This window comes from Bos javanicus, chromosome 3, assembly GCF_032452875.1.
Source record: "Bos javanicus breed banteng chromosome 3, ARS-OSU_banteng_1.0, whole genome shotgun sequence".
Taxonomy (NCBI): domain Eukaryota; kingdom Metazoa; phylum Chordata; class Mammalia; order Artiodactyla; family Bovidae; genus Bos; species Bos javanicus.
This window is the reverse complement of record NC_083870.1, coordinates 42412910-42656702: the sequence shown is the minus strand read 5'-3', so window position 1 is coordinate 42656702 and position 243793 is coordinate 42412910. Positions and strand designations below refer to the sequence as shown.

Sequence of the window (243793 nt, the reverse complement as noted above, 5' to 3'; positions counted from 1 at the left end):
ATAGGCACTCTGGAAATCATTTTGGCAGTTTTTTATAAGCTTAAATGTACATTTATCATATGATGCAGCAATTGCACTGCGGGGTGTCTATTCTAGAGAAATAAAAATCTACATTCATACAAATAACAGTATGTGACTATTTTAACAACTATATGTATAACTGCTAAAAACTGAAAAAAACCCAAATCTCTTTCAAATAGTTAATGGATAAAGAATATTGTGTCTATATGAGACTGCTACTTAGCAATTAAAAAAAAATGAACTTCTGACACATAACAATAACTTGGATGCATCTTAAACAGCATTTTATTGAAAGAAGCCAGTCTCATTTACATGATATTCTCAAAAGGACAGAACTACAGAGAAAGATCAGATCAATGGTTGCCAGGCATTATAGGTGGGTAGAAGCGGCGAACATAAAGGGAAAGGGTGAAGGTGTGTTTGTGAGAGAGAGAACTAGTCTGTGTCTAGATTATGAAAGCAGTTTCACTGTGTAATAGTTTAAAATAGCATTAAACTATTTGATGAATAGTGCACATTTTTCATTTTACAATTTCATTTATTGAGGTTAAATTACATAAAGATTAGATTTGGCAAAATGAGCAAATAAAAACACAGGCACTCAATTCAATTTCAAATAAATATTTTCTTAAGTGTCCCAAATATTGAATGGAACATAAACGTATTTTAAAAAGTTGTTGATCTGAAATTCAGCTTAAATGCATAAGCCTATTTTATCTGGAAAACATAACAGAAAAATGCACAGATCCTGAATTTATACAACTTAATGAATTTTGGTAAATATTTATACGCATACAATCAACACCACGTCAAGATACAGAAACTTTCCATGACCACAGTGCCTTTCTGTCTCCTAGTCACTCATCACTCCTCACTCTCTCTCTTCTTCTAGTCACTCTTACTCTCTCCGTAACAACTGTTTTCAAGCACTGTTTTGCCTGTTGCTATAATTCATATAAATGGAAGTGTACCCTTTTATGTCTGGTTTCTTTCACCTGTTTTTAAAATTCACTCAGGTTTTTTGTGTCAGCAGTGGTTCATTCTGTTTTACGGTAAAGTAATATTCCATTGCAAAACATACTACAATTTTTAAGTCCATTGTCCTGTAAAGGACACATGGCTTGGTTCCAGTTTGGGGCTATGAATGAATAAAGATACAAAGTTATAAACATTCATGGACTATTTTTGTCAGTAGGTTTTCATTTATTTTCAGTAAATACATAGGACTGGCTTTGAAAGTTCATGGGGCAGTTGTATGTTTAATTTATATGAAACTGCTAGTTTCCAAAGTAGTTGTACCAATTTATATACCTACCAGTAATGAGATTTTCAGTTATTACATCCCCTGGCAACTTAATATTTTTGACATTCTATTGGCTTTTCTTTACTATTTGTCCATTTTCTATTTTACCAGTTTTTGCTCTTATGTGAAGTATTTGCTTCCTTCTCAGTCAGTTCAGTTGCTCAGTTGTGTCTGACTCTTTGTGACCCCATTGGCTTTTCTTTACTATTTGTCCATTTTCTATTTTACCAGTTTTTGCTCTTATGTGAAGTATTTGCTTCCTTCTTAGTCAGTTCAGTTGCTCAGTTGTGTCTGACTCTTTGTGACCCCATGCACGACAGGCTTCCCTGTCCATCACCAACTCCTGGAGCATACTGAAACTCATGTCCATCGAGTCGGTGATGCCACCCAACCATCTCATCCTCTGTCATTCCCTTCTCCTCCTGCCTTCAATCTTTCGCAGCATCAGGGTCTTTTCCAGTGAGTCAGTTCTTCACATCAGGTGGCCAAAGTATTGGAGTTTCAGCTGCAGCATCAGCCCTTCGAATGAATATTCAGGACTGACTTCCTTTAGGATGGATCTCTTTGCAGTCCAAGGGACTCTCAAGAGTCTTCTCCAACACCACAGTGCAAAAGCATCAATTCTTCGGCACTCAGCTTTCTTTATGGTCCAACTCTCATATCCATACATGACTACTGGAAAAACCATAGCTTTGACTAGATGGACCTTTGTTGGTAAAGTGATGTCTTTGCTTTTTAATATGCTGTCTAAGTTGGTCATGGCTTTTCTTCCAAGGAACAAGTGTCTTTTAATTTCATGGCTGCAGTCATCACCTGCAGTGATTTTGAAGCCCAAAGATATAGTCTCTCACTGTTTCCACTGTTTCCCTATCTATTTGCCATGAAGTGATGGGACTGGATGCCATGATCTTAGTTTTCTTAATGTTGAGTTTTAAGCCAACTTTTTCACTCTCTTCTTTCACGTTAATCAAGAAGCTCTTTAGTTCTTCGCTTTCTGCCACAAGAGTGGGGACATCTGAGTATCTGAGGTTATTGATATTTCTCCCGGAAATCTTGATTCCAGCTTGTGCTTCATCCAGCCTGGCATTTCACATGATGTACTATGCATGTAAGTTAAATAAGCAGGGTGACAATATACAGCCTTGACATACTCCTTTCCCGATTTGGAACCAGTCTGCTGTTCTATGTCCAGTTGTAACTGTTGCTTCTTGACCTGAATACAGATTTCTCAGGAGGCAGGTCAGGGGTCTGGTATTCCCAGTTCTTTAAGAATATTCCACAGTTTGTTGTGATTCATACAAAGGCTTTGGTGTACTCAATAAAGCAGATGTTTTCCTGGAACTCTCATGCTTTTTCGATGATCCAGCAGATATTGGCAATTTGATCTCTGGTTCCTCTGTCTTTTCTAAATCCAGCTTGAACATGTGGAAGTTCACAGTTCACATACTGTTGAAGCCTGGCTTGGAGAATTTTGAGCATTACTTTGCTAGTGTGTGAGATGAGTGCAATTGTGCAGTAGTTTGAGCATTCTTTGGCATTGCCTTTGGGATTGGAATGAAAACTGACATTTTCCAGTCCTGTGGCCACTGCTGAGTTTTCCAAATTTGCTGGCATACTCAGTGCAGCACTTTCAGCTCATCGTCTTTTAGGATTTCAAATAGCTCAACAGGAATCCCATCACCTTCACTAGCTTTGTTCGTAGTGATGTTTCCTAAGGCTCACTTGATTTTGCATTCCAGGATGCTTCCTTCTAATTACTTAAAATTTAATACATTCTGCTTTTCCAGAATTGGATCACTGATTTTAAAACTTTCTTCTTTTCTAAAGCAGTAAATTTCTAAATACTACTTTATCTGAATCCCACAAATTTTCACATTTTATTTATGTTTTTACTCAGAAATACATTCTTTTATCTCCAAATTTTGGGACTTTTAGAGATATCTTTTTTTTTTTTTTGCCAGCAATTTTTATTTAATTTCAGTGTGGTCAATAGCCAAGCTTACGGTCTACTTTCATAAGTGTTTCATGTGTGCTTGAAAATATCTATTCTACCACTGTTGACTGTAGTGACCTAACAATTTGACCTAAATGGTTGGTTTGTTCAAATCAATACTTTTACTGATATTGTTTACTTCTATCAGTTGCTGACAGAAGGTTGTTAAAATCCCCAACTTTGTGGATTTGTCTGCATCTTCGTTCAATTTTGCCAATTTTTGCCTTATGTATTTTCAAGCTGGTATTCAATGCATACACATGCAGGATTGTCTTCTTGATGAACTGCCCCTTTTCTTTATGAAAAGTATATCTCTAGTATACTCCTTCTTTTTAAGTCTATTTTGTCTTATGCTGATACAGCCACTTGTTTTCTTATGCTTACTGTTTGTATTGTTTATTTTTTCCCTATTCTTCTACTTTCATCCAGAGTCTTTATATATAAAGTTTAACTCTTGTAGACAACATATAGTTGAGCCTTTGAAAAAAAAACTACTCCTTTTGGTTGGACTACTTAATTTACAACTGTGATACTAATAAGCAATTATTGATTTGGCTGGATTTAAGTCTTCCATTCCACTATTTGCTTGTTCTTTGTCCTATGTTTTTTAATGTTTATTTCCTCCTTTCCTGTCCTCTTTTGGTTAATTATATGTCTTTCAGTATTTAATTCTTCTCATTTTTTTTAACTTCTGCCAAGTGTGTGTGTGTGTGTGTGTGTGTGCTTTTTTTTTTTTTTTTGGTAGTAGTTGCCAAAGGATTACAATATATATCCTTAACACAGTCTACCTACAGTTATTATTCTACTACTTCAAATAAAATGTAATAATCCTGAAACTGTATAATTCCCTTTCCCCCTGCAACTTGTGTTATTGTTTGCACATATTTTATAGCTAAATACATGCCACAATACTATGTTAAATTGTCAGTTGTCTTTTAAAAGGGAAAGTCGCTCAGTTGTGTCCTACTCTTTGCAACCCCATGGACTATACAGTCCATGGACTTCTCCAAGCCAGGATACTGGAGTGGGTAGCCATTCCCTTCTCCGGGGGATCTCCCCAACCCAGGGATTGAACCCAGGACTCCCGCATTGCAGGCGGATTCTTTATCAGCTGAGCCACCAGGGAAGCCCAAGAATACTAGCTCTTCCCAAGCCAGGAATCGAACTGGGATCTCCAGCACTGCAGGCAGATTCTTTATCAACTGAGCTATCAGGAAAACCCAATAGCTTTTAAAAACATAAAGCAAAGAAAATCTGATAGTCATTTATACTTACATTTTATTATTTCCTTTCTTTCAGCTGATGTCATTTACCTTCAACCCAAAACACTTCCCTCAGCTTTCCTTGTTGTGTGCGTCTGCTGGTGACTAATTCTGCTTTCATAAAGATTGTTTAATTTGTATTTTTCTGTCCTATTTGTTTTCTGTTCTGCTTCTGGGGACCCAATCACATATATGTTGAATTGCTTGATACTGCCTCACATGGCATTGAGGTTCTGTGCTCTTTTATTCTTCCCTCCAACCTTTTTTCCTCAGAAAATTTCTGTTCATCATCTGCACTCTGTTGTTAACTTCAACCATTTGGGGTTTTCTCTTTGTTTCCATTACTCTGCTAAGAGTACTCAGTTACATTAATTCACTACAACCACTTTTCCTTTTCATACTTGAACACAGTTCTGAGCTGCTTTGAAATCCTTGTTGGCTAATTCCAATATCTGGGTTGGTAGGATCTCTTTTTACTGTGTGTTTTTCTCTTTTTGACCTTAAGTCATATTTTCCTATTTCATTGCATGCCTCATAATATTTTATAGCATTCGAGGCATTGTTGATAGATTGATTCATTTTGTTATTATGCTCTGGAAATGATAAGCTTTGTTCTAGCAGGCAGGTAATTATTGGCTAGTCACTTTGATTTTATGGAGGCTTGATTTCACATTATGTTAAAGATTCTGTCTTTAGTTTTAGCACAAATCCTTAGCCCTAGGCACAGCCTTTACTGCTAATAAACAACCATTCTAGGGATTTGATGCAAAGTCTAAGGTACAAGCTTTCTAACTTGTTGGGATTCAAACTCTTGAGTTCTCTTGCAACAGAGAGCAACAATCTCTGCTCAGCTTTTTCAGCCTCCCAGCTACAGCTTTCCATCAGGTTCACTGGAGTCTTCCCTGCACATGCACAATGCCAGAGTTAGCCAAAGATTTAAGAGGAGATCATGCAGATTAGAAGTCTCCTCCCTCAGTGCCACCTTCATTTCTAGAATTTTCTCCTTCAGTATACAGCTCCTCCAGCAGCAGCCAATTCCAACAACTCAAGTCATTAAGACTTAAACTTTCTCTTCCATTCTAGCCTCCCACTCACCAGACTGACTGGTAAATTCCCTGAGGGAAAAATCATGTAAGTATAGTTCTCTTACTACTTCTGGTCACTCCTTGGTGCCTTTAGACAGTTATTTATTATATTTTCCCAGAGTTTATCATTGGGAGAGTTTGTACATTGCAACCTATTCCACCACTACCCAAATCAGAAGTCCTTCATTTTATAATTCTTCACTGTTTAATTTAACGCTTTAGAAAAAAAATACAGAACTGTTACTTAAATGCCCTTGGGTCTCTCTTATTTTGCATCTGACAGATTGAAAATAGAATGGTTCACATATATTAAAATATCTTTTATCTCAAATGAAGTAACTCAAAATAATCTCCTATTAATTGTTGCTCCCAGAAAAGAGGGAAGTAGTTGATGAACTTTAGTGAATCTATTGAGCAAAGAGGTCAGATAAACTGATTAGGCCATGGAAACAGAGTTGACTGACCTTGAACAATATAGGAGTTAGGGGAACTGACCCTTCCATGCAGTTGAAAACATCTGTGGTTCCATGTCCATGGATTCAACCAACTGCAGATTCAACCGACCAGACTGTGCAGTACTTAGTATGTATTTTGTGGACCTACACAGTTCAAACCTGTGTTGTTCAAGGGTCAACTGAAATCAGAGTTAGACCAACTGAAGCAAGGCCATGGAGCAAGGCTATTTCTATTTTGAACTGACAAAAAGTGTAACACTTCATAGTCATGAAACATAATAAATGGAGTGTGATTTACAACTAGGAAGAAGAATGTGGCTACTTGCATACATAGGGAGGCATATTAACTGTTAAGTGATATGACAAATCTTGACCAATCTATTGTTGTCTTCAAGCTTAAATTTTTAAAAATTTTATTTTGTAGTCAGCAAATTTTCCACTTTTCAGCATGGATGTGAAAGATGCTATTTAAAACCAAACAGCAACTGTTCATGGCTGCCTGAACATTTATAATTCAATAATTATATAACCTCCAAAATACAGCAGAATACGAGGCACATAATTAGGACGTCAGCTAAACAACACAAAGCAATGCAAAAGGATGTCATTCTGTGGCGTGTGCTCAGCTGAGCCCTAAGTAAGTGGGACTGTTGGCTGGTAACATATTCTTCTCATCTCTGTTTATATGTATTAATACCACATGCTGTCAGGACAATGTATCTTGCAGTCAGGACATCAGACTTTTTAAGAGAGAAGAAAGTTCTATCTTGTATAAACTGGTTTCATAAACAGACATTGCCTTTAAATGATTCTGTCTATGGCTATCTAGCTGTAAGTTCTCCAGTTTGGTCTGTTCCACTTATGTTCATCCTGAAAAACTGCCAAATTAGCAGCAACAACTGATGATATCACAGGGTAAAAACTCATTGACACAGGAAACCAAGCACTGTTGGAGTATCTTTCTTCTTGGTCACTCAATTTATACTTATTAGGTAAACCAAAAGACCTATTGGATTTGTTACACAAATACATGTATGTGTATATATGACCGAAATTAACATCTCACAATAGAAGATGCCTGTATTCAGAGTCCACCAATGCTTTGGGCTTCTGAGCTATTTTCTGGTATGGTAAACAGACTTAGCATCTCCATCTCCAGTGGATGCAAGCTGCCTCCAGTGATAATCAAGGAATGCAATGGTCCTCCCAAGTCCACAGTAGACATCTGCTGCAAAGTGCCTGCTGCAATTTTCTGGTCCTCAGCGCCAACCCTGGCTAAGCCAACACAGAGTGTCTCCTCGGTGACTGCTATTAAAAGAAAAACAAAGATGCCACCATTCAATTCAGTAAATGCATTATCCTGAATCCACTCAAACTAACACTAGTACTAAAAATACATTTAAAGAAGTCCCAAATAAGTCGCAAATATATTAAATCTCCTTTAGTCACTCATTATAGACATACTATCTGCTGATTTATCTAAGGCTTTTCTAAATTATTTGCACTGCTGCTGCTGCTGCTAAGTCGCTTCAGTCGTGTCCGACTGTGCAACCCCAGTCGTGTGCAACCCCAGAGACGGCAGCCCACCAGGATCCCGTCCCTGGGATTCTCCAGGCAAGAACACTGGAGTGGGTTGCCATTTCCATTTGCACTACCTAACATTTAAAGTAAAGTAGTACTTCCTAACTTTACCATTTCGGAATTCCAAAGACTTACTTTAGTTTAAAATTTTAGGACTTGATGAATAATTACCTGTATCCATACTCTATCACATAGCATTTGTCTTTAACTAGGTTCTGAGTGGACAGTGTTTATTACATGATTATACTGTAAATAAAATGTTTGAGATATTTTCACATTGACCAAGATATACTGGAAAAAGCAGAAGATTATGAGATAAATACATAGATTTGAGTCTGTGCTTGACCATTCCGCTATATGACAAACCTTCAGTTTCTTCTTTTTTGTGGGAAAACTATCCTTCATAAAGGGTGGTTTAAGGACTAAGATAATAGATATGAAAGTACTTAGTAAACTACACAGCCCTGAAGAAATAATAGACATTATGACATTACTTAAGCTTTTAAGTTCGAAATAACATACATTAGTGAACTTCATTATTCATTCCAGTGTGTCTGCTCTTTAGCAGACCCTCTTGTGATTTTCTTTAGTTGGAAAAGCTGTCCTGATTGACAAATGACCAAAATGGGGCAAATGACTTCTCCAAGGACGAGCAGGAATGTAAGGAACTCTGTACAAAGGTATGGGCTACAGCACCCCTGCAGGTTCTTTGTTTCATGGTTTTAACAAGGCCTACTGAGGCCAATGGTTATTAAAGAATCTTTTTGTGTATCTTTCCCATCAAGAAATATGTGTTCAACGCCAGTCAGCACCTTGTAATAGAATATAATGACAGATTTATTTAAGAACCTCTCAAAAAAAATCTATTGACAATGAACATTTTATTATATAGCACATCTATTGTGTCTAGATATTAAGAATGCAAGGGTAAATTCTCTGGTCTTTATCCTGAAAAAACAACTATACCTGGTCTCAGTATACTTTTGCAGGATAGAGCTTAATATAGACTTGGGCTAAAATGGAGGTTCTGTATTTCACCAAAATATTTATACTAACCTATTTACATAAAATCTGATTTATATTTAATTTGAAAAAAAAAATCCTTACTTTCTAGAATGATATTAATATTACTAGAAAGAATCCATTTCCATTACTAGAAAGAAATCCATTACTTTTGAGTAGAACTTTCAGCCTATGAGATTTAAGGGAAAGATGAAAAAAATGATAAGAAAAAAATGAATGCAAACACACTGACTCACTTGAGTGGTGTTGGTAATGCATGTGTGTGTTTCAGATGTTACATACTCATCTCAATGCAGCATGAGGGGAATATGAGAGCCCTTTTAAGATTCCTGAGTACCTGGTTCTTCTCCTCGTATTCGCTGATTCTGAACAATCTCCAGAAGTTGCTGGGCTGCTTGGTTGACACTCATATACCGAGGAGGTTCATAGATCTTTCTTCCCCTGTAAGTGTAAAAGTAGATGCCACTGTTCTTAGCCATGAAATTACATAATACATTTTTAATGTAATTATTCCCCCAGGTATAGTCAATTACCACATTCTATGTTCTGTTTGAAGCTGCCACTTGTTACTCACTTTAAGTAAATCATTTACCTTTAGTTTCTTAAGCTTTCTTCATTGTCCTATTTCAAATGCTCTCTCATCTCACTGAAATGTTGGCAGAAATAAGTGCAACAACTTAAAGATAAATGCTTAAATCAAAGTTCAGTTCAGTTCAGTCGCTCAGTCGTGTCCGACTCTTTGCGACCCCATGAATCGCAGCACGCCAGGCCTCCCTGTCCATCACCAACTCCCAGAGTTCACTCAGACTCTCGTCCATCGAGTCAGTGATGCCATCCAGCCATCCCATCTTCTGTCGTCCCCTTCTCCTCCTGCCCCAAATCCCTCCCAGCATCAGAGTCTTTTCCAATGAGTCAACTCTTCACATGAGGTGGCCAAAGTACTGGAGTTTCAGCTTCAGCATCATTCCCTCCAAAGAAATCCTAGGGCTGATCTCCTTCAGAATGGACTGGTTGGATCTCCTTGCAGTCCGAGGGACTCTCAAGAGTCTTCTCCAACACCACAGTTCAAAAGCATCAATTCTTCGGCGCTCAGCCTTCTTCACAGTCCAACTCTCACATCCATACATGACCACAGGAAAAACCATAGCCTTGACTAGACGGACCTTTGTTGGCAAAGTAATGTCTCTACTTACTCTTATTCAAAGTGGTTCTTTAGGCAAAAATAATTCAAAATAAGTAGAAATTTGTTCTATACTCTAATCAGTAGAAATTTGTTCTATACTCTAATCAGATTTTATAGGGTTCATTTTTATTACCATGTTTAAACCACATATTCCTCTTTTCATATCTTCCTCTAAGAAAAGTAAACTACAGCAATAAATATCTCAAAGTCTTGGAGGATAAGATATGTTTACTTCCATATGCCTCAAAAGCCTATCAAATGTGCTCAATGGTCAAAATATTGCTTTTGCAGTTTACAAAAAAATTCATATAGATTATTTTGTTGACTCTCAAAACAATTCTGTAACTCAGGTCTAAGAGAAATATAATGCAAGCCACAAATAGAATTTAAAATTTTCAATAGTATCTACAATAACAAAAGTAAAAAAAAGAGACAAAATTAATTTTAATAATGTATTTATTTAGCCCAATATATCCAGAATGTTATATTTCAACATTTATTCCTATACAAATTATTATACATCATTTTTGTACTAAGTCTTTGAAATCTGGAATGTATTCTATATTTTAGTACATCTTAATTCAAATGTTAAATTTTCACTGGAAATACTTGATCCGTATTCAGATCATAAAATTCATGGTTGTAAAAGTAGATTTACATATTGAATTGTTCTAAATATACTTAAATGTTATCTAGTTACTTAGTTGAGTATTAGTTTTAAATTAATTAAAACTAAATTATAAATTCCATTCCTCAGTTACATTAGTCATATGTATTTAAAGCTCTCGTTAGTTATAGATGGGTAGCAGCTACTGCATCTATAAGTAAAAAGGGGTTATTTCCCCCAATATACAATTGAAGACAATACGGCTCAGAAATGCAAGTAACTTTCCCAAGAGCACATAACCAGAGTCCAACTCATGACTCAAACCCATGTTTTCTGACTCTCAGTTAACTCATTCCACATATATTTACTGAGTGCCTATTAGGTGCCAACCACTGTTCTCAATACTGAACCCATGAAATTTACTGCTATTTCTATTCTATCATACTGCTTAACATTTCATAAGATTGAAAGTGTTAAATTTTGCACTGTTACTGAAAACTGATTTTCAACAATCTTTAGAACTTATGTCATTTAAGTAGAATTTATAGTCCATGGAATTAAAATAGAATTAAGCATTCTCAGAATACGAACTTACTTGATTAGATTTTCCAAAGACTGCTCCTTTACTTTGATGTCTGTAGGAAGCAAAAACAGATAGTTCTATTTTAATTAAGTACTTTACCCAAAATCCTACATGTAAACTTCAGCTGAAACACCTAAATTTTTGGTAAATATTATTCTCAAGTCTCTAAAATGCTAATTTGAGAGTCTGTGACAATCTTCCCTCACACTTGTATCTGGCCACATTTTTAAGGAAATATAAAGAAGAATGGAAGCTTGTGGTTGTATAAAGATCATTAGTTAGAAAACAAACATGAGGTTGACCCGGAGACCATCCTGAATGGACTGAATTTCCTCTTGGAAAAGAAGACAGGAAAGAGTTAGACAAATATTGGCATATACACTATCTAACAGCTAATCAAAATCTTTGTGTTCATTTCTATTAGCTGGTAACTGCACAGATCCAACTGGAAAGTTCTTGTTAACATGTTCCTATTCTTACCTATTTTTCAGGCACTAGAATATAAGCTTAAATGCATGTAATGCAAATAAAAGAAAATTCTTACCACGTATTGAAGAGACTTTCGCTTTTCTGTGAATGGTAAGATATGCCAGTAACTTATGAAACATTTTAATACCAAATATTCATACTTTAATGGGGATTTCCCAAGCATGGACTGGTAGCCACAACAGCCAAAACACATATAGCCCTTGCTCTCATAAAGCTTGATGATGCAAACATCACAAAGATTTGATTCTTTATGCTTTGTAATCACTGATGCTCAGCTAAACAATCTGGTAGAAGGTAAAAGAGCAGAATCACTCTACATCCTCACAGGAACTCAGTACACAACAGCAAGAGCAACAGCTGCTTCCTGTTCTACATGCTAAAAACAAATGGTTCGGCCAAAGTTTGTTACTGCAAAAATAAATAGAGTGTAACTGAGTGGTCCTTTTGATAGACTTTGACAACTTTCTCAAGTGATTATAAACTTTCCCGAGTGATTATAAAAGTTTTTCTTACAAAGAATACTAAGTATTTGCTTGGAAAATGCTCTAGAGATAATCCCTTACATATATTCTAAATGTTCTTAGAACCAGCAATGAATATATTTTTCAGGTTTGAAATTCATTATTTAGGCATTTTCATTGTATGGCACATATAGGAAATATGTATACCTGTTATTGAAATATGGCCTGCAATACAATTAATGATATAAACATCAACTTAGATCTCCTCTACCTAATAGCTGTAATCATTTTTAAAAAGTAAACATTTATTAATGCATTCACCTTGAGCTTCTGAAATGTTATTTGTGATAGTTAAGTTTTTAATATTTCCATTTTTCACTTTTTAAATGATACATTCTATAGAATTTTATTTTAAAAATGAAGAGGGCTGGGGAGAATTTTTATGGGCAAATGCTTCTTCACTAACGTAAGTGTGTATTAGTGAATAAATTCAAGCCAGACTCATCTTACCTTGTATTTACACAGGCCATATTTATTCCTTTCTACTTTCTAGAATGTAAGCTTCTCTTACTCATTTTAGTACCAGCATCTAGCATAATGTAGAGTACCTAGCAGATACACCATAAATTCTACTGAATAAATTTGTTCATGTGGCTCTACTATGACAGCTAATTTAAACTATCTACCTCTTAAGTAGAGTAAAAGTCCCAACTCCTTCAGAAACCTTTATAGACTTCCTCCCAAAGGCTCTTTGTCCTTTGAGACAGACATACAAGTAGTGCTATATTTTGTTAATCTCCAATTACATCATATATATTAGTCTTGCCTTTCCAAGTAAATTTTAAATTCTCTATGGTTTCTTACCATGACATATTCTCACTAATCCTTACAGGGTATGGCCCATAAGAGCAGCCATTCAATAAATACATACTAATTAAAAATAATGAGAACTCCAGGTGATTAAATGATGAGATCTATGGTTTGAGAAGTTAGAATCATGATATCTTATACTTCACACCTTGTTCCTGTTTTTGTTAATGGAGCAAGGAAGATATATTGTTTAACCTTGTTTGTCTTTTCCCAGGAAAGCCAAGAAAAGAGGCAGCAGCTCTTAGAGAAAGTTCAAGAGCCAAAGTTCTGGTTTGTCCTTCCTGCCTCGATACAATAGAACTTAATTGTTCTCTCAACTTTCAGGTACACAGCACATTAGTTCCAACTAGATTTCAAAATCCTGAGAGCAGGACCCAGGTCTAATACTTCCTTGGTATTCCAGAAGAACCTAACTCCACAGTGGGCATAAATACTTAATAAATACTGTGAGCTGAATTTCTTTCTTTTTTTTTTTTTTTAGGTTTAAATTCTTTTGTAAGCACTTTATTCTTTCAAACAATAACTGGGAGACTTCAGGTTTAGCCAAGTGTGTCTATAAACTCATTAATAAAAGTAGATTTTTGGCTGTTACCCATGGTCTGAGTACAGCTTATCTTGATAATGACTAGGTTTTCCCATAAAACTTCCAAGTATACACTGATGATGCCAGCAGGTCCTGGCCACTTAGAAAACTTCAGTGACACACACTTAAGACACCTGTAATAAGCTGACTGCTGGGCCCCAAAGATATTCACATGCTAATCACCAGAACCTGTGAATGTTACCTTTTACAGCAAAAGGGACTTTGCAGATAAGGATCTTGAAAAGGAGAGATGAGTTGGAATTATCTGGGAGGGCCTGATGTAGCCACAGAGGTACTAATAAGAAGGAGGCAGAAGACTGGCGCAAGTAGAAGGCCATGTCAGACAACAGGAGCAGAGGCTGGGGTGCTGTGGCCAGGCCTGAGGAACGCTGCACTGTCTAGAAGTTGCAGGAGACAAAGGAACGGATTTCCCCTGGAAAACTCAGGGGGGGAAAACAGCCCTGCTGACATCTTCATTTTAACCCCTTAAAATTCACTTTGTTGCCTGACTTCCACATATGTAATAGAATAAATCCGTGTTGTCTAAAGTTTATGATATTTTGTTACAGCAGAAATAGGAAATGAATACAGCATACAATTACTTATGTAAACTAAAAAGGGTCTTGGAGGCTTCCCTGCCGGCTCAGTGGTAAAGAATCTGCTGGCCGATGCAGGAGATATCGGTTCCATCCCTGATTTGGGAAGATTCCACATGCCATGGAGCAGCTAGCCCATGGGCCACAACTACTGAGCCTGTGCTCTAGAGCTGTGTGTGTTAGTTGCTCAGTCGTGTCCGACTCTTTGTGACCCCATGGACTGTACAGCCTGCCAGGCTCTTCTGTCCGTGGGATTTTCCAGGCAAGGATACTGGAGTGGGTTGCCATTTCCTTCTCCATGTGAGCTGAATTTCTAACTGCCCTTTCAAAGCTTCCAAAAGATAATTCCAATTTTCCCCCCTTTCCTCTATTTTTTTTTTCGTGATACATGAAGATGTTATCACAGGTAGCTTGCCTCTTAAGACTACTTTTATCCTCATTCTGTTTTAAAAACTCAGTTCTGTTGTTTAAACACACACACACACACACACACACACACACACACACGCACACACACACACACTTCATATCTGAGCTCCAATGAATCCCTGTCATCCCTCAGTTGCATATATTTCTACCTCTGCCTTTAATAAAAGCTTTTTTAAATGCCTGTACCTCTTGCATCATTCTCCTTTGACTTTCTACATAGCGCTGGCCTTAATTGGCTCTAAGTTTAAGATAACATGATGGATACCTTTAATGGCATATTCCACATGAATTAACAAGAACCACAAAATAAGTTCTGCCAATAAGAACTACTAAAGAGGGAGGCTAGTATCTTTCCACATGGAAAATCCAAACACAAAACTATAAAGCTAATTAGCTAATAATGAATTACTAAATTACACTGATAATTAACTAAAATAAGAAAGCATTATCATACCAGTAAATTGTGGGATTCAGGCATAAGCCAAAAAAAATACCAGAGAAGCATGCATGGCCTGATCTAGATCTAGAACTAATTAGGTGTCACTCTTACTGGAGTAAAAAAGGAATGTAATCTAGCTGGAACTGAATGAACTAGCAAGAATTAAAGATTTTCTGTGACAATGGGTAATAAGATCAAGTCTGAAACTAAAAGTAAATGTTAACCAATTAACTTCTATTACATATCTGTTGGACAGCTACACTGTCCTACACTTCTAGACATTAGAAAGAGAGGAATCAGTAAAACAAAGTCCCTGCTCTTACGAAGTAAAGAAGAAAACCAACGAGTTAATAAAACAATTCAGATGAATGGTAATACAAGAAGTTACACAAGGTAATGGGAAAGAAAATCACTGGGGAATACAGGGTGTACATTACATTAGGCAGAATTTTACTTTAGATCAGGAGTCAGTAAATGTTTCTGTAAAGAACCAGGTAGTAAATATTTTAGGTTCTGAAGGCCACAAGGTCTCTGTCAAAACTACTTATTGCTGCCATTGTAGCATGAAACAGACATAGATAATACATAAATGAAGTAGCGTGGCTGTGTTCCAATTAAACTTTATGAAACAGGTGGTAGCCTATATCTGATCCAGCAGAGGTGGTTTGCTAACCTTTGCTCTACATAATTTCCAAATTCTACCCTATAAGAAATGCTAACCATTAGTAAAACTTTTCTACAGTCTTCTCTTTTAAAGAGACATATTGATTGGGGTTCTGATAATGTACAAATTTATATATTATTGAATAATAGAGAACTTTGTACATGAGACAACCTAAATGTCTTTTTTTTTTTTTACTTTACAATATTGTATTGGTTTTGCCATACATTGACATGAATCTGCCACAGATGTACATGTGTTCCCCATCCTGAACCCCCCTCCCTACCTCCATCCCCATCCCATCCCTCTGGGTCATCCCAGTGCACCAGCCCTGAGCACCCTGTATCATGCATTGAACCTGGACTGGCAATTCGTTTCACATATGATAATATACGTGTTTCAATGCCATTCTCCCAAATCATCCCACCCTCGCCCTCTCCCACAGAGTCCAAAAGACTGTTCTACATATCTGTGTCTCTTTTGCTGTTTCACATATAGGGTTATCATTACCATCTTTCTAAATTCCATATATATGCGTTATTATACTGTATTGCTGTTTTTCTTTCTGGATCACTTCACTCTGTATAATAGGCTCCAGTTTCATCCACCTCATTAGAATTGATTCAAATGTATTCTTTTTAATGACTGAGTAATACTCCATTGTGTATATGTACCACAGCTTTCTTATCCATTCGTCTGCTGATGGACATCTAGGTTGCTTCCATGTCCTGGCTATTATAAACAGTGCTGTGATGAACATTGGGGTACATATGTCTCTTTCAATTATGGTTTCCTTGGTGTGTATGCCCAGCAGTGGGATTGATGGGTCATATGGCAGTTCTATTTCCAGTTTTTCCACACTGTTCTCGATAGTGGCTGTACTAGTTTGCATTCCCACCAACAGTGTAAGAGGGTTGGTTCCCTTTTCTCCACACCCTCTCCAGCATTTATTGCTTGTAGACTTTTGGATAGCAGCCATTCTGACTGGCGTGAAATGGTACCTCGTTGTGGTTTTGATTTGCATTTCTCTGATAATGAGTGATGTTGAGTACCTTTTCATGTGTTTGTGTCATCTGTATGTCTTCTTTGGGGAAATGTCTGTTTAGTTCTTTGGCCCATCTTTTGATTGGGTCATTTATTTTTCTGGAATTGAGCTGCAGGAGTTGCTTGTATATTTTTGAGATTACTTCTTTGTCAGCTGCTTCATTTGCAATTATTTTCTCCCATTCTGAAGGTTGTCTTTTCACCTTGCTTATAGTTTCCTTTGTTGTGCAGAAGCTTTTAAGTTTAATTAGGTCCTATTTGTTTATTTTTGCTTTTATTTCCAATATTCTGGGAGGTGGGTCATAGAGGATCCTGCTGTGATGTATGTCGGAGAGTGTTTTGCCTATGTTCTCCTCTAGGAGTTTTATAGTTTCTGGTCTTACGTTTAGATCTTTAATCCATTTTGAGTTTATTTTTGTGTATGGTGATAGAAAGTGTTCTAGTTTCATTCTTTTACAAGTGGTTGACCAGTTTTCCCAGCACCACTTGTTAGAGATTGTCTTTTTTCCATTATATATTCTTGCCTCCTTTGTCAAAGATAAGGTGTCCATATGTGCATGGATTTATCTCTGGGCTTTCTATTTTGTTCCATTGATCTATATTTCTGTCTTTGTGCCAGTACCATACTGTCTTGATGACTGTGGCTTTGCAGTAGAGCCTGAAGTCAGGCAGGTTGATTCCTCCAGTTCCATTCTTCTTTCTCAAGACTGCTTTGGCTATTTGAGGCTTTTTGTATTTCTATACAAATTGTGAAATTATTTGTTCTAGCTCCGTGAAAAATACCATTGGTAGCTTGATAGGGATTGCACTGAATCTATAGATTGCTTTGGGAAGTATACTCATTTTCACTATACTGATTCTTCCAATCCATGAACATGGTATATTTCTCCACCTATTAGTGTCCTCTTTGATTTCTTTCACCAGTGTTTTATAGTTTTCTATATATAGGTCTTTTGTTTCTTTAGGTAGATATATTCCTAAGTATTTTATTCTTTTCATTGCAGTGGTGAATGGAATTGTTTCCTTAATTTCTCTATTTTCTCATTATTAGTGTATAGGAATGCAAGGGATTTCTGTGTGTTGATTTTATATCCTGCAACTTTACTATATTCATTGATTAGCTCTAGTAATTTTCTGGTGGAGTCTTTAGGGTTTTCTATGTAGAGGATCGTGTCATCTGCAAACAGTGAGAGTTTTACTTCTTCTTTTCCAATCTGGATTCCTTTTATTTCTTTTTCTGCTCTGATTGCTGTGGCCAAAACTTCCAAAACTATGTTGAACAGTAATGGTGAGAGGGGGCACCCTTGTTTTGTTCCTGACTTTAGGGATGCTTTCAATTTTTCACCATTGAGGATAATGTTTGCTGAGGGTTTGTCATAAATAGCTTTTATTATGTTGAGGTATGTTCCTTCTATGTCTGCTTTCTGGAGGGTTTTTATCATAAATGGATGTTGAATTTTGTCAAAGGCTTTCTCTGCATCTATTGAGATAATCATATGGTTTTTATTTGTCAATTTACTAATGTGGTGTATTACATTGATTTGCCGATATTGAAGAATCCTTGCATCCCTGGGATAAAGCCCACTTGGTCATGATGTATGATCTTTTTAATATGCTGTTGGAGTCTGTTTGCTAGAATTTTGTTAAGGATTTTTGCATCTATGTTCATCAGTGATACTGGCCTGAAGTTTTCTTTTTTTGTGGCATCTTTGTCAGGTTTTGGTATTAGGGTGATGGTGGCCTCATAGAATGAGTTTGGAAGTTTACCTTCCTCTGCAATTTTCTGGAAGAGTTTGAGTAGGATAGGTGTTAGCTCTTCTCTAAATTTTTGGTAGAATTCAGCTGTGAAGCCATCTGGTCCTGGGCTTTTGTTTGCAGGAAGATTTCAGATTACACTTTCAATTTCTGTGCTTGTGATGGGTCTATTAAGATTTTCTGTTTCTTCCTGGTTCAGTTTTGGAAAGTTGTACTTTTCTAAGAATTCGTCCACTTCTTCCACGTTGTTCAGTTTATTGGCATATAGTTGCTGACAGTAGTCTCTTACGATCCTTTGTATTTCTGTGTTGTTTGTTGTGATCTCTCCGTTTTCTTTTCTAATTTTATTGATTTGATTTTCCTCCCTTTGTTTCTTGATGAATCTAGCTAATGGTTTGTCAATTTTATTTATCTTCTCAAAGAACCAATTTTTGGCTTTGCTGATTTTTGCTATGGTCTCTTTTGTTTCTTTTGCATTTATTTCTGCCCTAATTTTTTAAGATTTCTTTCCTTCTACTAACCCTGGTGTTCTTCATTTCTTCCTTTTCTACTTGTTTTAGGTGTAGAGTTAGGTTATTTATTTGATTTTTTTTCTTGTTTCTTGAGGTATGCCTGTATTGCTATGAACCTTCCCCTTAGCACTGCTTTTACAGTGTCCCACAGGTTTTGAGTTGTTGTGTTTTCATTTTCATTCATTTCTATGCATATTTTGATTCCTTTTTTGATATATTCTGTGATCATTGGTTATTCAGCAGCGTGTTGTTCAGCCTCCATATGTTGGAATTTTTAAGTTTTTCTCCTGTAATTGAGATCTAATCATACTGTATTGTGATCAGAAAAGATGCTTGGAATGATTTCAATTTTTTTTGAATTTACCAAGGCTAGATTTATGGCCCAGGATGTGATCTATCCTGGAGAAGGTTGTGTGTGCGCTTGAGAAAAAGGTGAAATTCATTGTTTTGGGGTGAAATGTCCTATAGATATCAATTAGGTCTAACTGGTCTATCGTATGATTTAAAGTTTGTGTTTCCTTGTTAATTTTCTGTTTAGTTGATCTATCCATAGGTGTGAGTGGGGTACTAAAGTCTCCCACTATTATGTGTTATTGTTAATTTCCCCTTACATACTTGTTCAGTTCAGTTCAGTTGCTCAGTTGTGTCCAATTCTTTGCGACCCCATGAATCGCAGCATGCCAGGCCTCCCTGTCCATCACCAACTCCTGAAGTTCACTCAGACTCACGTCCATCGAGTCAGTGATGCCACCCAGCCATCTCATCCTCTGTCGTCCCCTTCTCCTCCTGCCCCCAATCCCTCCCAGCATCAGAGACTTTTCCAATAAGTCAACTCTTCGCATGAGGTGCCCAAAGTACTGGAGTTTCAGCTTTAGCATCATTCCCTCCAAAGAAATCCCAGGGCTGATCTCCTTCAGAATGGACTGGTTGGATCTCCTTGCAGTCTAAGGGACTCTCAAGAGTCTTCTCCAACACCACAGTTCAAAAGCATCAATTCTTCGGTGCTCAGCCTTCTTCACAGTCCAACATGACCAGTGGAAAAACCATAGCCTTGACTAGACGGACCTTTGTTGGCAAAGTAATGTCTCTGCTTTTCAATATGCTATCTAGGTTGGTCATAACTTTTCTTCCAAGGAGTCAGCGTCTTTTAATTTCATGGCTGCAATCACCATCTTGCAGTGATTTTGGAGCCCAAAAAAATAAAGTCTGACACTGTTTCCACTGTTTCCCCATCTATTTCCCATGAAGTGATGGGACCGGATGGCATGATCTTTGTTTTCTGAATGTTGAGCTTTAAGCCAACTTTTTCACTCTCCTGTTTCACTTTAATCAAGAGGCTTTTGAGTTCCTCTTCACTTTCTGCCATAAGGGTGGTGTCATCTGCATATCTGAGGTTATTGATATTTCTCGCGGCAATCTTGATTCCAGCTTGTGCTTCCCCAGCCCAGCGTTTCTCATGATGTACTCTGTGTATAAGTTAAATAAGCAGGGGGTCAATATACAGCCTTGACGTACCCCTTTTCCTATTTGGAACCAGTCTGTTGTTCCATGTCCAGTTCTAACTGTTGCTTCATACTTGTTAGCATTTCTCTTACATATTGCGGTGTTCCTACGTTGGGTGCATATATAATTGTTATCTCTTCTTCTTGGATTGATCCTTTGATCATTATGTAGTGTCCTTTTTTGTCTCTTTTCACAGCCTTTGTTTTAAATTCTATGTCATCTGATATGAGTATTGCTACTCCTGCTTTCTTTTGGTCTCTATTTGCATGGAATATCTTTTTCCAGCCCTTCACTTTTAGTCTGTATGTGTACCTTGTTTTGAGGTGGGTCTCCTGTAGAGAACATATATAGGGGTCTTGTTTTTGTATCCATTCAGCCAGTCTTTGTCTTTTGGTTGGGGCATTCAACCATTTACATTTAAGGTAATTATTGATAAGGATGATCCCGTTGCCATTTACTTTATTGTTTTGGGTTTGAGTTTATACATCCTTTCTGTGTTTCCTGTCTAGAGAAGATCCTTTAGCATCTGTTGGAGAGCTGGTTTGGTGGTGCTGAATTCTCTCAGCTTTTGCTTGTCTGTAAAGCTTTTGATTTCTCCTTCATATTTGAATGAGATCCTTGCTGGGTATAGTAATCTGGGCTGCAGGTTATTTTCTTTCATCACTTTAAGTATGTCCTGTCATTCCCTCCTGGCCTGAAGAGTTCCTATTGAAAGATCAGCTGTTATCCTTATGGGAATCCCCTTGTGTGTTATTTGTTGTTTTTCCCTTGCTGCTTTTAATATTTGTTCTTTGTGTTTTTGATCTTTGCTAATTTGATTAATATGTGTCCTGGGGTGTTTCACCTTGGGTTTATCCTGTTAGGGACTTTCTGGGTTTCTTGGACTTGGGTGCTTACTTCCTTCCCCATTTTAGGGAAGTTTTCAACTATTATCTCCTCAAGTATTTTCTCATGGTCTTTCTTTTTGTCTTCTTCTGGGACGCCTATGATTCGCATGTTGGGCGTTTAACATTGTCCCAGAGATCTCTGAGGTCCTCATTTCTTTAATTCATTTTTCTTTTTCCTCTCTGTTTCATTTATTTCTACCATTCTATCTTCTACCTCACTTATCCTATCTTCTGCCTCTGTTATTCTACTGTTGGTTCCCTCCAGAGTGTTTTTGATCTCATTTATTGCATTATTCATTATATATTGACTCTTTTTTATTTCTTCTAGGTCCTTGTTAAACCTTTCTTGCATCTTCTCAATCCTTGTCTCCCAGCTATTTATCTGTAACTCCATTTTGTTTTCAAGATTTTGGATCATTTTTACTATCATTATTCAGAATTCTTTATCAGGTAGATTCCCTATCTCTTCCTCTTTTGTTTGGTTTGGTGGGCATTTATCCTGTTCCTTTACCTACTGGGTATTTCTCTGCCTTTTCATCTTGTTTATATTGCTGTGTTTGGGGTGGCCTTTCCGTATTCTGGTCGTTTGTGGAGTTCTCTTCATTGTGGAGTTTGCTCACTGTGGGTGGGGTTGGATGGGTGGCTTGTCAAGGTTTCCTGGTTAGGGAAGCTTGTGTCCATATTCTGGTGGGTGGAGCTGGATTTCTTCTCTCTTGAGTGCAATGAAGTGTCCAGTAATGAGTTTTGAGATGTCAATGGGTTTGGTGTGACTTTGGGCAACCTGTATATTGAAGCTCAGGGCTATGTTACTGTGTTGCTGGAGAATTTGCATGGTATGTCTTGCTCTGGAACTTTTTGGCCCTTGGGTGGTGCTTGGTTTCAGTGTAGGTATGGAGGCTTTGATGAGCTCCTATTGATTAATGCTCCCTGGAGTCAGGAGTTCTCTGGTGTCCTCAGGATTTGGACTTAAGCCTCCTGCCTCTGGTTTTCAATCTTATTCTTACAGTAGCCTCAAGACTTCCCCATCTATACAGCACTGATGATAAAACATCTAGGTTAAAGATGAAAAATTTCTCCACAGTGAGGGACACCCAGAGAAGTTCACAGAGTTACAGGGAGAAGAGAAGGGGGAAGAGGGAGATAGAGGTGACCAGGAGGATAAGATGGGGAATCAAAAGGGGAGAGAGCAAGCTAGCCAGTAATCACTTCCTTATGTGCTCTCCACAGTCTGGACCGTTCACAGATATTCACGGAGCTATACAGAGAAGAGAAGAGGGAGGAAGGAGACAGAGGTGACCAGGAGGAAAAGAGGGGGAATCAAAAAGAGCAAGACAGATCCAGCCAGTAATCAGTTCCTTAAGTGTTCTCCACAGTCCGGAACACACAAAGAGATTCACAGTGTTGGGTAGAGAAGAGAAGAGGGAGGAAGGAGATAGAGGTGACCTAGTGGAGAGAAAGGAGAGTCCAAAGGGGGAGAGAGCAGTCAAGCCAGTAATCTCGTTCCCAAGTAAAAATAGGTACTGAAGATTGGGTTCTTAAAGGTACAAAATTAATAACAAATACCAAAAAGCAAAGATTAAAAATCTAGAGTAGAGGTTGGATTCTCAAAAATACAATATTAAAGAAAAAAACAAAGTCACAAAAATTATTAAATATAAATATATGAAGTTTGCTTTAAAAAATAGGGTCTCTTTTTTGCAAAGTAATAGTAGGTTATAAAAATGAAAATTAAAGGAGTAATAGAGGACTTAAATTTTTTTTTTAATTTAAAAAATGATAATAGTAAAAATATATCTAGGACTTTCTCTGATGTTGTTGTGAACAGTGTGGGGTCAGTTCATTTTCAGATAGTTCCTTGATCTGGCTTACACTTCTCAAGATCTGTAGGCCCCTTCCTATGTAGTTGGTGCTAACTGCTGCTGCTAAGTCACTTCAGTCATGTTCGACTCTGTGCGACCCCATAGATGGCAGCCCACTAGGCTCCTCTGTCCCTGGGATTCTCCAGGCAAGAATACTGGAGTAGGTTGCCATTTCCTTCTCCAATGCATGAAAGTGAAAAGTGAAAGTAAAGTCACTCAGTCATGCCCGACTCTTAGCGACCCCATGGACTGCAGCCCACCAGGCTCCTCCATCTATGGGATTTTCCAGGCAAGAGTACTGGAGTGGGTTGCCATTGCCTTCTCCTGGTGCTAACTACAGGGTTTTAATCTATTGCACCTGTCACTTCCAAGGTGGTTCCCTCTGTTTTAGCTTCTTCTGTTTGCTGGTCTCTTCAGTGTCTAATTTCCGCCCTGATGCCAGGGGGCGGTAGTCACTTTTTTAGGCCTCACTTGTTCAGTCATGCTGTGGGGAGGGAGGAACACTGCAAACAAATAACACTGGTGTGTGCTTGCAGTGTCTCAGCCACACTGGGTTTGCCCCCACTCACAGTGTGTGTGCTTTCCCAGTCTACACTGCTTAGGCTCTGGGTTCCTCTGCCGGGAACTGTCTGAGGCCAGCCCTGGGTTGTATGCACTTTCCAGGTCTAAGCCACACAGGTTCAGGTACTCGAGTACTCCACAAAGGCGCAGACTCAGTTGGGCCTGTGTTTTGTGCCCTTCCGAGGTCCTAGCAGCTCAGGTGACCAGGTGCTTGGTGAGCGCGGTTGCCCCCAGTTGAAGGCTGCAACTTATCACCTCCCCCATCCCTGCCACTCAGTTTTCTGGGTGTACAACCAGCACATCTTCTCAGGTGTGCCATGTGTCTCTTCTGCGGAGCTGATCTCTGGCTGCGACCCTCCTGGCGGACGTTGATTGTCCAGAATCCCAAGAAGTCTTGGTTAGCAATGAAGCCTGCTCGCAGTTTGGTAGATGGTGCCTCTTTGGGGCCGTGATTGTGCCCTTCCGTCTCTGGCTGCCTTCGCCTGCCTGTCTCCAGCAGGGGATGGGCTGATCCACAGCTGGCTAGCTCTGCTCAGTCCTTTGTTCTGTGAGTGGGCCTGGTGGTGTCTTAGGTTAGGGCTTTTGGTGGGATAGCTTTCCCACAGTCTGGTTTGCTATCTCAAGTTAGTTCCCTCAGATTGCCCTCAGGGCATTCAGGCCTGGTCCTTACCCTAAGCAATGCAGCCCGCACCTCCCTGCCCATCCCTCACTTGCTAGTAGTGGATGCGAGCATCTACGCTGCTTCTCCACTGACAGCTATCATTGGGCATGTAATCTGTGGGGTTTAATTATTTATTTATTTTTTCTCCTGGTTATGTTGCCCTCTGAGGTTCCAAGGCTCGGCACAGACTCGCCAGTGAGAGTGTTTCCTGGTGTTTGGAAACTTCTCTCTTTTTAAAGACTCCCTTCCCGAGACGGATCTCCAACCCTACCTCTTTTGTCTCTCTTTTTACCTTTTATATTTTTTCCTATCTCCAAAGACAATGGGCTGCTTTTCTGGGTGCTTGATGTCCTCTGCCAGCATTCAGAAGTTGTTTTGTGGAATTTACTCAGCATTTAAATGTTCTTTTGATGATTTGTGGGGGAGAAAGTGGTCTCCCCATCCTATTCTTCCGCCATCTTAGGACCGCCCCTCAAGACAACCTAAATGTCTTTGGCAAATAGGAATCTCTTCTAATGTTCTGAATATCTATACTTACTACAGAGGTCAAAATTATGGGTTCTTTCTTTGCCCTGATTCTGTGCTCCATGGCAGACATCCTTCTACTGGATAACTTCACACACAGTAGAATCAAAACAGTGCAATTCAGTGTATGATCCAGGGACTGATGCCAATATGTGAGCATTTTGTTCCCAACAAATGATAAAAAAAAAAAAAAAAAACTACAAGAGTGGGAATCAGTGTTTACAGTATTACAGTGTTATAGTAATCTGACTTCAACACAAAAGACTAGAAACTTTAAAGTAAATAAATAAAATGCATTTATTTTTATGTATTTATTTTATATATGTGTATGTGCATACACACACACACATATATACTGATCTAAACACTTCCAAAAGACAAGAAAAAGGTTATTACTATTTGATAAAAAAGAAGGCAAAGGTATGGACTGTTCAAAATACTCTCTAGCTAGTACAGAGTAGCACTCAGATTTTGTCTTCTGATGTCAAGTACAAGTGTCACTTCCAAGTTATCAAAGACGACAGTTATTTCTCTTCTGTTGACCAGCCACAGATTAAAGCTCTGATTACAGTATTTTTACAACACATACTGTAGAAAAGGAACTGAAAATGAATGTGAATCATTATAATTCCAGTACCTCTGCTGGCAAATGCAGTAGCTGAAACTCCTGAAGCTCTATCAGTGCCATCATCTTTGTACACAAAGACAGCCACCCCAACTCTTTCCACACTAGGTAGGAAATACAATTTGGCAGCATAATACTGTGAAAAGAGCTGTGAATTACAAGCTCTGTAGATTCTACCAATTCTGCAACCAATAAGTGGGAAAATGATCCAATGTCTCTGGGCCTCAATTTCACTGAAGATGATCTCCAGAGTCTCTCTCAGATCTACAATTCTGTGATTCTGATAGCATCACGACTGCAGTATTCAAAGGACACCTCAAGAAAGATCGGATGGAACTTGGTAAGAGTAAATGTTCAGTATAAGTCTTCTGAGTTGCTGTAAATTGATGAGGACAGGCTCTTAATTCTTATTTGGAATGAAAATTCACTTCTCCACAAGAATATGGGGGAGGGCACACCATGCACAGAGTAGCTAGACCACATCACACAGAACGGTTTTACCTTCATACAAAATCAAAACAAGAACAATATGACAACTCCATACTGTGACCCTAGAGAAACTGCAGAGCACTTACCTAGTAGGCATAATGTGTGCATGCCATTTTGTCTGTTCTTCTTCACTTTGTCAAAGAAGCTTTCTGGTCTCCAAGTGTCTGTCCAGAAAACAATAGACACTGTCTCTCCAAACTTATACAACTAGAAGAAATAAAACATTAGTTAATGATGTAACAATTCACTAACTACTGTCTCATAGATAACAACCAAAATAAAAAGTGAGACCCAAACTTGAGATGGACTGGGGATCAACTCTGTCATCAAAAAAAGTAATAAAAATTCCCTTTGCTCCATAGCAGCTGGTGTCATTCTGATGCCCTTTCGGTAGGAGGCTTCTAGTATTTCTGTATTCAGTACAGGAACACATGTAACTAGTTCATGATTTAGCTAGGTAGCTGCTAAAAATACTGAAATACAGAGAACCCAGAAGGAAGCCAAAAAAAAAAGACATGTGAGCAGTCAGAGCAGTATTCACAAGGTTCCTATTACCCTCATTTTATGGAGGAGTCCACCAAGGCTCAGAAAGATGAACTGGCTTGCCTAAGGTCACACAGCTACTTAGTAAGAAGAAACTCAAACCTGGGTCTGAGGGAGAGTTCCTTTCCACCATGCCAGCTCAGTAAAATTCATACACTGCATACTCACTGTCGTCACATCTCAAAACCTACGCCCTTACTTTCCCCACTCTTTATTCCCCGACTCTAGAGTTCAATGATAAGGGCCTTTTCCCAAACCTCCTTCTTTCCCCCTACGGTGGCCCATCTATTCCACATGATCATCACACAACCAAGAAGCGTCTTTGTTCCAACTTGCTTCCAGGCTAGCCACACATCTCACTTAAATGAATCCAACTCCAAATCTTATGTTGAGAAAATCTAGTTTTGAGCTTTGGTTCTGCAACTTGTTAGCTGGGTGACATTACTCTTTCTTTCCAAGTCTTAATCTCTATAATAGGAACAGTGATAACACATGCCCTTCCTACCCACAGAGTTGTGTGAACCAAATAACATGTAAAAAGTTATTTAAACTGTGAATGATATTCTTATATTAATTCTTATCTAGGTATTGCACAATGGACTTTATTTTCAAAGACTTAATATATTGTAAAACCTAATGCTAAAGCTGTTACATAAAGATCTTAACTATTCAATTTAAAGAGTGCCTAAAATAATGTTTAATACAGCTGGAAAGCACTAAATGCTGAAAATCACACCTAGTCCTCTGCCACAAATTAGCTGTTCGGTTGAAACAGCTGTATGACTTCACGAGATCACCTAACTTTTCTAAGCCTAAAGTTCTTCATTTGAACAATGCTGCTGCAAGAGGCATGTTCAGAGTCCCCCATCTCTACATGCCTAAAGAAGCTCGACCCTTCTGGATGTTTATACATGGAGGGCTTAAAATCTATCACTCACACTCATAATGATGACTCTGAGCTACCAAGAGAAGGTTCATTTCATCATATTCCTCACATGGTCACAACCTCCAACCTACTTACCAGTAGGCTTTACTCCCAAAGTCCATTTGAAAATTGTCTAAAGAGGCATTGAAGCCATGCTATTCAAGGGCAGTCAAACTCACAGATTAGTTTACAAAGACCTATATAACTCTCAGAATGAAATCATAAACCTTCCAGCCATACCTAATATGATTTCTCTGTAAAAAAACTGTAGAGTTTCAATGTGAGATCTTTGGAATTCATTCAGGTAAGCTACAAGGAATAAGCCTTGCTCTGTTGGGGGTTTCTGTCACTGCTTCTATGAGAAGCAAACGTATCTAACAAATATTTACTATGAATCATCCACAATGTGCCAGGCATTACATTATGCATGGGTATAAAGTGAGAAGCAAACAGAGCTCCAGCTCTCAGGAAATATGCAGTCTTACTAATACCTCACACAGCAAGCAAACGCTGTGGAGCAAGCAAACGCTGTGGAGCAAGCATTGCTCTGGTTCCTACTACCTGGATGATCATGGTGACTAGCTGGGTGACTTCCAGGAGGAACTCCCCTGCCAATTCGATACAATAATTATAAACCTAACAATCTGTTTTGTTAAGGATTAACTGATATACTGTATGTAGCGCCCAGTGCTATAGTAAAGACTTAATAAATGTTAGGGATGTGATAATCTAACAATGATAATGTTTATAATGAAGATGCTCTAAAATGCTGTGTTACACTATAATCCAACTGCTTTCCTTATTGGAATGAGCTCAAATATTACCAAATATTTGAAACTATGCTTATGACTTAATCTGACAAGTTCAATCGTTTACATTTTGAAAAGGATTTTTGGCATCTCTGATCAGATTTTGGAATATTAACATTACTCTATTTAGAAAAACCTTAAGGTAAAACCATTAAAGAAAATTATATATGTCACCATAAATAAATAAACAAGTTTTCAATATTTTAAGAGTCACAGAAATATAGTCATGGACATAAATTCTTCATTCAAAAAGCAAGGAACAGTTCATTTAAAAAAGCATTGAGATGCTAGTCACATGTAAACACTAGCTGAAACACTTTGTGTAAAAGCTTCTCTGAACTGTCTAATTTGGGCGATTAAAGAAAACCTCACATAAGCACTGCTTTCTAGGACCCTGATTTATAGACTGTAACCATTTCCATGGCTGTGGTACAAACTTCTTCAATGAATTCTGGAACATTATGCAAACAGTTTCACCATTTAGATGTCAGTACCTCAAAGAACAGAAGGACCAGTCCCTTTGTGTTTCACAATTCAAGGACTTACCAGTAAAGTACAAAAGGAAACTGGAACAAAATCATACAGTTGACGAGAACTGAGGTTGCCGAGGCCTGTGTACCTACTATTCTAAAAATGTAAGCATTTGTTCTTATGATCATTTCCCTTCAAACCATTACTGATGCAGGTCTACATTTAAAGATTATAAAAAGAGCAGTTTTCAAAAACATGAGGTAAATACAGGCTTTTTTTATTTTAACCGAGAGTAAGTTATAGGGAAAGCAGTTTATCTAACTTGATACTGAATAATGATTTTTTTTAATCTATTGAAGATAAAAACTCAATTCAAAATGAAATATTTAATCATATATAAGGCACTAGTTAAGAGTGAAAAATGCATAAGACAAATATGAGGTAATAAACAATAATAAAATATTTGATATAGATTATGAGTTTAGCGTTTCCCCCACCTAGAGAGCACCTGAAGGTAACTTTTGAATAGACAGAATACAAGCTGGACCTTAGAGGATGGGTAAGATTTAGCCTAGGGAAGCTGAACATGCAGAACGAGATGATGTAAACAAAGGATCAGAGGCGGGAAATCTTGGGCAATACTGAGAGTGACATTAAGCAACTATCTAGAAGTAAGTACTGCCTGACTTGCCTCTAACATGTCTAATTCCTGACATCTTATTATGCACCAATTCCTGTCAATTCTTGCTCTATAGTTTACCCAGAGACTATTCATTTCTTTTCTCTCTACCTTAGTTTGAATTCTCAATACCACTTGCCTGAATGACCTTAATAGACTTATTGTTCATCTCACTGCTGATATTTCCTTTCTTTCAGAAGCACAGATGCTTTGTAAACTCCATTTTATAATTAGATTTTAATGCTTTGGTATTTTATATTCAAGGGCTTCCCTGGTGGCTCAGATGGTAAAGAATCTGCTTGCGTTGCAGGAGACCTGGGTTCAGTCCCGTGGGTTGGGAAGAACCCCTGGAGAAGGAAATGGCAGCCCATTCCAGTGTTCGTGCCTGGAAAATCCCATGGACAGAGGAGCCTGGAGGGCTACCATCCATGGGGTCACAAAGAGTTAGACATAACTGAGAACGCACACACATTTTATATTCAAATGAAAATATTTTGTGATTTTTAAGTTAAAAAGTATCTTTTTTGGATATGGAAAAATTAGAAAATTTAACTTGCTAAGAACTTTAGTGAGCCCTACATATATCATTTTATGTATGTATATCCTAACCAGATCACTTAAATTTGTGATGTAAAAGAAAGCTGAGCCAGCAGGGCTGTCCAAAAATGTACCACAAAACCATTTAATCAAGAGTTACTAGTTTTCTTTTTTATATAGAATACTTGTTTTTGTTTTTAATCTTCACATGCATTTTGCTTAACACTGATACCACACTGATTTTTGCTAACAGTAAGAAAGATTATACACAGAAGTTCAGTTCAGTTCAGTTCAGTCGCTCAGTTGCATCCGACTCTTTGAGACCCCATGAATCGCAGCACGCCAGGCCTCCCTGTCCATCACCAATTCCCGGAGTTCACTCAGACTCATGTCCATTGAGTCGGTGATACCATCCAGCCATCTCATCCTCTGTCGTCCCCTTCTCCTCCTGCCCCCAATCCCTCCCAGCATCAGACTCTTTTCCAATGAGTCAACTCTTCACATGAGGTGGCCAAAGTACTGGAGTTTCAGTTTTAGTATCATTCCTTCCAAAGAACACCCAGGACTGATCTCCTTTAGAATGGACTGGTTGGATCTCCTTGCAGTCCAAGGGACTATCAAGAGTCTTCTCCAACAGCACAGTTCAAAAGCATCAATTCTTCAGTGCTCAGCTTTCTTCACAGTCCAACTCTCACATCCATACATGACCACTGGAAAAACCATAGCCTTTACTAGACGGACCTTTGTTGGCAAAGTAACGTCTCTGCTTTTGAATATGCTATCTAGGTTGGTCATAACTTTTCTTCCAAGGAGTAAGGGTCTTTTAATTTCATGGCTGCAGTCACCATCTGCAGTGATTTTGGAGTCCCCAAAAATAAAGTCTGATACTGTTTCCACTGTTTCCCCATCTATTTCCCATGAAGTGATGGGCCCAGATGCCATGATCTTCATTTTCTGAAGGTTGAGCTTTAAGTCCACTTTTTCACTCTCCTCTTTCACTTTCATCAAGAGGCTTTTGAGTTCCTCTTCACTTTCTGCCGTAAGGGTGGTGTCATCTGCATATCTGAGGTTATTGATATTTCTCCCGGCAATCTTGATTCCAGCTTGTGCTTCTTCCAGCCCAGCAATTCTCATTATGTACTCTGCATAGAAGTTAAATAAGCAGGGGACAGTACACACCCTTGACATACTCCTTTTCCTATTTGGAACCAGTCTGTTGTTCCATGTCCAGTTCTAACTGTTGCTTCCTGACCTGCATATAGGTTTCTCAAGAGGCAGGTCAGGTGGTCTGGTATTCCCATCTCTTGAAGAATTTTCCACAGTTTATTGTGATCCACACAGTCAAAGGCTTTGGCATAGTCAATAAAGCAGAAATAAATGTTTTTCTGGAACTCTCTTGCTTTTTCGATGATCCAGCGGATGTTGGCAATTTGATCTTTCTGGTTCCTCTGCCTTTTCTAAAACCAGCTTGAACATCTGGAAGTTCATGGTTCACGTATTGCTGAAGCTTGGCTTGGAGAATTTTGAGCATTACTTTACTAGCATGTGAGATGAGTGCAACTGTGCAGTAGTTTGAACATTCTTTGGCATTGCCTTTCTTTGGGATTGGAATGAAAACTGACCTTTTCCATTCCTGTGGCCACTGCTGAGTTTTCCAAATGTGCTGGCATATTGAGTGTAGCACTTTCACAGCATCATCTTTCAGGATTTGAAATAGCTCAACTGAAATTCCATCACCTCCACTGGCTTTGATCGTAGTGATGCTTTCTAAGGCCCACTTGACTTCACATTCCAGGATGTCTGGATCTAGGTGAGTGATCACACCATTGTGATCATCTTGGCCGTGAATATCTTTTTTGTACAGTTCTTCTGTGTATTCTTGCCACCTCTTCTTAACATCTTCTGCTTCTGTTAGGTCCATATCATTTCTGTCCTTTATTGAGCCCATCTTTGCATGAAATGTTCCTTTGGTATCTCTCATTTTCTTGAAGAGATCTCTAGTCTTTCCCATTCTGTTGTTTTCCTCTATTTCTTTGCATTGATCGCTGAGGAAGGCTTTCTTATCTCTTCTTGCTATTCTTTGGAACTCTGCATTCAGATGCTTATATCTTTCCTTTTCTCCTTTGCTTTTCGCTTTTCTTCTTTTCACAGCTATTTGTAAGGCCTCCCCAGACAGCCATTTTGCTTTTTTGCATTTCTTTTCCATGGGGATGGTCTTGATCCCTGTCTCCTGTACAATGTCATGAACCTTAGTCCAAACAGAAGTAGATACACAGATAAAGTTGAATGACTATGTAGACAGAAGAGCTGTAAGAATTATATTTTCACATATAAATAAGAGAGCCCACATACAAATTAAGTGAAAGAATCACAATTTAAAGCATACAATTCCAAAGACAAGATTCACTTGGGGTAGGGGGGAAGCAGGGGGGGATAAATAAATAAGCAATGCAACTCAGCAAATATTTGTTGCACATTGATTACATGCATGACACTGCAATAAAGTAGCAAGGAAGATGTGAAGATGAGTAAATTAAGGAGTTTGTAATACGATGAGCACATAAACATACACAAGTAACTGAACTCTCTTTTAGGATGGAGATTTACCAGGACTGTTTGAATAGAAGAATGGCATAATCAGACCTACAATTTAAGCAGAAAACTATAAACTGTAAGAGAATGATGGTAAGATGGCTATTAAAACAGTGACTAAAAAAAAGGAAATGAAAAGGAAGGGGAAAAAATTTAATGTACTCATGATTTAACAGGTGGTCAAAAATAATTCTGAAGTGACTAAAAGAAAAGAGAACTTACTGGATGAGTTTTTCTAAGATTTTCTAAGGTTACAATAGTAATGCAGAGCTCTGATACCCTTATTACCTAATCTGGTGTTCTTTGTACTCATTAGGTTTTATCATTTCTACAATAGTGCCTGGACAACAATGAAACCAATTTAATGCTTCTGAAAACTAACAGTAAGAACTAGGACAAGGTCAAAAATGTTGACTATCACAATGAATGTTATTTTACAAAAGGAAGGAAATGAGTTCTTACTTTTTGAAAGTAATATATATTTTTCCCAAAGTAGAAAGGTATTATATAAACAGGGGAACATATGGCAATAATCAAGGTCACTCATGCAACAGTCAGAGAAAGTGGAAGCATTTCATAATGATGAAATGCTTTTATACAGCCTTTTCCCTGAAGTCAGCCACAACTGATAAGGAAGTTTTTATGCAGAAATCATTGCTACCTGGTTTCATCAAACCATTTTATTTACATTTCCTTTAAATATCTCAAAATTATTTCAGTCATCAAACTTTTACAGGAATTAATACATTCTATCACACAAATTGCTAATAATAAATTCTAAATAAATTTATTTGTTATTTATAATAAATAAACTTATTATTTATAAATAAATACTAGGCCAAAAAAAAAGCATTTCATTATTACATAGTTCTTTAGTTTGTGAGATTCAGGAGAATGTACACATAGTAAGTGCTAAGTAAAAAGACTAAAAGAAAATATACCAAAATGATAACTGTGTTTACCTTTAGGAGGTGAGACAATAGATGCTTTTATTTTCTTTATACTTACTGTATTTTTCCAATTTTTTGAGTATATATGTCATTTATTATCAAGAAAAAAAATCACAAAATGACTCTTCAAAAGCAGAGCATGATTACACTGCTAAATGTTTAACTTGAAGATTTCAAGAAAAAGAGGACTTGTTCCTCTTGTCTTTTGTATACTTAGAAAAATCCTTGATTTTTCATTACCAGGAAAGTTTAAATATAACCACCATGTCTGGCTCTTGATAAATAAATAGATTTTTCTTTGACTAGAAAAATCCTCAGAATACAAATAATGTGTTACCTGTTGCCTAGGTATTTAAAACAACATGATTTTAAAGTACACGTTTGTAACTAACATTTTAATTATGAAAAATCTCAAAGTTAACTCAGTGAAAATCTAGGGAACCTTTGCCTAAAGTTGGCAAACGGACTTCACTGGTGGTCCAGGGGTTAAGAGCCTGCCGTACAATGCATGAGACTCAAGTTCAATTCCTGGTAGGGGAACTAAGATCCCACATACTAAGGAGCAACTAAGCCTGCACACTGCAACTAGAGGGAAGCCTGCATGATGCAAAGAAAGATCCCGCGTGATACCACAGCCAAACAAATATTTTATAAATAAATAAAAAAATAAGTTGGAAAACAGGCCAACTTTTTAGCTTCCAAATATATAGGATATTAGAACTTATCATCTATTATACCCCACCCTCTCCATGTGATCTAAGCCCCCACCATCTCCTCTAATGGAATACAATAAACTTACTAACTGATTTCCTCACTTCTAGTCTTGCCTGGTAGCAATTCTATCTCCACATACCAGCTAGAGATACCTTTTTAACACACCTATCAGATCAAGTATTTGCTCTGCTTAAAGCCCTCTAAAGGCAGTTAGTCTGTATCACTTAGAATACAATCCAAACTCCTGATAGTGTATTAGACAGCCTAGTGATCCAAGTCCACCCACCTATCCAGCCTCAGATCACCATCCCCTGTGCCTGCTAACTCTCCAGCAAGCCTTCCTTCATTTCTTTTAAGAAGCCAAGCTCATTTCCACTTTAGAGTCTTCGTCCAAACTTTGGGATATGGTTGTCCCTTCCTGATTCCTATCTAATCTTAAATGTTAGCACCCTGAGAGACCTCTCCTGACCACCCAACAACAGGAGTGATCTAGTCACTCTCTAACCTAGCAGACTTCTTGAATTTCTTATACTTACCACTACCTGACATTTATTTTGTTATCGCTTCTCTGTCCTACTAGAATGTAAGCTCTTTGAGAGCAGAGACCTTCTTGGTCAGGTTTATTACCATATTGAAAGAAACTCAATAGGCAAACGATAAGAAAGTAAAAGTCATCCAGTCAAGTCTGACTGTTTATGACCCCATGGACTATAACCCACCAGGCTCCTCTGTCCCTGGAATTCTCTAGGCAAGAATACTGGTGTAGGTTGTCATTTATCCTCCACGGGATCTTCCCAACACAGGGATTGAACCCAGGTCTCCTGCATTGCAGGCCAATTCTTCACCATCTGAAAACCCATTAAGAAGGCAAACGGTATTTGCTGAATAAACAGATAACTATTCCTCTTAACGATGTCTAACTTGGCAACCTCTAATATACTTTCCATTTAACAACAACAAAAATTTCATTAGGTATATGTGATTTGTGGTAAAGAACTGTATTTATGGCATACTGTAATAAAACACATAGCAACTGTCTGTGTGTGTGAGTAGAAGTGTTAGCCTATGCAACTATTTACCTTCACTGATACTAATAATTAAGAGTCTCCTGTTGGTTAATAAACTACAAAGTTAATTAAAAAATACTGGATGGTTGATTCTGAGCTCTCTATGCTGCTTTTAAAAACAACAAAAAAGACAGTTTGGAAGGATAATAAGTGATAGCTATACTGCACCCATTTTCAGGTAAGGAATTTCATACCACTCTTCCTTAACCTAAGGGAAAGGTGTTGGAAAGTACATGTGGTCCAGGCCTGTCCCCTTACCCAGAGTAGCACTTCTCTTCCATAACTTGATGGCTGTTTTTGAATTCATAGGAAAGCTCTTTCACAGAGATGACTGAATGCCTTTCGAAAGTGGTGCCCACTTCCCTTTTAGGAAATTGAGCAAGAGAGCACAGCAAGGTAACATTCTACATTTAGCAAACATATTTCTGGGAACTAAGATCGACTTTTCCAACTCTATCATACTAAAAGAATGACAGTACAGTTTTTAACTTTCTAAGAAATGTTTTATCTATGTTGGTGATTCTCAAGGTGTGGTGCCTATAACCAGCAGCTTCAGTATCACCTGAGAATTTGTTAGAAATGCAAATTTTCAGACCCTTACCCCAGATATATACTGTATCAGAAAATCTTAAGGGAAGGCCCAGCAAACTCTTTAATAGTCCCTCTAGGTAATTCTGATGAACACTAAAGACAGAGGACCACTGGTACAGGTTATTGTCTTTTCCATAAATGCTAGTCAAAATAGTAAAGAGAAAAAGACCAGCTAATATAAGGAAGGAGACTTTGCCAGAATTTTTACATTATGCAGGATACTGATAGATGTTTATTTTAAAATTTAAGCATGCCATGCATACAATTATTTTTCCATGTTTTTTATCTTAGAAAACTATACAAAGGCATCAATACTTAAGGCATCAATCCCTCCTTCTCCTGGCATATGAATACCTTGCATGGAACAAGAATTATACTTTCATAGAGATTTCATAAATATGTAAACCAGAAAACAGAAAGCTATCTTCTGTTTTTCACACAAGCAGTAAGTCATTTCATATCCAGATTAGAGAACAGAACTAAGATGAGGAAACAATACTTTGTGGCTGCTTAGGGAAATCTCACGTAAAACTGAAAGTTACACTTAAAAATAATAATAATATATGTAAATGTGGATATGATCTTGAGGGCTTATATGTATAGAAACTTCAATTCTCTTAGTAAATACCTTCTCAAATACCTTCATTCATTTTAAACATAAGAAAAATAACTCTGCACTTCTTTATCAATGCAGAGGATCAGAGGGACAAGTCTAACTTTAACCAGTCTGGATAACAGATTTATGTAATAAAGACAAGGATCTTTTTAAAAATTTAGGCTTAAAAACTCTAAATAATAGATTATCATAAGATAATTTAGAGCAAAATATGATGGAAAGAGACTAACTAACCTTCTTCAGATATAAAAACAAAACCAATATGAAAACATACATATAGTCAATTAGCTTAAGATTCACATATTTTTGTCTAACACATGAAAATTTTTGCCCTCTCTTTTTTCCTTTCTCCTGGCAATCACTCTTAAGTGATTGAAAGGCAGCATTATCCAGAGGAAAGCATATTAGACTGAGAATCACTCAAGAATCTGAGCATCAAGAATTCAATTTACTCCAACACAGAAATGTTCAGAAAGAATTTTAAGTGTAAAAAAAAAAAGACTTGAGTTGGCAAGGCTTTTTTAAGTATGCATTTTGTTAGGAGACAAAACAGACAGCAAAGTTCTTTACCAATTTGGACATAATTATAACCAAGAGCAAGTAATGAATACTGAAAGGTAAATAATTTATACTTTTTCTCTGGTTCTTCAGAACCAAAAGCAATATTTCTGGGATGACTGGCCAGGACTAGTCAATTAAAGTGAACTACTCTTCCTAGGTAATACAAAAAATATAGGTCCCTCTAAAGCCCCAGAGACAGCACCGAGTTCCAAGGGTAATGTAGCTTCTTGCTGTAAACAGCTATTTTTTTTTTTAACGGATGAATTATTAGATAGAATTTTATTGACCCTCAGAATAAAAGAAAAAGTGTTTTCTGAGATTTCCCATATATACAGCTAGCACTGAATTCAGAAGCTAGGTGATCCACTGGCTGTGAGTCGTCTCTTTGTGCCTAATAATTAGTAGCTCTTATTCTATGTGGTAATGCATCTGGGACATCTAACTAGTGTGTAGAAAATTTTAAACTGCATTTATCAGAATAATCATGCCACTACTTCATAACTAACAGCAGCTTTTACCCATGGGCTTCACTAAAGCATACAAGTATTAATTAAGTTTTATATGATTATATTTCCTTTAAAATAAATGTGCAGAAAGGATCAAGCTATCTTTATACCTCCCAAGATACTGGAAATACATAAATGATTCCCCAAAGAATAACTATTTTTTCTTTTATTTGATTTTGAGAATATTCCACATATATAAACGAAATATTTAAGATTTCATGAAAATAAAATGTCTGTTTCATATTCACAGAGAGGAAACCGAGTAATACAGGCCAACAGTTCTCAGCTCATGTTGTCCCTTACTTTGCAAAGTTATTTTAAATTATGTATTCCAGGAAGAATACATAATTTATTTCACAGGTTGTAAGGTGCAAATTCTCTTTCCTATTATATCTGAAATAGGACTATGTCTTAACAATCAATGGAGTCTTAAGACTACTATTGGCCATAAGCAGTCACAACTGTCATGGATTACATACATGTGAACATCAGAACACAAATTTCAAACTTGGAACATGAATGTTCCTGGCATTCGTGTTCCAACTTTGAAATAGAAAATCTTAAACGCAGCTACAGAACACTCCTTTAACTCCTCAGAACCAAGATTTCTGGGTTAAAAACAACTAACTTTGCATATCAGTAACTGCAAAGTTGGCATAAAAGCCTAGTATCACTGGCATTTAGCTCTTTTATGTATTATTTTAAGAAGTGCTCCATCATAGTGCTCTTGACCACACAGAAAACAATACCAGTGTGGAAAAACATGGCCCTCAGCAATGCAGAGTAAGTCATTTGGAATAATGTAAAAAGGTTTTAGGAATACTTAACCAATTGAGTTATAGTCCCTTTTTTGTATGTACCAATTGGATACAGAATTAAAATCTTTCTTTAGATAAATTTCAATGATCTATTCTAAGGGGGAGGGGGGAAAATCTAAGATAGAGGAAAATTAGTATAAAATATCTAGTATTAAAAAACTTAATACACAGTCTTATATAAAATAATATTGTCTTATAACTCATGAAATATAATAAAATCTATGGGAATTTGCAGAAAACAAAAACATTTTTGCTAAATACCACTAAGAAAACCGTTCTTTTGTAGTATTACCTGCAAACCGCAGCAGCCTACAGCATTCATTATGGATGCATTGTGAATAACTCTATAAGGGATCCCCAGTTTTGTTGCTCTCAGAATAAGATCACTGTGTGTTGTAGCCCTGTAGTGAGAAAAGATCAGGTTGGGTTAAACTAACAAAAACTGACTTTTTAAGACAGTAAATCTACAACATTTCATGAGCCCAAATCGTCAAGAAGAATCAGTCAAGGACACTGTTCTCCCTCAAATATTTCAAAGCACCTGCTTAAGCTGTCATCCGGGAATTCTGGCAAGTGTATAAGTTTACACAGACCCTGTACAATGTTAAATTATGCCTTTAACACTCTTAAAGCAGCCTTGGCAGCTACAGAAAAAAGGGAACTTTTAACTTGCTCTTTTTATTCTGTTAATACCTACAAAAGACATCTGTGAATATTACTCAGCAACTGAACTTGAGAAGCAATTCTCAAATATTTTGACCTCTAATCTCTTATAATTTCTGTGACAAAGGTTCAAATTATAGCACAACCAGACTACTTCTTAATTTCTGCTCTATTTTGAAGGCTTTGTTTCTCAGGGTAAAGGGAGAATACATGGAAACATAAATATGGATACTGTGAAACTTAGCCCCAAATCAATTTAGAACTGCATTATTAACAGCTTGTTTCCCCCTTGATGAAAACTCCAGGCCCAACTGGGGAAAGCAACATTAGCATGTTTGAGAAACTACACACAAACAAGCAGAACCTGTCAACTGGTCAGCGCATACCAAGTAGCAAGATCAAGGGCTTTTACCCCACGAGGTAGTCAGAAACAGATTAACAAATGCCCACCAGGGAAGTCTGTTTTTAATCACACACATAAAATGAAACAACAGCTACTATAAAAATAATCATTAATTTGACTTAGAATAAGCTTTTTTAAAAAATACAAATGCCCATTGTAAAGAATGTTTTTAATATCCCTTTCAAACAGAATTTCACTAGTTAACACTAAGATATGGGAAAATGAAATTAGTTACTTGGTGAGTTATTTAAATAGATGAGCAGAAAGAAAAACTGGTTTGGAATTATTCTCCTTTTCACAAGTTCATTTAAAATGACCAGATGTGGTTGGTATACTATGAAGATTTAATGACCTGGCAAGGTGATTTGATTTTGTGAAACTGCTATAAATGTGATTAAATGAGCTTCTCAGATTTCTGCTATGAAAAACTGTGGTAAAACTGTTATTTTATTACAATTACCTAGATTATATTGCTTCATTTAAAAAAAAAAGAAAAAAACTGGAATGAACTGCATGTTTAACACCTTCATACCAGGCATTCCTCAGTCTGTGGCTCATGAAAATATTTCACTATAGTAGACTGAGAAAGGCTGTGTGTGTGTGTGTGTGAGTGGGTGTGTACATGCATATGTGCACTGCTGTGTGTAAAGACAAATTTATTACTATTTCTGGGCATGTGTGGCTCTAACCAAAATCAATTTGAATATATAAGGCTTAGTATGTTTATTTTACATTTTACTTTATAATAACATTAATTTGCAGAATGGAAACAATCAAATGACTCACATTAAGGTACACAGGAGACAGGCAAAGAAAGGTAGATTTGTGTGTGTGTGTGTGTCCGTGCATACACGTGCATGCCACGAAGGAAATGGCACACAACATAAAGATAAAAAATTACGTGTTCATTTATTAGAAAATACATATAGTTACAGAGCACATTAAAATACAGAATGGAATAAAAACAGAACTATCTTTAGAAAGAATCTGTTTAATGACAACCTTGTTCAACTGCTCTTTACGGGGATAGAAAGTTTAGCACTGTCATCTCTCACATGACTGAGTTAGATCTACTGATGCAGTATATTTTAAAGTCATTTACATTCGTTATGTGATTAACTTCCACATTCCTTTAAACAACCTAGATAAAAGGGCAAAGATGAGAACTACACCAACTGACTTAACTGACTTTCAAGTACCTTCTTCATGAATTTAAGATTGCTGGAGATGGATGGTGCCGATAGATGCACAGTGATATGAATGTTCTTAATGCTACTGAACTGTACACTCAAAAATGGTTAAAATGATAAATTTTATAAATTTATAAATATTTGAAATTTTTAAAAAATTACAAAAAATAATTTAAGATTGAGTAAACAATTTTCCCTTCTTTTTGAATTTTTTATTCAAAAAGTAGAAAGGGGCTTAAACTTAAACACAGTACATTTTTTGGTCACATATAAGGAAGCATTTCAGTGCGTTGTTACATTTTGTATTCCACTCCTGGTTTATCCATTTAATTAATTTAAATTCAAATTTTTCACGGCCCAATTAAAATTTATACCTTCCTTATCATCTTATCTCCAATGACTAATATATCTGAATAGTAATCCAGTGGGTAAATGAAAAACAACTACAGTACAGTAAATACCACATAAATATGAAAACAATGTTAGATATGACTAGTCACTGACATAAGGAAAATTAATTCGCTAGAAGTTTAAAAAAAAAAAGCATTTACTCCTGAATAAAATATGGGAAGATTCTTAGAAGAGGTGGCATCTAAGCTGGGTCTCAAAGAATCTATTATTTTACTAAATAGAAACTGGGAAGAACAGTATGTTTTAAGGAAACAGTATGAGCAAAGAAACAGAAAATGAATACTTGAAACATTTACAAAATAGCTTGGTTCTACCACAGTCAAAAAGAGGAGCAGCCTCTTTTTGGAAAAAGATAAACTGTTAAAAGACTTAAGGCCATTAAGTCCCTGAAGGATTCTGAGTAGCACAGCAGTACTTTGTCTGGACCTCAGGTTTTTTCATTTATACTGAAATTTCCCTTTCTCCCCAACTCCCCACCATCCTACCTCACAATCTTCAACTGTTAAACCAGACCTTCCCCCAGCACCGACTCCTCCAAGAAGTCTTTAAATTACACAGACTTTTCTATCCTTGTCTTCTACTCAACATTTCAGCAGTACATCAAAGTTGACCACTCTTTCTTTTCTAAAACATTCTCTTTCCTTGGCTTCTGCTTTAGCACAACTCTAATGGTTTTCATCTTCCTCTGCTCTTGAGAGACCATGAAATGCCAGCATCCTAGGGACTGACCCATCCTAGGTCTTCTTTTCTTGCTCTTATTCTTTCCTAGAGTAATTCCACCCATTCCTCTGGTATTAAATATCTAGATATGGATGGTTTTAAAAGTCATATAACCAGGATAGATTCTCCCCTGAGCTCCATTAGCAGGTATCATGAAAGTGAAAACGTTTCCAGGACCAATTCCTGTTTCCCCCAGCCCTCTTCCTTGCTGGTTTTCATCATTTCAAAAAATGGCAGCATCAACTACTCAGTTACTAAAGCCAGAATACTTACTTACTTCTTTCCTTTCCTCATCTATTACATACATCTGAGCATTTTTTCCTTCTAAATTTTCCCCAATTTGTCTTTTTTCTCTCTTGCACCAGGGCTACTTTGCTTCCCTAAAGTCCATTCACCCACACATTTAGTGATCTTTTAAGAATATCAATGAGATTGTGATTATTTGCTGCTTATTTTTATTATTTTATTATTAGTTTCAGCAGAGATAAAATTATTTTGTGAAACTGCTATAAAAGTATCTAAATGCTTACCTTCAATTTCTGTACTTATCTCATCATGGACTGGTAAGTTTATAGGCTGGTAACAGTCTGCAAATCTTACTTCAAGTAGCATTGGTTTCCTGGACTTTGTCAGTGACTGGATACCATTTGCAACCAAATATAATAATGATACATAATCTCTGAAACCTCATATTGATATAAATTATTTTCTTTTTGACAGACACATGTACATATAACTCCATTGTTTTGAAAACTATCCTTGGTGGTGGGCTCAAAGTGATTTAATTGTCCTTATGCTCCTTAAATCTGTGACATAAATTTTGGGTCACCAGCTGGAGAAAAAGAATTGTTCTATTTGGCTTGACATTAGAGATTGATGATGCTTGACTAGACAAGTACAAGCCCATCTTTGCAGTAATGTGGGCAAGAACAGAGCTTCCAGTGGATATAAGAAATTGAAAGCTGAGGCTTCATAAATGATAAATTCAAGGCAAGTAAAGTGATAGCAGTACCACTAAATAGCAGATGATTAAAATGGGGCGGGAATGGGGGGAGTCTAAGACAAAGCAAGCAGAAGACACTTGCACTTACCTGCAAAATAAATGGCATGTATGACTCTTGATAATGCAATATACTTATTTAATAACAATATACTACTTTGTTACTTGATGTCCTAAGTGACTTTCTAAACAAAGCAGAAGCAACAACATAAACTTGACACCTGATAACCAATGTAAGTGATACATGATGCCATCTTTCCCAAGTAAATTTTCTTCATTAATCTCAAAGATAACCAAAGTTTAAACTATAAAATTTTAGACAGAGCCTATGTAAACACAGTCTCCTATCAGCACCTGGAAGACAAAGTTCTAAATATAATAATTCTTAGTGATGAAAAAAGTAAATAAATTAAAAGTCAAAGTATCTGCTTTGACTTACCCAAATGGATCACCAACTACAAGGAATGCAACATCACTGATATCAGCATCCTTTAAAATCTTATCTGCCTCCTGTTCCACTTCTTCTCTATCAGCAAGAATCAATTTTCTCTCATAAAACTCTTCCTATAGATTTAAATTCAATATAAAAATGAGATAGCAGGTGACCATTTCAACACATACAAACACACATACACACTCTCACACACACAAAACAATCTTTGTCTGTGGCTGGTGCAAATCCTGGCAACCATCCAAACACTGATCCCTGAATACAACTCATCAATGAACTAGTACCCTGTACCATGTTGCAATTAAATTCTGTCTTTGGGGCTATCTTAATATCCCAAGAGGAGGTAGACCTCCTAACATCTGAGGCTTTTTGCATTTTAAATTAACCTCTAAATTTGGGTCTAATAGACCAGGCCAAACATTGTAGTTTAAACAGAAAATATGTATGCATGAGCCTTACTTGCTTCAGAAACATAATACTACAGAATAAATATATTAAACAATAATATATGTTTATTTAACATATGTTTACCATACATATATGGTAGTTGGGTTTTATTAAAATTTCCTTGGGAAAATCTATGGGACCCTGATGAAAATAAAAGATAATTTCAATGAGAAATAGTAGAAAATTATGATTTAGTTGTTTACAAAACCAGCAATCATTCCTACATAATTGCAGGAAAGACTAATTTAAAACTGTACTTCCTAGTTTCTGGTAAAAAAAAAAAAAAAGGCAGAGTTGTAGGAGAAAAAAAAGAATTCTAAATATATAGGAAATCTCCATACAAACTGCTTGTGAACAAATCCCCAGAAGTTCAACCCCAAAGCATAAACCCAAGAGGCTGACCTTAACTAGAATGGCAGCATGTAAGACTGAGCTAGTGGTCATGGGGTAGTGGTTACAACCTATTATGCAAGATCACGAATCTTATAACTGATTTCCTGTGGAGTAATATATAACTCAAATACAGTAAAAGTGGATGCATAGATAAATACTATTTCTTACATGCTAATAAATTTATTTTAGTCATAAGGATTATATCATACGTCAAAAGTTATAAGATTGCTATAATGGAAAAGTGTCAGCTACTCAGTAATATTTGTCAAGCAAATGAACAAATCATTAAGCATTTGAAGATAAAGGCTAAATAGTTCCAAATGATAATTATTTCCTAATACTTAACTACAATCAGTTTCTCAATTGTGAAAAAAGATCCTTTCCTTTTCATTGCACATCTTCTTAGAGATAATGTTCCAGAAGTTCCCAATGAGAATGTTTTCATGGATGAAAAATGTTTTATTTTCCCACTTACCACATATCTTTTCTTAATCACTCATTTTATATACCTTATTTTAATTTTGTGAGCCCAGTAAACTTAATAGTTGCAGAACATTTATAGTCACATATGTAAGAGAACACACATACGATTACTTAAAGCTGAAAGAAATGATGTTCTTTTCTGAACTTCTAAGATTCCTTAAAGATCAAGGAATCACATGTTACTAGCTTAATGCTGGCAGTAATCCAATCCAATCTTTTATAAATGATTTAACAACAGAAAACCCATTCTCTCCTTAAGACTTCTATCATGTTTACTCCATATTTATCACTTATCCTAACTCAAGATATATTTCATTATCTAATTGAGACAACAGAATATTTAAAAAAAAATCCTCAAAGAGAAATACACATTAATACCTCAATATAATCAAATGATTGATCCTCTTTAAAAAGAATGCTTAAAAAAGGGAAGAAACTGCTAAAGTAGAAATAGACAGGTACTACATTATTTTTAACATAACCATTTATTTATGAATTTGTTCATTCACTCATTTGAAAAATATTTCTTGTGTACAACCTCCATGCCAAGCTCTATGCATGATGTTGCAAACAGTGTGGACATACCCAACCTCTGCTCTAAGAAGCATAATATCTAGTGTCATGTTCTTTTCCATCGTGGTTTATCAAAGGATATTGACTATAGTTCACTTACTGCTGTGGAGTAAGACCTTATTGTTTATCCATTCTCTATCCCAAACTCTTAATCCATGCTTCCCTCACTTTCCATCCCCCTTCCAGGCCCAGATCTTCACCCTATAAGTAATAATTGTTCAAATATTTTTGTGGGAAAAACTCTAAAAATCATAGCAACCAAAATTAACATTTAGCTAGCACTTAAATTTGCAAAGCAGTTTCAAATACACTAATAAATGATCTTAACAGCCTTCCAACTGGTTATTATCTCCATTTGACAAATGAAGGAATTGAGATGTGGAGATGTTTGGAAATGTGCCGTCCACTATGCTAAAATCCTGTAAGGCAGGCATTTCTATCCTCTTTTTACAAAGTAAGAAACAAAAGTTAAAGGGCTTGTCTAAGGTCACATGTTAACATGTGACAGAACGAAGACATAAAACCAGGCCCAGTTCTTTAAAACTACTGACTTGTTATTTGTCTATATTCTCTAAGAAGATTTTAAGTTCACTCTAAATGCCCCTGATAACTAATTAGAAAGGAATATTTCTATCATCTTGAGCTGGAGACTGTGGCTCCATCCTCTTAAATTGAAGCCAACAAATCAAAGCTGGTCATTAGACACACCTTTCATTTCAAAGTATGGCTAATTCAAATTAGCAGTCCTTCTTCAGGTTTTTTTTTCAGGTTTTAAAGTAACTGTGAGACCTTCAGAATTCCCTGGGCTGTTAATCTGAGAGGCCAGAAGACTGGAAATTCTCTAGGTCACCTTTTTCTTTGGATGACTTGATAGACCAGACAATCCTAAAATCTTCTCCCTCCTCCTGTAATATAGCCATCAGTTTTTGCATCTTAATCTACATTCTATTTGAAACTTGACGATGAACCTGAATCTGACCCCTCTTTCAAAATTTACTGAGCCTTTAACCAAACCCAGCTAAATGTATGATATGCTAGCAAATTCTATGGTTACCAAGTTCCTGGCTCACTTAACACATTCAAGTGTATGGGTATAAGCTTTACTGGGAACAGCCTATTTAAAGGTTAGATCTCTCTGGATATGACACAGACAGAAAGGTGATTACCATTCCCTATGGAAATACTTCAAAGGGGGAAGCCTTCAGTTTGGTCCCTGAATACATAACCAACTCATTAAGGCTATGTTAGCACCTCATTAGCACCCAACTCAGAAAGGATTTCTTGGCTATCTCACGAAATAAGGGATTCTGATGACTATCCCCAGGAGTGTAAAATAACTTTCCTTTCCTATTTAATGGAGAAAGCTACACAATTAGATTTGTAAGAAAAAGCACGCTTTCATTTTCCAAGTCAAATGGTTAGTGTATGATTGCCATTCTTGTACTCCTCAGATTCTTCATGAGAAGGGGATGTATTTTAAAGGCTTTGAACCAGGAGACCTGAAAAATTCGATTCAGCTTAGTGTAAAAAGAATCAGCTGTTAAATATCCGTCTTCCTAGGAGGCTGGAAAGCCTTAAGCACTTACCAGAACTTCTTTCCCTACAGTCAGAACTGACGTATAGGTTTCCAGATATACTCGACTGCAGCGTCTGACAACTTCCAGGCCCTTGACTGTGATGTCCTTGGCATCTCCCAGGCCCAAACCAATCATGTAAAGCATCTCAAATAACAGGGGGAGGGTGACTGCAGGATGAAATGGATATGAAAATCAAGTGTCAGCTACACCGAGGATACCTAAAATCTAGTAATGAAAACGAAAACCAAAATAACACGAGGAGGGACGGCATGTCAGCGGGAGATTTAAGAACTTCCCGCCTTTTAAATAAGGACTGGAGTGTTTTTAAATAGCCCTACCCGCTTTCTCTCTTATTACACAACGCTAGGAGTAGACAATTACCCGCTGAGAAAACGACAGTTGAATCCCTGTTCTCCCCAAATTCCTATCTGCCTCCGTTCCCCAGAAGTAGTTGCCCAAGCGGAGGATTTACCCGGAGAAAGGATCCACGCCGCCGGCCTCACCTACAATGCCGCAAAGCGCCTCCGCTTTACGGCATTTCACGACTAGTTGAAAGGGGTGGCTTCTGCAGGCTTCGGGCTAGGGCATCTCGGTCCCACCGCCACTAAGGTTGACCCACGGGGTGCTGGGGCTGGGAGGCGAAAGTTCACCCGTTCAGGGGAGTCCGACCAGTTCCCCAGCACGGCCTTTGGGAAAGGACGAGGCCTGCCCACGATCCCCTAATTTTATAAACATCCCAGCCTGGAACCAGGTAAGTGCAAGAGCTTTTCGCCAGCGAGGAAAGCCAGCCGAGAGGTTGGACCAAGGAGCTCCACGCCTTCCTTCTTTCCCCCAGAAAGACCAGAGGGTGGCGGGTGGAAGGGGTTTCCCTAGTCTGCCCCGAGATAGCCCTAATGCACACATTCCCATCCTCGCCTTTTCTTTCGGCTGTAATTTAACCAGCTGCTTTCCTGTCGAGCTGTCATTTTGGCAAAACTGGTGATGAATGTTGGTTCTGATTTCCTAGCGGGGCCGTGATTCCTCGGGTTTGTCCCTGAAACCTTATTCTGGAGTGCCCCAAGGAGTGTGTGACTGGAATCTGCCTCAGTCATCGTCAGTGTCGGGAAGCCCAAAACCCTCCTGTGCCCCGAGAAGTGACCTTTAAGAATGCTCACGGATTTCAGACCTCGCCACAACGCTTCCACAGGGGGAATTCTTAAAGTTGGTTAAATGTAGTTCCAATGCCGAGATGATTTGTTATGACTGAATATGTTCTTCCTAAGGTCACTAATGACCTCATCCAAGTTAAAAAGACAATTTCCATTGCACATCTCAGCAGGCAATGTTGATTATTCAGAATTTTCATTATGCTTCTCTGACAGTGCTTTTTTGCTCAATTCTGCTTCCTTTAGCCTTGACTATCTTTTCACTCTGAATTTCATCCAGGCTTTGGCCTTCTCATTCTGTACACTCTTAATGATTGGTTCTATCCACTGTCACTGTTAGATTCATTCCTCATATAATAAACAAAAATAAATTCACTCATAGATGTAAGTGGAAAACTTCAAGTTTCCGAGGGAAAACTGGAGAAAAAGGTTTGTGACTTATTTAGGCAAAGATTTCTTAGGTGCAACACGTGAAGTATGATAGAGAAAAGAAAAAAAAAATTGTATTTCAGCAAAATAAAAACGATGGTCTTCAGAAAACATTGAAGTCACACATTGGGAGGAAATATTTGCAAAGCATATATCCAATAAAGGACTTATATTGAGAATATACAAAGAACTGTCAAAACACAATAGTAAGAAAACAATTTTAAAAATAGGAAAAAATTAAATATGGACACATCCCCAAAGAAGTTACCTGAGTAGCAAATACACATTTGAAAAGATGCCAAACATCATTAGACATTAGGGAAATTATTAAAAACCATTCCTACTGTTGCACACCTATTAGAATGGCTACATTAAGAAACAAAATCCGTAATATTCATTACCATGATTTCAGGTTATCTCTTATGTTTTGCAGACTCAAATTTTCACCTCTCATTCAGACCTCTTCCTCAGCATCCTGTATTTAACTTTTTTCTGGAAATCATCTGAGTGACCCAGAGGCATGTCAAATCTAACACATCCAAAGCTGAACCCATCAGCTTTCAACTTAGTTTTTCCTTCTGTATTGTCTGCTTTGATTGGAAGACATTGCCATCTATAGACTCTTATCGAAGCCAGACACCTGGAAGTCACCTCACATTTTAATCTGACAATCTGCTGGTCTTTCTCAATAGAAACCATGGCTACCATCACAATCTTGATTCAGGTCCTCATTATGCCACTCCTGCAGCTGGTCACCACGTCTCCTTCACACTCATCCTTCTCTCAAGAGCCAAGGAGATTGAGCTAAGATACAATCTGACAGTGTCACTCCCCTTCTAAATCCTTTTGAGGCCAAGAGAAAGTCCAGTCTCCTTAACATGTCCCACAAGATCAACCATGATGTGACAGTTGTCTACCTCTATAGCCTCCATAGTCTCTACCTCTATAGTCTCCACTACTTACCATGAGCTTTTTCTCTAGCTGTCTAGTTCTGTGCCCAAAACATGCTGCTCTGTGCCTTTCTGTCTTTAGTCAGGCAGCCACCTCAGCATGGAATACCCTTGGCCATTTTCTCCTGCCTAAATCCCTGCTACTCATTCTTTAAGACTAAATCAAAGAAGTAGTCCCAGAGATCCTAAAACTAGGTTAGGTTAGGTATCTCCTTTGTGTTACAATAACACTCCTTACACATACTTACTGGTCAATTTAGGTGTTTTGTAGTTGTGTATCTTCTTTATCAAACCATAAATTTCATTAAATCAGGGGCCATATTTTATTTATATTCTCATCCCTAAGGCATATCACAGTGTCTGGTACATGGTAGGTATTCAATAAATGTTTGTTAAATAGGTCATTATTCACTACTAGCTGAGCAATTTCTTTGTTACAATGATTTCTTTTTCAGTCTTTATGAAATGCAGAGAGTGATATTTTGATGACGGTCAAAAATCATTGCTGAAATTATCAAACATAAACATGCCTTGCTTATGATACTTTAGGAAGTCATTTATGTTGAAAGGCTCCTGACATATCATGTATACTTTATATGCTCACTATTGAGTAGGTAAATTTTCCAATGTACTGATCATTTCTAGCATGTTTCAGTTTTCAGATTTTCCTTGAGTGATTTAAGGTGGCTTCACAGGGAAAGAACATTGCCATAAAGAATAATTTGTAATCCAAAGGAAGGTATACTTTATCTATTTTCAGGAGATTTATATTGAAAGTGAAGTTATTCTGAGTTGGTAAAGAAATACTGTATTTTTAAATACAGAAGTAATTCATGTTTTAGTTTTCAAAATTCAGTCAAAGGAACTTACTTTCACTATAGAATTCTTAAACACACCTTTCTGCCTGCCTTCATTTCTCAAAAGGAGTGTGGATTTGGAGGACTTTTCTGGAGGTAGATAAAGTAAACATGTTATGGCAGTCTTTTTTCTTCCCCACCTCAGCAAATATAAGCAGAAAAAAATTGGTGTTATTTTTCTTTTGCAGAATGTTTCTGTGTGTTTGATTTCTGTCTTGCCATTTAAAACAGGTTTCAAGTATGACTGCATTTCCATCAACAATTTATCATTAAAAGTTTCAAACATATAGAAAAGTTAAAACAGTTTTACAGTAAATATCCACATAGCTACCTCCTAGGTTTTACAGTTTTAACATTTCACTATATGTGTTCAATCACATGTTTATCCATCCACTCAGCTGTCAACTTATGTTATTATTTTGTTGCGTTTCTACCGGAGTTACGTAAGTACACATGTGATTGCATTTTACTGCTCTTCTGTTTCTCTGGCCTCACCTCCTGGTGTTCTCCACACCACCACCCCGCAGATATCTGTTTGTTCCTGGCTGCACTTCCTTGAAGTCTTTGCCCCAGTTTTACCTCCTCTGTGAGGCCTAACCTGTATAAAACTGACAGTTTCAGTCACTTCATCTGCTGTTTCCCCCAGAGCACATATTTACGTTCTAACATAACTGTGTAATTTACTAATTTATTATGTTTATTGTCTGTGCCATCCTAGAATATAAGCACAAGAAAGTCAAGAATTTGTTGTTCCATTTGGTTTACTAATGTGAAAGAAACTAGAACAGTGTTTGGCATGTATGCTCAGTAGATATATGTTGAATGAATGAGTACACATCTACATATAGTAATGTATTATAAATATATTATGTGTAAGGGAAGAATTATGCAGAGAGAAGTTTGGATGATGATTAAGAACTCAGATTTTGATAGCATTCAGAGCTTGGTTTAAATTTAGGCGTTTCTGCCCAGTAGTGTTAATGAACCAAACTTGGGTCTGCTTGCCTGTGCACAGTAAAGCCAATCTACTGACACTGAGTTGTGGTGAAGGAAAGTACAGCATTTATTGCAGGGCACCAAGCAAGGGGAGTGGGTAGCTCATATTCAAAAGACCCAGACTCCCCAGTGGCTTTCAGGTGAGTGTTTGTTGTTGTTTTTAATTAATTTTTATTGGCATTTATATAGGTGCTTAGGAAAGGGGGTTTTAAAGGCATTGTAAGGGAGGAGACATGATCAGTTTATGCATAGTTCTCAGATTGGTTGACATCAAGGTGAAGTTTCAAGCTTCATCAACCTTTGGGTCTCAACAGGTCTAGGGTCTGTGTGCTTGTGGGCATTGTTTTCATCTGGTGGGGGGTCTGCATCCTCTAAAGACAGCTTAAGAATGTGTGTCAGGCCTTTATATCTTTTAGGGAACTGTGAGATCAGTGATTCTGCCATGTGAAAGAATCATAGTAACTGATTACTGATAACAATCTGTAGTCTAAATTGTTACCAGTTTCCCAAGCCAATGTCTATTCTTTGTTTCTGTACCTTCACGTTTCCTAATCATTAACTACTGAGCGAGTCTTTGGAGACTCAGTGGAAACTGGTTGTGTGTTAGTCACTCAGTTGTGTCCTACTCTTTGCAACCCCATAGACTAGCCCACCAGGCTCCTCTGTCCATGCAATTCTCCAGGCACAAATACTGGAGTGGTTTGCCATTCCCTTCTCCAGGGATCTTCCTGACCCAGGGATCAAACCCAGATCTCCCTCATTTCAGGCAGGTTCTTTACCATCTGAGCCACCAGGGAAGTGTTTTACTTCAAAAGACAGGGACAAAGGGACTTGTATATGGTTTCAGTAGCGCATTCCCTTTCTAAACTTCAGTTGTCTCATCTGTGAAATAGAGGTAATAATACCATCCTTCATAGGATTATTATGAGGTTAAATGAAAGAATACGTATTAAGGGCTTAGCACAGTATTAGGCATTTAGTAAAGACTCAATCAATAATGGCAGATATGGGGTTTGAAATTAATTTTATGGTAATCTACAGTGTCTATCAGATTATGAGAATCAGACTCATCTTCCACCAAGATTAGTTCTCATTCTTTTCCTCATTCACTATAGTTCTCTGAAATCTTGACATCGTTCAATTAGACCTCTAGGTGGACTATGTTATTGATTCACAAGAGTCATCTTAAGCAAACATTATTATTATACTCTGAGGTACTTTTTCTGAGAAAAACTTTGCTTCTATCATTCTGTCATTGACTTTTACACTGTAGACTTGATTGGCACCAAATATGTGTTGCCTACCAATATGTTAATATTCAAAGTAGAAGAAAGCTAGCATGCAGGTGAACTTTGTTTGTATTCTACTAAACAAAATCTGACGAGCAGAGAAAATGTTCACTTGGGTTGTAAACAATTAATTTTTTAGAATTTTAGGTACTCAGCAACAATTAAAAAGAAAATTGTAGTCCATTCTACAATACAATACTATATAGCAATTAAAAAGGTGAACTACTGCTACATAAAACAGCCTGGATGAATCTCAGAATCTCAATATGGATGACTAAAAGAGTACTTTTTTTTAGCATAACCAGAATATAAATTTTTTTTTTTTTTATTCTTCCAATTTTATTTTATTTTTAAACTTTACATAATTGTATTAGTTTTGCCAAATATCAAAATGAATCCGCCACAGGTATACATGTGTTCCCCATCCCGAACCCTCCTCCCTCCTCCCTCCCCATACCATCCCTCTGGGCCGTCCCAGTGTTTTTTTTTAAACCATGTAAGTTCTTGTCATTATTAAATATGTACACTAATAAACTCTGTAGACATTGAGTTATTCAGATAATATGGTCACTTCTGTTACTTAGAGGCCAGTTTTTTTCCTGTGGTAAATCTAGAAACCCTTTTAACCAAAATTAAACCCCTGTCTATATCAAGTTGCAGAATTTCCACAAACTTAATTTTCCTGGAGTGGATTTGGTTTTCATTTTCTAAATGCCAGGCAGGCATAGGGCATGATTCATCTTAACCTTATTTCTTTGCACTTTATTTTATTTTATTTGATTTTTTTTGCTTGATTTACAGTAAAGTTTTCTGCTGTAACTGAGTAGCATTATTTCTTTCCAGCAATTTTCAGCACCTCACTTTCCAAGTTCATTACATTTTATGAAAATAATGGCTTATTGGTATCCAGACTCTAATAGAATCTATTTTAATCTTATCTTCACTTCTGATTATTGCTTCTCTTTGAACATTCATTAAATAATAATATTATTATTAAATAATAATATTTAATTCATTAAATAGGCACTTGATAAAATGCAACAGTAGTATCAAAGATACTGTTTATTTATTTATTTTTTTAAATAAATTTGGCAGACTCGCGCGGGCCCCGACCAATCGCACTGACCCACCAAGCCTAGCGAGAGCTCGGGCCCAGTACGTGGCAGGTGGGGAACGAAGAGGGGCGGGAATAAGAAGAAAATCTGTCCTTTCGCTCCACCTCAGAGCTATCGGACCGACCGGGGACTAACGACGCCGGGGTCTGCAGGGGTCTGAGTCTCAAAGATACTGTTTATGCCATGAATACCAATTGCAGAAGCAGTAGAAAGCTGTGATTAAGGACCTGGGCTTTGAAGTCAGACTAATAGACTTGAATTCTGGCCCTCCGTGCTAAAAGTGTGACCTTAGGAACATTCCTGAATCCTTAGATATATTATCTGTAAAATGCAAATAATAAAGGTATTTACCTCATAGGACTGTCTTGTGGATTACAGGCAGTAATACTGCATAGGAATTGCTCTGAACAGTGTCTTGTACTAAGTAATCATTCAGTTCTTAGCTGCCATTATAAATATTACTACCTTTAGATGTTTTCTGAGGATTAAATGTAGTAATGTATGTAAAGTGTGTATCAAAAGGCCTTCAGTGTGCTACACAATTAACATTAGTTGATATATTACCAAACAAAGATTTTTTTTGATCAGTTGGTTTCTACAAGATTTCTCTGTGTCTAACTAAAGCTGTACTTTGGGACCATTCTCTCTTCTCCCCTCACCCAAAAAGTGAACTTGCCATTAGTATATTTATACTCAGAAAATGTACAGATTTCTAAGCTAAAGCACAAAGCTTTTAAAAATTATAATGTAGCTGAAATGTTATTTATAATGAAAGGAAGCAAATGTGGTATTAATCACTATTAAAAAAAGACAAATGTTTTTCCTTTAATAATGATACAATGACATTTCCTTCCAATTATTTCCTGTCCTAATAATTTTGGTCTATGACCAATTAAACTCCATCAGTAAGTTGGGGATATTTGAGGGGATTATGGCATTGTGTTGTCTGGGGCCAGTCCTTTTCTTAAAGAAGCTGTAATAATCTTACATAGAAATTACACTCAGAAGTCATACTAATCTTGATTCCTTGCTTATGCCTAGTTCCTAAGGACCAGCATCTCTGTCCTGTTGTTTCAAGAGACCAAACCATACAACCGATTTCAGTCTTTTGACTTCATTTCTTGCCTTCAAATGCATCTCCCCCTGAGTGAGCTCCCTTTTGCAAAGCGAGACCCCACAAAGTTAAATACTCACCTGTCTGAAACCCTGAGGGTTACTGAGTACCTTTGAGCAGGTAGTGCACCAAAAGTGCCATTCACATAGACTGCATACAGCCTGCCCAGCTGCACCTGCCGGCCCAATGACCAGTTTTCAATTTCTTAAACTGTTGTTCACCTGCTATGCTCTTTCTTGAGTACATACCCTGGATCTTGTGTTACTTGATTTTTGTTTGTTTTTATTTTAAGGTAATATTATGTGCTGTATCATTGTGTACTAGAGTAGCACTTTTAAAGAGTAGTCTTCATTAGACAGCATGTAATAAGATTGCTGCTCAGGTTTGTGAAAATGAAAGTAGCTCAGTTGTGTCTGACTCTTTGTGACCTTATGGACTACACAGCCCATGGAGTTCTCCAGGCCAGAATACTGGAGTGGGTAGCCGTTTTCTTCTCCAGGGGATCTTCCCAACCCAGGGATCGAACGCAGGTCTCCCACATTGTAGGTGGGTTCTTTACTAGCTGAGCCCAAATTATTTTATCTCATCTTCTTTGTATATTGGGATTCACTGGTGGATCAGACGGTAAAGAATCTGCCTGCAATGCAGGAGACCTGGGTTTGATGCCTGGGTTGGGAAGATCCCCTGGAGGAAGGCACAGAAACCCACTCCAGTATTCTTGCCTGGAGAATCCCTATGGACAGAGGAGCCTGGCGGGCTATAGTCCATGGGGTGGCAAAGAGTTGGACATGACTGAGAGGCTAAGCTTTGTATATTACTTCCAGTTATTTTAACTTTCACAGCCACTCATTGCTTAGTATTGTTACATCCACCTGGAATACACCTCTATTCCATAGGCATCTTAACTTTTAAACTCTAGTTTAAAATATAGTATATTTTAAATGTATACTATAGTATCTCACCTGAGCTTCAATCTCTTTCCTTTCTTCCACTTCTCATTTCCTTTAATGTTTTATTACTATTGCCTGTTATTTCTTTAGTTATACTGTGGATTTGAAGGACAAGGGCAGTGTTTTACCTGTTTTTATCTTCTCTGTAACGTCTGTATTAGTGCTTTGCTCTTAATAGATGCTCAATATTTGTAGAGTGACTTGGTGAGACTGCTGCTTAACAAGAGCTATCAAGTAGATATGCTGAACTGAGAAGGGAGAGACTAAACAGAAGGAAGTAATTTGATAAACTATTAGAGTGACTTGTGTTTGAAGTAATAATCAATCTTGAATCTACTCGGTGGCAAAATAAGTTGAGATGCATTAATTATATAAATCAGTGTGGATGATCAGAAACATAATTAAATGGAGGAAGGGAAGACAAGGATTGATTAAAATCTGATGTGAATCCAAACTGGAACCTGTTTCAATACAAACTTCTAAACTTACTTTTAGAAGTTTATATCAAATGTCAGGAGAATAAAAGTAAATTCAGACCTAAGTTAATGATATTCTTCATTCACTTTAGTAATGTTTAAAACCACAAAGAAATGTAGCATTAAAAAACTCTCAGTCTTTCCGGGGTGTCATGACATTTGATTATTTTAAACATGAAATCCAGTTTTTTTTGTGAAATTCAACAAAACTAGAGTGAGCTATGGGATTTCTCCCCCCCACTCTTGTAACCAGCTGGATACAGGAATAAATAGAGTGAGAGTTGAGACTATTACTCATTTCTGCAAATTACTTGGAATACTTTTTTATGCCTTTCTCCCCAAAAGCCCTGAGAGCTAGACATACAAATTTCTGGAACACCGCATTTTTGACATATTCTTGCATATTTGTGAGTGTCCATCACATGTAGAGATTTAACTTAATTCCTTTCACAACTAATTTGAAGCCCTATAATACCTATTGACCTTAATTGTCCCTGGTTCAACACAATAAATATTTATCGAGTGTCTTGTATGTAATGCTATGTGCCCTGTATTTTTAGGGAAAAAGAAAAGCATAAATTACTATCTATGCCCTCTAGAAATTATATTCAGGTGGGAAAAACAGCATCAGTAGCTGTGTTCCATACTGATAATATGATAATAGGCAGCAATACATGCAATAATAAAGGTACAGGCAGTGTATAGTGGGAGAAGAGAGTGAAAAGGGGATTAATTAAACTGGATAATGCTCTAATAGCTTGATCTAATTCTGTTCTTTTTATAATATCTAGGTAACACAAGGAAACTGGATGTTCGACTGATCACCAGATAACCAGTTTATTTATGTCACAGTTTGGAGGGGGGAACTATATTGCAGATGAACTACTTAGTTGCAGATGAACTTCAGCCTTACAAACATGTTAACTGGATTTTCCAGGTTACCCAGAATACCAGTGTCGTAGCAATGGACTAATACTAACTATATTTTCCTGTTTCTGCCATACAAAAATCTGGGCATCATTTTGTCAACTTTATTAGTGTTTGGGGAGAGGTAGGGGGTGTGTATTCCTAATTTAGACATTCCTTCTTTCAGATACCAACTTGAAGGTTACTTGATGACCATACAATCTTACAGGAAAGTGAATATTATTACCTAGATTCTGGGAAAACATAAGGAAATATCAGTCTTCCACACAGCATGCAGGCTAATGGGATTCTTGAGAGCCCCATTTTTATAAGTTCCCCTTCAGAAGTCTGTTTCCTGGACATAAATTTGAATTGGTTGCCCTGTGGGGTTGGTATTCATAAATGAGTGACTCACCTTTTAAGGATTCCAGACAGCTAAGTACACCATCATTTCAGAGTGTTTTGTTTTTTCCATGAAAACTGCCGAAGTCATATTGAAAAATTTGTTATAGGATGAATTAAGTTTTGTGGTCTATTTTTATGAAACTGTTTTCATAGCAAAATGAGTACTAGTGATTGCTAGTTTAAAACGTTATAAATATACCTCCACAATATAGTCATGCCTTCTGCCTACTCAGCAGAAACAGAGTGTCCACTTATGTATCTACTTCAGTAGTTAATTCCTGGCTTCTTCAGGAAAAGGAAACCATGGTGTGGAAGGGATATTTGGGCCTGATATTATGTATGGCATTCCTCTATAGAGGACGTATATAAGTCATTGCCTATTTTGTATCATTTTCAAAGAATAGCAGGCTCAGTAGGATTTCCATTGTTAAGGAATGCCCTGTCCTTGTAAGTAGTTTGAGTTGTAATTTAAGTTTTCTCTTCGTAGTGGCATCCCTACCATTGTTTTTTCTTTTCTGCTCACCGCAAGGTATTCCTCAGATTGTTTGTTGAACATGTATCTCTCTACCCATTCTGTTACTCTGTTCTCCCATGTTCACAGAGCTGTCGCTTCATCCATTATGGTGGTGATTTAGTCACTAGGTTGTGTCTGAGTCTTGCAACCCCATGGACCCCCTTGTAGCCTGCCAGGCTCCTCTGTCCATGGGATTCCCCAGGCAAGAATACTGGAGTGGGTTGCCATTTCCTTTTCCAGGGGATCTTCCTGACCCAGGAATTGAACCCAGGTCTCCTGCACTGAGGCAGTTTCTTTACTGACTGAGCTACCAGGGAAGACCATTATCCTCTTCCCTAATTTCACTTACTCCCTCACTTCTGGCTTTTTACCTTCAGCATATTAGAGTGTACCCATCTTAGAAATAATCGAACAACCTTCCTCTAATTGTTACCCCACCTAGCTATTACCCGATACTTCTTCCCCTCACATATCATGTTTTGAACAAAAACCAGAGGTCATCTCAAATTCCTCCTTCCTGCTATTTTGTTAATCCTGCTGTTCTTTAATCTGATTTTCATCCCTTCTACAGTGAAACCATGGTCTCTAATGACCTGCGTTAAATTCTGCTGCTAGATCTTTGCAGCTTTGCAGATTCTTCCTTGGTTTGTGACACCATTTCTCTTCAATTTCTATGTTCTCATTCCCTCTACTTTTCAAACGTTGGCGTTTGGGGGGATTCTTTTCTTGGTCTTATTCATTCTTTCCTTGCTCTACAAACTCCAATTTGATACCTTATTCATTCCTATAATTCCAGAATCATTGTTAAAGTTATGAGCCTCGTGTCTGCATTTTCACTTGCAATAACTTACACGAACTGCCATCTCACATGTTCAGCCATATGTCTGCTATACTTGGTTGTTTCACAGCATCTCAGTACGTACAGGACTGAACTCTACTCTTCCCACCATGGATGCTTTTCTTCCTGGATTCCATTTAGTGACAAGAAGCACCATCCAGACCAAACCCTGATGCATCCCTAAGTGCCGACCCCTTCAAAATCAAAAAAGTACATTCCCATTTTACCTCTTTATATCTCTTGTTTCTGACTCCATCTTTCCAATTCCAAAGCTTACTGTTTTTGTCTGGAATTACCTCGTCACTTCTTAAGACTGATTCCAATCTCATCTGATATTTAATCTATTTATAACACTGTTCTATTTTTTTTTTTTCTGAAACACATCTTTTACTTTATTCTCCTGCTTGAAATCCTTCTGTGCTTCCCAACTACATTCAAGGTACACTCCCACTTCTTAGCATAGTGTCTGTAAGATATTTTATGTTCTGGGCCCAATGTTTCTCTCTTGCTGCACCTCTTACCTCTCCTATGTACAAGTCAACTTTGTATCAGGTCCCAGAGGGCACTCCATTCTTCACCTTCCACACTGTCCTCTTTCTCCTTCTTATCCTGCCCAGCTCGCCTACTTCTAACAGCATTTCTTCCAGGCCTCTGCTTTTCTTTCTCACTTACTCATTTGGCATTGCCATGTTTCCTATGTCATGTTTCTTTGATCACACTAATTAATTCTGCTGTAATGGTTTATCTGAGTCTTTCCTAGACCAAAACTCCCTGGCAGCAGGAATTGTGTATTATCTCTGTATCATGCCATCTAGAACGTACCTATGGAATATCCTTAATAAAAGTTTGTTGGGGAAAAAAATCTCTGAGTCTGATTTACATCAGAAATAATCACTACTGTTACACTTGCAATTAAATTATATAATGTATAACAAGCTTATTCTTTAAAAATGGTCAAAATTCCTCTCTGAACCAAAGAACTTAGAGGTTAAAGAAGGTAGCTCAGGAATACAGGTGGCAGTAAATATGTAGAGCCTTTGCAATGCGATTCTGAGTCTACCCATGGGCCGAATTTCATAGGTTAAGGGCACGGTCTTCCACAAGACTGCCTGAGGGCAGTTCACCAGCTACATTTCATTCACCAGCTACAAGCTTATGATTTCCCAGAGCTACCCTCACTTCTGACCAGCTGCTTATAAGTTTGGGAGGTTTCCTTGACCCACTCAGGTTTGATTATTCACTAGAAGAATTCACAGAATTCAGGAAAGCACTAAATATAAATTACAGTTTTATTAGGCACAGAAGATTCAAGTCAGAACCAGTCAAAAGAAGAGACTTATAGGGTGATGTCTGGAAGGGCCCGGTGTGTGAAGTTTCTGTGTCCTTTCCTCATGGAGTCAGCTACCTGCCTCACATTTGACGTGTGACAATAATTAGTGTATCACTAACCTAGATAGCATATTGAAAAGCAGAGACATGACTTTGCCAACAAAGGTCCATCTAGTCAAGGCTATGGTTTTTCCAGTGGTCATGGATGTGAGAGTTGGACTGTGAGGAAAGCTGAGCACCGAAGAATTGATGCTTTTGAACTGTGGTGTTGGAGAAGACTCTTGAGAGTCCCTTGGACTGCAAGGAGATCCAACCAGTCTATCCTAAAGGAGATCAGTCCTGGGTGTTCATTGGAAGGACTGATACTGAAGCTGAAACTCCAGTACTTTGGCCACCTCGTGTGAAGAATTGACTCATTGGAAAAGACCCTGATGCTGGGAAAGATTGAGGGCAGGAGGAGAAGGGGACGACAGAGGATGAGATGGTTGGATGGCATCACTGACTCAATGGACATGGGTTTGGTTAAACTCCAGGAGTTGATGATGGACAGGGAGGCCTGGTGTGCTGCAATTCATGGGGTTGCAAAGAGTCAGACATTACTGAGTGACTGAAATGAACTGAACCAGGGAAGCAGATCTGAGCTTCAGTGTCCAGAGTTTTTATTGGGATTCATTATGTAAGTTTGACTGACAAATAACTGTTCATGCATGCATGTGAGCTTAGTTGCTCAGACGTGTCCAGCTCTTTGCAATCCTATGGTTGTAGCCTGCCAGGTTCTTCCATCCCTGGAATTCTCCAGGCAAGAATACTGGAATGGGTAGCCATGCCCTCCTCCAGGGGTCTTCCCCATCCAGGGGTTGAACCCACATCTCCTGCACTGGAAGGAGGATTCTTTACCACTGAGCTACCTGGGAAACCCCAGAAATCACTGGCCATAGGTTGAACTCAATCTCCATCCTCCCTCCCCTCCACAAAGGTTGTACTGATATTGTGTGCTTAAGGTCCCTGTCTTATAATCTCTTGATTGCTCTTTCTAGCATGTCTCTCCCCCATTCTGAATCTCACTAGTATAAACTCTAGAAGCCCACCGTGAATAATAGAGCCACTCCTATCACTGGCAAAATCCCAAGGCTTTAGAAGGCTACCTCACAGGAACTGGGGACAGAAACCAGCTATATTCTCTAGCCAGTAGTAGACCATCTACAATTAAAACAGTCTGGCCACCAGAATTGAAACTTAGGTAAAGCCTAAATTATATTGGTAGCCTAGAATTTGTCTTCATTTGTCTTTTTTAATCATGCCAAAAAGGACCATGGTCTAAAGGAAATGAAAACAATATCAAAGAGAGATTTGCACTTTTGTGTTTATTGTAACAGCATTCACATTAGCCAAGATATGGAAGCAACCTAAGTGTCCATCAACAAATGAAGAGATAAAGAAGATGCAGAATGTGTGTGTGTGTACACACACATATACATGTATATGTGCACATACATAGTGGAATATTCAGGCATGACAAGGAAGGAAATCCTGCCATTTGAACAACATGGATGGACCTTGAAGATATTAAACAAAGTGAAATAAGCCAGACACAAACAAATTCTGCATGGTATCACTTATATGTATAATCTTTTAAAAAGTTGTTAAAAAGTGGTTTCCAGGGTCTGGGGGTGGTGGGAAATATGGAGAAGTTATAAAAGGTTACAAACTTCAGCTATGAAACAATGAAGTGTGAGGATCTGATATATAACATGGTGACTATGGTGTATGACACTGTATTGTATAATTGAAATTTGCTAAGACAGTGGACTTTAAATGTTCTTAAATGGGGTGGGGCAAGGAATTTGACATTCATGTACAGTTTAAAAGTCTTAATGGCACTTAAAAAACTGAATTGATAGCATAAATTTCCATTTGGCAAAGTCTGTTAGAGGCTGTCCAGAGGAGAAAAAATTTATGAGAATTAAGAACTACTTCTGAGTTAGGTTATACCAACTTCACTTAGAGAATATGTTTCAGAAATTGTGCTAATGCAAATATTAAGAGCATTTAAAGAGAATAAAACTTGGATATTCCTTTTTATAAAGCTGATGACCTATGAAATCTTGTTAGGTCCTGCATTAAACAAATTAAATTGAATAGATAAAGTTATCTTCCCTAGAAAAGATTTATTTCCTCAATTTGGTATTTCTTACTGATTTAATATTTTTACCATTTATAATATATCAAAATTTTATTTATAAACAAATTAAATCTTGATTAAGATTTCCACCTGCATTAAATTTACCTTAAGTAACCAGACAATGTTAAATCTATTTTACCAATATTGGCAGTCTTTTTTAAGAGCTGTTAGGCTGGACTGAAGTATAACTCATAGGAAGAAATCTGAAAATCTCTCTATGACTTTAACCTCCAAAACTCTGAAAAATTTACAGAGGATAAAACAGCACATTGGTTTTAGATAGTGTGAATAAAATGACTTGTGATTAGAGGATCTCTGTTTCTGCAGAATAATAAAATATTCTGACTTGCCCTCTTACTGATAACAGCAATAAATGATAGATAAATGAACAACTGAATTGACAAATTTTAAAAACTCACAGGCCAATAAGCAAAATGAATACAGAAATCCAGGGAGCTAAATTAGCACACAAGTTGCCTTTTGCCCCAGAAATTTGTGCAAAAACATTTGATCCTGAGCTTCCTCTGCACAGACTACTGAGGGCAGAGACAGAGTCTGTAGCCACCAAAGCAGTCTAATAAAAATCCTGTCTTGTAAACAGAGCTGTCCTCAGAGGGCTATACCCTCAGTTTAAGAGTGAACCTAAACGTAAGCTTGTCCCACCAAAGGAATATTAATTAAAAAATGAACGTTCGTTTAGCTGGGGATTTCAAGCTGTAGATCTCAAGCCAAATATGCCTGCTGTCTGTTTTTGTATAGCCTGTGAGCAAAGCATTATTTTTACATTTTTAAATGGTTGAAACAAAAGAACCATATTTCATGACATGAAAATTATATATGAAGTTCAAATTTCAGTGTCTATAAAGTTTTATTGAAACAGCCATGCTCATTCATGTATGTATTGTCTGTGGCTACTTTTTCACTGGAATAGCTGAGTTAAGCAATTACAGTAGATACTATGCATGGCCTGCAAAGCCTAAAGTATTTACTATCTGGACTTTTACCAAAAAAATTTCTCAATGCTTAGTTCAGGATATATAATGATTAGCAATCATTCATGCTTTTTTCAGGTGCAACTCATAACCCATGCGATACTAAATAGTCCTTTATGTGAAAAATACACCTAAACAGTGATTTAAAGTCAAAGAAATAGAATTCAGTTCTGCCATTTTCTGTGACCACCTTGAGTTTATGAAACTGCAACCTATGAGGTACAATATCTTACTGAATTTTAATCTTTAAAATTGAAATGTAGTCTCATTTATTAATTTTTTAAACTAAAGAACAAATCAAGGAAATAGTTCCTTATAAAAGGCCCCAAAAGTGCTAACCCTAACCTAAAAGCAATTGATAAACTGAAAATTCAAAATTATTCTGCTCATCCAGAGACATCATTAAGAAAATAAAAAGTGATGCCACAGATTGAGAGAAGATATTCTCTCTCTATATATAGATATCTATCTATATATATCTGGATAAATAAGTCCTACAAAGAGATAGAACTCTTTGTTTCTACTTTACTGTTACAATACTACTTCTGACACCAGATGTAGGGGGTTTCCCACAGCACCAGCTCAGTGCTTACAATTTAATTCAATTCTGAAACTAACCAGAGTTAGTACACACTCCACAGGTTAAGGGCTCAGTCTCACAAGACTGCCCCCCAACTTCAGATGCCAATGACAAGTAGTAGATGCCCAGGTATAACTTTTTTTTTTTTCCAACACCAAACAATTTTCTATTTCTCTTACTTGGTCCCACAAATTTAACTCAGTTCTGGCTTTATCTACCTGGAGATAGTGTAAGATCCCATAGGTTAAGAGCTCAATCCCACAAGACTGCCCCCACTTCAGGTGCCAGTCATAATTCCAGTGTTACATGTGCTGCTGACCAAGTGACTGTAGGTTGGAGAGTATCACCACCTTCTCTTTGGGCTTGATCAATTTGATATAGTAGCTCATAGAACTACCACATCACTGCTGCTGCTGCTGCTAAGTCACTTCAGTCATGTCTGACTCTCTGTGACCCCATAGATGCAGCTTACCAGGCTCCCCCGTCCCTGGGATTTTCCAGGTAAGAACACTGGAATGGGTTGTCATTTCCTTCTCCAATGCATGAAAGTGAAAAGTGAAAGTGAAGTCACTCAGTCGTGTCGGACTCTTAGCGACCCCATGGACTGCAGCCCACCAGGCGCCTCCGTCCATGGGGTTTTCCAGGCAAGAGTACTGGAGTGGAGTGCCATCTCCTTCTCCAAACACATCACTGGTTTATTACAAAAATAACTCAGTAACAGCCAGATGGAAGAGATGCAGAGGGCAAGACATGTGGAAAGGGTACTGAGCTTCCATGTTCTTGGCTCACTATTCTCCCACCATTGCCACTTGTTCACAAACCCAGAGGCTCTCCAAGTCCCCTCCTTTTGAGTTTCTGTAGATGCTCCATTGGGCTTCCCTGGTGACCAAGCGGTAAAGAATCCGCCTGCAATGCTGGAGACCCAGGTTCCATCCCTGGGTCAGGAAGATCCCCTGGAGGAATGCATGGCAACCCACTACAGTATTCTTGCCTGGTGAATCCCATGGACACAGAAGCCTGGTGGATAACAGTCTGTGGGGTCGCACAGAGTTGAACACTACTGAAGTGACTAAGCAGCAGTTCAGCAGAGGCTCCATTAAAGAGGCACGATTAATTAAATCATTGGCCATTGGTGATTGATCCAACCACAAGCCGCTCTCCCTTCTCCAGCGCTCAGGTGGTAGGACTGAAAGTTCCAATTGCTTAATCATGGTTAGTTTCCCTGAAAATTAGCCCCGATCCTTAGAAGATTTTCAGAAGTCATCTCATTAACATAAATTCAGGTATAGTTGAAAGGGGCTTGTGAATAACTAGGCATTCCTTTCACCTTTATGGCTCTGGAGCTATTTCAGGAATCAATGACAGAAGGCCAAATATAGCAAAAGATGCCCCTACAGGTCTTATAAAAGGAATTGCAAGGTTTTATAAGCTATGTGCAAGGAACAGTGGGCAGAGATCAATTAATGTATTTCTTACTATAAAGCCCAGTATCACAGCATTTCCCACAACTTCTGACTGGCTTGGCTGCAAATCAGATGTTCCCATGACCCCCTCCTTGCATTGGATCATCTAGAACAACTACAGGACACAGGAACACATGTTTACCAGCTTATTGTACAATAAAGGATATGTTAAAGGATACACATAAATAGCCAGATGAAGTGATGCATAGAGCATCACCTGGCAGTGTCCCAAGCACAGGAGCTTCTGTCCCTGTGGAACTGGGGTGAGCCACCCTCATGGCACAGAGATGTGTTCACTTACTCAGAAACTCTCTGAAGCTTATACTGTTGGGGTTTTTATGGAGGCTTCAACTTAAAGGAATGATTGATTATTAACTCCATTTTTAGAGCCTCTCCAAATCTCCATTTGGATATTTACAGAGGCTCTATATAGGCATGACTGATGATTACATTCAAGAGGAGGGAGTGGAGAGAAGCTGAAGGTTCCAAGATTATGACAATCTTTGGTGACCAGTCCCATCTGGAAGCCATCAAGAGTCATCTTGTTAGAACAAAAGACACTCAATATCACTCAGGAAATTACCAAGTTCTTAGCATCTCTGCATCAGGAACTCTGGTCAAAGACTATTAGAAAAAAATTCTCCTAGCATCCCTATTTATAAGGATTTTAAGAGTTCTGTGTCAAGAACTAGGAGCAGACACAAATATTTATGTATTTTCTTATTATTTCACGCTAACATTCAAAGACAATATTATCTAGTTTTTTAAAATGACGTGAATGACACATCATCAGAGAAGATTTATTGATAGCTGGTATGCATAGGAAAAAGTACTCAGCATAATTAGTTATTAGGGAAATGCATATTAATATTAACAATGAAACACTTTACACCCATTAGAATGGCTAAAACATTAAAAACTAACACCAAGAAATGTTTGCAAGAATGTGGAGCACTGTAATTCTCTAGTAGAATGTAAAATGGTAAAAGGACTTTGGAGACCTGTTTTTCAATTAAGCAGGCAACTATTCTATGACATAACCCACTTAACTCCCAGTATTTATCCAAGGGAAATGAATACAAATGCTCACAAAAATGACTTGTACAAGTTTTTGCAGCAGTTTTATTTGTATCTGCAACAAATTGGAAACAATCCAAATGTCCATCAAAAGTCAAATGGATTTTTAAAAATTGTGATACAGTCATACAATGGAATACTATACCATAAGCAACTAAAAATGAACTACTGATCACACAGCAAGATGGGTGACTATCAGAAACATATTGATCAAAAGAAGTTACACATAAAGGAATACATATTGCTCTTATTTAAGTGAAACTAAAAACTGGGCAAAACTCATCCATGGTGCCTATGGGGAGTGGCACTTGCCTAGAAAGGTGCTCTATAGAACTTTCTGAGGTGATATATTAACTGGTTGTTGGTTACACGAATTTATACATTTGTCAAGACCTTATTTTACACTTAAGATTGTGTATTTCACTGTATATAAATGTACTAGAAAAAAAAACAAAATATAAGCACACATATAACTTGCAGTGAAAACATTTCTGAAGCCAATCCAAGCAAATCTCTTGCAACACTACTTACTAGTACCTCTGTAAACCATTATGATATTTTATTTTGTAATATTTGATAAAATCTAAAATCATTTCTTTTCCAAATGGAAAGCCACATGTCGGTTCCTTCATGCTAAATTAAAAGCCTATCTTTAAATGAGTTATAAAAAACAAAGACTACAGATCAGTACCAGACTTCAAATCAAAATCAGGATTGCAGGAGGAGTCTTGCTAAACTCTTGCTACAAGTTAGATGTTTTGTTCATTATTTCAGTTACCTTTACTATAATCCTGGTAAAGAAGTCTAAAGTCCATTTCACAGATAAGTATGTTAAGATTTAGGAAGACTGAATAGCTAAAAGATACAAAGCTAGTAAGTCTTGGAACCCAGATTTGAGCTTAATTCAACTGACTCCAAAACTTAAACTCTTTTCATTTTACCCACTGTTCCAGATTTCAGAAAGGAAAGGATGGAAGAAGCAGCACAGTTAAGATTTGCAGGCTGGAATACAGTAGGGTCCAGTGGATTTATCATTCCAGTGAGGCCTAAGCATCCTGACTTCTTGGCTACTGCTTCAGAAGTCTCTTCCACTCCCTGACCCAGGCCCCCAAGTAATCTCTACAGTTCGTCTGTGTCCTTACGTACTACGTAAGTCACAGACTGATCAGTAGTTCAGTTACATTTCTACCAATGCAATTCATCAATATTAAAAATAGAGAAGCACCAAAGAGAAGAATGAATGAAAGGTAGTGCCGTATATTCTTCAGAAGCAAGACAAAGGACTGTGTCCCTGTATTGTAAAGAATAGCAGAGGAGAAAAAAAAGAACTCAAAGGCAATTGTAAGTATACTGAAACAGGTATGTTTAGATTTAAAAAAAACTATATTCTAGTGAAAATATAGGAAAGAATTTTGTTAGTTCCTGGCATTGAAGGAAATAATTGATATTTGTGCAGGTCCTGAAAAGATAGTAAAGAAAATTGTGCCTTATTTTAGTAAAAGAATTATCTGATTAAAAATTTTGAATGCTTTTACATTACTATTACAAAATAAGGCTTAGTAGGATTTCTGGCTTTGTTCTCAGAGTGAAGCTTGGTCCCCTCTGTGAAATAATTCTGGATTTTACTCCTAACTTGTCTGATCACTAGCTTTAGCTTTACATCTAACTTGTATGTTCACTTGCCTTAGATATTCTTTTGGAGTTCCAGCAGTTTCATCTACTAAATGAGAAATTTAGACTAGATGTTTAATAATAATCACTAACTTTTAAAAATATTCTGTCATAGGCTAGGTACCATGCTAGTTGCTTTGAAATCAGTTTTCTCATTTAATTGGCACAACAGCCTTATAAGATTCATGTGATAGTCCCTGTCTTATAAATGAGGAAACTGAAAAAAGAGTGTTTAGGTCTGAAGTTGTACCTTGACTCCATTTGGCTCAAAGATTTTAACCACTATGTTACCCAACCTGTCTGTGGTCCTTCAGCTTTAATCTGCCTTACTATATTCTATTCCTAGTCAGATCAGTAAACAGATGTTGAGTTAGCTATGAATCCTTGGAAACCAGAGGACTTGATTAGTCTCTTAGTTTTCTCTTTATCTCCAATCCCAGCACATTTTAGACCTGACTTAATTCAAGCAAAGAAACAAAACAATAATCTTCTTAAGGAAAGGGCTTATATTCTATTTTTTCCACTTTGCTGATCATGTCACCTCTTTTTACTGTATTTAGCACAGTATTCTGCATGATACATATTCCGTAACTTTTGAGTCACTATGGGGAGAAAAGGCTCAACAATGATCAATTCTGCTTGGTAAAAAAAAAAAACAAAAAACCCTATACTCAAAGCTTTTATGTAAACCCATCTGTTTAACATAGAGGAACTGATAATAATTAAAGTCTGAGGTTAAGAGTGAACTTTCAGGGAATTCCCTGGGGGTTCAGTGGTTAGGACTCGGGGGTTTCATTGCTATGGGCCCTGGGGTTTGATCCCTGATTGGGGAACTAAGGTCCTAGAAGCCACGTGCCGCAGCCAAAAAGAAAAAAAAAAAAAGAAGAGTGACCTTTCAGAGCCCAGGGGTCTGCAGCTGGTGCTGATGACAATGGATGAAGAAAGGAAGGACAGTTGATGCTGCCTACCAGGGCACCCGGCAAGCGGGAATGAGCACTGGGGACTGGGAGTAACAATTCCCATATAAGTCCTTCAAAGGCCAAGTCTTAGTTTTTCTGCTGGTGAAAACTTCAGAAACTTTTGTCTGTGATTTACAAACTCTTCCTGCATTATTCCTCCAACTTTCCACTTGATAAGGTGACATGTTGTTCTTTATTACAGGGGCATTTGCCCTCAACATTCAGAAAACGAAGATCATGGCATCTGGTCCCATCACTTCATGGGAAATAGATGGGGAAACAGTGTCAGACTTTATTTTTTTGGGCTCCAAAATCACTGCAGGTGGTGACTGCAGCCATGAAATTAAAAGACGCTTACTCCTTGGAAGGAAAGTTATGACCAACCTAGATAGCATATTCAAAAGCAGAGACATTACTTTGCCAACAAAGGTGCAGCTAGTCAAGGCCATGGTTTTTCCAGTGGTCATGTATGGATGTGAGAGTTGGACTGTGAAGAAAGCTGAGTGCTGAAGAATTGATGCTTTTGAACTGTGGTGTTGGAGAAGACTCTTGAGAGTCCCTTGGACTACAAGAGATCCAACCAGTCCATTCTGAAGGAGCTCAACCCTGGGATTTCTTTGGAAGAAATGATGCTAAAGCTGAAACTCCAGTACTTTGGCCACCTCATGAGAAGAGTTGACTCATTGGAAAAGCCTCTGATTGGGGAGGGATTGGGGGCAGGAGGAGAAGGGGACGACAGAGGATGAGATGGCTGGATGGCATCACTGACTCGATGGACATGAGTCTGGGTGAACTCCGGGAGTTGGTGATGGACAGGGAGGCCTGGCGTGCTGCGATTCATGGGGTCGCAAAGAGTCGGACACAACTGAGTGACTTTACTGAACTGAGCTGTGCCCCTAGATAGTGTTTGTTCTTCTTATTGCTTTAAAAAAAATCTTTCTCTTCCTTTTTTAAAGTAGTTTTATTTCATTTAATCTTGTATCTTTTACTTTTAAATGGGAAATAAGAATAAGGGACAGCTTATTTATGACAGTGTTTGTATATTTGAGGCTGGTAGAAATATTTATTGAATTAAATAAAATCATCCACAATAAAACCATATATGTTATAATTAGCTTATAAATTAAGTGTAGGTCCTCTGTTGCAATATCAATGTTAAAAAATAAGTATTTTGCCAAATTTTGGCTTTAACTTACAAGTCCAAGGGTCTTTCTCCTGAATGCTGGGAGAAGCACTTCTGAGAGTAGTTTTAGTCTTGGGAAGGCCCAAATAATTTGTATTTATACTTTTAGTTAAGAAACACACATAAAATTATTATTTTATCTAGTAAATACACCAGACACATTTCTAACAATTGTGAAATTCCATTTTAGCTGACATTTTCATTCTAAGTAATACTTCTTGCTCCATAGAACAAACTAGAACTTATCTTGATAAACAACTAATTAAGTTCTGTTTAGCTATCATAATGAAAAATTCTGTGTGCCCAGTTCTTATAAATACCCTCTTTATTAAGTGTGCTTTAGTCAACCAAACTTTGTATGGCCCCTGAACAAAACTGCACATGTAACAGACTGAGTCTTTTCTGATACCAGAAAAGTTCTGAGGTTGGTTATCAATTATTTTTTAAGTAATATGTAGTAATGGATACAATTGCATTTTTCTTTTTGAAAAAAAATTAAATTTTTTTCTAGGAATTTGATTTCTTTATAACTCCTAAAAGTATTACCAGGATTTCCAATGAAATATCTAATTTGTCATCTGTGACATTAAAGTTAATTTCCATAATGCCTGGTGTCTAAACAGCCGTGTCTGCACCTGTTGCCAGGTGGTCCCTTGGAGTGGCTTTCGCCTTGGGGAAGACCCAAGTAATTTGGTAGTGGGGAGGCCCCAGTTGAAGGAAGGGAAAAACATTTTTTCGGAACATTTCAATTATTTTTTCTACTAATATACTGCAATCAGCCTTTTACTTCCTCAGATCCCTTTCACTTTGTAATCCACTGTAGTCTTACACCCTTCCCTAAATTCCACCGAAACACATCTTACTGGGGTCACAATGAACTACTAAATGTCAAGTTCTGGGAATAGGTTTCAGCATATGACCCCTCCTAGTACTTGATAAATTTGTTCATCTTCTTGATGATTGCTTCCTTTTTGGCGTCTGTTATCCCTTCTACTTTTCTGATTGCTTGTTGGTATTTACAGTCCTATATTTTCCTATTGATAGTTGGGTACTGTCTTCCCTTCTGTGCTGGTTAGTTGTATGTAAACTTGGCTAGGCTATAGTATACCGTTAATTTAATCAAACACTAATCTAGATGCTGCTATCAATGTGTTTTATAGATGTAGTTAACATCTGTAATCAGTTGACTTTAAGGAGATAAAGTGGTTGGGCTTCATCTAGTTAGTTAGAAAGCCTTAAGAGCAAAAACTGAGGTTTCCAGCAGAAAAAAAAAAAAAAGAAATTCTGCCTTACGCTTGTAGCATCTGAGTTTGTAGTCTCCCTGAGTTTCTGAGTTTCCAGCCTGCTGATCTGCCCACCCTAAATATTTCTGACTTGCCTGTCTTTCAGACTTCAGGATGCCAACCCCAACAATCACCTGAGCCAGGCCTTGATATAAATCTGTTTTAAATACAGACACACACACACAGCTCCTGTTAGTTCTGTGTTTCTGGAGGACTCTGATTACAGATCACTTTGTCATTTTGTTTGTCATGTTCCATATGATTCATCCATTTCACTTCTTCAACTATGTCCGTGATATGTCTTTGACTCCAGAATATTTATCTCAGGCTCTTATCTGAACTCCTATTTATACTTCCATATAGTAAGCATCTCTGCATTGTTGCCTCAGTCCCATCTAAACCAAAGATGTTCAAATAGAATTTTTTTTCTCTCCATTGCAACTCCCTTCTCTCCTTTTTCCATATCTCAATTTAACACCACCTCTACATCTAATCATCTTATTTAGGAATCACAGAATTGTTCTTGATTGCTCTTTTTCTCATCAGCCCCTAAAGTTGGATAATTTTTTTCCTCCTTGTCAACCCTTAAATCCACTTCTTTATTATTTCTTCTATTGTCTTAGGTTAGAACCTCTAATCACCTCTTACATGTGTATTTTTTCCTAGTTAGCATGATTGTTTTTTCACTCGGTCTTGTTCACCAGCGTTTTTCCCTTCTATATCATTATCCACAGATCCACAAAGGTCATTGTTCCTGTCATAATTATTGCATGATCTTGTAATTACTTGTTTAAATGCTTTGTCCTCCCTTCTAGACTAGGTGTCATTTATTACATTCGTGTTGAGTGAATGAGCATGATGTGCACCATTTTATTTACAAAAAAAAGATCTACTTATTTGCTGCCTATACAGAAATTGTACTTTCCTAATAGCATATTCAAAAGGAGAGACATTACTTTGCCAACAAAGGTTCGTCTAGTCAAGGCTATGGTTTTTCCTGTGGTCATGTATGGATGTGAGAGTTGGACTGTGAAGAAGGCTGAGCACTGAAGAATTGATGCTTTTGAACTGTGGTGTTGGAGAAGACTCTTGAGAGTCCCTCGGACTGCAAGGAGATCCAACCAGTCCATTCTGAAGGAGATCAGCCCTGGGATTTCTTTGGAAGAAATGATGCTAAAGCTGAAACTCCAGTACTTTGGCCACCTCATGCCAAGAGTTGACTCATTGGAAAAGCCTCTAGGAGGAATTGGGGGCAGGAAGAGAAGGGGACGACAGAGGATGAGATGGCTGGATGGCATCACTGATTCAATGGATGTGAGTCTCAGTGAACTCCAGGAGTTGGTGATGGACAGGGAGGCCTGGCGTGCTGTGATTCACGGGGTCGCAAAGAGTCGGACACGACTGAGTGACTGATCTGATCTGATCTGAGAGAATCAAATTAGAGTATTGAATCCAGTTTTTTTTTTTTTTTTTTTTACTAGTGTTGTAGGGATTACGTTCTTTCCAATACAGGTATTCTTAACTTGGGATCCACAAGTGGACTTCTAAGGGATACATAAATTCACTAAAATTTTATAAGAAACTTTTTGCATATTTTTTCTGTGGCAAATGACCATAGTTTTCATCAAATTCTCAAAGAGGTCTAGGTTGCCTAAATGCATAAGATTCGTGGTGCTGAGTAAAAGTGTGTGAGTTTTTATGTCCCAGCTCCACCACATACTAGCTGAGGGACTTCAGACAAGTTATTTAACCACTCAGGGTCTTTCACAGCTTTCTGATCATTAAATTGGGATGCAATAATAGTAATGGTCTCATAAGGTTGTTGTGAATATTAGCAAGTTGAACCTGATGCTGAGAAAGATTGAGGGTCGGAGGAGAAGGGGACGAGAGAGGATGAGATAGTTGGATGACATCATGGACTCAATAGACATGAGTTTGAGTAAACTCCAGCAGTTGGTGATGGACAGGTAGGCCTGGTGTGCTGCAGTCCATGGGATTGCAAAGAGTTGTGCATGACTAAACAACTGAACTGAACTGAACTGATTGTATGTAAAGTGCTTGGCACATGTAAATGGCCATGTGGCTCTTACTATGCGTGTGTGCATGTGCTAAGTCGATTTAGTCATATCCAACTTTTTACAACCGTATGGACTGTAGCCCGCCAGGCTCCTTTGTCCAGTGGGATTCTCCAGGCAAGAATACTGGAGTGGGTTGCCGTGCCGTATTCCAGGGGATCTTCCTGACCCAGGGATCAAAACCGAGTCTCCTGTGGCTTCTGCATTGCAGGCAGATTTTTTTTCTTTTACCACTGAGCCACCAGCGAAGCCCTGGCTTTTACTTAAAAAAAAAAAAGAAAAAAAAATGCCTATAAAAATATAAGATAAAACAAAATACAGAATTTTAAAGCTATTTTTGTTGAAAATGTAAAATTTAAAGCTCAAAAGTTAGGCAAGGGTTGAAAATTTAGGTTTGGAAGTTACCCACATAGAAGCAACCCACTCCAGTGTTCTTGCCTGGAGAATCCCAGGGACAGAGGAGCCTAGTGGGCTGCCGTTTATGCGGTCGCACAGAGTCAGACACGACTGAAGTGACGTAGCCGCAGCAGCAGCAGCAGCACGTAGAAGCAGGAGTTGAAATCACAAAGTAGGAGTGGTTCTATGGGAGAAAGAATGAAAAGAAGGGCGAAGAATTTTGAAGTAAACTCATAGTAAAGCAAGCCCATGGTAAGGTGAAAAAAGAGGGAAAAGAGCTCATGAAGATGTTAGTGGAGTGTTCAGATCCAATGAAGGAATTTTACTATGAAAGGTACAATTAATCCTTCCTTTAGTTGAGGAAAATGAGGAATAAAGATTTTGTGATTAAGCTTCCTACAAACTGGGTGGCTTAACACAAGTGAAATTTATTCTGTCATAGTTTTGGGAGACGGAAGGCTGAAATCAAGGTATCAGCAGGGCCCTGCTGCCCCCAAAACCTCTAGGGACAAGCTCTTCATTGCTTCTTCTAGTTTCTGGTGATTACTGACAGTCCTGCATGTTGCTGGCTTACCACTGCATTGTTATAATTTCTGACTCCTTTGTCACATAGCCACTTACCCTCTGAGTGTCTGAGTCTCTATGTTGAAATTCCCCTCTTCTTATTAGAACTTCAGTCTTTGGATTTAAGACCTACTCTAATCTAGTATGTTCTAATCTTAGCTTAATTATATCTGCAAAGACCCACCCTATTTCCAAATAAGGTCACATTCACAGGTTCTAGGTGGGCACAAAATATGGGGAGGGGCACACCATCCCAGTACAAAGAGCTCTGATTACTTCAAAGAGCTTTGTTTACTTCAGAGAAATGGCAAAGTAGCAGGCTATACTGCAAGGCACTCAGAACTAGGTTGGTGAGGGCTTAAAGTGGAAATGACTTTTTCCCCCCTGAAAATTTCTTGCTAAAAGAAAAACAGGATTGTAGTTTGAGGCAAGATCTACATTGAGGAAGAGACATGATAATAAATTATATAGAGATAGAATCAGAAATAGAGATATAGACACAGAAATAGATGTAGCTATAAAACTTAAGAATAGTTTTTAGGCGTAAGTGGGGGTGACAGAAGGGAAGGTTATCAAGTACAGTGGTGGGAGGTTAGCTGGAAAGGAGGCAGGACAACTGTTTCTCTGAGATAAGAGGACAGACTATTTGCAGTTTCAGTAACAGCTTGTGAAACAAATGATTGTTATTAATCACACAATCAAATAGTAGGTACTGTTTTTACACTGTTTTGTCTATTTTCACATTGTAGATATCAGTAATATATTTCTCAAAAAGATTCCTTTTATTTTTTCAAAGCAAATCCTCAAAGAATCACCTGTAATTAAAATTGAATGTAACCAACATAAACATGTTTGACTTAACTTGTTTTATAGTTCTCTTACAGAGATATGTTTTCAAGCACATCAGGGTTAGAACCTATAATTTCCTACTATATTAAGAGTAAGTATATTTCAAAGTGATTCTCTTAGTAAAAGTACATACATGGTTGGATCCTAGCCAATAGCATGATGCACATGTTTATGATGTCATGTGTAGTTCAAAACTTTGATGGTGTTAAAGTACCATTTCAGGTTCTTCCTTTTTGTGGTTAGATTCAATGTAATATCACTTTTGTGGGAATTTCCCTGAGATAGACCAGAGCTTAAATAAGTAAAGTTTCCTTACAATGAAATATCTTTGTGGATTCTGATTTAGTTTTATTCTTTTATGCAAATTGATAAAAAATAAACATTTATGGAGATTAAATGTATTAAAATTATATATTTATTTATAAAAACTTCTAGTTTTTATTTTACAGATTTCTCAACTTTTTTAAATGATGAAAATTTAATAAAACTATTTCCAATCAGAGAGGATATTTTTATACTGTTTTACACTCTTATTGGGCTTTATTAGATAACAGTAGATTTAAATAAAAGTTTAACAGAATGGAATAAGTTTCTTGAGAAACTTATTAGCAATAATATATGGTTTATATTTTATAATATTAAGGCTCATAAACGTTGACATTTAGAGTAATAAAATAGCAGCCCAGTCGTGTGTTTTTTTTCTTTTGGAAGAGGAATTTTTCAGAGAAAGAGAAAAAATGTATACAGAACTGCAAAAGAGACTGAATAGCTGAAGCAATCTTGATAGAATAAAGTTGGAGGCATCCTGCTTCCTGATTTTATACTATATTACAGAGCTATAGTAATCAGAACATTGTGGTGTTGGCGCAAAAGAGGACATATACTCGAAAGGAAAAGAATAGAGAGTCCAACTCCATGACAGTGGTCTTGGCAATAATTTGTTGGATTTGACATTAAAAACAAAAGCAATAAAAGCAAAAATAAACAAATGGGATGAAATCACTAAAAAGCTTATTCACAGCAAAGGAATCTATCAAAAAAATGAAAAGGCAACCTATTGAATGGGAGAAAATATTTGTAAGTGGTATATCCATAAGAGGTTAATATCCAAAATATACAAAGAACCCATACAACTCAACATAAACAAAACAAAACAAAAAAAACCAAAACTGATTAAAAATTGGCCAGAAGACCTGCATAGACATTTTTGCAAAGACATACTAGATAGCATATTGAAAAGCAGAGACATGACTGCCAACAAAGGTCCGTCTAGTCAAGGCTATGGTTTTTCCAGTGGTCATGTATGGATGTGAGAGGTGGACTGTGAAGAAGGCTGAGCGCCGAAGAATTGACGCTTTTGAACTGTGGTGTTGGAGAAGACTCTTGAGAGTCCCTTGGACTGCAAGGAGATCCAACCAGTTCATTCTGAAGGAGATCAGCCCTGGGATTTCTTTGGAAGGAACAATGCTGAGGCTGAAACTCCAGTACTTTGGCCACCTCATGCGAAGTGTTGACTCATTGGAAAAGACTCTGATGCTGGGAGGGATTGGGGGCAAGAGGAGAAGTGGACGACAGAGGATGAGTTGGCTGGATGGCATCGCTGACTCGATGGACATGAGTCTGAGTGAACTCCGGGAGTTGGTGATGGATAGGGAGGCCTGGCGTGCTGTGATTCAGGGGGTCGCAAAGAGTCGGACACAACTGAGCGACTGAACTGAACTGAACAGATAACTAACAGACGCATGAAAAGATGATCAGCATCACTAATCATCAGGCAAATACAAGTTAAAGTTATAGCCAGGTATCACTTCACACCTGTTAGAATGGCTGCCATCCAAAAGACAAGAAATAAGAAGTGTCAAGGACATGGAGAAATGGATACCTTTTTGTGTGGTTGGTAGGAATGTAAATTGGTGCAAGTCACTATGGAAAGCAGTATGGGAGTTTCTCAAAAATATTTTTTAATAGAACTAGCATATCATCCAGCAATTCTACTTCTATTTTTATCTGAAGAAAAAGAAATTACTAACTTAGAACAATATATGCATCCCTGTGGTGGATTAGTGGTAAAGAATCTGCTTGCCAAAGCAGGACACCTGGGTTCGATCCCTAGGTCAGGAAGATCCCCTGGAGAAGAAAATGGCAACCTACTCCATTATTCTTGCATGGGAAATCCCATGGTGGGCTATAGTCCACGGGGTCATAAGGAGTCAGACACAATTGAGCAACTAAACAACAACAATGTTCATTGCAGCATTATTTACAATAGCCCAGACCTGGAAATGACCTAAGTGTCCACTGAGAGATGAACTGATAAAGAAAATGTGGCATATATACATCCTGGAATATTATTCATCTATAAAAAAAGAAATCCTGCCATTTGTAACCACATACATAGATCTTGAGGGCATTGTGCTAAGTGAAATAAATCAGATGAAGAAAGACAAATAATGTATGATCTCATTTATATGTGGAATCTATTTTCAGAAGAAAAAAAGAACTACCAGAGAACAGATTGGTAGTATTGCTGCTGCTGCTGCTAAGTCGCTTCAGTCGTGTCCGACTCTGTGCGACCCCATAGAAGCCCACTAGGCTCCCCCGTCCCTGGGATTCTCCAGGCAAGAACACTGGAGTGGGTTGCCATTTCCTTTTCCAATGCAAGTGAAAAGTGAAAGTGAAGTTGCTCAGTCGTGTCCAACTCTTAGCAACCCCATGGACTGCAGCCTACCAGGCTCCTCCGTCCATGGGATTTTCCAGGCAAGAGTACTGGAGTGGGGTGCCATTGCCTTCTCTGATTGGTAGTATTAGTGATTGCCAAAGGTGGGGAGTGGGAAGTGGGTGCAATGTTTAAAGGTGGTCAAAATGTACAAACATCCAGTAAAAGATAAATAAGCTCTAGGGATGGTGTGTACAGCATGATGAGTGTATTTAACAATATTGTATATTTGAAACTTGTTAAGAGAGCCTTACAGGCAACAATCCATGTGGTCACAAAGAGTCAGACATGACTGAGTGACTAAGCATAGCACAAGCACACCCTGGTTTGGTGCTTCCCCATTCAAAAAAAAACCAAAACTCTAAGAGTAAATATTTAAAGTTATCACAGAAAAAATTATAGTATAATGATTGATGTTCACTAAACTTATTGTGGTAATCATTTCACAATATATATAGTCCATCCTAAAGGAGATCAGGCCTAGGTGTTCATTGGAAGGACTGATGTTGAAGCTGAAACTCCAGTACTTTGGCCACCTGATGCGAAGAGCTGACTCATTTGAAAAGCCCCTGAGGCTGGGAAAGAGTGAGGGCAGGAGAAGAAGGGGATGAGATGGTTGGATGGCATCACTGACTCGATGGACATGGGTTTGGGTGGACTCCGGAAGTTGGTGATGGACAAGGAGGCCTGGCGTGCTGAGGTTCATGGGGTCACAAAGAGTTGGACACGACTGAGCAACTGAACTGAACTGAACTGAAAATAAAATAAGATAAGAACTATTTCTTTACTATGGCCATTTGGGTCTCATGGACATCAGCTTAATTAGCTTTCAGAGCAATGTTTTTTGGGGGACACTTTCCTCAAGTGAAAATCTTAAAATTTAGAGCGCTAGATGTTGGGCCCAAACCCTTCATTTTTCAGGGATGAGTTAGGATTTATGAGATCCTTCCAGTTGTATGTCACTGTGTCATGGATTTAGTTTGTGCAAGGGTGTTTCTCAGTCTCTCTTACCCATTTTTATGTGAGTATTTTCTCATTTGCCCAGTATGTAGGAGTCATTCGGTAGATTTCTGAATTCAGGATATTTCTAAGAGAGAACTGCTGTGTCAGTGGGTGTAGATTTGGTGTGTCCATTGGAGGAGGTGAGTCCAAGAGTCTCCTCTGTCACCCTGTTGCACTGAAAGCACAGTTATTGAATTCTTAAAAAATCACCATTTTATTTCCTCTTTGATTTCTTCAGTGATCCAATGGTTGTTGAGTAGCATATTGTTTAGCTGCCATATGTTTGTGTTTTTGGAATTTTTTTCTTGTAGTTTATTCCTAATTGCATAGCACTGTGATTAGAGAAGATACTTGATATAATTTCAATTTTCTTAAATTTACCAAGGCTCACCTTGTGGCCCAGCATGTGGTTAATCCTGGAGAATGTTTTGTGTACACTTAAGAAGAATGTGTATTCTGCTGCTTTTGAGTGGAACGCTCTATAAATACCAATTAAGTCCAACTTGTTTAAAATATCATTTAAGGCCTGTGTTTCTTTATTAATTTTCTGTCTAGATGATCTGCCCACTGGTGAAAGTGAGATATTAAAGTCTCCCACCATTATTGTGTTACTGTCAATTTCTCCCTTTATGTTTGTTAGTATCTGCGTTACATATTGAGATACTCCTATGTTGAGAAAATCACCATTTTAAAGATGAGGAAATAGACATTCAGATGTTAGATAATCTAAGAATACCCACCTAGCAGGTGACGGTACTGGGCTTTGAACCCAGATGGTCTGCTGTGAGTCAGTGCACTTGCTCTGCTCCTAGTTTCTGGAAAGGGCCGTTTTGAGACTCATAAACCATCTTATTCTTTTTAAAACAACCCAGTGAGAAGAAACGTTGTCATTTTCAAATTCCAATGAGACTAAGAAGAGAGAGAAAAAAAAGAAGCTCTTTGATCTATGCTTAGGCTGGCACCATTTCAGGCATTTGCTCTGAGTATGAGCTACAGGGAAGTCACTCTTACATTTTCTAACCAAAATGAGCTGCTTATGCAGTCAGCTGCTTTCACAGACACTAGAGGAATCTTTTGTGCTGTCATCTCTTTGCCTGGGTACACGTTCATCTAAATGAAGATCTGTTTTATGCCTGCGGCTTGTTTGTATACGGTATCATGTAGATTCTACTAACTTAGTTTTTCAGAAAACTATTCTTGACCTAATTATACTTAAATGCAATCCTTTTCAGATTACTAAATGATTATATAAATGAGGAAACTGGTGTCTTTTAGCAAAGTTAGTGATATAGATCATCAGACAATAATAAGCTGTTGTCTGTGGACACTTGCTCTCCTGATGCAAGTCTTTTAATGACTATGGCATAAGTCAGAGACAAGAGAGGAGCATCTTGAGTAAATGGCAATTAGTCCATTTCTGTTGGATTGTACAGTTTCTATATATCAGTAGTTCTTTTTCCAACTCCTGAGTTTATAGGTCTCAGGTGATGCCTGTGAAGTTTCATTTCTAAAGAGTTTCTGGAGGCTGCTGCTGCTGCTGGTCCAAGTACCATATTTTGAGAATGACTGTGACAGACAATGGGCTTCCCTGGTGGCTCAGACAGCAAAGAATCCACCTGCAATGCATGAGACCTGGGTTCGATGCCTGGGTGGGAAGATCTGCTGGAGAAGGGAATGGCTACCCACTCCAGTATTCTTGCCCAGAGAATTGCATGGATAGAGGAGCCTGGTAGGCTACAGTCCTTGGAGTTGCAAAGAGACGGACATGACTGAGCAACTAACATTTACACACACACACACACACACACACACACACACACAACAGGCAATACAGAAGTAGTGGAAGTAAAGACTTTGTGCACTAGATCCAGATTGTGGAGGCGTTTCAGTACCAAAATAAACATGTGCAGTCTGTCCGGCACGTAGTGGGAGGCCACGGGAAGGTTCAAAGGCATGGAGTCATAGTTAAAGCATATTTTGAGAAGGATGATAGTACTTAAAAATCTCTATTTGGCTGCTATTAGATAACTCCATATGACTGTACAAACTACCTGTCTCTGCATATTCAAAACTAGGCTCTTTCCCCCTGATTTTTCTCTCCTTTTATGTTCAGTTCTATGTTAATGGCTCCACTGTATTTCCACTTGGCCAAACCAGCAACCTGGGCGTGATCTTTGACTTCTTTTAGCCCTGAAATTCACAGCACTTTGTTATCAGGCCCTGCTATTTAAAAAATATCTTTTGAGTCTGATACTTCTTAATTCCTTCTGCCTATATCATATTGCTTGGACCATTGTAGAAAGTGCCCGACTTGTCTCATTTTCTAGTCTTTTTCTGGCTCTAATTTCTTTCCATATTCTTCAGCTGTTCTTTTTAAAAATACATATTTGATCATGTCACTCTTTTTTTTATGGTTTCCTATTACTTATAGAACAAAGTTTGAACTTTTCATCATACAAATTCTTGTGCCCTGGCTCTTTCCACCTATCTATCTTCATCTTCTGCCACAGTGCCCTAAAAAGTAATACATTCCAGTCACACCATATCCACCATTCACCTTTCTTTGAGCATCATACCAGGCTTTTAATGTACTTGTATATCTAAATCATTCTCTTTGCCTGAGAATTACTTGTTATTTAAGACGCAGCTTAAACATAGCAACCTCTCTGAAGCCTTACATGTTCTCCTCTTCTAGAAAGGGTTCATTACATCTTCTGTGTTTATCTTATTAAACTTTACACATATCTACAGTATCCTTGGGCTTCCCTGATTGCTCAGCAGTAAAGCATCTGCCTGTGATGCAGGAGACGTGGTTTAGATCCCTGGGTTGGGAAGATCCCCTGGTGGAGGAAATGGCAACCCATTCCAGTATTCTTACCTCGAGAATCTCATGGACAGAGGAGCCTGGTGGGCTACAGTCTATGTCACAAAGAGTCAGACACAACTGAGCACACACACACACACACACACACACACACACACATACAGTGTACCTATTATCTGCATTGTACTCACTTATGTAATTGTCAGTCTCCTTCACTAGACTGACACGAGAACCATGTGTTCTCAATGAAGAGTTCATTATTTGATGCATGTAGTTCAGTTTACTTCAGTCGCTCAGTCATGTCCGACTCTTTGCGACCCCATGAACTGCAGCAAGCCAGGCCTCCCTGTCCATCACCAACCCCTGGAGCCTACTAAAACTCATGTCCACTAAGTCAGTGATGCCATCCAACCATCTCAACCTCTGTCATCCCCTTCTTCTCCTGCCCTCAATCTTTCCCAGCATCAGGGGCTTTTCAAAAGAGTCAGCTCTTCGCATCAGGTGGCCAAAGTACTGGAGTTTCAGCTTAAACATCAGTCCTTCCAATGAACACCCAGGACTGATCTCCTTTAGGATGGACTGGTTGGATCTCCTTGCAGTCCAAGGGACTCTCAAGAATCTTCTCCAACACCACAGTTCAAAAGCATCAGTTCTTCTGCACTCAGCTTTCTTTATAGTCCAACTCTCACATCTATACATGACTACTGGAAAAACCATAACCTTGACTAGACGGACCTTTGTTGACAAAGTAATGTCTCTGCTGTTTAATATGTTGTCTAGTTTGGTCATAACTTTCCTTCCAAGGAGTAAGCGTCTTTTAATTTCATGGCTGCAGTCACCATCTGCAGTGATTTTGGAGTGCCCCAAAATAAAATCAGCCACTGTTTCCACTGTTTCCCCATCTATTTGCCATGAAGTGATGGGACCAGATGCCATGATCTTAGTTTTCTGAATCTGATGCATGGAGAGTACTATATAATACTTTTTGGGTAAATAAAATGAGCTAATTAATGCACAGAGGGATTTCAGGGTAATAGTCTAGAAGCAGCAAGGCAAGTTAAAGGGGAGTGGTCCCTTCTTGACGGAGTAATAAAATCTAAAACTCAAGTGATTTTTAGACAGGGAAAAACTGAACAGATGAGAAAAGCATTGCATATTAGACCTGGTGATTGACTGCTGTGAGCAAGAAAGAAATTGAAACAGTACTATAACCTTGAACTGTAGTGACTAGAATAGTGAAATAGAGAAATCCAGAAATGTGTGTAAGGTCTGTAGCTGCATCTCTGTTTTCCTTTCTGGTATTGGTGATGCATGTCTTTTTTTCTACTTTATCCCAGTGTGGTTTATTGGTTTATCTTTTCAAAGCATGTGTTTTTATTGATTTTATTTTGTTTGTTCATTTTCTTTCATTTAAGCCATTATTTTATTTCCTTTCTTCTGTTTACTTTGAGTTTCATTTTTTCTTCTCTCCTTGATTTCTTCAGTTGTATCATTAATTTTAGTGTTTTCCTCTTTTTTTAATATAACATTTAATGCTATAAATTTAGTACTTTAGCAATGATTCAATTTTCATTCAGTGCAAAATATATAAAGTTTTTTTCATGATTTATTCTATGGCCATAATTTTTAGAGGTGTTTTAATTTCCAAATATCTAGAGATTTTCCTCCAGATATCCTCTATTATTAATTTTTCTTTTAATCAATGGATCAGCTTGCAGTTAGAGGAAAATACTCTATTTTATTTCATTCTTTTAAAATTCACTGAGACTTGTTTTCTGGACCAGAATATGTTCTTTCATGATGAATGTTCCATAGGCACTTGAAAAGATTAGATAATCCTCTGTTGTAGGTAGAGTGTTCTATATATGTCAGTTGCTGCTGCTGCTGCTGCTAAGTCACTTCAGTCGTGTCCGACTCTGAGACCCCATAGACGGCAGCCCACCAGGCTTCCCCGTCCCTGGGATTCTCCAGGCAAGAACACTGTAGTGGGTTGCCATTTCCTTCTCCAATGCATGAAAGTGATAAGTGAAACTGAAGTCGCTCAGTTGTGTCCGACTCTATGACCCCATGGACTGCAGCCTACCAGGCTCCTCCATCCATGGGATTTTCCAGGCAAGAGTACTGGAGTGGAGTGCCATTGCCTTCTCCATATGTCAGTTAGGTCGAGTTAATTGATAATGTTGTTTAGGTCTTTCTACACACTTAACGTTTTATTTGTTTGTTTCATTTGCTAGAATACCTAACTATAACTGAATTTGCATATTTCCCCCTTCATTTCTATTAATTTTAGCTTGATGTATTTTGAGTCATTAGATATAACTGAATATCTAACTGTAACTAAATTTGTATATTTTTCCCTCCATTTCTATTAATTTTGGGTTGATATATTTTGAAGCACTTAGATATATATACACATTAAGATTCTTATATCCTCCTGGACAGTTGACTCCTTTGTCATTATGAAATACATCTCTTTATCTCTGGTGTCTTCCTTGTTCTTAAATCTTATTTATTCTTCCTTTAACTGAAAATATAGTCATGCACTTTTATTTTTTGAAGAGCAACTAGTGCCACATTTAATTGTCTTTTAAATGTTATCTTCTATTCTTCAGGTGACTGCAGCCATGAAATTAAAAGACACTTACTCCTTGGAAGGAAAGTTATGTCAACCTAGATAGCATATTCAAAAGCAGAGACATTACTTTGCCAACAAAGGCCCATCTAGTCAAGGCTTTGGTTTTTCCTGTGGTCATGTATGGATGTGAGAGTTGGACTGTGAAGAAGGCTGAGTGCCGAAGAATTGATGCTTTTGAACTGTGGTGTTGGAGAAGACTCTTGAGAGTCCCTTGGACTGCAAGGAGATCCAACCAGTCCATTCTGAAGGAGATCAGCCCTGGGATTTCTTTGGAGGGAATGATGTTAAAGCTGAAACTCCAGTACTTTGGCCACCTCATGCGAAGAGTTGACTCATTGGAAAAGACTCTGATGCTGGGAGGGATTGGGGGCAGGAGGAGAAGGGGACGACAGAGGATGAGATGGCTGGATGGCATCACCAACTCGATGGACGTGAGTCTGAGTGAACTCCAGGAGTTGGTGATGGACAGGGAGGCCTGGCGTGCTGCGATTCATGGGGTTGCAAAGAGTTGGACACGACTAAGTGACTGAACTGAACTGAACTGAACTGATTCTTCAGATTCAATAAAGTCATTTTGGTTAAGGTTGACACAATTTCCCCCTAACCTTCTGGAGTTGTTCAAGACGTAAGGCCTCAGGCCTCTCTCTCCCTCCCCTCAGGAATGATTCATTGGTTCTTTTCAGGGGTCATGCAGGACAAAGGAGAACATCAGGGGAGTATCCAGGGATAACTGCTAGAACCTCCAAACAGCAAAGAGATATCACGATATATCTAGTCTGTTTGAAAGACAAAATCCATTCAACTCAAGGCTAAAAGTTTCCTATGAAGTACCTTCAGACCCAAGGAAGATGGAGGAGAGGAGGAACAGGGGGCTCCTATAGCCTATGAATATCACTAGTGCTTTGGAATAGATTCTAGGGTCAGGAAGATCCCCTGGAGAAGGAAATGGCAACCCATTCCAGTACTCTTGCCTGGAGAATTCCAAGGACAGAGGAGCCTGGCGGGCTACAGTCCATGGGATCAAAAAGAGCTGGACACTACTGTGTGACTAACTTTCACTTTCACTTTAGAATAGATTACTACATCATCAAGGGCTTCCCTGGTGGCTTAGTGGTGAGGAATCCACCTGCCCATGCAGGAGATGGCTTCGACCCACTCCAGTATTCTTGCCTGGGAAATCCCATGGACAAAGGAGGCTGGTAGGCTACAGTCCACTGTATTGCAAAAGAGTCATTCCTGACTTAGCAACTAAACAACAACAGCAAGGAAGTTAGGGAGTGGTTGGGAGTAGAGGGTGTGGGCCTGCTGTTTGAGATACGATGTCAAGGAAAGGCTCACTGAAAAGCTGACATTTGAGCAGAGACCTGAAGGCAAGAGAGAGTCTGCCCTGAAAGTATCTGAGGAAGAAAGATCCCAGCAGGGTGGACAGGTACTAAGGTCCAAGGCAGAACTGCTTGGATATTCAAGGAATAGCAAGGAGGTTAGTCTGGTAGAAAGGGGAGAGAGGCAGGGAATGAGAGGTCAGAGAGATGGGGCAGGCTGGCAAATCTTATAGGGTTTTACAGATTATAGTAGGGGTTTAGGGCATTTATTCCCAGTGAGATGCGTTTGGAAGCAAGTTATCCATTTTTAATTCAAATATCCTCAAATCAAATGTCCACAAGACTTGTGTCACTTAATTATTAATAGACCAATTTCTATTTTGAATTATTTTTTGAAATTAAGTGGATCATGCTATAGGCTTATTATTTAATCTTGAGAAAGACATGCTTGGTATTTTGGTGGGGCCTCTAGTTGCCACAGTTCTTAGAACAGCTCAGCCATTTTTAGATTTTTATCTTTCACAATGTTTGGCTGATTTTTTAGCATTTCAGGGCCAATACTTCTGTAAAACTATGATACGTTATGGATAGTTTTCAAACAGAAGAAAGCCTGTTATAACATTCTAGCCTGTTAGCTAGAATATTTTAGTTTAATTCAATCATTTATTCAGCAAGCATTTACTTTGTACCCATTAAATTCCAGGAATTGTGTTAGTTTGGAATGCAAAGAGATATAAAGGCTCTTTCTTTAAAGAGCTCACAGTCAAATAGGTGAAGCTGCTGCTGCTGCTGCTAAGTCGCTTCAGTTGTGTCCGACTCTGTGCGACCTCATAGATGGAAGCCCACCAGGCTCCCCTGTCCCTGGGATTCTCCAGGCAAGAATAGTGGAGTGGGTTGCCATGTCTTTCTCCAATGCATGAAAATGAAAAGTGAAAGTGAAGTCGCTCAGTCGTGTCGGACTCTTAGCAACCCCATGTACTGCAGTCTACCAGGCTCCTCCATCCATGGAATTTTCCAGGCAAGAAATAGGTGAAGCAGGTTCACAAATAAATGTACTATGACATGGCGAGCGCCTAGTACTTAGTAGATGCTGTTAGATACTTGCTAGATTGATAATGGTCACACCAAGATGGAAGTATTTGTTTTTGTCTTAGGAATTCAGGGACAGAGGAATAATTTACAATCGACCATCAGTTCATGAAGATAGGACACTGTCTGCCTTATTCACCCCCAGCATCTAGTATAGAATCAAGCAAATAATGGGTGCTTAGTAAAAGTTAATTGAACAAATGAACGGTTGAATGAGGAGATGGTTGAACAGAATCTGAAGAAGGAATAAAGTTTGTTTGGGAGGGAGGTGCACATTGTTGGCAAAGAGTACAATGTATGTGAAAGATATGGAGACATGGAAAAACATAATTCCATCCCAGTAGTAATTTTAGGTTTCCATTTAAAGTACTCTGCCAAGTCCCACACTTGAGACATGATTGATACATATGCTTATTTATGGAGTGTTTCTTATGAATTTGTACACAACTAGAAACTTCCTGAAACATTAATTAGTCTATACTTATGCAGTCCACGGGGTCACAAAGAGTTGGACTTGACTGAGCGACTGAACTGAACTAGCCAGTTGAAATATCTACGTTTTTAGTACAAAAAACTTTATTGTCCAATTTCTATTTTAAAAAGTATATATTGTATATACTGGCTTTCCAGGTGACTCAGGTGATAAAGAATTCACCTGCCAGTGCAGGAGATGGGGGTTTGATCCCTGGGTCAGGAAGATCCCCTGGAGGAGGGCATGGCAACCCATTCCAGTATTCTTGCCTGGAGACTCCCATGGACAGAGGAGCCTGGTGGACTACAGCCTATAGGGTCACAAAGAGTCAGACACAACTAAAGCAAATGAGCACGCATGCATACATGCACATAGTTATAGGAACAACTCTGAAATCAGAACAGAACAAATAATAGTACCCTAATAATACAAAGATTGATTCTCTTGGGCAAACTTAGTGGGGAAAAAAATACCAGAATTTTCCATACAGTAAAATGTACTATTTTATTCATTAGTTGTGCGGTCAAACCTTCATCAAGGTATAACAAGCCCTGGGAGTGATTTCTATTGAATGACAAAAGAAGTAGAATAAAATTCATTTAAAACTGGCTCACAACAGCTCTCCTGCATGTGCTATAAACTGCTAAGATCAAGTCACAAAACATTATTTTGAGGAGAAAGGGTTTAGTGAACCCTAGAAATTGGGTTTGATTTATGCCAGAAAATCTGCCTTTTCACTGCTGAGATTTCTATGGAAGAAAGCCACAGTCTTTTACCAAACGGTTTCTAAGGAAACCCCTTATAGCACAGCATCTGAAAACAATTTGGTTGTTAATGAGAAATGGTTCTCACGATGGTGGGAAAGTGTTGACTGAAAGAAAAGGCTTCTAGATTTGGCAGTTAGTCTGTAAAAAGTGTCTGCTATTCTACAGTTACGTTCCTGAAATTTCTACATAGATTAAATAATTGTAGGTCTTATTTCATAGTTGTTCTTACTTGTAAATATATTCTTTTAGAATAATTTTTGTGCTAACAACGTAGATATGTGAACTTGCAAATATATTCAAACAAGTTGTTTCTGAGAATCTGTCCACTCTTATGGATTTTTCCAATCTGTTTTGAAATTCCAGCATGCTGTAATTCGTATATATTTGGCATTGAATTATAAGTATATAAAAATAATTTGCATAAAAGTCTGCTAAAAGTCTTAAAGTATAGTGAAATATTTATATATTCTTTAAATCCATTAAAAAAATACATTCTGAAATGCCCTAAAAGTTGTATTTGTTTTATTTCTTTAAGTTATTCCTCAAAAGAAAGTAATTACAATATTTTAATGATAATCTTATTATAAAAATTTCAAGATTAAATTTTAATATCTAAAAAAGCACTAAACCTCATAGCTAAAAAAAAAAAAAGCTAGGATATATATTCATTTTTCTAAATTGAATTGAATTTAGATTCCAAAATAACCATACCTATATTTCCTTGAAGACTTTTAAGTTATAAAACAAAAGAAGAAATTCATACCATGATTTCAAATAGATTTTCATCTGTGGCATGATTCAGAAACATGAATGAATATATGACAGATACCCAAAGAGTAACCACCAGAAGTTCAGAGAAAAGCATTTAGAAATACTTCTCACCCTGGGAGCATTAAGAGCTTGTGAGTCTGTGTAAAAGTGTGATGCTCAGTTGTCACTTGAAAGCCTATGGGTGCATCACTTTGCCCATGGCTGCCACCCGTCCATCTGTCCCCTGGTATGTTTTCTGTTTTAGACTTTTGTACCAGGCGGAGCTGCCAAGAGTCTTCTTGTTGTCCTCAGTTGCTTTCCTCATTTGACCCCACCTCATTTCTCTTTCTTCCCTGGTCTTTGAACTTCTTCCACTTTGGGCAGCTGCTTTCATTTGCAGTTCTGCTTTGGGCAGGGAAAAAATTCTGCCAATGAAAACAGGAAAAATAAGAAAACAAGAGGGACTGCAAGTGCTTTGCATGTGTTGCAGCTCTCTGGCAGCCCATCTTGGGGTCTTTCCATTCACTGGGTAGCAAACAGAAGGATCTGCTGTTGGAGACTAGCTCAAAGTGACCAGAGACCATTCCACAGGCCTTTTTTTCTCATCTAAGAAACACAGAAATAGTTTGTGTTGAAAAAATTGGAAGGTGTTACATTTTGTGTTTACTCACCCAGTCCATACTCTGAAAGCATATACTCTCCATCCAGTTTGGGCAGACCTATACAATTATCAGTATTTCTTGGTTACAATAATAATTTATATATTATTTTTTATTGTGACATTTAGAAGGAAGGAAAATGACTCTTTTTTCTCTTCTCCCTTATTCCCTATAATACAGAAACTCAGAGGGCAGAAACTTTTTATCTAACTTTCTCACAGTGGTATTTGATAGACAAACATATATATAAGAGTATTTTGTAAATATTAGTCCATGAAGAGAAAGATTTACTGAATAGTGATACCTTTATTCATGTAACAAACCTCTAATGAATGCACTATTTTGTGATAAGGTGCTAGGCCCTTGGGGATAAAACGATGAATAAGAAAAGGGACTGTGTCCTCCAGAAGATCTCACAGTCTAGAGGAGGAAAGAAATATGTAGAAGATAAATTACAATACAACTTTAAGTAAATGAGCTAATAGTGTTCTTACTGGAACACTTAATTTCTGAAATTGATAGAACTTAACCAGTTACATGAAAACCCAGGGAAAGCACTTAATATAGTCCTTGACAGATTGAAAGCACTCAAGAGATGTTAACTATATCCATGAACATCTTTACCTTTCCTGTTTCCGTATTCTCATGCCAATAATGAGTGTGTATTTTTTAGGAGAGATGAAATGTCTGTGTTTGCATTCCATTGTAACTTATGTTTAACCACAGTTCCTAAATAACACATTTGATGATAAATACAAAGATGTGTGAAATATTGTCCATTAGCTAAGAGAACATGGAAGGCTTTTCATTTTACTTCCACATTTCCATTTCAGTAGCTTTTCCTTTTTGGAAAATGAGTACTCAACTCTATAATGAAACATTTTTATTTAAACAAGGTAGGGTTTGGTGGATTTGGCTCTGGATGACTGTCTAATGCTGTCATTAATATTCAGTTAACTTCTGAATATTAGGGATTTCTTAACTTAGCAGTATTGACATTTTGGGCCAGACAGATTTCTGTTGGGTGGAGCCGACCTGGGCATTATGGGATGTTTGGCAGTATCCCAAGCTTTTACCTCCTCGATGACAGCACCCTTGTCAGTTGTGACACCCCAAAATGACTGCAGGTACTGTCAAATTTACTGTGGGGGGCATATCACCCCTAATTGAGAACTGCTTTTGATCACCTGGCCATTGATTTTAAGCCAATGGGACAGTGTAAGCTGACCACGCTACAACTTTTCTTCCAGTAGGGTAGGTCTTCAGTCAGGCATGCTCCTTCATGCATTCAGAGCCGAATACATTCAGTAGCCTCAGAGAGATACTGGCAAAACCATGATAAGTAAGTTTGTTCTTGCCCTGAAGTAGCTCTTGTCTCAAAATTTGTAAATTAGGTTGATTCTTCAGGTTTTGTAAATGTACCAAGTAATTCTTAGTAACACTGTGAAGCAGTGTCCTGAACTTCTTAGTTAGCTGAAATAAATTTCTCAAATCAGGTATTATTATGTGGTATCAAAATACTTCCACAGCAGTGGACAAAGGTCTATAATTTTCTTCAGACTATATATTAAAGTTTTTTGTGCATGTGATAAATTGAAATTCATTGCTCTATTTTCCTACCAAGATATTTAATTATTTATTTTTTATGTTTAGTCTTTTTCTTTCAAATCTTTTATAAATGAACACTTGTGTTATGGATTTGCAGGGTAATGACAGCACCTGTCTTGATACATAGAATTCTTATTGTTTGGACAGCTGTCTACACTGGACATTTGTACAGACACATTCAATTTTGAAAGAATAATTGTGTGATTAAAAAATCTTATAATTGTGTCACTGAAGCTAAACTGAGTGTTCAGCTCATCAAGTCCATAAAAACCTTAAAAAGTATCTGCATTTAGTTTATGTTTTCCAATTTCTCCGTCTCTTTTTTGTTGTTATTGTCATTGTTGTTCTTTCTCAAGTCTTTATCAAGTGTATTAGAAAGGCTTTTGAATACATATATATAAATAGTATGTGTAATACAATATGCATATTTTAGAAAATTTATTAATTTTTACCTAGCTAAAAAATTTATGACCTTTTGATTTCACTTGTTTGACTTAGTATGAATAGAATGGTAGATTTCTAATTTATATTCTCTCCAAACTTTGATATATTTCCATATATTTTGGCATCTAGTATTACTGCTAAAATCTAGAAAATTTATTATCTTAGTGATTAAAAAATTTTGAATGAGGCTTGGAATTTATAAACCAATTCTGAGAATATAAAGAAATATTATGTTGTAAAAAAAACAAACAGGAAATTAACATGTGACATACTATTACTAACTAAAGTACAAATTTTGTCAAATTTCACAAAACTTTATGCTATTGTCCATTACCTGTTTTCATATCTTACTCAAGACTAAACATTGAGCAGCTTCAGCTGCATGCAACAAATTCTGGTAACTTTTCTTTTCATTTTTATTCTGTTACAAATACTTTCTAATTTTCCTTGTTACAGCTTCTTAGATACAGCCATAATTTAAAGTGGACATTTAATTTCCATATACATGGGATTTTTAAAACTATCTTTGATATTAGTTTCTCATTTTGATATTAATTCCTCATTTAAGTGCTTTCTTCTCTGCAATCACCCTCTGTATTTTTTCAGTCTTATAACTTTATTGAGGTTTTTAATGGTTAAATCAAATATCTCTCTTGGTCAATGTCACATTGCATTTGAAAATATGTGTTATTTTCAAATATCTTTTGATAATATTGATTTCTGACATAATCCCAAAGTAATAAGAGAACAGACTCTGTATGATTTCAATACCTTTAGATCATGAACATTTTTGCACCTTGTTTTATGTCCCTGGATATGATCCAGTGTCTCCTAGTTTATGGTCTATGGGAACTTGAATTTGTATCCTACTATTGTGTGAAAATTGTATGAATTTTAATTATGTTGAAAAAAATAACAAATGATGCCAAATACTATAATTAATCATTATGATTAATTTAACATCAAGTATAGAGTGACATGCAACATAATACTTAGTATTGCATTTGAGCTGATAAGATGTTAGAATAATATAGTTAAATATAGTTAAAATAGTGAAACAGTGATATAAAGAACTACTCTCTAGCATTATAACATCTTCCTGGCATTTATCTAGCAATTTGTATATGCCTAAGTGATTCACCTCTAGTTCATAAATTTATATTAAGAATCTGAATTTTATGGTTGTCTATATGTCACTAGGTGGAGAAGACACTGGCGACCCACTCCAGTACTCTTGCCTGGAAAATCCCATGGAGAGCCTGGTAGGCTGCAGTCCATGGGGTCGCTAAGAGTCGGACACGACTGAGAGACTTCACTTTCACTTTTCACTTTCATGCATTGGAGAAGGAAATGGCAAGCCACTCCAGTGTTCTTGCCTGCAGAATCCCAGGGATGGGGGAGCCTAGTGGGCTGCCGTCTATGGGGTCGCACGGAATCGGACACCACTGAAGCGTGACTTAGCAGCAGCAGCAGAAGCAGCATATGTTACTAGTAAAGAAACATCAAGGATGAATAGTTGTTTTTACTTTTAATATTTCTCTTATCACTAAAGTCTTTTTATGGAGATTTTTATTTTATAAATCTAGCATTATTTTCTCTTACCTTGGACGTGGGGTATCTCTTCACGGCTGTTCCAGCAAAGCGCAGCTGCTGTTCCTTACCTAGGACGAGGGGTATCTCCTCACCGGCCGCCCCTCCTGATCTTGAACATGGAGTAGCTCCTCTCAGCCCTCCTGCGCCCACGCAGCCACTGCTTCTTGGACATGGGACCCAAGTAAGACAGTAGGTGTTGTGAGAGGGCATCAGAGGGCAGACACACTGAAACCATAATCACAGAAAATTATTCAACCTAATTACATGGACCAGAGCCTTGTCTAACTTGATGAAACTAAGCCATGCAGTGTGGGGCCACCCAAGATGGGCGGGTCATGGTGGAGAGGTCTGACAGAATGTGGTCCACTGGAGGAGGGAATGGAAAACCACTTCAGTATTCTTGCCTTGAGAACCCAATGACCAGTATGAAAAGGCAAAATGATAGGATACTGAAAGAGGAACTCCCCAGGTCAGTAGTTGCCCAATATACTACTGGAGATCAGTGGAGAAATAACTCCAGAAAGAATGAAGGGATGGAGCCAAAGCAAAAACAATACCCAGATGTGGATGTGACTGGTGATAGAAGCAAGGTCCGATGCTGTAAAGAGCAATATTGCATAGGAACCTGGAATGTTAGGTCCATGAATCAAGGCAGATTGGAAGTGGTCAAACAGGAGATGGCAAGAGTGAATGTCAACATTCTAGGAATCAGCGAACTCAAATGGACTGGAATGGGTGAATTTAACTCAGATGACCATTATATCTACTACTGTGGGCAGGAATCCCTTAGAAGAAACGGAGTAGCCATGATGGTCAACAAAAGAGTCCGAAATGCAGTACTCGGGTGCAATCTCAAAAACAACAGAATGATCTCTGTTTGTTTCCAAGGCAAACCATTCAATATCACAGTAATCCAAGTCTATACCCCAACCAGTAACACTGAAGAAGCTGAAGCTGAATGGTTCTGTGAAGATCTACAACACCTTCTAGAACTAACACCCCAAAAAGATGTCCTTTTCATTATAGAGGACTGGAATGCAAAAGTAGGAAGTCAAGAAACACCTGGAGTAACAGGCAAATTTGGCTTTGGAGTATGGAATGAAGCAGGCCAAAAGCTAATAGAGTTTTGCCAAGAGAATGCCATGGTCATAGCAAACACCCTCTTCCAACAACACATGAGAAGACTCTACACATGGACATCACCAGATAGTCAACACCGAAATCAGATTGATTATATTCTTTGCAGCCAAAGATGGAGAAACTCTATACAGTCAGCAAAAACAAGACCAGGAGCTGACTGTGGTTCAGAGCATGAACTCCTTTGCCAAATTCAGACTTAAATTGGAGAAAGTGGAGGAAACTGCTAGACCATTCAGGTATGACCTAAATCAAATCCCTTATGATTATACAGTGGAAGTGAGAAATAGATTTAAGGGACTAGATATGATAGACAGAGTGCCTGATGACCTATGGACGGAGGTTCATGGCACTGTACAGGAGACAGGGATCAAGACCATCCCCAAGAAAAAGAAATGCAAAAAAGCAAAATGGCTGTCTAAGGAAGCCTTACAAATAGCTGTGAAAAGAAGAGAAGTGAAAAGCAAAGGAGAAAAGGAAAAATATTCCCATTTGTATGTAGAGTTCCAAAGAGTAGCAAGGAGAGATAAGAAAGCTTTCCTCAGCGATCAATGCAAAGAAATAGAGGAAAACAATAGAATGGGAAAGACTAGAGATCTCTTCAAGAAAATTAGAAATACCAAGGGAACATATCATGCAGAGATAGGCTCAATAAAGGACAGAAATGGTATGGACCTAACAGAAGCAGAAGATATTAAGAAGAGGTGGCAAGAATATGCAGAACTGTCCAAAAAGATCTTCACGACCCAGATAATCACGATGGTGTGATCACTAGGCTAGAGCCAGTCATCCTGGAATGTGAAGTCAAGTGGGCCTTAGGAAGCATCACTATGAACAAAGCTAGTGGAGGTGATGGAATTCCAGTTGAGTTATTTCAAATCCTAAAAGATGATGCTGTGAAAGTGCTGCATTCAATATGTCAGCAAATTTGGAAAACTCAGTAGTGGCCACAGGACTGGAAAAGGTCAGTTTTCATTCCAATCCCAAAGAAAGGCAATGCCAAAGAATGCTCAAACTACTGCACAATTGCACTCTTCTCACATGCTAGTAAAGTAACACTCAAAATTCTCCAAGCCAGGCTTCAGCATTACATGAACTGTGAAGTTCCAGATGTTCAAGCTGGTTTTAGAAAAGGCAGAGGAACCAGAGATCAAATTGCCAACATCCACTGGATCATTGAAAAAGCAAGAGAGTTCCAGAAAAACATCCATTTCTGCTTTATTGACTATGCCAAAGCCTTTGACTGTGTGGATCACAATAAACTGTGGAAAATTCTTCGAGAGATGGGAAAACCAGACCACCTGACCTGCCTCTTGAGAAACCTATATGCAGATCAGGAAGCAACAGTTTGAACTGATCAACAGACAGGTTCCAAATAAGAAAAGGAGTACATCAAGGCTGTAAATTGTCACCCTGCTTATTTAACTTATATGCAGAATACATCATGAGAAATACTGGGCTGGATGAAGCACAAGCTGGAATCAAGATTGCCGGGAGAAATATCAATAACCTCAGATGTGCAGATGATACCACCCTTATGGCAGAAAGTAAAGAAGAACTAAAGAGCCTCTTGATGAAAGTGAAAGAGGAGGGTGAAAAAGTTGGCTTAAAATTCAACATTCAGAAAACAAAGATCATGGCATCTGGTCCCATCACGTCATGGCAAATAGATGGGGAAACAGTGGAAACAGTGTCAGACTTTATTTTTCTGGGCTCCAAAATCACTGCAGATGGTGACTGCAGCCATGAAATTAAAAGACGCTTACTCCTTGGGAGGTAAGTTTTGACCAACTTAGCATATTAGAAAGCAGAGACATTACTTGGTCAACAAACGTCCATCTAGTCAAGGTTATGATTTTTCCAGTGGTCATGGATGGATGTGAGAGTTGTACTATAAAGAAAGCTGAGCGCTGAAGAATTGATGCTTTTGAACTGTGGTGTTGGAGAAGACTCTTGAGAGTCTCTTGGACTGCAAGGAGATCCAACCAGTCCATCATAAAAGAGATCAGTCCTGGGTGTTCATTGGAAGGACTGATGTTGAGGCTGAAACTTCAATACTTCAGCCACCTGATGTGAAGAGATGACTCATTTGAAAAGACCCTGATGGTGAGAAGGATTGAGGGCAGGAGGAGAAGTGGACGACAGAGGATGAGATGGTTGGATAGCATCACGGGCTCAATGGACATGAGTTTGGGTAAACTCCGGAAGTTGGTGATGGACAAGGAGGCCTGGTGTGCTGCGGTTCATGGCGTTGCAAAGAGTCGGACGTGACTGAGCAATTGAACTGACTGACTGACTGAAAGCTTAAAGAGAGCTTCCCTGGTAGCTCAGGTGGTAATGAATCTGTCTCCAATGTAGGAGACCTGGATATCATCCCATGGAGAAGGGAATGGCTATGCACTCCAGTATTCTTGCCTGGAGAATTCCATGGACAGAGGAGCCTGGCTGGCTACAGTTCATGGGGTCACAAAGAGTTGGACACAACTGAGTGACTAACACTTAAACTAAATTTAACCTAACTCAATAAAGCTAGAAAATTAATGTGTTTGTTTTCAAATCTATCTGCTGTTCTGAGATGACAACTTAAACATTTTGGTCTTTTCAATACAAATATACTAGAGACTTTTGATTTGTTTGAAATAGATTCCAATGGTCCATTCTAATCTATTATGGTGAGAGGAATAAAGGAACATTTCTCTAATTTCATTTATTTGAAAGATATCCCTATTGTCTTAGCCTGCTGCTAAGTCACTTAAGTCGTGTCCGACTCTGTGCGACCCCATAGACGGCAGCCCACCAGGCTCCCCCATCTCTGGGATCCTCCAGGCAGGATCACTGGAGTGGGTTGCCATTTCCTTCTCCAATGCATGAAAGTGAAAAGTGAAAGTGAAGCCGCTCAGTCATGTCAGACTGTTAGCGACCCCATGGACTGCAGCCTAGAAGCTCCTCCCATGGGATTTTCCAGGCAAGAGTACTGGAGTGGGTGCCATTGCCTTCTCCTGTCTTAGCCTAGTTTCTCCCTAAATAGATAGAAAGACAGAATATGTGCAAGTGACATAACGTTATTTAAACAATAATACTATCACTGTTCTGAAGTCACCATACTTTAAGTGATTCAAGATACCTGGCTTTTGTTTTGTAAAACTTATTTAAGCCACAAGGCTACATTAACATTGACAGAAAATCTGAGAAGAGAGGTATTTTTAAAACAATGTATTTTTGTAATGAAAACTATTGATCTGTTTCCTTGTTCACCATGTATAGCAATGATCTTTTGTTCCTTGATAAAATACAATTAACATATTTCAATGCTGGGCATGTATTATAACTTGTTTTTTGGGGGGGGGAGATAAGTTATGTAGCATATTTTTATGTGCATGAAAGAAAGGGAGTGAGAGAGAAGAGAAAATTGAATCAAATCCTTTGGAAATCTAATCAATAAATACTCAAACTTAACTAAATAGTTAAGTTTCAAGTCAGAAGTTCATTTAATTGAGAAACGTAGGAGGAGGTGGTGTCTTACTAATAACAGTATTGCTAGGACTTCCCTGGTAGTCCAGTTGTTAAGATTCTGCCCTTCCAACTTCAGGGGGCAGTGGTTCAGTTCCTGGTCAGGGAACTAAGATTCCACATGCTGCATGACCAAGTTAATATTAATAATAAAACCATTATTATCATCATTTTACTGTTGAGGAAACTGAGACACAGGAGGTTTATTCAGTACTGTCTCTCAGACTCTTACCCTTTGAAAAAATTACTTCCTTTGAAATTTCACAAATAGAGCAAAGTAGTACATTGCCACACAGGATATAACACATATATCCCAAAATGGGTATAACCACTTTAAGCAAATTTTTGTTCTAAGCAACCCAGTTCAGATACTCCATTGCTTGTTTGCTTCTTGCCTGATATGCTGTAAATGTCTAAACATCTCTAAATGTCTGTTGTAGGATGAATGAATATGAAAATTTTCTCTTGGACATACACCTGATTTTTAGGGTATAAGTAGAAAATACAATTTGCTTTAAAGAAATACATTTTAGGGACTTCTCTGTGGTCCAGTGGTTAAGAATTTGCCTTGCAATACAAGGGACACAGGTTCAATCCCTGGTCAGGGAACTCAGATCCCACATGCCTCAGAGCAGCTAAGTCCACTAACCACAACTGCTACCAAGCCCTAGTGTCACAACTAGAGAATCCATACACCAGCCACTAAGTATCCTGCATGGTCCAAAGATCTCATGTACCACAACTAAGTCCCAACACAGCCAAAGAAAGTTATAATTAAAAAATTATTAAAAAATACATTTTATAAATGACTTGTCCTTGATAATCATTTCAGTAATATTCTAAGAAGCAGCTATATATACACTAGAAACTAACACAACATTGTAAATCAACTATATTTCAATATAATAGATTTTAAAAACTGAGGCCTGGTCAAGGAATCAGTACATTTTCAAAAGCAAATCAATTTTCACATCACAGGCCAGAGCAAGTGTGTTATTGTCACATCACGTCTGTCATACAGACACGGCCCTTAAATTATAAGTACATATGAGCTGCTGAAACCTCAAGGCTTGGTGCCTTAGAAGCCCTGTTCTCTGAGAGCAGCGAATATAGTGAAGACCATCTGCTTTGGAATCAGACTGACTTGAAGTTGAATTATAGCTTTGTGGCTTATTAGGTGCATGACCATGGAATTCCTCAGTCATGACCAGAAGATGAGAATAATTATGCCCAGCTATAGGCTTGTTGTGTGGGTTAAAGAAAAAGTGTATATACAGGCTAACATAAAACAGATTATATTAACATTCTCAGTTGCAGGCATATAGGAAGCAAAGGAAAGAAGGAAGGGAAAAAAAGAAAAAAAAAAGAAGGAAGGGGAAAGAGAGGGAAGGAAAAGGAAACTGGCTAAAATTTTAAAAAATTAATTAATATTAAGGGTTCAAACAGTACTCTAAGGTTTGATTTTGATGCATTTCTTCAACTGCTTTTCTTGATATTTGCTTTATTTTGAAAGAAGTTCTTAATGCTGACTCTTACCACCTCTATATTAACATCTTCAGATCAGATCAGATCAGATCAGATCAGTCACTCAGTCGTGTCTGACTCTTTGAGACCCCATGAATCGCAGCATGCCAGGCCTCCCTGTCCATCACCAACTCCTGGAGTTCACTCAGACTCACGTCCATCGAGTCAGTGATGCCATCCAGCCATCTCATCCTCTGTCGACCCCTTCTCCTCCTGCCCCCAATCCCTCCCAGCATCAGAGTCTTTTCCAATGAGTCAACTCTTCACATGAGGTGGCCAAAGTACTGGAGTTTCAGCTTTAGCATCATTTCTTCCAAAGAAATCCCAGGGCTGATCTCCTTCAGAATGGACTGGTTGGATCTCCTTCCAGTCCAAGGGACTCTCAAGAGTCTTCTCCAACACCACAGTTCAAAAGCATCAATTCCTCGGTGCTCAGCCTTCTTCACAGTCCAACTCTCACATCCACAGGAAAAACCATAGCCTTGACTAGACTAACCTTTGTTGGCAAAGTAATGTCTCTGCTTTTGAATATGCTATCTAGGTTGGTCATAACTTTCCTTCCAAGGAGTAAGCGTCTTTTAATTTCATGGCTGCAGTCACCATCTGCAGTGATTTTGGAGCCCAGAAAAATAAAGTCTGACACTGTTTCTACTGTTTCCCCATCTATTTCCCATGAAGTGGTGGGACCGGATGCCATGATCTTCGTTTTCTGAATGTTGAGCTTTAAGACAACTTTTTCACTCTCCACTTTTACTTTTATCAAGAGGCTTTTGAGTTCCTCTTCACTTTCTGACATAAGGGTGGTGTCATCTGCATATTTGAGGTTATTGATATTTCTCCCGGCAATCTTGATTCCAGTTTGTCTTTCTTCCAGTCCAGCGTTTCTCATGATGTACTCTGCATAGAAGTTAAATAAACAGGGTGACAATATACAGCCTTGACGTACTCCTTTTCCTATTTGGAACCAGTCTGTTGTTCCATGTCCAGTTCTAACTGTTGCTTCCTGACCTGCATACAAATTTCTCAAGAGGCAGACCAGGTGGTCTGGTATTCCCATCTCTTGAAGAATTTTCCACAGTTTATTGTGATCCACACAGTCAAAGGCTTTGGCATAGTCAATAAAGCAGAAATAGATTTTTTTCTGGAACTCTCTTGCTTTTTCTATGATCCAGCGGATGTTGGCAATTTGATCTCTGGTTCCTCTGCCTTTTCTAAAACCAGCTTGAACATCAGAAAGTTCACGGTTCACATATTGCTGAAGCCTGTCTTGGAGAATTTTGAGCATTACTTTACTAGCATGTGAGATGAATGCAATTGTGCGGTAGTTTGAGCATTCTTTGGCATTGCCTTTCTTTGGGATTAGAATGAAAACTGACCTTTTCCAGTCCTGTGGCCACTGCTGAGTTTTCCAAATTTGCTGGCATATTGAGTGCAGCACTTTCACAGCATCATCTTTCAGGATTTGAAATAGTTCAACTGGAATTCCATCACCTCCACTAGCTTTGTTTGTAGTGATGCTTTCTAAGGCCCACTTGATTTCACATTCCAGGATGTCTGGCTCTAGGTCAGTGATCACACCATTGTGATTATCTGGGTCGTGAAGATCTTTTTTGTACAGTTCTACTGTGTATTCTTCCTATCTCTTCTTAATATCTTCTGCTTCTGTTAGGTCCATACCATTTCTGTCCTTTATCAAGCTCATCTTTGCATGAAATGTTCCTTTGGTATCTCTGATTTTCTTGAAGAGATCCCTAGTCTTTCTCATTCTGTTGTTTTCCTCTATTTCTTTGCATTGATCGCTGAAGAAGGCTTTCTTATCTCTTCTTGCTATACTTTGGAACTCTCCATTCAGATCCTTATATCTTTCCTTTTCTCCTTGCTTTTCTTCTTTTCACAGCTATTTGTAAGGCCTCCCCAGACAGCCATTTTGCTTTTTTGCATTTCTTTTCCATGGGAATGGTCTTGATCCCTGTCTCCTGTACAATGTCACGAACATTATTCCATAGTTCATCAGGCACTGTATCAGATCTAGGCCCTTAAATCTATTTCTCACTTCCACTGTATAATCATAAGGGATTTGATTTAGGTCATACCTGAATGGTCTAGTGGTTTTCCCTACTTTCTTCAATTTCAGTCTGAATTTGGCAATAAGGAGTTCATGGTCTGAGCCACAGTCAGCTCCTGGTCTTGTTTTTGCTGACTGTATAGAGCTTTTCCATCTCTGGCTGCAAAGCATATAATCAATCTGATTTTGGTGTTGACCATCTGGTGATGTCCATGTATAGAGTCTTCTTTTGTGTTGTTGGAAGAGGGTGTTTGTTATGACCAGTGCATTTTCTTGGCAAAACTCTATTAGTCTTTGCCCTGCTTCATTCTGTATTCCAAGGCCAAATTTGCCTGTTACTCCAGGTTTTTCTTGACTTCCTACTTTTGCATTCCAGTCCCCTATAATGAAAAGGACATCTTTTTTGGGGTGTTAGTTGTAAAAGGTCTTGTAGGTCTTCATAGAACCGTTCAACTTCAGCTTCTTCAGCGTTACTGGTTGGGGCATAGACTTGGATTACTGTGATATTAACATCTTACTGATTTCCAATTTAACAGGAAAAAGGGTCAGCTCCTCTCAGAAAAATCCACAAAGTCTTGGCCTTACCTTGATTAAATTCATATTTGCATGTTTCCAGCCCCCCAAACAATTATTTTAAGTAAGTCCAACCTAGATCACATACCTACCTCCAAAATCTGGGATGATCTCCATTCCATTCAAAACATGAGGACAAAAGGCACAGGGAACATTGTTCCCTAGAGAAAAAGTATAGGTTTATTATTAGAAGAAAAGAGAATGAATCTTGGATGGCAGTTTCAGAAAAACATCTACTACATTGGCATTTGGGCTTCCCTGGTGGCTCAGATGGTAAAGAATTCTCCTACAATGTGGGAAACCTGAGTTCAGTCTCTGGGTTGGGGAAATCCCCTGCAGAAGGGAAAGGGTACCCACTTCAATATTCTTGCCTAAAGAATTCCATGGACAGAGAGGAGCCTGACAGGCTACAGTCCATGGGGTCACAAAGAGTTGGACGTGACTGAGTGACTAAGCACATTGTCATTTAATTTAATGGCAGTTATTATTATTGTATGCATTTTTAGATCACTTACAAAATCCTATTAATCCCATTATGTAAAAAAAAAATCATTCTATTTAACAACTTTACTCAGAAAATATATTTGTATTTCCAGTTTCGGATATTGTAATATACCCCCCTTCCCTTGCTTCAAGGTGGGCATAGTGAGCAAGAATTCCATCACATAGCTAAGTGGCACTCTCATCTGACTTTTTGTTTGTTTGTGTTTTGTTTTTGTTTTCTTGGTTTTGAATCCTTACTTCTTCATTTAACTTTTATGAACCTCAGTTTTCTTGTCATTTTCTAGGGAGTGAGTGAGTAAAAGTCACTCAGTCATGTCTGATTCTTTGTGACTCCGTGAACTATACAGTCCGTGAAATTCTCCAGGCCAGAATACTGGAGTGGGTAGCCGTTCCCTTCTCCAGGGGATCTTCCCAACCCAGAGATGGAGCCCAGGTCTCCCACATTTCAAGCAGATTCTTTACCTTCTGAGCCACCAGGAAAAGGAGTGACCCAACCAAATTTCTTTACTTTTGACCAAGGTATTTCTACTCCTTGTAGAATATAATCAATTATTATAACTTTGCTTCCTTCCTTCCTTCCAGAAGCCAGAACCTGTTACTTTTTTTAGTAACTTTTAAAAAATATTTTTGTATCTAAGTTATTTTTGGTTGTTTTTGTTTAGCTGCTAATAACTATATAGAAACCACCACTTCTGTTTTCTCCTTTTTCATTTTGACTCTAAAGGGAAAAACAGGGTACATATAGGTGTTCATTGTAGGTTCCGCAGGAACTGAAATAAGGTGCATGGGCATCTTGGATGTTGTGACTATGGAAGGAGTCAGCCTAGATCTTTGCAAATAAAGAGGGAATGATGGAGTTAGGAAAGATTAAGGAAGCTATCTCTCCAACAGGTGGGTACTAAGGAATTCCTTTTTTTAAACTTTATTTATTTAGACTGTGCTGCGTCTTCGTTGCTGTGTGTGGTCTTTCTCTAGCTGTGGCGACCCGGGCTGCTTTCTAGTTGCGGTGTGTGGGCGCTCGCTGTGGTGTCTTCTCTTGCTGCAGAGCATGGGCTGCACAGCTTGCGGGCTTCAGTAGTTGTGGTGCGTGGGCTTAGTTGTCCCGTAGCATGTAGAATCTTCCTGGACCAAGGATTGAACCCATGTCCTGTGAGTTGGCAGGCAGATTCTTAACCACTGGGCCACCAGGGAAGGCCATGGAAATCTTAACGCATGGGTAATTGTGCTGAAGAGCAGAGGGTCTGCAAAAATTGTTCATAACAACACAACCCTGAGGTGTAGATAGGTAGAACTATTGGTTCCATTTTATGCACAAGAAAACTCAGGAAGAGAGATTAAGTCATGGAGCCAGGATTCAAATTTCCTAATTCATTGTCAAAGCCTAAATTCTCAAAATTGAAAATCTCTTCACAAACTTCAGGAATTAAGACACCTACAATTCTCTTGCTTTCTTGCTTTAGATTTCTTGTGCTGCTGTCCACGGGGTCACAAATAGTTGGATACGACTGAGCGACTGAACAACAGCAACAAGAAGAAATCCAAGTCTTGGGGTGGTTTGAAGTCTTATAAATACCTCTGGATCAAAATTATATCCTTTTTTTCCAGATCTTACTCAAATCTCAGTTATTATTTAGCCTCTGGTATCTCCGTGAAAACGTATTTGTAGCTGCACAAAGAAATAAAGCTTTACATGAACAGCTTCTATTAGAGCAATAATTATAGTAGTGACCATATTGCAATCATGATGCGAGAGGAATATGGCTTTGAGCACTTTATGCTTATTATCTCCTCTCATCCTTTCCACAACCTGATGAGGTAGACTACCATTATTTCTACTGTAAGTATATAATATTGTTATGTAATAAAATTCTTAGAGTACATGTATGGTCATTACACCATATTTATATAATAAAACTACAACTCTGGATATGTGACAAGTTTAACAGATATTTACTTAATGAAAACAAAAAGGGGTTAATTAGCAATTATCCTGCTGCAGCTTTAGCCCTTCAAGAGTTCCTGGGAAAAAAGGAGCTGTCCTCTATCGGTGCTCTGTCAGAGGTGGTTTCAATTGACTTAGATGGTTTTCTTTCTTTCTTTCTTCTTCCAAAATGATTCAGTTTCAGAATTGTTCTTTAATCTTTGATATCTCCATTAAGAAGAGTTTCTATCGAGTGCTTCAAAAGGACACAGTTCGAGGGAGCACTGCTTGTCCCCAGCTGGCCAGTGAAGTGGAGGAGGCAGGCATCTCAGCCAGCCCCTGAATGCTCGCTCAGAAGTGCAGGCTGATGGGCAGGCATATGCCAAGAACCCACCTCCTTTCTACCACACTACTCTCTTTTCACTGGGTTTCTGTGTGTCCTTTGCAGTCCAACCTGTAAACTACTTTGAGACAAAGATAGATCCATCTCTGGCCAATCTAGGAATAAATTAATTCCCTTGCTAAAAAAAAAAAAAATACGAGAGAACCTTTAAATATTGAACTCGTAGGTCAGAAATTTGAAATTCCTTTCCTCTCAGATTAAAATCCTTTGACTTTGTCTGAAGCCATTGCATTAGGTGACAGGTTTTTTTTGTTGTTGTTTAGTTGCTGTCATGTCCAACTCCTTTACTTCTCTGCTAATTTGCCAGCTGTGAACTTTGGTAACTTTAGGAGATTTTTATGTGGTTGAACAAGCGATAAGAATGGACCAAGTTGACAAAATGGGTAAGTTTAACAAAAATATGGGACCTTCAGTTTGATACTACATTGTTGATGACAGTTATTTGACTCTTCACAGTCCAGTCATAATGAGACAGAATACTATATAAGCAAAGACCACAGGAAGGATTGACAGTAAGTGTCAAGAGGGTGTGGAGGAAGTGGGTTACAATTTCTTTTCCCAACTTGTAGTGTCTTCTCTCATCTTTTAAGAATTCAAAGAAAAGTGCACGAAGCCCTGATGTATTCAGGAACAACAGTAACAAAAATAAATTAGGTTTACTGAAAGATGCAACCAACACTTTTTGACCTTTTTTCCATTTACAGGGACCTGCCCCCTCCACCAAGCTCTCTTTATTTTCTTCTCAAATGTTATTTCATGTCATTGTGTCAGGCTTAGGCTATTGGAAAAACTTACGTCCTCTGTAATTAAAGTTTTAAATAACATGCAGTTTACCCTGTTATTAAAAAAAAACTCAGGACCTCCCTGGTGGTGCAGTGGATAAGAATCCACCTGCCAGTGGAGGGGACATAGGTTCAATCCCTGGTCCAGGAAGATTCCACATGCCTCTGGGAAACTAAGCCCATGTACAGTTATTGAGCCTGCATGCTGAGAGCCCATGCTTCTCGCAACAAGATAAGCCCACACATAACTAAAATAGCCCCTGCACGCCACAACTAGAGAAAGCCCAGGTGCAACAGTGAAGACCCAGCACAAACAAAAACTAAACGAATAAATAAATTTTTAAGAATCAGCTGCCTTTTCTGAGGGGAAGACTGTCGAGGATCCTTAATTTCTATCCTTCTGTAGAAGGATAAAAGGACAGATAAACTTAAGTAAATCCGGGGTGTAGAGCTCCTTTAAAATGTGAGGACCTTGTCAACGGGTTAAAAAAAAAAAGTTGGTTTTGTTCTAAATATCCTCTCTGGGGCCCATTATGCATAATAAGGGGCCACAGCCCATTTGCAAGGCCTCTGAATGAACTCCATTCATTCTGTACTTGGAAATGTTTCTTCAGCCACAAAAAGAAACAATAGTTATAACCTAATTTCTTTGGCACCAATATCAGCAGAGGAAAAACCAAAAGACCATTATGAAAACTCTAGTAACTTCTCTTGGTGATTATGTAATTCTGTATTCATTGATCATATTTGTGTATTCAAATAAGGACTTTTTAAAAAAGATTATAAAGCAGTTTGGTAATGGTATAATATCACATTTCATGTATTGAGCAACATCTTAAAAATGGAGTGCTTCAAAGTAATTTGCTTGTTATAGTTATTAAAGATTATAAAAAACAAAACAAAACACACTAACATGCACCCTAAGGCTTTCAGGGAAAAGCTTTTGTATTTTTAATTACTGTGTTTTAAAATCCGATAAGAATTCAAACTACAATTTTGTCAAGTAAATCCATTCATCAGTTTCCACATTTACCTGTAAAAGTCAGTGGAAGATAATACATCTGGAAATAGCAGTCATGGAGTGGTGCCTGTTAATACCATTTCCAAGTGACTCCAGAGTGAACTATCTGAAGCGTAAGTCTGATCTAAGCATGTCATTCCTTGCTCAGTACCCTTTGTGGACTTCCCATTGCCCATAAAGGGAAGGCCCACATTCCACATGACTTTCCAGCTTCTGGCTTTTGCCTACCCACCTTGTCAGCCTCTCTCATCATCCTTCCCTCAGTGAACTCTCCTTGGTGGGCCTCGCTCTTTCTTCCACATGATGTTGCTTTTGCCTGTTCTTGCCTGAAATGCTTCCCTCCCAACCCAGTCTCCTCACTTTAATCTGACTAACCTTTATTAACCTTTGAAGTCTAGAGCCCATGCTCTGCAGATTCCCAATCACTGGACCACCAGAGAAGTCCTTGGAACTAGATTGTGAAGGACTTTCTAAACTGTGCTTTCAAGAGTTTGAACAGGAAAATGATATCAGCTTTATGTTTTAAAAGTTTGAAGGATGGTTTGAGCCTTCAAAGAATGTTTAACATACCCATGTAAATTAATGGTCACTGAGCTGGGAAAGATTGAAGGCAGGAGGAGAGGGGGATGACAGAGAATGAGATGGTTGGATGGCATCACCAACTCAATGGACATGAGTTTGGGTAAGCTCCAGGAGTTGGTGATGGACAGGGAGGCCTGGCGTGCTGCAGTTCATGGGGTCAGACACTACTGAGCGAATGAACTGAACTGAAACTGAGCTAGGAAATAGCACACTAGTCCTTTTGATGATCCCATTTTCCATGTCTCCCAAGCCCTGTGAAAAATCACTTGCTCTGATTGCATTCTTGGAGACCCTGCTAATGCATACTGAAAAATTGCTAGCTGTCAGTATTTGGCATTATGTTGTCATTTACTTGGTGAGTGATATTAAATGTTAAAACTCAAACATCATTGAAGGGAAGTAGTGTTCAGAGTGCACACTCCAGAGAGATCTGGTTTAAAATTCTTGCTATGCCACTTACTAGCTGTAACAGATATGAAAAACTATTTAGACAAGTCACTTAGCAAAATAAACTCGAAATGAGGGATGGGAAGATAAAGCAGTTTGCCAAGCATGATATTTCTTTGAATTTGAGAGAGTCGTTTAAAAATCCAAGTGAATCCTGGGCTTCCCTGATGGCTCAGTGGTAAAGAATCTGCCTACCAATGCAGGGGATATGGGTCTGATCCCCAGTCCTGGGATCCCCCAGGTCACAGAGCAACTAAGCCTGTGTGCCACAACCTATTAAGCCTGTGCTCTAGAGCCCTGGAACCACAACTTCTGAGCCCACACACTGTAACTACTGAAACCTGAGCACCCTAGAGCCTGTGCCCTACAACAAAGAAGCCACCACAATAAGTCCGTGCACTGCCACTGAAGAGTAGGCCCCGCTTGCTACAACTAGAGAAAAGCCTATGCAGCAATGACGCAGCACAACCAAAAATGAACAAATAAAATTCTTTAAAAAAAAAAATCCAAGCGATTCTTGCCTTCTCTTCTAGCACATTTCTGTTTGTTTTAAGGTAAAAAGTATTTTTAAGTTGGGCAAAGGGATTAAGTTGGTTGGTGGTTATTGCCCCAAATTTTCTGCACAGTTATTTCTCCAAAAAAGCACACTATGTTTATCTTACGGCTTGAAGCACCCCTCTGGTACAAAAGCATGTGAAAAACAGACTAGGAATTATCAGAAATGTAATGATAAACTCATCAGAGCAGAAGTTCTACATTAATCTTCAGCCACGATCTACAGTGTTCAAGGTGAGTTTTAAAAAAAAAAATCAAAAACCACAATGAAGTACCATTTCACGCCAGTCAGAATGGCTGCGATCCAAAAGTCTACAAGCAATAAATGCTGGAGAGGATGTGGAGAAACGAGAACCGTCTTACACTGTTGGCGGGAATGCAAACTAGTACAGCCACTATGGAGAACAGCATGGAGATTCCTTAAAAAATTGGAAATAGAACTGCCATACAACCCAGCAATCCCACTGCTGGGCATACACACCACCGAGGAAACCGGAATTGAAAGAGACACGTGTACCCCAATGTTCATCGCAGCACTGTTTATAATAGCCAGGACATGGAAGCAACCTAGATGTCCATCAGCAGATGAATGGATAAGAAAGCTGTGGTACATATACACAATGGAGTATTACTCAGTCATTAAAAAGAATACATTTGAATCAGTTCTAATGAGGTGGATGAAACTGGAGCCGATTATACAGAATGAAGTAAGCCAGAAAGAAAAACACCAATACAGTATACTAACGCATATATATGGAATTTAGAAAGATGGTAACGACAACCCTGTATGTGAGACAGCAAAAGAGACACAGATATAAAGAACAGACTTTTGGACTCTGTGGGAGAGGGAGGCGAGGGATGATTTGGGAGAATGGCATTAAAACATGTATAATATCATATAAGAAATGAATCACCAGTCCAGGTTCGATGCAGGATACAGGAAGCTTGGGGCTGATGCACTGGGATGACCCAGAGGGATGGAATGGGAAGGGAAGTGGGAGGGGGTTCAGGATGGGGAACACGTGTACACCCATGGCGGATGCATGTTGATGTATGGCAAAACCAATACAATATTGTAAAGTAAAAAAAAAAAAAAAATCCAGCTCAATATTGTTACATTTGTTACAGTTCAGTGTGTTACATCATTCCCCTCTTTCACCATCTCTGCTGCAGCTGCTGCTGCTGCTAAGTCTCTTCAGTTGTGTCCGACTCTTAGCGACCCCATGGACTGCAGCCCACCAAGCTCCTCCATCCATGGGATTTTCCAGGCAAGAGTACTGGAGTGGAGTGCCATTGCCTTCGCCATCTCTAAAACCAGATTATTCTGACTTTCCTGGCTTCACCATTGTCCCAGTTACTCTTACAGAAATCTCAGGAAGCACACCAGCTTATCTCTCTTTCTTGTCTCCCCCTAGATATTTTAGCTAAACACATCAGTCTTTTTCCACAGAATCCACATTAAACATGTAATTCTTTTTTTAAAATGTGAATTTATTTATTTTAATTGGAGGCTAATTACTTTACAATATTGTATTGATTTTGCCATACATCAACATGAATCCGCCATGGATGTACACGTGTTAAACACGTAATTCTTTTTCTCACTGCCTTTTTTTTCCCATTAATGTTCTGCTGTCAGCTGTTCTATTTTTATTATTATTAGTTGTTTCCTGGACCATCACTTGGTTTGTGGACAGGTTTCCTCCATTCATCTTCTTTCCCCTTTCATTTAGCCTATGTACACAGTTTGTTCATTTTTCTCATGATAAATACAAAATTAAATATTTTCAAGACAGGCCTTTCCCACCATATTATGTTGACCTTCCTTTCCAACCTAATCTTTTCCTACTCTCTATATGGAGAAGGCAATGGCACCCCACTCTGGTACCCTTGCCTAGAAAATCCCATGGACAGAGGAGCTTGGTAAGCTGCAGTCCATGGGGTTGCTAAGAGTTGGACACGACTGAGCGACTTCACTTTCACTTTTCACTTTCATGCATTGGAGAAGGAAATGGCAACCCACTCCAGTGTTCTTGCCTGGAGAATCCCAGGGACGGGGGAGCCTAGTGGGCTGCCGTCTATGGGGTCGCACAGTCGGACACGACTGAAGCGACTTAGCAGCAGCAGCAGCAGCAGCATATGGTCCATATTCTATGGCCAAACTGAACTGTCCACTCCTCGCCGACCACCCTCAAGCTTTTTTATCTCCTAACCTCACCATGAACTATTCCCACTGTGTCTCACTATTGTGTCCATTTTCAGAGCCTGTCTGAAAGGCTTTCTCCACCATAAATCCTTAAATGAGCATTTCAACTGAAGGTACAGGTTTTCTTTCTCCTTTTGTTTATTCATTCATGGAACAAATATTTATCAAATATCTAATATGTATCAAATGAGTAAAGTCCTTGGACTTTAACAATGACTTGGGACAGAATTGGAACACACCCTAATGGGGCTTTTAATCTAACATAAAAGAAAACTTGATAACTTTTTTCAAGTGTCATGGGTTTTACAAGACTCTGTGCAGCATGTTTAAAAGAGTATAACTTAAGCTGAGGGTCAGGTATGGGTTCTCTGAGAGGAGGTGCAGAAAGAGATCTGGAAAATGAAGATGTAGCTAGGCAGAGTGGGAGGGGATGGAAGAAATTTGGGGACATGACAGTGTTCTAGGCAGAGCAAACAGCACATGCAAAAGCCATGAAGTAGGAATGAGCATGGCATATTTAAGAACTGAGAAAAGGCCAGTTCGAATAGCCAGATGGATGTAACATGAACCGTGGGACAGGGGAAACTGAGACATTAGCTGATTCATGTCTGTTCCTAAGTCTTCTTTTGTCTTTATGTCACTTATTCATATTTCTACCTCAGTTAAGAGAGACTCATTCATGGAGCAATGCCTAAAGCTCTGCCTCTTTGCTCCTTCTAGTCATAGTCCAAGAATCATGTGACCCGCACCTTAGAGAGGTAACCTACCACGAGCTGGAGTCTAGTCCTAAGCAGTACAGGTTAAGAATCTCAAGTTGACTCACTAACTAAATCTTGCTTATTAACCAAAGAAATATGGTTTATGCATTATAATAATGAGAATTTATCCAGTTATTATTTTGAATCAATAGGATGTGTTCATATCAAAGAGATTTTACTGTACTAGCGTACTATATATAGTAATTGCCCTCTGCTTTTCCCCCAGAGCATATTGGACACCTTCCTACATGAGGGGCTCATCTTCCGGTATCATAACTTTTTGCCTTTTCATACTGGTCATGGGATTCTGGTGGCAAGAATACTGGAGTTGTTTGCCATTGCCTCTTCAAGTGGTTCACGTTTTGTCAGAACTCTCCACTATGACCTTTCCATCTTGGCTGGCCCTGCACAGCATGGCTCGTGGCTTCATTGATTTATGCAAGCCCCTTCACCAGGACAAGGCTGTGACCCACGAAGGGAACAGAACTAGAAGGTGCACTCATTCCTTTGTAGGGTATGATCCAGACTTTTCATGTATCACTTCTCCTCATGTACCTTTAGCCACAGTTTAGTCAATTGGGTCACATGTAGCTGGAAAATATACTGGAGCAAGTGGTCTGTGGCTGAAACTTGTAAGATTTTACTATTAAAGGAATTGGACTTTTGAAGGACAACTGACAATCTTAGTCATTGTCCCCTGTTATCAGCAAAGTAAATGTTCTCTGAGCACCTTCATTCCTCCTTTACCTCCCAGTAAATTTCTGTTTAGGCCGAAATTGGGTCATATGGTCACCTCTAGAGACAAGGAAGCTGAAGAAACAGGAAACAGGTTTTACATGATTGGCTTTGACCAAAGGCTCCCAAAGTTTCTTGGTTCACAGCTCCCTTGGGATCTCAGTAAATATTTTCATGGTGCCAAGTGAAAGTCATTCAGTCGTGTCTGACTCTTTGCGACCCTATGGACTTCAGTCCATGGAATTCTGCAGGCCAGAATACTGGAGTGGGTAGCCTTTCCCTTCTCCGGGGAATCTTCCCAACCCAGAGATCAAATCCAGGTATCCTGGATTGCAGGCAGATTCTTTACCAGCTGAGCCACCAGAGAAGCCTAAGAATATGGGGGTGGGTAACCTAACCCTTTTCCAGCATATTTCCCACCCCAGGAATTGAACCAGGGTCTCTGCATTGCAGGCGGATTTTTTACCAACTGAGCTATCAGGGAAGCCCCAAGAAATACAGAATAATTCCATTTACAACTTAGTAGCCATTTGAATAAATTATGCACATAAATTGAAAGAACAATAATAGCCATGTGTTATTAATGAGAATTCTGTATTGGGTTCTCCATAACTTCTCAAACACTGGAATCACACTGGTCATTGCCATTTCTCATTCTACATGCATTTCACGCCACACTTTCTTTTTCAGTCGGCAACCACTGAAAATCCAGTTTTCCAGTGATATGGCAGAGTCTACAGGTGTGAAAACTGCACCTTAAGCTAGTAGTGTGTGCTGTCCAACAGATACTGAGCTCCACTGTGTTCCCCTTGAAAATGAAAATATGCTATGGCCCCCAGTGAGTTTACTCCAGTGTCCTTGGAAACTGGGCATACAGTTTGGGAATCACAGGTTTAAACTAATCATGACCCATTATGTGAAGCGGGACATACTGCTCCCCATGCAAGAATCAGTTTTCTTTTAGAGAAAAAGAAGGGATAGTGGAAATTGTTTAGGAAACTAACAATTGCTTCCTCAGTCTGCCCTAGCCCGACTATGTACTCTTTTAGAAGAGAGGCCATGGCTGCTTTTAACTGCTGTTTTGTGTTTAGCACAGTTCTTGCTACTTAGAAGGAGTTCAATGCACGTTTATTAAATGAATGGAGAAATGAAGACCATGTGGTTAACAGTATGGTTGATTCTATTCACCACAGAATGCCAGAGTTTAGGAAATTTGTTCCCTATACAATGAGTCTCTATGTGAATTCAAGGGCATGGACTTTGGCTTCCTTATTTCTTAGAGCTCAGAGCCCAATAATGATTTGGCATATTGTAGGTGATAGAGAGTGTTCGTTGGATGAATGAGTGCATGTCTCAGTGAGAGCTGATTCTGTCTGCAAAACCATTATGAAGGCATTTCATTACACTGATAATGAAAATGCTTATTAGTGAGCTCTCAATATAAATGCCCATACTGACTGCCAAGAAAGAAAACCACTCCATCTTATCACTATGGATCTAAGGCTTTCTTTTATTACCACAGTCACCACTAGAAAAACTGACAAAAAAGAGAAAAGCAGAACTTTTTTGAGATAGGAGAAGGACTTTTTCTGCGATGGTTTTACATTGTCAGCAGCTAAACTGTTTCACAATTAAGGATCATTACATAAAGACTAGAAAGTGACATTTTACACAAAAGCCATGAAGCTTTATAAGTATGATAGCTATTTGAGCAAAATCTGTCTTTCTCCTCTTGTCTTCTCAGCTCAAATTTATTTTTCTGTATTTTTGTGTTTTTGCCACAGAGAAAGCCATTGATGCTTTTTGCCCTTGGTTTCCCTCATAATAAAGTGTGTAATTCTGTGACACTCTATAGAAGAATTTGCATGCACTGGCATGTTAGAGTTATGCTTACATCTAAAATTTGCCTGTGGTTATCTTACTTTTCTAGTAGTATATTTAGAAAATTATTTATGTATCTGTCTCTATCACTAAATCAAAAGTGTTTTGAAGGCAGGGTCTACGTCCTTTTCATTTTCTATCTGGGGCTTCCCTGGTGGCTCAGACCATAAAGAATCCACCTGCAATGCAGGAGACCTGGGTTCAATCCCTGGGTTGGGAAGATCTCTTGGAGAAGGGAATGGCAACCCTTTTTAATTGGAAGAATGTTGTGCTGCTATTTAGTCACTAAATCAAGTCTGACTCTTGCGACTGCTTTGTCCATGGGAATTCCCAGGCAAGAATACTGCAGTGGGTTGCCATTTCAGGATCAAACCCACATCTCTTGCATTGGCAGGCGGTTTCTTTACCACTGAACCACCTGGGAAGACCTAATAGAAAAACATTAACAAACAAAAGAATAAATAAGTAAAATATTCAGAGGAGCCTGGTGGGCTACAGCCAAATGGGGTCACAAAAGAGTCAAACATGACTTAGTGATTAAACAGCAGTGCAGTATTCCCTTCTACAAGGGATCTTCCCAACCCAGGGATTGAACCCAGGTCTCCTGCATTGCAGGTGGATTCTTTACCACTTGAGCCACCAGGGAAACCCATTTTAAAATATGTTAATTATTTCCTTCATAGTAAAAACTCAAGATTTGGTATCCAACATTAAAGATAACTATATTTTTCCATTTACAAAGCAATGAAAGTAAGTTCTGATTTCCCTTAGTTTATAGGAATACTGAAGGAATTAAAGTAGAGATGATTTTGGCTCTCACAAAATAAACACACAGTGAGTACTTAACAAAACACTGCAAGGGAACACTTCATGCAAAGATGACCTCAATAAAGGACAGAAATAGTATGGATCTAACAGAAGCAGAAGATATTAAGAAGAGGTAGCAAGAATACACTATATAAAAAGAAGAACTATATAAAAAGGATCTTCATGACCCAGATAATCACAATGGTATGTTCATTCACCTAGAGCCAGACATCCTAGAATGCGAAGTCAAGTGGGCCTTAGGAAGCATCACAATGAACAAAAGCTAGTGGATGTGATGGAATTCCAATTGAGCTATTTCAAATCCTAAAAAATGATGCTGTGAAAGTGCTGCACTCAATATGCCAACAAATTTGGAAAACTCAGCAGTGGCCACAGGACTGGAAAACATGTTTTCATTCCAATCCCAAAGAAAGGCAATGCCAAAGAATGCTCAAACTATCGCACAATTGCATTCATTTCACACGCTAGTAAAGTAGTGCTCAAAATTCTCCAAGCCAGGCTTCAGCAATACATGAACCATGAACTTCCAGATGTTCAAGCTGGTTTTAGAAAAGGCAGAGGAACCAGAGATCAAATTGCCAACATCTGTTGGATTATTAAAAAAGCAAGAGAGTTCCAGAAAAACATCTATTTCTGCTTTCTTGACTATGCCAAAGCCTTTGACTGTGTGGATCACCACAAACTGTGGAGAATTCTTCAAGAGATGGGAATACCAGACCACCTGACCTGCCTCCTGAGAAATCTGTATGCAGGTTAAGAAGCAACAGTTAGAACTGGACATGGAACAACAGACTGGTTCCAAATCAGGAAAGGAGTTATGTCAAGGCTGTACATTGTCACCCTGCTTATTTAACTTATATGCAGAATACATCATGAGAAACAGTGGCCTGAATAAAGCACAAACTGGAATCATGATTGCTGGGAGAAATATCAATAACCTTGGATATACAGGTGACACCACCCTTATGGCAGAAAGGGAAGAAGAACTAAAGAGCCTCTTGATGAAAGTGAAAGAGGAGGGTAAAAAAGTTGGCTTAAAGCTCAACATTCAGAAAACTAAAATCATGGCATCTGGTCCCATCACTTCATGGCAAATAGATAGGAAAACAGTGGCAAACTTTATTTTTCCGGGCTCCAAAATCACTGCAAATGGTGATTGCATCATGAAATTAAAAGACGCTTCTCCTTGGAAGAGAAGTTATGACCAACCTAGACAACATATTAAAAAGCAGAAACATTACTTTACCAACAAAGGTCCATCTAGTCAAGCCTATGGTTTTTCCAGTAGTCATGTATGGATGTGAGAGTTGGACTATAAAGAAAGCTGAGCACCGAAGAACTGATGCTTTTGAACTGTGGTGTTGGAAAAGACTCTTGAGAGTCCCTTGGTCTGCAAGGAGATCTAACCAGTCCATCCTAAAGGAAATCAGTCCTGAATATTCATCAGAAGGACTGATATTGAAGCTGAAACTCCAGTACTTTAGCCACCTGATGTGAAGAACTGATTCCTTTGAAAAGACCCTGATACTGGGAAAGACTGAAGGCAGGAGAAGAAGGTGATGACAGAAGATGAGATGGTTGGATGGCATCACCGACTCAATGGACATGAGTTTGAGTAAACTCTGGGAGCTGGTAATGGACAGGGAGGCCTGGTGTGCTGCAGTCCTTGGGAGCTGCAAAGAGTCGGACACGACTGAGCGACTGAACTGAACTGAACTGAACATTTACTAGATGTAGGTCAGTGTCCAGACATCAGACTCATGTTGCAGTTAATTTTATATTCCTAAACTTATATTTTAAATGCATTTAAAGAATTTTTTCTGAGCACAAATGAAATACATGTGCTGGTTGCAAACAATTCAATCCTTAGAAAAATATTTAACAAAAATATCAGAGATGACTTCTGTTGATAGTTCAAAGTAATTCCTACAATTTTTTTCTGTGGATTTATACATGCATAATATTGTCACAAAAACAGTAATAATATTTTTACAATTTTGAGGGGCAACTCTATAAATGAAATTGAATTATACTGTGCACCCTATTTTGCAATTTCTTTTTTTTCATGTAATGTATCTAAACTTTCAAGTGTAAAAGATCTTTCAAATAGTAAATATAAATTTCCCTCATTCTGTGTAATTGCTAGATCTTGTGTTTAGATATTCATAGAACCCTGTACTCTTACTTTGAATTACTTATTGCAGTTTTAATTTGAATTATTATTTATAAAATTGTAGGTTTTTTCCTGTCTCCCTAAGCAAGTTGTGCATTCCGTGAGTAACACACAGTATCTGAAACATACACACATAATGTCTGTAGATGCTATGAGTGAATGCATGAATGCGTGGACGGTGGGCTTCTGTCCCAGGACTCTCTTTACAAAACCTGTGCTCTTGCCATATTTCATGCTGCCTCCCCTTCATGGTTCTTGTAAATGTTTTGAAAATTTTCGTTTTCTTCTTATTTATGCTTACATTAGTTTCAGCTTTGTTTAGTATGTTGTAGGTCAATGTGCAGACAGAGAAATAAGCATTTTAGATATTCAGAAGTATAGGAATAATAATTACACAATGATAAACCTAATCAGCATTTTAAACCACTAAAGTCATTGGAGGCTGTGTGTGTGTGCTAAGTCACTGTAGTCCTGTTCAACTCTTTGTGACCTATGGACTGTAGCCTGCCAGGCTCCTCTGTCCATGGGGTTCTCCAGGCAAGAATACTGGAGTGGGTTGCCGTGCCCTCCTCCAGGGGATCTTCTGGACTGAGAGATCGGACCCGCCTCTCTTTCCTCTCCTGCATTGCAAGCAGGTTCTTTACCACTAGAGCCACCTGGGAAGCCCCCATTGGAGCTTTCTACTCTTCAGAATTAAAAAGACAATAATAAACATTCACAAAGCAGCTTTATTTCACTTTTCTGACATATTTCTTGGTCCAGTCTCTTTACTCATTCAAGAAGAAAAAGTTTCTAAACTAAAATAGTTATATAAATTAAATGATAAATGGCAGAGACTGATAGTTATCCCCCAATAGTTGTTCCCAGAGTTGTAGAAGGTCAGATTTGTGACCATTTGCAACAGACATTTTATTTCCAGCTTGCAAGCAGGCATGGCCAGCAGCATACAAATGGAAGTGTCTTTTGGCAGTTTTTTAATTCATTCATTAATTAATTATTGGCTGCACTGGGTCTTCGTTGCTGCACACAGGCCTTCTCTAGTTGCAGAGAGCAGGGGTTAACTAACTCTCTGGTTGCAGTGCACAGGCTTCTCATTGCAGTGACTTGTTGCCGAGCACAGTCTCTTAAGTGCATGGGCTTTAGTAGTTGCAGCATGCAGGCTCAATAGTTTTGGCTTTCTGGCTTTAGAGCACAAGCCCAGCAGGTGGAGCACACAGGCTGCGACATGTAGAATTTTCCTGGAGCAGAGATGGAACCCATGTCCCCTGGGTTGGCAAGCAGATGCTTTATCCACTGCACCCCCAGGGAAGTTCCTCTTGTGGCAGTTTTCATGAGCATTCTTCAAAAGAGAGCAAGATGCAGGCCCCTTTACTCTTATCCCCTGAGCCTTCCCCTGTTTGCTCCACTGGAATGTGATGCTGCCATCTTAGACCAGGAGGTTGAAGCCCCGCAGTTCAGAATATCAAGATGAATGAGTTCTTGGCAATATGGGTCATAGTGCCAGTCATGAACCACTTCCTGGAATTTTCTATGAGGCAAAAACAAATTTCTCTCTTTATTAAGCTATTGTTTCTGTCATTTACTCCCAACGCTAATCTAAGCTAATCCAGATGCTGAATCTGGAATTTCCAAGAAATTCCCAATTTTATGACTTGTTATTTGACATATATAAAGAGCCCCCACCAAAAGCATTTCACCAAAGGAACTATATGTGACACTACTCCTTATTTATTAAGAAAAAAATAAGGGCTAGAAAAGTTTCAATTAAGATTCCAGGTCCATTGTGCTTCATAAGAGACTGCATTTATATGCTAATTGACAAATAATAAAATAGAACACAAGGTCAGTAATAGCATGTCTTTGTATACAGCTCTGTTATTTGTTTCAAGATATTAATCTCATCTAATCCCTCAAAACCACTCATAGAGTAGGTGCATAGATGATAAAACTGAACCCCAGAAAGCATCATCTGTACAAGGTAACAGGACTAGAGAGTGGACTAGTTTCTGGGTTTTAGTTCTTTATGCTTTTTATCATATTGTTTATCAATCTTGTCAAGCCTCATCATAAAGTATATTATTTTGCATTTTATTAACCAAGTTTGATAAATAATCTTTTTCATTTTCATTGCAGACTATAGGATGTCCTTTTCACATCCATATCTGCACAACTGAGAGGAGAGCATGAGCATCAGAAAAGATTTTTGTGTATTAGTTAAGTACTGCTTCTCTCTCCCTTTGGGAAGAAGGAGATATTGGAAGAAAGAGAAAATAAAGAATATATCTGATCTAAAACACTCTCTTGGTTCAAGAAAACAGTAGTACCAATTACCTATACTCTTGACCTAGCTAATGGGTAATGATGTATCATTTCCAATTCTTCAAAAAAAATCAAGGAATCCTTTCATTGACCAAAGCAATATGAGTCTAACTGAAAAATCCACATGCATTAAAAAACCCAGTTGCTGATTGCAGCTTCATAGTTAGTTCAAGCTAATTTTTTTAGTGTGTAGTTTGCATTTGGGTTCATGCCCCAGTGAACTTAAATTTCAGTATTATTCAGTTTCCTGACACAACCTTAGTGAACAATATTTTGCTCCACTTCCTATGTAATTGATTAGGTAACTGCTCCATACTGCTTTTGCTGTAGCCTTAGCTCATCAGAAGGATAATCTATGTTTTAAAATAATATGACCTTGACCACTTCTCCAATGCATTTTAAAAAGAAACCATTTTGGGGGGTCTCTAATAGTTTCTTTTTTAGTTTGTCTGATTTTCTTATTACATGGTTTGTTCCTTTTTGCTTGTGTGGAATACGGACTGAATGTTGATTACTGCGAGTTTGGATTCCTTCCAGGCATTAATTCTGGGACAAGTTCTCAGTCTGTTGGCACCAAAACCTACCTCTTGTGCTGTCCTACCCTTTCCTACCCACAATATGACATAACACCCACTCTTTTCCCACCATGTAATAGGAAGGATGGGAGCTCTTTTAAGAATATCTGTAAATGTAAGCACTCACAGATTTCTGGGTAAATATAAATAAGGCCCAGGGAACTTATTAAGGATAATAAAACTAGTTGCTGTACTATCTTTTTTTAAAGGAAATATTTTAAACCACTTCCTGGCAGTTCCATCATTAGAGTTGCCTCTAACTGAATGTTCTTTAACAGCCAATTCTTAGACAACTTCCTTTTCCTCTCTTACAGCATGTAACATTTTACTTAAATGACTTTTCCTGGTATAAACTACATTTGCTTTTCAGAGGACTGGGAGATGTAACTCATTGTAGGCCCCCTGTCTTTTGCTACCTCCCACTATTGATTTGAGAGTTCAGATTCCTAGTGTTTTCACTTTCATATTTCCAAGCTATGATAACCTAAGTATGGCAAAGCTTTGAAATGAAAGTTTGAAGTCCTGAATGTTACCAGATAACCTTGGCCAATCAGTGCCCCCTACATTTTTCATTAGTAAAACATATATGTAATAACTAGCAGTCAATTGGTCTATATGTTTGTTTGGGCTTGTCTAACTAAAATCAGAGAAACAGTAATTAAATTCTAGTAATTAATGCTAAAAGAATTACAAAAGAAGGGATTTTCATCATTTAATTGACTTGGATTAAAAAAATGGAAGAACTATTCATGTGATAATGTTAGAAAAACATTATCACATGAATAGTTTGAAAAAACCAGCAACCTTTTCACTACTATATTTTTTCTGAAATGTACCTCCAGAATTACAGTGATTTTCAACAGTTCTAAGAAAGTAGGCAAAATAAAGTCATAATTATATTTAATTTGTTAAGAACCAAAAGTAAATTATCCTCTTTTATGAACTCTTGATTCTTTCCCTGCCTTGCAGACCCAACTTAATTAGGCATTAAAAACTCCTGTAATTATTTCATAATCCAACAGTTTCTACCTTCTCTGAACTGTTATATACCTCATGTATCTTATGACACTCATTTTAATTCTTCCTTATATGCAATGTTGTAATTATTCTCTAGAATTTAAAAAAAATGCTTTCCATCCTCTAAAGTGAATTTTAATTTGTTGGAAAAAAAATACTGTACGGTATCATTTACTCTGAAACTTTTATCTATTCACACAGAATAAATTTCGATAGATAAACTATGACTTAATGAGCTCTATAGTTCCTTGGCACTGGAATGTATAAACACAATTGTTGGGGCAATTCATATTAGTCTGTGAAGTAATTCATATTACTGTGAAGTAAATAAGAAAGTTATGATCAGTATCTCAAAATTATATACTATGTCCTTCAAAAGCAAATTTTGTCTTGACAAGCATAACATTCCATATAATCTACTGTAGATCCAAAGAATAAGAATCTTTGAATTATGGAGAGGGAGATAATAACTAAAGCTTTACAATCTTAATATTTTGCATTTTATTTTATTTTATTTTATTTTTTTGTATTTTTGTGATTTGTTACTTTTGCTCACCACTGTTTTTGAGGTTCTTCTGTTTATTAATGTATGTACCAGGAATTTATTCATGTTCATTGCTTTATGGTATCCCAAGACATGGCCATACCACAGTTTTTAAAAAGTTGTTTTAATGTTAATGAAAAAAATTTTTTTTGCTGTTTTTTTATTATTTTTTGTTTTTATTATTTTTTTTAAATTTTATTTTATTTTTAAACTTTATGTAATTGTATTAGTTTTGCCAAATATCAAAATGAATCTGCCACAGGTATACATGTGTTCCCCATCCTGAACCCTCCTCCCTCCTCCCTCCCCATACCATCCCTCTGGGTCGTCCCAGTGCACTAGCCCCAAGCATCCAGTATCGTGCATCGAACCTGGACTGGCATCTTGTTTCTTACATGATATTTTACGTGTTTCAATGTCATTCTCCCAAATCTTCCCACCCTCTCCCTCTCCCACAGAGTCCATAAGACTGTTCTATACATCAGTGTACATACATACAATCTTAATATTTTGCATTTTATAATGTTCTATATTTTTCAAAATGTTTTCATGTATCTCATGGAGGTAGACACAAAACATACTTCAGTGCTGCAATATATCATTTAATAATGAATATTAGGTTTTAGTTAAAATTCTTTAAGAGACAGTATAGAATGGTGGAAAATGAGAATCAAAATGCCTGAGTTTAAATCCCTGTTCTGATACAAGCTGTGTGACCTTTGTCAAATGATTTAACTTCTCTGTATCTCATCTATAAACTATATATAATTATAATAATTGGTTGTAATAATTGAATTAATACATAAAAACACTTAGAATCATGCTTAGAACTTAAGTATAATTAAATAAGTATTTTCTTTTAATTACTATTTGGGAAAATTTTTTAATATATTATAGGAGGGGGTGACAAAGGATGAGATGGTTGGATGGCATCACCGATTCAATGGACATGAACTTGGGCAAACTCCGGGGGATGGTGAAGGACAGGGAAGCCTGGCGTGTTATATTCCACATGATCGCAAAGAGCTGGACATGACTTGGCAACTGAACAAGAACAGCATTTCTAAAACAGTTGAATTCAGATTCTTTGCTATAAATTTTATATAAAAATAGATCAGCTGTAGTTGATAAAATGATTTCATTTGTCTAACTACAATGTGAGAAACATAGTTTTAATCACAGTGCCTTAAACTTTTCTATAAACTATTCCTCACCAAGCATATGGGACAATTTTTACTATATAGTTCACTTTCTATAGCTGTATAAATATTTACTGGAATGTATTCAAATTTGATCTCTTGTTTTGCTTGCTAAACTGTCTTGGGCAAGATTTTATTTGTCAGCTGAAACCTATAGAAGTAAATATATACATAAGTATGTGTATATATACATATCTATATGTACACATGTGTATATACCATATATATATATATACCATCAAAATTATGTTTTAGAAAAGATATGAAATCTCTCCAATGCCACACTGTTCCCCCCCAAATTATCCTTATAATCCCATTCTCCAGAGGTTTGTTACATATTCTCCATGGTTTTTATATAAGCATGTGATATGTCCATATGCATGCATATATGATACTTTTTTTTCCCATAAAATAAGGATTATGCCATTTGTAATAGGCTTTATGGTCTCTTATGTTTTTTTCATTAATATATCACATACATCTTACTATATTAATCCGTATAGATTTACCTTCGTTCTTTCCTTTTCATTTTTTGGTTAAAATTCAGAAGCATTTAAAGACATGTACAATTACATATGTAAATACATATATGCATAGTAAGCATCCAGACATCCACTACTCAGCTGGAGAAAAAGAACACTGCCAGTACATTGGAAATCCTATCAGTGCCTTTTACATGGTTGTGCTGGTTTTATGTCTCTGTGTGTGTGCTCAGTTACGTCAAGACTCTGTGACCCCATGAACTGTAGCCCGCCAGGCTCCTCTGTCCATGGAATTCTCCAGGCAAGAATATCAGAGTGACTTGCCATTCCCTGCTCCAGGGGATCTTCCCAACCCAGGGAGCAAACCCAGGTCTCCTGCACTGCAGGCAGATTCTTACCATCTGAGCTACCAGGGAAGCCTGGTTTCATGTCTACCCCTTCATTGAACCATTCACTTTTCAGGAGGTATATAAGCTGCTTTAAATTTTTGCTGTTACTAACACTGTTGTAATAACCACATTCTATTTTATTTTTACATTCTCATGAAATCATATCTATAGGTTGGATTCCTAGAAGTGGGATTACTAGGTAACAGGAACTGTACTTTTCAGATTTTAATAAGGAAAATTCATTTTTCAAAAATTTGCACAAATTTATACTTTCATCAAAACTTTAAAGCTTATTTTACCATATCTCACACTTGTCTAACAGTTGATATCAACCTTTAAAATTTTTCTAGTCTGATTAGAAAAATATCATATGTATTTTAATTTACATGTTTTAACTGGTGAAGTTCAGCATCCTTTTATATGTGTATTTTATTTTTGTACTTCTTTGGTGAATTACCTGTTTATACCCCAATCCCATTAGTCTATTGATTTGTATGTTTCCTTATTGATTTGTAGGAAATTTTAGTAAGGCAGATATAAATCATCTGTCTGAGTCAGAAGGATTATCTTTTGGGTGTGATTTAAAAGTTTTATTTTTTTTTGTTCATCGTTTGAATGCATGAAGGCATATGTGCCTTGAAGCTTAAGAATGAATATCTAATAAACCATCTTTTCACACTTCCATTTTCTCACAATATTTTAACATCTCACAGCAAAGATTATTTAAAGAACATGGACTACTGAATCTAGAATTGTATTTGCCATTTTGAGTTTCCATTCCTCAAAACCCACCTGCATTTTAAGTCATGCATATTTGCACTTAATTATACATCATGAGAAATGCTGGGCTGGAAGAAGCACAAGCAGGAATCAAGATTGCTGGGAGAAATATCAGTCACCTCAGATATGCAGATGACACCACCTTTATGGCAGAAAGTGAAGAGGAACTAAAAAGCCTCTTGATGAAAGTGAAAGAGGAGAGTGAAAAAGTTGGCTTAAAGTTCAACATTCAGAAAACTAAAATCATGGCATCTGGTCCCATCACTTCATGGCAAATAGATGGGAAAACAGGGGAAACAGTGTCAGACTTTATTTTTGGGGGCTCCAAAATCACTGCAGATGGTGACTGCAGCCATGAAATTAAAAGATGCTTGCTCCTTGGAAGAGAAGTTATGACCAACCTAGACAACATATTAAAAAGCAGAAACATTACTTTACCAACAAAGGTCCATCTAGTCAAGGCTTTGGTTTTTCCTGTGGTCATGTATGGATGTGAGAGTTGGACTATAAAGAAAGCTGAGCACCAAAGAACTGATGCTTTTGAACTGTGGTGTTGGAAAAGACTCTTGAGAGTCCCTTGGTCTGCAAGGAGGTCTAACCAGTCCATCCTAAAGGAAATCAGTCCTGAATATTCATTGGAAGGACTGATATTGAAGCTGAAACTCCAGTACTTTGGCCACCTGATGTGAAGAACTGATTCCTTTGAAAAGACCCTGATGCTGGGAAAGACTGAAGGCAGGAGAAGAAGGGGATGACAGAGGATGAGATGGTTGGATGGCATCACCGACTCAATGGACATGAGTTTGAGTAAACTGTGGGAGTTGGTGATAGACAGGGAGGCCTGGTGTCACAAAGAGTCAGACACAACTGAGCGACTGAACTGAACTGATTTTCATTTTCATAGACAGAAGGTTAAAATGCTCATTGTTGGGAACCTTATAGTCTGAACTCTGAATTACTGTGTATGACATAAATAAGCTACAAGGATATATTATACTACACAGGGTATATAGCCAATATTTTATAATAACTATAAATGGAGTACAACCTTTAAAAATTATTAATCATCATGTTGTACCACAGAAACTTATATCAACTATACATCAACTAACCTAAAAAAAAAAATTGTAGTCTTTGAAGACCATCTTAGAGTTGTGTATCTAGCTTTCCAAAGAGGCAATTTATTACTATACCAAATAAATCACTATATAGAAACTATATTCCTAAGTAAAGGGAAAATTACATTAATTAAAAGTTAAGACTTCAAATCACCTTTCTTTCTTAAAAGTTCTTATGTACACCTCTAACGACCTCTTGATATGTTGTATTTCTGGGGTTCTTTTGTTAAGATAGAAACTTTGGATGTGATGGAAAGGTGATAAATATCTTAGGAAAGCTGACAATATCTAAAAATTACTTAAATACTCTGTTGTCGTTTAGTTGCTCAGTTATGTTCTATTGTTTCGCAACCCCCTGGACTGTAGCTCTCTAGGCTCATCTGTCCATGGGATTTTCTGGGCAAGAATGCTGGAGTGGTTTGCCATTTCCTTTTCCGTGGGACCTTCCTGGCCCAAGAATCAAACCTGTATCTCCTGTGTCTCCTGCATTGCAGGTGGATTCTTTACCACTGGGCCTTTGGGGAAGCCCTTAAATAATCTATTGTTAATATAAATGAATATTGTTAATATAAATGCTCCTGTTAGAAAGAAAACTATGTTTTACTTTATTCTTACAAAAAATTTAAAAAAGGACACACTCACTTTTGCAAAATGTATTAAATTAGAACCATAGCTAACTTTCCCCTTTCCTTTCAAAAATTTAAAAAAAATTTTTTAAATTGAAGTATAGTTGATTTATGATGTTGAGCCAATCTCTGATTACCATTTTACATTTTAAATGTATGCATTATATATCTTTGAGAAGCAAAAGATCTCTCTTATTGGTAGCCTGTAGATAGAACAGATACTCTGTTATTTGAATTTTTAAAATTTCTAACTTGACTAAAATTTTATTTTGGCCTACTATCTATAGAAAAAAGAAAGTATAACATTTGAGAAGTAGAAAAAATATGATTTATAGTTTCTTGAGATTATAATATGCTTGAAGGTAATTTTTAAAAAATGTTTTAATATATTTAATGTTTTTAATATGTTAGAAAAGAAGTCTAGTCTCTATTTTTTTTACCCTCTGCTAATTGTATTCTATTTGTTATTTAGTTCATATGCATGAAATAATTAAACCTTGGCAAGAGTTTTTAGCTGGGCTCAGCTTTTTGTAAGCCAAATGATTTTGAAAGAAGATGGGCATTCTTTAGCTCCAAAATGTTGACTGTGGATTCAGCAGCTACTAAGTAATAATAGACTACCCACTGACTTAAAGGTCAGAATCATAGAATGATTAGAACATCATGATTATGTGAAGAAAAAACATTGCATCATTTAGTGCCAAGTTTGAATTAGATTGTGTTCTGTGACCTACTTTTCTTAGATTCATTTGGTCTCTATGAATAAAACATGTACCAGAATTCTCTGGAAACTACTGGTCATTATTTAAAATTTGAAGGATTTAAAGAAATCATATATTAATGAATCTTACCTTCCTGACAATACTAACGATGGTTAATTTGTCAAAAACTATATGATGAAAAGAATGGGAAGCCCCAGAAGAACATTATAGTGTATAAAAACTAAGACAAATAATTTTACTGGAAGCCTTGATGTAGTCAAGTATTATAAACTTCACTGGTACTTATACAGGTTATAATGGTTGTGTTATTTTGTGTGTATACATATATATGCACACAAAACATAATACATATATATAATAAGTGAATATATAGTTCAAATGCATAAAATTTATCTTTTTAGGATACAATTCAGTGGTTTTTAGTATATTCACAGTTGTACATCCTCACTAGTATTTAATTTCAGAACACTTTCATCACCCCAGAAAGAAACCCTGTACCATTAACAGTCACTCCCCAAAGCTGATTCTCTGATATAAGCCTTTGAATAGACTGACCAAGAAAGAGAGAAGACACAAATGCAGGTTTTAAAGGGATAGTAAGAAGATATCATTATCCTTATCATTGTTATTATGAACAACTTTGTCAATAAATTTGAAAATTTAGATGGAATGGACAAATGCCTAGGAAAACATAATTTACTAAAACTAAAGAAAGAGAAAAAATATGGAAATCTGAAGAATCTTATAACTGATACAGAAAATGAATCCCTCATTTCTGTCAGTGGTAATATCTTTTATCTAACACCAAGCCAGAATTAAAGGGTGAGACTGCTTCCAGACTGTGTCTTGCCTTTGCAGAAATCAGAAAAAGGCACTCTTTGCCTTGTGTGCATGCCAGGGGACAGGATTTTGTGAACTAAGTGTTGGATGTCAGCTCCCATGTGCCCTTGTCAGCTCACACACTCAGTAAACATGCTGTACAACTGTATGTGGCAGCCCGGCCTTGGCCTTCTCCCTTTTTTCTCCCTCCCCCACTTAGATTCAGTTAATTTACAAATACTGCCAAGTGCCTCCAAAGTATATCTTGCAACTGCTCTCTTCTTTTCCACTCATTCCACCTAAGCCTGGCCACCATCATGTCCCACCTTGACTCCTGTCCCCCTTCAATCTATTCTCCATACTACAGTTGAAGGGATCATTTTAAAACTTAAATAACATCAATCTCCTGCTTAAATTCTTCAGTGGCTTCCCTTTTCATTAAGAAAAAAACCCAGACTCTTTACTCTGAGCCACCAGGCTCGGCCTGATCTGATCCAGGCTGTGTTTCCAGCCTCAGCTTGGGCGCTCACCTCTTCGCCTTCTCTGCTCTAGCCACGTTAATCTTTGTTGTTGTTGTTCAGTCGCTCGGTTGTGTTGACTCTTTACGACCCCGTGAACTGCATCACGTCAGGCTTCCCTGTTCTCCACTATCTTCCAGAGTTTACTCAAGTTCAGGTCCATTGAGTCATGATGCTACATTATTTCACTAGTTTTATTTCAGTTTAACTAATCTGTAAAGATCTTTCTTGCCTCAAGTTTTTGCATATGCCAGCCCTTCTTTTTTGGGACAGTAGAAATAACTGGCATTTGTTTTGCACTCGCTACATACTAGAGACTGTTCTAGGCACCTTCTATATGCATGCATTTAATCCTCACAACAGCAGTATGGAATAGGTGCTATCGTGTTCCATTTTTTACAGATGAGGAAACAAAGATACAGAGAGGTTAAATAAATTGCCCAAATCCCCACAGTTTGTAATTAATGACACCAGGATGAGCTTTTCCACTGTGTGTAATGGCAGCCCCTTCTCATCCTCTAGGTCTTGGCATATCGATCCTATCCTTGGGGCCGCTGTCTCTGGCTACCGTATATAAGGTACGTCTCATTGTAGGTCACCATCTCAGCTGCTAGTCTGTGTACTTCATAGTACACACTATGACTTACTGTTATGGTTTTCATTGTTTTTCCCCTGTCTCTCTCATTAGAATATAAGCTCCACAAGGACAGGAACTTACTATGGAAGCATTAATGTGCTCGATTCTTTAAAATATAAAATAATGAAAAAGAATACTCTTTCAACATCTAGCACATTGCTTTGCCACAATAAGCCCTCAGTACACGCTACCAAAGCAATAAGAATAATATATCTTTCCTATTCAGATACTTATCTGCAGAAAATAATTAAATCTTTACAATTTAAAACTAAGTTAAAAAAAAAATACTACTGAAATTACTCCTCAACCAATTTAGATGTTTCCAGAAAAAAATCCTGCCTATGTTCAACTTACTGTAAGGATAACCAGACAGATAGTAAGGAATGTGTCTAAGTTGTCTTTTCATAAAAAGTCACTGTGAGGTTTTTTCTGATTCTGGACTAGATTCAATGGTATTAGTAGTAACCGTTATTTCAATTAGTTAGGAAATATATCTAGTATTTTGTTTTTGGTTGAGTGACTTCATTTAATCTGATGTTCAGTCTGATTTCTTATCCAAAGTGGCAGAAATTAACTGACTAGTTGAAGCAAAGGGGATTTATTGAGAGGACGTCAGGCTCACAGGACGAATAGAAGACTAGAGAATGGGAAGCTTGTAAATAGACAGAAACCAAAAGGCCACTAGAGTTGAAAAGCCAGGAGCAGACTCACAGCCAGTGCTTTATCACTGGGTGGGCTGATCAGGGTGCCACCTCAATACTGCCCTTGACCCTGTCCTTACATTGCTCATGAAATACAGAATACCATGATAATGCATTGGATTAACCTCATTCATGTGCCAGGTTGCCCAAGTCTCAGTTCTGACATTTAAACTGCACACAGTTAATTTCCCAGAAGGAAACTGGAGATGTAAATGCTGGGAAGACAAAACCAAGAATGTCTTTTATATTTGCGTAGGAAAAACCAAAAGTGTGTGTTTTCATCTTTTTTTATTTTTGGATTGTAGAATTTTGTTAAAGACAGAGACTTTATCCAAACACAGAGACTAGAACATTAGAAGGGACTTCATTCTTCCTCTAGCCAGACTCTCTTATTTTGACATAGGCATTAAACAAGAAGAAAAAAAAAAACCTGTGTACTCTCATTGAATAGCAAAATATATAATGAACATTATGAGTAAGTTGTGGGTGACATGCGCTTCTCAGAATAAAAAGCCGGGAATGCATCCTTGATCTTGGCAGAAGTAGAGAGAGGTGTTTCATTCAGGTCATGATACAATCATATTTTCAACTACCAATGGCCTCTTCATATGGTTTTCCATATCCGTGAGTTTAATTTTGGACGTAATGAATTTGAACTCTTAACTCGGCATGTCTAAAACCAGACTCATCTCTTCCGCACTTGCTACATCTCCTGTTTTCCCAAACCAAAAACCCTGGACTCAAATATGACTATCCCATACTTCACCCCAGCAGGCAGTCGTGTTACCAATTTCTGTCCAGTCTTCCTCCAAACTGCTTTTCAAATCTAATGACCTCTTCATCCCCTCTTACCAGTGTCTTGGTTCAAATTCATGACATCTGCATTGCTCACCACTGAACTTATCTTCCAGTTTTCATTAATTTTTCTAGGTCCCACAGGCTTTCTGGTTGAGGCCATGGTTACAGTTCCAGCCATGTATCCCATTGCTTCTTCCCGTCTCACCTAACAACCTGATCTCAGTATATCCTGATTTTTCATGTGCCTTGGATTTTTATGGTGCTGATTTTTAATTTGTTAATTTTTCTACCTACTTCTATTACTCTTGTTTTCTTAGTTTGACTGCTAAACTTCTACTCCAGCCTTCCAGACTTTGTTTCATTGAACTTTTCCTGAAGATCTTCCCATGCCAGCCATCACTATCCCCAACTAAACTCAAGCATTTCCTCTGAACTCCATAGCACTTGTACATACTTCTCTAGACTGCTTGCTTACTCTCATTATTTGTTCATGAGTCTGTTTCTCCTTTCAGATTGGGAGCAGGGACTGTGGCTCATTCACAGTTGTGCTTTCTCACCACATTCATTTAGTGTCTGGTATACAATGGCACCCCACTCCAGTAACTCTTGCCTGGAAAATCCCATGGATGGAGGAGCCTGGTAGGCTGCAGTTCATGGGGTCCTAAGAGTCGGACACGACTGAGCAACTTCACTTTCACTTTTCACTTTCATGCATTGGAGAAGGAAATGGCAACCCACTCCAGTGTTCTTGCCTGGAGAATCCCAGGGACGGGGGAGCCTGGTGGACTGCCATCTATGGGGTCACACAGAGTCAGACATGACTAACGCAACAGCAGCATACCATAGGCAGCAAAACATGTTTCTTTAGTAAATGAATGGAGCATGCCTCACTGAATGAAACCCCTGGATGAAAATGAGGCCCGTAGGAAACTATAGAAATTGATAAAGTACACATTCATCCTGACCCTGTTATGCCTGTTACCCCAGTCATGTGGCTATACCCAAGGGGAAGAACTTCTGGAAAGCAGCCCTCATCACACCTCAAGTACTGGGCCCTCTTCTTTCTTGCCCTCCATAATTCTTGTTACCTTATTGCATTTATCTAGGATGCAAACTGCCTTTAGCTCCCATTTCTAGATCGCAACTTGTCTTAAAGTCTTAGCAATGGTCTTGGTTCAGTTCCGAATCTCAGTGTTTGCCCTTACAGAACTTATTCTATCTCCTCCATGCTTTTCCAAGAGATTACACCATTGCATGATCCTTTGACCCCTGGACCATGCCTCAGTGCTGGCCCTCGTGATCCACATTGCTTTTGGGACTAAAGATAAGGACATTTTAGGCAATGCCAAAATGAGTATCAGTTTAATTTCAAGGGAAAAAAAAAAAAAGAGGGTCATGGGAGAGAGTCCAGAGTGCAACTTGGCCAATTTTATCTAGAAGCATGCCTTTGTTTTAAAGCCACTTATCATAGTCTTGTGTATACTTATCACTTGTATTCACACACTCTCACATTCTTCTGTTCATTTATTCCTTTGAGTACTTACTGAACTCAATCACTATGTTAGGCTCTGGGATAAAATGATATGAGAACAAAGATATTTTCCCTGCTCTTCAGATTGCCTATAATCTGGGAGTAAGAGACAGTGCCATGAATGATAATTATAAATAATAAAATAAATGTGCCTATATAAATAATCACAGGGACCTCCCTGGCGGTCCAGTGGTTAAGATTTTGCCTTCCAATGCAGGGGGTACAGTTTCAATCCCTGGTGGGGGAACTAGGATCCTACATGCTTCATGGCCAAAAAAACCAAAACATAAAAACAGAAGCAATATTGTAACAAATTCAATAAAGACTAAAAATATTCCACATCAAAAATATATTTAAAAAAAAACAAAAACAAAAAACTCTGTGCTTCCAATGCAGGGGGCACAAGTTCAATCCCTGTTCCAGAAATGACGATCCTATGTGTTGCTTGGCAGAGACCAAACAAACAAACAAAAAAGAGGTTCAATAGCAGCAGAGGAGAGGAGGTCTGCAATCTTAAACTTGGTAAGCAGTACCTGACTAAGCCCAGAAATAAAAAATATTTCATGCAATGCTTTCCATAACCTGCCCACTCTATCTTTTCCAATTTTATTTCTTTATGCAATTATAATCTCCAACCATATGTGAGACTACTATGGAAAATGTTCATCGGGAATTTTAGACAATTTTTATTTGGGGGAGGGTCATTTTCTCATAGTTAAATGTATATCAAATGCTGCTATGGCAGCAGCTTGTACATTCTACAGTCTTGTAATCCAAGGTCATGAGGTACATGATTTTTTTTAGGGAGGAAATTTGATAGGATACCTTTGTATTAAATATAGTCAACCTTCTACCAGCACTATGCATAATCCCAAATGGCAAATAATCTAAATTTTGTTTCACAGATAATTTAAAAATTGTGCATAGATTTATAATGCATTTTTTGTTTTTCTACTTTACCATCTGTCATAGGAGGTATACCCCATAGGTTTCCCCTTTTTAAAGCTGTCAACATTTAAACTGTTAAATTAATGACAGTGTTGATAGGTTTCTGATGGATTATGAGGAAGGAAACTAAGAGCTAAAATTTGTCTTGCATGATCCCCACATGAATTACCAAATATATATATATATATATATATATATATATAGCTGTTTTGATTGTTCTCATGTGTGCATGTCTGGATATATGTAGTCAAGATGTGAACAACTTGCAGAAAAATAACCTCTTACCAAAGAAGTCTACAGTACATGCAACATCAGTGTTCATAAGTGTGTCTTAGAACCGACCTTTGGGTGGAGTTATATCACTGCCAACGGTTCAGATGTTGTGGTTTATTCTAACACTTACTGTCACTTTGAACTATTAAAGTTGTTTGATCCAACATTAGAAGACTGCATTTCACGAGAATCAAGACAACATATACTCTAGCTGTCTGGGCCAGCAGCATGCGTCAGACCACAGACAGATTGCCAGCCATTTCTTTCCGGTTCCTGTTTTTGTCTGAAAAATGGCAATGTTGGGAATTGAAAAAATAGTTGTAAAAGCACTTAAATGTGATTCGGTATAATCAAGGTAAAGAAAAGCATACTTTGTTCCGTCCTCAAATATGCAAGTGTATACAGTATTACTTCCTTTCTAAAAGAAATTTAATTATATATGATGAACTGGCAGTTACTGCCTGTCCCGCTGTGGATGACAAGCACGCTCTAGTTTCCCTTTGCCTGAGATGCTCTCCTTGGTAACTCACTGCACTGCTACCTCTATGTCCTCATTTTAATCTCATGCTTCACCAAATGCAATCTGACCCTGCTCTCAAAACGCTGCTTAATCAAAACTTGCCAGTCTCCCAACCCCATTTGCCACTTTCAGGTCATCATTCTATCCACGTTTTTCTGAAGTCTAGTTAAGCATCACCTAGTTAAGCACTCTTCCCTGGACTATTAAACCTGAGGTATCTTTCAGTCCTCTTTTCCCCCTTTCTCTCTGACTCTCAAATTATATTTGTGCTTAGAGAATTTCTCAAGTTCCTGCCTTTGACACTCTTCTTTCCTTCCTCTACATGATCAATTGACAATCTTATTTTTTTCACAGCTTTTTTTTTAAAACCCTGAAAAAAACTTATAAGTGATAAATGTGCATTATAACAATACAAAGAACGCAATGGACTATTCAGTAAAATATTAGTTGTCTTCCCCCATACATTTTTTTCTGTATATTTATATATGTCTATATGTATGTTACTTTTCTGTCTATAATATATTCATACATATATGTATTTTCATGTCTATTTTGTTATGGAAGTTGAATCATATTAAATATTGTTCTACAACTTGCATTTTTTTCTTTACAACAAATCATGAATATCTTTCCTAATTGATGCATATGTGCTGTGCTTACTTGCTTAGTCATGTCTGACTCTTTGCAGCTCTATGGACTGTAGCCCACCAGGCTCCTCTGTCCATGAGGATTCTCCAGGAGTGGATTGCCATGACCTCCTCCAGGAGATCTTCCCAACCCAGGGATCGAACTCAGGTCTCCCACATTGCAAGCAGATTCTTTACCATCTGAGCTGCCAGGGAGCCCAATTGATACATATGGAGTATCTAATCCTTTAAAAGGCTTCAAAATATTTCACAGTATGGAAGTATCATACTTCTGAACTCCATAGGGACATATCCACACAGTTATTCTACCAGCTAATTAAATGCAACAACAAAAAATTATAATTGTTGTATTAACAACTGTTGTATTTAACAAAAGATTGTATTAACAATTACAATTGTTAATTGTGTATTTCTACATTGTATTCCATACTTTGGCCAGTAGTGTCATCCTCCTTCTGAGTGTGTAACTTGAGCACTAACACTGATATTACCCCTAAATCACAGACATAAATTTCACTGTTTACAGAAACATCCCCCTGGGTATGCCAGAGATGCTTCAGGTGCGGCATACCCCAAATGGACTCTTCATTTAGTGGCACAACTCTGCCTCAGAGTTGGTTGTTTCACATCCCATGTCACTGAATTTGTCCAATGGTATTACCTCAATATCTCTTTATTTCATTCTACCTAGCCTTCTCTCATCACTATCTTAGACTTCACAATCTTTCATCCAACCTGCTTTCATCCAACAGACTCTGCCATTACCATTCTCTCTTCACACCTACCCACCTTCTCTTCCCTCCTGCCAATCCATTCACCAAGCTTTCATCAACATGCTTCCCATCTTCTCTTTTCTGATGGGTAAATCTACCAGCTGACACACAGCTTAATAGCTTAACTGACTCCCATCTACACACAGAATAAAGTTCATGCTCTTTAGCTTACAATGCAGAGATTTTTATCCCCTGTCCACCTCTCCAATCTCATTTCCCATTAGTTCCAAGTTCCCTGTTGCAATCTGTGCTTTTGCAAAATACTCACACACATATATACACATACAAACACACACGGGGGGAGAAGTTTTTTGAGACCTCCACATACTTAAAAAGTTTAATTCCTCTGTGTGAGATAGGCTCTGCACCTCTTTACCTTGAAAACTCCTATTTGTTCTTCAAAGTCCTGCTCAACCACCACCACCATTTGCTCAATGGAGTCTTCCCTCATTCTCCCCAGACACAATTACATTTCTTTGTAATTTGTAAATTTTGTTTACACATTATTTTGTAAAATATTGCATATTATTTTATTTGTATATATTATTTATCTATTCACTGTATGTCACCCCTAGTTTTTTGATAGTAGGGACAAGATATTAATTTACATTTATATATTTAATATCTATCACACTGGGGCACATAGTAAGTACTCAGTAAATTTTTATCAGGGTAAATTATGTAAGGATTTTATTTCTTTGTCTTCCTCAGCATCTACATCCAACTAGATAACATCTCTTTACAATGTCACCTCCTCAGTTATATTGTGTCTGTTTCATCTCTTTGCTTTCCCACAGCCATTTGCATAGTACAGGAACCCATCCCCTTTCCCACATGCATTCAGCAGCACCTGTTAAATATGTGTGACCCAGGGAGTATGACATTATGGAAAACATGGCGCCTAGCCTGGAGGTGCTTGTGACAACTCAGCAGACAGACAAATAAACCAATCACTGAAGTAACGTCACCACTGGTTTTGCCACCATATTCTTCCTTTAATCTTGTGTACCCTTCACAGTTCCATCAGAGTACTCCTCATAACTCTGAATCATATTACTTTTGAGCTCAAAATCCAGTAGCTTTATATTTATCACAGAGTAAAGATTCACCATTTAGATGAGCATTCAAGACTCTATGCTTTTTCCATCCTACTCCACATCTCTCCTTTCCCCTCCACTTCCTGATTCTGCCCATTCACCAGAGATTAATTCAAATTATGTCTTTTCCTTAGAAAAAAGCCTTTGACTATGTAGACCACAACAAACTGCGGAAAATTCTTCAAGAAATAGGAATACCAGACCATCTGACCTGCCTCCTGAGAAATCTGTATGCAGGTCAAGAAGCAACAGTTAGAACCAGATATGGAACAATGGACTGGTTCCAAATATGGAAAGGAGTATGTCAAGGTTGTATTGTCACCCTGCTTATTTAACTTATATGCAAAGTATATCATGCGAAATGCCAGACTGGATGAAGCACAAGCTGGAATCAAGATTTCCAGGAGAAATATCAATAACCTCAGATATGCAGATGACACCAGCCTTATGGCAGAAAGCAAAGAAGCACTAAAGAGCCTCTTGATGAAAGTGAAAGAGGAGAGTGAAAAAGTTGGCTTAAAATTCAGCATTCAGAAAACTAAGATCATGGCATCTGGTCCCATTATTTCATGGCAAATAGATGAGGAAACAATGGAAACAGTTACAGACTTTATTTTGGGGGGCTCCAAAATCACTGTAGTTGGTGACTGCAGTCATGAAATTAAAAGACACTTGTTCCTTGGAAGAAAGACTATGACCAACCTAGACAGAATATTAATAAGCAGAAACTTTACTTTGCCAACAAAGGTCCATCTAGTTAGAGTTCTGGTTTTTCCAGTAGTCATGTATGGATGTTAGAGTTGGACTGTAAAGAAAGCTGAGTGCCAAAGAACTGATGTTTTTGAACTGTGGTGTTGGAGAAGGCTCTCGAGAGTCTCTTGGACTACAAGGAGATCAAACCAGTCCATCCTAAAGGAAATCAATCCTGAATATTCATTGGAAGGACTGATGCTGAAGCTGAAACTCCAATACTTTGGCCACCTGATGTGAAGAACTGACTCACTGGAAAAGACCCTGATGCTGGAAAAGATTGAAGGCAGGAAGAGAAGGGGATGATAGAGGATGAGATGGTTGGAGGGCATCACCGACTCCATGGACATGAGTTTGAACAAGCTTTGGGAGTTGGAGATGGACAGGGAAGCTGGGCGTGCTTGCATTCCATGGAGTCTCAAAGAGTCAGATACGACTGAGTGACTGAACTGACTGATATGTTTTTCATGAAGTCTGCTAGGATCCTTCTAGGAATAATTAGCATGGCACTTCTTCTTTTGTTGCAACATTAATGTGAATCCTTCTTTGTGTTATAATTATTTATTATAAATCTATCCCCATTATTGAATGGGGCAGTAATAAGATTTGAAAGGCTTTTTCCTTTCTTGCTTCACAAAATTAATACCAACAGAAATACAGTGAGCTTTTGAATTTGAAGCTTATTTCTTATTCAATTTGAAGATTTTTTCACTCTCCTCGTTTACACAGTTCGCAGTGATATTTCTGCCTAAGAACTTTACAGAATCAAATGCCATGAAGGCAAAATTTATTTTTTATAAAGGATATGATTATTTTATAAAATAAAGTCACACCAAATTTAGCCAATGATCTAGAAAGGATATTATTGCCTAGAGCCACAGTGAAATCACAAAGCAGCAAACCTTCATTAATGAAGAAATTATTGTAGTGTGATAATCTCAAATGCAAGATAGTATTACAATAGAGTATCTGTATCACACTTGCCAAAATGAATTAATATTGCTTAGTCTTTTGATTAAAAGATCAAAGATTTTTAATCGTGTCTTTGCACATTTTGCATGTGATCCACTGAATCTGGTAATAAGTGATAACAAACCTATCATTTATGTAAATGTTCAGAAGCTTGGCAGTAAGGAAGCTTGGATTAGCTCTTATGGAGGAATGAAGAGTGCAAATATGTAATCTTTTCACATGCTTGCAGGGAAGGATAATTCTTTTTTTTTTTTTCTCCAGTTGAGAGCCCTTTACTGATACAAAAGTTATTGTATGTTGCTTTTCCACCTTTATTTGATACATTGGCCTACAGGCCAGATTACTGAAAAGAGTCACTGTGAAGCTTAAGTATAAACATGGAGAGCTATGGGTGAATTATACGACAGAGAAGAGTTTGCTATGCTTACGACAGTTAAAATTAAATGTTATTCATTAAGATATACTACATTTTTCACTATTAGAGATCAACTTTTCTTTCAAGATGTGTTTTTTTTTAATTAATATTTTCTTCTATTTCTATTTTATTTAGAGGCAGTTTAGCTGTTGTGAGGAAAAGAACTTGGAGTCCGATTAAACTTCAATGTTAATTCTGGCTCTGGCACTTACTAACACTGTGACTTTGGGCAAAATACTTACATTCTCTTGACTTGAGTTTCCTCATTTGTGAAGCCTGAAAGGATTGTGAGGATTAAATTAGATAAAGTATGTAAAGCGTCTGGCGCAGCACTTGGCCTGTGATAGGCCATCCCGAGTGACGATCACTAGTATTACCAGCAGCAGCAGCACTGGACTGTGCTCCCTAAACTTTATCTTGTTTGTTATTGTGAACTGGGGATGGAAAAACCTAGGCTCAGAGTCTGAATTTTTAGGTCTGGCTTTGCCTGTGTTACCAATCTTTTAGGACTTTATAGTTACTCTGTCTAGCACCTATGTCATATGGGGTTGTCATGATTATGTAGATAACATTCCCAAGGTCATTTTAGTTATGTTTTAAGTTGTAAATATAGTTCACGCAGTGTGGAATGTGGAAGTATAAGTACCCTTTCCTGCTCATCTGTAATCCCACTGCTCAGAGAGGATCACTTCCTTCTCTTCTCAAAACATATATATGCATACATATTTTTGACCAAAATGAGATCATATATATGACATGTATTCACCATTATATCATACAGTACAGTTTCACTGCCCTAAAAATGTTCTGTGCTCTGCCTGTTCATATCCCTCCCCCAACCCCTGAAAACCATTAATAACCACTAATCTCTATATTTTTACTTTTTCTAGAATATCATACTATTGAAATAATATAGTATGTAATCGTTATAGACTGACTTCTTTCACTTGGACATATACATTTAAACTTCCTCCATAGCTTTTCAAACCTTATTAGCTCATTTCCTTTTAATGCTGAATAATATTCCATTGTTTGATGTACCACAGTTTCTTTATCCATCACCTCCTGAAGGACATCTTGGTTGTTTCCAGGTCTTAACAATTATGGGTAAAGCTGCCATAAACATCTATGTGCAGGTTTCTGTGTGGATATAACTTTTCAACTCCTTTGGGTAAATACCAAGGAGCTCAATTGCTGGATCATATTGTAAGAATTTATTTAGTTTAGTAAGAAACTGTCAAACTATCTTTCAACGTGAATATACTGTCTTGCACCAGCAATAAATGAGAGTTTCTGTCATTCTGTATCCTCACCAGCATTTGGTGGTGTTGGTGCTGTGGATTTGGCTGTCCTAATAGGCACCAAAGAATGCTCAAACTACCGCACAATTGCAGTCATCTCACATGCTAGTAAAGTAATGCTCAAAATTCTCCAAGCCAGGCTTCAGCAATACATGAACCATGAACTTCCAGATGTTCAAGCTGGTTTTAGAAAAGGCAGAGGAACCAGAGACCAAATTGCCAACATCTGCTGGATCATGGAAAAAGCAAGAGAGTTCCAGAAAAACATCTATTTCTGCTTTACTGACTACGCCAAAGCCTTTGACTGTGTGGATCACAACAAACTGGAAAATTCTGAAAGAGAAGGGAATACCAGACCACCTGACCTGCCTCTTGAGAAATCTGTATGCAGGTCAGGAAGCAACAGTTAGAACTGGACATGGAACAACGGACTGGTTCCAAATAGGAAAAGGAGTACGTCAAGGCTGTATATTGTCACCCTGTTTATTTAACTTATATGCAGAGTACATCATGAGAAACACTCGACTGGAAGAAGCACAAGCTGAAATCAAGATTGCCAGGAGAAATATCAATAACCTCAGATATGCAGATGACACCACCCTTATGGCAGAAAGTGAAGAGGAACTAAAGAGCCTTTTGATGAAGGTGAAAGAGGAGAGTGAAAAAGTTGGCTTAAAACTTGACATTCAGCAAATACAGATCATGGCCTCTGGTCCCATCACTTCATGGGAAATAGATGGGGAAACAGTGGAAACAGTGTCAGACTTCATTTTTTTGGGCTCCAAAATCACTGCAGATGGTGATTGCAGCCATGAAATTAAAAGACGCTTATTCCTTGGAAGGAAAGTTATGACCAACCTAGATAGCATATTCAAAAGCAGAGACATTACTTTGCCAACAAAGGTCCGTCTAGTCCAGGCTATGGTTTTTCCTGTGGTCATGTATGGATGTGAGAGTTGGACTGTGAAGAAAGCTGAGTGCAGAAGAATTGATGCTTCTGAAGTGTGGTGTTGGAGAAGACTCTTGAGAGTCCCTTGGACTGCCAGGAGATCCAACCAGTCCATTCTGAAGGAGATCAGCCCTGGGATTTCTTTGGAAGGAATGATGCTAAAGCTGAAACTCCAGTACTTTGGCCACCTCATGAGAAGAGTTGACTCATTGGAAAAGACTCTGATGCTGGGAGGGATTGGGGGCAGGGGGAGAAGGGGACAACAGAGGCTGAGATGTCTGGATGGCATCACTGACTCGAGGCCGTGAGTCTGAGTGAATTCTGGGAGTTGGTGATGGACAGGGAGGCCTGACGTGCTGTGATTCATGGGGTCTCAAAGAGTCAGACACGACTGAGCGACTGGACTGAACTGAACTGAACTGAATACGTGCATAGTGGGCCATTAGAATGTTGATTGCAAGGTTTATCATCTAATTTGGGGTTAGTGCTCTGTTATTCAAATTTTCTTTTATATCTTTAAGTGGAGCTTTATCATTTTTGCGTGTAAATCCTATATATTTTTGTGAAATTTCTTTCTGTTTATTTATATATGTCTACTATCATCAATAACACAATTTCATTTGCATTTTCTAAGTTATCTTTTGTGTCTGACAGTTATTGTTTTTATATATTTCTTTTGTTCTGATTATCTTACTGATCTCCAATTACAGATGACACGATATAATCAAAATAATAACTAAATCTCTTCCTATGGAAACTTATACTTCTTATCTGTGTGCATTCTTGAGAACCTCTGAGACTACAGACTCTTCTTTCATCCATCTGGCGTGAATTCAGCTCTGTCCATTTTAGCTGCGATCCTCAAATCATGGTGCATTCCATGCTTCTCGCCAGAACTTGAGACTCATTTATTTACTCATTCAACAAATATTTATTGAGCGGTTATTGTGAACTAGACCCTGTTCCAGATATATCTCTGGGATAGTAAAACAACTTAATTCCTAAGAAGGAATGTTCTGCTTAGAATAGCACTGCTGTTTTGTTATTATAATGCTTACATTTTGAAAGATAATGCATTTGATTACAAAGAACTTACAGTTTCTCAAATAGTTCATATTTGTAAAATCATGCCCAAACCACATTTAACCAGCATCTTAGAATGTGTTTTGAGGCCCTTACTACTCATTTGATCCTGGAAACATGTGACCCTTTTTCACATGTTTCCATTTCAAATTTGTGGTCAAGCACTCTAAAATGTAAATGCTGTTTTATCAAAAGGCTGTATGATGTTAACTGTCATGAGGATTTAATTCAGTGATCACAAATAAATGTGATAAATCTTTTACTTGCATGGTTAACCATAAGATTTTAAGTTGAAGATTAAATTCTATCTTTTATATTTTTCCACTGGGTTGCTTCGATGGTTCATCTATAGTCAGGTGATTAGCTCAACTTCATACCTCTAACAGCATTATTTTAGAAATAGCATTACTAGTGGGGGAAAAAAAAAATCCCAAGAGTTTAGGAAGGAAGAGGTCATCTAAGAAGTTTCTAATAATAGAAAGACAAGTTGTTTATAAGCTACTTTGGTTATTCTGTAAGGAGAGAGAGTCAAAAGACAAAGGTTTAAATATCAGATCTACAGGGAACATGACTTGGGGGAAAGTTACAGCTTTTTTCTTCAGCTATGAGATGAGAGGAAGTGTATTTGCTCTTCTACTTCAGAGCAATGTCAGGAAAATAAAACATAAAAAACCTTAAAATCTGTTTGTTATTGCATAATGTTAGGAAAGGTCACCAGTTTCAACCTACTTTTCAATGCAAGAGAGCCCATTTTCAGTTTTTCTAACAGGAAGACAGATATCTAGTCTCTGCTATGTATTACCAAAATCAAAAGTTATAAAGGAAATACAATATTAAGAAGGATAATTATTAATATGTTTGTGCATGCTCAGTCATTTCTGACTCTTTGTGACCCCATGAACTGTAGCCCACCAGACTCCTCTATCCATGGGATTTTCCTGGAAAGAATATTGGAGTCAGTTGCCATTTCTTTCCCCAGGGGATCTTCCCAACCCAGGAACTGAACTGTCTCCTGTGTCTCCTGCATTGGCAGGCAGATTCTTGACTGCTGAGCCACAAGGGAAGCCCACTTTAACATACGCTAATGATAAAAGCCGAAATGGAGGAAATCGTCTTGATTATCAGTTATTTCTTTATAATAAGATACTTTAAGGGTTCATGGAATTTTCTAATGTCAAATCCTCTGGAGACAAAGCCAAGTGACATAGAAAATACAAATAACATAATATATTTAAACTGAGTCCTAGTTATTGTATGCTTAGAAATATTTCTTTGCCAAATAAAGAGATTGATTTTTTGATTTTTAAAATAACTCTGTGTTACTTTAGCAAGTATAAAAATTTTCTATTCCAATGTAACTCAGAGAAAAAGTAAAAGGATTTTGAAAACAAAATATTTGCCGTCAGTGGAAGTATCAATACATCAGAGTTTTGCTTTATGTTCTCAAAATGAAAAAAAAAAAACAAACCCACCAAACATTCCAAGTACTATCATGTAGAGAAAATGCTTAAAGTACTAAAGGTATTAATCATGGCAAGGCTCACCTGTTACATATTGACTGAGTCTATCAGAGAAATGGGAGTATGGAACGTGTAGTATTTCCATCATGGAAACTATTTAAAATGGGAGGCATGAGATGCACAGAAGAAAAACTTTTTCTTGTTTCAACATCACTCATATCATTCTTCCTAGACATCAATCAATAAATAAAATACACAGCATGTTGAATGTAAATGAGTTTTTCATTTTATTCACAACTGAATAAACAAACAAAAGGCTGCATTCCAACTAGGTTGTCTCCTTAAAAACATTTATTTTGTATTCCTTAAAATGCTTTTGTGCAAGGAAGATTTGCCTAATTTCGTAACTTGTTTCTACCTCTTGGCTCATATGAAGTACCCTCCCCCCAACCCAGTGCTTTCCTTCCTTTTGGTGACCAAAAGTTATCAAATACCATCAGTTGTTAGTGAATAGAGTCTAAAATATTGTATTTTCTTAAAATTATGCACATTTTCTTTAGAGCATTTACTAAAAACTATCCTGCGTTCTTAGAAAAAAGTGATGAATCTTTATCACTTCTTACAATGGTTTCAGAGAAATAAACTGGAAATTTCTTAACTGCCTTTTTCTTTTCAGATGAAATACATCCTGTCTGAAACAGAATCAGCAACAAACTAAAAGCAAGAGCTTCAGGATGACTGAATTTAAAACTATTTTTTAAAAAAGGTAGTTCTGAACATATCAGATGATAGGCTTCAGTATAGAAAACCCCCTCAAGGTGATGTGGTAAGCCACAATAGCTTTTAAAATACCTGTTAAACAGAAAGCTGTGGCTCAGGGTAGTGGTCAGTGTCTGCGGAATTAGAAATTCTTAGAGTTTCAAATAATCAAATCACAGAATTGGTGAGAACGAGTATTTCTATATGGCAACTCAGTTTGTAGAATTTTACAGCTGTATGGTGAAAGAAAAATACTTTAATAGTCACTTTAAAGAAATTGTGACTCTATATACTTTGGCAGAAACAGTAGGGAACTTAAATTGCGTGAAGTTTAGTCCTCTTGGTGCTAGTTCCCTGAGAATGAGACAATGCAGTGACCATCATCATGGAGGAGGTCCCAGGCTGATCCCTGTGGGTTTGGGAGCAGCTGCTGTTCCCTCACTTCCTTCCAGGCTTCAAGTTGTCACTGACTCATTTAGGGTAAAACTTCTTGCCTCAGTGGAAGAAGTAGCAGCCTAGCAGAACTGCTTTTTCTTTGGTATGAACCTATTATCAACCAACCAGTGACAGATAAATATTTTAACGATCACCACTGCAAAGAAAAATAGAGCATGGCAACTATAGGTGGAGAAAAGCTCTGTAGAAGAAAACGGGACAGAGTAGAAGGTGCCACCATTTGCTGCCCCCACTGAGAAACCTGGGTGGGGGGCAGGCATGCTTTACTGATGCCTCATGACAGCCTTACTTTCCTGACACCCCACATCCAGCTATTCACCAGATACGGATACTGGATGTATCCACTTTTTTTTCTTTCCGTGCTTTCCTGGCATCAATTCAGCCACCGTTATAGCTCACCTGGCATTTCACAACAGCCTCCTTCCTGGCTGCCCCCACTTGCTTTGTCCAGTCTGTTCTCCACATGACAACTAAAATGATCTTTCTAATAATCTTTCAGTAATTTACCATGGCGTCAGCCTAAAGTCTGGATTCCCCATGTGGCTGTAAAGCCCTTCCTGAGCCAAACCTTTCTGCCGAAATATTTCTACAGCTTCATCTCTTTATGAATTTCTGATATTCCGGTTCTCAGACAAGTGACCAGAATCAGACAAGTGATTCCTGTTCTTACCACAGGATCTTTGCACATTCGCTGCATGATCTGCCTCCTGCTTGTCTTCCCAGGTCATCTCATACCACTGTCGCATCACTCCACATGGGTCTTCAATGCACTGAGCATGTTTTGACTCACAGCTGCTTGTGTTTTCTCTAGTTATAATACTCCTCCCTAGCTACCCTGTGACTTCAACATGTTATACTCAATAGTGAAAATCGCTCAGTTGTGTCTGACTCTTTGCGACCCCATGGAATATACAGTCCATGGAACTCTCCAGGCCAGAATACTGGAGTGGGTAGCTGTTCCCTTCTTTAGGGGATCTTCCCAACCCAGGGATTGAACCCAGGTCTCCTGCATTGCAGGTGCTTTCTTTACCAGCTGAGCCACTGGGGAAACCCATTACACTCAATAGCTGTATGGAAAATCAAAATGACAGAGTTTACACACATACTTAAAGCACATCTTGAAATATAGATTCAAAAGTTCAAAGCTCTGGGCTTCCCTGGTGGTACAGTGGTTAAGAATCCACCTTGTAATGCAAGAGAAACTGGTTCAGTCCCTGGTCCAGGAAGATCCACATGCTGTGGAGCAACAGCTACTAAGCCAATGCCTAGAGCCCATGCTCTGCAACAAGAGAAGTCACATCAGTAAGAAGCCCATGCACCACAATGAAGAGTAGCCCTTGCTCACTGCGACTAGAGAGAGCCCAAGTGCAGCAGGGAAGACCCACTACAACCAAATAGATAAATAAATAAATTTTCAAAAAAAGAAAGTTATAAGAAGCCACAGTGGAAAACTGATAAATAGATCACTGAAAGGGAAGCAATAGCAAGACTCTTCTTGAACTGCTTTTCCACAGCTAAGAGGCTGAGACAGAATCTAGGCAGGTTCTTCAGGTAGCGCTAGTAGTTGTGAAAAATTTCCAGTTGATGAATTGCCTGTACTGTAAGATGCTTAATGGTCCCTGAGCTATGGATGCTTCTAGACCAGTGAGGGAAACAGAGATGTTCACTGCCAGCTGGGAGGTCTGTTCAGTAGCAGCCACCGATCACTGACCTTCTAGCCTGTATCGTGTTCCCCTGCATCATCTCCAGATGTGTATTTCTAACCACATATTGTAAATTATTACTTGGGGGTCCTATGGGTGTCTCAGAAGACTCTACCTGTCTAGAATAGAATTTGTTATCTTTCCCACAAAATCTGCTGCTTTTCCAACATTTTCTCTCCCAGTTAATGGCACCACCATCTGTTCAGATACCCAAATAAGAGATCCAAATATTCCTTTATACCTTACACTCTCACCATCCACATGCAGCTTCTCACCCGCTCCTGTTGATACCACTTTCTTAATTTCCTATTAAGGCTAAAATCCATTTAATTCTCTTTCTCCTCACCACCTCTCCTTCAATGAAAGCTGCACTTATTTCTGAATTATAACAGATCCCTAACTGATTTCGCTCATTCCAATCTTACCTTATGCTCATTCATTCTTTGTAAGACCCTATAGTGATTCTCCAGGGCACTCAGGCTAAAACAGGTGATGAATATTTGTTGAATGAATTATCTTCTCTAATCTTCAAATACCGTTAGGTTTATTTTTCAGTGTGGCACACTAAAGCTAAAGGGAGGAGCTCACCTCCTCATCCAATGACCACGTTTGTCTGGCTCCTGAGGCTGTACTGTTTCTATGTCACACTGACTGTGCTTTCTATCTGGAGATGGCCTTTTTATGTGGACAGTGAAGACTGCTGGTTCCACAATCCACACACAAGTAAACAATCGCCAGTTCCCATAACATTGTAGTGATTTCTTTACAGATTACCTTGAGCTGCAGTAAAAGTGTGAACCAGAACTTCAATTATGTAGGCTTTATTTTAAAAGTATGCAGAAGAAAGACATTGTAAACTTTTAGGCAAAGTCACCATATTACCAAAAACAAGCTAATACAAATTTTTAAGAGTACATTCCAAGGAATAAGTTGGAATTTCTGCACATCGAACCCTGTTATTTATACTTCTGCTGCTGCTGCTGCTAACTCGCTTCAGTCGTGTCCGACTCTGTGCGACCCCATAGACAGAAGCCCACCAGGCTCCCCTGTCCCTGGGATTCTCCAGGCAAGAACACTGGAGTGGGTTGCCATTTCCTTCTCCAATGCATGAAAGTGAAAACTGAAAGTGAAGTCGCTCAGTCGTGTCCGACACTCAGTGACCCCATGGACTGCAGCCTACAAGGCTCCTCCATCCATGGGATTTTCCAGGCAAGAGTACTGGAGTGGAGTGCCATTGCCTTCTCCAATTTATACTTCTAGAGTATATATAAAGACCATAAAATAGAACTTTTGCCCAGAACAGTGCCTGGCACGTTGTTGAAGTTCAGTAAATATTTGTCAAGTAAGTGAATTAATAAAGGGAAATAGTAAAACCCTCAGCATTCAATGGTCCTGAATCATTTGCTTGTGTTTGTCATATTCTTTCTGGTAAAGGAAAATAGTAAACTTGTTTGTTTAAGCTAAGTTTTCCACTACAGAGATCAAAGCAAAAAAGCTTTCGTTTTCTCATCAAACTAGAAAACTCATTCAATCAGAACAATTTATTTCCTAAATATACTGGTAAAACACATGATTCAAGTTTTTAAAGTTTCTACCAAAACTTAATATATGTATTTCTGTTTATGTTTTTAACTATGAATTTAGCTTTATGAGAAAGAAGATTGACATAATTACTGAAATGAAAATTTTGGATTTATTTGCAGTCAAAATATCAGCATTATCTCAATTTACACTAATATTTCAGATTCCATTTTTGCTCATCTCTTCCCTAACTCCCTCTACACTTATACACTATTGAGTTACCTCATACATGATAATTTTAACCAAGGTTAACTAAAAAGCCTCTTGATAAAAGTAGAAGTGGAGAGTGAAAAAGTTGGCTTAAAGCTCAACATTCAGAAAACGAAGATCATGGCATCCAGTCTCACCACTTCATGGGAAATAGATGGGGAAACAGTGGAAACAGTGTCAGACTTTATTTTTCTGGGCTCCAAAATCACTACAGATGGTGTCGTCAGCCATGAAATTAAAAGACGCTTACTCCTTGGAAGGAAAGTTATGACCAACCTAGATAGCATATTCAAAAGCAGAGACATTACTTTGTCAACAAAGGTTCGTCTGGTCAAGGCTATGGTTTTTCCCATACCATGACCCATACATAGGGTCATGTATGGATGTGAGAGTTGGACTGTGAAGAAGGCTGAGCACCTAAGAATTGCTGCTTTTGAACTGTGGTGTTGGAGAAGACTCTTGAGAGTCCCTTGGACTGCAAGGAGATCCAACCAGTCCATTCTGAAGGAGCTCAGCCCTGGGATTTCTTTGGAAGGAATGATGCTAAAGCTGAAACTCCAGTAGTTTGGCCACCTCATGCGAAGAGTTGACTCATTGGAAAAGCCTCTGATGCTGGGAGGGATTGGGGGCAAGAGGAGAAGGGGACAACAGAGGATGAGATGGCTGGATGGCATCACTGACTCGATGGACATGAGTCTCAGTGAACTCTGGGAGTTGGTGATGGACAGGGAGGCCTGGCGTGCTGCGATTCATGGGGTCGCAAAGAGTCGGACATGACTGAGCGACTGATCTGATCTGATCTTAAGATTATATTTGACATATCAAAATGTTGGAGGAAGGGGGACCCCTTCCAGGGCCCGAAACTGGGCTCTTGTCTAACACTCGGAAAAGAATTGTCCGAGGAGACAGGTGCTGACCAAGCAAGAGATTTTATTGGGAAGGGCACCCCGGTGGAGAGCAGTAGGGTAAGGGAACCCAGGAGAACAGCTCTGCCGCTTGGCTCGCGGTCTCGGGTTTTATGGTGATGGGATTAGTTTCCGGGTGGTCTTTGGCCAATCAGTCTAATTCAGAGTCCTTCCTGGTGGCACACGCATCGCTAGCCAAGATGGATGTTAGCGAGAGGGATTCTGGGAAGTGGACGGAAATGTGGTGTCTCCTTTCGACCTTTCCCGAACTCTTCCAGTTGGTGGTGGCTTATTAGTTCCGTATTCCTTATCAGGATCTCCTGTCATAACAACTCATGCAAATGATTACTATGGTGCCTGGCTAGGGTGGGCAGTTTCAATCAGTGTGCTTCCCCTAACAAAAAGAAAAGGAAACTATATTGATTTTCTGAGTAAAATGTACAATAAATAATTCTTGATTAGTCAGGAAAAATGTATCAGTCAATTTGCATGTCACATACTATAATTCTATGTCTTATTTTTATAATAAAAGTACACTTATAATATTGTCTTCAATATTTTAATACATAAAGGTCTAATATGAATTTAAAGAGGTACAATTTAAAGACATTAAATTGTATCTGTTTAAAAAGAAATCAGATCTTTATTTATACTGTTATTGTTGTTCAGTTGCTAAGTTGTATCCAACTCTTTGCAACCCCATGGACTGCTGCATGCCAGGCTTACCTGTCCTTCAGTATCTCCTGGAGTTTGCTCAGACTCATGTCTTGAGTTGCTGATAGCATCCAACCATCTCATCCTCTGTTGTTCCCTTCTCCTCTTACCCTTAATCTTTTCCAGCATCAAGGTCTTTTCCAGTGAGTCAGCTCTTCACATCAGGTGGTAAAAGTACTGAAGCTTCAGCTTTAGCGTCAGTCCTTCCAATGAATAATCAGGGTTGATTTCCTTTAGGATTGACTGGTTTGATCTCCTTGCTGTCCAAGGGACTCACGAGAGTCTTCTCCAGCACCACAATTCTGGTTATGATGTCAGATCTGTTTTTAGGTCATGCTATAAATAGGCCAGAAAATCAGGAAGAAGCTGAGCTTGAGTTCCTCTTGTAGAGAACTTATGATTTGTGTATGATACCTTGACAGTTTGTAGCATTACTAGTTATATACTCCCTGTTTAAAATGTACATCTAACATCTCACTGCCTCTGAGAGAATCTGTATGGGAAGTTTATTTTATCATCAACACCATGGGTTTTCAATGGAAATCAATCCCATTCTGGGGCCTGGTGAAATTTTTTTAGGACTGAGTTTGGATACTTTAACAAAAAAGCATAATGTGGCAAATTTGGAAAATCTGGGAGTGAAGGTGATAATTAGATCAATATTAGATTTTTAAAGGCAATTGAATTTCCAGACCTTCTCTGACAGGACATGTGCTTCTGGACTATGATTATGTCTGGTCTGGACACTGACCTTGGCTGGGGGAAGCATACCATCATACTTTCTTCTGTTTGGAGAACTTTCTCTTCTTTGATTCTTCAATCACACAGTAGGCCAACCACAATGGGCCTGGCATAGAAGCACTTCTTCCCAGCAGCTTTCACAAGAGGAGGAAGTGCTGTGTATTTATGCAAATTTGCTTCTCTGTGTGTGGCGGCACTCTGCAGGGAGTATCCATCCAGTGCTGCTCTCCCCTCTGGGTCTCTGAGGTGCAGGCTTTCTTCCTACAGTGAAGCGGAGTGGGAATCTCTCTGAAACCACTCTATTTTTCTGCCTTTTTTTTCTTCATACTCCTAGTGAGACATGCAATAGATCAAACTCATTCTCTTGGTTGGCATGTTCTGCGTCTGACTCCAGTGTGTTTTTTTGTTGTCTTCAAGTGAATTATGCTCAAAACTGACAGCAGCCGCCTGCAACAGATAACCCTGAAGGGCAGGGTAGTAGAGCCTTGCGGTCAGTCCTTCCTTTCCTGAGCTGCAGTCTTCTCCTTTGAAGGTCTCCTGAGTTCCTAACTGCCAGAGTTCAAGGGAATCTGACCATATTTTGATTTCAATAGGAAAAAAAAATTTATGTAAAATTCAAAGTACCCATGTAATCATTTATAGAAAAAAAAAAATCTCTAAACTTATGTTTTAGAGAAGAAAGAAGGAAAGAAGTAGGAAATCCCCTCAACAGTTTCATTTAGAAAAAAAAAAAATCACACCTATGCTACCTCCATGGTGCGAAGTAAAAATTATAATACAGGATAAGATGGTGAACGTATTTTAATTAGATTGTTAATGTTCACAGTGTCAATTACAAGAGCACTGGACATAACCTACTTACTTATACTTACTACAACGTGCTTAAATGACTTGCATACACCATACTGCTGCCTCTCAGGTGGCTTTGTGGTTACTGTGGATCATGAACCCCACCCTTTTAGATCAGATAAGGCTAAAATGTGATGAAGAAGGGAGGGGGAAAATAACTCTTATATTTATAAGCCAGTGCTTATAAAGATACTTAAGATATCAAACATCTGAAATGAAAATCTATTTATCAGGCGATTTAATAAGCTTGGAACAATATTTTTAAACAATACTACTGTTTATCAATTTGCCTTTCATGGGGCTAAAATCTTTGGAAGCAGATTTTTTATCATGTTTACATTTGAGATTTTAAGACAACATGAGCTTCAGGTATTTTTTTTACCAATAAGACTTTACCTCTGTCATTAAGTTCCTGCTGTAAGGGAAGTCTGAAGCTATCCTGGCACTAGGCCTTTCGGTTCTATCTTTAAAAGTCTCTGGAATACCCTCTTCTCTGTCCTTAGCAGTGCCACATGACCAGCCTTTATAGCCATTTCCCTATACTCATCTAGGAAAACTTCTAACTCATCTGATTGCCTCCTGCCTGCTCTCTACACTGCTGCTATAGTTATCTTTCTAAATACAGCACTGATACTTTCACTCTTTTGCTTAGAAACATCTCAGCAGTTCATAGCTCACCAGAATGGGTTACCAATGTGACCAGATATTGATCACAACAGCCTTTGGGGTACTAATGAACCTGAGTTCATTGCCTCATTCAAGCAGCTTCTTCTGCTGACTCCAGTGTACTATTCAAATGTTACCGTTTTTTAATTGAGCCTCTACTTAAAAGGTTTGGAAGCAGTAAGTTAAAACAAGTGTTCTGACTCTGGACACATGAGAACATGAGTCCAGGTGTACTAGATCTCTTACTTTTTTCTAGAGAAGCTGGAAACCCAGTTTTTGGTGCTGTGGTGAGAAGGAGCATGGTTCATGTCCTGTGTGGTATGCCTGTAAAGCATAAAGCAAACTATCCTGGGGACCTCCCTGGAAGTCCAGTGGTTATGACTTCATCTTCCAGTGCAGGGAGTGTGGTTTGATCCCTGGTTGGAGAGCTAAGATCTCACATGCCTCATGGCCAAAAAATCAAAATATAAAAAATTAGCAACACTTTTCAGGTGGTGCTAGTGGTAAAGAACCTGCGTGTCAATACATAAGAGACACAGATTTGATCCTTGGGTCTGGAAGATCCCCTGGAGGAGGAACTGGCAACCCACTCCAGTATATTCTTGCCTGGAAAAATCCATGGACAGAGAGCTCCTTGCGGGCTACAGTCTGTGGGGTTGCAAAAGAGTTGGCATAGTCATATACACACACACACATACACAAAGATTGAAAAAGTAACCCACAGACTGAGAGAAAGTATTTGCAAATCATGTGTCTGATTAAGGGATTAATATACAGAATACATAAAGAACTTCTATGACTCCTACAACCAACAACAAGAACAACAAACAAGCCAATTTTAAAATGGGAAAAGGATTTGAACAGACACTTTCCCAAAGATAGCAACCAAACAACAATAACAAAGATAATGCATAAATGGCCAATAAGCACATGAAAATATGCTCAACATCACTAGTCATTAGTGAAATAAATTAAAATATATATAGGATACCACTTCACACCCATTAGGATAGTTATTACTGAAACAAACGAGTAGAAAATAATGGGTGTTGGCAAAAATGTAGAGAAATTGAAACCCTATGCATTGACGGTGGGAATATAATATGGTACAAATATATAGTGGTTCCTCAAAAAATTAAACATAGAATTATCATGATTCATTAATTCCAATTTTAGAGATATATCCCAAAGAATTGAAAGTAAGCATTAGAACAAATATTTGTACACTTAGTTCTTAGCAGCATTGTTCACAATAGCCTATACACACACACACACACACACACATATATATATATATACATATTTATATATACAAGATGATGAAAAAGTTCTGAGATAGGTAATGGTGATGGTTGCACAATTAATGTGAATGTACTTACTGCCACTAAACTGTGTATCTTAAAATGATAAACTTTACATTATGTATCATCGTTGTTTAGTCACTAAGTCATGTCTAACTCTTTTCGACCCCATGGACTGTAGTTCCTCTATTAGTTCCTCTATTTTACCACAATTTTTTAAAAAGCAAATCATCCATTATTGCAATCTTTATTTCTGGTTTACATAGGGGTTTTGGTCAGGCTCCTTTTTGTCTTTACCCTCAGTTCAGTTCAGTCGCTCAGTCGTGTCTGACTCTTTGTGACCCCATGAATCGCAGCATGCTAGGCCTCCCTGTCCATCACCAACTCCCGGAGCCCACCCAAAGCCATGTCCATCGAGTCAGTGATGCCATCTTGCCATCTCATCCTCTGTCGTCCCCCTTCTCCTCCTGCTTCCATCTTTCCCAGCATCAGGGTCTTTTCCAATGAGTCAACTCTTCACATGAGGTGGCCAAAATATTGGAGTTTCAGCTTCAACATCAGTCCTTCCAATGAACACCCAGGACTGATCTCCTTTAGGATGGACTGGTTGGACCTCTTTGCAGTCCAAGGGACTCTCAAGAGTCTTCTCCAACACCACAGTTCAAAAGCATCAATTCTTCGGCTCTCAGCTTTCTTCACAGTCCAACTCTCATATCCATACATGATTACTGGAAAAACCATATCCTTGACTAGACGGACCTTTGTTGGCAAAGTAGTGTCTCTGCTTTTGAATATGCTGTCTAGGTTGGTCATAACTTTCCTTCCAAGGAATAAGCATCCTTTAATTTCTTGGCTGCAATCACCATCTGAAGTGATTTACCCTAGTTTCTCTTAAATCAATTGTTCTACTCTATACAAACATCTATTTCTGCTTTATTGACTATGTCAAAGCCTTTGACTGTGTGGATCACAATAAACTGTGGGAAATTCTGAAAGAGATGGGAATACCAGACCACCTGATCTGCCTCTTGAGAAATTTGTATGCAGGTCAGGAAGCAACAGTTAGAACTGGACATGGAACAACAGCCTGGTTCCAAATAGGAAAAGGAGTACGTCAAGGCTGTATATTGTCACCCTGTTTATTTAACTTATATGCAGAGTACACCATGAGAAACGCTGGACTGGAAGAAACACAAGCTGGAATCAAGATTGCCGGGAGAAATATCAATAACCTCAGATATGCAGATGACACCACCCTTATGGCAGAAAGTGAAGAGGAACTCAAAAGCCTCTTGATGAAAGTGAAAGTGGAGAGTGAAAAAGTTGGCATAAAGCTCAACATTCAGAAAATGAAGATCATGGCATCCGGTCCCACCACTTCATGGGAAATAGATGGGGAAACAGTGGAAACAGTGTCAGACTTTATTTTTCTGGGCTCCAAAATCACTACAGATGGTGATTGCAGCCATGAAATTAAAAGACGTTTACTCCTTGGAAGGAAAGTTATGACCAACCTAGATAGCATATTCAAAAGCAGAGACATTACTTTGCCAACAAAGTTCGTCTAGTCAAGGCTATGGTTTTCCTGTGGTCATGTATGGATGTGAGAGTTGGACTGTGAAGAAGGCTGAGCACCGAAGAATTGATGCTTTTGAACTGTGGTGTTGGAGGAGACTCTTGAGAGTCCCTTGGACTGGAAGGAGAATCAACCAGTCCATTCTGAAGTTCAGCCCTGGGATTTCTTTGGAAGGAATGATGCTAAAGCTGAAACTCCAGTAGTTTGGCCACCTCATGCGAAGAGTTGACTCATTGGAAAAGACTCTGATGCTGGGAGGGATTGGGGGCAGGAGGAGAAGGGGACGACAGAGGATGAGATGGCTGGATGGCATCACTGACTCAATGGCCGTGAATCTGAGTGAACTCCGGGAGTTGGTGATGGACAGGGAGGCCTGGCGTGCTGCGATTCATGGGGTCGCAAAGAGTTGGACGCGACTGAGCGACTGATCTGATCTGATACATATATGTACACATATAAGAATGTGTATGTGGAGAAGGAAACGGCAACCCACTCCAGTGTTCTTGCCTGGAGAATCCCAGGGACAGAGGAGCCTGGTGGGCTGCTGTCTATGGGGTCGCACAGAGTCGGACATGACTGAAGCGACTTAGCAGCAGCAGCATCTCTTTCTGGGGCTACTCAGGTGGTTTCAGTGGTAAAGAATCCACCTGCAAAGGCAGGAGACACAGGTTGGACCCCTAGGTCAGGAAGACGCCCATGGAGAAGGGCATGACAACCCACTGCAGTATTCTTGCCTGGAGAATCCCATGGACAGAGGAGCCTGGAGGGCTACAGTCCATAGGGTCCAAAAAAATTGGATACGACTGAGCATGCATGGACAATATATCTCTCCTTCGGAAAAAGTAAATGATACATCCGATAGTGTGGATGGGCCTTAAAAAACATTATGCTAAGTTAAAGTTGGACACAAAAAGTTACATGTTATATGATTCCATTTGTATGAAATGTTCACAATAGGGAAATCAATAGAGACAGAAAATTGATTAGTAGTTGCCAGGAGCTGGGAGGAAGGGCAATGAGGAATGACTGCTAATGGGTACAGGTTTTCTTTTTAGGGTGATGAAAAGGTTCTAAAATTGTTTGTGGCATACTTCCGTGGCAATCCAGTGGTTAAGACTGCACACTTCCGATGCAGGGGGCATGGGTTCAATCCCTGGTTGGGGAACTAAGATCCCACAGGCCATGGGGCACAGCCAAAAAACTAAAAAAAAAATTTTTTTTAAGTCTAAAAAAGTAAAATAAAATTGTGGCAATGGTTGGACAACTTTACAAATATCTACAAACAACTTAAGTGTGCTCCTTTTTTGGTGACATTGTTACTATGTATTTTAAAAACATTTTGTGATAAGATACATATACCATAAAACTTAACATCATAACCATTTTTATGTGTACAGTTCAGTGGCATTAAACACATTCACAAAGCTGTGTAACCAGCACCATCTCGCACCATCTATCTCTAGAACTCTTCCCATTCTGTAACTGAAACTGTGCTCATTAAACCAGAACTCCCCATTTCTCTCCCTGGCAATCATCATTCTATACTCTATAATTGTGAGTAGTCTAGATACCTCATATAAGTGGAATCAAATAGTATTTGTCCTTTTGTGACTAGCTCATTTCACTTAGCAGAGGAGCCTCAGGTTTATTCATGCAGTATGTGTCAGAATTCCCCACCTTTTAAGGCTGAATATTATCCCTTTGAATATATATATATATATATATATATATATATATATATATATATATATATATGTAGCACATTTTGTTTGTCCATTCATCTGTCAATGGACATTTGGGTTGCCATTATGCCACTATTGGGAATAATTCTGCTATGTACATGAGTGGACAAATATCTGTTTGGGTTCTTGCTTTCAGTTCTTTTGGATATGCCCAGAAGTGGAATTGTTGGATTGTATGATAATTTTATTTTTAATTTTTGAAGGAACTGCCATACTGTTTTTCACAGCAGCTGCACCATTTTATGTTGAATTGTACTCTTTAAATGGGTCAATTTCATCACATATGAGTTTCATTTCAAGAAAACTGTAATTCAAAATGGGTGTAGTACCAACCCTCAGGGCTTCCGTGATGGTTCAGATGTTAAAGAATCTGCCTGCAATGCAGGAGACCAGGGTTCAATCCCTGGGTTGGGAAGATCCCTTGGAGAAGGATATGGTCACCCATTCCAGTATTCTTGCCTAGAGAATTCCATGGACAGAGGAGCCTGGTGGCCTGCAGTCCATGGGGTCACAAAGAGTTGGACACAACTGAGCGACTAACACTAACACAATCCTCAAGGATCTTATAATCTAGCGATGGGAAGAAGAAAAGTTCACAAGTATTCACCATGTTAGGTAAGGTAAATGATGAGAGAAGTTCTTTGGTGCTTCAAAGGAAAGATATTATTTTTGGTTAGATGAGTCAAGAAAAGCTTCAAGATAAAGAAGAAATATTTGAAGAAATATTTAAAGAAAGGTCATACTGAAACAGTATGAAATGATGAACCATCTGGCTGGGGAAGGGAAAAGGAAAGTGAGAAATATTTTAAAGAAAGGCAAGAAGAATGGAAAATATAGAAAAATTATTTGATGGCAAATATGTTGCCATTTCTTCCCCACACCATTTCATTTTCTTCTTGGGCATATGGGAGGCTGTACTTTCTAGACCTCTTATATCCCAGTAGGGCCTGTAACTAATTCTGGTCAAGGAAATGGGGGAAGGGTGGTGTGGGAGCACAACTGGCCCCTAAAATCTCCTACAAGATCCTTCATCACCACCTGGGTACAGAGGATGCAGAGATCAACTCTGAGGACTCGGAGGAGACCCTAGAGCAGGTGTTGGCCTGCAGGTCACATCCAGCCCACTGCCTGCTTTTGTACTGCCTGTGAGCTAAGAATGGTTTTACGTTTTAAATAGTCGAAAATTAAAGAGTAAGAATATTTTGTGACACCTGAAAATGATATCAAATTCAAATTTCAGTGTCCATAAATAAAGTGTTACTGGAATCAAAAAAAAAAAAAAGAATGTGTATGTGTGACAGAGAAGGTGTTACAATGGATCGCTCAAAGATTGAAATGGGAAGGGCAAATTAATATTGATATTCATCTCTGCAATTTAAAAAAACTTGTCTTTAGAGAATCTTGTTGCTCCAAAGATGTTTTGTTCTAGCTCTAGATGTTCTATATACATATGTGCATATTTATATATATGTAAAATTATACTGAACATTTTTTCTTAAGTTTATTGGCTAGTTGCATTTGTTCTTTTTTAAACCTTTGTTTTTATTGAGTTATAATTAACAGATAACATTGTATTAGTTTCAGGGGAACAGTATGATGATATATATTGAATGCATATATTGTGCATATAATGCATGTATTATGAAATGACCACAACAATAAGTATAGTTAATACCCATTACCATACATTGTTACAATTTTTTTAAAATCTTGTGATGAGGACTTTTATGATCTACTGTCTTAGCAACTTTCAAATATGCAATACAGTCATCATGCAACAATATAGTCACCATGTAGCACTATATCCCCATGACTTATTTATTATGTAATTGGAAATTTATAACTTTTGACCCTCTTCACCCATTTTTCCCATTGCTACCCACTGCCTCTGGCAACCACTAATCATCTGCTGTCTGCATCTGTGAGCTTGGTTTTTTTGTTTGGTTGGTTTGGCTTGGTCTACATGTAAGTGATATCAAATAGAATTTCTCTTTGATAACTTATTTCACTTAGCATAATATGCTCAAGGTCCATTTATGTTGTCACAAATGGCAGAATTTCCTTCCTTTAATAGCTGAATTATGTTCTATTGTCTCTGTGTGTGTATACATTTTATCCCACATTTTCTTTATCCATTTATCCATTGATGGAAACTTAGATTATTATCTTATCTTTTTTTTTTACAAATGCAGAATCTAAAACAAATGGTACAAATGAACTGATGTACAAAACAAAGAGTTATAGATGTAGAAAATAAGCTTATGGTTTTCTTTTTTTTTTTTCCAAGCCCTTCCCTTTGCTATATTATACAATCACAGAGGCTTTAACATTTAAAAAAATAATCTATTTAACAAGGTCAAAAAGATCATGCTACCATAATGAATCATTGTGGAGAACAGTTGATTTAAGATATGAAAAGCAAAATTATTATATAGTATGCTATTCTTTTTTTTTTTTATAAAAGAATAGTTTTATGTGATTCTTGAAACAATGGGTGAAAATTTGCCTTAGTATGCCTCAGCCAATAAATTAAGTTTAAACTTTTAAAATAAACAGAAGAGAGCTAACATTTATTTTAAGTCCTCTGTGTACTGGAGAATTTATATATTTTTCATTTCAGCTGTATTTTTCACTGTTTGACTCCTGTGTTTCTTCTATTTTCTCTTTATTGAAACTGACTATGTTCATTTTTCTTCCCAGTTTGGTGAACATCTTTGAAATTATCATGTATAACTCTTTTCTTAGATACTTATCTCCATTTCACTTAGTTTTTTTCTAACATTATGTCTTATTTCTTCATTTGGAACACACTCCTCTGTCTCCTTGTGTTGCCCAATTCTCTGTGTTTATTCCTTGTGTTAGGTGGATTGGTTATGTTTCCCAATCTTGGAGAAGTGGCCTTGTGTAGGAGACATCCTTCGGGGTCCTTACCATGCTCCCTCTGTTCATCAGAGTGTGTGCTCTAGGGGTGCCCCTTACGTGGGCAGTCTACATCATTCTGCTGTGGCAGGGCCAATTACCATGGGTGTGCTGGTAGGCGAGGCTGGTTCCCTGGCCTGGTTGGCTATAAGGCCATGGTTTGTGTAATTGCTTAGGATCTGGTGGAAAGCAGAATAAGCTGACTGTGGTTGAGGGAGGCTCGGGGCTGCTGCCAGCCTGCTGGAGGACAGGGCTAGGTCCCTGAGTGGCTGTGTGCATAGCCCACTAATGAAGCTACAGATTTTGTTTTGTTTTTTTTTTTTAATTTTTCAGCACTTTATTTTTTTTTTTATTTGATAAATTTAACGCCTTTTATTGCCATAGCTCATTTTACTGTGCTTTGCTTTAGTGAGCTTTATAGATACATGGTTTTTTTTTTTTTTCCTTGTTAATTTTCTGTTTAGTTGATCTATCCATAAGTGTGAGTGGGGTATTAAAGTCTCCCACTATTATTGTGTTATTGTTAATTTCTCCTTTCATACTTGTTAGGATTTGTCTTACATACTGCGGTGCTCCCATGTTGGGTGGATATATATTTATAATTGTTATATCTTCTTCTTGGATTGATCCTTTGATCATTATGTAGTGACCTTCTTTGTCTCTTTTCACAGCCTTTGTTTTAAAGTCTAATTTATCTGATACGAGTATTGTGACTCCTGCTTTCTTTTGGTCCCAATTTACATGGAAAATCTTTTTCCAGCCCTTCACTTTCAGTCTGTATGTGTCCCCTGTTTTGAGGTGGGTCTCTTGTAGACAACATATGTAGGGGTCTTGTTTTTGTATCCATTCAGCCAGTCTTTGTCTTTTGGTTGGGGCATTCAACCCATTTACGTTTAAGGTAATTACTAATAAGTATGATCCCGTTGCCATTTACTTTATTGTTTTAGGTTCGAGTTTATACACCATTTTTGTGTTTCCTGTCTAGAGAATATCCTTTAGTATTTGTTGGAGAGCTGGTTTGGTGGTGCAGAATTCTCTCAGCTTTTGCTTGTCTGAAAAGCTTTTGATTTCTCCTTCATACTTGAATGAGATCCTTGCTGGGTACAATAATCTGGGCTGTAGGTTATTTTCTTTCATCATTTTAAGTATGTCTTGCCATTCCCTCCTAGCTTGAAGAGTTTCTATTGAAAGATCAGCTGTTATTATTGAAAGATCAGCTGTTATTATTGTCTTATCTTGTCTATTATAAATAATGCTGTAGTGAACATGGCATTATTTTTGACTTAATATTTTCACTTTGTTTTCTTCAGATAAAGACCCAGAACTGAAATTTCTGGATCATACGGTGGTTATGTTTTAAATTTTTTGAGGAACCTTCATACCGTTCATACCGTTTTCTGTAGTAGCTGCACCAATTTACTTTCCTACCAACAGTGTATAAGGGTTTCTTTCTCTCTACATCCTCTCCAACACTTTTGACTTCTTATCTTTTTTAATAAGAGCCAGTCTAACAAGTGTAAGGTGATATCTCACTGTGGTTTTGATTTGCATTTTCCTGCTGATTACTGGTACTGAGCATTTTTTTCAGGTACCTGTTGACTATCTGTGTCTGCTTTGGAACAATGTCTATTCAGATTGTCCATTTTTTAAAATGGGTTGTTTCTTTGCTATTGAATTGTATGCTTTATATCTTTTGACTACTAACTCCTTATCAGATATATGCTTTGCATATATTTTCTCCCATTCAGTAGCCTTTTCATTTTGTTGATAGTTTTCTTTGCTGTGCAGAAGCTTCTTAGTTTGATATAATCCCACTTACTTAGTTTTGCTTTTGTTGCCTTGCTTTTGAGTCAGATTTTTAAAAAATTTATCACCAAGGTTGATGTCAAGGATCTTACTGCTTTTATTTTAGATGTTTTAAAATATTGGTGTCATGTGGCAATTCTCATGGTATGGACATTGTCTATTGGAATTTTAATCAGACAAGAAGCAATGCTTCTCATTTTAAGAATATGAGAAAAAAAGCCATGATGTCCACCTGTCTTTTCCAATCATATTGCCGTCACCCTACTTAAGTCCCATATAAATTCATATCTAAACTATTTTGTTAGCTTCCTGTTTATACTTTTAACTCATTTTTTTCAGTGTATACCATATTGATTTTCTAAAATAGCACGTTTTCTCAGTAGATGACTTTACTTCCTATTTCACAAAGACTATATCAAGCATGAATGCTCTTAGTTCCTGCTCTCCCCCTCCCTACCTTCTACAAACACAACTGCATGGGCTATAACCTTGCCTCTTTTCTCTGTTACAAACCTTGATTCTAATCCAGCCACTTGTGCTCTGGATCTCATTCTCTCCCATCTCCTCTGGGACCTGGATCCATCTGCTGCCTCTTTTCTGTCCTGTACCTCTAACCTTTTCCTCTCTTTTAGCTCTTTACCTTTAACTTATAACCAGACTCAACTCTATCTCAGCATAAAAAAACAAAGTGTGTTTCTCAAGCTGCCGCCTTGCATTTCTCCTTCTCCTCACCCCAAGCTTCATGAAAGCCTGTGCTCTATTTGCTTTGTTCACTCCTTTCCCCAATGTATCTCTATGAAACTGCTCTATAAACATTACCTGGGGTTGCTTAAGTACTGAATCCAGAGGGCAGCTTTCATTATTTTTTTTAATCTTATCTGTCTTCAGCTTTGTCTTCAGTTTGGGCCAAAATCTTTCTTTGCATAATCATTCTTGTAACTATAATCATTCCTTCTTACTCTTCCTCTGCCTACGCTCAACTACTGGTGTATCCGCTGATCAGTTCTTTGTGGTCCCTTCTCTGTTGATTGTCTTCAGGCTGATGCCATCACCATAAGCTGAAAACTCCAAAATTCTCTTTTCTTCAACTTTTTCCTGTTTGCTGAACTCAGTTGCATATAACCCAGCATTTCCACTGAACATGTCTACTTGGATGTGCAGCATATTTTATTATCAGATCAGATCAGATCAGATCAGTCACTCAGTCGTGTCTGACTCTTTGCAACCCCATGAACTGCAGCACGCCAGGCCTTCCTGTCCATCACCAACTCCCGGAGTTCACTCAGACTCACGTCCATCGAGTCAGTGATGCCATCCAGCCATCTCATCCTCTGTCTTCCCACTTCTCCTCCTGCCCCCAATCCCTCCCAGCATCAGAGGCTTTTCCAATGAGTCAACTCTTCGCATGAGGTGGCCAAACTACTGGAGTTTCAGCTTTAGCATCATTCCTTCCAAAGAAATCCCAGGGCTGATCTCCTTCAGAATGGACTGGTTGGATCTCCTTGCAGTCCAAGGGACTCTCAAGAGTCTTTTCCAACACCACAGTTCAAAAGCATCAATTCTTCGGCACTCAGCCTTCTTCACAGTCCAACTCTCACATCCGTACATAACCACAGGAAAAACCATAGCCTTGACTAGATGAACCTTTGTTGGCAATTTTTTAAATTTTTATAATAAAATAATATAATATAATAATATTTTATTATAATACCCTATTGTCCATATCTTGGTAAATAGCACTGCCATCTATCAATTGTCCGTATCAGAAACATGGAGAAGACTCTGTTCTTGCTGTTTCTGAATACCTAATCCAATTAGGCATGATGTCCTGTGCATTTTACTAAAGTGTGTCTATAAGCTTAGTTTTCTTATTCACCTTATTTAACTAAGAGTTCTTTAGATACTCACTAAAGTAAGATGACACCATATTGACAGTCAAATAAAACTATTATTTCTTGTTATTAAACTGTCATAGTGAGTTCCAAATCTTTTTTTAAAAAACATCTAGAAATTTAAGCCAAAACTGTAGTTTATGAAAAATTAAAAGATAACAATATGATCACACCCTTCACACAATAACACTTGTTATTTTAGATAGTAGCTATCACCAAAAAAAAAAAAAAAAAAATACCAAGTGTTGGCAAAGATGAAGAGAAACTGGAACCATTGTACAGTATTAGACACATGAAATACAACTATGGAAACTTTATGGCAGTTCCTCAAAAAATTAAACAGAGACTTACCCTATGACCCAGCAATTCCACTTCTAAGTGCATATACAAAAGAATTGAAAGCAGAGACTAGAACAAATATTTGTACACCCATGTTGATGGAGTATTACTCACAATAGCCAAAAAGTGGAAACAACCTAATGTCTATTGACAGATGAACAGATGGTCTCAATGGAATATTACTCAGACTTAAAGGGGAGTGAAATTCTGGCATACAGAACAGTGTTGAAGACATTATGATAAGTGAGATAAGCCAGACACAAAAGGACAAATTATATGTTTCTACTTATATGAGGTATCTGGAATAGTCCAATTCAGACAGAGACTAGAATGGTGCCTGTGGGCTGGGAACCTATTTTTTAATGGGTATAGAGTTTCCATTTAAGATAATGAAAAAGCTCTGAAGATGTATAATGGTAATGGTTGCATAATATATGAATGTACTTAATACTGCTGAACCATACACTTAAAAACAGTTAAATGGTTAAATATTGTTGTACATGGTTAAATATTGTTGTACGTATTTTAGTACTGTTGTATCAGCTCAGGCTGCTATAACAAAAATATCACAGGATGATTGGTTTAGACAAAAGATATTTATTTCTCACAGTTCTGGAAACTAGGATGTTTAAGATTAAGGTGGCAGCAAATTCAGTGTCTGTTGAAGTCCTATTTTCAGGCCTGTAGATGGTGGCCTTCTTGCTGTATGGCCACATGGCTGAAACATCATCTGTCTTTCTTTTTATAAAAGACACTAATCCCATTCATAAGGGCTCCAGCCTCACGACCTGATTACCTTCCCAAAGCCCCATCTCCAAATACTACCACAGTGCGAATTTAGATTTCAACATACATGAATTTTATCAGTGTGAGGGAACACAAACATTCAGTCCCATAGAAGCCATGTAAAATTAGAATATATTTATCAGATTTTTAAAAACCATCCTTCTTGATACATCTTTCTTTAGCCTTCCAGAAGTATAGACTTTTTCCTTAACAATACAGGGTGTGAGAACTAACTGAAGAGAGTGGTCTCCTGCCAGAAGGGTATAAGGGGATGGTTCTGAGAGACAATTAGAGATGTCAGAGTGCGCTCTAAAATTCCTGGGTGCAAAGAAATAGAAAACTGGGTGGCACTAATGAGAAAGAACACACCTGCCAGTACAGAAGATGCAAGAGACACAGGTTTGATCCCCGGGTCGAGAAGATCCCCTGGAGGCGGGCACGGCAACCCACTCCAGTATTCTTGCCTGGAGAATCCCAAGGACAGATGAGCCTGGTGGGCTACCATCCATCGGGTCGCAAAGAGTCCGAGAGGACTGAAGCGACTTAGCGCGTGCATGCACAGCTGTGGACATCCTGCTCCTGGCTCTGTCCTCTCGGTGACTGCAAAGATGCCTTCTTCACTCCTCTACTTGTATTCCTCCAGAGTGTGTGTTTCCCAGCTTGAACAAGACCCTTCCTACTTCTCTTAAAGCAAACAATGCACTCCAAGACAAAACAGAACTATACTTAGCAAAAAAAGAAAAAGTTTAAAAATACATGCATTTTTGCAGTCATTATGAAGCAATCTAAAAGCTGAATAAAAGAAAAGCAACTCAAAATTAGAACAAAGACCTTGGGAGCTCTAACGTGAAAATATGTGTATCATTGTTAAGTGCCAAAGTAAATACAGCATGCAAACCCCAAACTGCTTATCTATGTGGTTTCCATAGTGTCAATATATATGCAAAGTTGGTCTGGCTGCACTGAGAGCCATTAAAGGTCATGGAAGTAAAAACAAAAGTCAGACTCTCTCTGTGAACATTTGGCAAGCAAGTGTCAAGTTTCCTCCACACTTTCTGTTTCTAGAGAAATGAACCAGAGGTGGCAGTAATGTTCTCCCCTTCCCCCAACCCTGCCCCCTTCCTCTCTCCTTCAGTCTCAATCCCCCATGAATTACAGCATTATTTTCTTTTGAGTCCCAGGAAATGAAATTCAAATTCACAGTGAAAGAGTACCCAAGAAAAGAGATGACCTGTTCCTTTTAATAAATATTTTCATATTTAATTACATCATAGTTAAAATGAGAAGTGCTTTAAAACTGACCTGCTTTGAGGGGGAGGGGAGGAATAAGATATTCTTCAAAAGGTTTTCTCCTTGTCAAGTCAAAATAGCTTCAGATAAGTGAATAACAGGAATACCTGCTATAGCAACATAGCATCAGGATGACAGGAATGAATAGCACATCACCCAGTTTTCATTGGTTGTGCTACAGTTTTTGAGCATAGATTAGGGAGGCTCCTGAAATACTAAGCGGATGTGGTGACAAATTATATCTGATATAAAAGCTACACTCAGTGGGATGGTTTTGCCTTATTATTTTAGAAGTTTAACAGCAGATATATACGGGGATGGTTTTTGGTTTGTTTGTTCTTTTAGTGGAAAGGAATGGAAATTTAGCAGTGAGTTAATTCTACAAGCATTTACTGAATGATTACTATATGCTGGGCACTCTGCTGGGCACAGTTGTGAGTTGTTTGAAACTCACATCTGTTGAGTAACTCCCCTAAGGTCTCACTACTAATTAACAACAGAACAAGTCCATGCTTTGAACTCCTATTCTGTGTTACTTCTCAATTACTTTTGTTAAAAGTGCAAGGTTCTGCATTGTATGTCCCTGTATCTTCTTATCCTTCACACGTGATTCTCAGCCCCTGTGCCCTAGAACAGTGCCCATCTCATCAGTCCTCTCCTGTGGAACAAAACAGTCAATAGGTCTTAATGCATGTGCACTCATTCACTCCAGTCATGTCTGACTCTTTGTAACCCTATGGTCTGTAGCCTGCCAGGCTCCACTGTCCATGGGATTCTCAAGGCAAGAATACTGGAGTGGGTTGCCATTTCCTTCTCCAGGGGATCTTCCCAACCCAGGAATCAAACCCATTTCTCCTGCGTCTCCTGCACTGCAGGTGGATTCTTGACCCACTGAGCCATGTGAGAAGCCCATAGGCCTTAACAGCTGACTCCAAATTCCATGTACGTGTTACTGCTGCTGCAGGGACCGCTACTGCTACTGCTTCTATTACTGTGTTCTGTTTGTGTGCTCAGTTGCTCAGTCATGTCCAGCTCTTTGCAGCTCCATGGACTGTAGCCTGCTAGGCTCCTCTGTCTGTGGAATTTTCCAGTCAAGAATACTGGAACAAGTTGCCATTCCCTAGTCTAGGGGATCTTCCCGACCCAGGGATAGAACCCACATCTCTTGCACCTCCTGCTTTGACAGGCGGATTCTTTACTTCTGAGCCACCTTTATTACTATACTATTAACAAGAGCAATGATAATTGATAATCTTCATTGACTCCTTACTATGTAACTGGAACCCTGCTAAGAGTTTTGTAAGCCTTCTTTCATTTAATACTTTCAATGGTGGTTGAATGTATATGCTCTTGAACAGACTGTGTTAGTTAGATCCAATCCCCTGTTCATTAGCTGTGTGACCAAGGGCTAGTTATTTAATGTTCCTGATTCTTGATTTCCTTATCTATGAAACAGAAATAATAAAAGTATCTATCTAGGAGAGTTGTTGAGAAAATTAAGTAATATAATTTAGAGAAGTAGTTATGAGACAGTAAGTTCTGTTCCAAGATGGCAGAGTAGAAGGACATGCATTCATCTTCTCCTGCAAGAATATGTGATATGTATTGACTACAAACCATTATTATTAATACAAATGTAATTTTGTCTATCTGTAAAATTCCTGCTGTGTTTATACAGCCCAGTTAAGAGTTCTTTTTGCTTTGGTCTCCCATATTTTTATTCCAGTTCCCTGCCTGGAACTGAAACCTGTTTTGAAACCAGTCCAGTTGGCTGGATCTCTGACAGCCTGTTATCTATTCCTGGGAATTGGATCTTGTCTCCTATGTCATCAGCCTCTGGATGGGATGCTACATATCACTCCCTGCCAGTGAAGCGACTTGATTTTTAATATTCCCATTGCTATCATATTCCAGGCAAATTAGGCCCCATTAACTTTGTCTTTGACTGAGCTCCAGTTCAACATGCTCCTTCATAAACGCCAATTTGAAGTGCTGAATGGTTTTCCCACCTTGCTCAATCCTGCTTCTTGCCCTTCTTCTACAAGCTGACTTTGAAATCATAGTACACCTGGAGGTCAAACTCGTCTAAGATATAGTTATAGTTATAAAGGACCCAAAGGTGAAAATACATAGTCCTTCCCTAAATGAACTTGTGCTGTGCTTAGTCACTCAGTCATGTCTGACTCTTTGGGACCCCATGGATTGTAGCCTGCCAGGCTTCTCTGTCCATGGGGATTATCCAGGCAAGAATACTGGAGTGGGTTGCCATGCCCACCTCCGGGGGATCTTCCCAACCCAGGGATTGAACCCATGTCTTCTGCCTTGCAGGCAGATTCTTTACTGTCTACGCCACCAGGGAAGTCCACGAATACTGGACTGAGTAGCCTATCCTTTCTCCAGGGGATCTTCTTGACCCAGGAATTGTACTGCAGTCTCCTGCATTACGGGTAGATTCTTTACCAGCTGAGCTACCAGGGAAAAATGAGCTTACAATCTTTATAAAATAGAAAAAACACAAAACACAGCTTATATATCCCCTTGGATTCCATTGATCTTGCCTGTCCTGTGTTCTAGACCTTCAGTTATTTCTCAAAAGCTTCTATAGTATATCTACTCTGTGCCTCACATGGTTCTGCTGTCTGGAGCCAACTTATTGCATAACTAAGAATCCTGACCCTCCACTTTGGTTATCTATCACCTTGTAGCCAGGTAACCAGCCACATGCTCAGAGTCACTGGCTGCTTCTTCCATTTTTTGTGCTCTGATGAATTACCTCACCATAGGCTTAAAAGACGGAGAAGGCGATGGTACCCCACTCCAGTACTCTTGCCTGGAAGATCCCATGGACAGAGGAGCCTGGTGGGCTGCAGTCCATGGGGTCACTAGGAGTCAGACACGACTGAGCGACTTCATTTTATTTTTTCACTTTCATGCATTGGAGAGGGAAATGGCAACCCACTCCAGTGTTCTTGCCTGGAGAATCCCAGGTACGGGGGAGCTTGGTGGGCTGCCGTCTATGGGGTTGCACAGAGTCGGACATGACTGAAGCAACTTAGCAGCAGCAGCAGCAGATTTTCTTTCTGATCATATTTTTCTAGACAAACCTCTCTCACCACAGCTTCACCCTCCCCTAACACATACAGCACCTTAATATGACGAAAATTGTTTTGCCTTCAGGGTTAGCATTTAATCTAGAATTTCCCTTCCACTAACTCTGAAAGAAAAACAAAATTTTAAACTGTTGATAAATCCTTTCATTCCACAATTAGAGATAAGGAGCTTACACACAAATACCTGAAATATAAATGAGGATATCACACTCTTTTTTGTTTTGATGGAGGAGGAGAGTTGGAGAGCAGAAAGGCAATGTGGGTCTTCAGAAGGGGACACAGCAGCCTGGAGGCAGGCAAGATGACTTTATCCAATTATACAATTTATTCACAGTTCTGCACTGTTCATCTTCATCTGATAACAAGCAAAGAAAAGCTGGGCATAGCAGTCCTGTGGGACCAGACACAGACAAATTATAATGGAAACTGTGATCAGATAATAAGCTTAAGCAAAGATCTAATCCATGATGGAATATTTATAAAAAGCAGAAAGAATTCCATATGGAATATCAACTGTATTAAACAAGGCAATTATAATCTGATGCTGGATATTCAGTATGGAACTGAATGAATATTATAGTTCAGATTTTGTTACAGCAAATGTTGTTTCCAAAAAAATCCTTTATAGAAGAAAATCTAAACCTGCTCTTGAAATGATAGGCCATTTAGTTAAAATCATATTTGTTACACTTTATTAGCATGGATAGTTATTAAATGGATAGTGATAGAGCTGTTATTTGAACTCAAATTCAACATTTCTAACTACTAACCTGAACTATACCCAGCACCTTCTGTTAAGAATCACTGTACTACAATGATCTATTTTGCTGAAAAATAAATATTATCGCACCTCCAGCTTTCAAAATTTTCAGTTAAAAATTTTAACATAGCATTCCAAGCTTTTTATAATCCACTTCTAACCTCAATATTCGGAGAAGGCAATGGCACCCCACTCCAGTACTCTTGCCTGGAAAATCCCATGGACGGAGGAGCCTGGTAGGATGCAGTCCATGAGGTCACTAATAGTTGGACGCGACAGAGCAACTTCACTTTCACTTTTCACTTTCATGCATTGGAGAAGGAAATGGCAACCCACTCCAGTGTTCTTACCTGGAGAATCCCAGGGACGGGGGAGCCTGGTGGGCTGCTGTCTATGGGGTCGCACAGAGTCGGACACGACTGAAGTGACTTAGCAGCAGCAGCAACCTCAATATTGACCCCAGTTATTTCATTTTAGTGTCCCATCACATTTGCTTACATTCAGTAAATATGCATTGAGCTAGCCCTGTACTAGGTAAAAATAATATAAGGACCCTCCAGAGTAACGACAGAATAACTAGGGAGAAATTGTCACAGAAGAGGTTACATATGAGTTGAACCTTAAGTATGGGTAGTATTCCAGAGGGAGAATAAGGTAAGGACTCTTAAGGCAGACACGTGCTTGGCATTTTCCTATTACATTGCCTTTTAAAACAAAAATGGAACCTTGGTACTTGGACAGCATGAGGTTGTAGAAAGAAACTAGACTGGAGAACAAGAAACTAGAACTAACCATATTGGACTAGCCACTTCAAGGCCTTGCTTTCTGTCTTTTCATCTATAGATTAAGAGGGTTTACCTAATACCTATTAAAGCCTGCTTCAAGCTGTAATAAACATCAGTCTGTGGTTGAGGAACAAGATCTATTCCATTATCTTATGTACAAACGCATGGAGGAAAAACTATTACAAGAGTTCTGGTTAACAACTTGGTCTCTGCTGCTCACTTGTTTTATGATCAAGAACAAGATTCTTGACTACCTGATGCTTTGATTTCCTTAGCTGATCATGTAAGGTTGTTGGAAGGGTTGAGTCATAATGTAATACTTTATATTAATGAATATAAAGTACATTGCCTGGCATATATCAAGAGTTCAGTGTTAACTATTTGATATAATTATATGTACCTTCACATGTGTTTGTATGTACTCACACACACATATATATATAATACCTGCACTTTATATGGGTAGAAATTTCACATAGTATTCAAAATATGTGGGCTTTGAAAATGTAATGAAACAATAAAAATCTGATTTGTATTCTTAGATAGAAGCAACTATTTTTTTTTTCAAATGACAGTGTGGATTTTTAGTGTAACTTTTACTTTAATTTTAAAAAGTGAAGAAATTGCATCATTCAATCTGTTCTTTCACTTTCTTATAACTTGGAGAAGTTTATTTTACTTATAATAATTACTTTCTAGATGGAAATACCTGTGCAACTATTTATATAACTCTGTATATAAATAACTGATATATATTCATTCGACAGGGTAAATACAAATAATAGCTGTCGTGTGTAAAATTCCTGTGTGCCAGGCAATTTTAAGAGTTTTACTCAGATTGTCTCATGTATCTTCTTGAGAGTTCTAAGAAGGAGAAATCATTTTTCCTATTTTACAAGTGAAGAAAATAAAATGGAGAGAATTAAAGACAGTGCCCAGGTCATATGACTAGTAAGTGCAGAGCCAATTCCATCCTAAGCCTTGTCTTTCCAGCCATGCTTCTCTTCCGTCCTTGCTTTGTGAGAGCTTGAAATTGTCTTGAGATCAACTCTTGATCATTAGTTAACAAATATGGCTAGTGATTAAATCTTCTAAGAACCCAAATGTCCATAAACAAAATGTGATATATCCATACAATGAAATACTGTTTGGCCATAAAAAGGAATGAAGTACTAATACATGCAACAATTTGGTTGGACCTTGAGAACACAATGTTAAGTGAAAGAAACCAGTCATACAAGATCACAAATTGTATGAAAGTCCAGAACAGGAAAATGTATAGAGTCAGGAATGGTGTGGATGGCAGGACAGTCGGAGAACAGCTAAAGAGTTTCCTTAGATATGATAAAAGTAGTCTAAGGTTGACAGTGATGATGGTCACAGCTATCTGTGAATACGCTAAAAACCACTGAAATGTATTCTTTAAGTAGGTGAATTCTATGGTAAGTAAATTATATCTTGATGAAACTGCTTTTAAAAAAGGTCCTCTGGGGAACTTTTAAAACAATTCTCAGGTTCTGCCTCACCTACCTCCAGAACCCCCACCTCTAAGATTCCAGTTTGATAAATTTAAATCGGTTCTGTTTTTGTAATGTAGTCACTAAGTCATGTCTGACTCTTTGTGACCACATGGACTGAAGCCCACCAGGCTACTTTGTCCATGGGATTTTCCAGGCAAGAATATTGGAGTGGATTGGCATTTCCTTCTCCAGGAGATCTTTCCGGTCAAATCTGTGTCTCTTGCACACGTCTCCTGCATTGCAGGCAGATTCTTAACCATTGAACCTTTTATGTTTTGATGATACGCTAGTTAAATGACCAGAAAATACATTTAAGGAATGGACACTAAACTGAAAGGGATGAAATACAAGAACTTCTAAACAATGTTTAACCATATTTCATGATTATATATATGTAACTACTTGCACTTCTTGGGGGATTTCTATTCAAATTGGACCTCTGAAAACACTACATCTTATTATTCTAAAGTTACAAATGCATTTCAGTTTCTTTAGAATGTGTTAGGCTTTTGCTGACTAAGCAGCATTACCTCTTAGTAGAGGTCCAAAGCTATAATTTGACCCCTCTGGCAAATTAAATACAATTATGCAAATTACCAGGATTTGGGCATAATCTAATTAGTACGATACATATGCACCAGATAATAATTTCCCTGGCTGAAAGCTAGATTGTCTTATTTCATGTTTGAAATATGTTTTAGAAAAACATTCTACTATGTAAGCAAGATTTCATTATCTTATATATACTATTTGCTCGGCTCCACAATGGACATGTTTAGAAAAATAAAGCCAAAATTGGAATCTTCAAGTGATGATGTATTTTGTCAGAAATTCATAGTTACCAAACAGGATATTCCATGAAACTAGAAAGAAAATTCAAGTGGAAATGATTGCTTTTCACTAATAAAGTATAATTGTAACACTGCTATAACTTTTCTCTTTATATAACTACAATCAGTGTCAAGTATGATTTAATGGAGATAATTCTGTTCATTTAAACGTAAAAGTTTAGGAGTTTAAAACTGACCTGAATTAAATTCATACCAATAAATTCCAGTCACACACTTTCTGAATGGTATTTATAATCATGAGATTGAGTGCACTCTTTTTTAAATATGTGAACCCTATTAGCATTAATCAGTATTACATGTATGCACTGAGCAGAAATCAGGAAAGATTTTTTTTAGAGCTCCTTACTGAGGAAACTAAGGAAATTATCCCTTTTATGTAGAGAAAAAAAGAAGCTTTCTTTTTCTTTCTTCCTACAAAAGTGATTTCATATGTGAGAGAAGTACTGACTAATAGCATTGGATATTGGCCTTTTATATAAAGGAAATTAATGTGCGGGTGTACCAAGGCCTCCAGTGCGCTATTGTCATTTCCAAGTGTGTGAACACAGCCTTCTCTCATTTATTCTTAGCTTTTCCAGGAGACTGCCAACAAGCACAGCCAGCTCTCAAGCTGTATTGCGCAAAGATTTGCAGCCCACAAAGATCGGGAGTTTTTTCCAAAGGTAACGTCAAGGTCATAAAAGCCCCTAAACAGCTGTTAGGGAGTAACAACGCTTAAGAAAACAGTGGCCTGTGTTAGCTCTTTGTTCTGTTAGCAGAGAAATGCTCATTTTGGTGGATAAAGAGGAGAAAAAAGTCCTGTTAATTCTATCTTTCTTAATCTACTTATAAACTCGTAGTGACAAGTATATTCCTGAGAAATAAAGCTGCACGAGCAGTGTTTGTGTTGTGAGTATATGTGAAGGCATTAATGAATAAGCATATTTCTAAGTGATGTTACCAGTTATTTTCATTATTCCAGGAGCTTCCCCACCACGGACCACAGAACCTTGTGATGGGGAGGGTGGCACAGAATCAGGGCAAAGCCGAAGAAGTGGGTGGGCAATAATCCAGATGGACCTGTAGATTTTCTTAATTGAGTATTATTAAAAATGCAAGAACTACCAATACAATATTGTAAAGTTTAAAAATAAAATAATATTTAAAAAAAATGCAAGAACTGAAATGTGACAGGAGAGGGCCCTCAAACATTTTACTCTAGAAACAAAAGTAAATCATCTCATAATTTGGATCTGCTTCAAAAATAATATGGGTGGAACAAGTAGGTGTGTTACAGATGAAACAAGATTGGTCATGAGTTGAGCGTTGTTGAAGCCACATGATGAATACATAGAGATTTAGTCTAGCCTTCTTTTTAACTTGGTGGCTTTTGAAATTTTCCCTTATGATAAGCTTGAATATTATTGTATTCAAAAAAGGTTAGGAACCACTGTGTTATGATAAATTGTCAAGTGATTTTGCTTAAAAATATTTCACTAGATACTCAAGCAGTCAAGTTGTTGAAAACAAACATTAAAATGGTTTTCTAAAGACTATATAAAAGATATTGTTAATCACTTGTTTACTATAGGGATGCCCAGATCTACTGTTTGTAAACTTAACCTAATCTTTATCTCTCAGCAAAAGTTAAACGGGGAAAACACAGCCTGCATACTTCTATAATGAGTTATAGGATATATCAATTGAGAGAAATCTAAAAATTAAAATGCATTTTTCACTGTTTGTTGTCAAGCCCTTTTTCCTCTCTTCCTCCCTCTCTCTTTTTCTCTCTCTTTCACTCTGATGCAGTATATTTACCCAAAATTTGAAGATAATGACCTATTTCAAAATTTAAGTGGCAACACAAATTAAAATGCGTCCTTTTGGTCTGTACAACCCGTCTTCAGCAACTGTTCTACTTTTCTTTAGCCTTGGCAAGCTATTCAGAACAACATTTCCTTCTTTTCATTCTGATGCTGGGTGATTGTTTGGTGCTGATACAACATTGGCTTTTCCCATAATTTAGCTAAGAGTGTTTTACACTAGGGAGTTGCAGTGTGTTTAGATTGTAAAGCTTTTTCTGAACAATTTTGTAGCAGAACTCTGTGTTCTAATAGCTCCAGCAAACTTGTTTTAACTACTTTTTTCCCTGGATTTTTATTAAAAGTTAATTCCAGTTTAACTTTAATGGTTTACTGTCACTTTGCCCTGAAGATAAATTAAAACATGCAAAGAGATGATCATTTCCTGTTTTATGCGTTGTTGTTCCTGTGTACAATGTTGGCCTATTTTATTTAGGTATATGACGTTCCATGAGGGTAACCAACTTCCTGATTAGTCCTTGGGAGCAACTCCTGGAAAACTAATGTAATCCTACATGTCAGCCACATGTGTTATGCTGGATTGGGTCAAGGCTTATGTGATCATGTGTATGCATGTGCCTTTAATTATATAAGAGAATTATCACTTATCACAGTGTGGTTTAATATTATTATGTTACAGCAGCTTCCCAAATTCTTATTTCTTCCCTGATATGCATGATAAGCTGGCAAATAGGTTTTAAGATGTACTTGTAGAAGAAGTAGGCAGCCAATAGTAGGAGGTGTTGGCTGAGACACAAATAGTTATTTCAGAAGATTATGTTTGCTTTAGTGATACATTGCTATGATGCTGTACTCTCAGGATATGATTTTCTGCCTTCTACAGAAGATTTTAGAAATAACTGCTTTTTCAATACAAATAGTAGACAAATGCTGTGTTCCTGGAGCATAATGGTCCTTAAACTTTCCTATTCACATGCAGCCTAATAGAATTTTTTTAACTTTTTATTTTATATTGGAGTGGAGTTGATTTAACAATGTTGTGGTAGTTTCAGGTGTACAACAAAGTGATTCAGTTATATATATATATATATATATATATATATATATATACACACACATGTATCTATTTTTCAGATTCTTTTCCCATTTAGGCAGCCCAGGAGAATTTTGCAAAAGCATGTGTCACTCTTGCACATTGTTACAGCTGAAAATTTTTATTGTAAGTTCAGATAGTTACAGAGGATATAATTTCTCTCAGGGAAATATTTTACTTAAAAATTAAAATGTTGTATTCCTTTTTAATATAAATTAATGTGATCTAAATACCATAGCAATTTAATATCCCTACCATCCATTTAAAAAGTATTTATGCTTTCTTTATAAGTATTTACATCATTTTTTCCCTTAAACTTATGTTTCCATTCCAGGTCATCCATAAGATGTTATTCTAATATATGTTTATGCAAGGCTATGGTTTTTCCAGTAGTCATGTATGGATGTGAGAGTTGGACTGTGAAGAAAGCTGAGCGCCGAAGAATTGATGCTTTTGAACTGTGGTGTTGGAGAAGACTCTTGAGAGTCCCTTGGACTGCAAGGGAGATCCAACCAGTCCATTCTAAAGGAGATCAGTCCTGGGTGTTCTTTGGAAGGAATGATGCTAAAGCTGAAACTCCAGTACTTTGGCCACCTCATGCAAAGTGTTGACTCATTGGAAAAGACTCTGATGCTGGGAGGGATATGGGGCAGAAGGAGAAGGGGACAACAGAGGATGAGATGGCTGGATGGCATCACTGACTCGATGGACGTGAGTTTGAGTGAACTCCAGGAGTTGGTGATGGACAGGGAGGCCTGGTGTGTTGCGATTCATGGGGTCGCAAAGAGTCAGACATGACTGAGTGACTGAACTGAACTGAACTGAAATATCTCTTATTAATATTTCAACAAAAATATTTATATAAATTGAACTTTAAAATTTTAAAAATTTCCTGTGAACATGAGGTCCAAACATCTCTGCTATAAGTCACCAATAGGTTGAGCATCAATACAATTTCTAGATTTTATTTTTAGAGACACATTTCCTAAGAAATCTGAGGCATATACCTAAGTAGATAGCTCTGCAAAGAGGGCTTTTTGTTTTTTAATTGAAAATTTACTTGACGTCTTTTCATTGCTTCTGAGTCATATGCCCTAAATTGCTCTGTATTTTGTTGGAAAATAATTTGGAAATTTATCAGGGAAAAACTTAATGAGGATTTATACTTGACCATTATTTCCCACTGCTTTTATTCTAGGACCTCTTAAGTGAGAAACTGAGATCTCAAAAAGTTCACCAAGACCTCCAGGATCCATCATCTTCCTCATCCTGAATGCAGCTCCTGTTACTGCTGCTTCTCTGACCAGCCAGTCAGGAGGTGGTCAGCAGACTACGTACCCAAAGACTGGCTCTTCCAGTTGGAGAAATGACCTTACTTCTACGTGACTCCGGGAGTGAAGGTCAAGCCCCAAATGAGTGTTTCTACGGTGGAAGCCCATTATTCAAGTCTTATCTTCATCTGTAAATTGTGAATACTATTCATATCTCCTTGATTCAAGGTTCAGTTGAAATGACACATGTGAAACTTCTTCCCGAGAACCATCTTAGCAAATGTATAGAAAGCTGCATAAATATTAGTTGTTCCATATGGAGGATATTTGAACCGCATCAGTCCCAACCCTCTGGTCTCTTTATCAAGTCAACTGGGTCTGCTGACAGAGCAGGAATATTAAGAAACATACAAAAATGCAGCCCACCCATTTGACCCTACTGCTGCATCTTGTTCTCTAACTGCTTGGTTTCCTAGCAAAGAGTTCATTAACCCACTGAGACCCTTCCTTGATGGGCATTTGGACACTGACAGGTACTTACTTCTCTCAGCAGTCTCTCCTTAGATAGCCTTTAATGATTTCCCTCATATTCCACACATTATATAGTGTTAGGCAAGAGGCACTCCTATCTTTTTCCTTGCTCTGTTACAGGCTGGGCTGATCCCAGACAATCGCTCAGTGGAAGGCTGATGGGACCAATATGTTCCCTATCAGATATACAATGAAGAAGAGAATTTAAGTAAATAAACCTGTTCGGTAAATAAAGAAGATAAGACTTCCCTGGTTGTACTGTGGATAGGAATCCTTTGCCAGTGCAGTGGACCCAGGTTTGATCCCTGGGTCAGGAAGATCCCCTGGAGAAGGAAATGGCAGCCTGCTCAGCAGTCTTGCCTGAGAAATCTCATGGACAGAGGACCCTGGGGCACTACAGTCCATGGGGTTGCAAAAGAGTTAGACACGACGTAGTGACTAAACAACAAAAACAGCTCCAAATCAACTGGTACAATGCTAAGAATTTTACAGATGCTCAATTAATATTTGTTGATAAGACCACTAAACATCCTTGCTTTCCTCAAATCTTCGCACATTTGAGTTTGTCTGGGTTCTGAAATTCATCTCAAAACATTTTCTCTGAATACAAGGAAGCACATTGTGAGGTCTTTTGAAACTGAGAACTTGTCAACTTTTTTTTTTCTTTACATCCATAGACTTCCTAGAATAACTTCTTCAAAAATCTATAGATAGTTTCTTTTACTTAAAAATTTTATTGTGACAAAATCTGTATCACATTACATTCACCACTTTAGCCATTTTTAAGTGCACAATTCGGTGGCATTAACTACATTTGCAATGTTGTGTCCCTTTTTTTGTCATCTGAATAGAATTCCTGATGTGTTTATGCCAGAGACGGATGAAGTGTTAGCTAAGAAACAATTGTAGTGAGCTTAAAGAACATTTCATAATCACAAAATACTTATCAGAGGACACAAATACATATAACATGTGAATTGAGTAGGTCCTGCGTCCCAGCCCATGGAATTAGGAAAGCCCCGTAACTGTTATGCAATGTGCAGCATCAGATCTTTGTTGGAACAGGATTGTCTTATGTCAGGCCAACACAAACTTGGCATTGATGCATAATTAATGAACTGGGAAATGGATTAATGAGATTTCTCTCTAATTAATGTTTCCCCAATATCTGGCATGAAAGCAAAGCTGCATTAATTAGTAGAGTGGGTGTTTGTGTGTGTGTGTGTATGTGTGATTGTTTGTGGATGTTGTGTGTCTGTGGTTATAGTCTGACATATTTCATTTGCAGTGTTTTTCCTTCCTGACTCATTCTCCTTCCTCATTTGCGCCCCCTCATCACTCCTTTTGTTTATCTCAGGACTGCCATTATGTTTTTGTAGGTGAATAGGGGGAAGGAGTGACAGATTGAACAATTCCATTTTTAGATGGATGTCAGCATACATGAATTCATCAATATTTCATAATGTAGGTGGTGAAAGCCCCTCCTTTTCTTAGAGCAAAGAGGACATTATGCTCTGTGTGTGCAGCTTAACTACCATTAATGTTAATTAAATCATGCAGGCAAAGCCCCTTTCTTGAGTTGATAACATGCTCTAGTGTACATCATCATCAATTGTAAGTCAACTCTTAATCATCTTGGGTAGCAGGAGAGATAAATCCCCCTGCTGAGCAAAAGCACCTCATGCAGGGATTATTGGCCAACATTAGGATCTGAACTTAAAATTGTAATTCTTTCTTTTCCTTCGAACTTCTACTATTGTTAGTTAAGTCAAAAATTCCCCCAGGAAATGAACAAATACAAGTGTGTGTGTGTTTATAAGCAGTGCGTGGGGTGCAGGGAGAAAGCAGAGATAAAGGCACATTGACGGCTAAGAGGAAGAATATTTTTTAATTCATGTTTTAGGGCTACAAAAGTATTTAATTCATTTTTCAAAATCTTGTATTTGAATAACACGTCTTTGCAGATATAAAAGATCTTCCATGTGAACACATGATAGTATAATGAAATAGCCACTGCTGAAAAATTTACTCCTTACATGGGTAAATATTTCTTCACTCCACAGATATTCATGAAATGTCTTATGTGCCAGGTTGTGACTTGCTACAAAGATAATTAAGACTAAGTTTTGCTATCAAGGAGCTCCCTGATTAGTGGGAGAGATTGACACATAAACAGATACTTAAAACATGTGAGCAAGCAGTTCAGTTCGCTAGAGCTTAAATTCAAGCTAGAGAATGATGAAAGGCACGGCTGAAAGCTAGAGGAAGGCCGAATAGAAAGCTTTGAATTCCACATTGTGCTAGTCAGGACAAGAACTGATGTCACTACAATGGTTTGAAATGTTGGAAGTGGTGTTCTCACTCTCAGATCAGTTTAGTGAAAGCCATGGCTCTATCCAGGGCACTTAGGCTTCCTCCAGCATCTTCCCCATCTGTCAACAGACTGGAGAAGAGACGAGTGAGTTAGGCCTGGGCTCACCTTGGGGTGATGCACTTCACTTCTCCCCATGGTGATCACATGCCCCAGTTTATGCCTGAATTCCTAGGACAGCAATTAATAGTGTCCTCTTGCACTCTCGATAGTGTCCTGATTTGGGCAATACATTGTATCATCACCCTAATGTCTTCCACCTCCATGGGCCAGAATTCAATCTCATCATCACACCTAACTTCAAGGAAGGCTGGTAAATCTATGTCAACAAGGGGAAGGCCAGTGAATTTTGGTGAATGCAAGACACTCCCTGATGCACATGTAAAAGCACCAAAGAGTTATCCTCTATAGCCATTGCCTTTTAAACGTTTCCTCCTAAATACTGATATGTATTTGAAACCTTCTTTCTTATCTTAAAAATTCATTTGCATTTGCATCCTGCTGCAATGGCAACCCACTCCGGTACTCTTGCCTGGAAAATCCCATGGATGGAGGAGCCTTGTAGGCTGCAGTCCATGGGGTCTCTAGAAGTCGGACACGACTGAGCGACTTCACTTTCACTTTTCACTTTTCACTTTCATGCATTGGAGAAGGAAATGGCAACCCACTCCAGTATTTTTGCCTGGAGAATCCCAGGGACGGGGGAGCCTGGTGGGCTGCCATCTATGGGGTCACACAACTGAAGCGACTTAGCAGCAGCAGATCCATAATATATTTGTGTTTTTCTTTTTAATTAATTAATTAATTAGTTTTGGCTGTGCTGGATCTTCATTGCAGCACTCTGGCTTTCTTTGGCTGCAAGCAGCGGGGGTGCCTCTCTAGTTGTGGTGGCTTCTCTTGTTGCAGAGCACAGGCTCTAGGTGCATGGGCTTCAGTAGTTGTAGCACTCTGACTCAGCAGTTGTGGCACGTGGGCTCAGTTGGTCTGTGGCATGTGGGATCTTCCTGGACCAGGAATCGAACCCATGTCTCCTGCATTAACAGGCAAATTGTTATCCGCTTCCACCAGGGAAGTCTCCCATGTTTCTCCTAAAATAAGATTAATGTGCTTTCTTTCTTCAAAAATCTTCACAGATAAATAATGCTCCAGGAATATTTGCCATAGTTAGTTGTTATTTTATTGACTCCTAGAAGAGCCATACACCACTGAGACATACACCACTGAACAGTCTTAGACAGAATGACCTGGACAGATTTTCGTTTTAAAAAGAACTCTCTGACACCTCTGTTAGTGTAGATTCCCAGTGGCAGATCAGAGAGACCAATCCAGGTTTTTACAGTTATCTGGGTAAAAGATGATAAGCCATCTGATTTAGGTTAGTGCTGGTAGGAATTGTAGGAAATTAATTTAGCAGGACTGAACCAAGAAACAATTTTACTATGTAAAAATTAAATGCTTCAGTAAAAACATAATAAAATTGTGAAGCAAGGAGCAAACTGGGGAAAACATTTGTGACACCTGAATGATATGAAAGATAAGAGGGTTGATATTCCTAATAGTCAAAGTGGTCTTATGACTCAATAAGATAAAAAACTTTCTAATAGAAAAAATGGATGCAGCAATTTATCAAAGAATATAATTGCCCTACAAAATGTTAAAACTTCACTAACGATCAAAAAGTGGAAATAAAAAGACAAGAACTATTTTTCATTACCAGATTAGTGAAGAAATTCTCGTAATAGCACATACGTATGTGCAAGGTTGGGCTTCCCCAGTGGCTCAGTGGTAAAGAATTCACCGCAATGAAGGAGACAAAGGAGATGCAGGTTTGATCCCTGGGTGGAGAAGATCCCCTGGAGGAGGAAATGGCAACCCACTCCAGTATTCTTGCCTGGAGAATCTCATGGACAGAGGAGCCTGGTGGGCTTCAGTCCATGGGATCGCAAAAGAGTTGGATACAACTGAAGCAACCACACATATACCACATGTACAGGTATTAGTATCAGTGCTGTCTTACCTGTTAAAATGGAAAGAAAGTATTTCCTTCAGCGAAAGATTCGTTAAATAAATTATGACATATTCCTATCAATGGAAATTATACAACCATTAAAATATGAAAAAAATATTGTGTATATCTATGTTTATTGAAATAGAAAGACTTCTGTGATCTGTTAAGTAAAAACAGAATGTTTCTCAACTCCTTGTATAACATGCCTCACTTTCTATAAAATTGTCTGTATGTGTGTTTAGGAATGTGCATGTGTGTATACATAGATATATCTATAAGGCTGTTCCACAAAATATTAAAACAGTGCTTATTTCTAGGTAGTAGGGTAGGAGATGATTTTTAGTTTTTTTCTCTTTTTATATCGTTTTTAAATTTAAAAATAAATATTATTGTTTTATAAGTGAATAAAACTTTTTTCTTTTTTGGGGAAAAAACAGCAGGTATTTTATCCCTTGTAGTAAAAAATGAGGATGGCTTGATAATGAGTTGCATATACAGAGTGAAGGAAAAGTCTTAGTCAAGGAGGACGTCCAGCTTTCTCATTCCTGTCATTCTCTGGTAGCGGATGAAAGGCAACCTCCTCTTAGTTACCTTTTTCCCCCATTGTCATTTCTTCTTCTGTGTAACTTCTCAGCTCAGATTCTGCCCCTCCTAACTCTGTATGCTGGTCACATTGTTAACCCTTCTAAAATCGTTTGTTTTATTTTAGGATATTCTCTTTATCTACTTTCCATAACTGAGTAGCAAAAGATTGGAAAAGAGAGATATCTGGAAATGACTGGTTTAAATATTCTCGGGTCTTCCCTGGTGGCTCAGATGGTAAAGAATCTTCCAGCAATGCAGGGGACTCAGTGTCAATCCCTGGGTCAGGAAGATCCCCTGGAGAAGGGAATGGCTACCCACTCTTGTATTCTTGCCTGGAGAATTCCATGGATAGAGGAGTCTGGTGGGCTACAGTCCATGGGATCCCAGAGAGTCGGACACAATTGAATGAGCATGCAAGTGCATAAAAAACAAAAAAATAAAAAATGTATTGAGGACCCCAGTTTGGCCTCAGAGAAGAATGGGTGTATGAATAATGAAGTTTAGTAGGGGTCCGCTGCTGGGTGGCTCTGTTTCATGCTATTCCAAGTAGTGGTAAGACTTGTGAATAGGGTAACCCAGTGTGTTGCAAAGTTTGGTAAGGAGCAGGAAAGAGTTCACTGTTGACTGGATTATTGCTAGAGCAGGAGGTTGAATTGTGAAAACAATGGCCAATCTTGGTTAACAATTTAGGAGGAATTGCCAACTCATTCTTTTTCTGTATTGCAGTTTTACCCTGCAAACAAATCTATTTAAAAGCCAAGTTATGCAGACACAAGCTTAAATGCTGTCTCTGTAAATGTACACATTAAACATAGACACTCTTCATGGTCAAGAAACATAAAAGATTGAAGTCTAGATGGGCCAGCTTCTTGAATCTTATTCTCTAGGGCCACCACACCCCAGACAGTCTGTCTTTCTTGTCGTCACTGAGATCTTTGCCATTTGAAGCTGATTCATCCCAGCCTTCAAGGGCCAGGGCATTTCTTAGTGTGCACTGAACTCAGGCCAATCTATTGTTTCACACTATTATTGTTTAAAAGACAACGTGTACTAGAAATGTGAAACAGGAAATGTCTATCTGACCTTATTACCGGAGAAGAAATTTTCCAGAGTCCATACACTGATGTAATTATTTTCACATTTTTAAAAACTGTTTAGTGGTCAATTCTTTGGAAGAATTGTCTTTGCTATCGTGGTCACAGCATAAAGCTTATTGTTGTTTAGTCACTAAGTCATGTCCGAATCTTTTGCAATCCCATGGACTATAGTTTTCTGACCCAGGGATTGAACCCATGTCTCCTGCATTGCATACGTATTTTTTTTTTTTTTAACCACCAAGCCCCCTGGGAAGCCCATAGAGCTTATCATGCTTTTAAAGGAATAGAACACTGTAACTTCCACAATAAGGTTTCATATTATTTTCAAATTAGTTTTTTTTTTTCTCAGTTAGTGTGTGTTTGTGAAGCAAATATATTTGAATGTGTTAATTTTTATTTTCTTTGGAGGGTCCTTATACAGAAACTTTTTCTCCATCTTGAAAGTCGATGACATATGCCCCATTCCCTTCTGTTCTAGGACTGTTTTGTATAATTTCCTGTAAACAGCAGTAGGCAACTTCAGTTTATTCTGGCTGGTTGGTTCACTATTCTTGCAGTACTTACAATGGACATTTCTCAGGAAGGCTAATCTCTTTTTTACTTTGGTCCTATTCTCATCAGCACCAATCCAGTGCTTTGAAATGAACTGAAACGCTGTGCTCTTTGAAGGGATGATGATTAAGCCTTAAACTGGGTCCAGGGATGAGCTGAGGAGGAAAAAGCCCTCATAAATCTGGTATTTTTTTATCCTGAGAAGTGAAAAGCAATAAGCAGTACTCTATAAAGAAAGGAAACGATAATTACAAGCTTTTCCCCTGACTGCTGTACTCTGTCCTTGGTTTAAAGCAAAGCAGAAGCCAACCAATTATTTAGTCCTCTTGTATATTTAAGGGTAGAATTTGATTATATATATATATATGACATCAAGAAATAGAGATCTTGATTCAAGTATGACCATGTCTTTTCTTCTCTTTCATTTATTATAAGTAGTTTCATATTGTTGTTTTATATCAGTTTGTATCCATGATCTTTTTTTCATCCTGTGTGTTATGCATCTGATAAACTCCATTTCGTCCCATCTCTTTCCGTTTTTTCTGCTATAGACAATTTTTCAGAATCCCAGGAATTTTTTTTCTCTAGCTAAAATGCTACCACCTGTAGCATTATTTCTAATGTTGATTTGAACTCCCTTGTCCTAGCATAGGCTGTGAAGGTTGAATTCTTAAGTGTAGCTATAGAAAATGAGTGACTGGTGTTCAGCTAAGCTCAGTCTATGTCTTTGCATGACCAAAAATATTTAGGTGAAAGTGAAAAATTCAATTAGCTATTATTTTGTCTGTCTAGTCCCTCCAAATTTACATGAATATTTTAGGAAATTTTCTTAAGTTAAATTCACTGAGTGTATATATTTCATGTATGTTGATGGCTAACTTTTTATTATGTAGCTATATAGTCAAAAGTTTTCAGTGAAAAACAGTTTCAGTTTTTTAAAAAGCCATTTTGGAAACGAGGTCAGTGGGTGTCTTGTTTTAGAGGGGGAGGGTCGGGAGAACATTGGAGTAAGAGGAAGTCCTATGTCAAAGGGCTCTGTGCACATTTTCCTGAACCACCTCAGCTGAGCGCAAATGTCATCTGTTATTTTAACTGATTGTAGTAGCTGCATTTTGCCTTTTCTCACATTACATCGTGAAATCAATAACTTATAAGTATGACAAATCTTTATATCCCACAGTTTCCTCTTCCTTCTCCCCAAGTCCTAACAGGTTCCTTTTCATCCTTTCTCAAGACCTCAAAAGCTACCAGATTATGGTGGAAAAGCTAAACACATTTTGAGAGACTACTTACCATTAGCCAGAGGGGAGGTCCTGAGTCATCCAAATGTTCCCTAGCTGGAAAAGAAGCATGAAAAAATGTTCTGCCCGCCTCTGTATATGCTGCAGCATCCAGGTAGATCAGGGAAACATATTATGACACCCAGTGAAGAAATGAAAGGGTAAACGAAATGCAATGTATTTCTGTGCCTTCATTTTCAGAGGATACAGGGACTTCATTTTTCTTCTCTTCTTCCAGCTTGTGTATTTCAGTTTTGTACTGAATCGTTCCTTGGATTCATAAAATATTAAAGGACTATATAAAGAAAGACTTAGAAATCAAAGGCAAGTCACGTAACACGGCCTCTGTCAGGTGCGTTCATAAAGCTGGCTCTATCAAAGAACAGTGGTAAATTAATAAGCACTGGTTTCTCACCATGTTCTAATTTTATACTAAATGCAGTGATTGCAAGAACACTGAACAGGAAACATTTAAGGATTTTGTCTGGGCAAATACTGACCTTAAAATTCTGATCTCTGACAATGTCAAGCATATTTTGTGGGAAATTGTGAAGTAAAATTTTGAAAATAAAGGACAACTTAAGTGTTTAAATATTTATGAATTGTCTTAATATTTTTAGAGGAAAAAAATCACGCTGTTTATTTTTCAGAATGGGATATGATTACCATACCAAAATCCACAGAATGTGAAAAAGTAAAGTATCAAGAAAGACTCAGTTGTTTTTATTCCAAAGATATATGTAATAAATATGGATATATTCATAAAATATACATGGAAAGATATATAAGGAACTAGAAACTGGTTGCCTTTGAGGAAAAGAATTGAAGACCTAACAGTCAGGGAGACTTTGCACAATTTACACTATTATATTTTAATTTTTTTCTTGGTACAGGTATAGCTTTTTTAAAAAGAAGAATAAAGCTTTACAAATACAAATATTTTATTGTAAGTCTCTATTTCTATAAAATTAAAAGTAGGTGCCTGATCGGTAGATTTTGTTACCGAAACAAACTTGAATTTGCTTGCCTGTCACAAAGCAAAACCAATTTACTGACAAGTCCTGTTGAAGGAAAACACAGCATTTATTTGCAAGGTGCTAAGCGAGAAGAGGGCTTCCCTAATGGCTCAGATGGCAAAGAATCTGCCTACAATTCAGGAGACCCAAGTTTGATCCCTGGGTCTGGAAGATCCCCTGGAGAAGGAAATGGCAACCCACTCCAGTATTCTTGCCTTGAGAATTCCATGGACAGAGGAGCCTGGTGGGCTATAGTTCATGAGGTTGCAGAGTTGGACATGACTGAACGACTAATACCAACTAACACTAAAGCTAGGAGAACAGGCAGTTCATGTTCAGAAGACATGACATCCCGATGGCTTTCAGGGAAAAGTTTTTAAAGGCAACATTTAGGGTGAGGATGCATGACCTTCTTCTGATTGATTGGTGGTGAGGTACCAGGGTGATGTTTCAGGGATCTTAATCAACTTTCTGGTTCCTGTTAGGCTGGGTTCTACATGCTTGTGGTCAGCATGTGGTCACTATCCTCTACCTGTGTTGGGAGGGTGAGGGTGTCTTAGTTTCTGCAGAACTACTCAAAGATATGCATCAGATTCTTAAGTATACTCCTTGAGGAGAAACTAGGATTCTGTTTTATTGCTGAACCATTATTATTACTTTTCTTGCTTAACTGCTTTTCTTTCATTTCTGTCTCACCTCACTTCCCTTGTCAGTAACTGCTTGGGTCTGCTCTTTGGAACTCAAGAAAGGCCTAGAAGATGAAAGCCTTTTTCTACAAACAAGAAACAGGGACACAGAGGGATTTTTGTATCCTGGAGGGCACTTCTCAGTTTTGATCCCCCCTTGTGGCTCAGCTGGTAAAGAAATTGCCTGCAATTCGGGAGACCTGGGTTTGATCCTTGGGTTGGGAAGATCCCCTGGAGAAGGGAAAGGCTACCCACTCTGGTATTCTGGCCTGGAGAATTCAATGGACAGTATAGTGCATGGGGTCGCAAAGAGTCAAACACTACTGAGCGACTTTCACTTTCACTTTTCTTTGATAACTCCTCATTCCTGAGGGGCACAGGAGTGGGACTAGAAAGGGTATGATGTTTTAGATGGAGAGGTTAATCATAAACTCCGTAGAGTAACTCAGTTTTATGGGGACTCAGTTTCAATTCTACCCTATACCCATAAAGAGATCAAACTAGTCAATCCTACAGTAAATAAACCCCAAACAGTCATTGGAAGGACTGATGCTGAAACTGAAGCTCCAATACTTTTGGCCACCTGATGCGAAGAGTTGACTCAAGATAAAAGGAAAAGGGGATGACAGAAGATGAGATGGTTAAATAGCATCACGAACTCAATGGACATGAATTTGAGCAAACTGTAGGAGATAAGGAAGGACAGGGGAGCTTGGTGTGCTTTATGACTTTGTCGAAACAAGTCAGACAAACTTAGTGACTGAACAACAACATAATCATGCTATCCCTTGTTTTTTTTTTTACCTGGTAACATTTGCTGGTTTGTAACCTCTTCAGAATTCCCCCAAATATTTTCACTAGCTCTTCTGGTTTTCTTGCCTTACTTAATATGTGATTATCATACTAAACTGCAGTGTTTTTTTTCCTCCCTAATACCACACACAAAAAGTACAAAGTCAGCTGATACAAAGCTGTAGTACTTCCTAAGGAAGGTCTATTTGCTACTTTAACCCTTTTCTTTCCTTCATACTGGGCCAAGCTGTAACAGAATTATAAAGCTCAGGCTTTCAGAACAGAGACAATTCTGATACTCTTGTGTTTCTCTTGATAGCCATGCGGCTATCAACATTCTCCATCAACATTCTGTTTGATGTTACCCTCCTCTTATCCCACGGAGCCCAAGCCAGAAGGTTCAGTAGCTGAGTATGAGGATAAATTAAAGCACCACTTGAAACTGAATGGAAAGTGTGGGCAGGAAGTGGGCCTACAGGGTATTAGGAGATTTGTCTGTCACACTTTACCACAAATCCTTCTATGCTACACTGGTGGCTCAGAAGGTAAAGAATCTGTCTTCAATTCTGAAGACCCAGATTCAATCCCTGGATTGGGAAGATCCCCTGGAAGAGGAAATGGCAAACCACTCCAGTAGTTTTGCCTGGAGAATTCCATGGACAGAGAAGCCTGGTGGTCTACAGTCCATGTCAGAAAGAGCCCGACATGATCGAACAACTAATACTTCACTTCACTTCTCTGCTAAGGTATATCACTGCTTTTCATGCAAAAAGACAACACAACCAGATAAGAAAAACAAACAAACAAATTACTCTCCTAGTATTTGGTGTATTGGACTTATAGACATACCCTGGTACTCCTTTTTTGTTAATTCTCAAAGGGCTGAATTTTTCCCAATGGGAGTTACTTGAAATTAACAACATGTCTTCAAAATTGGTTCATTAAACCATTTTATGTCAAAAAAGCCTTCATATACAGTGACCGGGTGGGAGTTGGCTGACAGCTGAAATGATGAACAACCCTATTCAGTTCTCCCTATTGTGCCTGCTAGAGAATAAGAAACCTTAACCAACAAGGAGAGAGGAACTTCATTTACCTCTGTGCATTCTTCCTTCCAAGCTAGTATTTAACCTCAGGAGGGAATTACTTTTACGGGACTGTTTAATATTTAATTGGCAATGTAACATGGCCTTGTCATATTTAAAGGCAATGCAACACAGTGGTTAAGAATGAAGACTTGGCATGAAACAGACCTAAATTCAAATTCTGGCTCTGCCATTTACCAGACATGCTGTGCTGGGAAAGTTACTTAACCTCTTTAATCATCACTTTGTTCATTTGTAAACTACATTTTGTTGCAAGGAGTTATTCTTTTTTAAATGTATTAAGTGCATACCACAAGCCTATAATATAAAAGGAATTTAGTAAACAGTTATTGTTATAATTCCTAAAAGATTCTTTACACTTAGCAACCACATAGAAATATCAAGGCAAGTACGTAAGAACTGACACCAGGCCATCTCCCACTCCTCTCCTCTGCCCCTCACTCCTGAACCCACTCCTCTCAGGCAAACCAGCATTCCATGGACACTGCACTTGAAACGACCAATGACATTCAGATTGCTAAATGCAGTGGCCAGTTTTCAGTACTCATTTCAGGTAATGAAGATGCATTTGAAATAGTTAATCTTGCATTTCGCTGATAGCTCTCATTTTTCTAATCTCTAAACATTGGACTGCTCCGGAGTTCAGTCCTCTACCTGTGTTGGGAGGGTGACCTTTTCTCTGTCCATAATTGCTCCCCTAATAACTTCATCCAGTCTTGCAGCTTGCATATCATGTATAAGCTACTGATCCCACATTTATATCTCCAGTCCAGGCCTTCTGCCTAAACTCCCAATTTGTAGATATAAGTGACTGTTTGATCTCTACCTGGATGTCTTAAACACTATCTCAAACTCAGCATATTTAAAATGGAATTCCCCAGTCTTTTCACAATCTGTTGTTCTTAAAGCCTTCCTCATTTCAATAAATGACAACTCCCTCATTCAGTTGCTCGTCTACAAACTTTGGAATTACTCTTGACTCCTCTCCTCCTTTCTCCCACTCATACCCAAACAGTCAAGAAATCCTCTTGACTTAACCTTCAAAATATCTCCAGAACTAACCACATATCAACACTTTCTCTTCTGTAACTCTGGCCTCTCCCACATTTCACTGTAATCATTGTTGAAAATTTCTGAACCAGTCTTCTTTCTTCCACCACTGCATGTCCAGACTTCTGCTAAGAGCAACCAACGTGATTCAACTATAATATACTTTACACCCTGTCAATCTTCTGCTCATGGACTTCCCTGGTGGCTCAGACGGTAAAGCATCTGCCTACAATGTGGGAGACCTGGGTTCAATCCCTGGGTCGGGAAGATCTCCTGGAAAAGAAAATGGCAACCCACTCCAGTATTCTTGCCTGGAAAATCCCATGGACAGAGGAGCCTGGTAGGCTACAGCCCATGGGGTCGCAAAGAGTCAGACACGACTGAGCAACTTCACTCACTCAATCTTCTGCTCAGAATGTTCCACTGACTTCTAGCCTCACCTAGAATGAAAGGCAGACAAACCCTATACTATACAACATGTCCTCATTTCCTGTACTCTCTGCCTTGCCCACTGCTCCAGCCACACTGCCCTCCTTGTTTTTCCTTGAATATGCTAGATGTCCTCTCAGATGAGGGTTTCTGCATTTATGTCTCTTCCTAGAATGCTCTTCTGTTGGATATTCACATGTCCAATGTCTCATGTCCTTTAAACCTTTGTTCAAATGTCTTTTCCAGTGTAGTTATTCTAAACAACTTATTTAAATTTACAGTTTCTCTTTGCTTTGTGCCTTGGCTCCCTTCTTGCTTTATTTTTCTTCATAGTACTTCCACCATTAAAATTATTATATATTTTACTTCTCTTGTTTATTTTCTGTCTTTTCCACCTAAATGAAGTCTGTAAAGTGAGGGATTATTTTATGACTTGTTTACTGCTATATCTCCTGTGCAATATCTGACATTCAATAGGTACTACTAAATAAAACTAAATCACTACTTAATAAATATTAAGCATACTGTGAGAATAAAAGCATACTGTGCAGGGGTCTGAATTCTGGTTTTGACTGGGTGTCCTATGAACTGTCTCCACTGTGGACTAGTAGTTCCACCTCTGAGCCTTATTTTCCTAATCTTTAAAACCTATTTAAAAATAAGATTATTTCAGGGAGTGCAGTCCCCTGTTTGCACAAAAAGGAATTTAATTCCTTCTTATTCCCCACTTCCCCAATATACTCACAATCAAAGCTTTATGTCAATCTTACTTCAGGAAAATTAGATTCCCTATGGAACAGTTTTTTTTCTTTTTAACTGCCACTGAAATAAATTGCCAGTTAGGTAAATACTGTATTTAGAGATGGGAGGCATTAAAGAGACCTTAGCAGAATTAGGATCCCCCATATCTTAGGATGTATGAAAAGGAAAGGGAAAGAGACATTAGATGCCTCTCTTTCTGTCCTTGCCCTCATATTAAAGTTCAAGTTAAGGAACGAGAAATGAAAAGGATTTTGCATTTTTCATGGTTAGTCAAGCTCATGTGGTTTGCATAGTCGTAATACAATTCAAATGACCATTTTTGAAGTTTTAATATTCAGTGCCCTTTGTCCCAGCTAGGCAAAATAACAGCTGATGTTTTGCACTTTGTAAGTACATTGCAGTGTGCAAACCCAGGAATGTCCTAAAGCTTTTAAATATTTTAAAGGTATATTTATTGAACTATTAGATATGTTTTAAGGATTAAAAAAATTTTTTTACATCCATAAGGATGATAAGACAACATAGTAAAATCATATTGGTTCAAATTTCCCTGATTCACTTTTCTAATGACTAACTTTAGGGTTTATCTCCTGTGCTGGTTACTTTTTAATAGATTCCCAATGGATTCTTTTAATTTAGCTAATGTATAACTTGATCAGGTCCTGAATTGGCATTTACTTAAGAAAGGCTGCCTTGAAAAATAGTGCAAATAATTTGTGCCAGTTAAGCTTGGAAAAGCAGAATCTTAAAAATATTAAGCAAAACGAACTTTAGAAGTGACTTGTCACATACAAATATTTCACACATTGAGATATTTTAAAGCCCATGTTAAAGGGATTCTAGTTCTAGCTCTGCTTTCCTTACATTTCAATCCAAAAGGCATCTTCAGTGTAAGCTCTTGACTGGTCTGTCTCATGTTTTTTCACACATCTCTCCTGAGCTTGGCATTTAGCCTTTTTGCCCCTCCTGTCCTTTATCGTTAAGTTTGCCATCCTCACAAAGCTTCCTTGTATTTGTGTTCCTACCAAGTTTGTATGTCCGTTGATGACCCGTTCCTGCCCTATACAGTATATATTGAGAGAGAGAGAGAGCAATATAGAATCTCCCCACCACCTCCTAGTGGGGCACTCTAAAAGGTTTCCAGGCATGAGAGTGAGATAACCATTTCTGCACGGTGGTGTAATATCTAGCCTGTCTGGGGCCAGAGAGAGCAATGTGAGAAAGTATAAAAACAGGTATGGTAGCATAGATGTGCAAGAAATAGTTGAGTGTTTAAATGACATACTGCTATTTCACAGATTTGCAATATTTTTTATTCTACCAGTAAGGAAATTGAATAGACCAGGCATTAGTATTTTCATCGTTAACTTTGTAACACAGCAGAAAGAAGTATCTAACAGTTTGTAACGCAACAATAAAGTAAGAAAACCCCAAAGCAGTCTTTCAGAGCTCATCATCAGGTGATCATCTCTTCCTCAACTTCTCTCACATCTCCCTGGAACAATAATACAATAAAATATTTGCATTTCATTGGCATTTATATACCAACCTCTATTTTCTCTCCACTCATCTTCCTGAGCCTGTCAGTCTGGTCAGGTGCCATTCCCATACACTGCCATAGTATTCCATTCTTACCTCTCTCCTAGAATGTATGACACCGTTTTCAAGTTTACATTCCCTTATTTACAACTCCAAAATCCAAAAAGCTCTGAAAGCCAAAAGTTTATTTTAAAACTGGTGCCAAAACATATTAACAGCAAAATCTGATGTGAACAGACATGAGGCTATTGTAATGTTGTTCTATTAGGGAAATGTTGCTGTATTTGTTTATTGGGAGGCTGTCCCAGGCTCCAGCAGAAGCCATTTCTGGTTATATGTAAGTATTGTCTTACCTTCCTAAAAAATCCACAAATAGTGTTGTTTCTGAGACACTTGTGGCCCAAATTCTTTGGATAAAGACACACAGAGCTGCATGTTGCCTGATTGCTAGTCTGTGTCCCCTACCAGAGGGTGAGGTCTCTGGCGTCAGCTCTGATTCCTTACACCTGCCTGGCATGTTAGTGGGTCTCAACAAATGTTGAACGAATGATTAAGCAAATATTCACTATCGATTTAGCATATTTAAATGTATCAACTTTCTCTGTTATATTTTATTTATCTATTTACATATTCATTCATCCACTCTCATTCACAGAGGACAGAAAGCTTTATTCATTCACACTGCTCCAGAGAAAGGCAGGATCACTTTAATATGCAGTCCTCTTGGGTTTCTGCCAATTCTCTCTGAACGCGTTTCAGCTCACCCTGCTTCTCTTTCTCCTCAGCTGCTACCCTCTCCTCTCCTGCCCAGTGTTTCAGGTAATTGTAGACTTGGCTTCATAGGTCAAGCCCAGGAACAGAGCAGAGCAGTGGCCGAGCTTGATGAGGGAGAGACATGCGTTGGCAGCACCATCTTCTCTGTGCTCAGTTCTTATTTTTTTAAAGTTACTATTTCGAGAAAGAAGAGTGAGAACTACTAACAGTCCTTTTTGAAAATTTCTTTTTCTAACTGAAAACAAATATTTGGCCAGATTCAAAAATCTGCAACAGAACCAAGAATAATATCATGTTTCCGAGTTTTTAGATTTGTGTTTTATTACCTAGATAAGACTAATGTTACGAATACCAGTGACGCAAAGGTCAAAGGAAACAACTTTCTTTAAAATGTTACGGCAATCTTACTAGTTAGAAAGTTGAAAAAAACGATCATACTGTCGGCAAGGATATAGTGAAATAGACATTCTCAAACAATGCTAGCAAGAGCATGGGTTGTTAGAGCCTGTCTAGAAAGCACTTTACAATAAAAATCAAGAAGGTTAAGTTTACATCAGGGCTTCCCTGGTGGTTCAATGATAATGAATCTGCCTGCCAATGCAGGAGATCTGGGTTCGATCCCTGGTCCAGGAAGATCCCACATGCTGCAGAGCAACTAAACCCAGGTGCCACAACTATTGAGCCTGTGCTCTAGAGTCTGAGAGCCTTAATTATTGAGCCCACGTGCTGCAACTACTGAAGTCTGCATGCCTGGAGACTGTGCTCCGCAACATGAGAAGGCATCTCAGTGAGGGGCCTGCATATTACAACAAAAAGTAGTCCCTGCTCATCGCTGCAACTAGAGGAAACCCTACGTAGCAAGGAAGACCCAGCACAGCCAAAAAAGGAAGTTTATATCCACAGTAGAATGAAGGATAATATTTAGCACGTATTATTTAAGAAATTCTGTGTTCTTAAGGTGTGTCGGATTTGTTATTTCTTTAGGAGGTTTCAAAATGTGTTTCTTTTTCTGAAAGCAGCCAATATTGAGTTTTATAAGGTTTGCTTTATTAATATTTTTTATATGAAAAGCTTTTAAGACTTTGTTTTGTTTAAACATTCTTTTTTTTTTTTTTTCTTCCAATTTTATTTTATTTTTAAACTTTACATAATTGTATTAGTTTTGCCAAATATCAAAATGAATCCGCCACAGGTATACATGTGTTCCCCATCCCGAACCCTCCTCCCTCCTCCCTCCCCATACCATCCCTCTGGGCCGTCCCAGTGCACCAGCCCCAAGCATCCAGCATCATGCATTGAACCTGGACTGGCAACTCGTTTCCTACATGATATTTACATGTTTCATTGCCATTCTCCCACATCTTCCCACCCTCTCCCTCTCCCACAGAGTCCATAAGACTGTTCTATACATCAGTGTCTCTTTTGCTGTCTCGTACACCAGGTTATTGTTACCATCTTTCTAAATTCCATATATATGCGTTAGTATACTGTATTTATGTTTTTCCTTCTGGCTTACTTCACTCTGTATAATAGGCTCCAGTTTCATCCACCTCATTAGAACTGATTCAAATGTATTCTTTTTAATGGCTGAGTAATACTCCATTGTGTATATGTACCACAGCTTTCTTATCCATTCATCTGCTGATGGACATCTAGGTTGCTTCCATCTTGGCTATTATAAACAGTGCTGCGATGAACATTGGGGTACACGTGTCTCTTTCCCTTCTGGTTTCCTCAGTGTGTATGCCCAGCAGTGGGGTTGCTGGATCATAAGGCAGTTCTATTTCCAGTTTTTTAAGGAATCTCCACACTGTTCTCCATAGTGGCTGTACTAGTTTGCATTCCCACCAACAGTGTAAGAGGGTTCCCTTTTCTCCACACCCTCTCCAGCATTTATTATTTGTAGACTTTTGGATCGCAGCCATTCTGACTGGTGTGAAATGGTACCTCATAGTGGTTTTGATTTGCATTTCTCTGATAATGAGTGATGTTGAGCATCTTTTCATGTGTTTGTTAGCCATCTGTATGTCTTTTTTGGAGAAATGTCTATTTAGTTCTTTGGCCCATTTTTTGATTGGGTCGTTTATTTTTCTGGAGTTGAGCTGTAGGAGTTGCTTGTATATTTTTGAGATTAGTTGTTTGTCGGTTGCTTCATTTGCTAAACATTCTTTTAGAAAGTTACAGTTCCTATTCCATCTTGTCTTAACACATTGTGTAAGTATGTGATGGGATAGTTTATAAAGGTCTCATAGATAATATGCTTTGTTGGTTTTGGCTAATAATTATATTAATACAGTACATAGTAATTTTTGAACAGCTTATCAAAACAGTGTGGACAATGCATAGTAAACTCCACATTATATTAAACAAAGTACGTATAGAAAAACAGAAGGCACTCTATGTACACTAAATATGAAGGGTTTTAATATGGAAATTAGAGGCGTCCACAATCATTGGAAGGATTGAGAAAGAACAGGGAAATTGGTCCAGTTGGTGGTTGGCTTTGAGAAAACTTTCTTGGAAGATTTTGTGTTTCTCAAGAGTTTCCTGGAAGCTCCCACAAGCTATGTAAGCTTGGAGCACCAAATCAAGTAATTCGCCAGCAAGCACCATTAGCTATCTCAGTTGTCTATGGGACCAAAGAAGGTAATTTGCAGGAACTCATCCAGAAGCTACTGTGAAGTTCATGTCCACTGTCAGCCCACACATCTATCTGTCATTGCCCTTGGAGAGTAATAGCTTCTGTTCCTCGCCATTCCGATGTCATATAAGTACCTGTAGCTGGCAGACTCTAACCAGAACCATCTAGAAAGGGGAATTCTGGGAGCAATGCTTCTCAGTTTCTTCTCTGAGATTCACAGATCACAAGGGAAAGTATGATGCCAAATAGACAGGTCATGTTTGTTTTGGTGTTGATGACTACTGCATGATTATTTTTTTTACTAACTTTCTATGTTGTCTGTATTGGTTCAGTCAAATTCACTGTTACTACTTGACTGAGACCCAGAAATCTCTCAGCAAGCAAGTAAGCAAAAGTACAATTGAATTCATCCTTTACTGTTTGATTTTTTTCAGTGTTCAAATGTTTTATTATAGTTGGTTTTTTAAAATCAATATACTAACTATGAAAATACAGTTCATTTGATTAATATATCTCTTAGGTAGAGTGAGTATAAAATTTATTATTTAAACTAGGAAACTTTTAATACTGAAAGGAAATTTCCATTAACAATTATACTGGGACAACAAGCATAAACCTGGGTTGTCAAGGACAAATGCAGAGATCTGGTCACTTTTTTTTTTTTTAATTGAAGTATACTTTATTCACAATATTAGTTTCATGTATACAAAATAATGATTCAAAATTTATATGGGTTATATTCTATTTAAAGTTGTTATAAAATATTGACTATATTCCCAATACAACATACAATTGAATTTATCTTTGACCCATCATCCTGACTATTCAGGATTATTACTACTTGATTCTTTGTTCCAAAAAGCTGAGGCTCAAGAAGCTGAAACAACATATTTAATATTACCATTAATCTTCTTGTGTAAGATGAAATACAAATAAGAAAGCAAGATTTTCACTGATATATTTTCTAGAAGGAATTTTTCTATCCAAGACTTGTACTTGGAAAAGAATCTCAAATATTCTTCATTGTCAACTGTAGAAAAGACAATTTTTGGCAAGGTTTTAATGTAAATTTGCAACCTCCATGTACTCAATCTCAAATTTAGTAACATAAAATTTTTTTAATGTATTTTGAATACTTAGTGTTTTTCTAATTCTTTCAACTTTATACATGTTTTATTTTGGCTCAAAGATAACATATACATTGTACATGAGTTTGTAGCTTTTTCTATATTTTGAGGAAATTTTGAAAGACTAAAATTCTGCTTTATAAAACAAACTCTCAAGATATGAATAATACAAAAGAGGGCCTTTCCATAAAATACTCATGGCCTAAACTGAATAAAATGACAAAAATTTCATTAAAATTGGAATGTCAGTGCACAAATACTATTAAAATGATTAGAATTATGATATAATAGAACATCTATAATTCTACTTTGCATTATAATTTGTAATTTTGTAAATATTTTTGGCTTAAAAAAGGGATAATATTGTTTTTTTATATTATCTAAGTCACTCTCTCCTGATATTCAATTTATTGAATATATTATCTTTTTATTTCACCTGGTAAATTTTATCTGATGTCAATTAAAAAGTTTATTTTTATCCATTTACAAGTTATTAGTAATTGTGTATAAAAATAAGTTTTCCCAATCATCATTAATTATTCCAGCATTTTACTCCTGAAACAATAAATATCCATTTGTATTTCAAATAACATTGAAGTAGATATTAACCAGTGAGGCAGAAAGCTGGAATGAATGAAATGGACTAAAGAAATAGGCTTAAATAAAAGAGATATTGGCTATAACTCTATTGCCATTATTTAAACAAGAGTTAGTGAGATCCTCAACTAGGAAAGAGACCAAATAAACAGAAAGAAGTGACAACTGCAAAATGTAACAGGGAGGGTTATGGTTGGATGGCATCACTGACGGGATGGACTTGAGTTTGAGTAGGCACCGGGAGTTGGTGATGGACGGGGGAGCCTGGTGTGCTGCAGTCCATGGGGTCGCAGAATTGGAGACGACTGAGCGACTGAAGTGAACTGAACAGGGAGGGAGAATGGACAGGTTTTGGTAACTGGCTGAATATAAGGGCAAGAGAGATGATCATTTTATTTATTTAAGATTTTTTTCTTTATGTAGACCTTTTTTTTTTTTAAGTTATTGGCTTATTTAACAGGCTGTGTAGGGTTTTAGTTGTGACACACAGGATCTTTAGCTGCAGTGCACAGACTTTCTAGCTGTGGCTTAGTTGCTTCATTGCATATAAAAGGGATCTTAGTCCCTTATCATGGATTGAACCCATGTCCCCTGCATTGCAAGGTAAATTCTTAACCACTGGACCACCAGGGAAGTCCCAACATGGACCATTTTTAAAGTCTTTATTGAATATTGTTGCAATATTTCTTCTGTTTTATGCTTTCGTTTGGAACCAGTCTGTTGTTCCATGTCCAGTTCTAACTGTTGCTTCCTGACCTGAATACAAATTTCTCAAGAGGCAGATCAGGTAGTCTGGTATTCCCATCTCTTTCAGAATTTTCCACAGTTTATTGTGATCCACACAGTCAAAGGCATTGGCATAGTCAATAAAGCAGAAATAGATGTTTTTCTGGAACTGTCTTGCTTTTTCCATGGTCTAGCGGATGTTGGCAATTTGATCTCTGGTTCCTCTGCGTTTTCTAAAACCAGCTTGAACATCAGGAAGTTCACGGTTCACATATTGCTGAAGCCTGGCTTGGAGAATTTTGAGCATTACTTTACTAGCATGTGAGATGAGTGCAGTTGTGTGGTAGTTTGAGTGTTCTTTGGCATTGCCTTTCTTTGGAAGGAGTTCGTAAAGGCTGTATATTGTCACCCTGTTTATTTAACTTATATTCTACCTAATAGAGTATAGAGTACATCATGAGAAATGCTGGACTGGAAGAAACACAAGCTGGAATCAAGATTGCCGGGAGAAATATCAATCACCTCAGATATGCAGATGACACCACCCTTATGGCAGAAAGTGAAGAGGAACTCAAAAGCCTCTTGATGAAAGTGAAAGTGGAGAGTGAAAAAGTTGGCTTAAAGCTCAACATTCAGAAAACGAAGATCATGGCATCTGGTCCCATCACTTCATGGGGAATAGATGGGGAAACAGTGGAAACAGTGTCAGACTTTATTTTTCTGGGCTCCAAAATCACTACAGATGGTGACGTCAGCCATGAAATTAAAAGACGCTTACTCCTTGGAAGGAAAGTTATGACCAACCTAGATAGCATATTCAAAAGCAGAGACATTACTTTGCCAACAAAGGTTCGTCTAGTCAAGGCTATGGTTTTTCCTGTGGTCATGTATGGATGTGAGAGTTGGACTGTGAAGAAGGCTGAGCACCGAAGAATTGATGCTTTTGAACTGTGGTGTTGGAGAAGACTCTTGAGAGTCCCTTGGACTGCCAGGAGATCCAACCAGTCCATTCTGAAGGAGATCAGCCCTGGGATTTCTTTGGAGGGAATGATGCTAAAGCTGAAACTCCAGTACTTTGGCCACCTCATGTGAAGAGTTGACTCATTGGAAAATACTCTGATGCTGGGAGGGATTAGGGGCAAGAGGAGAAGGGGACGACAGAGGATGAGATGGCTGGATGGCATCGCTGACTCGATGGCTGTGAGTCTGGGTGAACTCCGGGAGTTGGTGATGGACAGGGAGGCCTGGCGTGCTGCGATTCATGGGTGGCAAAGAGTCGGACATGACTGAGCGGCTGATCTGATCTGGTGCTTTCATTTTTGGTCAGTTAGCATGTGGAATCAACTACCTGACCAGTGATTGAACCCACACCTCCTGCTTGGGAAGGTGAACCTTTAACCACTGGACCACCAGGGAAGTTTCAGATATTTTAGGTAGAAGATAATATGGGGTTCTGGATTTTGTGACTGGGAAGTATTCTGTGACCTTTAAGAGTATGGGGCTTCCCAGGCAGAGCTAGTGGTAAAAAATCCGCCTGCCAATTCAAGAGACATAAGAGACATGGGTTTGATCCCTGGGTCAGGAAGATCCCCTAGAGAAAGCAATGGCAATCCACTCCAGTATTCTTGCCTGGAGAATCCCATGGACAGAGAAGCCTGACAGGCTATGGTCCATAGGTTTGCAAAGAGACGGATGCAGCTGAAGTGACTTAGCATGCATACGTTTAAGAGCACAGGGTTCCATAGAGGAATAAGAATAGAAACTAAATTTAAAAGCATTAAAGAATGAATGAGAGATAAGAAAATAGAGTATTTTTTTAAAAAAGACATACAGATGGCTAACAAACACATGAAAAGATGCTCAACATCACTCATTATCAGAGAAATGCAAATCAAAACCACTATGAGGTACCATTTCACACCAGTCAGAATGGCTGCGATCCAAAAGTCTACAAATAATAAATGCTGGAGAGGGTGTGAAGAAAAGGGAACCCTCTTACACTGTTGGTGGGAATGCAAACTAGTACAGCCACTATGGAGAACAGTGTGGAGATTCCTTAAAAAACTGGAAATAGAACTGCCTTATGATCCAGCAACCCCACTGCTGGGCATACACACTGAGGAAACCAGAAGGGAAAGAGACACGTGTACCCCAATGTTCATCGCAGCACTGTTTATAATAGCCAAGACGTGGAAGCAACCTAGATGTCCATCAGCAGATGAATGGATAAAGAAAGCTGTGGTACATATACACAATGGAGTATTACTCAGCCATTAAAAAGAATACATTTGAATCAGTTCTAATGAGGTGGATGAAACTGGAGCCTATTATACAGAGTGAAGTAAGCCAGAAGGAAAAACATAAATACAGTATACTAACGCATATATATGGAATTTAGAAAGATGGTAACAATAACCCGGTGTACGAGACAGCAAAAGAGACACTGATGTATAGAACAGTCTTATGGACTCTGTGGGAGAGGGAGAGGGTGGGAAGATGTGGGAGAATGGCAATGAAACATGTAAAATATCATGTAGGAAACGAGTTGCCAGTCCAGGTTCGATGCATGATGCTGGATGCTTGGGGCTGGTGCACTGGGACGGCCTAGAGGGATGGTATGGGGAGGGAGGAGGGAGGAGGGTTCGGGATGGGGAACACATGTATACCTGTGGCGGATTCATTTTGATATTTGGCAAAACTAATACAATTATGTAAAGTTTAAAAATAAAAAATAAAATAAAATAAAATAAAATAAATAAATTTATATTTAAAAATAAATTAAAAAATAATAAAAATAAAAGTTGAACTATAAAAAAAAAAAAAAGAATATATAACCCAGCCACTTAAAGACATGGAATTCTCTTAAATGAATATTACTAAGTGACAGAAGCAAATTTGAAAAAGTTACATACTATATATCATTCCAACTATGTGACATTCTGGAAAAGGCAAAATTATGGAGATGGTAAAAAGATCAGTTGTTTCCAATAGTCAGAGGGGAGACAGGAATGTATAGGTGGAGTGCAAAGAATTTTTAGGGCAATGTATGATATGTATCTGGTATGATACTTTAATAATAAACATATGTCATTATATACTTGCCCAAACTCATAGAATGTAAAACATCGAGTGATTGTAATGTAAACTATGGATTTAAGTGATAATGGTGTGTCCGTGCAGGCTCATCCATTGTAACAGATGTACCACTGTGATGTGAGATGTTGACTAGAGAAGAGTTCTATGCATATATGGGAGCAAGGGGCACATGGGTATGCTCTGTACTTGCCACTCAGTTTTCCTGTGAACCTAAAACTGCTCTAAAAAATAAAGTTTATTTTTTGAAATGAATATATAACCACTTTTCATTAATATAAGCTTCTGGATTCTATTCATGTATATAACTCTTATTGTACTATTTTACAGTCCTTACAACTTTCAACAAAATATTGCAATTTATTTTTGGCCCCAATGAAGTAAATGTTGGTCTCTCAGTTGTGTCCAACTCTTTGAGAGCCTGTGGACTGTAGCCTGCCAGGCTCCTTTGTCCATGGAATTCTGTAGACAAGAATACTGGAGAATTTTCCAACCCAAGGATCAAACCCAGGTCTTCAGCATTGTGGGCAGATTCTTTACCATCTGAGCTACCAGGGAAGCCAAACATATGATAGATATGTCAAATTTGTTACATTTCAGAAGGACAGAGTGGTGCTGAATTTTATACTAAGTATTATAAATGCATAAAGAAGTATTAGATCTGTCTTTAAGTGTTTATTACATGTTCCAGTTATCTTATTGCTGTGTTAATAAACCACCCCAAAATCTGGTAGGTTAAAATAATAATTATTATATTTCACTTTTCTGGTTGTTAACAGTGCTGGGCACTTCTCAGCTGCGATCCTTTAGAGAGTTGCAGTCAGTTGACAGCTGAGGTTGGAATCCCATGAAAGCTCCTTTACTCATGTCTCATTGCTTGGCTGAGATATCTACAACAGCTGGTGACTGGTGGATCCTTTCTCTCTGTCTTTTCCCCATGTGGCCACTCTCAAGTCTGGCTTGGGCTTCGCACCACATGACAATTTAAGGAGCAAGCATTCCAAGAGACCCAAGCAAAAGCTTGAAGTCCTGGGAGCTAGACGTGGGAAGTCATGCAGCATTCAGTTCAGTTCAGTAGCTCAGTCGTGTCTGACTCTTTGCGACCCCATGAATCGCAGCACGCCAGGCCTCCCTGTCCATCACCAACTCCCGAAGTTCACTCAGACTCACGTCCATCGAGTCAGTGATGCCATCCAGCCATCTCATCCTCTGTCATCCCCTTCTTCTCCTGCCCCCAATCCCTCCCAGTATCAGGGTCTTTTCCAGTGAGTCAACTCTTCGTAGGAGGTGGCCAAAGTATTGGAATTTCAGCTTTAGCATCAGTCCTTCCAATGAACACCCAAGACTAATCTCCTTTAGGATGGACTGGTTGGACCTCCTTGCAGTCCAAGGGACTCTCAAGAGTCTTCTCCAACACCACAGTTCAAAAGCATCAATTCTTCGGTGCTCAGCTTTCTTCACAGTCCAACTCTCACATCCATATATGACCACTGGAAAAACCATAGCCTTGACTAGATGGACCTTACTTTCACTGTATTTAATAGGCAAAACTGTTATAAACCAGTACAGATTCAATGGAGTAGATACAGAGAAGGAAGAAATTGATGGTTGCCAACTTGGAAACAAGCTACAGCAATTTATCTAGGGGATGTTTATAAATACACACATACATGAAAAAATTTAAGAATGATTAAAATGAATGTTCAGATATAAAATAATATGAAAAGATAAGACTTTTATTTCTTGAGAAATAAGATTAAGGCCTAGAGGTCCTCCCAAAGACATTGCATTTTTCTAGCAAGGTTTCTCAAGAGACTGAGGACCTAATGCCTGCACTGCTCTTTGAGACTCCTAATCAAGCTAGTGATGCAAAATTATGTGGCCTCCAGATAATTAGTCTAGAGCATCTCTGAAATCACAAAGTTCAGAATATAAGTTCCAGATTATTTTTGGCCAAGATATCCTCTGTCTTATATTCTCAAGGCTGCCTGTTTTTCTGACTCTCTCCTACTCCATTGGCCCCTAAAGTCCACTGTTCTCTACACTTCCAGCAGCATAATGGCAAATCTGCTATTTAATTCTGAATCTGTAGTTAATTATCATTTCAGCAAGTTTGAAACATTTTAACACTAATGGCCAGGAAAAATCTTGTTTTCTTTTATTTCCTGTGTGTGTTAGTCACTTAGTCGTGTCCAGCTCTTTGCGATCCCATGGACTGTAGCCTGCCAGGCTCCTCTGTCCATGGAATTCTCCAGACAAGAATACTGGTGTGGGTTGCCATTTCCTTCTCCATTTATTTCCTTTATTTAGTTAATTTTCTTTTCATGTCTTTTCTTCTTTTATTACATTTTGGTAAGATTTCTTATGTCTTTTATTTTTATTATTTCTCTTTTGAACTCTCCTTTGAAATGACATTTGTAAGCAAGGTTAAATATATGTTATTACTTTAATTTGATAAAACATATAATTAACCTCTGCCTTAGAAAGTATTTTGAATACCTTATAAACTTTGCCTTTGCTGCACACACAGGCAGAATGGAGTGATATTTTAAGATTTCCTGTGACTAGAAAGGTATGGAAAGTTTGACTGATTTATATTGTGTTCTGACTTCCTGAGGCAGTTTTCCTAATGCTATTCCATTTAACTCATATCCTAAAACAAAGCTTGTTAGCTTTTTTTTTTTTAATCAAAATTTAATCTAGAACTGAGTGTTTCAGTTTTGTTCTTTGTCTCCTAAGCTTAATTTCCATGGAGTTTTATAGTAGTAGCAATTTTACAATATTTCTCCTGTTGGTGGGATGATTCTCAAAGCATTTGAGAAAAGGAATTCCCAGTTTAATTTTCAAAATTACTTTTAAAAATAACTTGATTATTTAGCATATAGTTGTTGTTCTATAATCGCTTTTATTTCTGTACCACAAAATTTAAGATTTTATCTGTTTTCTACTTTGCATGTGAGAATCACATTCTTTGCAATAACAATGTTTGTTCTTTGGGGCAGGAATTTTATAGTTTTACAGGTTTTTTTCCAATATCCCTAAATCCTGTACCATAATGTTCAACTGTTTGTAGAGACTTCTTGGTATATCAATGTTTGTTGTATTCTTTCAGTTTAATTCTATAAGTTTCACTCTCCTTAATCACAATCTATAGAAACAAAATAGACTTTCCTAAGGCTTAATTTTGTCTTAAATAGCATTACTAGTTATTTGTACATCAGATCAGATCAGATCAGATCAGATCATTGCTCAGCTGTGTCCGACTCTTTGCGACCCCATGAATCGCAGCACGCCAGGCCTCCCTGTCCATCGACAACTCCCGGAGTTCACTCAAACTCACGTCCATCAAGTCAGTGATGCCATCCAGCCATCTCATCCTCTGTCATCCCCTTCTCCTCTTGCCCCCAATCCCTCCCAGCATCAGAGGCTTTTCCAATGAGTCAACTCTTCACATGAGGTGGCCAAAGTATTGGAGTTTCAGCTTTAGCATCATTCCTTCCAAAGAAATCCCAGGGCTGATCTCCTTCAGAATGGACTGGTTGGATCACTTTGCAGTCCAAGGGACTCTCAAGAGTCTTCTCCAACACCACAGTTCAAAAGCATCAATTCTTCGGTGCTCAGCCTTCTTCACAGTCCAACTCTCACATCCATACATGACCACAGGAAAAACCATAGCCTTGACTAGATGAACCTTTGTTGGCAAAGTAATGTCTCTGCTTTTGAATATGCTATCTAGGTTGGTCATAACTTTCCTTCCAAGGAGTAAGCGTCTTTTAATTTCATGGCTGACGACACCATCTGTAGTGATTTTGGAGCCCAGAAAAATAAAGTCTGACACTGTTTCCACTGTTTCCCCATCTATTTCCCATGAAGTGGTGGGACCGGATGCCATGATCTTCGTTTTCTGAATGTTGAGCTTTAAGCCAACTTTTTCACTCTCCACTTTCACTTTCATCAAGAGGCTTTTGAGTTCCTCTTCACTTTCTGCCATAAGGGTGGTGTCATCTGCATATCTGAGGTGATTGATATTTCTCCCGGCAATCTTGATTCCAGCTTGTGTTTCTTCCAGTCCAGCTTTTCTCATGATGTATTCTGCATATAAGTTAAATAAACAGGGTGACAATATACAGCCTTGACGTACTCCTTTTCCTATTTGGAACCAGTCTGTTTTTCCATGTCCAGTTCTAACTGTTGCTTCCTGACCTGCATACAAATTTCTCAAGAGGCAGATCAGGTGGTCTGGTATTCCCATCTCTTTCAGAATTTTCCACAGTTCATTGTGATCCACACAGTCAAAGGCTTTGGCATAGTCAATAAAGCAGAAATAGATGTTTTTCTGGAACTCTCTTGCTTTTTCCATGATCCAGCGGATGTTGGCAATTGGATCTCTGGTTCCTCTGCCTTTTCTAAAACCAGCTTGAACATCAGGAAGTTCACGGTTCACATATTGCTGAAGCCTGGCCTGGAGAATTTTGAGCATTACTTTATTAGTGTGTGAGATGAGTGCAATTGTGGGGTAGTTTGAGCATTCTTTGGCATTGCCTTTCTTTGGGATTGGAATGAAAACCGACCTTTTCCAGTCCTGTGGCCACTGCTGAGTTTTCCAAATTTGCTGGCATATTGAGTGCAGTACGGTCTTTCTAATTTGAATCTTTCCCCTAATAACTAAAACAGAAATGAGATCATTTAGTCTTTCTGGAAAGATCTCTCTGTCATCCCTTTTTTCCTGTCTCTTTATTCATACAGTGTGGAGGTTCTGACTCTGCAACCAGACTGCTTGGGTTCAAATCCTAGTTGTATCACTTACTAACTGTATATTCTTGGGGAAAACTTTCTGTGTCTCAGTTTCCTCAATTTCAAAAGGGGCTCACAATAGTAATAACCGATTAATAGGGTTGTTGGACTTCCGTTGTGGCTCAGATTTAAAGGATTCGCCTTCAATGTGGGAGATTTAGGTTCTATTCCTGGGTTGGGACGATCCCATGGAGGAGGGCACAACAACCCACTCCAGTATTCTTGACTGGAGAATCCCCGAGGACAGAGAAGCCTGACGGGCTACAGTCCATGGAGTTGCAAAGAGTCGAACACAACTGAGCGACTAAGCAAGTGCGTGCACACACACACACAATATTTGTGTTGTGGGAATTAAATGAACTTGCTCATGAAAGCAATAGAACAAATTTTAGAATATGGTTGCTGCTGCTAAGTCACTTCAGTCATGTCCGACTCTGTGTGACCCCATAGACGTCAGCCCACGAGGCTCCCCCGTCCCTGGGATTCTCCAGGCAAGAACACTGGAGTGGGTTGCCATTTCCTTCTCCAATGCAGGAAAGTGAAAACTGAAAGTGAAGTCGCTCAGTCGTGTCTGACTCTTCTCGATCCCATGGACTGAAGCCCACTAGGCTCCTCCGCCCATGGGATTTTCCAGGCAAGAGTACTGGAGTGGGTTGCCATTGCCTTCTCCATTTAGAACATGGTAATTATGCAATAAATGTTAGCTGTTGGTATTGTTTATTTAGATTTAATAGCTTTCATGTGTGCTAAGTTGTTTCAGTCCTGTCCGATTCTTAGCGACCCTATGGACAGTAGCCTGCCAGGCTCCTCTGTCCATGGGATACTCCAGACAAGAATATGGAAATGGGTTGCCATGCCCTCTTCCAGGGGATCTTCCCAACCCAGGGATCAAACCAGTGTCTCTCATGTCTGCTGCACTGGCCAGTGGGTTCTTTACCACTATCACCAGCTGCTGCTGCTACTGCTGCTGCTGCTGCTAAGTCGCTTCAGTCGTGTCTGACTCTGCGACCCCATAGACGGCAGCCCACCAGGCTCCCCCGTCCCTGGGATTCTCCAGGCAAGAACACTGGAGTGGGTTGCCATTTCCTTCTCCAATGCAGAAAAGTGAAAAGCGAAAGTGAAGTCTCTCAGTCGTGTCCAACTCCCAGAGACTCCATGGACTGCAGCCTACCAGGCTCCTCCATCCATGGGATTTTCCAGGCAAGAGTACTGGAGTGGGGTGCCATTGCCTTCTCCTATCACCAGCTGGGACACCCTTAATAGTTTTCATTCTTTGCTAATTGTATCTTCTTTAAAAAAAAAAAAAAAACTAATTTATTTATTTTTAATTGAAAGATAATTGTTTTACATAATTTTGTTGTTTTCTGTCAAGCATCAACAGAATCAGCCATAGGTATACATATGTCCCCTCCCTCTTGAACCTCCCTCCCATCTCCCTCCCCATCAGATCCCTATAGTTCCATGAATCATACAGCAAATTCCCATTGGCTATCTATTTTACATATGGTATTGTAAGTTTCCATCCATCTCTCCTCCATCCATCTCATCCTCTCCCTCTTTCCCTCCTGCCGAGTCCATAAGTCTGTTCTCTGTGTCTATTTCTCCTTTGCTGCCCTGCAAATAAATTAATCAGTGCCATCTTTCTAGATTCCATATATATGTTAGTATATGATATTTATCTTTCTCCTTCTGACTTACTTCACTCTGTATAATAGGCTCTAGGTTTGTTCACCTCATTAGAACTGAGTTAAATGCTGCCTTTTATGGCTGAGTAATATTCCACTGTATATATGTATGTACCACAGCTTCTTTACCCATTCATCTGTTGATAGACATCTAGGTTGCTTCCATGTTCTAGCTTTTGTAAATAGTGCTGCAATGAACATTGGGGTACATGTGTCTTTCAGTTTTGGTTTCTTCTGAGTATATGCCTGGTAGTGAGATTGCTGGGTCATATGGTGGTTTTATTCCTATATTTTTAAGGAATTTCCATACCATCTTCCATAGTGGCTGTATCAATTTACATTCGCACCAGCAATGCAAGAGTTCCCTTTTCTCCACACCCTCTCCAGCATTTATTGTTTGTAGACTTTTTAATGATAGCCATTCTGACTGGTGTGAGGTGATATCTCATTGTAGTTTTGATTTGCATTTCTCTAATAATGAGCAATATCGAGCATCTTTTCATGTGTTTGTTAGCCATCTGTATGTCTTCTTTGGAGAAATGTCTGTTTAGATCTTCTTAATGGTTTTACTAAATGCCTACTGAAGCAATCACATTTTGAAAATCACATAAGTAGGTAGCTTTCATCAATAAGCTTGTTTCTAAACTGATTTCTGGAGATAAAAAAGAAGCCCGCGAGGAAGTGTGGGTGGGAGGTGGTGGGAGAGGAGGAAAATTTTGTTTTTCAGTACCAGCATTTAATCCTTTCATCTTTCTTCAATAAAACTCTATGGACTACATATTTGTATTCTGTTATACATTGAAGCGTAATCCCCTAGGCTGGAGGAGGGTAGGATAACCCACTCCAGTATTCATGCCTGAAGAATCTCCATGGACAGAGGAGCCTGGCGGGCTACAGTCATGGGGTTGCAAAGAGTCAGACACAACTGAGCAGCTAAGCACAGCATAGCACAATCCCTTAGGATATGAGGGTGGAGGCCACATGAATGTGATTAGTGATTTCATAAGAAGAGAGGACACATGCCCAAGTGATGTGAGCCTGGAAAAGCCAATGAAACCTCTGAGCAACTGATTTTTGCATGAGTTGAGTCTTGAAAGTTGAATAAAACTTACTAGACAAGAAAAATAGAAAAATCACTCCACAGAAAAGTAAGCACATGCAAAGGCATAGAGTCATGGGATGGCCTGGAAGTCTGAGGAACTGTGAGAAGTCCAGGCCATCTGAAGCTTAAAACACACCATATGTAAAGAAAGCTTAAGATAGTGGAGATATATTAGGGAGGATTTCTTTTTCCTTGTATATCAAGTCAAAGACGGAGAAGGCAATGGCACCCCACTCCAGTACTCTTGCCTGGAAAATTCCATGGATGGAGGAGCCTGGTAGGCTGCAGTCCATGGGGTCGCTAAAAGTCAGACACGACTGAGTGGCTTCACTTTCACTTTTCACTTTCCTGCACTGGAGAAGGAAATGGCAACCCACTCCAGTGTTCTTGCCTGGAGAATCCCATGGTCGGGGGAGCCTGGTAGGCTGCAGTCCATGGGGTCGCACAGAGTCGAACACAACTGAAGCAACTTAGCAGCAGCAGCAAGTCAAAGAGTTTATATATTACTCTGTGAGAGCCGGAGTAAAAATTTTTCCAGTAGTGATTTTTTAACAAAAAGATGACATGACCAGGAAGTGAGATAGTTAGAGTCAGAAGGTAGTAGTAGTAATAGTCACTCAGTTGTGTCTGAATCTTGGCAACCCCATGGACTGTAGCCCACCAGGCTCCTCTGTCCATGGAATTCTCTAGGCAAGAATAGTGGAGTAGGTGGCCCTTCCTTTCTCCAGGGGATCGTCCCAGTTCAGAGACCAAACCCTGGTCTTCTGCACTACAGGCAGATTCTTTACCTTATGAGACACAAGGATCAGAAAAATGTCAGCTCCAGTACTGTAATAGCCATGTTTCCTAAGATCAATTATTTAATCTCCCTTAATTTCCTCACTTAGAAATACTAAGGTAATACATCGCTGCTGCATGTTGTATTAGAGACAATATATTTAGATGCTTGACATTGTGTTTGGTGTATAATTGTTTTGAAGGTTCTTCTCCCTTTTTTATGCAGAAAGGAATCTCTGAGGGCAGTGAAGGAGGATACTGTAATAGAATAGGAGTACCGGGACTCGTGAGCGGGGCAATGCCACTGACCTCCACGGTACAGCCTTTAGCACAGAATTGGGAGTGGTGAAGAAAGGTGAGATTTTAAAGATCTTTCTCTTCCGAGGTAAACATTTTGTGGCTCTTGGAAGTAGCCCAGTGAGAGAAAGAGAAACTCACAATTAAGATGTTTCGTTTAGGAAGCCTGAGACATCTTCCATATTTTAAGCACCGTTCTAGGTGCTGCGGATGAATAACATATATTTTCTTCCTTGAGGTTTTCCAAAATCTATCAGTGAGACAGATACTTGTATGAATAGACACAGTATAAAGATTTATATTCTAGGTAGGATTTTTGTAACAGCATCATCTTTTATCTATTTTCCAAGTGGGAAGAATAATTTATTTTGGACACTTTACTGAACCAATTTTAAATTATGTGAGCATTTTCAGGTCTCAGAATGTATTCTTACTAATTGTAGTCACCATGTATTCTCAGCACTAAATTTCTCAGATAAGTTTTTTATCCGTTATGTATAATAGCTCAAACAATGCCAGTACAATTTTTTTTAAAGTTCAAAATATAATTAGAGGCATCTCATTAAGATTTTAAGATAAGCTCTTTGAGTCCTTGCGTGCAAGGTCTTGTAATCGCAAATATCAATTCTTTAAATTACATGATTGTCAAGAACTGGAAAGAACCGTTAAGAAGAATAACAAAAGTAAAAAAGCTAAAGTATAGTGACACATAAAGAAATGAGACATTTCCAGAAAAGCCATTCATTGTTTTCATTATTAATTTTCTTCCTTTTAGACTGACTAACAAATAGCATTTTCAGTCAAAACTCTACCTTTTAGAACTCCCTGTATGGTGTTGTTTATTTCACCACGCCATATGTATCCTGAGCATAATTCTTACTATTAACCCTTTTGAGGCTGCCAGTGGTTTCAGTTTCTTATCTTCTTTTGTCTGGCACCCAGAAAAGTATATCCCTTTCTCTAAATTTGTCATCTTTTCTACTATGTTACTGACCCATCTTAATATATCATGTTCTCTTAATCTTTATAGTCAGAATTAAATAAAGAATTCATATTTGGATCTTTTAGCATTCATCAGAACTTCTATTTCTGATGGAGAGTTTTTAAAGCATGTGATGGAGGAGTTAGAAGAAGAGAGAGATCAGATGATTTCATAGTACCCAGGAGAGGAGTTTCCATTAAGAAGAATATAGGGACAGATAACACACAGTAAAAGGAGGAAAGGAGGAAGTGGAGGCCTAGAAATCAATGTCATAAAGGCACAGAAGTAGAGTAGTAAATGTGTGTATTTTAGAAGATGAGAGAATTGGAGGATGCCAGTGGAAGGATGGAGGTAGGGACTGGCAGTCAATTGCCATGGAAATCCATAAAGAAAGCAGGTAGAACAATTGTTTTCTCAAGGAAAAAATTTAACCTCTAAAGGGTCAGATGAGGTTTCTGGTATGAAAGAAAATACTCTGTAAAGATGGATGCCGGTTATATTTAAATAAAAAAGAAAAATTTTGACTTCTAGCTTATTAAGTTCTATGCTTTTGAAGCACATTAGATTACCTAACCTGCTTCTTCATTTATATCTGCCTGAAGAGATTTGGTGTTTTTCTTCTAATTCAAACCAATTCAACAAACATTTATTGAGTGTCTGAATGTGCCATATAGAAAAGATGAAGATCAGCCTCAAGAAGCTCACCTCTTATGAGTAGAAGCAACATTGGGGGAGGAGGAATTAGAACAAATGTCCAGGTAGGTAGATGGTTTTCGGGTAAAAATGTAAGAGCAGCATGGAAGAAGTGATGTGAGGATTTGTTCAGGACGTGTTTCTGGAGCTGATTAAAGTCAATTCATACTCAAGTGGAAATCTCCTGAGCTAGGAAAAGGCATTTTAGAGGTAGGCAAAAGCACGTTTCTCTCTGCCACTGCCGCTTCCCCCACTAGTACTTCTGAACTACAAGGACTGCTGAGTCATAAATTCCTAGGTTGTGTGAGAAGACAGGAATAGGATTTATTTAGGACTATATTTATATAGACCTAGGATACTCTAACTAATGAGACGATAATGCTCTTCTCCATTATATATATGGTGGTGGTTTAGTTGCTAAGTCGTATCCAGCTCTTGTGACCCTATGGACTCCTCTGTCAGGCTCCTCTGATTCTCCAGGCAAGAATTCTGCAGTGGGTTGTCATTTCCTTCTCCAGGGGATCTTCCCAATCCAGGAATCGAATCTGGGTCTTCTGCATTGCAGGCAGATTCTTTACAGACTAAGCTACGAGGGAAGCCCGTTATATACAATTTCTAATTTTTCCAAGATTGCTGTTTTGGTATATGTTTAAAAGCAAATATATAAAAAAAAAGTCTTTTCCTTTTATTTTTCTCTTTTTTAATGTATGTTAAGAACTTATAGCTAAAAGCCAAATAATAATTATCATAATTATAGTTAACTTTTACTGATGCTGTACTGTATTCTAGGAGATTTGATAAATCCTCTATGTAGACTATTTCACTGAATCCTCACAACAACCATTTGGGGAATATACTATTATTGCTCTTATTATTATTATTGATAAATTGAGACTTAGAGAATTTAATTAACTTATCACATGGCTAGGATGTGATTAAGCTAGGACTGCAGGACTGGGCAGTCTGACTATAGAGCTCAAACAAAGTCTTTGTCTTGACATCATGAGGCAGAAAATCTTTTGCATATGTCAAGACAGATGTGTCGGTAAGGGCCCTTGCTCCTTGCAGTGCTCTTTAAACCTTGGACTCATTCATTTATTCAGTCAATATTTATTGAGTACCTATTATGTGCCAACACTGTGGTAGGCATTGAGGATCAGAAGTGAATACTACAGAAGTTATCTCTGTCTTCATGGAGTTACCACTGTAAAGAAGAAAATGGAAACGAGTGACTGATCATAATCAAGTATAATAAGAATTGCAAGAAGGAACTACAGTAATGTGGTGCGTTTGGCAGAAGCCTATCATATTTGGGAATTTGAGAACTGCTCTCTGAAGAAATGAGAATTACACTGAGATCTGGTGCATGGAAGAACAGAAAAAAATTACCTAGGTAAACTGGAAGAGAGGCGAGTTTCACACAAGGTGAATACCAGGGTGAGGTGGACATACCAATGTCTTCCTGTAAGGAAGGACTTGATTCTCCTGCCTTCGGTAGTGCTGACAACCTCTTCAGGCATTGCTTCAGTTGCAGGGAGAATGTGACCCTTGCCCAAGGTCACGTTTTCCCTGCACATGCAGGCCAACTCTGCTGGGCCATTTCTGTTTCATAGCTACCTGCACAGTTGGCTGAGGCTGTCAGGCTTGCATCACAGCTTGATTTCTCAATCCTGCTCCCACCCCCTCCCTTCCATGGGTGTTGATCTCAAGAACACTCCCTAATAAACATCCTGAACACTAAACCCTGCCTGAGTCTACTTCCTGGAGAGCCCAAACTGAATGACAACATAAAAAGCTTTGCCAAATCAAGGCATTCAGAATGACTGTAGTTTGAGAGACAGAGATGAGCTGTGGTCAAAAAGGTAGACAGGGGTCAGATTCTGAGCTCCTGATAAAGCATGCTAAGGAGTTTTCCTAAAGGCAGCAGCCAATAGGAAGCCATAGCAGGATATTAAGCAGGAATGACATCAGTAAATTTGTAGTTTTGAAATTTGCAATGCATGACAGGGGTGCTTTGAATATCAAATTCATATCTTTCAAAAAAAACACAACCCAACTTCTTCCTTCTTTCAGATAGTAATGGTAAAATAAAGGTACCAAATTGTTTTTCCTATCCTTGAATCATTGCTTTTCATTCCCCTCCCCTTATCAATAAAAACTACTAAATCTGCTCCATGGTTCATGCAGTTATAATCCTATGAAATATTACATAATATTAACTTCTTGAAAGACTTCCTCATTGATCAATGTAAAGAAATAGAAGAAAATAATAGAATGGGAAAGATTAGAGATCCCTTCAAGAAAACTAGAGATACCAAGGGAATATTTCATGCAAAGATGGGCTCAATAAAGAACAGAAATGATATGAACCTAACAGAAGCAGAAGATACTAAGCAGAGGTGGCAAGAATACACAGAAGAACTATACAAAAAAGATCTTCATGATCCAGGTAACCACGATCAGATGAACGTGGTAATCACTCACCTAGAGCCACACATCCTAGAATGTGAAGTCAAGTGAGCCTTAGGAAGCATCACTACGAAAAAAGCTAGTGGAGGTGATGGAATTCCAGTTGAGCTATTTCAAATCCTGAAAGATGATGCTGTGAAAGTGCTGCACTCAATACATCAGCAAATTTGGAAAAGTCAGCAGTGGCCACAGGACTGGAAAACATCAGTTTTCAGTCCAATCCCAACGAAAGGCAATGCCAAAGAATGCTCAAACTACCGCACAATTGCACTCATCTCACATGCTAGCAAAGTAACGCTCAAAATTCTCCAAGCCAGACTTAAACAGTACGTGAACCGTGAACTTCCAGATGTTCAAGCTGGTTTTAGAAAAGGCAGAGGAACCAGAGATCAAATTAACAACATCCACTGGATCATCGAAAAAGCAAGAGAGTTCAGAAAAGCATTTACTTCTGCTTTATTGACTATGCCAAAGTCTTTGTGTTCATCACAACAAACTCTGGAAAATTCTGAAAGAGATGGGAATACCAGACCACCTGACCTGCCTCCTGAGAAATCTGTATGCAGGTTAAGAATTAACAGTTAGAACTGGACATGGAACAACAAACTGGTTCCAAACCAGGAAAGGAGTATGTCAAGGCTATATATTGTCACTCTGCTTATTTAACTTAAATGCAGAGTGTATCATGTGAAATGCCAGGCTAGATGAATGAAGCACAAGTTGGAATCAAGATTGCTGGGAGAAATATCAATAACCTCAGATATGAAGATAACACCACCCTTTTGGCAGAAAGTGAAGAACTAAAGAGCCTCTTGATGAAAGTGAAAGAAGAAAGTGAAAAAGTTGGCTTAAAACTCAACATTCAGAAAACTAAGATCATGGCATCCAATCCCATCACTTCATGGCAAATAGATGGGGAAACAATGGAAACAGAGAAAAACTTTATTTTGGGGGGCTCCAAAATCACTTCAGATGGTGACTGCAGCCATGAAATTGAAAGATGCTTGATCCTTGGAAGAAAAGCTATGACCAACCTAGATGGCATATTAAAAAGCAGAGTTATTACTTTGCCAACAAAGGTCTGTCTAGTCAAAGCTATGGTTTTTCTAGTAGTTGTGTATGGATGTGAGAGTTGGACTCTAAAGAAAGCTGAGCGCTGAAGAATTGTTGCTTTTGAACTGTGGTGTTGGAGAAGACTCTTGAGAGTCCCTTGGACTGCAAGGAGATCCAACCAGTCCATCCTAAGGGAAATCAGTCCTGAATTTTCACTGGAAGCATTGATACTGAAGCTGAAACTCCAATACTTTGGCTACCTGATGTGAAGAACCAACTCATTGGAAAAGCCCTGATGCTGGGAAAAATTGAAGGCAGGAGGAGAAGGGGATGACACAGGATGAGATGGTTGGATGGCATCACTGAATCAAAGGACACGAGTTTGAACAAGCTTCGGGAGTTGGTGATGGACAGGGAAGCCTGGCATGCTGCAGTCCATGGGGTTACAAAGAGACATGACTGAGTGACTGAACTGAACTGAAAAGACTGTAGGAAATAGTGTTATGTGAGGACTTGGATAGTTATTTGTTCTGTGGCCATGAAAGCAAACTGTTCAGTGTTTCTGGAAAAGCTTAAAGTAATAAGTCACCAGATACATGACCTCCAGATACAGCATTGCAGAAAGACCTGTCCTCCTGCCAATTATATGTCTGCATCCTGCTTTCTAATTCTGAATTTTCACCTCAATCCCCAGATATGTTTAATATATAGTAGCTATATTATCAGTTTATGCAAAGAGGAATATCATGACAGTCAAGATTGGATTTTTTTTTAAGAAAAAGCTTTATTCAGGTAGCTGCATAGATTTAAAGTATACAATTTTGGTAAGTCTTAATTTAACCTATGTATGCATTTGTGAAGGCATCATTGCACTCAAAGTAGCAGATATTTCTAGTACCTCAAAACTTTCTTTGTGTCCCTTAGTAATCCCTTCCTCTCCTCCTTTCTCCACTCTCTTCTTCAGGCTGTAACACTGACCCACTTTCTGTCATACAGATTACATTGCCTAGAATTGTATACAAACACAATCATATGGCATGCGCTCCTTTTGTCTGACTTCTTTCACTCAGCATAATTATTTGGAAAACTAGATGTAAAATGTTCAATTAAATAATATTTTATATGTGATCAAACTTGTTAGATATAAAAAACTTTGTATTTAAATTACATGATAACATATGGATTGTAAATATTGACAGTGAAGGTGATGTTCAACTTTTTAAGTATAACTGTTCATTGTGCCTTAGACTAAAACTTTGCTTCTAACCAAAGCCATTGTACTTTGAAGTTATAAACAAAAAGCACCTGATCTGTGAAGTTGACCAGCAAGTCTGTATTATGGGAATATAAAGAAGACATTTGGTAGAAGACTCTCCTTTCACCAAATTAGGTGGCTAAATAATCTGGAAAACAAAGCTGAAGAGTAGTTGCTATGAGGTGCTGAACAAAAAGAAAGATGGGGCATATGCTGAATTCCTCTAATAGGCTTGGTTAGACTGGAGACTGCCCCCCTCAATACACAAGCCCCTGTGTACACACACTCATTTATACATGCATACACAAATAGCACCACACTTTTTTCTTCCACAAATTGCTTTTAGTCTAGAAAAGAAAGTGAAAGTGTTAGTCTCTCAGTCATGTCTGATTCTTTGTGGTGACCCCGTAACAGCCCACTGTCCATTGGATTCTCCTCTGTCCATGGGATTCTCCAGGCAAGAATACTGGAGTGGGTAGCCATTCCCTTCTCCAGGGTATTCCCGACACAGGGATTGAACCCAGGTCTTCTGCATTGTGGGCAGATTCTTTACCATTTGAACCACCAGGGAAGCCCTTTAGCCCAGAGTAGTTCAGCAATTGCTCCATATTACCATTTAGTCTTCTATGTACATCTAAAAGGGATTAAAACTAAAAATCATTTAAAAATATCATTATATCCCAACCTCAGAACTATTTGTGCATATAAAAACACAAACCCAAGAATATCACAAAATCACATCTTTTAATTTTTTAAAAAAGACTTTTTCACATGCAGCACCAACCCATATACATAGGAAGCACTCAGTGTATATTTTTCAACTGAACCACAAAGGATTCTGCTCTGTGACTGCATCTTCCCTGGTGTCAAGTCACCTCATTTTGGCACACCTGAAAAGCCAATGTTTTCATTTCCTTCAAGGTAACATATGTTTAATCTGATTGTCATTTCTGTAAAGTTTATTAATATGCTGATCTTTTTAATGTGTGTGCCTTTATATTGTAATCATTTTCTTTGGTTCCACATGTGTGCTCAGTCACTCAGCTGTGTCCGACTCTTTGCCACCTCATGGACTGTAGCCTGCCAGGCTCTTCTGTCCATGGAATTCTCCAGGCAAGAATACTAGAGTATGTTGCCATTTCCTACTCTAGGGGATCTTCCCAGCCCAAGGATTGAATCTGCTTCCCTTGCATCTCCTGCAATGGCAGGCATATTCCTTATCACCATACCACCTGGGAAGCCCCCATCCACATAGCCTACATCTTTTTAATTATTTTGGAGAAAAGATGGGTGACTATTTTCCATGTCTTAGTTCCTGGCTTATTATTTTGTATGTTTAACTATCATACCCTAGGGGAGGATGATTTTTATTTCATAGTTCCATACAGCCTAGTACCATATACCTTATAATAAGTCCCAGTGGATTAAACCTGATCCATATTATCTTCCTGTCAAGTATGATATGTGTACATGTTGCCATTGTTCCTCCATTAAGCATAAGTCATTGTTTCCTTTTGTATGTGTTAACTCCCTCACATCACAAGAATGGAATCCTGTTATCTTGGACAGTCTGGGAATATTTGTGGCAGCTGGGAATTTTGTACGTGTTACAGCATGAGTTGTCTTTTTCTTGTCAATATTTTGTCTAGTTTTCATACTGTGACAATGTTTTTAAAGATCTCTTCTGTATATTTTATCTTGGATCTTATAGTTTTTCATTTTAAAAGCTTTAACTCTTTAGTTTATAAACCAGAGAACCCCATTTGTCATCAACCTCTGGGTGTATGCACTTCCATGGAAAATTCCCATTTATTTGAGAAATGTTCAAGGATTCTTTGAAACTCTAGGGTGGAAAATAATAAAAGTGAAAGGAACTTTTGGTTTCTGAATAAACGAGTATGTCATCTGGCTTACCTAAACAGGATATGAGTAGTACTGATTTTGTTCTAAGGCCTCTAATACTAATTTTATTTGCAAGCAAAGAAATTGAAAGACAGAAGATTGAAAAGTCACTTCTTCCTGGGATTTCCTCTTAGAGTTTTCTCATAGGTTGTAGCTAAGATATGATAGGGCTTAGTTTCAAAAAATGATAACAACGGACAGTTTTTAAGTATCAGTTAAACCAAGGTAATGATATAGCTCATGTCAGGTGTTTGTTTCTCTTTTTTCTTTCAGTACTTCAAAGGAGGTCCTACGTGACTCTTTCTTTTATGTCAACCACGGCAGAGGTTCCAGGGCATGTTGATGGCTCCTTTCACCTCCTCTATGCAGCTGGAATGGGCTGCAGAAGAGCAACAGCATGGTTCAGGGTTATCCCCTCCAAGTCCACATGCCTCTTCACTTCTACTGAATTCTTTTCCTTCCTGCTGTACACCCTATTCATATTCAATAACTCCTGATAGAAAAACTGATGTCAGTAGTGTGTATATAAACTGAATTCCCCAGCTTTGCTTGGAACATGGTGCTCACTAGAGAAATGGAAAATCAATTTAAAACAATAAATAGGGAAAACAGAAAAGGTAAACAAAGCATGGAAGGGTGCGGCTTGTTCTGATGAGTGACTAAGTATGCAGCTTCCTGTTGTTGCTGTTCAGTCGCTAAGTCCTGTCCAACTCTGCGACCTCATGGACTGCAGTATGCTGGTTCCTCTATCCTCCACTTTCTCCTGGAGTTTGCTTAGATTCATGTTCACTGAGTGATGCTTTCTAACGATCTCATCCTCTGCTGCCCCCTTCTCCTTGTGCCTTCAATCTCCCCACTTCAGGGTCTTTTCCAGTGAGTCAGCTCTTCACATTAGGTGGCCAAAGAATTGGAGTTTCAGCAACAGTCCTTCCAATGAATATTCAGGATTGACTTCCTTTAGGGATTGGCTGGTTGGATCTCCTTGCAGTCCAAGGTACTCTCGAGAGTCTTCTCCAACACCACAGTTCAAAAGCATCAATTCTTCGGTGCTCAGCCTTCTTTATGGTCCAGGTCACACAATCATACGTGACTACTGGAAAAACCATAACTTTGACTATTAAAAACTTTTGGTAGCAAAGTGATGTCTCTGCTTTTTAATACACAGCCTAGGTTTGTCATAGCTTTCCTTCCAAGGAGCAAGGGTCTTTTAATTTCATGGCTGTAGTCACGATCTACAGTGATTTTGGAGCTCCACAAAAGAAAAGAAAATCTGTCACTGCTTCCATTTTTTCCTCTTCTCTTTGCCGTGAAGTGATAGGACCTGATTCCATGATCTTAGGGTTTTTAAATGTTGAGTTCAAGCCAACTTTTTCACTCTCCTCTTTCACCTTCATTAAGAGAATGCAGAGTTCTAAAGACCAGTAAGAAGAGATAAGAAAGCCTTCTTCAGCAATCAATGCAAAGAAATAGAGGAAAACAACAGAATGGGAAAGACTAGAGATCACTTCAAGAAAATTAGAGATACCAAGGGAACATTTCATGCAAAGATGAGCTCGATAAAGGACAGAAATGGTATGGACCTAACAGAAGCAGAAGATATTAAGAACAGGTGGCAAGAATACACAGAAGAACTGTACAAAATAGATTTTCATGACCCAGATAATCACAATGGTGTGATCACTCACCTAGAGCCAGACATCCTGGAATGTGAAGTCAAGTGGGCCTTAGAAAGCATCACTACGAACAAAGCTAGTGGAGGTGATGGAATTCCAGTTGAGCTATTTCAAATCCTGAAAGATGATGCTGTGAAAGTGCTGCACTCAATATGCCAGCAAATTTGGAAAACTCAGCAGTGGCCACAGGACTAGAAAAGGTCAGTTTTCATTTCAATCCCAAAGAAAGGGAATGCCAAAGAATGTTCAAACTACCGCACAGTTGCACTCATCTCACATGTTAGTAAAGTAATGCTCAAAATTCTCCAAGCCAGACTTCAGCAATACGTGAATCGTGAACTTCCTGATGTTCAAGCTGGTTTTAGAAAAGTCAGAGGAACCAGAGATCAAATTGCCAACATCCGCTGGATCATGGAAAAAGCAAGAGAGTTCCAGAAAAACATCTATTTCTGCTTTATTGACTATGCCAAAGCCTTTGACTGTGTGGATCACAGTAAACTGTGGAAAATTCTGAAAGAGATAGGAATACCAGACCACCTGATCTGCCTCTTGAGAAATCTGTATGCAGGTCAGGAAGCAACAGTTAGAACTGGACATGGAACAACAGACTGGTTCCAAATAGGAAAAGGAGTATGTCAAGGCTGTATATTGTTGCCCTGCTTATTTAACTTATATGCAGAGTACATCATGAGAAACGCTGGACTGGAAGAAGCACAAGCTGGAATCAAGATTGCCGGGAGAAATATCAATAACCTCAGATATGCAGATGACACCACCCTTATGGCAGAAAGTGAAGAGGAACTCAAAAGCCTCTTGATGAAAGTGAAAGTGGAGAGTGAAAAAGTTGGCTTAAAGCTCAACATTCAGAAAACGAAGATCATGGCATCCGGTCCCATCACTTCATGGGAAATAGAGGGGGAAACAGTGTCAGACTTGATTTTTTTGGGCTCCAAAATCACTGCAGATGGTGACTGCAGCCATGAAATTAAAAGATGCTTGGAAGCATCTAGCAACCTAGATAGCATATTGAAAAGCAGAGACATTACTTTGCCAACAAAGGTCCATCTAGTCAAGGCTATGGTTTTTCCTGTGGTCATGTATGGATGTGAGAGTTGGACTATGAAGAAGGCTGAGCACCGAAGAATTGATGCTTTTGAACTGTGGTGTTGGAGAAGACTCTTGAGAGTCCCTTGGACTTCAAGGAGATCCAACCAGTTCATTCTGAAGGAGATTAGCCCTGGGATTTCTTTGGAAGGAATGATGCTGAAGCTGAAACTCCAGTACTTTGGCCACCTCATGCGAAGTGTTGACTCATTGGAAAAGACTCTGATGCTGGGAGGGATGGGGGGCAGGAGGAGAAGGGGATGACAGAGGATGAGATGGCTGGATGGCATCACTGACTCGATGGACGTGAGTCTGAGTGAACTCCGGGAGTTGGTGATGGACAGGGAGGCCTGGCATGCTGCGATTCATGGGGTCACGAAGAGTTGGACACGACTGAGTGACTGAACTGAACTGAACTGAAGAGGAACAGCTTCCCAAGAGTGCTTTAAGGAATGATTTTAAAAGCCATTCTTTCCTATCAGCTCCCAAGTGGAAAGCATGCCAATTTGTTAGAACAAAAGGCTGATAATTAGGTAAATCACAAATATATGTGATTTATTTTTAAAATGCAATGAAATTACATTACTCTACTAATCATAGGTCTCTGAAATAGGCATCTTCTGCTAAATTTGAAATAAGCAACTTAAACTCATTCATACCTAAGCAGATCCCTTATCTATAAATTAGATCCATTTGCTTGTGTAAAATAATGAATTTCTTTCATTAGCTGTCTTTTAAATTTATTGTAGGATAACACCTCTTACGATTTTTAAATATTTAACGTGCTTTAGGTACTCATTAAACCAATAAGTTTGCTGTTGCTCTGTGTCTCTTTCCAAGTTAAGTGTACATTCCTGGAGAACAAACCACATTTTACTCTACCGTTGCCTATAGTTCTCAACCCAGTGCTATGCACTTAATGTTTCTTAAGTACTACATTGACTGAGGAGTTGACATAAGTTGCCACGAGATGACAAATCTCAGCTATCATATGGGTAGAAATTCATACTCAGTGGAAAGAGTAAGGGGAACCCTGAAATGAACTCCTTGCTCAGGAACATATTAATAACATCACCTTGAGTGAGCCTGACTTTTCTGAGCTTCAGTTTCTTTAACAAAATGAAAATAATAATAAGTTAGTTGGGATTCTTGCCAAGATTAGAGGTAAATGATTTAATATGTCTTGCCTGGGGTTGCCTGCACAGCCCTGGGTTCATGATGTTATTATTCCTGCTTCAAAGATGAGAAGATTGAGGGGTCAGTGTTGAAGTAACTCTCTAACCCTCACACCACCATTAGGGTCTGGTTTCAAACCCAGCTTCATTTGACTTTGTGTGCAGAACTTAGAGATTCCCTATATTGCTGTTGCACTTAAACAAATATGAGATGGTTTAAAATGAAGGCAAGGTAACAAACTAGAATATAATCTTTCAAGTGTTTTGACCATGACCCTCAGTATTGCATTGTAAACCCTGAAGACACACAACCATACACAAGAGTTGGGCTTCCCAGGAGCCGCTAGTGTAAAGAACCTGACTGCCAATGCAGGAAACATGAGAAACACAGTTCGATCCCTGGGTCAGGAAGATCCATGGTGGAGGGCATGGCAACCCACTCCAGTATTCTTGCCTGGAGAATCCCGTGGACAGAGGAGCCTGGCAGGCTACAGTCCATGTCGTCGCAAAAGTCAGACATGACTAAAGCGCCCTAGCCACATACCCAGCAGTTGAACTGTGCTGCATGTGCTGCACTCAAATACTTTCTACTCTATTTCATGTTTTAAAAATATTCTTGTTATAGTGAGCTGAGCAGCTTGCTGGGGAGGTGTCATGGGGGTGTTCTTGACATGAGATCTCAAGCACAAGCCACCTGGCAGCAAGGACCCCTCCCACTGCAAAAGGGAAGGCACTCTCCTTTCTCTCCATGGCCTCAGTGCGTCATCTGGTCATGGACCTCGCCCTAGTGGTCTTGCTGGGCCATGGAGTTGTGAGCACTGTCCCCCACATGCCCACAGGCCTGGACTGGCCCTGTTGTCGTGACTGGCAGGCTAGGTAGATCTGGAGACTATGGGATGGCCCCTGTTGCAAGGAGTCAGTACCTTTCCCAGGGATGCTTGCTTGCGGGGCTTTACACAGGACAGGGAGAAACCGAGACTAGTGGAAGAGTGTTTCCTCCAAGGCCACAAGGCAGGTATGGAGAGGCTTAAAACAGCTCCTATACGAATTCAGAGGTTGCTTCAGGAAAGGGGAAAATTTGAGGGAGATGTGATTACTGGACTTGTGAACAATGGGGAAAATTTCACAGTAAGTGGGAAAAATACAGCTCCTGACCAGACCTTGAAACTAGAAACTTAAATTGTACTGCCCAACCTGAAGCAAGAGTACCTGACTGCTATTTTCAAATCCCAGAGAGCTGTTAGAGCTAATGTTTAGAAAGGAATGAAGGATTTATTCTAAGGAGCTCATCCCTTTGAGGGCAGGAAGCATGATGAATATGGATGTGGGGAATAATATTGCAGAGAAACAAAATGTCTTTCTCAATCATGACGCATAGGTACATCACATTAAAACTGAATTGCCACTGTTGATAGTGCTATCCATTAAGTGCTATTCATAGAAAGCATTTCTCCACTCGGCTTAAGTGTACGGGGGCAGGGGATTGGCTTTCTCTCTTAGCCGTGTCTTTGTGCTCATTCAAAATATTTCGAGTACTTTGACCTTTACAAAAAGGAAAGGCTGCCAGTAAACATCCCTGTGTTGTTACTAATTTTGATCCTGCTAATTTCTGGCTTATAGACAGAAATAATACTGAGATTTTCCAAGAAGCTACTTGTTATGACCCACTAAATTGATCTGATGCCTCATCATGAACTACACCTTGATACATAGGAGATTGTTGTATTCATTTATGTAAGAACTAATGATAGGTTTAATGAAAGTGGTAGCAGTGACAATGAGTGAAATAGATGCAATAATTATTTGGGAAGTAGAATCAACATGTCCCTAACACTGTTTGAGGGGAACAGAGAGTGAGGAGTTTGCCAGGTTAGATGACCTCATTCATTGGACAGGGAGCACTGAAGGAAGAGCTCCTTTGATGGAGAATAAAATCTGCTTTGTAAATACTGAGTGTGTGATGCCCAGGGACATCTAGACAGAGTGGTCCAGTAAGCAGTTAGAAGTGTGAGTTGGAGATGAGAAGAATCTGGGCTGGAAATACAGATTCATGCAAGTAGATGACAGTTGATGTTATGACAATGGGCTTGACTATTAATAGTTAGAGACCAGTGGAGAAATGTGGAACTTTGAGGATTAGCTGAAGGAAAGGCAGAGGGAGAAGATGGAGAGAGGAAACTGAGAGATCTCAGAGAGATAAAAGGTAGAGGACAAGGTTCTTTGCATAATACCCTTTAGTTACCTGTACTCAAGTTATTGTGCCTTGTCAGTACCACCAAGGTGCGGTGGAGTGTGAACGGAAGAAGGTGATTTGGCTGCATGGTTTGCTGAAGAGTTCTGGAACAAAAGCAAGAGGCAGTCCCAAGATAACCTTCTCCTTGGCTGACAGATTTCTTCCCCTATCAAATGAGAGTGTTGAGCTAGATGATCTCTGTGGTGTTTAATTTGGAGGAGTAGGTGAATGACTGGAGAGTATGAGAAGATATGAATATCCACCCACTCATTCAGCAAATATTTATTGAGTTTCTGTGATGTTCAGTTGCTGTTTTAGTCACAGGGACATGATGACAGATTATAAAAGCTGACGTTGCAGAGATGGAAACAGACTATAAACAAGTAAACATGTAAGTTATAGTGTATTATATTGTCACAGATAGCGCTAAGAACTATGAAGAAAAATAAAACGGGGAGGAGAAAGATAGAATAATGTGGGCAGATTTTAAGAGGCTGATAGAGCTGAATGAAGTAAGGATGCTTTAGTGTGAGAGATCTGGAACAAAAGAGCATTCCTATAAAGGAGGACAGCAAGTGCAAAGATCTCGGAATGACTTTTTGTTAAAAAGAAAATAAACATACATCTATATGTCACCAACACATATTTGGAAGAATATATGCCAAAATATTAAAAAAATAAACAATCAATATAAAGTAGAAATAATAATGTAGTAGAATGTTAGAAAAGTATCCTGCTAGGGTCCATCTCTTGGCCTATTCACATATTCTTAGTCCAGCGCAATTTGCATTTGGGAAATCGAGTGGGATATTTTACTGATAGTGCAACCGAACATGCAAGTCACCCAAGATCAGCAGTGTGTCAGTCCTTGAGTCAATATTTTTAAAAAGAAACTCCCAGAAATCTCATCACCTCAAACTCAGGTCAGAGCACCATGTACTATAACCCTCAGCTCTCTAGGATTTCTAAGAGGGCAGATTTTTCCCTCTAGAGAACTAAAGCTGATTTTGGCATCACCACCCCAGTGTCTCTGCCTCCACCACTGTCTGTCGGATTGCACAATCCCAAGCCTGCTCCGATTTACAAAATTCTATCCCCTTGTCTGCATCATCTTGCTTTTAGTATTTGTCATTTTTGCTTTATCTGACATCGAATAATCCAATCCCTTTAGATAGGCCTCAAATCTAAGATTCACCCTCCTGTTCCTGCCTCCTCCTCCTTGAGCTGAGCCTGATGCCTACTGAGCACTTACTTTGTTAGAAATACTGTCTGTCTTGGTAGGGTGGGTACTTACAGAGGTATATACTCTTTTTCAGTACTTATCAAACTATACTCTTAGATACCGCAATTTAAAAATACCTCAAATTGAAACATGATATTCTGCTAGGTACTTTTTGCATAATTGTTTTTTTGCCTTCAAGAAGCCTATAATCTAAAGAAAGTATAATAGCAAACAACAGCAGATAACCTCTAAGTGCTAAGTGAAAGGGTGAAATTGTTAGTTGTTCAGTCATGTCTGACTCTTTGAGAACCCATGGACTGTAACCCACCAGACTCCTCTGTCCATGGGATTCTCCAGGCATGAATACTGGAGTGGGTAGCCATTCCTTTCTCTAGGGGATCTTCCTGGCCCAGGGATTGAACCTGGGTCTCCTGCGTTGTGGGCAGATTCTTTACTGTCTGAACCACCAGGGAAGCCCAAGTGCTAAGTGAATAGTCCCCAAACAAATCTTTTAGGAATTGAATTGTAAAAAAAAAAAAAAAACTTTAGAGAAGAGGTTCTTTGACTTAAGCCTCTTCTCTTGAAGAAAGAGAGAGGAGGAAGATTCTAGGCAAGAGAAATAGTGCCAGCAAAGGTGCAGATGTGAGAATGATAAGAACTTTGGGGAGACAGTGAGTAGACCAGCCTGGAATTATTTTGAGAAACAATGAAAAACAATATTGAGAGGGACCCAGTTCATCAAGGCTCTTTACTGCCAGGATATGTTTAGAAAGTATTGTATGGGCAGCAAAGAGCTATCGAAAGTGGTTGAGCAGAAGAAGGATGTAATCTGTATTTTTTTTTTTTTTTTAAAGGAAATCTGCCCTTCACCCAGCATTCCACTGCAGAGTATTTGGTTTATGTGACTCACAGTTTGAGGCATTGAGTGTTTTCAATTTGGGGCATCCCCAATGGCTCAGCAGGTAAAGAATCTTCCTGCAATGCAGGAGACATGGGTTCAATCCCTGGGTCGGGAAGATCTCCTAGAGGAGTAAATGGCAACCCACTCCAATATTCTTCCCTGAAAAACCCTATGGACAGAGGAGCCTGGCAGGCTGCAGTCCATGTGGTCCCAAAGAGTCTGACACGACTGAACGACTAAGTACACATGTGTTTTCAATGTATCCTACTTAACAAGGCTTTCTGGGACATGGGTTATGGAAAAATGTCCCCTCTCTGGGTAATCAGATTTTCATGCAGCCACGGCCCTCTTTTCATTTCATTCCAGACCTTTTTCTATTTTTATTCTGAGTCTATCTCAGTTGTATCTTCACATTCTCTTCCTGACATGACTTTTCCTTCCACCTTTAAAATGTGATGGGACTTGTGTCAAGTACCCTTCAGGCTCATCTAATATTCAAATTACCTTTTCCCAAGGCATTCTCAGGTGTTGCAGTTGGTAAAGAATTCAACTGCTAATGCACCAAATGCAAGAGACTTGGATTCAATCCCTGGGTTGGGCGGATCCCCTGGAGTAGGAAATGGCAATCCTCTCCACTATTCTTGCCTGGAAAATTCCATGGACAGAGGAGACTGGTGGGCTACAGTGCTTGGGGTTGCATTTCTGATGGCAGAGAAGGAAGTAACCTCTTCAGTCCTTATTTTTCTTAACTCTTTTACTATATTGATACTGTTGGCCTGTCCCTTTTTAAAAAGAATTGTGTTCTTCCTTGGCTCCGTTAGAGGCATGATGCTAGTAATTCTTCTCTGTCACTCACTAGTTTTTCTAATATTCTGACATCCTCAAAATAAATCATTTCTCAAGTCTCTGTCATCTTCCTTCTTGTCTTACATACTTTCTACCAGGCCATCTTATCCACACCTACATCTTTGACTATCTTCTCTGTGCAGGAGGTTCTGAACATGGATCTTCAAATGACTGATGTTTGTTTCATAACAAATGCCCAGCTAGCAAGTCAGATGCCAGCTAGTCCATCATCTCACATGTCCTGAAATAAACCCAAACATCATGTTAGTCCTCTACGCAAAATCTTTTAGTGATTCCCATTCACTTGAAGAAATAAGCCAAATGCCTTTCCCCTGAATTTGAAGCTCTCTGTGTATTGAATCCAATTTATCTCTCCAAGTCTGTCTCCTCTCTCTCTTTCCAGTACTAGTGATCTGTTCAAACTCAAGCACTTGTTGTTTCCTGGACATTTCTCACACTCTCTTACTCTCATGCTTTTGTTTATACTGCCTGCCATGATTAGATACTCCAATTGAAACGCCTTCATTTGACACTATCCAGCTGAAATTTATGTCATTCCAGTTCCAAAATGAGAGAAAAGGGCCTTTTAACAGACTGGGTAACTCCACATGTACTGTGCATACACTTAAGAACCAAATGCAGCGCCTAGTGCAAACTGAGTTTTCAATCAATGAAGGTAGAAATATCTGAATGTAAATATACCTTCTTATGCATCTCCAACTGACCACCAGCATTTCTTTTAATAGGATAGTTTTCTTAACTTTTAAAATTATTTTTAAGTTCATGAATACATTTCCATCATAAAAATAACATCAAACACTTAATAAAATGAAAAAGGCTTCTTCACCATTTCCAATCTAATTTTCCAAAAAGGGGATTACTGGTCAGCCACACTGTGTATCTACTTATATCTATTTCCGTGTGTTCATGTCCCTATCAAATACATTTGTAAATGGTGAATCCACATATGCTTTGTGACAAAAATGCTGAATTTTAAATTTAAAAAGCTATTTACATATGATATAAAATAATCATAATCAGCATCATTCTTTTAACCATTTTAAATATGCAAGTGTACCCAATAATACGGTCACATTTATTGGACACTTACTTTGCAAGTCACTATTTTAAGTGCTTCAGGTAAGGAATTCTTACACTCATGAGGTAGCTGCTATTGTTATCCTCTTTACAGAGATGAGGAATTGTAGCCCCATCAAGGTTTGCTAACTTATCTGGAATTATACTTCTAACTCACAGTGGAAAAAATGGAGTTCTGACCCAGGAAGTCTGGCTGCAGCACATGCTCCCTTAATATTTCACTCTACCTGTGCATGATTCCATCCACTGCGGCACGAAGCTATTCACTGCGCACATTCCTCTTAAGCAACTCAGTGCTTGTAATTATATCCTCATGGTTTCTCCTCCAGCATGAGGGTAGGTGCTCCATCTCTGGGCTCAAACCTTCCCAACTGATCACACTGTTCAGATGACTACTTGGTACTAGTGCATATCATACTAGGGAGAGAGAAGGTCAAAATTAAACAGCATTGGCTTATACTGATCCTTACAACCAATACAAGCTCTATAAGAGCAAGACAACATTCCTCTCTTGCCCACCACCATATTCCCCATGTCCAACATGTAGTGATCAGGCAACAAATATGTTGAGACGAATAGAATTGTACACAGTTGACCAGTGAGCTCTGAGTGTGTTCTCCATACCTAAAATTGAGGGCTAGTTGTGAAAGCCACGGATGGAAGAAAGGACTGAAGAGAAAGAGCTAAACTAGTCTTTTATTTTCCATGTTTTTATCAAGTATGTTCCAGGTGGCACAGTGGTAAAGAATTTGCCTGTGACTACAGGAGACACAAGAAATGTGGGTTTGATCCCTGGGATGGCAAGATACCCAGGAGAAGGAAATGGCAATCCACTCCAGTACTCTTGCTTGGAAAATTCCATGGACAGAGGAGCCTGGCAGGCCACAGTCCATGGGGTTGCAAAGAGTCAGACATGACTGAGTGACTGAGCACACTCATATGATAAAAGGATAAAATAAAGAGGTGTATAGTGAAAAATAGCAATCCTCTGCTCCACCTTTCCCATTACCAGTTACTTTGCCAGGGTCATCAGTTGAAACTTTTTCTATTTTTAGTTCTTCTTGTGGTTAGCTCATATCTTTAAATTTGTCTGTCATTACTTCTTTATAAACTTCAGACACTATCTTTACTCTCCTGCTCAAAAATATGGGGATTTATAAAATATGAATATGTGGTAGGCCTGGGGTAGTGAGAAGTTAGCCCGCTTCTTGTTGAAGGATGTACCAGAGTTCCCGGTGCATAGTTCTATCAAGGCAATTGTCACACCCTCAGAAGTCAGTTTTCTTGCTGGTTCCCTCATGAGAAGCTGAGTAATTTGAAGACAACAGTTGTATCCTAATTTTGTGTCCCCCAGACATACCAGTGCCTTCTAGGGAGCAGAGAAGCTCCTTGCAGCTAGTTATTGAATGAATTAATGGATGACTCATTGATAAAGCTACTGAATGAATCAGTGACTGTTGATAGAGTTACTGAAAGCTGATGAGTCATAAAAAAGGGAAGATCTCAACAACTCATCATTCAAGAAACAAGGGAGCAACTGGTTTCGTGGTTGATGGACCAAATCTTCCCATCACCCAAACAGCCAAAACTTGATATGGCCAAATACCATCTTCAGTGAACATGGATACATTGCATCCATTTCTCAGTAATGGGATAAGTTCTCATCATTTCTAAATAAGTAATAAGATGTTTAAGTACAAGATTTATCGTTACTATCATGGCATCATTCACAAAAACAGAGAAGTCACAAGGAAGGAAACCTTAGGAAGGATGATGGATTAGTTTTGGATAATATGAGACTGCATTGCTAGCTGGGCATCTGAGCTGATGCTGGGAAATATGAGGGCAAGAGGAGAAGGGGACGACAGAGGATGAGATGTTTGGATGGCATCACTGACTCAATGGACATGAGTTTGAGGAAACTCTGGGAAGTGGTGAAGGATAAGGATACCTGGTGTGCTGCAGTCCATGGGGTCGCAAAGAGTCAGACATGACTGAGCAACTCAACAACAACAACTTTCTCATATTTCATAGTCTAGAATTAGAACCTAAGAATTATACAAACCTGTTAACAATTTTAGAAAGAGTCTGTAAGTTCCTCTCCAAACTTGATCTTTATTTTCTGTCTCAGTAAATGACATCTTCGTTGACTAAGTAATCCACATTGAAATTTGTTTTCTTGACCTCTCGCTTCTCCTGTATGTATACACTCTGTGACCAGGGCCTATTCTGTTTTCTTCGTGTTCCTTGCATCTGTCTCTCCTACCAGCCCCTTTGTAACTCCCATACATCAGGCAAGTTCTCATCATCTTTTTCTCAAGACTTTGCAATATCCTCCTGCTTCAATCTCCCTCCATAATTCCTCTGCCAATAATCACTCTGCCACATGCTTCCAGAGTGGTCTTTTGAAAACATAAACCTCACAAGGATATTTTTTAAACATACCCAGGTGGTTTGTTGCTCAACAGCTCCCTTAGCCTAAAATAACTTCCACTTCCTTTCTCCCATCCTCTCCTTGGGGCAGGCTATCCTAGAGCTTAATATTGACTTGACTATTCAATCCTGATTTGTCCAGAACAATCCCAATTTAACTTGTTGTCTCTGCTTATTTACTGATAACTACCCCTTCAGTTCAGTTCAGTCGCTCAGTCATGTCCAACTCTTTGCGACTCCATAAACTGCAACACGTCAGGCCTCCCTGTCCATCACCAACTCCCAGAGTTTACCCAAACCCATGTCCATTGAGTCGGTGATGCCATCCAACCATCTCATCCTGTCGTCCCCTTCTCCTCCTGCCCTCAATCTTTCCCAGCATCAGGGTCTTTTCAAATGAGTCAGCTCTTCGCATCAGGTGGCCAAAGTATTGGAGTTTCAGCCTCAACATCAGTCCTTCCAATGAACACTCAGGACTGATCTCCTTTAGGATGGACTGGTTGGATCTCCTTGCAGTCCAAAGGACTCTCAAGAGTCTTCTCCAACACCATAGTTCAAAAGCATCAATTCTTCTGTGCTCAGCTTTTTTTATAGTCCAGCTCTCACATCCATACATGACTACTGGAAAAACCATAGCCTTGACTAGATGGACTTTTGTTGACAAAGTAATGTCTTTGGTTTTGAATATGCTATCTAGGTTGGTCATAACTTTCATCCCCAGGAGTAAATGTCTTTTAATTTCATGGCTGCAATCACCATCTGCAGTGATTTTGGAGCCCAGGAAAATAAAGTCAGCCACTGTTTCCCCATCTATTTGGCCATCCTCAAAAGTTTTCCATTATGTAAATTTGTTGGGGTTGCTGTAACAAAATTCCAGAGATTGAGGTTGCTCAAAGAATAGTTTTCTTATAGTTCTGAAAGTTGGAAGTCCAAGATCAAGATGTTGGCAGGTTTGGTTTTTCCTAAGCCCTCTCTCTTTGGTTTGCAGATGGCCCCCTGTGCCATCATGTGGTCTCCTCTCTGTGAATGTTGATCCCTTGTGACTTACCCTGTGTCCTAATCTTATAGGAACATCAGTCCCACCCTAAGGGCCTCATTTTAACTTAATTACCTCTCTAAAGGCCTCCTCTCCAACTACAGTCACATTCTGAGTTACGAATTCAACATACGAATTTTGGAGGGACACCATTCAGTCTGTAGTATCCCGACTGGGTGTTGCAAAGTAACTCTACCTAAAATAGGTCTACTGCAGACCTCTGCCATAGCTTCTAAAGCTAAATAAAAGAGGATGAGGTGGAAATGGTGCTAAAAGTCAGGGAGGGCAGTAGTATCATATCTCTCTGGCAATTCCTGATGCACCCCAATAGCCAGGGGACATGGAGAGCAGGATTGAAGGAGAAGATTGATAAGAGATAGGTAATTAAAAGTTGATATTCAGGATTGAGCTCTAGTCCTTGGTGGTGGATGGAGAGTTAGACAAGGAAAGTGAGACACAAGTACAAAAATTCAGGAAATGCTAAAGTTCAGAAGCTCTCTGCACCCAGGCCTACTTCTAGGTATACTGGATATGCAGGCTATCTGCATTGAGACTCAGACCCAGGCTTCACGTTAACAATTGGATTGGTGCTCCTAGTCAATACTACCTGCCTTAGTTGATTTTGGAATCAAGAGTAATTCTTACCTCTGGGGACCAAGAATCAGCATAGTCAGAGGTTGCTCCTAATTCTAGGAAATTCAAGTCTGTTGAATCACTTAAAAATGTAAGTGGTACTTTCCACACCATAAGAAGTAATCATGTTTACTGCATTGAAATATATCAATATACAATAATTCCGTAAAAGCTAAACTCTTCCTTCCAAGATTCACTAAAAGTCAAAACATTATTTCAGTGAAATTTTGCTCAGAGAAGCAAGAACAATTGCTTTATTCTTTGTGAACTCTAACTTTTATCAATGATATGATTAGATGATTTTGCAGTTTTACATTTTGGGGAGAATAAGTGAGTGCAAGTCACTCAGTCTTGTCTGACTCTTTGCGACCCCATGGACTATACAGTCCATGGATTTCTCCGGGCCAGTATACTGGAGTGGGTAGCCGTTCCCTTCTCCAGGGGATCTTCCTAACCCAGGGACTGAACCCAGGTCTCCTGCATTGCAGGTGGATTCTTTACCAGCTGAGCTACCAGGGGAGCCCTTTTATAATTAAGGTTTATAACAAACAATATATCTTGGATTTGTTTTAAAATCACCCAGTTTATATAATGGGCATTATGTCTTTTGACTCCCTCAATGGATAAGGCTTATGAGAGGCAGAGCCCACATTCTTGTTGCAGTAGCTCAGGGGGTCTGATCCTCTGTTCCTCCATGCCCTGGCATCAGAGCTGCTATTCTGTGACAGTGGTTTCATTCAGTCCCCGTGGACTCCAGCTCCATATCACAGAAACTGTTTAGACATTCTTTGTAGCCAGCATCCAAGGGTAGCCAATCCATACAGCTCCTGTAGCATATCGTCAGCTGTGATTTCTGCTGTCTAAGTTTCCTTGGCCGATTTTCAAAAATTGAGGTATAATCAGCATACAACAATGTATTGGCTCAGATGTACATCATGATTCAATATTGTTTACAATGCAAAACGATCACCATGATAAGTCTAGTTAACATCTACTACCTTGCATAGTTACCAAAAAAAAAAATGTTTTTCCTCTGGTGAGAACTTTTAAGATCTACTCCTTCCTTAGCAGCTTTCAAATATGCAATGGAGTTTCATTAGCTATAGTCACCATACTGCATATTACATCCCTGTGACATCTATTTTGTGAAGTTTTTATCTTTTTGAGCCCTTTCCCTCATTTCTCCTGTATCTGTAAGCTTGGGTGTTTTGTTTTCCTATTTTTTTTTTTTTTGATTGCACACATAAAGGAGATCATACAGTATTTATCTCCGTATGATTTATCTCACTTACCATAATACCTTTGAGGTCCACCCATGATTTTGAAAATAGCATAATTTCCTTCTTTTTTATGACTAATATTCCTATAAATCAGTTCAGTTCAGTTCAGTCACTCAGTCGTGTCCAACTCTTTGCGACCCCATGAATTGCAGCACACCAGGCCTCCCTGTCCATCACCAACTCCCGGAGTTCACTCAAATTCATGTCTATTGAGTCGGTGATGCCATCCAGCCATCTCATCCTTTGTCATCCCCTTCTCCTCCTGCCTCCAATCCCTCCCAGCATCAGGGTCTTTTCCACTGAGTCAACTCTTCACATGAGGTGGCCAAAGTATTGGAATTTCAGCTTCAGCATCAGTCCTTCTAATGAACACCCAGGACTGATCTCCTTTAGGATGGACTGGTTGGATCTCCTTGCAGTCCAAGGGACTCTCAAGAGTCTTCTCCAACACCACACTTCAAAAGCATCAATTCTTCAGCGCTCAGCCTTCTTCACAGTCCAACTCTCACATCCATACATGACTACTGGAAAAACCATAGCCTATGTATACATAAACTCCATTTTCTTTATTCATTTGTCCCTTGATGGAAATTAAATTGTTTCCATGTCTTGGCTATTGCAAATAATGCTGCAATTAGCATGGGGATGCACATATCGTTTTTATTTAGTGTTTTTGTTTTTTTAAGATAAATACCAGAAGTGGAGCTGCGGAGTGAACCTCCATACTGTTCTCCACAGTGGCTGCACCAATTTATATTCTCACCAACAGTACACAAGTCTTCTCTTCTCTCAACATTATTGTCAACACTTTTCATTGTTGTCTTTTTGATAATAGCCATTTTCATAGGTATGACGTACCATCTCACTGTGGTCTTGATTTACATTTCTCTAATGATTAGTGATTTTGAGCATTTTTCATGTACTCGTTGGTCATATGTATGTCTTCTTTGGAAAAATGTCTACTCAGGTCCATTTTTTAATTGGGTTGTTTCTTTGCTACTGAGTTGTATGAATTCTTTATATATTTGGGATATTAAGATCCTATCAGATATATAATTTGCAAGAATGCTCTCCAATTCAGTAGGTTGCCTTTTCATTTTGTTGATAGTTCATCATTGTATTTCAAATGAGTTTTTTAAATACTTAATTTAGTAGAGTTAGTTTCTCTTGCCTTTATAAATAATACTTAATACAGTATTTTCTTTTATTTTAATAATTTTAAAAATTATTGACTGTAGTCTGGGGGTCCCATCATAATTATGTGTCATTAATTGATTATAAAAAAGAAATATTGTTAAAAGGAATAGCATTTATTAATCCAAGCTCTTAACCCTATGTACAGCTAGAGGCTGTACAATGGTAAATGTTTCCTTAATTACAGCTGTAAGATACACATTGCCTTTTCATCATCAAGAAATGATTTATGTTTTGTTCAGGTATTGAGCTTATACTTTAATTGATATTGCCAAATATAGATTTCACTATTGAATAACCAAATATTTAATCAATTGGAATGCTTTAGCCCTTAAATACCAGATAAACAGGGACACATTAAACAGTTGTCATAATTGCCACAGGATGACTTTCTTAATTCAAAAAGTCTGGATATTACAGCAAATTTTGAGAAAGTACATTCAAGTGCCCATGACCACAGTGTTTGTATTTAGCCCTTCAGTGAATCATATTTTACCCATAGCACTTACTGAATGCCTGCCATGTGCTGGGCTCTGGATGAAGTGCTGGGTACAAAGATGAATAAGACTCCTCATACAATGCCGGGCAGTGGCAAAAGACCCTCGATTAGTGCTTTTTGAATTAAGGACATAATCCCTGCCTCTAAGATCTCTATTCTGTGGGAAAGATGGACACTTATTTGTGACATTCCATGCTGGGTCAGTGCCCAAAACTGTGTTTGAGTGAGAGTTGGTGTGCAGAGGAACTGCTGACACATTTCAGATGTCTTCGTGAGTTCTTATCATGGTGTCGCGGTCACACTGTCCTGTCCAATAACACCTCCTGGCTCTCAGAATCATTATTCAGCCCTCTTTTTCCAGGCCCTCCTAGTTAAGCTTGTGACACTGTGCTTGAACTCCTATTAATAGGCCTAGTCAGCCCCTCAGCAGATTGAATCTTAACATCAAACAGTCAGACTCCCCAACAATGACTTCTTGGCGCAATGCCAGTCCTCAAGCATCAAAGCCATGTTCCTTGCAAATCAGCTCCATGTGATGATAAATAAAGGCATTGGGATTCCAAACCAATTATCCCCTGGTGAAAGGCATATTCCTCAAGGGCACACTGGACTTTATTTAAAAAACAGTAACATCTCTGGCGCTAGCCCTGAAATGTCAGCAATGGACACGACAAGCTGATGAGAGCAATAACAAGAAAAGGGTTTATAGCTCATGTCCCCCACGTTGCATCAATTTTATTGAGAAATTCAAGAAAAAGCCTGTCTAAGCACACTTTGAAATCTCTGGCTTGAGCCCCTACCAGGAAAACTATTGGAACCCCATCTTGCCTGGAACTGAGTAATGGAGTAGATGCATGTGCTTTTAAATTCTGATCTTAGCACTGGTGTTAGCTGTGTGATCTTAGGAAAAGCATTCTCTAAGTCTCAATCTCCATATCTGTAAAATGAGGGATAGTAAGATCTACCTTAAGTCTGTTTTATGGATACAATAGCACGTCAAGAGCCCAATCATATTAACGTTAATTAGAATGACTACATCAAGCATATTCTAAGCATTTTGCAAGCAGCATTTTAGTCCTCATATCAACCCTAGGAGGTTTGTTTAGTCACAATACATGACAAAATGGAGACTTAGATTAATTACCCAGTATCCCAGATCGTGGGGCTTCCCATGTGATGCTAGTGGTAAAGAACCTGCCTGCCAGTGCAGGAGACATAAGAGACACAGATTCTATCCCTGGGTCTGGAAGATCCCCTTGAAAAGGGCGTGCAACTTACTCCAGTATTCTTGTCTGGAGTACCCTATAGACAGAGGAGCCTGGTGGGCTACAGTTCATAGGGTCACAAAGAGTTGGACACAACTGAAGCGATTTAGCAAGCACGCATGACCTCCAGATAGTGAGAGAGAGAGAGGGAGAGGATTCAAACTCAGGCTGGCTGCCTCCTATGACCAAGGTCTTAACTCACCCTAGTGACGCCTCCCTCCGCCAGCCATCAAGGTCCTCCTCTTTGCTGCCTTGTTCCTCTGTTGCTCCCATGACTCCCTGTATCTTTCTGTTGATCTCACCAGGACAGGACAGTCATCATCACTGTATTTACCAGATTCATTGGACAATCTTGCTTCATGAGTCAAATTCTTATGGTAGATATGCAACAAAGGACCTTCTTAGGGACCTTCATTGAAGTTACTCAGTTTGAAACACAATATTATTTTTGACCCAAACAACACAGTACTTCCCAATCATTAGCAGCTAAGCCATTAACTAAGCATATTGCTGGTAAAGAATCTGCCTGCAATGTGGGAGACCTGGGTTTGATCCCTGGGTTGGGAAGATCCCCTGGAGAAGGGAACGGCTACCCACTCCAGTATTCTGATCTAGAGAATTCCATGGACTGTATAGTCCATGGGGTCGCAAAGAGTCGGACACGACTGAGTGAATTTCACTTTCATTTTCACGCATATTGCAAAAAAACTGCTGGCTTTGGAGGTTTTGGAAACTTGTATTTAAGCCTTAGATCAGGGATTATGAGTTGTGTAAATTTAATCAGGCGCTTAATCTCTCTGAGCCTCTTCTATTCTGAGTTAATATATGTGGCTGGCTATTCTCTTGTTTTTCCTACAAACACATTTGCCCTCTCCTCTGCTTTCTCTGTGCCCTAAGGATTTGCTGTCTCCTACTAACTGCACTGCCAGGGCTCTCTTGCCATCTGGCCTTTGTTTCAGTAGATCGGAAGGTGGGAAGAAGGATACAGATTATTCTGCCTTCTCTCACAGCTTCCGTACTACATCTTTGGCATCAGCTGGGTGACCACTCTTCCTGGGCTCTTAACTTTGCATGTGGCTCTGGAAACATTGTTTTCATCTTTTAGCCCTTAGGTTTTAGGGGAAATAATGGATTTCTCCTCTTGCTAGTCTCTGACTGCCTCAACATCACTTGTTTGCTCTATACCTTGTCTACAACCTCTGTAAATAGTCCCTTCATTAAATTCTTTTCATTGAATCTTCTCAGGAAATTCTGTTTTTTTTTTTTTTTTTTTGCTCCAAACCTGATGGGTACAGTATACAAAAAGATTTGAAAACTATGAAACACTATCTATAAAAAAATGTCATCACATTAGTGGTGTTTATTATTATTTAGCCACATTTTCACCATCAATGATATATTCTGAAGTTTGTAAAACTTACCTGATTTATCAAAAGATTGTTCCAGCCCAGAAATTAAAAACTGAGACTCATATGATAAAGATAATCAGGGTTATGTTTATTGAGGTGCACCTGGACCTAATTTGCTTCCTTTTTACTTTATTTCATTAAAAAAAAAAAAAGTTTTGGCTGCACAGTGCCGCACGTGGGGTCTTAGTTCCCTGTCCAGAGATCAAACTTTCATCCCTTGCACTGGCAAGCCAGAGTCTTAAACACTGGACCACCAGGAAAGTCCCTGCTTCCTCTTTAACAGTTATCAGAATGAAAAGATTTCCAATCATAATTAAAGACACCTTCCTCAAGGAATGGGTGCCTAAAAGTAGAATAAGTAAGTATTGCTTTTGTACAGATGTAAATATATGTATCTATACACACATATATACATAAATTGGCCTTTTTTAATGCAGGTACTATGGCAACTGCTCCCAAAGGCAGCTATAACAGTGACTCATTTTATTTCTGCTCTAAGTATCTTACTTTGGAAACTGGGATTTATAAGCATTATGGAATTTATTTGAAAATCAACAATTTTACATAAAAATGCCAGTCTATTTACATATTCTTTTATAAAATAATGGTTTTTTAAGAGAATACAGTTTTTCTCAATACATTAAAAAAAGTTATGCTTTTTGCATATATATTTGAACTCTGTTTTTATGCCATGAGAAGTGAACTTCTGAATGACTAAGGAAAAACACAATGAACTCTCACTTTTGTTGGTCTCAACAAACATATTTTTGAAGGTCTAATAATTATTTATTACATTCCTTGATCTATTTATATGAGTAAGTATATTAGGATTCTTTGGTCACAAGCAACAGAAGTCAATTTAGGCATATTTAAGTAAAAGGGAATTTTACTGGAAGAATATAAGTGGTAATTCAAATAAGCTTGGGGATCTAGATGGCAAGAAAGAATGGGTGATTTCTTCAGGGCTCCACCATCAGAAAGTCTTGACTACAAATGTTTCCTGACCTTGAGTCACCCTGATCAAGATTCAGATTGCAGCAGCCTGGCCTGGCTCAGGTCCCAGGCACACTGGTTGGCCAAGGGAGCTGGGTTGATTGATCAGCAGTCCCCACATGTGAGTGGTATGCCAAAGGAAAAGTGGGGGGCTAGAATCTGGGGAAGGGGGAGGAAACTTTAAGCCAGCAAAAAGAACATCTTCCACCACAAAAATCTTTGGAGCATTTTATGACATATTAAGATATTAGATGTGGTGTATTTTCTTCCTTAAAATAACTTTACCAATTTGGACACTGGAATATTAAAAGTGCTGAAGTTGAATTCCAGTACTTTGTCCACCTGATGCAAAGAGCTAACTCTTTAGAAGAGACCCTGATGCTGAGAAAGATAGAAAGCAACAGAAGAAAGAGGCAGCAGAGGATGAGCTAGTTAGATAGCATCACCAACTCAATGGATATGAATTTGAGCAAACTCCAGAAGATGGTGGAGGACAGAGGAGCCTGGTGTGCTACAGCTCATGGAGTTGCAAAAAGTTGAACACAACTTAGCAACTGAACTACAATAATGACATTAAGAATATGACATGGATCTAGAGTTGAAAGGAGACCACAGAGATGGTTCTTGAAATTCTCGTAGAAACTACAGTTTCTTTAATGGGCCTGCCTTCCTGAGGAGTGTGCAGCAAGAATGTCTTTTCCTGTACCTTCCTCAGTGACTCAGTTAACACATCTTCAATAAGGGGTAGCAAAGGTTTCCTGGTCACAGTGAAAACAAAACAACATTGACAGTAGCAAAGATTTGTTTTGCATTTCAGGAGCTTTTCAGTTGACAGAACAAATAGGAGAGAAGTCTTTAAAAAATTGTCATAAACTTTAGGGTAAATGTGCTATGCAGACCCATGCTTTTTCAAATCCATGTCTTTTCCATGAAATTCTGGAATGAATATAAAATATTTGCTGATGAGGGCACAGATAGTGTCCACATTATTTGGGGCCATGTTCTGTGCCTAATAAGCCCTTGATACATGATTTTGAAATAAATGGAGCAATGACTGAGTATGCTGCTGCTGCTAAGTCGCTTCAGTCGTGTCCAACTCTTCGTGACCCTGTAGACGGCCTCCTACCAGGCTCCTCTGTCCCTGGGATTCTCCAGGCCAGAACACTGGAGTGGGTTGCCATTTCCATCTCCAATGCATGAAAGTGAAAAGTGAAAGTGAAGTCGTTCAGTCGTGCCCGACTCTTCACGACCCCATGAACTTCAGCCCACCAGGCTCCTCCGTCCATGGGATTTTCCAGGCAAGAGTACAGGAGTGGGTTGCCATTGCCTTCTCCGATGACTGAGTATACCTATTATTAATAAAAGATCTCATGACTAACCATTGTTTGTAGAAAATTTCTTTTAAAATGAATAGCTTTTATTTTGAGAGTATGCAGAACTTCTGAAAACTTTGGAGGAAAATAAAATATATTTCAACTATTTCCTCTTTTCAATTTAGATTGATCAGTTTCAACTATTTTTAAGGTGCTATATAATTTACTTGTTTGTTATGGTTGTCATCTATCTCCCCTTCTTAGAAGGTGAAATGCCCGGGGATAGAGATCTTCATCTGATTTGTTTATTGCTGGCCTTCTAAATATTCAATAAATATTTTTAATGAATTAAGAGTACATAATTTGCTGATTATATTGATGGTTACTTTGATGTCTCCTCTATTAGAATGGGGCTTCCCAGGTGACACTAGTGGTAAAGATCCCACTTGCCAGTGAAGGAGACACAGGAGACTGTGGTTTGATCTCTGGGTTGGAAAGATCTCCTGGAGGAAAGCATGGTTACCCACTGTAGTATTCTTGCCTGGAGAATCCCATGGACAGAGGAGCCTGGCAGACTACAGTCCATAGGGTTGCAAAGAGTAGGACACGACTCAAGTGACTGACCATGCACCTACTAGAATATAATCTCCACAAGGGCAGGAATCTTTTTCTACTTTATTTGTGATGTATATCCCCAGTACCTTGGACTGGACATGGACTTTTTTTTTTCTTCTCTCTTTTGGCCATGCCTTGTGGCTTGCAGGACCTTAATTCCCTGACCAGGGATTGAACCCAGACCCAAGACAGTGAAAGCACTGCATCCTAACAATTGGACTGCCAGGAAATCCCCAGACATGGTGCACTTTTAGTCTTAAATAAATATTTGATGAATGGATGAATGAATGATACAATATTTTAATAAAAGTCATCCTATTTCTTTCAGGATTTGAAATAGCTCAACTGGAATTCCATCACCACCACCTCCACTTTGTTCATAGTGATGCTTTCTAAGGCCCACTTGACTTCACATTCCAGGATGTCTGGCTCTAGGTCAGTGATCACACCATCATGATTATCTGGGTCGTGAAGATCTTTTTTGTACAGTTCTTCTGTGTATTCTTGCCACCTCTTCTTAATATCTTCTGCTTCTGTTAGGTCCATACCATTTCTGTCCTTTATCGAGCCCATCTTTGCATGAAATGTTCCCTTGGTATTTCTGATTTTCTTGAAGAGATCTCTAGTCTTTCCCATTCTGTTGTTTTCCTCTATTTCTTTGCACTGATCACTGAGAAAGGCTTTCTTATCTCTTCTTGCTATTCTTTGGAACTCTGTATTCAGATGCTTGTATCTTTCCTTTTCTCCTTTGCTTTTCGCTTCTCTTCTTTTCACAGCTATTTGTAAGGCCTCCCCAGACAGCCATTTTGCTTTTTTGCATTTCTTTTCCATGGGAATGGTCTTGATCCCTGTCTCCTGTACAATGTCACGAACCTCATTCCATAGTTCATCAGGCACTCTATCAGATCTAGGCCCTTAAATCTATTTCTCACTTCCACTGTATAATCATAAGGGATTTGATTTAGGTCATACCTGAATGGTCTAGTGGTTTTCCCTACTTTCTTCAATTTCAGTCTGAATTTGGCAATAAGGAGTTCATGATCTGAGCCACAGTCAGCTCCTGGTCTTGTTTTTGCTGACTGTATAGAGCTTCTCCATCTTTGGCTGCAAAGAATATAATCAATCTGATTTCAATGTTGACCATCTGGTGATGTCCATGTGTAGAGTCTTCTCTTGTGTTGTTGGAAGAGGGTCTTTGCTATGACCAGTGCATTTTCTTGGCAAAACTCTATTAGTTTTTGCCCTGCTTCATTCCATGTTCCAAGGTCAAATTTGCCTGTTACTCCAGGTGTTTCTTGACTTCCTACTTTTGCATTCCAGTCCCAAATCCTGAAAGATGATGCTGTGAAAGTGCTGCACTCAATATGCCAGCAAGTTTGGAAAACTCAGCAGTGGCCACAGGACTGGAAAAGGTCAGTTTTCATTCCAATCCCAAAGAAAGGCAATGCCAAAGAATGATCAAACTACCACACAATTGCACTCATCTCACACGCTAGTAAAGTAATGCTCAAAATTCTCCAAGCCAGGCTTCAGCAATATGTGAATCGTGAACTTCCTGATGTTCAAGCTGGTTTTAGAAAAGGCAGAGGAACAGAGATCCAATTGCCAACATCCGCTGGATCATGGAAAAAGCAAGAGAGTTCCAGAAAAACATCTATTTCTGCTTTATTGACTATGCCAAAGCCTTTGACTGTGTGGATCACAGTAAACTGTGGAAAATTCTGAAAGAGATGGGAATACCAGACCACCTGATCTGCCTCTTGAGAAATCTGTATGCAGGTCAGGAAGCAACAGTTAGAACTGAACATGGAACAACAGACTGGTTCCAAATAGGAAAAGGAGTACGTCAAGGCTGTATATTGTCACCCTGCTTATTTAACTTATATGCAGAGTACATCATGAGAAACGCTGGGCTGGAAGAAACACAAGCTGGAATCAAGATTGCCGGGAGAAATATCAATAACCTCAGATATGCAGATGACACCACCCTTATGGCAGAAAGTGAAGAGGAACTCAAAAGCCTCTTGATGAAAGTGAAAGAGGAGAGTGAAAAAGTTGGCTTAAAGCTCAACATTCAGAAAACGAAGATCATGGCATCCGGTCTCACCACTTCATGGGAAATAGATGGGGAAACAGTGGAAACAGTGTCAAACTTTATTTTGGGGGCTCCAAAATCACTACAGATGGTGACTGCAGCCATGAAATTAAAAGACACTTACTCCTTGGAAGGAAAGTTATGACCAACCTAGATAGCATATTCGAAAGCAGAGACATTACTTTGCCAACAAATGTCTGTCTAGTCAAGGCTATGGTTTTTCCTGTGGTCATGTATGGATGTGAGAGTTGGACTGTGAAGAAGGCTGAGCACCGAAGAATTGATGCTTTTGAAGTGTGGTGTTGGAGAAGACTCTTGAGAGTCCCTTGGACTGCCAGGAGATCCAACCAGTACATTCTGAAGGAGCTCAGCCCTGGGATTTCTTTGGAAGGAATGATGCTAAAGCTGAAACTCCAATACTTTGGCCACCTCATGCGAAGAGTTGACTCATTGGAAAAGTCTCTGATGCTGGGAGGGATGTGGGGCAGGAGGAGAAGGGAATGACAGAGGATGAGATGGCTGGATGGCATCACTGACTCGATGGACGTGAGTCTGAGTGAACTCTGGGAGTTGGTGATGGACAGGGAGTCCTGGTGTGCTGCGATTCATGGGGTTGCAAAGAGTCAGACACGACTGATCGACTGAACTGAACTGATCCTATTTCTAGTGTTAGTTGCTCAGTCAAGTCCAACTCTTTGGGACTCCAGAGACTGTGGCCCACCAGGCTCCTCTGTCCATGGAATTCTCCAGGCAAGAATATTGGAGTGGGTAGCCATTCCCTTTTCCAGGGGATCTTCACACCACCCT

General features: G+C 38.5%; 2 protein-coding genes, 2 long non-coding RNA genes and 1 pseudogene across 8 annotated transcripts; 3 read left to right on the top strand and 2 right to left on the bottom strand.

Annotated features, from left to right (window-relative positions):
• Positions 1–283: 283 nt before the first annotated feature.
• On the bottom strand, positions 284–46879 carry DPH5 (diphthamide biosynthesis 5). The gene is made up of 7 exons (XM_061411042.1): positions 46745–46879; positions 43251–43375; positions 38717–38825; positions 26132–26252; positions 11109–11148; positions 9061–9164; positions 284–7427 (listed from the first exon to the last, which is right to left on the bottom strand). The coding sequence occupies exons 1-7, from the start codon at positions 46877–46879 to the stop codon at positions 7204–7206; spliced, it is 858 nt and encodes a 285-aa protein (XP_061267026.1). The 3' UTR covers positions 284–7203.
• Positions 46880–47396: 517 nt separating this feature from the next.
• Positions 47397–124015, top strand: LOC133244211 (craniofacial development protein 2-like). Of its 5 annotated transcripts, none has more exons than XR_009735332.1 (4): positions 47398–47486; positions 103977–104353; positions 105104–105223; positions 122161–124015. XR_009735332.1 is itself a non-coding variant. In XM_061411039.1 (2 exons), the coding sequence occupies exon 2, from the start codon at positions 93506–93508 to the stop codon at positions 94541–94543; it is 1038 nt and encodes a 345-aa protein (XP_061267023.1). In that variant the 5' UTR covers positions 47397–47486; positions 84477–93505; the 3' UTR covers positions 94544–99786. The 5 variants fall into 5 exon arrangements, 1 of the variants encoding a protein (XP_061267023.1); XR_009735330.1 differs by having other exon boundaries at positions 118942–124015; XR_009735331.1 differs by lacking the exon at positions 122161–124015 and adding an exon at positions 111418–114429.
• Positions 124016–130683: 6668 nt separating this feature from the next.
• Positions 130684–147068, top strand: LOC133244216 (uncharacterized). Its single transcript, XR_009735335.1, has 2 exons — positions 130684–132105; positions 142291–147068. It is a non-coding gene; the product is annotated as an uncharacterized LOC133244216 (long non-coding RNA).
• Positions 147069–170439: 23371 nt separating this feature from the next.
• On the top strand, positions 170440–185218 carry LOC133244215 (uncharacterized). Its single transcript, XR_009735334.1, has 2 exons — positions 170440–172694; positions 176126–185218. It is a non-coding gene; the product is annotated as an uncharacterized LOC133244215 (long non-coding RNA).
• Positions 185219–192644: 7426 nt separating this feature from the next.
• On the bottom strand, positions 192645–192915 carry LOC133245317 (ATP synthase subunit e, mitochondrial-like; annotated as a pseudogene).
• Between the last annotated feature and the right edge of the window lie 50878 nt (positions 192916–243793).

Excerpts from the sequence above, each read along its gene's own strand:
- LOC133244211 (XM_061411039.1), top strand. The coding sequence starts at position 93,506 with ATGCAGTGTGGGGCCACCCAAGATGGGCGGGTCATGGTGGAGAGGTCT.
- DPH5 (XM_061411042.1), bottom strand. The coding sequence starts at position 46,879 with ATGCTTTACATGATTGGTTTGGGCCTGGGAGATGCCAAGGACATCACA. Across the intron at positions 26,253-38,716 it reads TAGGCTGCTGCGGTTTGCAG|TTGTATAAGTTTGGAGAGAC; the intron begins GTAATACTACAA and ends TATTTCTTCTAG. Across the intron at positions 11,149-26,131 it reads GCACACATTATGCCTACTAG|ACATCAAAGTAAAGGAGCAG; the intron begins GTAAGTGCTCTG and ends TGCTTCCTACAG.